General features: G+C 45.8%; 10 protein-coding genes across 43 annotated transcripts; 4 read left to right on the top strand and 6 right to left on the bottom strand.

Moving 5' to 3' along the window:
• The first annotated feature begins 29,543 nt into the window (after positions 1-29,543).
• On the top strand, positions 29,544-62,415 carry CARNS1 (carnosine synthase 1). Of its 5 annotated transcripts, none has more exons than XM_083619120.1 (11): positions 29,544-29,884; positions 42,303-42,322; positions 43,315-43,567; positions 43,876-43,965; positions 52,781-53,268; positions 53,538-53,739; positions 54,503-54,588; positions 55,069-55,300; positions 56,910-57,181; positions 59,317-60,548; positions 60,605-62,415. In XM_083619120.1, coding segments are annotated over exons 2-11 (2,862 nt in total). In that variant the 5' UTR covers positions 29,544-29,884; positions 42,303-42,316; the 3' UTR covers positions 60,606-62,415. The 5 variants fall into 5 exon arrangements, with proteins under 5 accessions (XP_083475246.1, XP_083475245.1, XP_083475244.1 ...); XM_083619119.1 differs by adding an exon at positions 36,209-36,323 and having other exon boundaries at positions 29,545-29,884; positions 59,317-62,415; XM_083619117.1 differs by lacking the exon at positions 29,544-29,884 and adding an exon at positions 30,091-30,184.
• Positions 62,416-73,501: 11,086 nt separating this feature from the next.
• Positions 73,502-89,357, top strand: RPS6KB2 (ribosomal protein S6 kinase B2). Of its 4 annotated transcripts, none has more exons than XM_083625517.1 (15): positions 73,502-73,793; positions 74,179-74,213; positions 76,069-76,192; positions 78,262-78,330; positions 78,420-78,534; positions 78,711-78,768; positions 80,782-80,882; positions 81,243-81,333; positions 81,475-81,565; positions 82,081-82,188; positions 83,392-83,454; positions 84,866-84,943; positions 86,058-86,165; positions 86,305-86,417; positions 86,678-89,357. In XM_083625517.1, exons 1-15 carry the CDS (start codon positions 73,719-73,721, stop codon positions 86,841-86,843), a joined length of 1,395 nt encoding a protein of 464 aa, XP_083481643.1. In that variant the 5' UTR covers positions 73,502-73,718; the 3' UTR covers positions 86,844-89,357. The 4 variants fall into 4 exon arrangements, with proteins under 4 accessions (XP_083481643.1, XP_083481642.1, XP_083481644.1 ...); XM_083625516.1 differs by having other exon boundaries at positions 73,641-73,793; positions 78,420-78,567; XM_083625518.1 differs by lacking the exon at positions 73,502-73,793 and adding an exon at positions 73,806-73,903 and having other exon boundaries at positions 78,420-78,567.
• On the bottom strand, positions 87,704-93,633 carry PTPRCAP (protein tyrosine phosphatase receptor type C associated protein). Its single transcript, XM_083575456.1, has 3 exons — positions 93,550-93,633; positions 93,144-93,278; positions 87,704-88,553 (listed from the first exon to the last, which is right to left on the bottom strand). Exons 1-3 carry the CDS (start codon positions 93,616-93,618, stop codon positions 87,939-87,941), a joined length of 819 nt encoding a protein of 272 aa, XP_083431582.1. The 5' UTR covers positions 93,619-93,633; the 3' UTR covers positions 87,704-87,938.
• Positions 93,634-96,547: 2,914 nt separating this feature from the next.
• On the bottom strand, positions 96,548-111,767 carry CORO1B (coronin 1B). 3 transcript variants are annotated; one of them, XM_083624902.1, is made up of 11 exons: positions 109,291-111,767; positions 106,663-106,865; positions 105,474-105,596; positions 104,597-104,726; positions 104,255-104,436; positions 101,516-101,635; positions 101,004-101,108; positions 100,210-100,355; positions 99,976-100,033; positions 98,688-98,969; positions 96,548-97,447 (listed from the first exon to the last, which is right to left on the bottom strand). In XM_083624902.1, the coding sequence occupies exons 2-11, from the start codon at positions 106,861-106,863 to the stop codon at positions 97,319-97,321; spliced, it is 1,476 nt and encodes a 491-aa protein (XP_083481028.1). In that variant the 5' UTR covers positions 106,864-106,865; positions 109,291-111,767; the 3' UTR covers positions 96,548-97,318. The 3 variants fall into 3 exon arrangements, with proteins under 3 accessions (XP_083481028.1, XP_083481029.1, XP_083481030.1); XM_083624903.1 differs by lacking the exon at positions 109,291-111,767 and adding an exon at positions 108,999-109,246; XM_083624904.1 differs by lacking the exon at positions 109,291-111,767 and adding an exon at positions 107,171-108,360.
• A 1,037-nt stretch (positions 111,768-112,804) lies between these two features.
• Positions 112,805-130,972, top strand: LOC310744909 (calcium-binding protein 2-like). 2 transcript variants are annotated; one of them, XM_083576892.1, is made up of 7 exons: positions 112,805-113,102; positions 118,830-118,860; positions 124,907-125,050; positions 127,088-127,197; positions 128,961-129,108; positions 129,287-129,332; positions 129,425-130,972. In XM_083576892.1, exons 1-6 carry the CDS (start codon positions 112,869-112,871, stop codon positions 129,313-129,315), a joined length of 696 nt encoding a protein of 231 aa, XP_083433018.1. In that variant the 5' UTR covers positions 112,805-112,868; the 3' UTR covers positions 129,316-129,332; positions 129,425-130,972. The 2 variants fall into 2 exon arrangements, with proteins under 2 accessions (XP_083433018.1, XP_083433017.1); XM_083576891.1 differs by having other exon boundaries at positions 129,287-130,972.
• A 454-nt stretch (positions 130,973-131,426) lies between these two features.
• ACY3 (aminoacylase 3) lies at positions 131,427-141,066 on the bottom strand. Of its 6 annotated transcripts, none has more exons than XM_083627456.1 (8): positions 138,899-139,696; positions 138,187-138,349; positions 135,112-135,364; positions 134,516-134,711; positions 134,319-134,412; positions 133,643-133,750; positions 132,386-132,495; positions 131,427-131,767 (listed from the first exon to the last, which is right to left on the bottom strand). In XM_083627456.1, exons 3-8 carry the CDS (start codon positions 135,342-135,344, stop codon positions 131,573-131,575), a joined length of 936 nt encoding a protein of 311 aa, XP_083483582.1. In that variant the 5' UTR covers positions 135,345-135,364; positions 138,187-138,349; positions 138,899-139,696; the 3' UTR covers positions 131,427-131,572. The 6 variants fall into 6 exon arrangements, with proteins under 6 accessions (XP_083483582.1, XP_083483583.1, XP_083483585.1 ...); XM_083627457.1 differs by having other exon boundaries at positions 138,958-139,696; XM_083627459.1 differs by lacking the exons at positions 138,187-138,349; positions 138,899-139,696 and adding an exon at positions 141,048-141,066.
• A 1,942-nt stretch (positions 141,067-143,008) lies between these two features.
• TBX10 (T-box transcription factor 10) lies at positions 143,009-156,616 on the top strand. The gene is made up of 8 exons (XM_083626570.1): positions 143,009-143,106; positions 148,667-148,928; positions 149,978-150,079; positions 152,200-152,371; positions 152,851-153,006; positions 153,757-153,824; positions 154,738-154,826; positions 155,913-156,616. Exons 1-8 carry the CDS (start codon positions 143,049-143,051, stop codon positions 156,185-156,187), a joined length of 1,182 nt encoding a protein of 393 aa, XP_083482696.1. The 5' UTR covers positions 143,009-143,048; the 3' UTR covers positions 156,188-156,616.
• Positions 156,617-156,734: 118 nt separating this feature from the next.
• TCIRG1 (T cell immune regulator 1, ATPase H+ transporting V0 subunit a3) lies at positions 156,735-183,147 on the bottom strand. Of its 8 annotated transcripts, none has more exons than XM_083619458.1 (21): positions 182,657-183,147; positions 179,693-180,029; positions 178,990-179,133; positions 178,029-178,107; positions 174,600-174,829; positions 173,616-173,710; positions 172,355-172,481; positions 172,033-172,115; positions 171,071-171,164; positions 170,214-170,426; positions 167,655-167,805; positions 166,928-167,067; positions 166,271-166,428; positions 166,082-166,172; positions 164,960-165,078; positions 164,304-164,517; positions 161,614-161,727; positions 161,157-161,273; positions 159,526-159,643; positions 158,616-158,787; positions 156,735-158,210 (listed from the first exon to the last, which is right to left on the bottom strand). In XM_083619458.1, the coding sequence occupies exons 3-21, from the start codon at positions 179,104-179,106 to the stop codon at positions 158,129-158,131; spliced, it is 2,514 nt and encodes an 837-aa protein (XP_083475584.1). In that variant the 5' UTR covers positions 179,107-179,133; positions 179,693-180,029; positions 182,657-183,147; the 3' UTR covers positions 156,735-158,128. The 8 variants fall into 8 exon arrangements, with proteins under 8 accessions (XP_083475584.1, XP_083475585.1, XP_083475580.1 ...); XM_083619459.1 differs by having other exon boundaries at positions 182,991-183,147; XM_083619454.1 differs by having other exon boundaries at positions 173,616-173,713; positions 182,657-183,146.
• A 2,105-nt stretch (positions 183,148-185,252) lies between these two features.
• On the bottom strand, positions 185,253-193,294 carry NDUFS8 (NADH:ubiquinone oxidoreductase core subunit S8). 8 transcript variants are annotated; one of them, XM_083575594.1, is made up of 8 exons: positions 192,931-193,031; positions 191,722-191,797; positions 191,228-191,291; positions 190,461-190,523; positions 190,077-190,166; positions 189,120-189,292; positions 188,345-188,473; positions 185,253-188,172 (listed from the first exon to the last, which is right to left on the bottom strand). In XM_083575594.1, the coding sequence occupies exons 1-8, from the start codon at positions 193,014-193,016 to the stop codon at positions 188,041-188,043; spliced, it is 813 nt and encodes a 270-aa protein (XP_083431720.1). In that variant the 5' UTR covers positions 193,017-193,031; the 3' UTR covers positions 185,253-188,040. The 8 variants fall into 8 exon arrangements, with proteins under 8 accessions (XP_083431720.1, XP_083431726.1, XP_083431722.1 ...); XM_083575600.1 differs by having other exon boundaries at positions 191,384-191,797; positions 192,931-192,995; XM_083575596.1 differs by lacking the exon at positions 192,931-193,031 and adding an exon at positions 192,528-192,707.
• A 1,215-nt stretch (positions 193,295-194,509) lies between these two features.
• ALDH3B1 (aldehyde dehydrogenase 3 family member B1) lies at positions 194,510-220,186 on the bottom strand. 5 transcript variants are annotated; one of them, XM_083620796.1, is made up of 12 exons: positions 219,943-220,080; positions 208,724-209,390; positions 208,559-208,675; positions 203,427-203,589; positions 203,205-203,315; positions 202,617-202,737; positions 202,367-202,452; positions 201,844-201,925; positions 201,126-201,512; positions 200,502-200,668; positions 196,508-196,607; positions 194,510-195,585 (listed from the first exon to the last, which is right to left on the bottom strand). In XM_083620796.1, exons 1-12 carry the CDS (start codon positions 219,950-219,952, stop codon positions 195,392-195,394), a joined length of 2,205 nt encoding a protein of 734 aa, XP_083476922.1. In that variant the 5' UTR covers positions 219,953-220,080; the 3' UTR covers positions 194,510-195,391. The 5 variants fall into 5 exon arrangements, with proteins under 5 accessions (XP_083476922.1, XP_083476921.1, XP_083476923.1 ...); XM_083620795.1 differs by having other exon boundaries at positions 208,559-208,763; positions 208,812-209,390; XM_083620797.1 differs by having other exon boundaries at positions 208,559-208,715; positions 208,812-209,390.
• Between the last annotated feature and the right edge of the window lie 7,555 nt (positions 220,187-227,741).

Genomic DNA, 227,741 nt, shown 5'->3' with positions numbered 1-227,741 from the left:
CTAAAGACTCAGTCCCTAGTGAAGGCCAACTGAAACTCGGGCGAGGAGGGAGACACCAGAAGTTTCCCACCAGAAGGACACCGAGCAGCTGCTGACCAGCAGCAGTGACCAAGATGCTCTCAAGATGCCATCTTTCCTTTTCTCCCCTGGACTAAATGCATATAGAATTATAGCAAACAGTGATATTTCCCAGATCGAGCATGGATTGTGAAATACTATTTCAACTGAGAACATTCAAGTGCCTGTAAGTTGTTTTGGGCTAGCTACGTTAGATGTGCACTGCCCCATATGAAGTAATGTGGCTGTGCCTCACCAAAGGTCACTCCTACTGAGTAAGCCCTAGATCTGTACGCAGCTCCCCCATGTGAGGAGCCTTTTAATTGCAGGAAGTACCTTCAGGCCCTCGGCTGACTTTAGGCTGCCCACTCAGTAGTTCTACACAGGAAGGTGTATAAGGCACAGTCCAACTACACATCCTGATTTGTGGAGTGGGGCTTGCTTTGCGCACTCAATCCTAGGACAGCATGCAGATTCCACCTTAAGGGTCTGGAATGTCTTTCTGTGGTGGATGGAAGTTACCATCAAGGATTCTTGGGTCAACTTTCTGGTGACTTAGTGGCTATTGTCCATTAAGGTGGGGCTTCTACCCATTTTACATCCTACTTTGGTCATCACTCTTAGAGTACACTCCTAAAGCTGGGATGGGGAATCCACCTTACTCTAAGCCAGGCTTCCTCAAGCTAGTGCCATCCACTGTCTCAACCAGGGGTCAGCAAACTTTTTCAGCAGGGGGCCGGTTCACTGTCCCTCAGACCTTGTGGGGGGCCAGACTATATTTTGGGAGAAAAAATAATGAACAAATTCCTATGCCCCACAAATAACCCAAATATGCATTTTAAATAAAAGGACATATTCTACTCATGAAAAACATGCTGATTCCCGGACCGTCTGCAGGCCGGATTTAGAAGGCGATTGGGCCGGATCTGGCCCCTGGTCTTAGTTTGCCTACCCATGGTCTCAACCATGCACTGAGACTTCTCAGTTCTGTCTGTTTAGCTGGTCCTGTACATGGAACAGGTAGTATTTCAAATAGAAGTTACTTTGAATAAAAAGGTAGACCCTAGGTGAATGCAAATAGTTAAAACACTCCCAACGGACTGTGAAGGCACACTGTTCCCACACAAAATCTCCGGGGAGATAACCAACACCCAATGTTGTTTGCAGTGCCCACACCCACCCAGCTCTCCCTGTCTCTCTGTATTTCTCTCTCTCATTCTAAATTTTCAGTCTATTCTTTGCACACGCAGAAACACCTTGCACCCCCCTCCCTAGCTAGCGGGAGGAGGGGAGTCTGGATAAGTACTCTCTTCTGATCGTCATCTGGTCATATTAGCTCCCATGGAGCAGTGGCGGAGGAACCCACTCTGGCACCCAGGGTGGGACGCCGAAGGGCGGGGCAAACCGCCCGGTGGTGCACATGCAACATCCATACGGAGTGTGCACATGCGGCATCCCGTACGGAGTGTGCACGCATGGGCTGCCATGCATGTGCACTCTGTACAGGATGCCGCACATGCACACTCCGTACGGGATGCAGCTCTCGTGCGCTGTCCGTATGGGCTGCCGCGCGAGCGGCATCCCATACAGACTGCGCATGTGCGGCATCCCATATGGAGTGTCCGTGCGTGGCAGCCTGTACGGTTGCCATGCGAGAGGCAGCCCGTACGGACACCGTGAGAGCGGCACCCATACTGACTGCACGTGCCCTCGGCCACTCTACAGCTGGGGGAAGGCAGGGATCATCTTGTCACACACACCCTGAGAGTGGCACCAGGGGCAGCCCGCCCCCTCCGCCCCCCATTTCGTACGCCCCTGCCAAGGAGATACGTATTATGTATTGCCTTACACTTGCTTACATTGAATAGCATTTGGCATTTGCCCATTCACCTGACAAAGTCCTTCTGGAGTTCCTCACAATCCTTTTTGTTGTTGTTTCAACCATCATCAGCAAACTTTGCCACCTCACTGTTCGCCAGTAGCTCTAATTTATGGACAGGGTTTTGCTTTTTATCTTTTTCTCTCTGCAAGTGCTCAAGTCTTTCTTCTTTTTCTTTTAAGGAAGCCCAGAGTCTGGAACTTCTGGCTAGCAGGCCTTTGCTTATATGTAATCCCCTCTTGATCAGCTGATTACCTCAGAGCAACACATGCTGGTAGCCACTTTCACAAAAAGGACTCCAGGGTTCCCAGAAATCAGGGCTCCTGAGTTCTTTTCCCCATCTCAAGGAGTGGTCTGCTGTCAGAACATGGCAATGTTTGGTGGTTTTGGGGCAGTGGTTTTGGCATCAGTGGACCTGGCTCCCTCAGCCATGCCCTCCTTTAATCTAGAAGGGGTGTGTGTGTGCAAACTGAGACTTAACTCATCCTACCTCTGACCTTGGGTGCTCTTTGCAAAGTGAGAAAGGCATTGCTGTTTCGGCAGTGGTTGGTTTTTTTTATTTTTACAGTGGTTTTATTGCACCATTTGCAACAAGTTTTTGCAGAGACACAAACACTTTCTCCCAATGTTTATTATTATTATTATTTATTTCAGGAGTGTCACATTTTCCTATCACATGTGCTTTCTCTGTGTAATCTACCTTATGAAATGTGACAGTACTAGTGCACAGAGCCCTAAACGGCTTGGGACACAAGTACCTAAAAGAGTGCCTTTCTTAATATCAACCATCTTGGACCCTACGAGTGGCAGGTGAGGCCTGGCTGGTGGTGCTGTAACTGTGGAATGCCTGCCTGGCATTGACCCGTCACAGGGCCTGCCTCCCTTATTGTATCTGCCTCCTTTATTATTGACTTGTAGGAGGAAGTTTAAAGCATTCCTGGTACCCAGACATGCGATGCCTGAAATATACTGTTCCTGGCATCCTTGAAATCATTGGTTGAATGTTTTTAGAATATTTTTAACTGTTTTTATTACTTATAGGTTTGCCACCCTGAGCTCCTTTGGAAAGAACGGCAGGATAAATAATTGGTTTCGGCAGTTCTCAACCTGTGGGTCCCCAGATGTTGTTGGACTACAACACCCATCATCCCTGAGCTCTGGCCTTGCTAGCTAGGGGTGATGGGAGTTGTAGTTCAACAACATCTGGGGACCCACAGGTTGAGAAAGGCTGGACCGTTAAGTGCTCAGTGCTGAATCATTGGAGCACAGCAGAATTCATGTGGCCTGTAAAATTTAAAGACAGTCATCACTAGCAAGTCTTCCTCAGCCTCTACCTGCTTCCCTGTATCAATGTCCTGCTATTTTGTGAAGCTTTCTATCTTTGGCTGCTCGCAGCCCCTCTCCAGCACTATGTATCTTGCTTGTGAAAGGGAGGAGAAAATAACAAGCAGGCCGTTTCCTCCACAGCATAGCTCTCTCTTCCGCATCAAGCTTTCCCCACCCACACATCATGGTATGAGGTTGATGATGCAGGATAGGAGTGCAAACACCTGGGAAACTGCAGCCTGCAGTGAGTTAGCGTTTACCCCTTTCCACCCTTCAGATACTTATCTGGAGTTGTTTCCACAGAGGTGTGAACTAAAGGCCTCTCAGCTGGTGAATCATTATTTACTTGAGGGATCACTGCTGGCCTTGTGCTTGGTGCACTTCAATGAGAAGAACCATCTGCTTAGGATTCTTTACAGATATTTCTTCTGCTACAAGCATTTATGAGCACGGACGGTCCTACCGTTAGGCAGAGTGAGGTGGCTGCCTCAGGCAACAGATTATGGGGTGTGAGGTGGAGCAGTGCCATTCTTCCTGAGCATCCTCGCCTGTTCCCTATGTTGGAGGACAGCCTATGTGCACCACACAGCCTGCTCTGTGCCCCACAAGTTAGCCTGCTCCCCTCAGGTGTGGTAGAAGGCAATGTTCTGTTGACGCTGCTGAAGTAAGGAGTCAATTTCCAGGCCAGTCAGGGATTGGCAAGGCAGCAGTTGTGGGGCCAGAGACTGACCCAGGGGAAGGGGGCAGTGGGTTTGGGGGTTTTGCGCGTCCTGCAAGAGCGGAGCCAGAGCTGGAGGGAGGGGAAGAGTCTGAGCAGGAGGAGACAGGGGAAGGGGTGCAAGACATGGCACAGGAGCCATGCTGGAGAAAAGGCAGGACGCACCAGGAGATGGTGCCTGAGGGGTGGTGGTGATAGAATCCCCTATATCCCCTCTTCTGCTGTCCCCCAGGACCAGGAGGAGCTTGAAGAGACAGTCACCATGGCAATTTCCGTACAGGAGAAGTCTCAGGCTGCTTGCGGGTATGCCATCAGACAAGGGTACTTAAGTTTGAGTGGAGGCATGGTTACGCTGTCGTTCTGACTGTCCAGCTTGGAGCACAAGCCTGGGGAGGGGGTGCCAGCTATTTAGTTGTCTGAAGTGTGCTTCCGTGTGTGCTTTGTCAACTACCAGCCATTTGTCCTCCTTGGTCAGGGCATGCTCAGGACATTCTGCATGTGGAATGGAGGGGGAGGCCATCTTGCCCTTTGCCTCAGGCAGCAGAATGTCTTGGACTGGCCCTGGTTAAATATGAGGAAGTACTGCAAATGCTTCTAGAGACCCAGACCTTCAGAGTGGAGAAATAATCTCTTGGATGCATGAGATGCCTCCCCCATTATTTCACTTTTACTTGGCCCTCGCCCACTCCTTGAGGCTTTAACCTAAGAAGCCATGGTTCTTACCAGATAGGTGTACAGAATCTTTGGGATTGCACACCTGTTACTGAGTATATTCTTCTAACAGGTTGGAAAGGGCAGCTGAAAATTACTCAGTATTTCACGCTTATGGTATGACGACTAATGTAGTGGTACATTTAGCAGGACTAAATGTCAGATTTTATTGGAGTAGTGACCCAAGGCTCTTCTCAGATGACATAATCCATAATGCATTATAAAAGAAAGAAAGAGGCACTTACATGGGAGTGCTGGTTTTTATTATTATTTTTTTGGCATCCCTCCCACGCCCCCCACCCACAACTGGCAGCCTCTCTGGAAAATCTTCTCCATTTCCAAAACGAAAGTGGATATTCAGAACTGACATTTACCAGCCCCAAACCTGGGAGTGCTTGTAGAGTCAGCTGAGATAGGTAAAGACAACCAGAAGACATGGTGATGGATGTTAGCAGGGGGCGGGGAGGGCTGTTCCAGTTCCAGGGAGGCTAGCTGAGCCAGGTTTTGAAAGGGGAAGAAGCCAGAGTCTGGGAAGATTGAGAGTGGTTAAAGTGTCAGCCCATCCATCCAGCTGGTGGAGAAACAACTGGGTGAGGAAAGATGATGAGGGCACTCTGTAAAGGAGCGTTCCCTCCTGCGTGGTACATTCTTTTTTTATACACTGGTGGTGGCATGCATTGTGTCACACAGGAATGGAATACATTCTCCTATCTGTGCTGCTCCCTTTTTTACTTCCCCAGGATAAATCACCCCTGAGAAAGAAAGTAGGTCGAAGGCGAGAGGATGTGTGTTGAGAGAGAGCAAAGCAACTGCAGAGGAGTTTCGAGAAGTCTTTATCCCTCTCCCAGGGGTACTTTCAGATAACTTGAAATGGAGCAGGGTTAGGATGTAGGACCCTTATCACATGTCAGTCATGCTGAACTTGACCTGTTTATTCAGCATTCATCCTGAACTGCTTGCACAAAGCTTACGTGGTTTTTAGACTATATGCTCCTCCAGAAGTCCTTTTTATTGAGCAGTCAGGATGATTTGCGCTCATGGTGGTATTTGGGTGATTATACACATTCAGGCTTTCAATATTGTCTGCACCTACAAAAATTTCAGTGAAAACGTTCTGGTTTGTTACCATACAGTGAGTGTCAAGTAGTTTTCTGATGAAATCCTGTAACTTTTCAAACCACAAATGTTCTTGGTTTGTTTACTTTTATTTCTTTTCCAAATGCAGCAGTGGGAAAAGTGCAGCATATAACCAAAACAAAACAAAACAACACAACACAACAGACACCAACCTGCAGAGGCCCTAAATCTAGATTTGTTTGTGAAGCAGTTTTTAATTAGATATTTTCTGTTGCAGAAGGGATGTTCGCTCACTACTGTTGATCCTAGCTATGACACATGCAAGTGACTTAACAGTATTGGCTTCTACACTTGAAAACTAGCCACAGCCACATCTGCACATTAAAAATACTTGCACCCCAGGGCTAAATAGTTGCTCGCTTCATTGACTTCAGAAAAGCGTTTGACTCTGCCTGGCACTCAGCAGCTGCCCTTAAATAGATACAAAGTGGAACAGAGGGGAAACGTACGACCTTAAAATGCAAGTACCAACCCCTATTCAAGGCAGGATTTCAAAACAAATGCCATGCAAAATGAGGCCCATGAAAAAACAAAGAGGAGTAAAATTAGAACCTAATCTCTGTCTAACCATTGCCAACATACATTTCAATGACCTACCAGATTGGCTACAACAGTATTCCCCCTCCTCCAAAAGGCATACTTTGGGTTAAGCTGCATTGAGCTCACTGGGATTTTCTTGCTAGGGAACATGTGTAAGGATGGACTACACAAAAGCAGAATGAGAAAGGCCTCTTAAGAAGGGGTGGAGAATGTAAGGATAGCAGGAACCAAAGTATTCCAGGTGGGGGTGCATGGAGGGAAGCAATTCTGTGGAACACCAGTGGAGAGCTGAAACCCATGGTAGAAGCTGTTTTGATTTTGGTTGTAATAAAAGTAAGTCAATGTTTCTTCTTTCTACATCTCAGTCTCCTGTTGTATAATTTTACAAAGTTTGTACTAGCATATTACACTGAGTTTCCCACTGCCTAAAGCCCTGTGCCCCGCAAATGAATCTGAAAATTCAGCTTGTAGGAAACAACGTTTCTACTTAGGTAATCAATAATGCTTGAGTTACTGCTGGGAGAGTTCAAGGTGATTGTTTTCAGGTGACCATGAAAACTGGCATGGCAAATTTTGTATACTGGTATAGTAACCAGAGTCCTATGCTTTTCTTTTGCCTGATATGACTTTAGCTCTTTAAGATCAAATTCATAGATGAAGGGAAAAACAGCCAGGGCCAGAACTTGGCGTCTTGGGGCCCCTGCGGGGACCCATTGCTATTTGCCACCATTTTAATTTCCCTCAGCATCTCCGAGGAATTGTGGGAAATGTAAGGACAGGGTAGACGTATCCCTCTAATTCTGTTCAAAGTCCTATCACCACATCGAGATAAGCCCTGACAAAGGAGAGGCCTCACAACCCTCACAACCCAGTATTTTGCTAGGGCCACCTCAAACCTGAACCTTGCTTTGTTGGAGGGTCTATTAATTTTGAACATGTCTTTGTTTCTTCAAATTGTTTGGAAGGAGAAGAAACTACCCAGCCTGATTATAAATAATAAGTTCCAAAGGAGAGAGAGCGAGAGAGAGAAGTTTCAAATATGAAATGAATAACAATCAAATACCACCCCAACTATTTTAAGGTTGACAAACTCTGAACATCTCTACTATGGCATAATGCAAATCCAACACTTGTTTGCAGAGCTTGAGATTTATTGGGACCCATGTGCATCTATGGGCTTGTCCAGCCCTAATGACTCATTTATTTGAGCCTCTGCCTTCGAAAGGTTGTGTTACATCATTCATGAAATTTTCAAACTTCTTGTTTTGCTTCTAGACTGTCACTATTTTAGGGTGGGATTCAATCACATCCTGGAAAATCCAGGCTGCACAATTACAGATTGGGAGGTCATTTGCAACCATTCCACTTCTGCAAAATATCAGACTTTCTGTGATAAGCAACGTGATGGGGAAGTATACTGGAAAGGGTGGGAAAGCACTTACTTCCCATTAAATAGTCAAAGCAATCTAATCTCCCTGGAAATAAATCAGGATGATGCCCATAAAACATGTAGTCTAACTTTCTAGTGAAACTGGCAGACAAAGCAATACCTAACCTACTCTTTTAACAAGCTTGCTTCTGACTATTAATTCATTTTTTTGTGATCCAGAGTGTGCCTACAGAAAGGACCCACCCAGCTGAGATTTCAGCAGCAAAATATCCTTCGCTGATTCCAAATTCAAATGTAAAATTATGATGATGATTGCATCCAAGAGTTAATGGGATTGAATTGAGCCCAAATGAGGTAGAATCTTACTGAGGAAAAAAACCCCAGGCATTTGGGAAAGCCAGTAATATGCCTTAATCATCTTTTCTTTAAAAAGTGATGTTATGACAAAATTATGCCTATCACTTAAAACACATATTTCTATCCAGACAACTAGATTTGAGTGTGAATCGGTGACTGTGTATGGTTGTGTGTATGTATACTTTCTGATGCTGCCTTTGTGAGCATAAGGCAATTGTTTGTCCATTGTTTGTTGGTTGTAGAATGGCCTTGGACAATCCACACCATCCTGAACTGTTGCTGTTTGATTGTACTCTTTCCCTGTTCACAGCAGTGAGCAGATCATGCTGGGATGTGTTTGTAATAAAAAGAGCTCTTCCACTGCCCTCCTCATCACTCTCACCACTCAGAACTATTTGTGGGTGCTGAGACGTAGGCAGGCATAGACCTGTGTGCACTTATTTTATTTCTATTTTAAATTCCACTAGAAACCTAAAAATTCTGATTTGCTGTGGTCGGTCGTCCCCTCCCCTTACCAACGGTTCTTTCTTTGTAATCATATTGGCTTGTGTTCCATGTTAGTCCTACTTAGAGTAGACCCATTAAAAAATAATAATTAGGCATGACTCATTTAGATCCATTTATTTCAGTGGTCCTACTTCGAGTATGCATGCAACCCACCGGCCCTAGCAAATTGCATAAGTCTTCATCTAACTTTGAGCATGAAGAAAATGCCAACTAGAAGAGAAAGGCATAGGAAGATATCTAATGGAGAACTGAGGACATAGACAGGCTTTGTAATACAGGACCACCATTTGCTAGACTTTGCTGTGTTATGAAGGGAAGTGCTGCCCTACCCATCTGGTGTTGCCTTTTTGTATTTTGAAATTAAGGCATTTCAGCATTCTGTAAACCTTTCCTTTTTATTGTAAAAATGGGTTCCAGCTTGCCAAGAAAGAAGTTAAGTTTTCTGCTGGCACATGCTAATTAGCATTATATGAATGAAAAACATGGCCTAAGTGTTCCATATAAAGACACAGGTTAAATGCAATTGCCAGATACCACCTCACTTTAAGGTCAGAATCATTTATAGTGGTGGATTGTTATAAATAGATACCAGAATTATTGAAGACCTTCAATTTAATGTTTTAAAAAATTTAAGCAACAAGCTGTAGCAACATGTCCGCATTCACTATCTGGAGGTTCTGAGCTTCGGAACTATTATTTGTACAAATACAGTAAAAGAAATGGCAGGCTGAAGCAAAATGGTTTGGGTGCAATCAAGTGAGGAGCAACCAGAAGAGGAAAGTTACCCAGAATGTCACTGCTCCCTAGGGATGGAGGAGAAATGCGATTCAGTTCACATTTAACGGTGAACTTGCCTAATTCCCACTTTCCAGAACAATACATGAACCGAAACAGAGCCATCCTTCAAAATGTGGGTATCTCTGAATTTTGTAAGGCAGTTCTCCAGACAAGTAATGTGCAAAAATTAAATTAGGGAAAATTGCTTTGCAAGAATGTGTACGTTAGGAGAAATTTATGGTAAAATGCTGGTCAATTTTCATGAAGATTGTTTTTTTTTTTAATATTGTAAACTGATGTGAGAATGGAGAAGTGATGTCTGGAGAAATGAGATACTGAGAGAAACCAAAATTGACATACCGATTTCACCCATCCCTTCTGCCCATGTCAAAACCACACCCTCCTAAAGCTAAGGGATGAAAGTGCAAAGAAACATCTGCACCTTTTTGTGATGCTGTCCCAAACCTTTTACAAAATTTGGATTTTCCATGTTTGCTGAAGAAATGGGTGAAAGGAAGCAGGGACATGGGTTGATTGCAAAAGGCTGATGGTGTCATGAGCATGACTGGCGGTGGGCGGGGGGGGGGGAACTAAGAAACTTTGTGGAGACAATGTTATAAAACAGCCATCTGAAAACACCCTAGATCTCTGCACTGAAGAAAAGTTGAAATGCTTGTAGGGGGGTGACTATGGCTACATACACAGTATACCTTTAGAGCACATTGGAAGCACATTCTTTCCCTCAAATAATTATGGGGGATCTATCTGCCTCAGACCTCTGCATATCCCTTCTCCCAAGTTTGTCCAGAAGTTGGGCTGGACTGCTGCTAAAGCCGTTTCCCAGCACAGGTTTGGCAGGCTAAGGCCTTTGTATATCAGACCTGCTGGAAACGTGGTTCATAGACTCATGGCCTGATCTGTGTTTTGTTGGCTCCTTCTTTTCTCCCCACTCCTGCTGTGGGCACAACTGCTTTGTCATTTAAGGCTTCTGTATTCCCTTAATCAAGCTCTGTGTTGTTAAACCTTTTATACTGTATTTGCTGAGGCAGAAGCAAGGGGTGGGGGCGGAATTGCAAGTTACACAACCAGTTTGGTTTTGTTTAACTCTATTGAAAAGCCTGAAATCGGATCAGAAGAATCAGATTGTGGCTTATAGACAAAGCTACTTTCTTTGGGCTTTTTCATTTGCTTCCTGGCGTGATTGTTCGCAATCTTTATAGAAAGAAAACAAAAGAAAAGAAACCAGAAAAATGGATGAGAAATAATCTCCAGGATAGGCCTGTGACTGTTCTATGTGTAGAATTTACGATAATTTCAGATGGCTGGCATATAAATGAGTGGAGAAATGTTAATGTACACCTGTTGTGCCAGTTGTCTCCAGGTAAGGACTGGCTAATGACCTTGCCTAGCACCATGTGACCAGGGTGAGTCTTGCCTCACAATGTAATAGCATAGTCTGCCTTCAGACACCATTCTCTGCGGCCCAACCCACTGCATTCTCCCGGGGGGCAGGGGGCATGGATAAGCTCATGGTCTCTTTCAGCTCTTTGGTTCCATGGTTATTACTTGCATTCTGCTTAAAGATGTTACCGTCGTCATAATAGTTTTGGAAACATTTGCTCTGGCTGCTGGTCCATTTCCAAAGACACTTCCCTTTGAAGCCCACAACTGCATGTGATGTGCGTACCTACAGGAAGGCCTTTTCCCACATATCCCTGCCCGTGCATTAAGATAATTGGAGGCAAGGTAGCCATGTGTGTTCTGCTGTGCAGAGGTAAGCCATCTTTTTGAAGGGTTGTCTGATCCAAGCCTTGTTTAAAAATGTGTAAGAAGGGAAAGCTGCCATCCACAGTTAGACTGCTGTCTGAGCAGGCACACAGCTCACCTGGCCAGAGCTTTCCCCACTATGGTGAGATGTACTTTATTTATATTTAAAAGGTAAAGGTAAAGGACCCCTGACACTTAAGTCCAGTCACGAACTACTCTGGGGTTGTGGCGCTCATCTCTCTTTATTGGCCGAGGGAGCTGATGTTTGTCCGCAGACAGTTTTTCCAGGTCGTGTGGCCAGCATGACTAAGCCGCTTCTGGCGAAACCAGAGCAGTGCATGGAAACGCTGTTTACCTTCCCTCCAGAGCGGTACCTGTTTATCTACTTGCACTTTGATGTGCTTTCAAACTGCTAGGTTGGCAGGAGCAGGGACCGAGCAACGGGAGCTCACCCAGTCACAGGGATTTGAACCGCCGACCTTCTGATCGGCAAGCCCTAGGCTCAGTGGTTTAGACCACAGCGCCACCCACGTACTGTATTTCTATTTAAATGATAGCAATTATGCACCTATGATTTCACGCACGCTTCATATGTGGATTTAATGCACATGTGTGCTCTCTTTTTGACCCCCATTTTGGCGACGTGATTCCTCCTTTCCTGAATGATGCATAAGCGCCCCCACCCCCGGATTGGAGGCCTTTCTGCAAATGCTCCCACTCTCTGAAATTAGGCGGGAAGGGTATTTGCACTCGTTTGGGAAGGCTCTCCCCAGAGAGTTCTTGTAAGGATTACTGAGGCAATGTTTTCAGGCTTGTTGAACATGCTTAAACCTCTATGTAAATGCTAAGTATTCGCTTGTTGTTGTTGTTGTCTGAAGATTTGGCCTGTTGTCTCCCAATGGGATTGTGCCAGTGGTCATGTGGACAGGGGCAGCCCAGTTCTGTTTCATTGGGTATGCTGTGCAGGGAAGACGGTGGGGCCATCCCCTGCAAGGGTTTCCTAATCCATTTACTTGTTTACAAAGTGAGAGTGGGGAGAGAGCACACAAAAGAAAGAAAGGAACACAGGCCGCCAGAGCAGGGCCTGGTGCGTGAAGAAACAAATGACAAGTGTTCCTCTAAACAAAGGATAAAGGCAATTCCCAGCCAATGGGGCCCACAGAGCTGCCTTTGTCTGCAGGGCCTCAGGTGCCCCCGCACCACCGCAGCGGCTGGGTGCCTGCATGCCAAGAAGGAGAGGCAATGAGAGGGGGAGGTGGTGGTCCAGGAGGAGCCTGGCCTGCAAAAGCCCCTGGGGATATTTAGGGAAAAAGCTCCACTCAGGAAGGCAGAAGCAGGGAGGACGGGTGTCTGATCAGGAAGAATGGCTGGTTTGGAATGTATGGGGCATTAACGCTATTACCTATTAAAGGGAATGGATTAGCTGCATGTTTCACATATCGTGAGAGACAACTATTTCCACAATATGCTTCTACTTATATTGTTGTTGTTGCTCACCTACATAAAGTGATTTCCCCCCCTCAGAGTTGTATAGATATTGAAAAAAAGGTAAGACTGTGTGCAGGCTCGCAATCTAATAGACACAATGAAAAAGCAATGGGGTGGGAACAGGAAATCAAGCCCTGGAACAGAATTATTTCAGGCAGGAAGCGGGAAAGCTGCTCATTTTCTGGCCAATGGATGGGGCCAGACTGATCTTCCCCTGCTATGATGTTTTTTGTGGGTGGCAGCAGGAGTAGCCTCCCGGTGATCCATGGTCCCTTGACTGGTGGCATCGGCCAGAGTGTGTGCCTTATCTTTCTGCTTTGTAAGCCCAGGGCAACTGGCAGGAAGCAAACTGTGACTAGTTAAATATATAGTATTGTTGTGAGTTTGTGGGTATTAAATTCCTGGGATCAGTAAATGTTAGAATTTAATTAAAGATTGTGTGTTAAAACTGTATCAGACCCTCAAGTGTTAGAATGTACTCAATTCCCATGTATATGTGTGTTGGACACTTTTCATCCTCTGGAATTAATATTTTAATATCAATTTAAAAACTAATTAAGCCAGGCAACTTCCTAAACTGTGTATTTGACACTTCTAAATCTGAAGGACTCAACATGTGTTAAGAAGCTAATAAAGTCAGACTAATTTCCTTGGAGGTGATAGCAGGCGGGGCAGTGATGAACCATTCAATCAACGCATAGGCTCAAAGTGCGAAAAAGCAATTGAATGGGGACCGCCTTGCTTTGCAGATAAAAGGCAGGAGTTTAAAATAGAGAGTTAGATGTAATGTATACAGAAGCTTAAAGACATGAGATATGTGACAAGGAGAAAGCAGAAGGCAGACAAATGTCTGGGGGCTGTTTGCATCCAGGACTGTGGATATGGAAGAAGCTAGATGAGTTTTGAGGCTGGGACTCCATTCTGTCAGTTGTGAGGGAATTTCTGACAGGCACATGGGATTGACTTTATCCTCACTCTTCTAGATCATTCACGTAGGTTTGTCACTGTGCACTGAGGTAACCCCATCCCTCGATGGGGGATTATTATTATTTATCAGAAACGCATAGATCAGCCCAAGGGAATCTTGTTACCAAATCTCCTTGTATCTCTACCCCTCCAGTGCATCTGCCCAATTTGTTCCCTTGCAATCAACAATAGCAGACTGGTGGCTGTGGCGAATATGAATTAAACCAGGAGGAAAACATTGGGACCTTTTTTGTGCTGACTGATCCAACAGCCCTGCATCCTGTTCTCAGAGAGCCAGTGTGGTTTGAGAGTCAGTGTGGTGTAGTGGTTAAGAGCAGTAGACTCGTAATCAGATGAACCGGGTTCGCGTCCCCACTCCTCCACATGCAGCTGCTGGGTGACCTTGGGCTGGTCACACTTCTCTGAAGTCTCTCGGCCTCACTCACCTCACAGAGTGTTTGTTATGGGGGAGGAAGGGAAAGGAGAATGTTAGCTGCTTTGAGACTCCTTCAGGTAGTGATAAAGCGGGATATTAAATCCAAACTCTTCTTCTCCTTCTCACATTGGCAACCCCAAACACCTATAGGAAGCCCAAAGCAGGACCTGAATGAAAAAGCACTCTCCCTACTTGCTATTCCCAGCAAGTGGTATTCTGAGGCATCCTTCCTCTGTCAGTAGAGGTAGAACACAGCCATCCTGGCTAGTAGTCAGCCGATAACCTTGTCCTCCATTAATTTGTCTAATACCCTTTTAAAGACATCCAAGTTGGTGGCTGTCCATACCTCTTGTGGAAGTGAGTTCCATAGTTCAAGTATGTACTGTATGAAGAAGTACTTCCGTTCATCTGTCCTGAACCTTCCAACCTTAAGTTTCACTGGATGTTCATGAGTTCAGGTATCATGAGAGGAGAACAACTTTCCTGGTTCCACTTTCTCCGCACCGTGTATAAATTTATACGCTTCAGTCATGCCTCCTCTTGCTCACATTTTCTCTAAACTAAAAAGCCCCAAATGTTGTAACCCTTCTTTCAAAGGGGAGTTGCTCTACCCTCTTTGTTCATTTTGGTTCCCTGTTTCCGAACTTTACCCAGCTTCAAGTCCCCCTCCTTTTTTTCTCCCCATCTGCTTTTATTTTATTCAGCATCTTGCTTGATGAAGAGTTCTAGAGAACTCACAATTCTGTGATATTTAGTTGGTTCTATTAAGGAATTACAGTACTTGTGACTGTTGATGGAGTTTTTCTTTTTTGTTGCTGTTAATAGTTTGTTTTTTTAATATTCAAAACAGAAACAAGCACTACAATACAAACTAAATCATAATAAATCAAGGCTATGAGTCCTATGTGTACAGGGGAGCAGAAGTGGGGAATGGCTAGTTGTCCAAACCAGCTGACTGTTAGACATCCAAACAAATAGAACTGTATAAGGAGTCCAAATATTAGAGAATGTTTTATCTTTCTTATGTTTATGGAAAGTCACCTTATTTGTTGCCGCCTGAGTCATGTCCTCTGTCCACTGCACAATTGCAGTATGGGGGGAAGACTTCTGCTTCCAGTAAAAAGGTAAAGGTACCCCTGCCCGTACGGGCCAGTCGTGTCCGACTCTAGGGTTGTGCGCCCATCTCACTTAAGAGGCCGGGAGCCAGCACTGTCCGGAGACACTTCCGGGTCATGTGGCCAGCGTGACGAAGCTGCTCTGGTGAGCCAGCACCAGCGCAGCACACGGAAACGCCGTTTACCTTCCCGCTATAAAGCGGTACCTATTTATCTACTTGCACTTAGGGGTGCTTTTGAACTGCTAGGTGGGCAGGAGCTGGGACCGAAAGACGGGAGCTCACCCTGCCGCAGGGATTCGAACCGCCGACCATACGATCGGCAAGTCCTAGGCACTGAGGTTTTACCCACAGCGCCACCCGCGTCCCCTCTGCTTCCAGTACTGAAGCATTAAGCCATCATAAGTGTTCTTAGAAGCCAGTCAAATTGTCTGAACATTAGCATCTGTAAATCTCAAGGAGGTATCTAAAACCACATTTATGCAGCTGATGACCTCTGACCAAAAGGCTGTGACTCTAGTGCAGGACCAAATCATGTGACACTGTGTGTGGCACACAACAAAGTCAGCACTAACATGGTTGTCTTGAATTTTTGATTGTACAGACTGTGATGGTTCAGAACATGTCTAATTGGATTGGATTGACCACGTAGTTTTTGCCATGGGTTTCTGATGGGGTAGTACTTAGGTCTTACTGGACTGGTCAAGCTCTTAACTAGCAAGGAAGCAAGGAATCCCAGTGGGTACATGGGGAATACAGTTTTTGGTGCAACCTCTACTTCCCAGTGACAAAGTTTCCTCCCCTGGTCCAGTACAGAAATGCCTATGGGAGCTCATTACATTTGCAGGCAAGCAGTGGGGATGAGGCTGCCGGTGGTTGCTGCTGCTTGCTTTGACACTGTTTCTATGGCTGCAGCATCTCTAGGGTTGCCATGTTTTTCTGGCAGAGCTCTTGGTGCCTTTACTAGCAGATTATTGTATTTATGATTTTAGTATGTTGTTGTTTTAAAGTTTCAAACTGCCCTGGAATTTGATAATGAAGGGTGGTACATCAAGGCTTTAAGTAACAGCTGTCGGACAGACAGAAGTTTGACAGTCTTTCCTGGCATGGTGCGTATGCTGTGGCTGTTGAATTTTTGTCTCCCACACAGGTCTTAAAGGCACAGGAGCCCTGCCACAGAAAAGCATGGCAACTTGAAACATGAAGCTCTTGCAGCCCAATCCTCAGCATGTAAACTGTGCTCACTGTGTGACTTCTTTCCAAGAGAAGAAATTACTTTGCTTGCAGAAGCCTATTTGGTTGTTGCTCCCCTTGAGTAAATTACTCGATACTATTTCACCCTGCTTGCAGTCCCTTTCAGGAAACATGAACAAAAGTGTCATTACCCCATGGACCGCTGTGATGACTCATTAGCATGATGTTTGTGCACAGCTTAGAAGACAGTGCTGTGTTAATCATTCTTAATAATCATTGCTTTTCCCGAAATAGGGAGAAGAGATGGTATGATGGTGCTGCAATCTTGATGCAGTTGTGTTGTTGCTGTTGTTTAGAAATGCTTTCTCTCCATTCTGGCAGTGAGTTAGAAAGAAAAAGAGTTAGAAAGAAAAAGAACAAAATGAGGTGCTTTGGAATCCTGGCTCCTGAATGGCTCCATTCAGTTTTACAGAAAACTAATAGCAATAAAGAGTTTGTAAAGGAAAAGTCAGTTCACAGTTTTCATGGCAGAACTCCATCCCCAATTCCCAGAGAAAAACAGTGTTAGGTAGGACAATGACACTCACCAATTCTCCAGATAGTCTTATCTCCTTGAAATTGGAAATGCCTAGCCAATCAGGATGCAGCTATTTGCTGAGGTTTGCATAAAGTGATCTTCTTCTTTGGCCATCCCTCATAGTCGAGTATGATTGTCTTCCATGAACACAGTCTTAACAGTGAGTCTGTAAGTGACTGTGGAGGCCAGTTCTGGAGCCACATGTCCTTCCACAGTGGGGACATAGGTTTCCAGGGGGGAGTTGATCATGGTGAGGGTTTGCCAAACCTCTTAGCACATTTCTCCCATTTCCTGAGTTCGAGCTTCTTCAAAGTCCATGACACCTTTGGCAAAGGCTGTTTCCAGTTGGAGCACTCACAGGTCAGTGTTTCCCAATTGTTGGTGTTAAGCCTATATTTTTTAAAATTTGCCTTGAGAGAGTCTTTAAACCTCTTTTGTTCACCACCAGCATCACGCTTTCCATTGTTAAGTTTGGAATAGAATAGTTGCTTTGGAAAACAATAATCAGGCATCCGAACAACATGACCAGTCCAACGAAGTTGATGTTAAAGAATCATTGCTGATCTTTGCTTCTCCAGTACACTGGCATTAGTTCGTCTGTCTTCCCAAGTGATATGTAGAATTTTTCGGAGACACCGTTGATGGAATCTTTCAAGGAGTTGGAGATGGTGTTTATAAGTGGTCCTGTTTCACAAGCATACAATAAGGCTGGTAGTACAATAGCTTTGTAAATATGCATTTAGTTTCCCTGTGAATGCCCCAGTCCTCAAACACTCTGCACTTCAATTGGGAGAAAGCTGCACTCGCAGAGCTCAGGCGATGCTGGATTTCGGCATCAATGTCAGCCCTTGTGGAAAGGTAACTGCTGAGGTAGGAGAAGTGATCAGCACTTTCCAACATTACATCGTTGAGTTGGATTTGTGGCGTTGCAGAGGTGCAGCACTTTGTTTTTTGGATGTTGAACAATAGGCCAAGCTTTTTGTAAGCTTCTGCAAAGATATTTAGGATGGTCTGGAGGTTATCCTCTGAGTGTGCACACGCTACATTGACATCAGCATACTGAAGCTTTATGACAGAAGTTATGGTAACCTTACTCTTTGCTTTCAGCCTACTCAGATTAAAGAGCTTTCCATCTGTTCTACTCTGGTGGGGAGTTTCCCTTCGACAATGTGTAAGATCATGGCAATGAAAATAATAAATAGAGTTGGAGCGATAACACAACACCTGATCCCACTGTGAATGGTTCACTTTGAGAGCCATCATTATCTGTGATTGTTGCTGTCATATTATCATGGAGGAACCAAAGGATGTTCACAAATTTATCTGAGCAGCTGATTATCAGAAGGACAGTCCACAGGGCATTACGATTTAGTGTCGAAGGCCTTAGTTAGTCAGGTCAATAAACGCCAAATACAGGGGTTGGGTTTGCTCTCTGCATTTTTCTTGTTTCTGCAATGTGTTCTATCACCTTTTTTAAAAAGAGATTGATAATTTTGGTATCCCTAAAGTCTGCTGGGATCTCTCTCTCCCATCTTTTTTCGATGAGTTTGTGAAGTTGTTGTGTAAGTTCAATTCTGCCCATTTTGAAGACTTCATCAGGTATCTCATCAGGTCCACTAGCTTTGTTGTTTTTCATTTGGTTAATAGCTGTACACAGCTCTCCCAGATCTGGAGATACTGCAAGCTCATCTCTAATTTGTTTTTGCGGAATTTGTGAGAGGAACTCAGCAGCTACGGGGGAGTTGAGGTTTAGGAGATGCTGGTAATATTCTTTCCAGTACACTGCAATGGCTTCTTTATCTTTTAGAAGTGTGGCACCGTCTGCTGAGCGTAGGGAACATGTGCCATGATTTATTGACCCATAGGTGGTCTTTGTGGCTTTAAAGAAACTTTGTGAATCATGAGTGTTGGCTAGGTCCTGGATCTCTTGAGCTTTTTTTTTAAAAAAAGAAAATCCACCAGATGTTCTTTAGTTCTCTGATTCTTCTTTGAACCTCAGCCTTAGCGTTGGCATAGGGTTTTTTTCTTAGTGGCGCAGTTTTTATCTCTTTGCCAGATCTGAAAGCCCTTCCTTTTCTTGGCAATAATACATTCAATCTCACTATCATTCTTATCAAACCAGTCCTGGTGTTTCATGGTTTGGTATCCAATAGTTTGTTCACAGGCTGTAATAATGGGTGTTTTTAGCTTGGTCTAGTGTTCTTCAATGTTATCAGGGAACTCTGAAAGCAGATGGTCCTTAAGAGTCGTTTGGAAGCAGTCCCACTTAATAGGATCTTGAAGGGCTTGAGTGTTCATTTTGTGCCTTGATTTCCTTCCTTGAAAACTGTGTTGAGGTATAATCTTGATAACCATTGTGAACTGTATTAATCAGTGATCTGTCCAGCAGTCGTTGGCACTGGTAAGGAGCACATCATGGAGATCTTCAGCTTGAACAATTACATAGTCTAAGACAGGCTTCCTCAACCTCTGCCCTCCAGATGTTTTTGGCCTAGAACTCCCTATCTAGCAGGACCAGTGATCAGAGATGCTGGGAATTGTAATCTCAAAACATCTGGAGGGCCAAGGTTGAGGAAGCCTGGTCTAAGAGGTGCCAGTGGTTCGACTGAGGATGCCTCCATGATGTTTTAAATTTATCTTTTTGTCGAAAGAGTGTATTGGTAATAACAAGGTTGTGCACTGCACATAGAGTCAAAAGCTAGATTCCGTTCTGGTTGCTGTTGCCAATACCTTCTTTCCTAATAATCCCAGGCCACAGATCAAAATCTTGTCCAACTCTTGCATTGAAATCACCCAGGAGAATAATTTTGTCCTCCTTAGGGATCTCTGATAGGATGGCATCCAGCTGAGAATAAAATTATTCTTCAATGTCTTCCTTGGCATCCAGTGTTGGTGCATAAGCTCTTAGAATAGTAGCCTGTTGGTTTTTGGTGAGTTTTATTAGAAGGGTTAAAAGCCACTCATTAATGCAGGTAGGGACTTCTGAAAAGAACGTCACAAGATGGTTTTTGATAGCAAAACCTACTCCATGTATTTGACGTTCTTGTTCAGGTAGACCTTTCCAGAAGAATGTGTAGCCTCCTATTTCTTCCTTCAGTTGTCCCTCTCCTCTTCGAGTTTCTTGATGCGCTGCAATATTGATGTTAAAACATTGCAGCTCTCTTGCAATGATGGCAGTTCTGCATTAGGGATGCTCATTATCTGTGTTATCCAATAAAGTTTGTATATTCCATGTTCCAAAGTTCAATTGTCTTTTACAACCACTGGGTGGTGACCCCACTGGGTGTGGTAATCCAGTCAGGGGGAAAAGGAGGCAGACTATGTTTAGAGCACCTTTTCTAGCCCCTCCCCTTTTTCGGGGTGAGTAGAGTGGATTCTAAATAGGACTGCTCAGTCATGAATACAGCTGCCAAGCTACTCAACTGCCTCATTCCTTGAGTCAGAACGAATGAATCTGTTTCCACCATCCATGACTACGGACTTCCAGATTTCACAGTCATGCCCGCTTTCATTGCTTTTTTTTCTTAAAAAAATGTTTAGGGGTACTCTCATTTTGACTCAAGAAAATCACCATTTTATAGTTCAAATCGGGAACAATAAATACAGTAAATGGACAAAAGTACGAAGATTCACAAAATGTTTAGGGGTATGTGTACCCCTGCATCCCCCCCCCAGAAAAAAGCACTGCCGCCGTTACCATTTGCCAATCGCCGTGGGACTTTTTTGGGTTTGGGTTGGGTTTTTGGAAGACGCCTGTGCGTGAATTTATTTTATGTGTGTAGATCAGGACAAAGCGCTACCTTTCAAAACTCCCCCTCCCGTCAATTCTGCTTTGAAATCCCAGTAATGTCCAGGAAAATCAGGATGTATGGTAGCCGTAGCTCATTCCTTAACAGTTATATAGTGTTAATATAGTGCCTAGTTGTTGAGTTGCTTCTTACTCCTGTTTCATTAGGAAACCATTGAATGGAACTTGCTTCTACTCTTCAGTTAATCTAACCTGGGCATAAGTGTGGTGTTCCAGTGTGGTGTAGTGGTTGAAGTGTTACGACTAGCGCTGGGGAGATCCAGGTTCAAATCTTAACTCAGCCATTAAGCTCACTGAGGCGACCTTGGGCCAGTCACCATCTTTCAGCCTAACCTCTCTCAAAAGGGGATGCAAGAACCGTGAAAGCTGACCTGAGCTAATTGGAGGAATGGCAGAGTCTCAGTTCGCACAGAAAGCTTAATGGTTGCGTGAACATTCCTCACCACTGTATCTTCATGCTGAAGAAAATCTGAATCTGTTGAATTTCTGCATGCCAGGCAGCTGTTGAAGGCACAGGAGCCCTGCAGAATGGGCAGAGGTGGCAACCCTCTGACATCCCAGTCACATCCTTCCTAAACCTGCTCTCTATGTCTGTAGGCAATGGTAAAAGGAAGCTGTTTCTGTGTGCAGTTCAGGGCCTGCTGAATTTGGGCCAGTTTCCTTAAAGCTACAATAACCAACATGGTGCCCTTGAGATGTTGCAGACTACAGTTCCAATAATTAATGGCCATTAGCTATACTAGCTGGGGCTGATAAGAGTTGTAGTCTATTACAGTGGTACCTCAGGTTAAGTACTTAATTTGTTATGGAGGTCCGTTCTTAACCTGAAACTGTTCTTAACCTGAAGCACCACTTTAGCTAATGGGACCTCCTGCTTCTGCCGCGCCGCCGGAGCACAATTTCTGTTCTCATCCTGAAGTAAAGTTCTTAACCCGAGGTACTATTTGTGGGTTAACGGAGCCTGTAACCTGAAGCGTATATAACCCGAGGTACCACTGTATATCTGAAATACACCACATTGGTTAACCTTCCCTTAAGGATGGATTTTTGGTCTTTGATTTCTCTGTTTTGGCAAATGATTTATTTGTTTAGATTTGATCAGGAGCAACAAGATATGCCTGAGCCTTTTGACATGAAGGATCTTGACTCATAACATGTTTCCTGATCCTTGCCTTACATTTACAAGAACTGAACAGAGGACATGTTCAAGGTTGTTGCACATGGAGACAGAAAAAGAGTCTAATCTCCTGAGCCGGATCCTGAAACGGAATTCCACCGCTTACAGAGCCAGACTCCACCACACCCCCTTATGCCAGGAATAGAGCAAAGGGAGCCTGATGCATAGCGCCTCTTATATCATCCATCTGAAAGTGGAACCCTGTGCCCTTCATCTCTTAACCCCATTGACACCCCCCTCAACCCCTGGGTCTTGTTTGGTCCTCAGAAGTATCACTTGCAGCACTAATGATTCTGGAACACCCAGATTTGTAACGGGAAGGCGTTGTGCTTTTCCTCTTTTCTGCATCCAAGGCCGCCACCCGATATCCAGCCTAGTTAAATTCCTGGTTTCCCAGCGCACCAGGGAGTCCTGGAGGACGTATCTTGCCAACATTCTGATCTGTGTGGATGCTGGCAATATCCTATACGGCACCTGTCAATCTGCACCCCTCTGGCAATCAGTCAGTACAGGAAGAAAGTGTGCCCAAAATTGTCCTAATAACTTGCTACTTAGGCGCAAGAGTCATCTTATGCATGTAGTTGCAGCTGAGGCAGGCAGCCAGTTTTATGGCAGATCTGGGCATGCTTCCTCTTTGCATAGTGCTGGCCTCCATTCTCCCAGAGCAGGGGCCAGCAAACTTTTTCAGCAGGGGGCCGGTCCACTGTCCCTCAGACCTTGTGGGGGGCGGGCTATTTTTTTTGGGGGGGGGGAGAACGAATTCCTATGCTCCACAAATAACCCAGAGATGCATTTTAAATAAAAGGACGCATTCTACTCATGTAAAAACATGCTGATTTAGAAGGCGATTGGGCCAGATCCGGGCCTTAATATGCCTACCCATGTCCCAGAGTGTTTTCTCTCTACCCTTCCACGACCTGATGCAAATGATTAGAGCTGTTTGGGAAAGGGGTTGTGCAAACAGAGGTGGCGTACACCACTGTACATTCAAAGCACACCCACCCCACCCAAAAGAATCCTGGGAACTAGTTTACCTTTCACAGAGCTACAATTCTCAGCACCCTTAACAAACTACAGTTTCCAGGATTCAGGGGGGTATGCTTTAAATGCATGGCAATTGTGGACACTGGGCTTTCCAATAGCAGTGGCACACTTTGTGACTCCAAAAGACAGCACCCCCTGCCTCTTGCCTTCAATTCTAAGTCATTGCTGCAGTGCCTTCTCAGCTCGGCGCCCAGTGTGGACAAACCAGCCACGCTCCCCTAAATCTGTCTCTGTTGATCCTAAAATACAGGAAGCTTTGGTTACGATCCTGTACAGCTAAATGCAGAGGCTAGGGAGAGGCAGGTGTACATGAAGTCTGAGGTATAAAGGCATTCACCACAGCTGATTGGGTAAGCTACTATTTCTTATCATTTATCTGCTAATTTTGTCTGCCTCTAATGAGTGTTAGAGTGGCCTTCCTGTGTGTGATTCCATTTTGCTCTCATAAACAAGTCTCTGTGGTAGGCTGGCATGCCAACTTCTAGGGGTGGAGGGGTATTCGGCCCCCTCAATGTTGAGGGGGCCAAGTGCGGCAGGGTTCAATGGCTGGCTCCTCACAAGCGTGAGAGAGGAAGCCACACTGTGCAGGACTCCCTGCTCGGCCTCCTCCCGACCATGCCCCCCCCCCAATCTTGGGTGCAAGTTGGTTCCTCTTGTGGTAGGTGAGAGTGAGATGGATGATTAGCCAAAGATGACCCAGTGAGCTTCATGGCTGAACAAGGATTGGAACTCAGGTCTCTCCCCAGAATGGCTTATTTAAAGCTGGCTTGCTTTTTCAACTGAGTGAGCGCTGGTACTACAGTGAAACCATGTCCAGCTGTGCATTCTTCTCTGCTTCCTCAGCAATGGTACTTTCTCTCCAACAGTATAAAGTCTCAGGACTTGACCATTTCTCAACACAAAGATGGAATTTGGGTTGTCCTTCCTTCCTGGGGCCAAAAGTATGAAGTGAAATCATCCATTCATTTTCTGTTTTCAAAGGGATTCAGTCTTTTCCTACCCAGTCTGAAAAAAGCAGTACAACTCCTCTTCATTCTGGCCAGATTTCCTTTATTATGGGTGCAAATCTGGCATTGGACAGACAAGCTCCTTTCCCAGGCCACGTGGCAGAAAGTCCCTGGTACAGCTTAGCAATTCCTGCTGGCTTCCCAAATCTACCTGTGTCTGACCCCCTCCGTGTGGCTTACATAAGTAGGCCGTTGCTGAAGCTGAAGAGTTTCGTATCAAGGTTTTGCATGCATGTGTTTGCCTTCATTTGGATTATCTCCTGCCTTGAGATAGCCCCTAAAATTTCCATTTCCTCACAAGGAGTCTCTTGTGATCTCTGTATTATTGGATGTTCAGACCCTTTTTGTTGTGCAGGAGCCCCAAAGCAAGTGCAGATGAATATGGACTGGAGACGATCCAACTTTGTGCAAAGGCAGAATTCAGCTTGTAAATCCCTAAGCCTTATTCCCATGGCCAAAATCTCTAGGGTGTTATATTATGGGTCATTTTTGGACAGTAATCCTTTGAACTCTGAGAACTGCCCATACTGGCCCATCTACTCAGTATCCCATCTCTGGTCCTCCTGGCCAATAATGGACATTACAGTAGAAGTGCTCAACAGCGCGAGGTAACTGCGATACCATCCTGATAATGGTGTGATGAATACTGTAAATTAATCTGGCTGGCAACATTTGGGAACAAAAGAGGGCTGATTTGCTGAACCTGGGTTTTTCTTGTGTTCCTTTGCCGTGTATACACTCCTGACAACGTAAGTGGTTTGCTCTTGCAGTTATTAATTCCCATTCAGCAAGGATTTTGTAGAAATGTGGAGATGGAAGGAATCCTCAGGTGCCATCTGGACAACCCCCTGCAAGCACCCAACATGGGGCTTGAACCCAGGGCTCTGAGATTAAGAGTCTCTTGCTCTACCGAATGAGCTATTCACTATTGTCCTGGAATAATTGTTGGTTATATAAAAGTGGGCTACTGGTATACAGGCCTCGGGAGAGGCTGCTGATCCTGCAAGCCATATCTGAGTCCTAGAATGGCATATTCCTGTTTCTGCAGGATATTTTTTTCAAATGAATCATACCGCTGGTTGCCAGGTTTGGGGGCGAAACCAAGAGGAAGGCTTCCTCCCTCATGCCCTGCCTGAGAGTGTCCAAAATGCACATGGCTGGTTGATATTGGTGACAGAGGCCACAATCCCAAGTGTTACTCTGATGAGCTCACCATGCCTACGACAGGACTGCTGACAACTGGAGAGGGAGCAGTAGGACCTTGTGCAGTACTTCAGGGTTTCCCCCCACCCATCTGGCTCAGCCAATCACAGAGTTTTTTTGGATTTTGGCTAGCCTTCTGAAATAGACTTAGACCTTGATCCAGTGAAGCAGTTAAGTTATTATGAGGTCTACTTGTGTAAGAAGACAAGTTTGACCTTCAGCTATGCATTTCTTGGATGTTTTTTTTCTTCTGGCAAAGGTGGAGTACAGCAATTTTAGATGCTCTACATAATTTTTATTTTTGGGGGTGTATGTGGCATAATCCAGTGAAGGGATTTAGCTATGATTAAGCCTTGTATTCCACAGTATTTTACAAAATCCAAGTAAGGGAATAATGCTGGAAAGCTAGTAAGATACTTCGGAGGTAGAAACTATCTATCTGTTTGGATCTAACCATTGCAACTGTAGACTAAAAATCATTTTCAAATATTGGAACACAGGAAGCTCCCTTATCCTGAGTCAGATCATTGGTCCATCTGGTTCAGCACTGTCTACCATGACTGGCAGTGGCTTTCCAGGGTTCCAGGTGGAAGTCTCCCCCAGCCGTACCTGGAGGCATGGAATTTGGGGCCTCCTTCATGCAAGACAGCTGCTCTACCACTGAGTTATGGCTCTCCCCCAATGGTTTCATGGGATTTTGTTGTTTCAGAAGATAAAAATACTTCAGAACAATTTGCAAAAGTATATGTGGTAGGTATCCAGTCATAAACTAAAGTGTGGATCTGAGGTCATATAATCATTCAGATCAGTGGTTCCCAATTGGACCACCTGTTTTTCAAAAGCCAAGCCATGGACCCCCTACTTTTGAAATTTTTTATGCCTTTAGGGTAGCTTTTGTTAAGTGAATGGTGCCCCGGACCCCCTGGGTGGGTTATGCGGACCCCCAGTTGGGAACCACTGACCTTAGATAAACAGGAGCAGAGCAATGCCCTCGCTAACCTGTACTTATTATGGACATCTGCTTATACTAAACAAAAGCAGCCCCAAATTCTCATATATGGCCATGGTTAAAGCTATTGCTTATACTTTCTACCACTTGTTTTGTGCAGTTGTATTTGATGCCAAACACATTAAAAAGAGGATTCAGGCTGTTCCTGAAGAATTATGGGAATTGCAGACTTATCTGGATGCTGAGAGCTGTTTGAATATCCCAAGCACGTTTAGAGAATTGCATTTCATTGAGTTATTCATGAACGTAGCGGATGTTGTAACAGTTAAAAGTGTTTAGGTTATAGCACAGAAATGTTGCCATTCTGTCTGCAGAAATCTAACCCATTATGCCTGCATATGAGAGATTACAATATTGACCATTGCCACATGCAGCCTAATCCTATGGCTGTCTATTCAGAAATAAGGCTTACTGAATCCAGTGGGTTTTACTCCCAAGTAGGGATTGAGGGGGGATTCAATTTGCATTTGAAGGTGAACCTACCTAATTCACACTTTCTTAAATAGTATGGAGACTGAAAGGGAGCCATCCTTTCAAATTTGCATTTCTCTGAATTTTGCAATGCAGTTCCACAACCAAGCAATGTCTACAAAATAAAGTGCCCATATACAGGCATATATTAGTGAAAATAGACCGACAAAACACATTGCATTAGGGGAAATGACTTTGCATTAGGGGAAATGTGTATTGTCCAACAGTACTGTGCAACAGTACATGCACAAATGTGTATATTAGGACACATTTGCAACAAAAAGCTGATGCTTTTTCATGAGGACCTTTTATAAAAATCACAGACTGAAGTTGAGATGTTGAGAACTGAAATTCATTTAAAAATGAGAAACTGAAACAGACAGATTTGCCCACACGCATGGGTATGGTATAATTGCAGATTTGGCATTATATTGCATATGAAACTGTGTGTCAAGAAACAATGGAAAACAGAAAGGAAGGAAGGAGGGAAGGAAGAAGGAAAGAAAGAAAAGGAAGTTGTCTGTCATAATGTCATTACCAGTACACAGTGCTGATGATGTGAGGGATGTTCCTAGACTCTGGACAGACAGAAATTGGGAGTAAGCAGTGGAGTGAAATACTCCTTTACGATCCTCTTCTCTAACATCTAATCCTTGGCTACAATTCACATGAAGATGGGCAGATAATTTGAACACACCATCATCAACACCATCATTTTATTATTTATACCCTGCCCGTCTGGCTGGATTGCCCCAGCCACATGTGATAGATAGGTCCATTCCATAGTTGGTAACCTTTGGAGGTGGTTGGAAGATGAGTGACAAAGAATGGGAGCACAATGCCACGATTTATGCTTCCCCTCTAGGAGGCGGGAAGTAGGACTGAGATGGTGAGGCTTTCCTTGCTGAACAGCTATGGGGAGTTTGGAATGTGACCTGCAGGGCATTGCGATAGGGAGCCTCTTGTCCCAGCCAACTCCAAGGAAGATTCCTCCAAATGCTGGAGATACACCTCTTTAGCCTAGTGTTTGGCACATGAGAAATATGCTTTCAAGGCTCACTCTTTCCCTGTGACTATAATTTGTTTTAACTGTTACCATTACTATTTATTAAATTTGTATACCACCCTTCATTTGAAGATCCCAGGGCAGTTCACACCACAAAAATACAAAATACATAATAAAAATGAAAACAAACTAATAACCCCACTCAATAAATAAATGCCACCTTATCCCCAAACCCTTAAAATATGTATACTTCCATTGCTGCTCACAGTGCTAAACATACTCCTGCAGAAGATGAGCAGAAATGCCAGCGTTCTGAATACTCCACAGGCATGGGAATTTGAAGCACCATGCAGGTACTAGAAAGATGGAGCAGCCTAGACTGGTCTTAGCAAAAATAATACCTGCTTTTTTTCCTCTCTAACCCAGGTTTCCCCAAACTAGTTTTGAATTTTAAATCGTTGTAATATGCACTGGGACCTGCAACTGAAGGATGGGTAATAAATTCAGTCATCACCATCATATGGGCATATGTTTTGAAGTGTCCACCTTTTCATTTTCAGGTATTCTTAACAAAAGCAGCAGACTATTTATCTAATATAGCACAGTATAGTGCATTCCAGTGCAATAGCCTGGCTGTAGCGCAGCGTCTCAAGTCTCACTCTCCCAGTGTGACCCCGCCTCAGCTTGTCTGTGCCCTTCCTGTGCTGCACACACATTTGCTTCAGCACACTCAGGCCCTATTGCAGCCCATGCTCCAGGGACACGCTGTGTAGCCGTGGAATCCATGATGCTATTTATGAAGCATGTTTCCAACTTCCAGGCAGCATTTCCTAGATGTTCAAACTGCACTCACGACAAAGTTGCAAACAACAACCCCATATTCAGTTGGATGTACTTGGGGTAGTATATAAACTACACCATATGTAGCTTATATACGGTACATACATAGAAATTGTCGCTCCGCTTTATTAATGTATGCTAAGATGGCAGTAGCACAGCCAAGTTAAGTTTTTCCTTGCTGCATTTAGGTGATAGCTGGATCTGCTCACATGCTCAGATGTTTAAAACCCTTAAGTTGTTATCAGTTCACTAATATATGGGTAATCCACATTTATCTAAGACAAAGTGATTTATTGCAGCAGACACTCTTGTGAACTAGAACCCGCTACATCAGGTTCAAGATGTGCTAGCTGTATACACCTGGGACCAGGTGGTGAAAGATAAAACTGTGAAGCCAAAAAGGTCATGAAATGCAAGAGGAACCTCCTGTAACATTTCTGTGCAAAACTGGAACTCCCAGCCTCGAATTTGGTTTTTAGCCACCCACCAGGGGTTGGGGAACAGGCGACTTTGGGTGTTTTTGTTCCTCCTTTTCTTATGCATGTCACTGTGGTGGTTTCTAATCTCCTGGGTCAACCATGAGTAAGTTGCTAAGCCGCTCCCTCCATCCATTGTTGAGCGGCTAACACACTCCTTGGAGGAAGGGAGCACAAAGGTTATAAAGGAATAAATAATAAAAACGCGTGCCTTACATAGTTATGGGAGCAGCGCCCCACACACCCCAACCTTTAGGAAAGCCACTTCGGTTGCCCATCTGTAAAATGGGTATAATAAGGTTTGCTTAACCCAGAGAGAGTGAACGGGCTCCTCACCAGGAAAGCACTTGGCGTTCGTTAGAGGAGGGCTACAAAATGGTTAGCAACAGCCCCGCGCGTATCTGCCGCACGTCATGGGAGCGGATGGGCTCTTTCAGCAAGAAATTCCTCGGCTCCGGACCCCCCCCGCCCACCTCTCCCCTCCCCCGCGCTAACTCGGGTGGAACCCCTCCCACCTCCGCTTTGCATAGCACTCCTCCGCCACCTCTGCGAGGCGCTGCCAGCCCCCTCGCGCCCATTACGCTCCCGCGCACACCCACCCCGGCGCTCACTCGCTCCCAGCCCCCGGGAGCGCCTATCTGCTTCGGTCAATGGCTGTGGGTGTCTCCGGAGCTGGCGAGTGCCTGCCCGCCTTGCCCCGATGCTCGATAAGCTGCCTCGCCTTACTGGGCATGCCCGCTCCGTTTCTATATAAAACCCGCCGGAGTTAATCCCTGGACATTCCCCGGCTCCTTCCACCCCGCCCCTCGCCATCGGATTGCGCTGGATCGCGCCGCTCGCCCGGCCTCAGCATCGCCCGCAGATCCGCACGAGAGCTGCGCTTGCCGCTGCGCTGCAACAAGGTAGCGGGGGGGGGCGGCGGGGGTGGACGTTGGGTTTCTCTCCCAGCCCCGGGTGGGTCTCGGGCGCCTTTCCCGCCCGGAATGAGGCCCGGATCGGGGGGTTGGGGGAGGGGGCGGTGCTGGTGCCCGGGGGTCGCGCGAGCGCAGCCTGTTGCTGGAGAGGACGGGGAAGAAAGGGGGTCGGCCGGGACCACGTGTGTATGTGTGTGTGCGTGTGTGTGCGCGCGGCTCGCTTGAAGAATTGCGGTGCGCCTGGTGAGCAGGACGAACGGAGCGGGAGTCATGCCATTCCCTTCTCATGTAAGTCTCCCCTCGGTTACAATGGGCCACCTGGAATTGGTGCAACCTGTTTTTATTATGCCTGCTGCTGCTGCCGCCGCCGCGCGAGAAGCGCGCGGATCGCCCTGCAGGTCGCGGAGGGAGACGGGAGGCGGGTTGCGGGAAGCACAAAGCTGAGGGACGTGCAGTAAGGCTGCTGCTCTTCTGCCTGGCGGTGGGGGGCAGGGAAAGGGGCTACTCGAGCGCCTGGCGGGGTCCCTGCTTGACCCGAAGTCCCGCCCACACGGGCCGTCTCCGCCAATCGCCCTGCTCCTGGCGTCCCCCCCCCTTTCCTTTTCTTTTTTAGAATTGGCTGGGGAATAAAAGCATCAAGTTCCTATGGACAAAAAAGGTTGGGCAAGGCTAGGATCCCCAGCTGATGCAACTGGGCACTGGCTTCAAGGGAGCCTGCGGGCATCTTGATGCTTACACTGGTGTAGGAATATCGGCACGCGAAATCGTCGCCTGAATTTTTTTCTCTTTTTGCTCGATTAAAACGGTCTGGAGTAACTCCCCCCCCCCCCCCACCGCCCCACGCCTGTTCTCACCTCCCCTTGCAGACTGGACGCACTATTTCTCCTGCACATGAGCAGGAGCTGAAATGGGGGGGGGAGGTATACATTCAAAGCCCTCCCTCTTCCTCCTTGGTGTGTGCTAACAAAAGGAAGGTGGTGCTGGGAAGTGCCAAGGGCTTATGCTGAGAACATAGATGCAGGCAACTTTCTGCATTCCCTATGGGAGTCTTGGAAAGCTTCTTTTGGCATTAAGTGAGATACACACAGAGAGAGATAATTTAACACAAATACACACATATTATACACACAGAGAGAAATTTGAAACAACCCTGGAATTATTCCCCCTTACCAGTACAGTGGTACCTCGGGTTACATACACTTCAGGTTACATACGCTTCAGGTTACAGACTCTGCTAACCCAGAAATAGTACCTCAGGTTAAGAACTTTGCTTCAGGATGAGAACAGAAATCGCGTGGCTGCAGCAGCAGGAGGCCCCATTAGCTAAAGTGGTGCTTCAGGTTAAGAACAGTTTCAGGTTAAGAACAGACCTCCGGAACGAATTAAGTACTTAACTCGAGGTACCACTGTAATAGGAAGCCAGCTGTCCAGACTTTGTGCCATGTACAAGGGCCCCACAGTCGTCCTCCACCATGTGGCTAGGTGGACTTAGGGTAGGGGACCAGAAGCCCTGCATATGAGCCATTTGATCCATGCCACAGCCCAAGCTCCATGAAAGATGTGCCCTTGCCGTAATTCTTCCTCAGTGAATTTGACAATGTACAGGTATTTCTGTTTACCGTTTTCCCCATGCCTGTGGCCTAATTTTCCCCAACCAGATCAAATAGTTATGAGACATCTTCACGCTTCCAGCTGGTGAGTTGAAGACCTGCCAAGCAGGCTCTTATCTGTGAGTCTCCAGGCTTGTGGCAGTGGGTGCTGGGGGCAGCGTGGCACAAGAAATTAAGGCAGCAGTGAGCTTGGAGAGAAGGCTGGGAAAGCGCAGCGGGTGGGGAGAGCTGCTGCTTTGCATGCCAAAGTCCCAGGTTAAATCCCTGGCTTCTCCAGGTAGATTAGGGAGAAACCCTGAAAGATGCAGAGTTGCTGTTGGTCAGTTCTGAGACAGTTCTGAGCTGGACAAACCCAAAGTCTGACTTGGTAAAAGGCAGCACCTTATGTCCCTAGATGCAGCCCCTGCATAAAAGTCCTAAAGAACAGGAGCGCTCCATGGGTGTCTCTCCTCAGTGAAGCTGTTGGGTCTGCAGGTAATGATTGATTAATTATATTACCTTGCAGTTGCCAACTGTGGGGAAGCCATTCCACTGTTTATATGTAAACCATTGGCTGTAAAGTATCCCGTGTGGAATAAACTTAACACAATAGGGATCTCTGTCTTTCTTCTTTGGCGATCACTCCTAGCCGAGTAAGATTGTCTTCCATGAACTTGGTCTCTGATGGACTTGTTAACAGCATTCAGGAAGTGATCGAAGTTTGTTTATTTAGGGGCTTTATATCCTTCTCTTCACCACATGGTCTCAGGGCAAGTTGCTGATCGCTACACAGAGCCTGGCGTGCTCTGGTCCATGGGGTCACGAAGAGTCGGACATGACTAAACAACTAAAAAACAACAAGTAAAATTTTTTTTTAAAAAAATCACACTATACAAGTTCCTTTATTAGATGAACACAATGCCACTACTGTGATTTGAGGGCTTTAACATCTGTGAACCCTGAAATTGGGGTCCCCTCCAGACCTTTTGTATGGTTTTGTAAGGCAAACTCTGTGTTTTGTAGGGCCCCCCAAACTGAGAAATTGATACATCAATCCGAAGTTTGTGGTTAACACCCAGAAATCCAACACTGTCCACTTCACACTCAAATTTCAGGGTTCATAGTTAAATGAATTTTGCTTTGAGGGTCCCCAGCATTGGTGCCCATTGCATCTCAAGTTCTCTCACCATGGAGACCCTTCTGATATTATCTTGGGGGGCAAATGAAATGGTGCCTTGTGGTTACCACACCCAAAGGAATATGTAATCTCAGGTGAGAAAATATATTAAACTTTGGGTGGTGGCACTTTTGCATCCTGGAAAGGTAATATTGGGATGACACTCCCAAAAAGGGTTTTAGTCAGTTGACCCCCGTCAAATATTTTCAAGTAATGGTAAAGTATATTTAAAGCACTAACTTCATTAGAACAACTAATGAACAACTAATTTCCTGTTACTGTGAAACAATGAAAATAACATAAAAAACCAGTTACAACATATTGCTATAAATTTTAAGAATGGTAGCAAAGGGTCCTATAATAGTGAATAATTCACATTCCCTTTGGTGGTAATCCTGGTACCTCTCTCTAGAGGTAGAGAACAAGAGAACAAGAAGGGGAGGTATGAGGAAGTCAAAGAAACATGTGACTGAAAACTGTTATTGAAACTGAATTGTTTTTAATATTTTTCTTTTTCTTTTTCTTTTTGTCTTTATATAAAATTGGAAAATTTAATAAATATTCATTAAAAAAAAAAAGAAAATCCTGGTACCTCAGTCAGCCTGCAGCTATACCTTAAACAAAAGTAAAACAGAAATAAAGTAGAAGTAACTATAAAAGAAAAATGCTGTCAAAAGTCAGTTTCTAAAGGAAGCTGTGCTAAGTAGGCAGCAGACCAGTTCTTCAAGCATCAACTCTGATTCTTAAGGCAAGCAAGATGGAGTCATGGACCGTCCTAGGTAGCAACTGTTGCTAATATTTGGAGATGCCTGCAGTTCTAGCTGGTGGCCAACGGGAGGAGCTTGGCTTTGCTGCAAGGCTTGTCCAACATGGTACTGTACTGCTTCCAGGGGTTTTATTTGGGGGAGGGGGGTTAGGCATGGTCCTTTCAGTGGGTCCCCCTCAATGCACCTGCCCCCTCCTCTCTATTATTGCTGGCACCCATTAGTTTGCGTCTCCCTCTGGGTCCTAGTGCACACCATCACATGGAGAGGGAACAAAGCATGTTCCTGCCCTTTTTTCTCACTGCTTGCCTGGAGAGGGCAAGTGAACAGGCAGCAGCACAGCAGAGGAGCTGGGCTGTAAAGCTCCAGGGATTGGCAAGGGGCTCCCACACCTGACCGTGGCCCTGGGTTTGGCCCCAGGAACTTTTGCATGATCAAAGGCAACCTACCCTTCACTCTTGCTCTTGCTAAGAAACGACACCCTAATGAAATTAAAAAAAAGAAGGTTCCCTCTGCATAGTGGCATTCTTGACTTCATGAAATAGTTGATGGCAATCAGATAATAGACACTCAATCCAACGCCATTCCAAGTCCTAGATGCAGGCTTGAAGAGCGAATGATTTTGCAAGTGGAGCTGAAATAAAGAATGGTCTTTCAAATAATTGAAATCCAAAGTTATTTTTCCTCGGACAAGTACTCAGACTTTTACTGAATCTACATTACTCATCACATGATAGCTGCAGCCAACACTTTACACAAAGTTGTTGAATGATCGCAGATCATTCCCTGCTTTCACTTTAGATAGGAGCCAAACAATTGAGAAAGCTGTTGATAAGCCAGTGGTTGGTAGCAGCGACTTACCCCTTGTCTGTGGCAAGTAAGAGGCACCTCCAGGTAGTGTAGCTTTTTGGAAGTCATAAAAAAATGGTCTCCTTTTTCATTCAGACAATTTCCAGAGGGGAAGTTGGGTTAGTCTGTTGGAGCAAAATCAACAAAGAACACTGTGGTGCCTTAAAGACTAATCAATCTATTGTGGCATATGCTTTCATGAACTAGAGATGAGCAGATACATAGTAGTTAAGAGTGTCAGTTTAGGATTGGGGAGAGACCCAGGTTCAAATCCCCCTCAGTGGACAGCTTTGGGCCAGTCACAGTTTCTTAGGCTAAAATATGTGGGGGGGGGGACCAAGTACTCCATCTTGAGCTTAAAGAAGGAAAGATGGAATAGAAATGTCATAAATAAACCTCCTAAACATGGCACGGGGCGGGGGGAGATGCAAATATATACACACTATACCTTTAAAGCACTTTTGAAGCACATTCCTTTCCTCAAAGGATTCTGGGAACTGTAGTTTGTTATGGGTTGCTGGGAATTGTACCTCTGTGAGGAGTGAACTGCATTACCCAGAATTCTTTGAGGGAAGTAAGGTATTCTAAATGTGCTTACAGATACAGTGTGTACACAACCCTAGTGGTAAGGAGTGGGAAAGCAGGTGACAGAGAGAGAGAAAAAAAGGAGTGACCCTACCCACTTTGACTCTCACTCTGCCTACTGCCATTATGTGACCCTTGTCAGATCACACTGAGGGAATGCAGCCCTGGAAAGGAGACAAAAAGGGTTGCCCACCCCTGATGGAACAGGCTCAAGCTGCATAAGCATAGGAAGCTGCTTTGTGGAGTCAGGTGTTAACCTCAGTTTGTTTATCCAGTTTTTACTTGGGATTCATTTGATTTGAAGTAAACCTTTGTTTCCAGCCACACTGCAGATGTGACATACATGTCACCAACCACCAAGTTGCATCAGCACATTACTCAGCGCCAGTTTCCCAAACAACAATTTATGAATTAGGTTTTCATAACAATGAAACGGCAAGCTAAAACTTCTGGTATGAATGTTTTCCATTTTAAGGAGAGATGCAAACACATCCCCAGATGGTTTGGGGAAACCATTCGTCTCCTGGTGGTCATTTAAACTTTACTTAGCTCGATAAAGTAGGCTTAGGGCAGTTCGGGACTAAAAGCACACTTTGCCTTTGGTAAAGTGAGTCAGTATGTGTGGTTTGTCACCCAAACTCAGAGATGCCAACGGACAAGGAAAGCTGGCCTCATCTGCTCTTTGCAGCAGGTTGAGCAACAGGGGGAAAAGGGGGAAATAAATTTTTAAGACCTGGAGATCTCATCATGATCACCTGCTAATGTCAAAAGCTTTGTGGGGCCAGTAAAAAAACTGTCAGCCTTGCTGCCAAGATCATTTGCAACCCATCCAGTTTAATATGCCTGGCAGGAAAATAGTAGATGACAGTCAATGATTTATCACACTCTGTCTCATACAGGGAGAGTACATAAATCCTAAATACCATTTCTGCATAAATCTAAATACCATTTCCTGTCGTGAGCAGGTGCTTGCTCACCTAGGCTGCTGTACAGTGGTACCTCAAGTTAAGTACTTAATTCGTTCCGGAGGTCCGTACTTAACCTGAAACTGTTCTTAACCTGAAGCACCACTTTAGTTAGTGGGGCCTCCTGCTGCCGCCGCGCCGCCAGAGCACGATTTCTGTTCTCATCCTGAAGCAAAGTTCTTAACCTGAAGCACTATTTCTGGGTTAGCAGAGTCTGTAACCTGAAGTGTATGTAACCTGAGGTACCACTGTATTGGGAATGGCTACTCACTGTGGTGGAGGGCAGCACACTACTTGCTACATCAACCCAGTAAGGTAGTCCCCTAGTAACAGGTGACATTCCTTCCTCCCTCTCCTCCCCTCCCTCTCTGCTTGTCACCTAGGGCAAGGGAATTCTCACTGCCTCAAGGTGGTCTATTCAGGAGTAAAGGAACAACCAGCTGAATTCCAGCTCTCCTGCTTGGCCACCTCAGCCCATCTCCTCTTCAGATATTCCAGGTACTTTAAGAACTAATAGCCTAACCAAGAAGGTTTAACCAATTCGGGGGGCGGGGGGCAGGGGACAGCCAGCTCTTGAGTGTGTCCAGAAATTCACAAATCCGAAACAGCAAGTGTCCAGAATCAAAATGAAAATTAAACAGCACACCAGGATGTTGGTCTAACCCTACACCAGGCAAAGCTAACAGAACAGTGGTCTGGCACTGGTGGCAAGAGGGGCAACAGACCACATTTATGGTCTTTTATGCCAAGGTGGCTTTGAGTGACAGGTTGCTAAGCCCAGCCAATCATAGGATGGCCATGCACTTCAGGAAGGAGTGCTTCACACTTCTGGGAAAGTTGAGAGGTGGGCTGTTAACTGCTGCCGGATTTGCCCACTTCTGTTGTGAGGTGACACTGATGTGTCTTGGAAGAGGAGACGTGACTCTTCCGCCTGGATGTAATAAAGAACTGGGCAATCCCAAAGTGACAGGAAGGGGTGGGCAGAACCACACTCCACCGTTCAGCCATTTATGTTTGAAGGGAAGCATGTGATGGCACAGCCCTAAAATAACCTGCACCACCCATTTTAACACAGGGATGTTTGTGCTACTGCAAGAACTTCCAGTGAGAAATAAATTGGAGTTAACACCAAACGTCTGCCAGGTAATGTGTAAACTGCAAATCACCTCTCTTAGTAAGTTCTGCAGCAGCAAAGCAGCTGCCCAGTCCTGGCAGAAATGCAGGTGGCATTTTCCCCAAAGAAAGGGATCTGTCCCTTAAAACAAATGAAGCCTGACTGCATGCTCCCTTGCCTCACCTAAAAAAGGTAAAGGGATCCCTGACCATTAAGTCCAGTCGTGGAGGACTCTGGGGTTGTGGCGCTCATCTCACTTTATTGGCCAAGGGAGCCGGTGTACAGCTTCCGGGTCATGTGGCCAGCATGACTAAGCCGCTTCTGGCGAACCAGAGAAGTGCACGGAAGTGCCGTTTACCTTCCCGCCGGAGCGGTTCCTATTTATCTACTTGCACTTTGACGTGTTTTCGAACTGCTAGGTTGGTAGGAGCAGGGACCGAGCAACGGGAGCTCACCCCGTTGCGGGGATTTGAATCGCTGACTTTCTGATCGGCAAGTCCTAGGCTCTGTGGTTTAACCCACAGCGCCACCCGCGTCCCTTGCCTCACCTAGTGAACTGATAATTAACCTTTGGGCTTTCAGTGATTATTTAGCAGCCAATTCAAACTGTTATTCTTTGTAGTAGATAACAGGTTCTCTTGACAAAAAATCATACAGGCAGAATTACTTCTTCCTTTGTAGATGAAGTTCAATATGTGTGTGTGTACATGGATTACAGCTGTGCTTTTGCCACCAAGTACCCATTTCACATAGTTCAATTTAGATTAAAATCTTACTAATGGGCCCCAATTTTTTTTAAAAAAACTTATTAATGGATTTACTAATGAATTAATTACTTGAATTATTGAAGACTCAAGTAATCCTTTCTACCCTAGCTAGACTTGGAAGCAAGATTTTGCCAAATTTAGAGCACTAAGTAGGTAGAGCTTCAAGCCTTAATTGATTAATTGGTGAGATTAATCAACTAAAGCTTTATTCACAGATTAAAAATTGATCCCTGATTCATCAGTGGGACTCACAGCAAGTGAAGACTCAGGGATTTAGGATTTAAAAGACTTGCTGCTGTAGAGACTGTATTGGGGTGCTACTGCTCTTCTCGTTGCTGGTGATTGTTGCCATTACTAAGCTCAGCAGACCAAATGTCATAGCAGTATAAGGCATCTTGCTGTGTTCCTGTCTAGATTGTCTATAGGTTTTGAACATGTCCATTTTAAAGCTATAATTATACTGTCACTTGGGAGAATTCCATATCCACAGATTTGATGGTGAGCACATGAAAGGAATCGTCTACCGTCAGATCAGTGGTAATTTTGTTCATTAAATTCCAGGGTACCAGCCCTGCTGTAAAACAGTGCATAGTGTCATGTTGCCAATCTGTGGAAGGGTGTGGCAGCAGTACGGCACACCAGGCATCCCTAGCCTGGGATGCTCCAGATGTTCTGGACTACAATTCCCATCATTCCCAACCAGCACAATTTCACTGATGCTGTTGGAATTCAAGTATCCTGTGAGCAGGACTGCAGCCAATACCTTTATGGTTGTGTGGGATTCATCACTGCAGAGATAGGATTGCCTCTGGCTTATAAGAAACCTTGGAGCTACAGTTGATGTTTTTATTGGTGGAAGTAACCCTACATGTTTGTTAATATTCTTCCAGATTCTGTCTGTTTCCCAGGTACTTCTTTAACATATCTGGATGTATGGGAGTAGCATCCAAGAATAGACGGGGTGAAGAGGGAAAGTGATGCCTTACAGACTAGGGGAAAGTGCAGTGGGCTGAGAGCCAGGAAGTACTTTCCCCCCTGCATGCTGTTTCAGCTCACACCTTCAGTGGCTCTCATGTTACCTGCAAAGGGAATGGGGATAAGTAGTCTCCATGTGCCTAATAAGAATATTCATATACAGAATGTGGCAAAGAATGGGAAAGTCTAGCTGTTAAAACCCCTTGATCACAGCAAGCCCATCTGTTAGGGAATGGTTATCTCAGTCATTAATGGTTGTTTCAGTAGTTATTTAAATCAAGGGTTCTCAGTCTCTTGGGACCTGAAGACATATTTGGAAATTGCAGTAACTGCTGTGGGTGCCACAGACCCCACCTCCCTCCAAACAGGTAAAAATGCCTCCCCAAAATACAAATAAAACGGGAGGGTTAAGGACACCACATTGGAGACCCTAGGAATAAACTAATGAGAAGTAGATAAGCTGTACAAACTTGGTTGTTGTTGTTGTTAAATGACATGCTTTTATTTTATATTTGAATCATTGCTTTGGAATAGTGAATTCAAATAGCTTCTGGAGACTTTAGCGTTTAGAAAAAAATTGGAACTAATATCCAAGAAAGTGGCTTCATCAGATCATTTCAAGATGAAGCTCAAATTGTATATACCGTATTTTTCGCCCTATAGGACGCACCGGCCCATAGGACGCACCTAGATTTTGGGAGGGGGGAATAATGGGGAAAAAATTATTTCCCCCCCCAGGCGCGGGGCTGGGGCGGGGGAAGCCTGAGCTTCCGCCGACCCCAGCCCCCAGAACAAGCAGCTCTGGGAGCTTGCGGGGCTGGGGTCGGGGGAAGCCCGAGCTTCCCCAGCCCCCAGAACGGGTCCCAGAGCGATGCCGAAGCTGCGTGCAGCTTCGGCATCGCTCTGGGAGCTTGCGCAGCTGGGGGAGGGGGAAGCCCGCCGCCAGCCTCCAAACCAGGTCGGGGGACAGCGGGATGGCGGCGTTCCGCCTCCCCGCTGTCCCCCGAGCTTGTGGGGCTGGCGGTGGGGCTGTCCTGAAGCCTGGAGAGCGAGAGGGGTCGGTGCGCATCAACCCCCCTCGTTCTCCAGGCTTCAGCGAAAGCCTGCATTCGCCCCATAGGACGCACACATATTTCCCCTTCATTTTTGGAAGGGGAAAAGTGCGTCCTATAGGGCGAAAAATACGGTAGTAGCTGGGTTTTGTTTGAATGGTGATGTTGCCTCAAATGGGTGTGTCAGAGGAGCTTATCTAGAACCTCTGAGAGCCAGGAAACAAATGCAGGAATCCTGCCTTAAATATATTTGTCTTGTTGCTTGGCTCATAGCAGTATTGGTTGCTATCAACCCATCCTTCCTACGAATCAGGGGAGAAAGTTACTCTGCTCCAGAATGACTTAGCCAGTGGTACCTTTCCCCTCATGGACCATTTGAAGATTGCTATGACGCTTATATATTGCTTAGTCCTACATATTTCTAAGGGTGCCATAGAATTCAAATTGTAATACAATAAAATGCAACATAAGAAATAAAATAGGCAATAAAAATACAATTAAAAAACAAAATAACTACATAACGTGGACATGCCTTGGACCACCTGAATGAAGCTCATGGGCCAGACTGTTACTTCAGAGGATGCAAGAAACACTGTGGCTTAACTAAAAGCATATAAATATATATATATATATGATCTGTATCTATATATCTCTATCTACCTATCTATGTATTTTTGTGCTTATTGTTTTCTTATTGTTAGCCACGTTGATTTCTTTTTGAAGCTAAAGGGGGATATATGTTCCTTAAACAAACAACGTGTAGCTACACAATGCCTTTGTGAGACAGGTTAGGCTTCTGTGCAAAGGCAGTTCTGGAGAGGGAGAAGCTGCAGCTGCTCAAACACCCTTGTCTTCAAAAGTATTAAAGGCACAGGAACCTTGTAATATATTGAAGTTCTGGGTTGGTGCTACTGCCAGTTACCAGCAAGTGTATAAAGGTGACGACTGTGTTTGTTGCACAAAAAGGACTAGATGACCTTGGCACCATGATGCAGTCTTGCAGGAAAGCATCATGGAGGGTTAGAGGCCAAGATGAAGCTTGCCTTTCTGTAATAATGTATTGCTGCTGCTGCTGATATACATTAGGGAAATGGAGAAACTCGCATCAAGTTAACTTTCATTTGCATACTTCATTGGCAGAGCATTTGTGCGCAAGTACCGTACTTTTCCGTCTATAAGACGCCCTCATGTATAAGACACCCCCCCTGGTTTTGGAGGACTCAATTTTAAGAAAATGAGGGGAGATGGCCCAAAGTTGTTGAGCTTCTCCCCCCACGCAACTGTGGGCAGGAAACACGCCCTAAATCGTTCGCTGCACGCAGCAGCATCAGGGGAAGTTGTGCTCCCGCTGGCTGGCGGTCACGCCGCTTCTCCCACCCATGCCACTATCTGTGTATTGGATGACCCCCGTTTTTGGACACAATTTTTGAATCAAAAAACATAACCTAATACACGGAAAAATACGGTATGTAGAGATGGGTAAGCAATAAGGCACACTGAATTTTTCAAATTCCAAAAAAGGAGGGGTGCTAAAAAGTTGTACCATGGCATGGGAATTTAAAATATATTTTGGTTAAATTAATATAATTCATTTTTTTTTTGCTAAGTAAAATGTGTGTTAAATTGCATATAAGTAATTAAAAATGATTGCCAAGTACTTGCAGTAAACCTGCCATGTTTAGACCCCCCCCCCCGTTGTCCTTTCTGGCAACTGGGCAGCCTTCTCTTGGGGACTGGGGCAATTGTTATCTGGTGGGACAGGAAAGCCACTGACAGACCAGATAAAATGGAGGCCTTACATGAACCTTCTGAGCCAGGAGTAGTAGACCGAGGAGGAAGGGTGGGTGAGCATGTTAGTTTAATCCTAACCTCATCCCATGCCCCCTTAATCTTCTTGAATAACTGGGAATTTCACAGCTCACTGATCCCCAGGGCACTGCTCAGAAAACAGCCTGGCCTGTATACACAGAGCAGGGCACTTGCCTGGCACCAAAACACACCCAAAAGCCCAGCACAGAGCCCCAGGCACATACCAGCTGCAAGTGTTTTCTAACTGTCCTCTCTGTGCCAACCTTCATTGTGGAATAGGGATGATGTTTGATTGCTGTCAGTGCTAGTCAGCTGCAATCCTCAACACACTTACGAGGGAGTAAACCCTGTTGAATGCAGTGGGAAGCATACATGGGGTTGCCTTGCTTAAAACTTACAGCCTTTGTTCTTTGATATGTGCACACGCAAGACAAAAATGGGCATTGAAAAATCATGTAACAGATTGTCAGTTCTTAAGTAATCTAATGTTCTCTTTTCTGTATGGACTAAAGAAGCACGATTGATTTCAAGATGGCAAGTTAAAAGCCAGATATCCTCTTGCTCCTGGGTGTAGTAAGGGCAGCAAATCAGGCACTGTAGTTCCATTGTAGCATCTCCCTGGCCCTTCCACCTTCACAGCTGAGCACAATAAAGTGTGTCATTTCACCATTCATAAACCCCCCTTGGAGGTGGGATAGCCCTGGGTCACAAGCAGTACAAAAATATATTCACATATCTCTTTTTTCTTCTTTCCTTGCAGCATCTTCACCTGGAATGATGGTGAGTCTAGCCTTTCTTTGGCTTTCTTCTCCTCGCACCTTATATAGCTCCCATTTGGACCCTATGGTCCCTCTTTGGGGAAACTCAAAACAACAGTAATTCGAAAATGCAGCATATCTGAATTACTGTTCTGTAACTCCCTGAGGATGAACCAGTAGAGTACAAAACACATTGGTTCAATAGGCCTTTTTCTTGTCTACTCTGCTGGGGGTGTTTTTGGTTTTGTTTCCAGGTACTTGTTCGTAAGACCCATTTTTGTTGAACTCCCTCTGTTCTGGCCAAAATAGCCTCCTTTTTTTGTCTCTCATTGAGACATGTTTATTTTTGTAGCGGTTAAACAACATGAAGAAAAAAAACCTGTTAGATGTAGTCTGGGCAACACCAGAACTTGGCTAGTACCATCTTGCCTTTCTATGTGAAAATTCTTCAGTTCTCCCATGGGTTCCCAGCCTCTTTAGTCCTCCATGACACTGAGGATAAGCTACTCAGCCAGCCAGTGCCACATTGCAGCAACAGACCCTTGAGCACTGTTGTTGTTAAAATGTCTATACCACCCTTCATCTGTGGATCATAGGGCAGTTTTCTCTCTCTCTCTCTCTCAATATAATGTAACATAATAGCAGATAGAAACAATAACCCCCCACAGTTTAAAAGATCATAGATCAGTGATGGCCAAACTTGGCCCTCCAGCTGTTTTGGGACTACAACTCCCATCATCCCTAGCTAACAGGACCAGTGGTCAGGGATGATGGGAATTATAGTCCCAAAACAGCTGGAGGGTCGAGTTTGGCCATTACTGCCATATATAATTTAACTAGCCAAAGGCCTGGGAAAAGACCAATGTTCTCCACTGGCTACTGGCAGGAATGATCTTCTCCCCGTTTCTCTGGTGGGATCTGTGCTGTGGCTAAGTTCCTTCTCCTTTTCCAGGCCTAAGTTCCTTCTCCTTTTCCAGGCCTATTTCCCAATTCTTTGTCTTTCTCTTTCTGTAGCTGTCTCTGGACCAGATCCACACAGAGCCACCTCCAACTCCCAAGGAACTGGATTGGGCAGAGCAGGGGTTTCTACCACCCCTGAGCCCCTTGCGCTGTGCCTGGCGCCGGGATGTGCCTCTGGACTGCAAGATCAGCCCTGAGGATGCACAGGCCCGGGCCTGGACAGCTTACTACTATGACCTGCTGCAGTGCACCTTGCAGCAGGAGGGGCTCCCAGAGACAATTGACCACACAAAGGAGCCTCGAACAGGTGAGTCCTTCTTTGGCTGGATGGCTGCTGTTTCTCTCCTTTAACCTGGAATGTGTCAGAGCATCCGCATTAATGGTAAATGTGATAGGTGGATCACATGGTGGCATCATCACCATTTCCACCTCAGTGCTTCATCTGAATCCATCTGTAGAATGACTCTGGAATATGGGCTGTGGCTAAGAGAGCAGAGTTAATTACCGTGATTCTTTCTTCAAATCCCAGCATGTGGAGTTCATGGAGGTGGGACATTAGGATTCCCAGATCTAGTATGAGAATCAGGTCACCAACTCATTTCTTTTCTTTCCCAGGGTTTGGACCATCAGACATAACCATCTGTGTCTTGGGCTCTCCCACTTCATACTTGTCTGTGCTTCTGGAAGGTGGCAACCAGTGTCCTGGTGAGTTCCATCCTAATGCCATAGCCAAAAGCCTCCGGTCGTCTCTTTGCCTTGGCTCTGCTGGGTGACTCATTCATCCTTACTCATGGCTGGTGAAGTACTGAGGAGTCCAGTGGTGTCCCACCTCACCTCACCCAGCAGGACCACTAGGTTAAAGCTCCCACAGGCAGTCAATGAATTTCCAAAGCTTTGCCTCCCACTAAAGCATCTTGCCAGTAAGAGGCAACTAGCTTTATTCCCTTTCTCCTCAATAGAGGAATTGAGCAGTGCTTTCCTCTAGAGGCAAACCAGGAAATCTGGAGAGGGAAGGAGAGAAGGGGCTGCCTTTTTGCTTCCTTGCCACACAGGCCCTTAAAATCCAATGGAGATGGTCTCCCAAGGTGACACCATTTAGCATTTTTGAAGGTCACTCTAGTGAGCCACACCCCATTTTTGTACATTCTCCTTAAGGGAAGGGGGCTAAATGTCATTATCTTTGGTAACCAGGAACCATTAAACTCCGAATTGGGGGGAAAGCTATCTGTGAGGGGCTGCCTGAAGAGGTTGCTTGAATCCTCACGTCTTGACTGGCTGCTGGCTGGGATACTTCCTACTATTTTGTTTCTGAAACAGAAGCTGTGCAGCTTGAATTGTATTGAACCAGAGCTGCTTACCGTTTTGAGTTACCATACAGAGTTCCACCCTAGCTGGTGTCTGCAACTGAATTTATCCACTTCCTTTGGGGTTGATTCTTTCCTTTAGCTTAAATTTTATCTTCAGGAACTTTTATCTCACTGGGTTGCTTCACTTACCTGTATACTAGCTGAAGGCACCTGGAATTAACTTTTGTCACAGCAAGCAGTTGTATATACCTGCTAGGGCTGGGCAATAACTGGTTTTCAATATTGCGATATATCACCAGCTGTACATCGTGATATATCGAGATACCATGATATCTCAAATAAGGAAATATACAGAGGTGAACAGGACAATGTCCTGGCAACTGCTACTTCTTAAGGGTCTAAAACTGATAAATGATGATACTATCAATCACCTCATGGTCACTTTCAGCAGCAGGCAAGCCAAAATGCATCCAAATGACACTTTTGGTTTTGGGCTTGGCTACCAAATGGTGGTATTCAGGACAATCCAAAGTACTGCAATGAGTCATATTGAATACAAATAATCTGCTAGGTGGCAGCAGCAGCAGCCGCAGCCTGGTAGCGGCAGAATCAACAACGGGGGGAGGGGGAGCAGTGGCAGCCTTGCAGCAGGGGCACAATAATCAGCAGCCTGTGAATCCTCGTTATGGCTGTGGGCAGGGGGTGGCAGAAGTGGCAGCAGCCTGCAAGGCCTTGTTATGGTGGTGACAGTAGCGGCAGCCTGCAAGGCCATGTGGTGGCGGCAGGAGACAGTGGCAGAAGCAGAGGTGGCCTGCAAGGCCTTGCTGAGGCAGGCTGCCACAGCTTCTGCCACCACCTCCCACTACCTCCAGGAGGACTTGCAGGCCACTGTCACTTCTTGCCACCATGGTGAGACCTTGCAAGCCCCACTGCTTGTGTCGCTACGAGGCCTTGCAGGCTGCCACTGCTATTGCCGCCATCTCCCACTGCTGCTGTAAGGCCTCGCAGGATGCCACTACTGCTGTCACCTCCTTCACTGCCCTGAGTCCCTGCAGGCCACCTCTGCTTCTGCTGCCAAATCCTGTCACCACTGCGAGGCCTTGCAGGCCAGTGCCGTTACTGCCACTACTTTCCATCACCACGAGACCTCACAGGCTGCCACCTCCTGCCGTCACTGCAAGGCCTTACAGGCTGCCGTCACTAATGCCACCACCTCCCAATAACTGCTGTGAGTCCTTGCAGGTGGCCACCACTCCTGCCACTGCCTCCCATCTCTTCCTCGAGTCCTCACAGTCTGCCGCCACTAGTGCTGTCACTATCACCACCGCAAGGCCTTGCAGTCCACTGCTGTTTCTGCTGCTGCTGCAAGGCCTTGCAGGCTGCCACCACTACGGCCGCCGTTGTTGTTTTTTGCTGTTGTGAGGCTGTCCTGTTTGCCTCTGTATAGTTCAATCCTTATTTCAGACATTGTGGTAGATTGCAATATTTAGCTGGTGGTAACACTGCAACATTTAGCAGGTGATATTATGAGATTTAGCTGGTGATATTGTGAGCTTTAGCTGCTGAAAACATTTAGCTGGTGAGTTATCGCGACGAAAACCAGGTATCGCCTAGCCCTTAAACACATTGTGATTCGCGATATATTGCCAGCTCAAATACTATGAAGCAATTATCACAATGTGAACTTCAAACCAGTTTTGGACAATATACCTGCTTAATTCTTCATGTTTTGTCAATTTATTATGGAAAAGTTGCATGTGTTTAACACAATTATTTCCTCAAAACTGTACACTGGTTCAAACTGACCGGCTACATTATGAAGGTACTTTAGGTCCCAATGATTGTGACAGACGAGCCATAATCATATGCAAATAGTGAACTGGGGTGTTGACTATGCAGCTGAAATAGGACTACTGAGAGATAAGAAGGGAGTGTTAGCATGCTCAGAGCAAGCCCAAGGTTTGCTGAAATAGAAAGAGAAACTTCAGGGGAGGAAACCCTAAGGGGACAAAAAATGCAGTCAGCCCAGTGAGGACTCCGTATGCTCAGTAGCCCTTCTGAGTGTCTGGGTGTGGATAGGGTGGAAAACCAGAATGAGGAACCATGGAATGGAGTAGCTTGAAAGAAGGCCTGGCTGGTTGACTGGCTGGCCGGAACACTGAACAGCAGCACTTCACACTGCAGCATTTTGTCGCAGGTCACAGTTGTATGTATTTTATTCATTTGATTGCAGAACTCTGGTTAAAAGGGACAGAAGTGGGGTTTTTTTAAAATAAAAAAATAAATACATAACAGGAACTAAACTTTGCTCCCTCCTGTCAATAAGCTCTGTCCCTTCAAGCACATTTCTCTCCCCTTTGGCTCACTTGCAGCATATGAGCTGGGCTAGAAGGAAATAGTCTCAAACAATGGAGTAAAGCAAGTTAAGACAAGGAAGGGAAATGTTTTTGCTTTAAAAATAGACTTTCTTAATAGTTCAGGGAGACATCCGAATAAAATACCAGTGGATCTCTTGTTGCATCTAGTTTGGCTCAGACTGTGGACTCAAGCCATATAGATCAACAGTATATTATTTGTCCCCAACCTTACGCTGCCAACTGTCATCTATAATAAAGGGTTACAGTTTTAATATGTCACAACCTTTTGTTCAATACCGCCTATTTCACCAGAAGCATACTGAGGTCTGGAAAGTGTGTGTTTGCTTACACACACGCACACACAACCCACACACTGATGAAAAGGAGTCTTAAAAAGCAAGGCAAAGAAAATGGAAGAGACGCAATACATTATCAGAAAGACAGTAGTAGTTTTTTTCAGAGGGATGAAGGTAGTTGCTTGAGATCTCCACTTAAGAGTATGTACACTTATCACAATTCTGCCACTGGTAAGCAAGTTTTATAGCAGTTCTGAAAACTTTTATAGCAGTTTCAAAACAGTGGAACAAAAGAAATATATAGAAAGCGATTCTTCGCTCATATTCCTTTCGAACTTTTAAAATTGGTCTGATTCAGTCTCTGTTCTTGCTGCAACAAAGTGACATGGTTACTCTGCAGAGCCTGTAGTCTCTTCCTGCAGAAACAGCTGTGAGAACCATTGCAAAGTCTTATCACTCTCCCCCCCCCCCAGCCACCCATCGAGTTTTATGTTCATCCTGGTAGCTCTCACACTCCACATAAGGTTGGGGACTAACAGTCAAGCTCTAATGTCTTTACACTTTACATGTAATCACATCATTAGCATTCATGGAATTAATTAATTTAATACACATTTTAATAAATAAAAATACTGTTTATACCTACGGTAATTGTAGAAATAAAGAACATGACTATACAAAGACGTATCTACACGTTAGGCCCTTAACATTGCCAAAATTTTCTTGTTTCAACCACAGAGTTTATACAGGTGTAAATAACATTCTGTAGCCAAGGGATCAGTCCCCCTTTCCCAAGCTTCAATTTTATTTGGAACTGTGGCATGTGGGGAAATGGTTAAATATTCTTTCCTCCTCCCCTGGCTGCATCTCCAGTCATGATTGCCTTCCCCCTCCTCAATTGCAATTTAGGGTGGAAAATAAAATAAATGGGTATAAAGGCAGCACCATTTGGAAAAGGGAGGGTTGATTAAACTGATAAGAGTGGGTTCCTAGAGAGGGGAGATGGACCATAGAGAAGGAAATGGTTAGAGCACAATCTATGGAGGCTATTACCAAACTGTAGGCTGGAAGAGCTGGATTATGGGTTACCTACGCCTGAGGAAACGGTGCAGCTGTTCCATTGTGAGAAAAAGTAACGGAAGCTGACTTTTTGATCAGTGGCATGCAAAAGCCTTGTTAAAAACAAGTCAACTCTATGCTCAGCATAGAGGCAGTTCCAAAAGATGGGGAATTTGCTATCACAATTCCTATACAAACAAAACAGGCAACTTGATAGATAAAAACAAACTATTGCTCACTCAGCCTTATTGAAGTGACATGTGCACTGGATTGGATCTTTTTCCCCAACCCAGTGAAATCGGATTCAGTCATGACGAATTTTGATTTATATATCTGAGCCTGCAATATAACTATTGTATTTACAAGTACATTATAACAGACCACTTCATTACAAACCCAGTGCCTGAAATTCATCAGAATGCTGTCTCTAGCTGCAATCCTGTCTCAATCAAGCTATCTGGCTATGCATGCTTCTTAGAGACTCTCTTGGGCAGCTGCTGCGCTGTATTCCTGGCATTCTTCCCGTCTCTTCTCAGAGGCCGAGACGGGCTGGTGGTAACCAGAGCTCTTGTGGCAGCTGAGCTGCTCAGATTTCCCGCTGGCTAAAGTGCATATAGAAGAACAGGGCTGGAATAAACCAGAAGGTCAACTCTCCAACCTCCCACACCAAGGCACAATCCCTCCACCCTTCAGCCTCCCATAGGGCTTGGCAACTCTTTGTTCGGATCAGTGAATGCTCTGGCACCATTTCTGCTGGGATTCCGAGGGCTAATTCGCACTTTAAAAGTGCCGGATTCTCAATGGCAGAATACACATGCAACATTGGGTTCTGGGAAAGGATCAGGTACCATTTCTGTGTTCAAGGCATGGAAATTCAGCCTCTAAAATGCACACAATCTGCTTGCAATTAAGACTTCATCATATTTTTATGTTGCTGTTTAAACTAGAATTGTGTGTGTGTGAGAGAGAGAGAGAGAAAGAGAGAGAGAGATCGTTCAAAAGGTGACCTCTGTATTTTGAAGCCAGACTGGACAGCTCCCAGCTGCAGGGAAAATTAAAGGTGTGGTTTTAGAGCAGGGCGTATCCAAATAATGCCCCCCTCCTTTTTTATGTTCTGAAAGTGCTGTGGTTTCCTAGAGCTAATAACTAGCCCAACCTATGAGCACTTGTAGAACTGAAATTATTCAGTCTCTTTCCCAGCTGACAGATACAAGAGTGGCTTCTGTGGCCTCGTAGCTTTCAATCATCTATCTGCTAAGGTGGCAAGGAAATGAGTCTTAATAATGGAAAGGTCTGCACCCGAAAGTCTTCTGGTCCTGCAGTCCAGCTTGATGTCCAGAGCCCTCCATAGTCACTGTGTGATGAGAGGGCTCCTTCCTACTTTACCTCCACTTCTCCGTGTGTATTAATTCCACGTGGTTTTATTTTCTAGTATTGTCATGGTACGGGAACGTGGTGACCTCTGTACAAAAACAAGGTCTTTTGTGCTGTCCGACACATATACACTTAGAAATAGATTTGCCCAGCGTAGCCGCTAATTTTGGTACCAGCTAAAATAGCCGTTCCCAACATGGCTGGTGAATCTCAAGCGTAAGCGTGTGACACGGGTGGGAATAGCTTTTTCCTTCTCTAGTGCAGTTGTTGCCCCGACTGTTAGGGGAGGGTTCTGCATGTGCTGCTTCCCTACAGCAGCAGATTATGAGGAAAGGGTCCCCCCCCTCTGTTCAGGTCTTCAGACAGACTACAGTGCATGTACAAAGAAAGCAGGGTTGCATATGCTGTCCCCATTCAGCCTCTCTGTGTTAGGCTGACTGTACAGATTCTACAAATGCTGAACATACACACAGCTCCCTCCCTGCAACTATCGGGAATCCTGAGGTTCCACGTGATCAGTTTGGGAGACTGAGAGTAGGGACTGCTCTTTGGAAGGCTCAGTGGCTAGAGCATCTGCTTTGCATGATCCCTGAACCCACGTTGAATCCCCAGCATCTTCAGGTAGGGCTGGGAATGTCCCCTGTCTGAATCCTAAAGAGCTATTGGCAGTCAGTGTTATGACAATTTTGAGTTAGATGCAACAGTGGCCTGGCTTGGTATAAAGCTACTTCCTGTGTTCCATCTGAAAATGACCAACGTCTAGAGGTAAAGTGAGGGCTGCATGCCTCTCACAGTGCTGCTGGCGAAGTGGAAAAGGGCAAAGTTTCCCTAAGGCCACATTCACACCATACGTTTAAAGCACTACGATACCACTTTAAATAGTCATGGCTTGCTTCCCCCAAAGAATTTTGGGAGGTGTCATTTGCTAAGGCCCTCAGGCATGGCCAAACTTGGCCCTTCAGCTGTTTTGGGACTACAATTCCCATCGTCCCTAACCACTGGTCCTGTTAGCTTGGGATGATGGGAGTTGTAGTCCCAAAACAGCTGGAGGGCAAAGTTTGGCTATGCCTAGCTAAGGGTGCTGAGGGTTGCTAGGATGTCCCACTCCTCTCCCAGAGCTACAATTCCCAGAGTGGTTAAACTATAGATCCCTCTTCACAGGGAACTCTGGCATTGTAGCTCTGGGAGGGGAATGGGTTCTCCTCTCAAAACCCATAACAAACTACAGCTCCCAGAATTCTTTTGGGGAAGCCACTTCTGATTAACATGGCATCAAAATGCTTCAAATGTATGGTGTGAATGCGTCCTAAGAGAGTTAAGAACTCTGCATCGCTTTAAATTAGATTAGGTATGAGGGACAGTGGATATGCCTCAGGTTACTGCTGCCCGAGGTGAGACATTTCTGAAGGATAGAGCAGCTGTGTTACTGCAAGGCACTTCATTGGAGGTGAAGTGGCTTATAGTGCTGCTGTGTGAGGGAAGGTTTTTTCCTCTTTGCCTCCCCGCTGCCAGAGTATGAGAATTTGGTTACAAAACTGGAGGATTTTGAAACTCTGTCTTAATGGACCAAAACTGATAATCTGACAGCTCAGTTCCAGGTATGGCTGGCTTAGAAGATAAGAAGTGCTTCTCCCCGCCCCCAGTGCTGTGGGTTAACACACACATAATATCTCAGTAAGGGAGTGTGTGATGGTGAAGAGTTTCTCTTAGTTTACTTTTACTTTGCATGATGAATATCTTTTTTGTGGGTCAAAGGAAATGCCTCACCCTTCCATCTGTTGCCGTGGAACTGGAGGTAAACAAAAGGGTGTGGGTTTAGTTTCAGATAGCCAATGCATAAAATGAGAAACCAAAACAAAGAAACATATATATATCCACACAGAGGCAATAACCTTCAACTTTGTAAAGTAATGCATTTATAGTTGAAGGTTTTGTCTTATCTAAGTATATCTTCTATATTTTGGGCATGCTCCCCTCCTCAACTTTGGATTGAATACCGCATTACTGACTAGTTTCAGACTGGGGGGAAACCCCTAAAAGATTAAAATGCATTAAAGATTTAAAAGATTAAAATCAGGTTGTGTTCCAAAGAGGGTGACCAGAATGGTGAAGGCTGGTGGAGAAGGCTGGGTGTTTTTGCCTGGAGAAGATTACGGGGGGACATGATAGCGGTTTTCAAATATCTGGAGGGCTATCACACAGAAGATGGAGTAGACTTGTTCTCTGTTGCTCCAGAGGGTGGAAATTGCAAGGAAGCAGATTTCAGCTAAGCATTAGGAGACATGTCCTGATGCAGTAAAAGCTGTTGGGACAGTGGAGCAGACTTGTCTTAGGAGATGGTGGACTCTTTCTTCACTGGAGGTATTTAAGCAGAGGCCGGACAGCCATTGGCCAGACTCTGCAGCGGGGTGCACTAGAAGTCCTCCAAGTTTCCTGCCAAGTCTGTGGTTCTAGAGCAGGACTGGACAACCTCTGTGGCCCTCCAGAGGGTTGCTGGGACTTCAAATCCCATCACTCCCAGTCTGCATTGCTAACAGAGGTGATGGGCGTTGTACTTCAGCAACATCTGGAGAGCCACTGGTTCCCCCATGCCTATTCTAGAGGGTAAAATTTGACTTGTCACCTCGGTAAGCCCTAAAAGCACTGGCATGAACAGACCAGTTTTGCTAATGTGATATAAATGGAGCATTAGTGCCACTGGCTACTGATGGGGAGGAAATGTAGTAGAGGTGCTAATGATGTCACAACAGATGATTCCATTTCCTTTCCCCTGTTCAATCTCTCTCCATTCATAGGTGACTTATGGGAAAGCGTGACAGAGTAACACTTTCCAGAGAGCCAGAATAAGATATAGTCCTGCTTAGTTGGCTCCAAGGCAGTTGTTGGGGCAGATAATCAGGGTGTTGACTGCACTGAGAGCATGTAAGGCGCCAAGTCTCCCAGCTGCTGCTGATTACTCTGACGCGACTGTCGCGCAGGCTGCCGCATTTTGGCAACCCCTCCCAGAACCTTTAGTAGGGGAGAGATTTTTGCCACCCTGGTCCAGCTCGGCACGTTTCTCTGCTGCGTGAGTCTTATCTTGCACACACTCATGGGCTGGGTTTGCCCTCTGCCTTCTCCTCCCCAGGTAACATGCTGCTCTGCCTGTCGCCAGCCTGGCTCTCAAAGGCACCATCAGAATCCCACCCGGGAGAGTCGTCCTTGCTGGTCTTCAAGGCCGTGACCTTTGAACTCGGCGGCCGCACAACCCTGGAAGAGTTTGCACCCCCGCGCCGTGTCACCTACTTCACTGGCTGCTTTGGGCCCTGCAAGGTGCAGGGCCAGTCGGCAGCAGAACTGGCCCGAGACCTCGACTGCCCCACGGGGGGCTCAGGAGAGCTAGCTCGCCTGCTGGAGGACAAGCTCCTGACCCGCCAGCTGATGGACCAGCAGGCATGCGTGGCTGTGCCCCCCACCCTGGCCTTCACCTTCAAGCGCCCGCTGCCTCTGCGAAGTGTGACAGAGGAGCAGCGTGTCCGCATGGTGGAGCTGAGCGGCCGTGAGGGGCAGGACAACCTGCTGCAGGAGGAAATAGCAGCCTTCCTGCAGAGTGGCGCCATGGAGTCCTATAGCCAGGTGAGGAGCCCTGAACCTGAGATGGAAAGCTACAAACAGGAGGTTTGGAAAGGTGCGTTATTATACGGCAAGAGCAGTGCACTTCCTGTATCCGGGACGGGTTGCCAACTGATGGCCCTCCCGTCAGCCCCAACTAGCATGGCCATTGGTCAGGGTGGGTGCAACTTGCAGTAAAGCAACATGTGGAGGGTCTCAGGTTCCTCACTCCTGGAATTTGAGCCAAGATAATCCTCTGAGCCTAAGTGTTGTCTCTATTGTGCTTCCTATAGGTGGTGGTAAAACCATCAGGCTGGCGCTGGAACGGAGCCCAAGCTGTGTCATTCCATGCTAAGTCAGAACAGGGATGCGTCCTTCAAGCTGTCCTCACACTGCTGGAGACCCTGGAAGAGGAAGAGAGCATTTTGCTGGAGGCCTTCATTCCCACTGCTCATGTGGTCCGGCCTGGCCCTCCTGACACGAACGGCTCCCCATGTAAGGGATATATTTTCATCCCTTCTCACTGAGGTCGGTCCACATAATGAACTGTCCTCCAAATTAGCGCCCACAATTATGATTGTTTACTCCATAAGTGAGTCTCTCCCATTGACTGCTTCATGTCATCTCTTGCCCACTCCAGAGCATCTGAAAGAATTGCCTTGAACCAGCTATTTCCTGAAGGGATCTAAGTGGGCAAAAGATGGCATGGGCAGGTTGGGGAAGCTACCATATTGGAATCTGATAATCCTTCAGGGGCATGTTGCATTGTTGATTGTACTCCAGACTTTGGGCCCCTTCTGATGACCTGTTTACTGAACATTCATCCCAAATTGCTTGCAGAAAGCTTATGCAGAGGTTTGATTACATCTGGTCTTTATTGACAAGTGTTCTGAGTTGTTTATGGGGTGGTTATACATCAAGGGCAATTTGTCCTGCATTCATCCCCGATTGGCATTTGGGGTATTTACATGTCTTTCCACCAGTCATTTGTTTATCCCGCACTGTCACTTTCCAAACCACAGAAAGTATTTCTTTTAAAAGTGCATTTGTTGTGCTAAGCCAATAGAGCCCTTTGGTACCTTGTAAACGTGCAAGGCTAAAGTTCCAGCATGCACTTGAATCCCTCCTGCAAAATGATGACACTCTGGAGGCACCCCTTCTTCTTTTCACTCCCCTCCACATGCCCCACTCCTATCAATTTGCCTCTCTGATATATTCTATCTCCCTCTCCCTCCCTCTCCTACATCTCCGATTCCAGGCAATTCATCTCCACAGCCCAATCTAGCAGTCCGAATATGTGCTGTTGTCTGCAGATCCCGAAAAGACCAGCCTCTGCTAAGCAAGGTAACCAAAGCCCAGAGCTCCACTACAGATTGGGGAAAGAAAGCCCAAGGAATCCTCGCTGGCAGAAAAATTGCAGCCCTGTACTGTAGTCCATTCCTCTTACCTGTTTTCAGGGGAACAAATTGTTGGTTGAGGGCAAGGAAATAAGTGGCTCTGCCCAGTTTTAAACTGTTCTGTGGGGAAGACACACAAACACTGATTGGTATTGGTAGATTTGGGTGATCTTTTGACTCCAAAATAATGTCTTGTTTGAAACCAGGCTAGCTTATTTTATCAACTGTCCCACTCACAGTCTCTAACCTTCACCTGGAAAGACTCCAGAAATCATAGATCCCGGCACAAAATCCCACAGACACCTTGCATGCACACAACCATAACCCACTGTATGAACAGAAGAAAGTAGAAGGCTAACTGGAGGAACAGATGCTAGAATGACAGCAGCCCAGAGAGACTGCATGCATTTTTGTGGTTCTCTTTCAGGTGGTGTGTGGTGTGGGCCGGGCAGATAAGCCCCTGAAGCACCAGGCCACAGTGCCCCAGACTTTGGAGAGCAGCCTGCGTCAGTGGGGACTAAAGGATGAGGCCCAGATTGCAGCCATTCATGCCCAGATAAAGCAGAAGGCTGAAGCAGCCATGAAGGCCTTCATGGACATGGAAGCTGGCCTGTCAGTTGAGCAACGAGGTGGTCGCCGAGCACAAACCGACATCATTGGTGAGTTACTCTGTCAAGTCATTACGGAGGCTGCTTCTAAGACATTGTGGGGCCCTGCACTTTCAATGCCCAGAATAGCATGAGGCTCTCAGCGTTCCTCAAGCCCAGTCTCCATCAGCTGTGGGGCAGCAGTGCAAAGCAGCTGCACTTAGCCATGCACCAGCAAGCAAAACTCAATTTTAATCAGCTATGGGGAAGTCCTTGCCAAGCCCTTGTGTTCAGAAATCCTTGCACTGGCAGAATGATTGGCAAAGTGTGGTGCTGAATTCCTCCTTTTGAACCAGTGGCAGGTTGGGACCCTGAAATCCCACAACCCCAGAGATGCATACACCTTTTGGTTCTGGCCTCTGATGTGGACATGAAACTGTCTTAAGTAATGATTCCCCAATATCTTCAGTGTATGTTTCTGGTAGTGCAAGAACCAATCCCTCAAGTTTCTGCAGCCCAGTGATGGAGCCTGAGTTGCTATTGTGGAAACTTCTGCTGTAATGCCTTCTGTGAACTCTTTGCCTCAATAAAATTCTTGAGCAACAGGTTCCTATGGCAATCATTCTTCCTAAAACCAAACAAAAAAATGACAAACCCAGTTGCCGCCCCTTAGTTACGTTTTGATCTCATTGACCAGCTTATCAGAAACCATTAATTCTCATTTAGATTTATTTCCCACTGTATGATGTGTACTGTACAAAACTTTTTCATCCTCTCTCACTCACTGCCTGATGGCAGTGGCCTGCAGATGTACAAAAGCTGCATGCACACTCTTCTCCCCTTGCTTATTTTATTTATTGATTTCTCATCCCTTGGCCATTCTGGCTGGGGCTAATGGGAGTTGGAGTCTAACAACATCTGGAGGACCACAGGTCCCCATACTTGGATTAATTCATTGTTCTTAGTGCACCTTTGAGGTTTCTTCTCTTTCATTCCTTTTCTGTCTTTATGACACATTTGGCCCAAAAGTTCATTTCGATGAGAGATGTTCCCTATTGGCCCAATGTCTAATCCTCCAGCCTTTACGGAATGAGGGGCTGGTCCAGCTGCGCCTAGGAAGAGGGTTGCTGCCAGCTGCCAACCTCTAAGGCAAGAGAGCCAGCAGCAGCTGCAAATTTGGCCTGACAGCAGGCGAGGAAACTGGCGGGGCGAGAGGTACATCAGCAGCGGCACAACTTCTCAGTGTGTGGAGCAGTAGTGAAAAGTGCAGATTCCACATTAGGAATCATTAGGGAAGGAATTAAAAATAAAATAAATTTTTGGAGGATAATTCTGTCAAGTTGGCCCTGTAAAAAGCACCATGTTCAGAAAGCAGGGTGGGATGCTCAGTTATCAGATCCTAGTGGGTGACAGAAGAGTACTGCTGCCTTGATGGTTTCCTGTGGGCAGGCATGTGGTTGGCAATCCATGTGAAATGGGATGCTGGATAAGATGGACCTTTAGAGCAGATCCTACCAGGGCTGCTCATACGTATAATGAAGGAGCTCTTACTTCAGTGGGGTTATTTGTTCCATCAACTCACCCTTGGGATTCGGCTAATGGTTGAGCTGACCAGAAGTTCAGTGATCTTCAGCCACATGTTCTTGATTGACAGGGCCTCCTTTGCTTCTCCCTTCTCCAGGTGTGGATTTTCTCCTAAGCTCAGAGGAACAGGTGCTGCAGCTGGTGGCCCTGGAGATGAACTCGCAGCTGTGCCTAGAGACCTGCTCCGTCTTCGAGTCCATGGGCCGGGTGGTGGGGGCTCCAGCGGGCGAGGCAGCACGCCCCCTGGTGGAGACGATGATGCGTCGCACGCAGTGCCACCTGATGGAGGGCAAACACGTGTTGGTCATTGGGGCCGGCGGAGTCAGCAAAAAGTTCGTCTGGGAGGCAGCCAGGGACTACGGGCTAAAAGTAAGATGCGGAAACCGGAGCCATGCAGCCCCCCACAGGCTGCAGGATGGACTAACTAGAGCAGCACCCCCCTAAAGCCCCCGTCCATATAATATAAACTTTATGGGTGCCATCTAAGCACAGAGAGGGGAGAAAGGCACAGCCCCCTGCCAATCAAAAGGGCTCACCATTGTGCTATGCACTTATGCCAGTGGAGCTGGCCTGCTTGCTGCATTGCTGCTCCCCGGTCATGCTATTCTTGAGGCTGGCCATCTTATCAGGATTACTTCGAGCAGGGCATCGGACAGCCCAGTCTGGAACCAAGTTTTAAGTTGGACGAGTCACTGGGGATGGAAGTGAGTTCTTGAGGATTTCAGGCGTAGCCAGGTCTGCTTCTTTCTTAACCACATCTTGCCTCCATTTAAAAATGGTAGGAAGCAAACATGAGGCACGACTGCTGTGCGGGTTCTGGATCCCCAAGATCCCAGTCTGCCAAGCAGCACTTGCTTCCTTGTTCCTGGCCTTCTATAGCAGCCAGGAGGCTTCAGAGGCTAAAGCGTCTTCTGTCACTGCTTCTCCACCACAGTGTGCAGCTGTTTAAAGTCACAGGCTAAAGGAAATGGGATGGGAGCCTTACAGCTGAGGCAGCAGGGATGCATAAAAAGAACTTTTTCAATGAAATACCCCTGCTTTGCCTCTCCCGTCCCTTGTATCATTATTTATTAGACTTGTTAGTCACTTGTTAACTAAAGGTCTCCAAGTGACTTTCATTCTTACCTTCCTAAACATTGTAGTTTTGTGGCTTCTCCAAACTCAGAAGAGAAACCCTGTTCCGTTCTTGGTGCTGGGACATAACCATGCTGGTTATTGTCTCCTTTGGAGGACATGGGTGTACAGTGCAGTTTCAAGAATGAACTGTCCTGGGTTATCCTGTTTCTGGGACCTCTAGATTACCTTTGGAGCCACAAAGGGGCCCCCCTCTAAATAGGCGGGAGACTGACAAGCAGAATAGATATGGGGATAGTATGTGTGGGGAGGGGTGGTGGTGATGTTGTAATGAAATGAAAACTAAATTGGCAGGAGGAGGCAGCTGGTGGTTTAGCCAGCAGCAACTAGTCCCATTTTGCTTTCAAAAGCCCAAGTGCCTTGATGCCAGTTTATTCCTCTGAGGGCTGAATTTACCCCTGTTGGAGTCTTGCTGCCATTTTGCAGTTCAGACCCTGAACAAAACATGTTGACCAGAGTCTATGTCAACAGCTACGGTCTTCACAATGGGACCGTCTGTATGCTTTATTCTCCTGGAAAATGGCTGTGCTCTGGAGTTACTTTAAAGTGGTGGTGGTGGGGAGCCTGCTTGGATGTCCCCATGTCTCTGGAGTTGCTATATGTCCCTGCTAAAATCATCAGCAGTGAAACCGTTAAGGCTGCCTTACACATCCACTCGGCTTATTTGTTTGTTTAGTTATTTACTTAAGCTATTTATATTAAGCGGTGTAACGTAAGCCTTAAAGGCACACAATGGATATGCTTATGGCTCTCAAAGCCCAGTGAGCTGAATGGAGGCACCTCCCTGATGCAAACTGAATCCAGTTTAAGGAGGCACAGTGGACACACAGAGCAGAAGAGTGACTCCCTTTTGCACACACTCCCATGCAACCACCTGGCTCAGCTTTTTGTTTCCGCCCTTTTGCCAGCCAGGGTCCTTCCCCAGCACCTCCTCCTCCTACACCTAGAGGACAATGTCTCCTCATTCTAAATTCTCTTGTTGCTGAAGCAGGCATGTAGAGAAGGATCAGATCCTGTCTCCCTCCCCTGCCGCCAAACCTGTGGGTTCCAATGGAAGCTGTCCCACCTGAGCACAAATGGGATGCCTGCAAGATGGGGAGTTGCTGCCCATAGATTGGAGCCTACTTCCCAGGGGGCTGTTGTGCCGTGCCTGGTCCCAAGGAGCTGTCCTTCTCTGGTACTGTCAGTAGTGATGAATCTCTGATTTTTCTCCCATCTTCTCTGCATCTCTGCCCTTCTGTGTCTGCCCTTCCTTCTTCCCCATCCCTGCTCCCACTCCTACCTCTCTCCTACCCCCCTCTCTCTCTCCCCATCTCCACCCCACCCCCCTCTTTCTTTCTCGCTCTCTTTCTGATCTTTCCCATCCCCAGATCCACCTGGTGGAGTCCGACCCCAACCACTTTGCCTCCCAGCTGGTGCAGACCTTCATCCACTATGACACCACAGACCACAAGAGGGATGAAGAGCATGCCCAGAGGCTGCTGGGGCTTGTGCAGGAGCGGGGCTTGCATCTGGATGGCTGCCTCTCCTACTGGGACGACTGCATGGTCCTGACGGCACTGGTGTGCGAAGGGCTGGGCCTGCGCTGCAGCTCCCCGACAGCCATGCGCGTGGCCAAGCAGAAGAGCCGCACTCACCTGCACTTGCTGCGCCGTCGCAAAGAGGGGGCTCGCTGGCCCTCGGCAGCGCTCTATGCCGTGCCCTGCTGCCACCTAGAGAGCCACACGGATGTGGAGCGGGCTGCGAGCCACATCAGCTTCCCTGGGGTCATGAAGCTAGAGTACGGGGCCGGGGCTGTGGGGGTCAAGCTGGTGGAGGATGCACAGCAGTGCCACCTGCACTTTGACAAGATCTCCAGGGACCTGCAGGATGACTCAGACCACCCGGGCATCGGGCTGGGCTGGGGCAACGCCATGCTGTTGATGGAGTATGTCTCCGGCACTGAGCACGACGTGGATCTGGTGATGTACGAAGGGCGGATGCTGGGGGCTTTTGTCTCTGACAACGGGCCCACCCGGGTGCCCAACTTCACCGAAACGGCAGCCTGCATGCCCACCTGCCTGCCCCCTGACCGTGAGGCGCAGCTCATCCGCGCTGCCTACCAGTGCTGCTTAGGCTGCGGCCTCACCGACGGCGTGTTCAACGTGGAGCTGAAGCTGACCGCATCCGGCCCCAAGCTCATCGAAATCAACCCCCGCATGGGCGGCTTCTACCTCCGCGACTGGATTCAGGAGATCTACGGCGTGGACATCATGCTGGCCTCCGTCATGGTTGCCTGTGGGGTGGTCCCCCTCCTGCCTGCTCGCTCTCGCCCCCGCATGCACCTGGTGGGAGTGATGTGCTTGGTGTCGCAGCACCTGCAGGCCCTCAAGTCCACGGCCAGCCTGGAGACGCTCCAGGCCCTGCATGAGCGTGGCGTCATCCGCCTCAACCTGCTCGATGACGAGCTCGTGTCCAGCGAGTACGAGGAGCCCTACTGCAACGTGGCTTGTGCCAGCTCTAGCCGCCGCGAGGCCTGCCTCAAGCTGCTAGGCATCTGCCAGGTGCTGGGCATCGACTCCCCACACTACCCTGTGGCCCACTTCCTCTCGCATTTCAAATAGCCTTGGAGATATGGCTCCCTCCGTCTGGAGCTGAGCCTGGGCCTGCTCCGGAGAGGGGGCCTTGCCTGCCCCTGATCCTAAATTAGCCTTCCCTTGCTCCCAACTCACCACTGGGGTTTGCATTATTACACAAACACCCTATTTCCTACAGTCTTTCTCAAGTGGCTGCTGTCTCCCTCAGGAAGGAGCGTGGCACCATCTGGTGCCATCTCTGGTAAGTGCCACACACACACACCATTCACACCCTTGAATGGGCTCACATGGTCCTATTCAATGCAGAGTCCCACCCTTCTTGAAGTCATCTCCTCTTCCTTTATTTGCAGCTCTGCTTAATTCCCCGACTACAACCTCGGGTCCTACATTGTTCCTCCCCACCACCATACACAGAGGCAAGATCTCGCCTCTTCACTTTCCCTTTCTTCCGCTGGGGGAAATGTTGTTGGCTCATGGCCAGGCATCCCCTGGAGAGATCCTACTTCATGCTTCCAAAATCAGTGGAAAGAGGGCTGGGGTCAAAAAATTCTTACAGTCCCCACCAGCCACAGTGATCCTGCAAGAGCAAAATAGTGCAAATCTAACTCTGAGCATTCTCCCCCCCCCCCGCCCCCAATATCGAACCCCTGTATGCAAAGGTCATCTACTTACGGGAAAGTCCGACAAACTCCTCTGCCAACCTACTGTAACAAAAGGACCATATGCAAGCCTGCAATAACAGATGTTTACAGAGCAGTAGAATGTAAGACATTAACAAGCTAGTTCCACTGACTCAGCACTTGCAAACCCCCGCAGTAACATCCTAGCGCCGCGTGATCCTTTTAGGAGCTAATGAGCATGCACAATACTGTGCTCATAAAATGACCATAGAAATAATAGGAGGGCAAACAGTGATGCAGTGGCAATCTCTGACATGCATGCTTAGGTGCTAGGAGAAGTCGCCAACCAAGTTTTCAGTGCTTGCAAGAGAAACTGCTGTAACAATCTCCCTGCAGTGTCCCAAGAGAGACCCTACAGTAGGATATCGCTGTGACAGCGCTTCTAAGCACCCACCAGTAACACATTAGCATATGAGAATCTCCAGTGAAAAACAGCACCAGCACTCCTGACTTACCTTAAAATAATCAGCCTTCCGACGGAAGCCCCTTCCAATGCCCCTGAAGACCCGACACTACTAAGAAACCATAGTGCCAGCATTCCTGAGTGTTTCTGCAATAACAAGCCACAACCTTGCCACCACTCTGAATTATGGTGAAGTAGTAATGCTTTGTGCATAGTCCTAGCATCCCCAAATAAGTGACGCTACCAATATAGTACCAGCATCCTTAAAAATGCCTATAACCAGCATAAAGGAAAAAGAAGCAAACGCAGTTTTGACTGGCATGGTGGAAGAGCATCTCTTGTCTGTTTAGCACGCTAGTGGAAAACTCTGGCCCTCCAGAAGCGGTTGGACTACGACTTCTGTCAGCCCCAACCAGACATGGCCAATGATCAGAGATGATGGGAGCTGCAGTCCAACAGCATCTAGAGGGTCCATCAGCCTACCACACTTGTTTAATAGCTCATGGGTTTCCTGCAGCTTATGAAAGAGCAGTTGCAGGATGGAGCACCTGAAGGGCCTGGGATGACATTCCAGAGCCTGTGAGGCTTAAAATGACAGGCATATTGATCCCGTTGGGGGAGAGGGGAGGCAGGAACTGAGAGATTCAGGGTGCCCATGATTGGGTGACTAACAGCAGGACCATTAGTTAAGTGTGCCCTCCTAACATGGGTTGGTGACCCTGCCTTCCTGCCTGCCTATCCTTCCCAACACTTCTGTAACCAGGCAGGCATAATAGTTCCTCCCCCACAATAAAATGCCGTGTAAAAACATCCAGACTGCAGAGGTGTTATTTGCACCTGCCCCAGAGCTCAATACCCAATTGCTTACTGGCTGGTGAAAGAAAACCTGGCAGAGAATGAAGATCCGCTGAGAAGCAAGTGGATTTTGGAGGACTTCGCTGGATGGATAAGTCTCTTCACAGCCACCACCCCCCTCACCCCATGGACCTGTTCACTTCAGGGAGGCTTCCAGATGCTTCTATAAGAAGCTGCTCCCAAAGGGGGTGGGGGTGGAAATAGCGTTCCAGAGTTTGGCTGTTCATCATCTTATGTGAAGAACAAAGACTGGCTTCATTCAGCACCCAGACCAGATGTTCTTTTCTGCACTGTTCTGCCCAAGGGTATTCTCTCCTCTGACCTAGGGTGTTTAGAGCAGTTGAACCAGAATTTATCCCCTTCCCCGATTCCTGAAAGGAAAGAGCAGCTCTCCCTTTGTCTTAAGCACTTTGCAGGTTTAGGCAGAGCTACTCAGTTGAACTGTTCTCTTTAACCAAAATGACTGAGAGGAGGGGTTTGACATTCTCCAATAAGGAGGGTGAGGTAGGTGTAGCTGTCATTCTCTTACCTTGGTTCTGCTTTAACCAACCCCTCACCTACATAGTTATGAATGACCTGTGAAAAGTAGTCTTCTCTGCTGCTTTGGAATGAATCCTGATACTTTTCAGGCCTTGCCATCGGAACCAAAGCTTCATTTGCTGGATCTACCCCACACATTTCCTGCCTTCTCTTCACAAGACAATCTTTGTACTTAACTAAGACCAGCGAGCTCGTGAATTCTAGATACAAAACGTACCATGAAGAAACCTAATTACGTGACCGGAATGCAGTAGTCATATTGAAGAGAGGGAAAGAGAAAGGGAAAAAAAGCTCTGGCAAACTTTCTCAATTTGCATTAACTTCTGCTCATGAAGTAATTCCATAATGTCATGGAATTTGTAATGCTTTGGCAGTGATGTAGCGTGAGAAAAGTGCTTCAGCAGGAAAGTGCTGGAGGGTAAAAAGTCCAAAGCTGTAAAATGAAATGGGGTAAGGGGTGCTGTTGGCAGAGGGACTGAGCAGTGGAGAAAGGGAGAGGAAGTAACTGCCAAGCCACTTCTGTTCAGCCATGGAGAATGCACAAGTCCCAGGCATTTGACATTCTGTAGCCTTAACCATTCTACCAGGGATACTGGGAGAGCTCAGAACTCAGGGAGCCCTGTCTTTTGACATCTAATCCATGCTAGTTCTTCCCTCAAAATAAGTGCCAAGGGAAGAAAAACTTGGGGGGGGGGGGAGGTGGAGAATGTCAAGAGCACATAAAAATATTTTATTGGGCCAGTGCTTTTGTGTTCTCTTAGTTACCAAACACATCAGTGTGCTTTGTAAACGGCTCTGAATAAGCAGCATGCTGTCAGGCCAGTTAAATCTTGCAGGTTTTTGTGCTGCCTTGAAATGCACTCCCCACTTTTTATCCTCTCTTCCGTTTGAGCCTTCTATTCTAGTTTTTCAACAGGAGCGCCAGCATGAAGGTCATTTGCTGACCACGTGGGTAGAAACAATGTTCACAATCTTGTGTGTCCTCCAGCATGTGTAACCCTATACCATACAGGACTTTAACGGCAGAATACGGAGGGCTGATCAAGCTGCATGTTAACCTACATAGATGAAGAATAAGAGGAAACTTACATCGGTCTTTATTAGTTAGGTAACATTTTAATGTATCCCCATGAGAGGATTACCCGTGTTAGAAAAATCCACGCTTCCATTGGCCTTTGAGCTGGGAGCCTACCAAACGTCTCAGATCACAATGTAACTTCTATAAATCTCTGGTGAATACCTAGTCTTCCTGCACTAAGAAGAACACTAAGATCACGATGGGTGGCTGGCCAGTGCTCCACCTCTAAAGCTGGTAACTGAAGGGGCCAGGAGCCACCTCTCTAAAGGCAGGATTTGGCACAGGAGTCTGTAGTTGCTGACTTCTATAAAGTCATATGGCAATAGATGGACTGAGATACCACCAGATTGTTTAGAACTGGACAACATATCTGGAGTGCCAAACCAGCAAATGATTTTTATTAAGAAAAGAAGACAACAGCCACAGTGTCTCTATATTAATAAGCCTCAATGCCATAGTGAAGGACACAACAGAGGGCTTCTAGCATAGTGGAAGAGGTTCTCTACCAATGGTGCGGAGAACCTATCTTTGTAGAAAGATAGCCCACCCAACCTTACTTCTAGAACTTATGGGGTCTTGGGTTTCTGCATGTCAGTTGCCCTCATGCTGCTAACCAATTAACTGCAGACTTAAAAACAACACGTGCTAGTTACAGAAACCACAGCTTGCTAAAGAGTAAGCAGTTAAACCAGTAAGTCTTACAGCTTTTTAAAAAGCAGAAAGGCCCTTCTCTTAACAGCTGATGTTTGGACTTCATAAAGTGAAGATACAAGGGGTATTATTTATACCCCACCCATCTGCCTGGGTTTCCCCAGCCACTCTGGGCAGCTTACAGTGCATATAAAAGCATAGTAAAACAGCAAACATTAACAACTTCCCGATACAGGGCTGCCTTCAGATGTATTCTAAAAGTTATGTAGTTCTTTATCTCCTTGACATCTGATGGGAGGATGCCACTGCCAAGATGGCCCTCTGCCTGGTTCCCTGTAACTTCTCAAAGTGTGGGAGCCGCCAGAAGACCCTCAGAGGAGGACTTTGGTGTCCAGACTGAGCAATGGGGGTGGAGATGCTCCTGAACCAAGGCTCTTTATTGGATTGATTCAGGGAGAGATGGCTCCAAAGGCATGTCAAGTCTCAGGCCCTGAGGAGCTTTAAAGGTAAGTCCCATGAATTGGCCCTGGAAGCTAACAGAATGACAGTGCAGAGGCCACAAGACTAACTGAATATGCTAATGCCTCCCAGAGTCCATCAGGAGATGAGCAAGAACATATTCCTGCAGCTTCTTAGTGATCTTAAATGGAAACACCACAGGCCGCATTGTAGTAGTCAAGCTATAAAAGCATGCATAAATGTAGGGGAGTACCTCCAAAAAGCAGAGTCTATGTAACGGTCACCATTGGTAAAAGTTTCCTCTGGCTACCACCAATACTTCCTTATCCAGGAGTTGGATCCAGAACTATACCTAGATTACAAATGTATTCAAATCTGGATATCTCCACCACATCCATCATGGACACACTAATCACTTCTACAGCCTAGGTTTACCCCACCAGCAGTATCTTGTCTGGATCCCTTTGGCTTTTCCCCTCTAGTCCACTCCTTCACAACCTCCAGACACTGGTTGCGTCAGCCTGTCAGTCCTGACTAGCTAGTGATACAGAATTCCAAGGCTGTCCCAGTGCCTTCATAGATGATGTAGACATTAAGCGGCATTAATGAGAAAAAGTATTCTGGAACACCCCATGCCAAAGAGCATCACAAACAACAACTCTTTGAGGGTGGGAAAACAAAAAAGGAAAAATGCTGAAAAGCCAGCTCCAAAAAGCTAGCTGCTCTTCCCATCTGATCCAAAGTATGAAAAGCCACTGAGAAGGCTAACAAGATCAACAGAGTAATAAAGAGGACTCTTGAGGGTTGCTAAAACTACCACGGAAAAACCCAACAGTAAAGAGTAAAGGAAATAAGTTTCATCTAGAAATGTTTAGCTCAGAAGACAGGAGATGAGGGAATGGACTTGATTGCTTTCATAAGGGGCAAAAAAATGCCATAAAGAAGATGGAGTAAAGTAGTACAAGAAACACACAAAATAGATTACTTCTTCATAGCACACATACTTGAAAACTACTGAATTTGCTGCTAGGAAATGTAATGACCACTGACTTGCATGGCTTTAAAAGGGGTGTGCAGAAATTAATGGAGGATAAGTCTCTCCATGGCTTCGAGCTACAATGGCTGTGTTACTTCTAGTAGAGGTAGTATGTCTACTAGATGCTGTGGAATACAAGTGGGGAGAGTGCTTTTCTGCTCTCATGTACTACTTGTGGGCATCTGTCAGCCATCCACTTGGCCACTGTGAGAACAGGATGCTAGGCTAGATGAGTTTTTGGCCTGATCCAGCTGGACTCTTACGTTTGTGGGGACCCATCTATACCTACAAGTCTTAACATCTTTGGAAACTCCCAACATCACAGTGCAGCTGTAATCAATGTACTGGTGATAACTGCTGAAGTACATGGGAGATTGTTTTTGGAATTTATAGACTGCTGGAAGTAATAGAATGTCATTCCCGCCTCCCACTTGCTGATCATGTAAAGTTTACATATTTCCCCTCCTTTCTGATTAGGTAAAGATTTTCCAAAAGCGGCAACAGGCATCAGAATTGATATGGCTGGTGGAATTCCTGCTGCTTATGCTTTACACATGCACCCATGTGGAAGTTATCTTTCTGCAATACAATTCCACATGGTGTGTGAATTTTGCAACCACGTGGTCAGGGCAGGTTATGTGGGGCCTTCCCCTGCAATCAGCAAATGACCCAAACTATCTGACTCACCCTCATATTTGCATAGGTTAATAAAATTGTAAAGTTGGAATGTTTCCCAAGGGTCATCTACTCCAATTCCCCTGTGATGCAGGAATCTCAGCTTGTAGGTCCAAGCCACATGACATTGCATCAGAGAATAGTGGCTTCCATGTGGAATTCAACCAATGTTATGGACGCCTCTTAACATCTATTAGCATCTGTGAAAGCAGGTGACAACCAATCTCATCATGTTACACTTCATTTGATGTCATGTTACAGTAAAAAAATATGTCTGATTCTAGTTCATCAACAATGGAGGCTTTGAGCTGCATATATGGGCTACCAGAAAGCAGCTACAGTAGTTCCTAATTCCACTTCTCTAGCACAATAATTAACTCTTCTCCACAGCAATATGTCAAAATCAAACCTTCTAAGCTTACTTGATCTCTAGATAGGTAGCCGTGTTGGTCTGCCATAGTCAAAACAAAACAAAAAAAGCAGTGTGTATCTGAAGAAGTGTGCATGCACACGAAAGCTCATACCAAGAACTAACTTAGTTGGTCTTTAAGGTGCTACTGGAAGGAAATTTTTTTTTTTGTTTTGATCTCTAGAGGTAGACAGACCCATTAAAGTCCAGTCTGTCCCAGTACAGTGGTACCTCGGGTTACGGACGCTTCAGGTTACAGACTCCACTAACCCAGAAATAGTACCTCGGGTTAAGAACTTTGCTTCAGGATGAGAACAGAAATCGTGTGGCGGCGGCGCAGCAGCAGTGGGAGGCCCCCATTAGCTAAAGTCGTGCTTCAGGTTAAGAACAGTTTCAGGTTAAGAACAGACCTCCGGAACGAATTAAGTTCTTAACCCGAGGTACCACTGTACTACATGGGGATGGGTCTAAGTCCATCCTGTCCTGTTCCCATGCAGATTTTAAAGTGTTTGCACATTGGTAGCCAAGTTTCTGCTGTATAATTCACTCTGAGAGTGAGAGTGGCAAGAAGCCCTGCTAACCACTCCAGGCTGTGGATGGCTGGAAGACTTCCCTGGGTCTTTAAAAAAAAAAATGGGCACAGAGGAAGTGCTGTAGCACTCAGACCATCTCATAAAGGAATCCACTGTAAAGTGGACTCATGATTCTATCCAAATCTTGATTTTCCCAGATGAGATCCAGTAACTCCAATTTGGAATCTGAATTCTGTGGATTCTTCCCTGCTAAGAGCTTTCAACTGCATGTCTCTAGTTCCACACCCACACACCCAACTAATAAACTCCACATAGCACTTAGTTGCAATCTCCTAATCCACAGGCACCATTTTAATGCAAACACCAAATTTATCCACTGTTTTTGCAATAGTAGCTTCCAGCTCAAAGTTTTATATACTCGAGAGCTGTTTAGAGCTAAGAGCTACTGCAGTAATAATCCTGTCTGTGTACACTGTACACGCTTTGTTTTTTGGAATCGTAACCATTGTGGATTAAACCAAAAGTAGTGGTTTGAAGCCCTACAAAGCCAATGCATATTGCAGAAAGGCAAGTATTATGTGAAGGATCTTTTAAAGACGAATAACAAGGTTGTGTAACAGAAGGTAGATGTGCTTCCAAGGTATGGTCTGAGGGAATATGATACAAAACCTTGTCAGACCCAAAGTTGGTTTGGGTCTAGTCAGTACTTTGGTGCAGTGTTTGAAACTCCCGTTGTTCTAGGCACATTTTGCAACAGGGAATTTCATTAGTGCAAAGTTTCTGAGCTCTGGGTGCAGTTCTGTGCCTAAGATTTCAGATTAAAACTGCAGAGTGGAAGGAAAGGAGGACCTTTTTCTGCCTCCCCACTTCCAGCTACTCTCTGAAGACTGGAGAAGAGACCCTCTTAAGAATATTAGGGGGGTGGGCAGGGGAAGGACTAGACCATGTGAAAAATGAATGTAATATTTTAGCTGCAGTTCGTTCATTTTCAGCTTTGTATTCTTGTTATAAAAAAAGCTCGCCTAGACATTCCGTTTTTGAGCCCATAACCTAGGTTTAAGGTGCCATTTAGCTCCTAGCTTTCATATTTCAGTTTCTAACACTGCTTTGATGGGAGATTGGACAAGAACCCCATGTACATTACACCTTCAACTCTGGGATGGAAGAAAGGTGGGGGTACAAACATTATATACGTTAAAAAAATTTAATTTAGAATTAGTCATGTTACTAACTCAAACATCGGCACATCCCAAATAAGCCATTACTCCTACTCCACAGTGGTCTAATTAGAAAGCCCATATCAGCACAAGTGTTTTTGAAAACTGAAGAATAGATTGCTCTAGATTTCTATCCTAGGAGATTTAATTTACTGCCTTTTTCTAAAAACAAACCAACTCAAGAATGTGTTACGCGCACTCTTACTAGGCTGCAATCTTAAGCATATTTACAATGCAATAGTTTCCACTGAAGTCAGATGTATTTGGGTATGTCTAAGGCTGGTAGCTCCTAGCACTACACAACCATTGCTCTACTATTGTAAACTGCATGTGCAATTTTGTACGCTTGCAATTTTCAGATTTCAGGAGTGCAGCACTCTTTGTCAGTATACATTTTCACTATCTTCCCATTCTGGTGAGCTTGACATGGTCTTGTGTGTGGAGACAGCAAATTAGAAGTGTTTAATAGCAAATTAGAAGATGAGGTGGGAAAGAAACAGTACTAAAATGCTGCTTAATGGGAGGGGGGACCCCTGGTTTTTGTTTTTAAAAATTGTGTTAAAGTGCTTTTTCATTTTGGTGCTGTGAAATTACATTATTGTGTAAAAAAATAAGCATGCTGATTAAATGCTGCCACTGGGAAAGGCAATGACAAATGTATGTCCAACCAGATGTGTGGTAATAGATTCACAACCACACTTTTTTTTTAAAAAAGGTGGAATATTAGGTCCAAGGCAATCTATGAGTTGCATTCAACAAAGCACCGGGGTTTACTTTAAGATTCTTGTCCCACTGAACAAGCAGCCGGTACACTGTTCTCCCCTGAACTTTTTGTAGCTGAAAGAACATGAAAGATAGAAGAAGAAAGTAAGAATTAACAGAGAGAGAGAGTAGGGAATAAAAAACAACAGAGAAGAAAGGAAACCTAGGAAATCTTGGGAAATGAAAAAAAGAGTGATGGAGCAAGAAAAATAGAGGTGAATATGAATGATGGAAGAATAAGGGGACCCCTCCCATTATTTTGGGGAAGAGATTACAGTGGTACCTTGGTTTACAACCATAACCCATTCCGGAGGTCCGGTTGTAAACCAATACAGGTTGTAACCCAAGGTGTGCTTTCGCCAATTGCCCCCCCCCAAAAAAGGGATTGTAATTTAAAAAAATGGATTGTAATCCTGAAAAAGGGACACACACTTCCGGGTTTGACGTGGTTGTAATCCAGAATGGTTGCAAACCAAGGTACTACTGTAGCTCACATTCTTAACATATAGTTGGGTTCCGAGACTCCCTTGTCACAGAAAGCAAAACTATGGATCTGAGCCCCCACCCTAAGTTATAATTTTTGTGGCTAAAAGTTTTCCTGTTATAAATTGTTATCCCTGTAAAATATGTTGAAGATTATGTTTCTGTCTTTACCATTATGATATAATAAGGCTTAACAGAGATCTTCACAAAATGGTTGCTCAAAACTAAATGTTTGTTGCCTCTAACACACATATTATTTACAACACTGTCTGGAATAAGGTCCAGGATGCAAATGAATTAATATCAAAAGTATCTCTTGGCCTACCTTGTTCAGTCTGCAAAGCCTAGCAATCTGTTGGGCCTAGCAGAGGGCAGCCTCCTCTCAACCTTGGAGTCTCTCTGAAATGTTGCCTTCTACAGAACAGAACTTTCCAGAAGTCTGGTCCTGTGATATGAGTCTTCTTTTCAACATTTAGTTCTCCAGGTCAGGAGCAAAGCTCCAGGAATCTGTTATAGTTGAGAAAAGCAAACCAGAGGGTTGGAGAAGGAAGGTCAAGGAGCCAGCACAAAGAGCTGAAAGGAAAGTTGGGGGCCTGTCCTGTGATTTGTTGAAAAGGCGAGAACTAAATGTGTTTCGGAGGCCTAAGTTTTACTGAAGAGCTGAAGCAGGAAGGAGTCACTTCAAAGCCTGAGCAGAACTCAGCTATGGCTGCTGGAGACTGCTTTAGGGCCACAGGTACCCGAACACTAAACTGCACCACTTTGCCTTTGTAAAGAGTTTATTGCTGGCTAGGACAAGCACAAAGTCTCGGGGTGAAATTCTAACATGCACCCCTACCTGTCCGAATAAAAGTTTGATTGTTTGATTTTCTTGTTTGTATTAGCCCTTAACCCGGAACATTATTTTGCACACCACATATCTCTCTAGCTCGATAAAGCCCCATGGGAACATTGGATGAACTGTTGTTCCAAGGACTAGGGCCTTGATCCAGTTCTCTGTACAGGCAGCTCGTCGTATGTTACAACTGATGGGCCTGGATGCAGATGTACATCCTTCTGCACATTTAAAACACACACACACACACATCCACCCAGTTCAATGATGCTCATATGGTCAAAAACTTCGTGGACATCACAAACAAACCCACACTCCTAAAATGTTGAACATGTAAAACAAACCCTGAGGGCATGCTCACATAATTCTGAAATTGTTTCCAGTACATGCAGGAAAAGTATTCTGACAATCAAATATATATTTTGCAAAAGTGTCGCACCTGTGAGTGGAAACTAGGCAGATGGAATGGAAAGATTGAATATCTTCTCTGTTCTTGGTGCTACAGCTTTTCACACCTAAGATTTACCAAGTGTTTATGCAAATAAACAACAGTCAGCAGATATGTTATAAACAACAGTCAGCAGATATGTTAAACATCTTTCATTTCCTCAGCATAGCTTTGATTTGTGCTGCAAGATTTGCTACACTTGCCAATGCGGGCTATAACTATGGTCTGTTAGCACATTAACCTACTGGCAGCATGGTGTCACAACTTGATCTAAGGTGTGTAACAACAGCTATACTACCCCCAAACAAATAAATGGTAGAAAAATTAAGAAGTGGATTCTCAAATGCATTCTTGGTTGACCTAAGATGGATTCTGGGTCTGAAAATACTGAAGAGTTCTGGTTCAGCAAGACTCATTTCTGATCCATGTAAACGTAGAGGATAACATAGCAGTTCTTGGAACTATCACAAGAGGCCACTGTTGAACAACCTCACTCCATGGAAGAGAAGGTGGAATTTTTGCAGAGAAATTAAGAGTTGTGCAGATAGAAAAATATCAAATGACACACATAGTATAAACTTCTAGTAAAAGCAGAAAGCTGTCACCAGCCATGATTCCCTTATGGGCACCATGGCTTTGCGGTGTGATTCAGCTAACAACAAAGCCTGCAGGTTTAGCAACGAAATTAAAGCTATCTTGAACTGGCTCAAACTCCACAAAGCATGAGAACCAGAAGCTAAGGCTGATGTCTTCACATATATGCCTCTTGATCACTAGTCAGGTTGTGCAATGACACGTGCTGACTTAAACTTACCCTCCATGCACCCACACTTCTTGGCCTTTCAGGCCCAAATCTAGATGAGGATGGAGAGCAAAGGTGCCCCAAGTTCTCCTGACCTTAAGGAGCATATAGTAAAGGTAAAGGTACCCCTGACCGTTAGGTCGAGTCGTGGACAACTCTGGGGTTGTGGCGCTCATCTTGCTTTACTGGCTGAGGGAGCCGACGTTTGTCCGCATACAGCTTCTGGGTCATGTGGCCAGCATGACTAAGCCACTTCTGGCGAACCAGAGTAGCGCACAGAAATGCCATTTACCTTCCCACTGGAGCGGTACCTATTTATCTACTTGAACTTTGACGTGCTTTCTAACCGCTAGGTTGGCAGGAGCAGGGAGAGAACAATGGGAGCTCACCCCATCATGGGGATTCAAACCTGTGTCCCTTAAGGAGCATATACGCCTTACTAAATACAAGCCTGAGAAGCAAGAAGGGCAGGGTAAGCTGGTTGTGGTCAAGTTTATTATTCTAGATTGGAAGCTGTAACATTCTGAATGAGAGAAAAATGTTAATTCACTATCATTTTGAGGTTTCCCCCAGCAGATAAGACGTCTGGGGTGGCTTTAAAACCAAGCCAGATGGGTGGGGTATAAATAATAATTTATTTGTATTATCAGTGGCAGGGCATCTGTTTCGCCTCCAGATCTCAAGTTCAACCTCCAATATCTCCAGTAGGGCTGGGACACACCCCAGGGGTGGTCTGTTTTTATTTTTATTATGTATTTTGTGGTTTTATATTTTGATTTTATTCTGTGAACTGCCCTGAGACCCCCAGGTATAGCGCGGTATATAAATTATTTAAAAAAACCCAAAAACCATGGAGAGGCGCTGCCAGTCGGTGTGCAGAATACTGACCTAGTTGGACCTAATGGTCTTCTCAGTATAACGCTGCTTCCCGCGTTGCCTGTGCAACCCGAGATGCCTGGTGGGGTTAAAACAGACTAGAGTGCTACAATTGGAGCAACAAACGGAAGAGTTAAGCCCCTTCTGCCAACACACCACAAACGGCTGTGTGTGTGTGTAGAAAGGGGTGCGCGTGCAGGAAGGTGTTGCACTTCTCCCGCTTTATTCACAGTGTAAAATGGAGACGACCACTTCCCCCGCACCCTTAAAACAGGAAACCGGGAGTGAGGTGCGAGTGCGGCCACTCTTCTCCCGCCTCTCTATGATACGCTCCCGCAGAAAGGGCGGAAGCCTCGGTCCCATGACGACGATAACACCCGCGTCGCTGGGGAGATGACGACACTCAGGGAGGCGGGGCCTGGAAGGCCGCGGGGGTAATCGGGGATCCCCTGCTATGGCCGGCGTCTTCGACATCGACCTGGAAACGGAGGAGGGGAGCGACGGGGAGGAGCCTGAACTGGGGGCCTTGGTGAGGCGGGTTAGAGACTGATAGAAGGGAAAAGGGGGTGGGCCTAGCAAGGAAGGCAGGAAGGCAGGCTGGGGAGTGGAAAGGAGGGAGGGAAGAAGCAAGTTAAGACAGTAAGTAAGAGCGCAATAGTATAGATCTTTACTCGGAAGTAAACCCCACGGAGCTCAAGGGGGGTTCCTTCAAGGCATGTTGGTATAGGATTGCAGCCCATCAGTGCGGTCCTGTGCATGTCTACTGAGAAGGCAGCCTCTCTGAGCTTCAGTGGAGCATATTTGCAGCCTTAGTGCCTAATACATCTCCCACACTGGCTGGGACACTCCATTTTCCCTGGTACTGATTGACCTCTGCTTTGTCTCTCCATCTCTCCCCCCACCCCTCTTTTCAGGAGGTGGACCCAGATCTTCGCCACACAGGCTCTGAGTGAGTATTGTACAAAGTCCTGCATTGCCTCCCTGGGAGGATATTGCTGTGCTTCCTTGACCACAACCAGCTTACCCTGTCCCTCTTGCCTCTCAGGCTTGTCTGGACTAGGTTTCTTGTCTGAGATATAGGCAGACTAGCAAGAATTGCCGTGGTGAGTCACTGGGGGCCCATCTGTAGTCCCAGCTAGTCATATGGTCTTGGCATCTAGTACTTAGAGGCTCCCCTAAGCCCAAAGGCATGTTGTCATTTTGTTATATGGTGCTGTCATTGTTACATGACGGCACTTCAAAGGAATGTGTATGTCAAATTACAGGCCCTGCCCTAAGGAGCTTACAGTCAGCCTTTTGATGGAAGGGTGGCAACAAAGGGATAGGATGGGAGAAGCAAAGCTAACCAGGATGCTATATGCAAAATTTATTAAAACTACCACCACTTGATTTCCACTGACAATGCAATCCACTGTTTACACTCTCATAGGGAATATGTTGGAGGTAATATAATTGCCTTGCTGAATTGGAGACTAAGGCCTGTGTAGCTGAGCATATATTTTTTCCAAAAAACAGCCAGCTAGATCAGATGCTTCAGGGCATTCACAAAGCAGGGCATGGAGGTGATGGTAGCAGTGTCTGACATTTAACAGGATACAGAGCTTCCATTTAGCCACCAGAGGTAGCTTATTTTTCTTTGGCAGTGGGTCTAGGAATTTTATGAGATCTTGAGTATGTGAACTTAGTCTTGTGCCTGTAGCTACAGTAACAACACTTCAGGAAAGTGTGGACCAGTGTATCCATACCCTTCAATACCTTTTGCTATCAGAGAACCCTTATCAACTCTGTTTGCCTTAGTTTTCAACATTTGTTCTGTTCCAATGAGCAGGCAGCAGTTGCTGTATAGATTAGTCAGAATGTGACTAATGTGTTCTCACACAGTGTGAAAAAGCTGTTCCTCTCCCACCCGTCAGGAAAGTCAAATCTCTAGTTAGACTTCAGCAAGGGTCCTGATTTTGCTTTTGAGGCCATTTACCCCAAACCATGACTACCTGCTTCACACCTGATGTCATTTGTGACATCAGGTGTGGGGCAGGTAAAAATATAGCTGCAAAGGAGCAAATCAGGAGCCAAAAGTGCCCTTCGGGTTGTTCTTTGGCAAACGGCGCTTTCTGCAAGTAAGTCTCACTGGGATCACCTGGGCTATGGAGTTCCTCACCAGCTGTTTGGTGCCAAGAGCTAGCCTCATTAAAGTTTCCTGTTTGCAAGCATGATTTGGATTCAAACCATGTCTGCAAAAAGACATTTTTCTTCTGCCATTTAGCAAAGGAAAACTGTCTTCAAAGAGGCTTGTTGTAACCCCTGATCAGCATTTATAGCCCTTTGAATGCGCAGTCTCTTCACCTGTCAGAGTTGGCCTGCAGTGGGTGGAGGAGGTAAGGATCCAATTGGACTGCCCCTGATCTAGACGATATCAGATTGCCAGAGGAGTAATGGTTTTCTTTCATTTCTAAACACTCTTTGCTTGTGTTCTAAGGTAACGTAACTTAAGGAACTTCACAGAAGGTAAATTTCCTGGTCCTGCGTCTCTACAATAATGCTCCATTCCGCATGGTCAGGGAGGTCCTGCGTTAATCCAGTGAGGCTTTGCAGGGGGAAGGAGGAAATGGGAAATTAGCTTTCTGTGAACTTTCTTAAGTTAACTTATCTTGGAGTCCCTGCCTATACCTTTATAGAACACATATGACAATTTGTGGTTTCAATGGTTCTCTTCACTCTTTTTATATATTTAACTGTCATACTTCACTTTGAAGGAGCTTCTCTGCTGTTCCTTTATTTCCCTTGTCCTTCTTTCTCTTCCACAGACTGGTGCCTGGTCATTATGAGGAAATTGAAATCTCTGAGAGTATTGTCAACAATGGCCCGGAACGCATTGGGCCCCACTGCTTTGAATTGCTACGTGTTTTGGGCAAGGGTGGCTACGGCAAGGTGAGCAGTGCTTTGGGGTGGTGTGCATTGGGAGGGTGGGGAAAGTAGGGCAGTTACGCTTCGGAATGTACATATCCCTGTCCCCTGTTGTTGAAAAAGAACAACTACTAATTAATAGCAACAAAAACAAAAAAGCCAGTCTGTTTTGTTGCTATTAATTAGTTCTTTTCCAAAAAAATCAACTCAAAACAAATATTAAAAATAAGTGTGAAAGTGAGAGCAAAAACAACCTAAGATTCACAAATATTATATAAGAGCTGCCAGAACATAGTAGGATGTAAAGCTTTCTACCACTGTTTAAATATCTGCACTGGCTCCCAATTGGCTACCAACCAAATTAAAAGTTTCCATGCTGACTTTTAAACCCTAAACAACTGGAGACCAGGATACCTGGCAGGTGGCCTCTCACTGGCAGTAGAAGCCAATCTTTACAATTTTCCATGAAGCCCCTGCTTGTCCTTCCATCACCAGCAAATGACCGTTTGCTCTAGGTTGCCCTCCCTTGGGTAATTTGTGAGGTGGAGGCAGTAGTGATCTTTAAACACCTCTTTAAAATTTATGTATACCCAAGGTAAGTACTTTCCTGCAATTTGACTCCTAATTTTTTGTTGTGTACTCTGCTCAGTTTTATTTGTGATCATCATTTTTCGTGTTTATCTGGTTCTTAGGTAATTTCAGGCTTATGGAGGAAGTGAGATGGATGAAACAGGAAGAGAGACATGTAGGAGGCAGGGAGCGTTTGACTTATGCCAAAGTTGACCAGTTAAAATACAGGTTATTTTTAAGACCATGCCATGTTGATTAAGACTTTCTTTTGTTTTCCTTGAATCTGCTAAGGCAAATAGACTGGGAAACCATAACATGCCCACTTCTCCTTATCCTATAGTTTCATCGACTGTGTGGTATCTGACTATGACTGGGGACTGACCCTGGGCAGTCAGATGGGAGCTGAATCAGACATGCAGGCTGTGTATCTATCTATCTATCTCCCATTATTATTCATTATCACCGTCATTACAGTCATACCTTGGATCCCAAATGCCTTGCTAGTTGAATGTTTTGGCTCCCAAACGCCGCAAACCTGGAAGTGAGTGTTCCAGTTTGCGAGCGTTCTTTGGAACTTGAATATCCAGTGCAGCTTCCGTGGCTTCCAGTTGAGTGCAGGAAGCTCCTTCAACCAATCGGAAGCTGCGCCTTGGTTGTCAAACGTTTTTGGACGTTGAACGGACTTCCGGAATGGATTCCATTCGACAAACAAGGTACGGCTGTACTTTATTAAGGGCCTTTGACGCAGTCATCTCAAAGAGATGTACGACAAAAAACAAGTGCTTCTGTCATCCCTTCCCCAAAGGACTTCCTGCATGGTTGCACAGTTCATAGAAATGTACACACACATCGTTGCATCATGGAGTTGCATCATGTTGAAGCAACCCTCATGCTGCAAGGTGGGCTTCCAGTTGTGTAGTTGACAGGATTGGGGCCTCTCTTGTTTAGTTTCCAGATATGTGGTTTCTTGAGTCCTTGACAGGATCGCCCTCCCTCTAGCCCAGCCTTCTCCAGCCTGGTGCTCTCGAGATGTTTGGCCTACAACGCCCAGCATCCTCAATCAATATGGCCAGTAGTCTGCAATGATGCAAAATTATCGTGCGAAACATATCTGGAGGGCACCAGGTTGGGAAAAGCTGCTCTGCCCTTTACCCCTTGAGTTCTGTAGCAGCCCCTGGGGAAGAAGGCGCAATGCTGTGAGTCATTGGTAGTGGCATCGTTAGATGCTTACTCTGAAGCAGGAGTGTACAGAGTACCCAGGGCTATGTACTGAGGGCTGTGATATACCTGATCCATTCTGGATTTTTGCCAGCATGCTGTGCAATGAGTCTTGCTTGTTCCCTGTGCCATTCTCTTATAAAATGTTGAGCACACAGGAGATGAAGGTTGCAGAGACTGGACGGGGGAGTCTGAGAGCCAATGATACCTGGCAAAGCTAGAAAATGGGTGGGACCTCATGAGGCTCCTCTCTTCAGTCTGCCATGGGCCGCTCATCTTGCTTATTGCTTCTGTGCCCACTGTAGGTATTCCAGGTACGGAAGGTGCAGGGCACAAATGCTGGGAAAATATTTGCCATGAAAGTCCTAAAGAAGGTAAGCTGCCTGTCTCTTTGCAGTAGAAGGTATGTGTGCTGTTTCATCCCGTAGCGGGGACCTTCATTTTCTCTCGGTGTCTCCTGCAGGCCAAGATTGCCTGTAATGCCAAGGACACAGCCCACACAAGGGCAGAGAGAAATATCTTGGAGGCCATCAAGCACCCCTTCATTGTGGACCTCATCTATGCCTTCCAAACTGGTGGTAAACTCTACCTCATCCTGGAATGTCTCAGTGGTATGGAAACAAAGATCAGCCTCTGTCAGTGGAAAGGGGACTGTCCCAGTGGCTTGGTGCAACTCCCTGGAAGTCAACCCCTTCAACTCCAGGTGGATTTTGGGGTGTGAGCTGATGATTTCTCTTCCTCCTGTGTTTTCTAGGTGGGGAGCTTTTCATGCAGCTGGAGCGAGAAGGCATCTTCCTGGAGGACACAGCCTGGTCAGTGCAAGCACCACTCTAGACTGAATGGGGGTAGTCGGGAGGACTGGAGTTAGTTGCAGGATCTCTCTCCTGCTTCGTACACTGGCCATATAATCTCTTGTGTTAGGGGTAGGAAATCTGTGGCCACCCACATGGTCAGGGATTGTGGGAGTTGTAGCCCAACAACACCTGGAGGGGCCTAGGTGGCCCATCTCTGCTGTGTACCACTTGCAGCAGTTCTGTAGGTAGGGTTTGAATGAATGGGTTTTATGGATATGCCTTTCAAAACAAAACAAAGCCAAGACTGTTTGAAAATCCTAACCTAATCTATTGTTTGAACATGGGATGGAAAATTGGCCCAGATCCTTAACGGTGACAATTCAGTAGCTTTGTGCTCACTGAACAATGCAGGATAAATATAGGAAAATGACCCTGGTGTGGTTTCTTTAAAGGAAAACAAAAACCTTGTCTTCTAATATGGTTCTCTTTTTTGAACTATCTGGATGACATTACTAAACTAATCTGCCATACGAGTAGTAGGTTGGACCATCTGGTTTTACTTGATCCATGAAAAAAGAGAGATTTTGTTGTTTATCTTCTCAGGACAAACTTCATAGGGTGCAGCCTGCCTTGCCTTTGTTCCATTTCTGACTCAATCCCCTGTGTGTTTACTTGGAAATAAATCCCAGTCTGCTGAGCATAGTTTACTGTTGTGTGTTTAGCAGTGCTGCTTTAATCAGTGTCCTTTCCCTCATATGAGTTTTTGTTGCCTTCACCTGTAACAATTTCTTCTAATATAGATTGTATTGGTCTTTTTAAGCACCACTGTCAGTTGAACATCCACAGTGACTTGTGTTACTATGTGGATTTTTTAGAGCACACCTAATCTGACTTGAGTACCTATTAAAAATTACAGCTTCAGTCTCAGAGCTGTTTCTTTGGGGATTTATCCCATGAGCAGCTACCGTATTCAAGGACTGGCTGCCCTTTGGGAAGAGTCCAGCGCATCAGACAACACAAAATTGTCAGCTAGCCAGGGCAGTGATTTTGAGCTAACACCCCTTGTGACTGGTCTTGCCCACATCATTGCGGGCCATTGAACATACAGCTGCATCATAAGATGAACCCATGGAAAACAACTGCATAAATTCACTTGAAAAGACTCCTCCTGCAGCCATGGCATTGGTTTATCTCCTGCGTGCACTGTAACATTAAACAAGCTTGCTGTTTTAAAAATCCATAGTGCACACGTTGAGATAAATGCACAGTGGGATAAATGCAGTTGCGACAGAAATTCAAAAGCACTTGCCAACCAGGGAAGAGGAGCAGATCGAGCATTCTCAAATAAGGCAGCTCTCCCCATTGTTGTCCAATGAAAGAGGGTCATTGTATTTGTGTGCAGCGGCATGTTGCTGCTCCTCCCTCCGGCCTGACAGGAAGGAGTGCCCTATAAATGCATGTAGCTGTTCTCAACCCTGATGATTCTTCTGTGGGGCTTCCAGAGCTTTAACTGTTGCTGGAAGTGGGTGGGCATGAGGTAATGCAATAAACACCAGCATAAAATACTGGATTGCTCAACCATGCTCTTGAGGCACATTGGAGCAAACAACTCAATGACGTTCAGAAAGGATTCTTGGGAACTTGTAGGTCTTTAATGAAGAGTAAATTTTGGGTGCCTTGCCCCTGCTCATTAAAATTCCAGAAATCATCACATTCTTTCCACTTCCCCAAGCCAAAAGGAACCTTGACTTACCTGCACCAAACAGGTATTCCTGGCTGTACCGGAAGATGCAACTTCCCATCCAGCTGCTTTCTTGGCAATTGGGTCCTTTAGTCCCACAGATGGACTGAATTTTGTGGATTGCCCTCCCCTTTTGATTGACACCAGGCTTTCTGTTAGCAGTTTGCACTGCCTGTTGTTGGGACCCGTGATTCCTCAAATATTGACATGGCAAGCCCATTCTGAACTGTTTGGGTGGTTCTGAACTTGTGTTCCTGCTGCTGACTGAGTACTTTCCCCTCTTCTTCCAGTTTCTATCTGAGTGAGATCACTCTGGCCCTTGGTCACCTGCACTCTAGTGGCATCATCTACCGGGATCTCAAACCTGAGAACATCATGCTAAACAGCCAGGGTAGGCAGCAGCATTCCCAGTGTGCAAAAGGAATGTGTGTGGATGGGGGGGTACCTTGGTTTCAGTATGCTCCTTTCCCTCAGTTTATTTATTACTCATAATGCTAATTTATTATCCACTCCTCACCCTTTGAATACAGAGCCCCATCCCTGTTCTCTATCAGAGTCCCAACCACCACAAGTTTCAAGAACAAAAGAACTCTTCCCTTCTGTGGTTTCCAGCAACTGCATTTTAGACCAGTTGAAGTTTCCAAGTTATCCTCAAGGGCATCCCCACACGGAGCACATTAAAATAACCTAATCTCAAAGTTACTGCCAAGGCAGTAACAGGAACTCACTTTCCTGGTTTCCTCTTCTGCAGGGCACATTAAGCTGACGGACTTTGGCCTCTGTAAGGAGTCCATCCACGACGGCGCTGTCACCCACACCTTTTGTGGCACCATAGAATACATGTAGGTGACTTGGACTCCTGGGCGTTTTTGAGAAATCAGCACATGCTTTCTTCCGGTTCAGTTTGGGTGGGAAATATATGTGAGTGACTACCATCACAATATTATTTCTCCCTCTGCCCCCGCCCCCCACTTGCCTTCCAGGGCCCCAGAGATATTGCTGCGCAGCGGCCACAACCGAGCAGTGGATTGGTGGAGCCTCGGTGCTCTGATGTATGACATGCTCACTGGATCGGCAAGTCTCGCTCATGCTGTGTTTGAAGGCGGGGTTGGAAGCAACAGGGCACAGGGTGTCAACAGAAGGGATGCCACACATGACTGAGGGAGGGAGGAATTGTAGATCGGTGGTTAATGATAGGTCGGGTTGCAGATAGCCTTGTATCTGGCTCAGCTGGCAGTGGTCTTAGATACAAGACCAGCTGGCAGTGGTCTTTGTGGGGGGGGGGGGAATGGCAACATCTCACTACTAGTACTGTCTAGTAAGGCGTTTGAAGGGGTGGGGGGGACTGCTGCTGCTTCCTTGTCTGTGTGTCTTCGTTTCTCTGTCCCGGGGCCTAGCACAACTTCATTGTCTCCAACTTCTGTTCTCAAAGGGTTTGCACCGATGTTTTGCTGTTGGTTTCCATGCTGCACCCTTAGCCTTTCCCTCTCTGTTTCCCTTCTCCCCACCCTGGCCACCTGCACTTGCTTGAGCTGCCAAGCAGATTCTTCCTCCTCCTCTGCTGAACCCTCTGTGTCCCTGCCTTGCAGCCGCCATTTACAGCCGAAAACCGCAAAAAGACCATGGACAAGATCCTGAAAGGGAAGTTGGCGCTTCCACCCTACTTGACCCCCGATGCCCGTGACCTGATCAAGAAGGTACCAGCCCACCTGTCATTGAATTGGGTCCTGCAGATTGCATTTTTGACTGTCTTGTTGCTTAGGTTGCTATCACACCTTCCTATCCTGGGCATCTTGCAAATGCTGCTTATATGTTTTAATAAATGCATTCCTTATGGGTATGTAAGGGTAGGCAGGGCCAGCGTACTTTGGCAGCCAAACCACTTGTGGTTGTTGAGAGAGATGGGGAGGGGAGCGTGTCTCTATTCAATGTGACACTCAGCTTTGGAGGTACGAACCCCTGAGGTTCAGCACCAGCCCAGTGATTGTCCCCTTCTTGGTTACAAGCTCAGAAGGGCTCTCCAGAGCAGAATCGTAGATCTGTATAGTTGGAAGGGATCCTGAGGGTCACCCAGTCCAACCCCCTACAATGCTGACATCAACCAGAACTGCCCAGTACCTTTCAGTACATGACCTACCATTTCCTTCTTCCCAGAGCTGCTAGAACTGGGAAGTTTGTGTGTGTGAGTGTGCATGTGTGTGCATAGTTTGCATACCACCATGCAGACGATCATCTTCCTCCTAAGCTTGGAAATGGTGAAGCGGGAGGAGGGGGCTTGCCATTCCTTTCTCTTGCCTGTGGCTGCCATGTGACCACCTCTTCCCTTCCTGTAATCACCGGTCATGGTGGAGAGGCCAGCTGTCTCTCCAGTATGGCCTGTCCTCTATCTCTCAGCTTCAGGAAGTACTTGGTGCAGAAGCTGATGCTGCAGAGCATACAAGCTGAAATGGATGGGGATGTAGTGGGTGGAGGGCAGCAGCACCTCTCACACCGAGTGCTCCATTGCCCCGAGAGGCAGTGAGGAGGGGCAGGCCGTGTGCCTGGTACTGGCTAGTGTTGGGGAGGGAAGCAGGTGGAAGCTTGTGCCTCCATGGATGGTGGTGATGACATGGCAGCATGGCCAGTTGTTTGCTGTTATGGAAACTCTAGTCTATAAGATCTGGAGGTGCCAGATGGGGGAAGGCTGCCATAGTTGATGTGTAGACTCCTGTTCATGTGAAAAGCGTTCTGATAATAGTGTACTCAAACCTCATCCTGTGTTCTAGAGTCCTGAGTAGAATAAAATGGAGGTTACTGTGGAAGTGCTATGCTTGTGAGTCCCATCTGCTTCAAGAGTCTGCTTCTGCCCTTTGAGCTTACCTGAGCAATATTTCTTCCATGCATTCTCTCTCTTTTCCCAGTTCCTCAAAAGGCACGCCAGCCAGAGGATCGGGGGCGGGCCAGGCGATGCTGCAGATGTACAGGTAAATTGGATGAGGGGACAGTGGCAGGCTGTGCTCTGGATGGAGATGGTGTTAGTGAACTCAAACAAAAGTGTAGCCCATTTCCAGGCCTACTGTGGCAAGAATTGAGCAAAGAATTCAGAATCCTGAGAATCTATACTTATAAGAATCTATAAAAGGCAAGTTTCTATCCTTTAAAAATATATAAGCACTGCCTGGTGAAATTTCTGGAGTGGAGCAGGGAGGGGTCTGTGCTCTGGGCAGCATTTCCAAATCTTCAGCAGCTTGCATAGTTCTTTGCCTCTTCCAATAATGATTTAAAGCAGAGTATATTTCTGCAAATGTGCTTAAATGAAACCATCTAGGTTGCAGAAGTCAGCTTTTCATGGTATAGGATTTCAATGAGGTACTTTCATTTCTTAAGTGCATCTGTCCTGAGTTCTTTGGATAGGATAGGCCAGATAGAAGCAACCTGAAGTCCTTTCCAGGCTCCTGTCCTCTTCTCCCTTTATCCCCTCCCAAGGGTTTTTCTTCTTCTCAGCTCATAAAATTCTGCACTACTGATACCTGGTGATTCACCTGTATGCCAATTTTAGTAGCTGAGAAGATTGTTGGAGAAAGCTTGTTGGGAAAACCAATGTTACGTTCTATACCATTTGTGTAAGCAGTACCATGTTAAGGGGAGGGAAATCTGGCACACACAATGTGACTTTCGTGGTCTGTGCTTAGCCTTTTCACCACCATTTCTCAATAATTTTGTGACCACTGATTTTCACCCATAGCTGTATATGGTGTTCTGCTGTTCAAGTCACCCATTTAATTTGAAGTCAATCAGGACTGAGCTCTACATTCAGGAAAAAAGCATGCAGTACAGCCCACCATGGACTGCGGCACCAAGAATCTTCTCCTTGACATGCTAACTTTTATAGATAGGAAAATTTTGTTCTTGCAGGAAACACTCCAATCCCTGATCCAGTATTCACATTCTGAAGTGGCACCATCTTTAGAAGGCTGTACCTCTAATTCATTTTCTGAAACATGCAGATTGGGCCCCAATTCTGTACTTGAAAAGGCCTACATTTGTTGCCAAGTTGAAATGACCACAAATGGGAATTTTACAAGAGGAAGTCAGCTTTTTGTTTGGTATTCGAGTGATGGGCGGCCACTGTGGTGTCTATGAGCACTGTAGCCATCCTGCTTCTCTGGCTTTTGTGCTTGATAGACAAGGAAGCGGGGGTGGGGGTGGGGGGAGTTTTCCTGACACCATAACTATAAATCTATGGAGTGCAATTTTTCCACCTGGTTGTAGATGTGTCTGCCGTCTTGCAGGCATTATGAGAGCAGCCTCAAATTTTAGGATTTTGAGGGCTGCTTTGTTTCAGGAACTTCAGATAGTTCTGGGTAGCAATAACTTCCCTGCCTTGCCTTTCAGAGACACCCATTTTTCCGACACATTAACTGGGATGACTTGCTGGCTAGGAGAGTTGACCCACCCTTCCGGCCATCACTGGTAGGACCCCACTCCTTTCTTCTCACCTAGCCCATATTTCAGCCCATGGCCTTCTTGGTTCTCAACACTTTAATCCTGCATTGTAGCTTATGAAACTGAAACAGTAATTGCATTCTGCGCCACACACCCTTTCCTTTGGCTGGCTAAAAGCCACGATTCCTGTTAAACCCATGTGCTCTATGTCTCCCTCCCTCTGCACGGGAGCTCTGCTAAGGTGCTGTGTTGTTTTCCCCTGATCCTAGTGCCAGATTTATCCAAAGATCCATTATCAGATCATTTCACTCTGTCCTTCTTAGCTTCACCCCTTGGGCAATTCCAGTGTAGTTGTGGCTAACCTTGGTTGGTTAACTGTGTGGCTCCTGTGGAACAGACTCCCCAAACCTGAGGACCACCACATGCTTTGGACTGTAAGCCCTAGCCAGCATGGCCCAAGGGTCAGCAACAATGGGAATTGGAGCCAAAATATCTGGAGGATGCCGGGTTTGGGAAAAGGTTTACCAGAACTACCACATGTTCTTTGTTACCTGGTCAAAATAGCAGCCCTTAGTTTGCGTAGGTAGTTGATAAAATGGGTGACAACTCTGTTTCCTCATAACCATGCATGGAATTGATGGCAGAGATCAAAGATGCAGTGTAAGAAAAACAGGATGGCTAAATGGATAATTAATCCATGTTGAGTGATCTTGACTTCAAGATGGTCCCCTGAGCTGTTGTAGGTGGGCTATAGTACCTCTGCATTCCATTCTTCCTGTACCAATTTGCCCTGCCTAATCAGCCCAGAGGAGGGCAGTGTGGTGTCTCCCTGGAACTCCTACTAGTTCTCTTGCTCTCTGTACAGTGGTACCATGGTTCACAAACTTAATCCCTTCCGGGAGTCTGTTGGACTCCCAAAACCATTTGAAAACCAAGGCCCGGCTTCCGATTGGCTGCAGGAGCTTCCTGCACTCAATCAGAAGCCGCGTCGGACGTTCGACTTCCGAAAAACGTTTGCAAACCGGAACACTTACTTCCGGGTTTGCAGCGTTCGGCAGCCAATTTGTTCAACAACTAAGCCGTTTGAGAACCAAGGTACCATTGTATACTGATCACCTCTTCCTCCCTTTCCCACCCGCAGCAATCCGAAGACGATGTCAGCCAGTTTGACACCCGCTTCACCCGGCAGACCCCCGTGGATAGTCCTGATGATGGCTTCCTCAGCGAGAGCGCCAACCAGGCCTTCTTGGTAAGGGACATGCAGCAGTGTTTGCCTTTCCCTAGCGAAGGGGCTGCAGGGTTGCTGCTGCTTCTGAGTTAAACCAAATCCTGAGGTTCCAGTAGTGGCCCGGATCGTAGCCGCGTTGACCAGCTGTTTCCTTCTGCAGGGATTCACCTACGTAGCCCCATCAGTGTTGGAGAGCATCAAGGAAGGCTTTTCCTTCCAGCCCAAGCTGCGATCTCCCCGCCGTCTCAACAGCAGCCCCCGCACTCCTGTCAGGTAAGGGAGAGCCACGACGTGGCCTAGATTCTAGAGTGCATTCCTCATGGGACTAGGGCAAAAGCAGGGTGAGCTCAGGGCCTCGCTTACGACAATAAATGTTGTCTCCGGCATCCCTTCCCCAGGGGAACGGCTGCGCTATCTGGGCCTTGGTCGCTACGATACCTGTGGCTCTATGTGGAATGGGGGGCAGGAGAGGACAGGGAGGCATGTAAGTGGTGAAGTCAGGAACTGGCTTAACTCCAGCCGATGTTTTGCAGCCCATTGAAGTTCTCACCCTTTGAAGCCTTCAAGCCAAGCACAAGCACGGAACAGATGGAGCTGTCGCCGCCCTCGCTCATGCCGGTGCCAGAAGTCTCCGCTCCGCTGCCCATCAAAACCCCATCGGGCACCAAGAAGAAGAAGGGCCGGGGGCGGGCCCGGTAGCGGAGCCAGCAGTGAGATCCTTGGACCGTCCGCCTTGGCAGGGCGGAGCGCTCTGGTTGCCCAGGTGGACGGGGGCTCAGAGGTGGAGAGAGCTGTGCCACAGCAACGTCAAGCCCTGTTTGGGGAGCACTTTTTCTCCCCTGCTGCAAGGGGCCACCTTCCCTCCCAGCTGCAAAGGGTGGTATGGTGTTGGTGCTTTTCCGTCATAGGGAATGATCCCTACGTGAGGTGCTTACTTTTGAAATATATAGTGAAACGTGGTGGGAACGGAGGGAAGTTGAGACACACAAAGGATCGGTCAGAAGGCGCCTCCCTCGGGGCTGAGTACGCTGCCATCTTACTGGCGGTGCATTTTGCGTGAGTGTGAACTGGGGGTAGGGAGGACTTTGCTGTTAGGACATGCAGTCTGGCTCTCCTCGCTGCTGCCAGACCCGTGGCAATTAAAGCTTTAGGACTTGTAAAGCAAGGGGCGCAACTTTGACCAGGTGGAAAGGATTGAGCAAATCCTACTGGGTGGAGTTGCACCCTCTCGCGAGAAACGTCTGCACCCGTCTACTTTCCCCAGTGTGCACCAAGTGCCAAAAACTGATGCTGCTCCCTAAGTGGCCATGGCCAGGTCAGTCTTTCCCCCGGGCTACTACCTATCTAGCAGTGCCTCTTTCTGTACCCTTGACTGTGAGTGAATCCTAGCGGTCTAGTTGCCGCCCAGACGATGGGCTGGTAAGTGGCAAGGATTTAACAGCTTGTTTCTGAGGACTGCTGCCACGATGCCCATGAAGCTTGGCCTTTGCCAAGTAGTACAGTTATGGTTGGAGAGAGCCATGCTGTGCTTCAGTCCACGAGGAGAACGCTAAGGTGTCTCTTATCTCCCCTCTACTTTATTTGTCATAGGAAACTTTCAAAACAAAATGGAAACTCAGGCTGCATTTTTGGCGGGGCAGGCAATCGAGCAAGCTAGGTACAAACGGGAAGGGGTCAATAGGCAACACAGGGCAAAAGCAGCTTCTGCTATGTCCATGGGATGGGGCGGTGAACTGCCTTCAGTCTGTAGCTGTCTTTGCAGCGAGTGCTTCAGTGCCCTCTATCCTGCTGCTTCTAGAGGGCAGTGACATGCAGCTGTTTGCCTGGGTCCTCCCAGGCCGCTGTCCCAGAGAAAGAATGCAGATCACTCAGGAGAGCCCCTGCGCTGCTCTCGGTTGCCTTTGGGGCCCCTTCTTCCTCCGAGGCCTCCTGCACTGCTTTATCTTCTGCTGGCTCCGGATCAGCCTTCTCCTTGGACGCTTCTTGCTTTTCCTCCTCTTCTTCTTCTTCCTCCTCCTCCTTGTCTTCTCCTTGGAGGAGCTGCTGCTGCTCCCTCTCATCCCCCACATCAATGGGTTGCTCCTCCCCGGACTCTTCATCTCCCAGCTTCTCGTCCTGGTGTCCCTGTAGCGGCTCTCCGGGGAGTTCCCCTCCCCAAAGCCCTTGCCATCGGAGCATCAGACCTCTCAGCAGGCGCTGGGGGTGGTACCTTCCTCCTGAATTGCGGCTCAGCCTACGCCAGGCCAGGAACAGCAAGAGGAGCAGCAGCAGCAGCAGGCAGACTAGGAAACTCACGACGATGTCATCACTGCTCTTGCCACGGCCGCCCCCTCTCTCTGGAGCTGCTCCCATGGCTTTCCCTGGAAACAGCAGGAGCAGGGCAGAGAGCGCGTGGACGAACTGGGGCCTCTACAGAGAAAAAGGAGCCAGGATGAGTCCCTGCCCCAGTAATTTTAATACGACAAGGAGCCTTGAATGTTGGCCTGCTGTCTGCAGCTGTGGTGCTGTTCCCTGGGCTGTGTGGATCATGGAATCGTGCCCTGAAACCTCCCACTTGCACAGTGTTAGTTGGACTCTGATGTAGATGTTAAGGAGGGATCATGGTGAAAAGAGCAGGGCACTGCCATTGCTCAGAAGCTGTCTTAGTTTTTAAAATGTTCACCAGCAACTGCCTGCATATATATATTTTTAACCTACATGCTGCAGCTAGGAGGGCTTGCAATTAAAGAAGACGAAAAAAATGAGTTCCTGGCCTTGTGTGATGTTTGGGGATTTTATTGGATGCTGCAGTAGATCTGCTCATGGGGGCTTTGCATCATCAGTGGCAACTCGCAGACCACTAGACATTTGCTGAAGCGCTATAATGTAAGAGGAGCAAGAGTGTGTGTGATTGTTTCCTAGCACAAGCTACATTGATACAGTCATAAAGACATATCCAGGTGGCAGAGGAGAAACTACAGCCAATAAGAGCTTATAGCAAGTTGACTATAAATTATGCAGGCTTAAGAAAATGTGCATGCATATATATTTTTCTTGCATATTTCCCCTGCTATTTTTACATAATTTATTCTGCTATGTTAGGGAGAGACAAGGAGCTATGTAGGGTCTTTGGAAGTCATCTTCAGTGACTACTGTGGTTTTGGAAATTCAGCAAGAATTTCTCATACTTATGATTGTGAAGATATGATAAAGCATGTACTTTTAAATATAAAAGTTGTGATTCTTTAGAAAGCTGAATTTTGTATACAAAGCCACCCTCAATTTAACCTCAACCTTTGCTTCAGAAGGCAGAACCTCTGTTTGGTGCTTTGGCCATTGGCAATTACTGTACTGTCTGCCCCAAATGACCTGAGGCTCAGTATGTCAGGTGAAGGAAAAAGATATATTTTCGCTAAGCCAGCATATGAAGGTAGACAGTGCCAATTATCAAGCTTTGTAGTTACCAAGAAAGAGCTGGTCCATTTAACTTGGGAAACATGGTGTTTCCGCCCGGGAACAAACCGGGGACCTTTCGCATGTGAGGGGTCCATTTAACTTGGGCAGGTCTTGCTTCAGCTAATTTTATAGGGTGTATTTGTCAAATGGTGAATGTCCTATTAGACGTATGGAAGGAAGTGGGCTGTAGAAGCAGGGAGTTTCGGCTAACAGTTTGGTTTAATTGGATGCTGCATAGCCACACCTCTGTCTTACACTGGCGCTAATGGAATACAGGCTGGGCAACAAGTCTGTTCCTTTCTTTTTCCTCCGTGTCACTGAAGCAAGGCCGCTGAATATAATTCAGCAATGGAGGAAAAGGCTGGTGCCATCAAGGAAAGGGTAATCTGGGAGAATATTAGGACTGAACATGCAGGGAAAGGGAAGTTCCAAATCAATCTTGGGAGACAGCCTGCATAACTAAGCCTTAACTAACCTGCACCTTGGATATTTGTGGTCTTCTGTGACCTGAAAGTAGTGAAGTAAGAAGAAATAGTAGTGTTAGGCAGAGAAAGCAGCAGCAAAGGAATCTAATGTTGAGGCAATGGGACAGGATAAGAAGTCCCTGGCAGCACAGGAACAGCAAAGTCTTTTCCCACGTTCCACGATACTAATCAGCAAGGTATCTTTACAGGACTTCCAGTCTACTAACAGGATTTTTTTTTTTGGTTAGGGGGTGGTGGAGTAGAATAAAGTTAGGCTAGGAGACGAGACTTTGATAGAGCAGGTTTCCTACATTTTGAGGCTATTTTCTGAGGGTGCTGGATCTGTTTTCTGATCTGCTAAGTTCACATCTATACCAAAGCCAAGGGTTGCCAGCCCTTTCAATAGGGACATTTAGAATCTGGAGTGAGTGTCATGGGCATCAGTCACAAAATGGCTGCCACATCTAAAAAATGCAGGCCCATAAAATGGTGCAGGCGCCCCCTCCTCAGTCAACGGGGGGGAAAGCACAAATACCAGTCACAGGGAAGCCCTTTGCAGAAGAAAGAGTGCATGTCTAGTCCTATCCTCCAATGAAATGGTATGTTTAAGGATGTATGCTAAGTGAAGGAGAGTCTGAGCCAATACACACAGGAAGTGCAAATGTTAGGGTGTTTTTTTTAGGGGGGTATTTCTAGAGACCTTTTGTGGGCATGTGCACTAGTGAAACCTTGGGGTTGTATTCAAAGTTGTGCCAAAGAGATCTATCCCATCAGCACAAGGATTTCTCATGTGACACAGCATTGTCCCACTCCTCTCTCTGTGCCCCGCATAAATCTAATGTATTTAGTTCAATACCACCTCATTTGCCTGTGTGCCTTGCAGCCTTGGTACTCTCACTTCTAAGAACTTGTCCTCTGCATGTTTAGAAGAGAGCAGCCATCTGGCACCATCAAGTCCCACAAGCAGCACAACGTGAACATTAGCAAATGGCTGCAGCAACAGCTTTCTTTGAAAGGTTGCAGGCCTTTGCAACCGGTTGCTTGCTCCTTTACGCAGAGAAAGTAACGGTAAGAGCAAGAGCATCGAAAGGCCTGTGAGGGAGAAAGGAGGCCACGGGATGGACATTGCCACTAGGGTAGCCCCTGCAGCAAATTATCATCAGCTTCCATTTTAGTTTGGGGATCGGGAGGGAGTGGCCCTCCAGGATTCCAACTCCCATCACCGTAGGCAGCATAGCCAAAGGGCAGGAATCATGAGAGTCCAATGATAGCTGGAGAATCCCATCCCTGAGCTACACTAAATGGAAGCCGAATTCTACTCCACCCACCCTCCAAGCAAGATATCGTGTCAGAAGGCTATTTGCATATGTATTACAGGTGGACCGTGAGGTTAGCCTTTATCACACTTTTAGCATTTTGAAGAAGTATCAGCTTTGTTAAGACATCAATGCTGATGCTTCTTCAAAATGCTAAAACAGTTACTGAGTGCTATTAGGAGACCACAGTTCTCTGTGAATCTGTACATCGGTCTCCTTCCTTGAAACAACTGGAACAGCAGCCAATGGGCCTACGCTACAGTATTTCTGAAGAATGTAGCAAGACACAAAGCACGGATGGGGAACTTGTGGCTCTCCTGCAGGGGGTAGACCACAGCTGACATGGGGCCATAGGTCAGGGGCAGAGCAAGTATCTGCTTTGCATACTGTAGGTTCCAGGTTCAAGTTCTAGAATCTCTAGGGCTGGGAGAGATCCCTGCATGAGATCTTCAGGGGCTGCTGCCAGTCGGTGTAGACCAGGGCTTCCCAAACTCAGGTCTCCAGCTGTTTTTGGACTACAATTCCCATCATTCATGACTACTGGTCCTGCTAGCTAGGGATGATGGGAGTTGTAGTCCAAAACAGCTGGAGATCCAAGTTTGGGAAACCCTGGTGTAGACAATACTGAACTAGATGGACCAATGGCCTGATTCAGTATAAGGCAGCTTCCTATGTTTCTATAGTCCCTGACCATTAGCCATGCTGGCTGAGGCTCATGGGAGTTGGAGTTCAATAATATCTGGTGAGCAACAGATTTTCTATCACTGCTATCTACTGCAGCAGAAAAGCCCTTTGCTCCATCCCATATTAAAGGAAGCAGCTTTACCAACAAAGGATTGAAGGCAGCAAAAAGCCCAGTTTTCAACTACTCGCAAAGGCCATTAAAGAGGCCAGCATCAGAGCATTGCTTAACCTTGGCATTCTCTAACCCAAAAGCAGAAATGTCATCTGATGGAACAGAAGAACTTTAAGAGGTAAGGCAGAACATCAAAGGAAACAGAAGTGTCCAAGAAGCCAACGTGCCAGAGTAGTGCGCCTTATCAAAACTGCCCAGTGGAATAAGGAGGGAACACAGACCAAAGGACTATAAGCAATGAAAGAAAAGCCATTCCAGTGCTGCGGGTCCTGGGCTTTCATCACAGCAAAAGGGAAACTGGCCCCATTGATACCTTTTAAGAGCTTTTGCCGCTTCCAAGTGGTCTCACACGCAGGGAGGAAGAGAATGCGGCTCCTCAAGGCATCTCTTTAATTATTTTACGATTTTCCGTGCAGCCTTTTCACTTAAGAAAATGCCCAAGGGAGTACCTTCTCCTCCACTGTAGCAAAACAAATTATAGAGCAGCAGCAGAATGGCCGCTGCATTCCCACCCCCCTGCCAGTGGCAGGAGAGAGAGGACAAAGTGGAGTCCCTCTGGTCAACCAGGGATGGCCACCACCTTATGAGCAGCATTTAACCAGCCTGTGCCAACAGCTCCTCTCTTATTCTTCCTTATCTGCCTTGGTAGCCCTGCCTGCTCAACTTCTCCTGGAGAAAAGAGAGCCTGGCACCTCCCTGCAGAAGCCAAAGAACAGCAAATGGAAAGAGCCCAGTGAGAGGCTCCAAGCCTAACCAGCTATTTGCGATAAGGAAACATTCTGGTTTCTAAAAGTCTTGGCCACTACTGTCTCAAGTCCAGTAGGGTCGTGCAACTTTGCCTCTTCTCGCTCTCACACTCTCTCTCACACACATGCCACCCTTCCAAATCCATCTTCTCCAGTCCCGTTGGGTCTACCCTCTTTCTTACCATCGTCAGGAGTGGAGTGCTCTTTGCTCTGCTGCACTGCATGTAGCCTGGAGGAAAATGAAACTTTGCAAGCAGTGGCCCTGTGTGTGCACTTTGGGGGTGGCGGAGAGATGTTTCCTGCCTCTGCTCTTCACCCTGCACAGAGAAAACACTGCAAAGCTATACTTAGCACCTGATGCAAAGAATCAACTATTTACCTCTTTTGGGTACTTCCAACCATTATCAGGCTTAAGCACAACTTCCCCATTGCACTGATAAGCATCTCTCATTGGGAAGAAAGCCAGAATTATTAACCAAATTTGTTTCTCATGCCAGTGTCTGTTCTGCTTAAATTTGGGGTGGGGAAGAGGGAGATATAAAATGTACCAAATCAAGTACTTTGGACAGCTATCAATGGTTGTCCCACCTTATTCACAAGGCTTTCAGGGCCTATGCTATGTACTGTAGCAGATTCCTGTGTTTGTTTGCTCCTCATCTGGGCTTGTACAACTGGATTAAGGACTCCTGATTGTAAAGGATAGTCCACTGCAGCTGATAGAGGAGTTTAAAGAAAAGCACACTTCCACACCACCTACATCCTAGGAGGACGACAGCAGGGTGTGTAATATAGAAGATGTACAGAGGGTGCTCAAGAAAACTTTGCAGCTGTTTCCTTGCCCAGGAAAAGTAGAGCCAGGATGTGCTCTCTTCATTTCCACCACTTCATAGCCCTTGCAGTCGTATGGGAAAAGAGAGTGAACACTTTTCTATCCTGTTAGCAGCTTTTGTCTATGCAGAGAGCACAGATCACAAATTGGTACCGCAGTGTGGAGGCTTTGCATGCATGGTTTGCATTCACCTTACAACAACACTATTTCCTGCAGGCTCAGGCAGCAGAGGCGCCTTAATTCAACAGTGCCAACCGCAAGTTTCCTGCCACCCCCACCCCCCAGAACAGCTTCTGCTGCTTGGTCTAGGACAGGAAGAGCAGCACACCTGCCACCCGCCACCTACACTCTTCCGGAGAACCTTAATGCGCAGCGGGTACCTACAGCGTGCATGCACTTTGGTAGAAATCATATTGGCTTCTCCAGCAGCCACAAAAGACGTTGCTAGGAGCTAGATGCCCCACAAGCCCAGGAGATCTTCTCTCTCTGCACATTCAGTGTTTACTGCGGTGGGAGATTGAATGTTTCTGAATTACTTTGCTTTGAAAAAACCTTAAAACTGCTTTTCAGAAAAAGCTCCTAAGGGAGCATTCAATTCAATGTGGTATTTTTAAACAGTGGAAACAAACAACAATAGACTGTGTGTGCACATACACACACTGAGTAATGAATATAGCAGTTGATAAGACCACATAAAAGGCAATTCGGCAGGAGCTAATTCAAACCAAAGGCCTGCCTGAACAATGTGGTCTTCAGCAGCTTGCAAAACGTCAAAGGGAGGAAGCTAGAGATGTATCTCTCACCCTTCTGAACTATGCTTCAATAGAGGAGGGAGGTGGAACAGAAACACACACACCCTCCAGCAGATCTCCCAGGGTAAGCAGAATCAGCTATTTCTTTAAATTCCCTGAACTGGGCTTGGTTGGAAATATACCAGAAACGAGTGCAGATTAAACAAAGGAGCCCCATGCCTCATGTCACAAGCTCCTGACGTCAGCATCCTGCATTAGCTGCAGATTCCAAATGATCCAATGCAGCCCTACAACGTTGCAGCAGTCCAAGCAGGATGTGACCCAGGCATGACTCTTGCAAAAGTGGTGCAAGAGTGTTTTACATGTATAATGTGGCTGTGACCTTGCATGCCTTGATGGGAGAACAGAGAAGAGATGTAGGAGGGAACTGTTGTTTATGCTCCTGGCCCTGCCCACCTGCGGCTATGGCCCTTGGAAGTTTGTCTAGAAGAGAATGTGGCCCTCAGGCTTAAGAAGGTTCTCTGCCCCAGCCTAGCCCCAGTTCTGTCAAGATTTGCCACAAGTCATCAGCTCCACTGTCTCATTGCTCCCAGTTCCTTATCAAACCAAAGACTGAGCTCCAACAAGTGGGCTGCACTCAAAAAGGCATGTACCACTTTATGCACATTAGGCATGTGCCTGTGCACACACAAGTCCAGAACACATTCCTCTTGCACATGCCCAAGGCTGGCTGTTCCAAGCTCAAAGGAGGGATGCACCACTGGAACTGAAGGAAGCAAAGTTCTTTCATTGCCAAGGAGTTTCTTGCAACAAATGCAAGCACTGAGCAAAAGCTCAGGCAGATGCCAGATCAAAAAGGAAGGGGAGAGAAGACGCAATGGGAGTTGCAGGAGAAAACAACATGAAGCTTCTTACAATCAAAGCACTGTAAGCCAACTGAATATGAAAAGCCCCCTGGTGGAGAGTGCCAGAAAACCTTTCCTTTAGGGACCTATCCTTTTAAGGATATCAAGAGAGAGATTGCCAAACTAAAACCCAGATTAAACTTGGCTCAGCAACTAAGATAGTGGGAAGTAGCAGAAACAAGAGGGAGCCTGACCTGCTCAAGTCAAAATGCAACCACAAAAGCAAGCCTCTTTCCCATACAATTACCTATCCCTCCTTGAGCAGGTATCTCACCAGGTAAATATCTAGGCTGGCATGTAGTAATTTGCTCTGTTTATGTGTGAGGCATAGCTCTACCTACATTCCTCTTTCTTCCAGAAGAGGGTGGCCTCATTTAACCTCCTGCCTCTATAGTGCACACTTCTCCAACCTTGTTCCTCTTTAAAAAAAAAAAGCAAGCTCCTGCGCTACACATACACACAAGGATTGTTCCAATTACATTCAAAACTAGCAGCAAGCATGCATTTTACCTTGCTTAAAAATCCAGAATATAGGTAACAGGAAATAAGCGTTGTTAGAATTCAAAACAAAAGTGGAGCAGCCAACAAGAAAAGGCCTGAATATTCACACATGTTCAGGGCATGCAAGCCGCTCTGAAACCCAGTATAAACACAGAACAAGGGAAGAAATCTTCCCATTAAAAAAAAGTGAACTTTAAAAGTTCAGGTTGGAAAACCATTGCTTACTCACACAGACAGCCCTACTTTTCCATGTAAAGTTTGGCTCCTATACCCCTGAAAGCTATATGGCACATGCAGACACCAGTCATTTCCTAACACTGATTTAGAAAGGCTGAAGTTTAAGTGAAGTGTTGTTTTTCCTGCAAGCATCCAACATGACTTGTGTCCTTCTTTGGTTTCTTTGGGCAGCTCTAGGTGAGCAGAAATGCCAGGGCTGTTGCCTGTTCCGCTGTGTTTTTCCACCACACACTGAAAGTGAACCCACATAAAATGGTGGGAGGAAAGCAAATGCTCCAGGAAAAGCCTGCACTTACCCTGAACTCCTCTGAATTCATCTGTGGAAAGAAGGGAGGCAACAGCAACAGACTTGTGCACAGAGCTGTGGCTTTATAAAGACTTTTATTTGGAATGAAAATATAGATTATTGAACCTGAACAGTTTCTTTTCGCCTCCAACCCCCTCGTGTGTTTCGTCAGAACCTGCTTAGCATTTGAGGGCTGGAGGGAGGAAGAGGGGAGTGGTCCCAGAGACAAGAAACTTAAGGACTGTGACTAGATGGCAGATTTATTTCATAGTCAAGCCCCAATGATCCCATCCATGGTCTCTTTGAAGTAAAATAAAATTCAGGCAAGGAAGCAGAAGAATCCTCAACAGGATTCTCAGTGGTCCTAGCAGGGAAAAGGGGAAGAAAAGGCCTGGCCCGTAGGAAGCACTGGCTTCCAATAAACCGCAAAATCCACCGGCCATGAGAGATTGGGAAGGGGAATCCCAGCCTTCTCTCCAGTGGAAAGCGTGGGCATGTCAGACTGTGCAGTTAGCTAGTCCTGATCCCCACAGGGGGACATACAAGCCAACCGCAGCCATGGGAAGGGGACAGGGCCAGAGGGACTCTGGCCAGAATAAGGCAAAGGGACAGATGTGGGGAGACCAGCACATCGCCCCTTGGGTAAAACAGGGTGCGGGAGAAGGAGGAGATTTGGTCCGAGACAAAACCCAAGAAACATTCCCAGTAGCAGCAAGAGAGGGCAAGTCCCTGTCTCACACCACAGGGCAGGATGAGGCAGTGTATAAAGGGATTACTGGCAGCTCAAAAAAAGGTGAAGCGTTTAAGAAGATCCATGTCGGTGAGGTCTCCTCCGCGGGGACCCCTCCTAGACATCGCCGTTCTCAATGCGGCTCAGCTGCTCCTCTAGCCGCCCAATGCGCTCGCCCTGCGCAGCCACAAGCATCCGCAGTGACGCCACTTCACGCAGCACTTCTTCAATGACCTGCCCGCCGTCCTGCAAGGAAGAAGAAAGCAGTGTCATGCTGCTCTTCCCAACAGGATCCCAGCTGCTCAGCTCAAAACCGCCCCACGCCCTGTACTCCTGGGACCAGCAGGACTTGCGCCTCCTCCCCCAGTGCATGTATGAGAGGGAGTGCACCATGTATGTGTGCACACACGTGTGCATGTGTCTGTGTGTGTATACCCACACACATGTTGGGAAGGAAGAAAGCAACACTGGCAAATGCTTGGTCAACACATGCACACACGCAGTGGAAAGAAGCAGGCTATTAGACATCCAATGAAAGAAATCCTCAGCCGACTGACTGACTGACTTCATAGGATCTGTTCAACTAGGAACAGCCTGGCATTCAGGTTAAAAATCCCCTAAAGCATCCTTTGTCCTTGACAAATTGCCTAGTAGCCACAGACTGCCAGGAATTCCACACAGATGCCTGAGTGGGCTAGCAAAGAGCAGAGCATGGATCATCCTGTTCCTCCTCTGCCAGTCTGCTTAGAAGAAGGCATTTTCTTCTTTTTTCTATCTGCCTCTGTTTCCAGGCTGGCTATGGAGGAGGGGGCATCCTTTCCCCTGCAGATAGCATGGAAATGCAGATTGCTAGCTGATTAGCAGGCTAGTAGAACGTAAGGAAAGCTCTTCTGGATCCAGCCAAAGAGTCCATGTAGCCCAGCATCCTGTGGCCAGCCAGATGCACAGGTGAAGCCTGAACACAAGAGTCCTCTCCTCTCTTGCAACTGGCATTCAGAGGCATCCTGTGCCTGAAGGTAGAATATAGCCTTACCCTCCACGAATTTGCCTAAAGCCACTCACACTGGTAACCTTTGTAGGCTTATTTGCTCTCTGTGGCAAGGGTACTTTGCAGGGTATGGGAAGCCCACTTTCTAACCACAGCCTCTAGTCAAGCCCTACTGGCTCTTCTCCAACAACTGAAATTGGATGACTGCTCCAAAACTACAAAGGATTTGCTTTATTAATTATTATTATTGGAGAGAATGCTGGAGAGTCCCAGGATGCAGTGAATATTGGACATGCAGACCTTCTCCTCCGTTCTCCCTCCCCAAGGCACATCAGAATCCTGTTCTGCTCCTTGCACTTGGCTCTAACCCACATCCACCCACACCCACACCCCAGCTCACCCGCTCTGCAACCCTGCGAGGGACGACAGAGAAGCGCCAATCAAACAACCCACCCACAGAATCCCCTGTTCTGGCATAGGCGCCAGCCCTGCACATACCCCACTGGCAGCGCTGACGCTAATGGCAGGCGTGGCAGCAGACTGAGACATGGCACTGGGGTGTGTGGCACTCAGCCCGGCGCTGGGGGCAGCAGCAGGGCGGCTCTCTTGCAGCAAGCTCCTCCGGCTGACTTTGAGGTCACGCTGCTTGGTGGGCACGTAGGCTTCGCGCAGCGAGATCAGGATGGGGCCCGCTGTCTTCCCTGCCACCCATTCCTCGGCTTCCATGGTGGCTTCTGGCCCAGCTGTGTCTGGGTACAAATCATCTTGGAACAAATCTGACTGCAGAGAGAGAGAGAGAGAGGGCAGTGTTAAGAGCCTGGGACAATATGGAACAGTGCTGCTCTCCCCTCCCATGGGATGTACAAGGTAAAACACCCAACAAATTTGCTGTGTTTCAAAATTTCCAATTCTCAGTCTCCACTTTATATTGGCCTATCTTACAGAGCAGTTTTAAAAGACGAAACGGACAGCATGCTTTGACTAACACGCTATTTAACTGTCGAGCAGTAGCATTATTATTAAATCCACATAGTTTCAAAGCTAGACGGGCACAGAACCAATTTTTATGCAACGAAAACAGGCATATGTATAAAGCTTGAGACCTGAACACTGGAGGGGAGGGAGGGATTTGCTTAATAATAAATAATAATAATAATAATAGTTGCCTCAGCCACTCTGGGCGGCTTCCAACACATATAAAAACATAATAGAACATCAAACATTAAAAACTTCCCAATACAGGCCTGCCTTCAGATGTCTGCTAAAACTTGTATACATATTTAATGCTTATGTAATGCTCAGCTTGGTTTAAAGGCAAGTAAAGCACACACAACCGTCAAATGAGAAAAAAAATGCTTCTGATCAGAGAAGGAACAAGGTTGAAATGGCAATGGTTTCAGCATATGACTTTAGAAGATCCTTCTGGACAGCTGGAAACCGGAGGGGAGAAAAGCGCTGGATGGAAATACCAAGCTACACTTTCAAAGGGACACAACCACCTGTCCCAATGGACAGAACTGAAATGCTCACAACCTTCCAGGGTATATGAGGTTATGTGTGAATCTCCTGTCAACTTGCTGGGTGAACACAGCAGCGGCAACAGCCCCACGGATTAATGTTTCAAGATTCTAATGCAGAACCATCAAGCCATCCACAGACAGGTCATGGCTCATCTGCAGTTGCTTGGTCCCGAAACAGCAGCAAGGGAAGCCCCCGCCCCCGTCCCTTGTAGCTTAAGCAGCAGTTTCTTGAAAAAGTAGGCTAGCCCCCACTATCAAACACTCACCTTCCTTGGCACAGTCATGATAATGGGCTCACACTTGCGTTCGTGGAGTTTGTAAAACCTGCAGAAACACAGCAAGAGAGAAAGATTGATGCACAAGCAGCCAGTCAAGACTACCAGTTCTTTCGCTGCTGTCTCTCTCTCTCTCTCTCTCTCTCTCTCTCTCTCTCTCTCACACACACACACACACACACACACACACACACACGCGCCCAGCCCCAGCATTATTCAGAATACCTGGCAATCTCACACTTGTTGACATCCAGACCCCGCTTGGGCATCCATCCCATGCCACGCTGGGGTTCTTTGCTAGTGAATGTGTTCAGGAAGTGGATGTAGGGTGCTTCTGCCGTGATCTCGAAGTACCGGATGCTGGAGTCGCCCTGGAAGAGGGAGAGGGCAAAAAGGATGCACACAGTGTTACTAAGCCTATAGAGGACATTGTGATGCTTGGCATGCCTGGGCGTGCCACTTCCCCCCTGAGCACTTCGCTTTCAGTGGGACAGACTGGTTGAGGAAGAGGGCCAAGGGAATGCCCACCTTGCATGGTATTCACTCCCACTTCAGAGAGAGGGTACAAACCCAGAGTTCTGGAACCCCAAAAAGAAGGCAGCTTTGCCCTTTAACCGTCTTATACGGAGGTCAGACCCTGGAGTCCGCTTAGTTCAGTATTCTCTACAGCAGCTTTCCCCCAACCTGATGTCCTCCAGACATTGGTAAGACTCCAACTACCATCAGCCCCAGCCAGCATAGGCTATGGGTTAGGGATGATGGGAATCGTAGTCCAAAGCATCTGGAAAACACCAGGTTGGGGGCATCTGGCTTGCAGGGCCTGGCTGCAGGTGTCTTCTTTTGCCCTATTTGCAGATGCCAGGGACTGAAACTGGAACCTTTTCCTTGTTTATTTTACTTTATTTATTGGATTTATATATTATATAATATACCCGAAGGTATATTAAACTGCAAGCTGTCAAATGCAGACTCTGATTTTAACTTAATTTCCCTAATTTCTGCTTAGTAGGAAAGCATACCTTGCCACAGACATACACAACGTTGGTGTCCGGGTCATAGAAGGGAAGAAGGGCCCCATTGCTTGAGTCCAGCTCTTGCAATGCCATGGGCTCCTCCAGATTCTCCTGCAAAAACAGAAAGGCACAGGTTACAGACCTCCTTGTTCAAATGCTATCCCTCACACCATCACAATCTTGAGTTGATGATTCACCTACCATCCATCCTGACACCATTCACTTGAGAGCAAAAGGGGAGTGTGCTCCATATGCCCATGAACCCTCCGAGATTGAAAACTCTGCATGGTTAAGACCCTAATTGAGGAGTGGGGACAAGTCTATGTGCACAAAGCAGTCTCTCTTCAGTTGTTGCCTCTCACCTCTCAAACACATGGAGTTCAACAGGAGTTCTTTGCTCAGGACAAGAGACCCTGAACACACACAGAGAGAGCTTAAACACACACACACCACCACCACCATCACCACATCCCAGCAGTATAACACACACCTCACCCCAGATCCACCTTCCCACTCACCGGGTCCCAGAGTGCCAGCTGCCGTTCACTCATACGGCTGAAACCGGTCGTGAAGATCTTCCCATCCGCTAAAAAAATGGCCCGCATAGGGCGTGCTCCCTCATGGGCTTTCTCCTTCTCCTGTGAAGCAAAAAAAAAAAAAAAAAGATAAGATGTGGGGAATTCAAGAGGTGACGCAGCAGGCAGGCTCTGCTATACTGCAGCACAAATGCAGGTTTTGCTCCCATATCTGCTATGCTGGATCCGAACTACAACGGGAGAGTCACTCATCTGAGTTTACATTCCCCCTAAAATCATGAGCGCCTTTCCCCAGGGTCAGACTGTGCCTGGCCCTCAGCAGCTCATTCCATCCCACTCCAGAGGAAGATACGTGGAGGTGTCTTGTATGCAGAAGGGTCTGAGATTCAAATCTAGGCATCTCCAGTTAGGAGGGCCTCTCACCGCAGGGCTGAGAGACTCATTCTGGGCGCCACTGCTGTAGTCAGTGCAGGCAACATGGGGCTGTGCAGACAAAGGGTATGATCTGGAGTCTAAAAAGGCACGGTGTTCAGATAGGCAAAGGCATTTGATGCATCTGTGTGTTCCTTTAACAACAGCAGAATTTAAAAGCCGGGCAACCTCTCCCAACATAGTGCTGCAATGAATGGAAGAACCACATCTGTTAAAACCACTTACTGCCATGTTACCATTGACAAAAGGAACCCACTCCAAAAACATCGTAACTTAGAAAGTCAAAACTTGTCTATCAACCCAGATAACTTCCCAATATCATCTCCTCCACACACACCCCAAACCCCCCCCCCACTCAGAATCAATCCACTCTTGGTGCATTGTTATATATGGCTATACTGTTTAGATGTGTTTATGCTGTGCTTGGGGCTGCTGCCTCAGCTCACTTTCCCCCCAAACCCCACCTTCCCATCATCCCATTGCCAACTCCCTTCCTTTACACATCACCCCAACCCACCTATCCCCACATTCCCTTTACCACAGCCGCCACTGGCAGTGGGGAGGGAATGAAGGGGAGAACGTTTTTCTCCTCTTCCGTTTCCCCCACAGTCTCAGCCAGGACAAAGGAGCCTTCATTTTAAAATACAGGTTTCCTTCTCTCAGCAGCAACAGGTAGATGAAGAGGAGAAGGACTTTCCCCACCTTCAGTTCCTTCCACCTGGCAAGTGGCTGTGGTGAAGGCAGAGGGAGGGCGTGCCTGGGCCACCCGCCCACTCTTTGTGCCAGCCTGCCCACTCAGGGCTTCTTGGGCTTCCTTCGCCCTGTTTTAACTTGAGTATTCATGTGCCCTCGTTCGCCAGCATGACGACAGATCAGTGCAAATATAGCATAGAGATACCTTATTTTGAAATATTACTTCCTTCTTAAAATAACCTTTTTATATTAAAAAAAATTAACCCATTTTCATCTCTCCTTCAGATTCCAGACCAGCCTACATAGGAGAGGGGAAAGGAAGGAAGAGGTTGGGCCTCAGAGGTCACAACATATTAAATTATATAGAGGCCTGAGTCTCAAGCTAGGAACAGCAGAGAGATCTGGGGAAGCAATCTCACAGATAACACCAATTTAATAATTTCCCAATCCTATACAGCACTGCCAATTTATATATAGCCACATACCAAAACTGGGGCTTAACTGGAAACACCTGTGAATTGATTTCGCAATAATATTACAGAAACACACCTGGGAAATGCTTATGCATTATCATTGACAGCATGATCAGATTCCCGAGACGCCTGATGAGAAGCGCTTATTAATTCTCATAAAAGGCTTGGGAGGGAGAGGGAAGAGAGGAAGAGGTGGGTGAAGCCTCAGAGGGATCTGATGAGGATTCCAGAACAGGGGTGGGGGACCAGTGGCTCTCCAGATGTTTCTGGATTACACCATCCCCGACTATCAGACGAGCTCTCGGGGGCTGAAGGGAGTTCACCCTTGTTTCACAGCTTCTCTCTGCATAGATCCCCTGCTTCTGCTCCCCTATTTAGCATCACCTTATCAACCTCATGCCTCCTTCCCTCCTGTATATTTTGCCATTAGCACAGTGTCCCCTGCGTAGCAAAGATGACACCGCCTTGAACTCTTGCTGATACATGCACACACACATGTAAATTCATTTACTTCATCTGAAAATGTGCATAACTTGCTCTACCGAAAATGAAAGTGCAAAGTCTGGTTTTTGCTGGATGTGAAATTTAGATTCATCGTAAGCCAGCACCTCTGCCTAGAGCACATTCCATATGCGGTCTTCATCTTAAATTAAAATTAGGCTTCTCCAAGCACTACCCAATAAGCAATATAAACACTGCCACGCATCAGAGCCTATCTTATAGATAGCCCACTAACATGTCAACTACATAAAGATCAGCACTGCTGAGAGCTAATTAACCCAGGAGGCAAAGCGTGAGCTTCCCATCACCAAATTACTGCACAGTCAAAGCAGCGCAGGTCACATCTCAAGCGTGAGCCTTGCATCCAAGCTAGAAAAGGGGACTAGGGAGGCACAAACTACAGAGAGATACCACTGCTCAGATAACAGGACAGGGAGGACCGACTGTGGCCGAAACACATCCCACTGCAACATTCCCAAAACACAAAGGCGAGTCCCTTTGACTTGCAGAATGGCTAGGAAGTAATAGATTGCCAAAGAGAGGGAACACTCATGTAAACAGGTCAAGAATGGCAAGATAGACAGACCAGAACCCAAAAGCTTCAAAGGAGGGAGAAACATACCGCTACAACCTGCCCACGGCGGGGGTCAATGATGCGCACACTTTTATCCTTGCAGGCCGAGCAGAAGAGGCTGCCGTCACGGTTCCAGCTGACATTATAAATGAGGTCAGGATGCAGATCTTCCAGGCGGTAAAGCTCTTCAGTTGTGCCCACGTTCCACACGATCACCACGTTGTCACAGCCTGGGGGAAAACGGTGCTCATTGGAAGAGGTTTGCCACAGAATTCTGTGTTAGGCTGCCCTTAACTTTGGGTCTCAACCGCCCCAGCATGTAAGCTTGCAGCCAGATGTTCTCCACTTTTATTCTGCCTCTTACTCCACCACCACCACCACAGATGGTACCTGCACTGAGGAGGACGTTGCGGGCAGTTGGATGCCAAGTGATGATGCCCACACGCTTAGAGTGCCCTTCTAGAACAACCACTGGCTCCGTCAGAGGCAGTGTCAATCCATTCTCGGGGATCTGCCATACCTGGAGAGAAAGATGGGAGTGAAATGGCTCAGACGGCAAAGCACTTTTGTCTGCTCCAGTCCTGTCGCCAGTGGCACAGCCTCCCACAAAACCTCGCTCTCCCATCATCCTGACCCAAACACCAAACAACATCCAGCCACCCGTGGGGGAGGTACACTCTGGCTTTAGCTTGCTCCACACCAAAGGGTCATTCTCCTGATCCCATCATCCCACATTCTGTGGATAGCATCTTGCTTCCCATGTCTACAGCCCAGCTAACAGCTCCTCCGTCTGAATTATTTGCCCTGTGCATTGTATTGTAACAAAACACATTTGCATATGCAAACTTAATTTGCCTAATATAGTCCGCCTCTGCTAAATAATCATGATAAGAGACCAAGCAGTATCTGGGGCAGTCAACAGGCCTCCCCACCCTGCTGCTGAAAACCTTGCTCAGCTATCCTGCCTGTACACACATACCAAACTTCAGAGAGTCTGTGCTTTCAAGCCTCCACAATCTGAAGGACTAGAAGCTTGCTTTAAAAATAGAATTTTCAAATGCACAGCCTGCTCAATTTGCCACTCAATACTGACTGCTTGATTCATTAATATGTACAGCCCCAACCTTCTGTATATATTTAGCCAAGAGCATGGCTACAGATGAGGCCCCCCTTCTCTCTCTCTCTCTCTCTCTCTCTCTCTCTCTCACACACACACACACACACACACACACACACACACACAGTCATTTTACCAGCTGCCCCTCACCATAACAGTGCAATCCTCAGAGCCACTAGCGATGACGTTATCATTGTGCGGGCACCAGTCAATGTCCAAAACAGGTCCTGTGTGCCCACACACCGTAGGGTAAGACTTATCAATGCGTCCGGTCTGGGAAAAAATAACCAAAGGGGACAAGAGTCATCAGGCAGTTCCTTCCAGGCTCGTCAAAGCCACTATCCTGTTTCCTGTCCCAGCTTTCCCCATTTGTCCCACAAGACTATCAGCAGTCCCAGTACAACCCCTCTGTTCCATCCCTCAGTACCCCTAAAATATTATGTGCTCGAAGACACAAAACACAAGATAGGAGAAGAAGCAGGAGGAGGAATGATATATTGAGACCCAAGTTAGAATATTGCAAGATTCGGGACAAGATGAAAGAAAGTACTTCTTCATGCAGTGCAGAATTAAACTATGGAACTCTCTCCCACATGAGGCAGTGGTGGCCACCAACCTGGACGACTTTAAGAAAGGATTAGACTAATTCAGGGAGGACAAAGCTAACAATGGCTACTAGCAGTAATGGCTGTGCTCTGCCTCCATAACCGGAGGCCACATGGAAACCGCAGGAGGGGAAGAGTACTCTTGTGCCTGGGTCCTGCTTGCAGGTTTCCCACAAGACATCTGGTTGGCCACTGTGAGAACAGGATGCTGGACTAGATGAGTCCCTGGCCTGATCCAGGAAGCCTCTTCTTATGAGATGAGGAATTCTTGGGGCCAGTCAACCTTGTGCACATCTTCCCTATTCCTACTCCCATCCAGTGGCATCCCCAGTACACCGGTACCTCTAGTTATGAACTTAATTTGTTCCGGAGGTCCGTTCTTAACCTGAAATTGTTCTTAACTAGAGGCGTGCTTTCGCTAATGGGGCCTCTTGCTGTCGCTGGCACACGATTTCCGTTCTCATCCTGGGGCAAAGTTCTCACCTCGAGGTAACCCTTCCAGGTTAGAAGAGTTTGTAACCTGAAGAATTTGTAACCTGAGGCGTTTGTAACTCGAGGTGCCACTGTACTTAAGAGTGTTAGGGATGGGAGGGACTTCAAAGTGTCATCTAGTCTAAACTTCTGCTGATGCAGGAAATCTGTGGCTGGTGCCACCCCTAATGGTCACTGGCTTCTGCTTAAGAACCTCTAATGAAAGCGAGCCCAGGACTTCCCAAGTCAGACTGTTCCCTCACCTTCTGTAGCGGGAGCACCATGAAGGCTCCTCCTCCACTGGCCTCTATAATCACAGCCACAAACTTGGGGTTGACAGCACAGAAAGTGCTGTCCCAAGTGACTCGCGACACCCGGATGTCATCGTAGCACTGGTCATTCTTGACGGGCTGCCCAAAGACGTGGCGGAATTTGCTCTGGCGCACAACCTTTCGGAAGGACATGGCTGCAGAGGCAGAAGAGAAGAGAAGCGACACACCTTTATAATCTCACAGGCTGGCTCACGCACAACGCTCCCCAAGGGCGATGCTGCAATATGATTTCTAATAGGATTGTAATAAGGTTGTTCAGAAATGTGGAGCAGGAATCAAAGGAATTCGGCAGAGCTGCCGCACAGATTGCAATCACTTCACTTGCTGAAGATGTTGCAAGTCCGACCTCTTTCGACAATGAGCAGGAAGCCTCGGCTGCTCTTGATCAAACTTGGACCCCCCCCCAAACATTCATATTTCCCTCTACATACATAAATACCTCTGTGCACTCAGGCTCTCGGCAGCTCTACATTTTTGGCCTCTGTACAAATTTTTGCACTCCAGCTCATTTTATAATTGACAACTCGCATTTTCTCTGTGCTTTGCTTCTGTGTATAGGCAATAGTCACGTGCAGAGGCTCATTGATGACTCTGATGACTCTGGCTGGATTATTTGCCACTTGTTGTCCTGTTTCTGTTTCAATTGCTGCCAGTCTATCGTCTAATATCCAGCCTCCTTTATTACAGGAGGGTGGGTTTCTACCTCGATTCGGCTCTATGCGGGTGGGAGGGAAACGCAGCGGAAGAAGGAATTAGCAGCTTTCTCCTTTATGAATCCTGCAGTAGAATCCCAGCTTCATTCCAAACACTTGCCCTTTCAATAGATGCGTGCACACTGGAAATCAAAAGATACAGTGCTCTACACAATCTGGTACACAGGTTCTACTATCGCATTTCTTTGGTTTACATGTGAAATGCCAGAAATGAAAATACTTACAAGACCAGAGTACATACCCACCCCAATGTCACCCCTGAAAAGTGGCAGGCCAAAATCACTGAAGTTAAAACCCCTTAGTGTAATTAATCAAAAGGCCCCATTAAGGCCTATCTATGGATGACTGACAGCAGACCTTCAGCAGTCAGTCGCAAGAGAAGGAAAACGCACTGAACTTTCTGTAGCCTTATATAGACGTGTTTTTCATGGAAGCAGTGCCCACCAAAAGCAAAATTCAGCCTGCTGCTTCAACACCTGATCAGAGTGAGACCAAACAAAAACCTTTAAGGCTAGAAGCAAGCATTTAAAAGCTCTGCAACCACAGCACACAACCCTTACAGTAAAGAGAATCAATCCATTTAAGCAGAAGTTCTGTTTCAAGCACCCAGTCGTAAGACTTTTGGGGAGATGGGGTAGGAACTACCACCCACACCCAACTGCTTCCGTCTTCAGGTTTCAGTGGCAGCCCCACCCGCTACTCCGAACTGTAACCAGGTGTGACTCAAAGCCATAGGAGAAAGATCCCTCTGGGTGGTTCCTGCGAGAATGGCCGATGACAGAGAAGGACTCAAGAATGGGCAAGCCTTGTTTATTCTTCTGCGCAGCCAGGAAAACTTTGGAGGAAGACAGGAAGGTGCAGAAGAATTGGCCGGATGCTACCTAACATCAGCGAACCAGAACTTCGAACCCAGAAATCTTCCTGTTTTGTAGTGTGGGGACCAAAAGGAGGCGGAGGGAGAAAACAACATAAAGCAAGAACTTGAGAAAAGCAACGGGTTCAGGGTTGTTGTTGTACACACACACACACTCCTTTCCTCGGGAAAGGAAGTGTTTCCCGAAAACTCCTTTCCTGCAAGAAACAACCCCACAGGGAAATGGTTAAATCACAGCACAATTGGTCCACTGAAGCCGCAGCCGGATGTGCAGCCGAACATTTTGCAACCAAAGCGCAGCTGTTACTATTGGACGAAAAGGGACCAGAAGAATCTGGCGCAAGGAAGGTGTGGCCCCACCAGCGCTTACCTGGCGCATAGCCTACCTTCCTTCAAACTACAACATACCCTTTTAAGGGGCCAAGGCATTATACAAGCCTTGCCGGGGCGAGGGGAGTGACCTGACCGGGTACTTTTTCAATAGGGAAGAGCAACTCTGCTGGGGTTTAGCCCCAGAAACTATTGAATGCTAGCGGTCGAGCCCGATAGCACAGACACAGCCCAAGGGAGCCTCTGAGCACCTACAAAGTGCTTTCCCTCCCCCTGGCGCCGAGGAACCGCTCCCTTATACATGCATTTTGGTTTGCATATAAGCAGCAAGCTCTCGATCTAGAAAGTACCGAAAGGGAAGCTGGGGAGACGGGGTGGGGAAATTGCCGCTCCCTCCCCGTTCTCGGCACGGGAGAGGCAAAGGCACAGCAGCAGGGGGGGGACTCTCGGGAGGCGGGGGCGCAGAGGAACAGCGACCGAGCTGGGTCTGGCGAAACCGACGCCTCCGCCTCTTCCTCCTCTCTTTAGCCTGCCTGGTTCCCCGCTCTTACCGCCCGGGAAGCGCCTCCGGGCCCGGCTCTCTCCCCTCCCCTCTCCCCACCCGCAATCCCCGCCGAGCTTCACCCGCCCACCGCCACTCACCGGCTGGGGAGGACGGGGGCGACCGCAGCAGCCTCTCCCTTGCGCGCTGCCCAGGGCGGTGCAGGCGGCTGCGGGGAGGGAGGGAGGGAGCAGCAGCAGCAGCAGAAGCAGGAGGAGGAGGTCCCGGGCTGGGCTGGGCTCTCGGCGGCTACAGGAAGTGACAGCAGCAGCGGCGAGGGCAGGCCGAGGAAGCTTCCTTCCCCGCGCCCAGTTCACCTGCCTTCGGGGCTGGGAGAGGCGAGGCGAGGGGAAGGGCTGCCTCTGGGGTCAGCGGCCGGCCACGCACCTCGGCGCGCGCCAAGGGCTGCCTGCCCGGGCAACACCCGCCGCGACGGGACGGGGGAGATGGGCCGGGCCGAGGAATTGCCGTCTCCGCCGCTTGTCTTGGCGCGCAATTTCCAGGCTGCGAGGGTGGCGCAAGAGGCTTTGCGCAGAACTCCGCCAGCCTGGCGTTTTTCGACGGCGGGGCCGTCCCCCGGCTTGAGTCGAGGAGAAAGTGCCTCTGAGCATGCGCCGAGTGCATTCCTGCTTTCCCTGCCGGGAACTAATGAGAGTAACCAAACTGTGAAGGGAAGGCGGGGATTTTTCAGGAGGTCTCCTTTGGGGGGATTGTGGGCGTCGGAACCGCTTTTCTTGATGAGAAACTTGCTCCTAGTGATGTGAAAGTTACCTTAGGGTGATGGGAGGCTATAAAGCTTCTCAGGGCAGGGACGGAGCTACCCTCTCATTCTGCGCATAATATAAGTGATTCTGAGACCGCATACACACCATTTCCTTTGACTCGCAGGGCGCAGACTTTTAAGCCTGCCAGTTCCGTGTCGGCCGGTGCGTGGAAGGTGCCTGAGCCCGCTGGTGTGGACTTTCCTGAACTGTACTTGGAAGGAGACACGCAACTGCTTCAAGGCAGGATGGGCTTGTTCAGAATTTATTGCAGTTCTTAACCCCTTCAATGTACATCAGGCATTAAGAAAGAAAACAGCAGAAAAAGTTCCCTGCCCCAAAGAGCTTACATTAGAATTTGAATGTGAAGCCAGTGGTTGTGGGCTTGGGAATAAGTCTCATTGAACTCAGTCGGGCTTGCTTCTGAGTAGACACATAGGATTGCCCTGACAAATGAAATGGGTCAACTAGGGAGCAAATGGGAAGAAGGGATGGATTTTGGACCCCATCCCAGTAGAGGCTGGCCATTAGGTAAGAGGGGCGTGGCTCCACCAACCTCAGACTGCTCTTAGCCAGCTCCCACCTGCCTGTCTGTCATCCTCCTTACAACCTTTCAGGGAGTGGCACAGTCTATCAACCTCCTCCTCTTCCTCCTCCTCCTCCTCCTCCTCTTTGGTCTCCGTGTTGCCTTTTGTAGAACTCAGCAGGGGGCAGGATGGGGACAAAGCTGGAATTAGTTGACTCAGCTTGTCCTTGACCCTGGCTTCCAGCCTTCTGCCCCATCAGTCCCAATAGGCACCAGGTCTTTGCAAATAATTCTGACCTTTGCAGGAACGGTAGACATTGATTGGGATTCAACTAAGTTTTGCTCAGAGTAGATGCATTGGAATTAATGTTCAATGGGTCTAATTTGCATAAAAAAGTTAGTTGACTACCACTCTCGATCTCCCCGGGGCTCGGGATGTATGCTTAGGAAACTTCTTCCTCTGTGAATATGTATGTTATCAGAGGTGGGTCAATTGTAAATACCACAAAACAATTTTAAGTTTATGACTGGGATCTCTGTTGCATGAATTAGAGCACAAACAATTTATGCATATTAAGCTTATGTAGTCATATGACAATCTGCATTATCTGTATTATTTCCAAAAGACTTCCAAAAATGTCTGCAACTGGATGCTCCGGTTTGAAGCTCAAATGCATGAAAAACTGTTGCAAAAAAAGAACTAAACCAATTGAGGAAGCTTATATGGCTGATAAGGACTTTGCTAAATCCTCTATATTTTATTAAAGTAACACATGCAAGAGAGATGCATTGCAAACATCTCAGAAGTAAGCCCCCCTGTGTTCAATTGGACTTACTCCATATTTAGTTATTTAATCAAACATTTCACTTTTTTACATAAGGCCTTTCCAGAAACAGGAAGCTTCCCCATTATCGCTAGGGCTATTACCATAAAATTGCAGTAGATTAGCTAATGTGTATTTGTGGAGCTCAGTTAACAATATGTTGCCATATTTTATACCATGTTCTGCCTAGAAGGAAATTTGATGAGAAAATGATGCAAAACAGGAATGGCCTATTTAAAAGAATCCGTCACCTATCCAACAAGGAGGGAAAAGGTTACACTGAAAGTTGCAAATTTTTCGACGGCTCAGAAATGTAGGAGATTTGCTTTGTTGAAAGGCATTTGTATTTACTATCTTTGATTATCTTCCCTCTGCTGAAAGTGGTTTCACTTCTTTTGATTTTACCTTTTTTATCTTCTGTTGTTTATGATCTTTGAAATGACCTTGTTCATTTAACAATAAAGCAATAAACATAATTGAGATCGAGTTGTGTGTAAATTGAAAGCTGGCGTGTTGTTACACCACACATATAATGTAATTCAACTACATAGAACCTATTCCCTGCTTTGTTTTCATATACCCTGAGTCGCCTGTTAAATCCAGTTTGTTCTAAAGCAGGCACATCCAACTTCCAAGAGACTGCAATCTACTTCCACTATAAAAAAAGCTGACAATGATCTACCCATTGGATTAACTAGAGTTGTTGAGCTTTGGGGGGGGGGTCAGGGCCCTGCGATCAACCATGATCGACCAGGGACATGCCCCGATCGACCGGTAGATCGCGATCGACCTGTTGGACACCCCTGTTCTAAAGGGTGTGTGCTGCCTCCTCAATGACCAAGAGTTGTCAGTAATTTCAGTTCAGTGCTGGGAGGCATCACCTTTTGCATATATTATATTCTTCTTTTCCTGAGGCTAATGAGACTATCCTGGCTTCCATCCCCCCAAAGTGAGTGTTGTTTCCAGGAAGACCCTGGCTGCATTTCTGCAGACTAGGGCGTGAGTTATACTGACTTGTGAATAATCATGCATAACATCCTATGGTGTGGTGTCTTGTGTCCAGAGTTGGAAAATCAGCCACTATGTGGAGCTAAAGGTACAGAAAAGTAGGGAAGGACTGCAAGTGCTATGGGCGTGATGAGCAGGTACATTACAACCACTGTCTCGTGGTGACTTTATACCACTGTTGCAACCCTGGAAAGGCAGCACCTCTGGAACCTAATTCCTTGTCTCCTTTTGGCCACTGATGTCCTCATTTCAGCTGCTTGGGAGAGCTTAACTGGAGACGGCTAGCTCATGCTCAAGGCAATGTGCCTGGAAAAACATCAACACATGCTCTGCCACTTGGCAGCTATAGATGGGAGAGCTTGGAGATGGCTTTGTCCATGGGACAAAGGGGTTGGAAGCCAGCCCTGCCATCTCTACAATAATCCTCACTAATTGGCTTCCCCACCCCACCCTGCTCCTCCCTGGAGGTGGAGTATAAGAGGATTTCCTGGCTTCTTCTTAAGCCCCCCCCCATTCTCAGTCTTCACAGGGTGCCTATCTCCGAGAGAGACACCTGTCCCATGCAACGCAAGCAGTCCGGAGAGGCAGAGGGCCCGGCCAAGGGCAAAGCGCAGGAAGGCGAGCAGCCCCCCAAGGAAGAAAGCGAGCCCAAGGGCAGCAGAAGCCCTGGCTCTGAATCCAGGCAAAGATCCAACTCCGGCCACGGGCGCAAACACAGCAAAAAGCATCAGGCCGACCCCCATGCAGCTGCCATTAAGACCTACTCCCCTTTCCTCAACACTGTCTTTGGCAAGGTGAGTTGCTGTCTGTAGCAGGAGGGGATGCAGAAGGGAGAAGCGGGGCTGAGAGGCGATGCATCCTGGACATCAGTGGCAAACTCATGCTCCAAGGAGATCTTTGTGTAGCCAAAATGGAGCCATCCATGCACATGAAGGTGGTATTGGCAGGCTTGGGAGAAACCCAGGGTTTGCAGAAGTAGGGGGGAAATTAAAGAATATTAAGGGGACACCCCTATAACAGTCAAATGAGGACTGAGCAGATTCAGTGGCATGGGATGCTGGCTAATGGTTGAGAGGGCATGGAATCAAATAGGGAGGTGGGCACGAACGTGCCTGGAAGTGTGACCCCTGCATTTCATTGCAGGTCCCACATGGGGAATGCAGAAAAGGGAACTAGGAAAGCGGAGCAGTAAGGGCTGAGTGGGCTCAGGAAGGACAATGCGGAAAGTGGTCTAGGATAAATGGCAATGAAGTACAAGCAACGTATTGTGCAGAGTTTATGGGTGGGGGCAGGTGGCCCATTCAGTGTTGGCTCAAAGCTGAGGTGGTGTCAACATGTAACATGAACACAGGAGTGGCAACAGAATGATCTCCTGGGGTGGGAGTGAAATGAATGGGGCTTCCTCCCACTTTTGTAGTGTCAGTGATGGGCATAGTGGCCAGCTAGTTATACTGGTACAATAGTTAGCTTTGCCGCCTCTCCCATTACGCTTCCACTGTGTTGTCCCATTGTTAATTGTGTTTCTTTAGGATGTCATGTATTCAGCCGTTGAACTGTTTGCCATTTTGCTTACTTGTTGAGAAAAGTTTTGAAAAGAATTACAAAACTGATCCAGGGAAAGTGGGCAGCCTGGTTTTGTGACCTCGCAAGCACTAGCTAATCTTTGTTGTGCGCTGTTGGTTTTCCACTGCAAACCTGCAGAGCCAGGTTCCCCCTCAGATTTTGACCCTGGAAAGACAATGGTTTGCTTTAGCAGAGCATCATGGGGAGTGCACTTTGTGAGCAGCCCTGCTACCCAGTGCTGGATTTACGTATAAGCTAAACAAGCTATAGCTTAGGACCCCACTTTCTTGGGGGCCCCCAAAAAATTAAAGGAAAGAAACAACTGGATGTACATTTCCAAATATAAGATAAAAAACAAATAAAACCTACATACAGCAACACTGGTTTGTGTTGTGTAGGCTCCTATGATGTAAGTAATGGACCCCGCCTGCTATATAAAGGGCCCCATTACCTTCAGTAGCTTAGGGCCTCATCAAACCTAAATCCGGCCCTGCTGCTACCCAAGTTACATGACATTTCTCCACAGCCTAGCATCACGTTAATGGAAGTTAGTTCAGCAGAGGGTTTAAGTGTGATATCTTCACTGAAGAAGAGGGTATATTACTGGCAGTAAGGCATGGATGGAATGCCTGGAGAGCAGGGATAGCAGTTTATTAGGATGGCAGCTTGCATGCTGAATTTTCCAAAGCAGTATATTCCTACTGGGAAACTGAGATGTGTGCTTTTTCTGCACACATATATATATATAGATATTTTGAGCTACTGGCAGAACTCCTGCTTTGCCTACAGAAGGCACCAAGCTCAGAATATCTAGTTAAAAAGATTGTGGGATGGGAAAGCCCTCTGCCTGAGATGCTGCCAGTCAAAGTGGACAATACTGGGGTAGATGGGCAAATGTAGCCTAATCTGCCTGCATTACAACTCTGTAATACTGCTGCATCTGTATGCCTTATTCCAGCCTTTTCCAAGCTGGCGCCCCCAGATGTTTTACTTCCAGCATTAAAAGCCCTAAACAACTTGGGATCAGGATATCTAAGGGACTACCTTGCCCACTATATTCCTGCCTGGCGACTGAGCTGCTCAGACAGGACACTGCCGAGAGGACTGTATGCTCCAGAGATGTGCTTAGTCCATGCTAGAAACTGGGTTTTGAGTGCTGCAGCTCCAGCTCTTGGGAATTAATTACCAGCTGAAATCAGACAGGCACCTGGCATTATGATGTTTAGGCACCTACTGAAGACATTTCTGTTTACCTTTCCCAGAGGTGTAACCCAGTAATTTATATTGGATGAAATGTTTTCACTGTTTTTAAAGTTTGTATGGATGGTGTTATTGTTTTAGAGTTTGCTGAATTGATTTTATTGTTCTTAGAGTTTGTGTTCCTGTGTTTTATTCCAGTTTTACCGCTTAGATAGCTATATGCCATCTATACAAGTGATCTATACATTTGTTTAACAACAGCAGCAACTACTGTATCACCATCCCCAGCCTACAAGGTTGTATGATGCTGGGGCTGATTGGAGCACAGCTGTGCTGGCTGGAGCTAACAGTCCAAAACATCTGGATGGTACCAGCCTTATTCTGTACCATTACCTTGCCCTGATTTAGGGGTCATTGATTTGTACAGCTTTGGATAGCTCCGTGGTGCTTATTTCCTGACAAAGGTTTCCTTACAGATGCAAAAGCTAGTCTTTAGTGCAGAGGCTGAGTGGGCTTCAGGAACCAGAGCAGAGCAGATCCACTTGGACACAGCAAGCAAGAGGGGTGGCGGAAGGCCTGTGAAGATTATAACTAGCCCTCTGCAACATCCTGACCCCAACTTGATTAGTTCATATAAATAGCTGGAGACTGAGGATGCCCTGCTGGGAGGGCAGGAAATCCCATTAGCCCTAGAGATAGGTGGGGAGAAGGGCTGAAGGAACTGTAGCCCTTGGGGGTTTCCCAAGGCTCTCTTCTGGTTGGGAGTGGGTTGAGGGGTCCCATGGGGACACAGGCAGTCGGCTCCCTAAGAGTAGCAGCAGCACCAGCAACAGCTTTTAGTCAACCTCCCTGTGCTAGCAGCCTTCTTCTATTCACACAGGGATGGCAGAGAAAGGATCTGGTGAGTCAGTGATCTGCTCTTGACCTCCAATCCATTTAATCCAACCTTCAGCAGGTTAATTTGGGAAGCGATTTCTCAGTGGGGTGGAGGTGGGGAGGGTAGTTCTGAGCCTCAGTTTATTATGCAATCTTCCCTCCGTGCTAATGAGCTTTCTTCCGGGGTGGAGGTGGGGACTTCTCAGAGGACACTGACAGGGAAATATTTGCTTAGCAGTAAATATAGGCAGGTCCTGTAACAAAATGCTGCAGTGTGCACTGGCTGTTTCACAGCAAATGCATTCTGCATAACGTTCTTGACACAGTGATAGTGCATCAGATATGGGTTTGTTCTGCTTTTAGTTGCTCCTTGATGCTTTCCCAATGCTACCACGTTGCTGTCATCTGGAGGGGCTATAGCGCGATAAAAGCAGGACAAAAATAAACCAGAACATTTGTGATATCAACAATTATAGAGGGGTCCTAAAATGTATGTTCCTGTTCAAGGTTCCAGCCAGTCAGTCGTGCAGAATATTCATATTGCATTTCCCCATTTTTCTAGTTTTCCTTCCCAAGCTGACATTCAGAATTCTGCATTGAGCATAATCAGTTCTCACTGGACTGTTTTGGGGGTTCCTTGCCCTTTAAGGCTCCCCCCATACTCCTGTATGTGTTGGAGTTTCCCCCAACCAAACATGCTGATACCTCCCTCTTGTTCTTTCAGTCACTATGTTTTGGCTCCATTCCTGTTGGCGCTCACCATCGGAGTTTATTATTTGAGGAATAAATATGCTAAGAATATATATTGACTGACATAGACTGAATATATATTGACTGACGTAGGCTGGTTGGCTCAGTGAGAGCTATCAATAACCCTGCTGATACTGTAGGGACCCATCATATTTAGATACAGCCAGTGCTTTTTTTCTGGGGGGTACTCATACCCCTAAACATTTTGTGAATCTAAGTTTGGTCTCATTGAGGGGCAGTATTTCAACGTGAGTAGGAAAATGAGAGTACCCCTAAATATTTTTTATTTTATTTTTTAGAAAAAAAGCACTAGATACAGAGAATCTATTTATTTTGGACAAAATTGTTCATTTTGTAATGTCCAGGTAATCAGGTATACTAGGGTGGCAGCCTTAATTTCCTACTGTATGATTTTTTTTCTGATAAATTGTTGAAAAGGCAAGGAGGTCTACATTTCAGTTGCTACAGATATCCCCCCCCCCCCAATAAAACTCTGGGTAATAATAATGGTGAGCTTTGAGAACCAAATTATATCCAAACATCATTCAGTCAGTAAGATATAAATCTTGATACAGTATGGGAGAAAGTGAAAATGAAACAATTTGGAGGGTAGTTCAATAAGAAACTCATTGAAGAAGATTGCTGTATACAGTATGTGTAAAGCTAAGTAAAACGCTTTCGTTCTTGTTATTTGGAAACTTTTTTAAACCTTTGTTTGACTACATAAAATGTACATTTGACTGAATACATGTTGCTGCTGCACTGTGAATTACAACTATTTCCTGCCTAGAATAATAGAATTGTAGAGTTGTGAGGGATCCTGAGAGTCATTTAGTCCAAACCCACTGCAGGAATCTCAACACGCAACAGGACTGGAGCTTTGCAAATGTGCTGGCAATTTTATTGCTGCACCACTAGGAGGACGTACCTGACAGAACTGTAATCACATGAAGGATTGTCTTTGAGGAAGAGGTGATATTTACTGGGACATATTATGTGCCCTAACTTAGCAGCAAGACCAACTGAACTTAATTAAATCTTACTTCTGGGTAAACACATGTAAGACTGGGCTGCACAGATCCAATCTGGAATTTAATAACTGGAATACAAAAAGCAAACAGATTCCAGGACAAATACATTAGGTCATGGAAAAAAATGCTGCACTGCACATATTAATAATCAGATGTATTACATAAAGTATGGTTAAGTCATGTAAGTATATTTTGAGCGTGGTTGGAAATAGATGGGTATTTTCTGAAATGCTTGAAAGGGGAACTGCATAGTGCAAGACCAGGCAGCTTTTACTTACCGGTACATAAATCAAAACATTGGAGAATATATGAAAAGTCCTTTTTTTAAAAAAGTCAGCTGGTCAGGATCCTGGTCAGGATCCTGCCATTGATGGTCCAGTAAGGAAAAGGGGGAACACAGCTGGAGACATACAACCCAGAAGTTAGATTGCAATCCTAACCCTATGTGTGAGTAAACCCTAATGAATTCAGTAGGGCTTATGCATGAGGGGACATGGAAAGGATTGTACTGCAAATTGCTGATACTAGTCTTTGAGTCTCGGCAGCCTATCCAAGTATAGGGTTGCCATATTTGAAAAAAGTGAAAATCTGGACACAAAAGTTGTTGGCAAAGTTGTTTAGCTTTTCTTTTTTTCACAAAAGTTGTTGAGCTTTTACTGCAGAAACTCAACACAAAAAAATGAGTTTTTGAGCTATTTTTTAATGGAAATCACCAAAATCATCACTACCAACATGGGCTGCCATACGTCTGCCATACATTTTCCTGGACATTTCAGTGATTTCCACCTGGACGCTGTTTAAGAGGGCTGAATACCCAGAATGTCTGGAAAATTCCAGACGTCTGACAACCCTAAAATAAATATTTTCCTCTAAGAGGTACATTCTCCTAATGCAGCTCCGTTGCTATGAAGATAAGGTAGCTTAGAAAAAAAGCAAAGAAACTGACAAATGTCTTGTAGGAGTTCCCCGTTCTGATATTTCATCCACCCGCTTAACTCTGCTCATGATGATTCACTTCTAGACAGAGTAAATAGAAGCAGTTTGCAAGAGACTTGGGCTCTAACTCTCTACTCTCCTTGTTTTTGTCTCCCTTTTTGCCAGGAGAGGGAGCTTTCACCAGTGGAGCTGGATGGTGAGTTGGCATTGTTGAAAGAAGGTGCTGGGGAATTGGAGTCCAAACTTCATGGGGCACAGGAGAGGGAAAATGCAGTATGCCGTTTTTCACTGCAGCAGACACAGTAAAAGGGTGGTGCACAGATCCCATCACTTCACCCCAATATCCCTGGGATAGTTCTTCAGCATCCTAGTTTGGAAGTGATGCCAAATGTATATTTGTTTTTTTTTTTTTTTATAATATTTTTATTTTTCGATATAAACACAATACAACAAACATAAACATACAAAAACAAAAACAAAACAAAAAACATGTATCATTTCATATCCTAATTTCATATCCTATCTTCCCCGACTTCCTCATGCCTCCCCTTTCTGTATTCCAAATTCTTATCGATTGTTCAGCAAATCTTCCCTTATTTTAATTTAAATTTAGACTATTCTTCCTTATTCTCCTTGTCTTAACCATTACTAATAGTAACCATTTACTTTCCAGTCCAACATCATTCTAACTTTCATTAACTTTGTAATATTTCTTTAAATAGTCCTTGAATTTTTTCCATTCTTCTTGCGCTGCTTCTCTTCCCTGGTTTCGGATTCTGCTCGTCATTTCTGCCAAACCCATATAGTCTATCACCTTCATCTGCCATTCTTCCAGTGTGGGTAGTTCTTGCGTCTTCCAGTACTTCGCAATGAGTATTCTAGCTGCTGTTGTAGCATACATAAAGAAAGTTATATCCGTCTTTAACACCCCTTGGCCGACAATACCCAAGAGAAAGGCCTCTGGTTTCTTGGGGAAAGTATATTTAAATACCTTTTTAAGTTCATTATAAATCATTTCCCAGAATGCCTTAATCTTCGGGCAAGTCCACCAAAGATGAAAAAATGTACCTTCAGTTTCTTTACATTTCCAACATTTATTGTCAGGCAAATGGTAAATCTTTGCAAGCTTGACTGGGGTTATGTACCACCTATATATCATTTTCATAATGTTTTCTCTTAAGGCGTTACATGCCGTAAATTTCATCCCGGTGGTCCACAACTTTTCCCAATCAGCAAACAAAATATTATGACCAATGTCCTGAGCCCATTTAATCATGACCGATTTAACCGTTTCATCTTGTGTATTCCATTTCAGCAGCAAAATGTACATTTTGGACAAATTCTTAGTACTGGGTTCTAACAGTTCTGTCTCCAATTTTGATTTTTCCACCTGGAAGCCAATTTTACTGTCCAATTTAAATGCTTCATTTATTTGATGATAGTGCAGCCAGTCTCTCACCTTCCCTTTTAATTTCTCAAAACTCTGCAATCTCAATTTGTCCCCTTCCTTTTCCAAAATTTCCCAGTATCTTGGCCACTTGGACTCCATATTTAACTTTTTAACTGCCTTAGCTTCCATTGGCGACAGCCACCTTGGAGTTTTATTTTCCAGCAAGTCTTTATATCTGACCCAGACATTTAATAGTGCTTTTCTGACAATATGGTTTTTGAAACTTTTATGTGCTTTAACCTTGTCATACCACAAATATGCATGCCACCCAAAAATGTTATTAAAACCTTCCAAATCCAAAATGTCTGTGTTTTCAAGAAGTAGCCATTCTTTCAGCCAGCAGAAAGCTGCCGCTTCATAGTAAAGTTTAAAGTCTGGCAGGGCAAACCCCCCTCTTTCCTTTGAATCCGTTAATATCTTAAATTTAATTCTGGGCTTTTTGCCCTGCCAGACAAATTTAGATATGTCTTTTTGCCACCTCTTGAAACAATCCATTTTATCAATTATTTGCAGTGCTTGGAACAAAAACAACATTCTTGGCAATACATTCATTTTTATAGCTGCAATACGGCCTAACAAGGAAAGCTTTAAGTTGGACCAAATCTCCAAATCTTTTTTCACTTCTCTCCAAGTTTTTTTCATAATTATCTTTAAACAAATTCACATTTTTAGCTGTCATATTTATACCCAAATATTTCACTTTTTTAACCACAGTTAACCCTGTCTCATTCTGAAACCTTTCCTTTTCTATCTGTGTCAAATTTTTCTCCAAAACCTTTGTTTTAGACTTATTCAATTTAAATCCTGCCATTTGACCAAACTCTTGTATTATTTCCAAAACTCTTTTCGTGCTAGCTTCTGGCTCTTGTAGTGTAAGTACTAAGTCATCTGCAAATGCTCTCAGTTTATATTGTTTAGCTCCGACCTGAATCCCTTTAACCAACTGGTCCCTCCTAATCATATTAAGCAAAACCTCCAGGACCGATATAAAAAGTAATGGGGAGATAGGGCACCCCTGACGTGTCCCTTTTTCAATCTTGAACTCTTCTGTAACCACATTATTTACAATTAGTTTGGCTTTCTGTTCAGAGTATATTGCACCTATACCATTCTCAAACCCTTGGCCTACCCCCATCCCCCGGAGGTTCTTCAACATAAAACTCCAAGAAATGTTGTCAAAGGCTTTCTCGGCATCCACAAATATCAAAACAGCTTTAGTGTTTATATTCACTTCCAGCTTTTCCAAAATGTCAATTATATTCCTTACATTGTTCGACAAATGCCTTTTTGGGAGAAAGCCCGCTTGGTCCCCGTGAATCTCCTCCATCAAAACTCTTTTCAGTCTCTTTGCTAAAATGTCAGCAAAGATTTTGTAATCCACATTCAATAGCGAGATGGGTCGGTAGTTTTTAAGTTGGGTCTTTTCAGTCTCTGTCTTTGGTATAAGTGAAATGTAGGCCTCTCTCCACGTATCGGGTGCCCTTTTCCCCTCCATAATCTCATTGCAGACTTCCTTCAGAGGTTGTATCAACCCTTCCTTCAAGACTTTGTAATATTTGGAAGTCAGTCCATCCGGTCCGGGGGATTTGCCCAACGTCATGCCTTGAATGGCATCTTCTATTTCTTGTGCTGATATCTCCTGGTTCAATATTGTCTTACTTTCTTGCGAAACCTTTTTCAGCCCATTTTCCTCGAGGAACTGTTGTATGTCCATTTCTTTCTGCGGCCCTTGTGTGTAAAGTTGTCTAAAGTAGTTCTGAAAACAATTCCTAATTTCCGCTGGGTTGCTTATGTTTTTTCCTTCCACTTCTATATTTGTTACCGTGTTGAGTTTTTGTCTCTTCTTTATTTGCCAAGCCAGTAACTTGCCACATTTATCAGCAGATTCAAAGGTCTTTTGTCTCATTTGTTTAATTTTCCACTCTAGTTCTTGATTCATCAGTTCCATATATTGTGTTTGATGAAATTTGATTTCTCTTAAAATCTCTTGGGATTTTGGCTTCGATCTTAATTGTTTTTCCCCTTCTTTTATCTTTTCCAAAATTCTCTCCTTTTTCTCATTTTGCTTTCTCTTCTTTAAAGTATTTTGCTGAATCAGAAACCCTCTCATCACGGCTTTGCTTGCGTCCCATACTATTCTTTTTTCTACTTCAGACCTTAAGTTGATTTCAAAATAGTCTTTCAAGGTTTTTTGGGCCTTCTTGCAGATCTCCTCATCTCTGAATAAGGTGTCATTCATTCTCCATCTGAAGGAACCAGTTGTTGTTTGCCTCATCACCATCTTTACAGCATTATGGTCGGAGAAAGTTTTTGGGCAGATTTCTACTTTTTTTATGTTCGGAGCCATACTGCTAGTCACCCAGATTTGGTCAATCCTTGTCCATGTCATTTTGGCTTCAGAAAAGAAGGTTCCCTCTCTTTCTAATGGGTGTTTTGTTCTCCAAATATCAATCAAGTCCATATTGTCAGTCATTTCAAAAAAAGTCTTTGGTAGTCTTCCATCTTTTGTTATTACCTGTCTTTGTGCCTTGTCCATATTTGTTGAAACTACTCCATTCATATCTCCCATCAAAATTAAGTTGTAATCCATATGGTCCATCAAGATTTCATGCAACTTCTTAAAAAATTCAGCTTTCCCTTCGTTTGGTGCATAGATTCCCACTATCAAATACTTCTCTCCTTGAGATTGAATTTCAATTGCCAAATATCTTCCTTGATCATCTTTAAAGATTTGTTTCGGTTGCAATTTTTCTTTTGCATAGATCACCACTCCTCTCTTTTTTACTCTGTCTGAAGATATAAATTCCTGTCCCAGTCTTTTATTTATTAGTAATTTTCTGTGTGCTCTTGTCACGTGGGTCTCTTGTAGGCAAATCAAGTCCAATTGGTCTTTCTTTAAGGCATGAAATATACTTTTTCTCTTCCTGGGAATGTTTAAGCCGTTACAATTCCAGGTTAGAAGTTGCAGAGCCATGATGGGATTAACTCCTTCCTCCTACAGCTCCCTGTTTTTGTTCCTCGTCCGTCGGTGGTGCCGTGTTCGTGTCCAATGATGGATGCCCCTGTCCTGGAAATGTCTCTTTCTGTAGGTCTTCTTCGTGCTCTCCCAAGAACTTGTCTTTATCGCTTACAGTCTTTATTCTTCTCTTCTTTCCCTTATATTTAAAAGACAAGCCTTGGGGAAATTCCCACCTGAATGGTATGTAGTTCTTCTTCAGCAGTGTCACCAGGTCCTTATAATGTCCTCTTGCGTCCAAGATACTCTTAGGGATGTCTTTAAAAATCTCAATAAAAAAGTCTTCAATTCGAAGGGCTGTTTGTATATTTGTAATCAGGGCAAAAGAGAGAGAAATTTCCCACATTTCATTCAAAATGCTGGGGAGGAAAAATCACATGTACAACATGAACATACGAAAATAAAATTGCTATGAATTATTTGGCACACCAACACTACAAACCAACTCAACTTGAGCTAACTCAAATTGCCCTACAAACGATTAAACAAACCACGACTTGTTTTTCCAAAGTTTGGTTTGGTTTCCAGCTGCTCTTGCCTCATGACTTTGTAACTTAATGAACATCTCTGGGGTGGGGAATTGTGGCTAAGGAAGGGTGTTGGGTTAGCACGTAACATCAACCCATTGTTAAAACACAAACCAAGAATCATAAGCCAACAACAAACCATGGCTTCATATTGTGCTTTGTTGGGAGTGAACAAACCACAGTTATGCCACTGGGCAGTGTTTGAATGATCAGACAAGCCAAGGATTAATGGTCCTTTAGCATTATATGCAAACTGGCCCTATGCTGCACAAAGGCCTTTCAAATTAAGGTCAATAAAACAGTCATTTTTACCTTCACTCCATCACCCATTTGCTATCTCAATTCTGCAAAGCAAATGTAGCAAAATGTTTGCTCACTAAATGACTGTTGGTACCACATTTTTGCTGCCCCCAGACTAGGTGTTGTAATTCTCCTTGGGAACAACCTCTGCTCATCACACTGCTTTGAGGTTTGTTTGTTGTTGTTACAATCAAGCAAAATATAAATCTTATGAAGTAAATAACTTGCGTAGCAAAGGATTCTCAGTAGATGAGATGAGCCAATAGGACACTGTGCTCCTCAGCAGGCATCCCTCAACCAGATTACTTGATCCTCTTTATTCCGCCTGCCAAGGATCTGACTGTTCCCCAATCTTTTCCATCACCATTACACCTGTAATAGTTTTTTCCACTACCATGCATAGCTGTCGTGATTCTGGGGTCAGTGCATGAGACAGCAGTTCTGGGTTGGCACAAAAAGATGTGGGACATTCCCACTTGGCAATTTAATTTAGAGTTGCCACTAATTACGAACTATCCATTAGTTAGGCAAAATAAGTAATGTCAACAAGGGACTTACTAGGACCATGGCATAATCACTGTTGTCTGGTCACATCGCTACATTTCATAATTAAAAACATCAAGAGTTGGAAAACAGGACACCGGTGCCTAAATGGCCATTATAGTCCCACACAGCAATTTCATTTTTCGCAGCGTTTATCACAAACACAAAAGCTGTGCATTAAATTTCTTCAAAAGCAACTTGCCTTTATTAGTGTGAGAGACATCCATCAACCCTTTGAAGTTTCCTAACTAGAGCAACCCCTGAGGGCAAGTTTGTTCTTTCTGTTGTCCTCTTGTCTCCTCCATGACTGCATGGTCTTTCCGTGTCCCCAAGGTGAGGAGAAAGGAGGTCAAGGCAGGTATCATTGTCTCACTTCTATGAAATGTCTCTGGGACTTTCCTTGCAGAACTGCTAGATGCCTTCAAGGAGTTTGACACTGACCAGGACGGCTACATCAGTTACAAGGACCTGGGAGAGTGCATGAGAACTATGGGCTACATGCCCACCGAGATGGAGCTGATTGAGATCTCCCAACACATCAAAATGCGCAGTGAGTTGCGGGGTGCAGGTGGGGATATGTACCCAAAATCTGCTTCAGGAAGTGCTGCCTTGTTCCTTACACCCTGAATGCCCTCACCCCAGAATTGCAGTTTGAGTGGTTCCTATTACCAGGGGTATACTTTCTGATATTCAGAATTGTCTTTAGGGACAATTTTTAAAAAAGCAGCAGCAGCAGACATTTTACAGGCTTCAGCTCCTCCCCCAGAGTCTCTAGAAGTTCTGACTGGGTACTGGAGAATGGATGCATCTTTTCCATTACACATGATATAAAGGTGCATAGGTGAGCACCAAGGATGCAGGAGAATTTTGATTCAGTTTTCATTTACAGGAGAATGTACCTCATTTGCACTGACCGAAACAATATGCAAACCAAAACGCAGCTGCTCTTTGGAACTAGCACTGCAGTTTTCCAGCCAAATAATGTTTACAAAAATGCACATAGTATGTAGAAAGCATGCATAAAAATGAATGTATTTGGGAAAATAGCATGCCAAATGTATCATAGCAGGGGAAAATGCTTCCAAAAAATGTGTACATTGGTCAAAATTGCATACAGAAATATGTTTATTAAGAGACGTTCATATATATATGCCGCAAAAAATGTGGAAACAGAATTTAAGAATGGAAAAATGAGAAATGAAACAAAACGAATTCTCTCCATCCCTAGTGAACATATATTGTGGACCCATACTTGCCTTATAAAATATTAGCTTATTTAGCTGTTCAAAATGAATCTTACCAGCTGCAGTCTGTGATATGTCAAATGGTACACAAAGCTGACAGGCAGTGTACCAGCAGCTAAAATGCTAACGTTCTGCAATATATACCGTATTTTTCGCTCTATAACACGCACCCGACCATAACACGCACGTAGTTTTTAGAGGAGGAAAACCTGTAGGCATGCCACCCGTAGGCATTCCCTCCATAACACGCACAGACATTTCCCCTTACTTTTTAGGAGGAAAAAAGTGAGTGTTATGGTGCAAAAAATACGGTATTTACCGTAACTAAATAAACAAGCAGCCTCCTTGCTTTTGAACAATATGATCAGACTCAGGCTGTAGGTAAGCTGGTTCATTGTTGCTTGCTTAAATGCAAAACACCAGTGCTCTGCTCCCCTTTCCTCACCACCATAACATTTTACTCCTGAGAAAGTAACTCGTTCTCTCTATTTCCAGCATTCAGCTGTGAGTGCTGCTGCTTACGTACCCAAAACAGAACTGTCCGTGCACAAAAGGGAGGTGGTATCAGCAGATCTGGTAGAACCTCAAGGCTTGTGGAAGTACAAAAAATGTGGGGGTGGCGGCGAGGGAATACCAATGAGGACTGAACATGCTCAGTAGCCACATAATGAAGTATGACTGTTGGGTGAGGGGGGAGCAGTAAATCAGCTGGGAATGGGATAGAGCAGGGAGGTCCAACTTTTCATACCAATTGGGTAGCAAGAGTACTTCCACATGGAACCTGCAGGCCATTCACTGCCTTGTCATGCAGGAGAGGGGAGCAAGGCCAAAATCTGATGCCCCTTCCCAGCCCTCATGCTCCCTTCCCAAAGCTGATAAATTAAATGAGGCTCTGGCAGAGTACTAGAGTCCTCCCACCTCCTTCCCAAAGCTGGGAAAGGGCTAACTAGGCCTTTGGAAGGAGTAGGATGATGCTAGGACCTTGTCAGAACTCTCACACCTCTTTTCCAAAGCCCAGCACCTCTCTTACCTGGCTTTGGGAAGGTAGCACAGAGGGCTGTGGTGGGGCTGGGTGTGTGTTGTCAAATGATGCTGAGGGCCGCCAAAAAAGAGCTTGATGCCTCAGGCCACGTGTTGGACAGCCCTGGGATAGAGAATTATGCAAAAGAAAGGCATGGCAGACAGACTAGAACAATGAACAGGAACTCTCCATGCTGCAACATTATGCTGCAGGTTCCGTTTGTGTTACTGAGTGTGCTGTAGTCATTCGGTAAAAAGTGCAGCTAGCTTCTCTGCCCAGTCCTTGGGAAGCTGACTTTTCCTATCCTTCTCTTTCCTCATAGTGGGAGGTCGTGTAGACTTTGAGGACTTTGTAGAGATGATGGGCCCAAAGTTGCGTGAAGAGACTGCTCACATGGTGGGCGTGAGGGAGCTGAAAATTGCATTCCGTGAGGTATGATGGGAAGCCAATCAGCGGGAGGGAAGCAGGGAATTGTGATATTCCTCAAACCATATTCCATGTAATGCTTTAGATACAACTGCACATTATATTTCCATAAGCCCTGACATTGTAAGGGATTCATCCCTGATGAATTGTAAGACACACAGAAGTATGTAGGTTCAGGCTAGAAATGTGGGTGGCAACTAGCCAGGGAATCATCTTGGCCCTCCAGATGTTGTAGAACTACATTTCCCAATATCCTTGGCCATTGGCTGTGCTTTCTGTGGCTGATGAGAGTTGTAGTTCAGCAGCACCTGGAGGGCCAAAGGCTCCTCACATCTGGTATAATAAGACATTCATAGCTACCCTGTCCTCTCACTACTGGAATCAAGTTATATTGTTTATCAATTATTATGGGTCAAAAAAAAACTGATTCTCAGCAATCCACAAAACAAGGTAACTTACTAGCACTAGATCAGACTTCCTCAACCTTGGCCCTCCAGACGTTTTTGAGACTACAATTCCCATCATCCCTGACCACTGGTCCTGCTAGCTAGGGATCATGGGAGTTGTAGGCCAAAAACATCTGGAGGGCCAAGGTTGAGGAAGCCTGCACTAGATAATATATTTTTCATTGTTTTTAAACTGCAAGCTTTTTGAAGACCCCATAGGGCTACCAATATGGCATATACATTTCAGAAATAAATATGAAAGTTCTTCCAGCCTTTTCAGGGTCTTGGATAGTGCTCTGTGTGTGCAGAATAGCTCTGTGTTTGCCACATTAGTCTATAAAACGTATCAACCATAATCTTGGCTTATTTTGGTTGGAGTGCTTGGTAGTCCTACTGGCTCCACAGAATTAGAGATGACACTTGAAAGAATGGTTGGCTGCCCATGGTGGATCTTACTATAGCCAAATAAAGGGAATTAATTAGATGAAGTATTAATACATTGCCCTCTGGTGGCTGTCTGTGTGAATAACAAAATTTCTTGGCAGGTGGAACATTTCAGCCTATGCAGGAGAACGTGTTTCTGTGTTGTGCAAGCTTCTAGGGGGCAAGTAGTACGCCTTAGATATGGGTAACATGTGTTCAAAAGCATATCTCCTGTCTTAGTGCTGGTGTCTGTGATGTCTCTTCTTTGAGCTGCTATGTGCACATAAGATGAACCGAGACAAGAGGTGCCTGATAGGTTTCTCTTGATGCTATGGAACAAGGAGCGGCTTCTAAAATAAGCTAAAACAACCTTACCTTGGTAGGGCTGCAAGCAGCTGTGTTAGACCTGGCAAATGTAAATGGTATATGAGCTTGCTTCTCACACCCAGGTACCCACAGCGGTGAGAGACAGCTGCTTCTCTCTGGGGCAATTGCACACTATGTATGTATAAAGGAGTGGAGCCAATGGCCTTTGGCACTACATGAGGAGGTGAAATACTAGATGAATGAGAAAGACACCTGCAACTGTCTCTCACTAGATGGATACTTCATTTGTTCATTCATTCATTCATTTACACAACACCCCACACACTCCTGAAGGGCATGATATCACAGGGAAACAACTCCTTTGCTGCTGCAGGTGGTTGTGTGAAGGGGACCAAAGCTACTAGTAAATGCTTGCCAGCTTAGGATAAAGGAGCCGAGGTGGAGTGGGGTGGCCAGGATTGGGGATCATGGGGGTAAGCATGAAAAGAGGAGGATCTTGGGGGATTTGAGGGTAAAGGAAACCGAAGTGTCTGAGCTGGAGGTAACATTGTGCGTGTGCCCTTCTTTCTGAAGTTTGACACAGATGGGGATGGAGCGATCAGTGGGGCAGAGCTGCGCCAGGCCGTGACTGTACTCCTGGGGGAGCAACTCAATGGCCAGGAAGTGGATGAGATCCTGCAGGACATGGACCTCAATGGGGATGGAAGAGTGGACTTTGATGGTAAGAGAACAGAGCACCTTCCCTATTAACCATCATCTCTAAATGTGACAGGGGTTGGCGGGGTAGATACAGAATAGATGTGGATTGTGGCTAACATCATGTGTATGACATGGGGGATGCAGAGGGTGCACGCAGTAGCTATCTTGGGGACTGATTCTCCTCTTCCCACCTGTTTCAGAGTTTGTGATGATGCTGTCAAGCAGGTAACAAGATCCAAAGGGGAAGTGAGTATTTTCTTACTTCCAGAATTACTGCCCTTTCCCCCTGATAGCCAGAGAGAGCTGGCTGCCCTTTGATGTCTCTTCACCTCCTGGAGATAGTGGGGAAACACCCACAGAAGGCTGCAGTATCTCCTCCAATTCTGGGTCCTTCAGTGAAAACCCATGCACACCCAACTACCAGCTGACTCCACCTTCACATGGTGCAAGATATCTCTGGGGGGAAACTCTGACCCAGAAAGCTATCCTGCAGCTGGGCTCATGAAGAGGCCTCCTCTCTCCTCTGGATATGGAAGATCGTTCCTAACTATGGATCACATCTGAAGCTTTGGGTGATCTTCCTGTATCCAAGCTTTCTGCACAGTATTTTTCTATTTTATTCTTTCATTTCTATATCACAAACCAATCTAATATCTGTCTGTCTGTCTGTCTGGTATACAAAATCTCAGTTAAAAGCAAAACACTATAACAGATAATATCAAAGCAAAATACATTCAGTTTGGGGCTTCATCCATGAGCCCAGAATTCCTGGAGAATCCCACTAAAATCAGGGAGTCGTTCAGAGCAAAATTGCATATTTCACTCCCCCTTGGGATGTCAGTATTCTCCTGAACTTGAATGGTGGTATCCATATATCTCCAGGGCAAAACAAAGACATGAATGAAAGGCCTGTTTGCAGAGGCCTTAAGATGGAAAGGGAAGAAATGAACCTTAGTGTGCTTCTGTCCGTCCCCACTAGGCTACATTACTGGGGTGCGTGTGCACTGTCTTGTTAAATCAATACAACAAAACTCAGGCCAGTAGCAAACTGGAAGAACCAGCCCATTGCTATGTATTTCCACAAAATGTGAAGTGCTCCCCAAGGACTACCTTGTTGAAGCCTCAACTTTGTATTTTTTGTAGTGCAACAGTTTAAGCCACAGTTCAAGTCCTTTCTCTCTCCTATGCCAAGAGCTGGCAGGAGCTGGTACTGCAAAATAAAAGGGTTTGTAGAGCATAGCTCAGTGTTGGGGCAAATATCCCACGTTCTAAATTTCCCAGGCTGCATCACCAGCGTTTTGAGCCAAGAGGTAGGGTAGCTGCAGGAAGGTTAGGAAAGCCCCACTGAATGAAACCCCAGAGAGTTACCACCAGGCAGAGCAGACAGTGCTGGGTCTTGACTAGGTGGCCCAACTGAGTATGGGATAACCTCATAGGTAGCATATTGGGGGGAAATGGAAAAGCAGCATTGTATGCAACAAGCAGTGGGGCAGATCCAATACCGTTAACAATTAGGCACCCAGAATCATAAGACTGTGAGCTCTGGGGAACCTTTCACTCATAAGATTATGTATCTATTTTAGAAGTGAGAAAGAATCCTTCTTTCCTCCTCCCCACACACCCATCGGATAACACTGCCATTATCTCATTGGTCATTCCCAACAGTGTCACCACTGAGAGGGAAAGGGTGGCCACCTGCTTTACCTTACAGGGGACAGTCCTCTAATTGGAAGGTCATCTCTAACTGAAGGGCAATCCAGTCCAAGTCCGTTTTAAAGATAAAGAACCATAAGAAGGAAGGGCAGGGGCCTTGTATATGAGAGAGCTGGATCCTTGAAGTTTCCCATTCACAGCACGGGGCAGGAGACTGAGCTGGCACACAAGTCACCTGGTCACAGTCTTTCCCAGTATAGTGAGATGCATTGCACTTTCATTTAAATTATAAACATTTTCAAAATTTGCAATGATACACGTAAAATTGGATTATGCAAATAAGCATCCTTTTATTTTTGTCGCCACCCTCATGAAGAAGGACATTTGGGGGGTAGGGCGGCTGAGCCTGAGCTAAAATGCTCAGGCAGTTCTGACTAGATCACAGGATTTGAATCTAGACTCACACCTTGTATTCATGCTAACTCTAACTGTATTAGAACACAGTGATCCACTCCAACAGAACAGTTCCATCCCACAGATATTAAAAGGCAATCTAGAAAACCTGCAGGGGGACCAGCCCAGTGCAAATTCTTTGGATGAAAAGGCAATGAACTACTGTTTTAGAGAATGATGTTATCGTATCCTATAAGCATGAGATAGAGCTGTCTCCAGTAATAAACTATGAAATTATACAAGGACTCTTTATTTTTTGTGCAAATATACGGTGCCTAGGGGAGGGATACTACAGAGGCTTCTTAGATGATATAAAATGTATTCTTTTGAACTGGCTTCTGGTGATGTCTGGTTTGTTCCCGGGATTAAACGTGACTTATTTAAAGCTCCTTCTGCAGTGCAGGTTGGGCGAATGTGCGTTTCTCCATCTTGACGAAGGCCACTTTCTTCTCATAGTAGGCTGCCTCATTGATGAAGGCTGGGTAGGTGATGCTGTCACCCTCATACAGAATCACATCTCCACTGAGCGTCTGGAAAATGGGGTCCCCGGGCTTCAGGGGCTGGAAATCTTTATCCTAAAGAGAGAGGATTTGATTATAAGCTAAAGGCAGAACAGTAAGAAGCATCACCTGGAGCAAGCATTCCTACATCTTCTCTGCCTGGGAGTGGCAAGAGCAACTCTCACAGAAGCTGGAACATATGCAGCAAGGGTTTTCCCACACTGCTGCCTGCAGGGTGATGGGTGATAAGATGTAGTAGAAAGTGACAGCTACGACACTTACAACAATCGTGTATGGGAAAGAATTTTGGCAGTTGCAAGTTTCCTCTCTTTTGTAACACCTGCCAACATTCTCATTTCTACACACTTTTAAAAGATGTAGGAGCCTAGTCCTTTAACACATTGTGTAGGACAGGCATGGCCAAACTCGGCCCTCCATATGTTTTTGGGACTACAATTCCCATCATCCCTGACCACTGGTCCTGCTAGCTAGGGATGATGGGAGTTGTAGGCCAACAAGATCTGGAGGGCCAAGTTTGGCCATACCTGGTGTAGGAGAAGCAGCAGCTGCTACAAAGATGCATACAGATTACATTTTTTACACCCAAACACACACACACACACACACACACACACACAGAGAGAGAGAGAGGAGTCTGCTCCCCCCCTTCTTTCCTTTTCCCTCCATACTCACCTGCAGATTGGGATGCATCACAGCAGAGATCTCACCATCAGGATAGCGGGGGAAATCCACACGTTCAACTACCTTGTATGCTTCAGTCTCAAAGGATGGGAACAATGTGCCTGACCAGAGGAGATGGAAAGACAACCAGACCATAGAAAGGGAGAGTGTCTCACTTAATGGCCAATGGTCCATTAGGGCAGAAGAAAATGTGGGGTCCCCACCCCACTCCTGAGCCACAATCACTATGGGGCTGTACGTCAGTGAGTGGCACCTGAGCATTGGCCAAGGCTTCATGCCAAAATTCATTTAAAAACAACAGCAGAGCTCTCTAATAGATGGAATAGCATAACTCACACAGTGGACCACTCTAGAAGCATATATCATAAAACATGAATTATATTGTCAGAATGATTTCTGAGTAATGTATGGTGGTTGTTTGGTAGGCCAGACACATACTATCTACTTCTGTCTATATACTCACAAGAGAAAAGTGTGTGTGTGGGAGGGGAAAGACTGTCAACATTCACCACTAAAACTAAAAAGGCAACGTCAACTATCTAAGGGCTCACTCACACTTTCCTTTGTCCTTCAATTTCTTCTATTTTTCCTGTGATTTCTCTGAGAGGGTTTTGTGGTTTTTTTGGTCCTGTCACTTTCTCTGGGAAAACCCGCTGTTTACTGCTGAATCAGAACAAGCGTCAATTTGCAGAAAACCCTACTGACATTTGTTCTGATTCAGGAATAAATAGAGGGTTTCCCAGGGAAAACAGCAAGGAAAAAGAAAAGCTCTTGGACCCATGCCAGTCACATCCATTTAGCTCAAGAGTGGAGGCCAAATGTGGCTTCCTAGGGGCTCTTTATCAGGTCCTCATACCTCTCCTCAGACCACACCCCTTCCCTAGACCACACAGGCCCTGCTCTCAGTTTTCATCAGGTGCTTTTGCTTGGCTGGAATTTGCCCTTCAGCAGCAACAATGCCTCTCACTTGGCCGGATGAAAGACGAAGAGGAGTGTGTTTGCACGGCTGGAATGGCACCTACTGTACAAAGGGAAGAGTCTCACCTATGGCTCCGCCCATTTTGCCACTGGCTCTGCCCCACCCACTTTTGCCTCTAGGCCTGGGCACCACTGTCACAAGGCCTCCCAGGAGGAGGCTCCTCGTGAGGGAATGCAGTCCCTGAGGGTGAAAAGAGTTCCCACCTCTGATTTTGCCCAGCTCCAAATCCCAAGAATCAGTACAGAACGAGGAATGATGGGATAGGTCACCTTTGTTAAAAAGCTCAATGAAGTCCAGAGCACAGGCCATGATGGATCTCATCTGAGCAAGGCAGTCGGCTCGCGCCACTCCTTGGGGCTGAGGACCCAGCTCTAACGCTGCAGGGGAATAACAGAGAAGTGATTATGGAATTATCCCAGCAGAGTCCCTCTGCCTATCTTACGTAAAGCATGAGCTTCCCGAAAGCCTTTTGCATAACTGGCACAGCGGTGCTCTGATCCTGTGCATTTCACTCCCTTGCTCTGGTAATTTTTTAAGCACAGCATGCCATTACCTTTGGGTCAAACACCTGGTGTTAGTACACCTATATGAAACACATTTCCACCCTAGCCCTGCTCAGTATCAGAACCAGTGTGGTATAGCATCGTTGTTGAGAGTGTTGAATTTGGGGGACGGTAGCCTGGGTTTAAATCCCCTCCCTCACCCACAAAGCTTATTGGGTGGTCTTGGACCACTCACTGCCTCTTAGCTTATTTTTCCTCCCAGGGTTATTGTGAGTGTAAAGGGGAGAGAAAACATGTCTCCTACCCTGAGCTCCTCTGGGGAGCATGATACACAATTATACGATGACTGACAGGTGAGTGGCCCTGCCCCTCCTGTCAAAGTTGACCTAGAATGGATAGTTCTCTGCCATCAGGAATGCCCAGGCTGATTATCACTCCCTACCTATTCCAGCTTTGGCCACTGAAGTGAGGTAAAGAGTCTCCTCTCCTGGCTTCTGATAAAGGAAGATGGTGCAGGGCCCCATTGAATAATGCTTCTGTGGAGAAAAGAAGTAGCTTTTAAGGGGAAACTTCAGCTTTACTTCCCTGAAAAAGCTGGAGAAATGAGATTTTCAGGAGATCCCAGGATCATGGGCTTACCTGAATGTAGTGACACATGTGCATGGGCAACAGGCAGTGCTCAGTGGCCACGAAAAGGCAGGCACCCATGTTGGCTGTGGTGTTATGTAGGTCAAACATAAAGTCATAGGCCTGAGATGAACCCCTGGGCCCAAAACTCTGGTTGATCTCCTGAGCACGTTGAACTTCATAGTGGTCTATGTCAGAGTCCTTGGAGCTAAGAAACAGATGAGCAAAACAAAGGTGATGACAAATTGGCAGATTCCTGGGCCAAAAGAGGGATTTCAACCAGGACTGAAGGTGAGATGACATTTTCCCATGGAGGTCTTCCAGATGTTTTTGAACTACAACTCCCATCAGCCCTAGCAAGCCTGGTTAATGGCGTGGGATGAGAGGAGTTGTAGTTCAGAAACATCTAAAGAGCCAAAAGTTCTCCACCCCAGCCTTATGCAGCAAAATCCAGCCTTGAGTGATGATTTAGCACTCCAATACATCCTCAGATCTAGCTGAGAGGAATGCAAACCAAAGCAGTTTCCCTTCCCCAGTAGCAGGAGTGGCATAACTCTTGCCTTTCCTAGGGAAGTTCTGCAGAGCAACACACAGGGTCATAGACTCACGTGAGAAATTCATTGAGGAAAGCCCGATTAAGATCCCTCCCAATGTAGCGCACACATTGCTCAACTGCCCGTGGGTTGCCCAGGAAGGGCGTAGCTTGGAAGGTGCCACGTTGCAACTCAGAGGGGTCCCTGAGCCAGTGCTTGGCCAGGTAAACTCCCGACATCTCATTCCCATGGGTGCCCCCAGAAACGGCCACTCGTTTCAAGGAGGGAAGACGTTGAAGTTCCGCCATGACTGTGGTGGTTTTGGCTCCTGTTAGGAGAAAGAAAGCCAAGAAATGACTGTTGCCCTTTTGGAAACATCAAAGAATTCCCCCCATTTGCACCTAGCCAAACCATTTCTGTCCCTCAAAGCCCTCCTTTAGAGCAAAGCCTTTATTTGTTTATTTCATAACATTTATATGCTGCTTGATTGTAAAAAAAAAATTCAAAGCAGTTTACGAAAGATAACACAGTAAAATTTCAACCCTATTTTAAAACATACAGACGTTAAAATACTAAAACAGATTAAAATTACTTCCTAAGCACCAGGGTAGGCTTGCCTAAACAAGAATGTTTCTAGCAGGCACCAAAAAGAGTGCAATGAAGATACCTCTTGATCTCAAGAGGCAGGGAGTTCCAAAGTGTATGCGCTGCCACACTAAATGACTGAGTTCTTACAAATACAGAAGAGGTATTATGTGGCACCTATTATGTAGTGCCAATTTCGCCAATCGAAATGGCCGAGGGGGCACATGGAGGGTAAGGTGAGCTGATACATAAACCGGTCCCCAGTTCTTAAGGGCTTTATATCCTAACAGTGACACCTTAAACTTGGCTCGGCAGCAAATCGGCAACCGGTGCAGATCTCTGAGCACAGGTGTTATATGCTGACAACGCCTCACTCCTGCCAGCAATCATGCTGCAGCATTTTGTACTAACTGCAGTTTCCGGATCAAGCAAGAGTGAAACCCCACATAGAGTACATTGCAGTAAATCCACAGCATTGGAAATTCACGAACTACTGTGGCAAGGCTTTCCCAGTCCAGGAATGACTGTTGCTGTTGAATCAGTTACAGATAGGTAGCCGTGTTGGTCTGCCATAGTCAAAACAAAAAAATTTTTTTCCTTCCAGTAGCACCTTAAAGACCAACTAAGTTAGTTCTTGGTATGAGCTTTCGTGTGCATGCACACTTGGTATCTGAAGAAGTGTGCATGCACACGAAAGCTCATACCAAGAACTAACTTAGTTGGTCTTTAAGGTGCTACTGGAAGGAGAAAAAAAAATTTTTTTTGCTGTTGAATCAGTCGCAGCTGGTCAAAGGAACTTCTAGCCACAGAGCCTCCTGTGACCAAGCTGACCAGATGCACCCCCAAATTGTGAACCTGCTCCTTCAGAGGGAGTGCAGCCCCATCCAGGGTAGGCAACTGACCAATTTCTCAGACACGGGAGCTACTCACCCCCAGCGCCTCTGTCTTGCCAGAATACAAGCTCAGCTTGTTTTAGCTCATCCATTTCACCACTGCATCCAGGCAGCAGCCTCTTTTGATTCAATGGTTAAGGAGAAATAACCATTAGCACCTTGCCCCCAAACTCCTAATGACCACTCCCAGTGGCTTCATGTAGAATGATATTAAACAGCAGTGGAGATAAGACAGTCCCCTGCAGCACCCCATAAGAGCCACCAGGGGGCACTCTCCCAATGCTACTCTCTGGACTTGGTTCTGAAGGCAGGATTGGGACCACTGTAATACCATGCTCCCAATTCCCATTTTCTGAAGCCGGTCCAGGACTTTCAAAGCCTCACACATCCTACAGTGTCTTCAAATAGTTAACTTTCTGCTGCTTCCATTTCTCCACCTCATCAGGCCCTGGCAACCTCCCTTCACCCTGTCATGACTTGAAAGCATAGGTGCTATTTGGAGAGACCAGCAGAGGGAGTTTGCATCTAAAGTGACTATTATCTCAAACATTTAAATGGTTTGCATGTTATTGGTATGCATATGCAAAAAGCCACAAATCTCTTGCTTAAAAAACATGTGCACACCCACCCACATGACTTTAATTATTATGAGATTTAAATAATAAAAAAGAGGGAGGAGGGAGAAACACTCATGTTCTCAAGTTTCATCTTTCATAATGTCATGAATTTGGCCATCTTGATAATGGGGAACGCCCAGCTGATGAGCGGCCAGGGACGTTAACAAAAGAACTGCTGTAGTCATTAATAACTTAATATGTTTTTCTGATAGTTGGGAATCTGGCAGCCTTTAGAATGCAACACCCAGGAGCATTTGGGAACACGACATTCCTCATATCTAAGCTGAGGGGCAAAGAAGCAGTTTGTCACCAGCTTTCAATTAGGAAAGGATCAGAGAGAGACTTTGTTAAGACAATTGGACATAGTTTTCACCCTCCATCAACTCCTTGAACTCTCCTTATGGAGAGACACTTTCATTTGATTGCCTTTCTTGGAACGTCTAAAACTACAACCATCAGCCGCTATTTTGCTTTCTTTTCTGTACAGCTACTAAGCTCTGTAATCCTTGTATGGATATGTTTCGTTACTTGAAATTAAAAAATAAATTGCAAAAATTAAAAGAAGTAGATGAAAGGACCAGGAGACATTTGGAGGCAGCATATGGAGCTATGAGTTGGCTGGTTGTGGAATACCATGGGGTGCAGCGGTTCTCCTTGGAATCGGATGCCCAGTTAAATTTGCTGTCTGCTACAGAGGCTATCCCTTCCACAGTTACCACCACCTCTGGAAAAAAACCTTTGTCAGCCCCTTCCCTTTCAAACATGGCACGGTTGCTTGTGATCATTGCTGTGCACACTATGGATTTTCTGCCTCAGGCACCAAAATGCCATAGGTTGTTGCCTCTGCAGCATGCGTGTTGTTGGGATTTTTTGTTTTTGTTTTGCAATACGCCTTTCTGTCTGCCAGGGCGCCTGCCTGATTCTAACCATGAAGACAGACTTCATGGGAGGGAGCTAGACAGCTGATGTGTGCGCCTCCTGAATCCTAGCTGCTGGGCAGCTCAGTTGGTAGAGCAGAAGTCTTTTAATCTCAGGGTTGTGGGTTCAAGACTCACGTCGGGCAAAAGAGTCCTGCACTGCAGGGGATGGACTAGATGACACTCATGGTCCCTTCCAGCTCTACAATTCTATGAAGACAAGACTGTGACTCTTCTATAGGACTGCACAGAGGTGGACAGGTGAATGGAAGCTGCAATGTAGACCCCTTCCTCCTTCTGCCTGCCAGGTTAAACAGTGAAAGAGCAGAGATAAGTTTCAGTTAGAGTGGCCACTCAGCACACCACTAAAATGAGGACATGCAACACCAGCAAAAAGGTAAAAAAAAGAGAGACACTTATTTGCATATGCTAATTGATATGGATGCAAGTTTACAAACAATATCTATAACATCTTTTTTTTTTCTTTTACAGAAAGATAGGACCACACAATTAATAAAACATATATAAAACAAAATGTAACTATGGTTAATTCACATGTGGACCTATTGTTTTGCAGGAAAGCCCCTCAAGAAGGCCTTTTGGGGCTGAACACATGGGGCATTTTAACAACAACAACAACAACAACAACAACAACAACAACAACAACAACAACAACAACACTCTTCAGCATCTTTGACCCTTCTCTTTTTTATATATTTCCAGTGGAAAGCTTCAAATCCTCAATTTTCCCAACTAAAACAACAGGAAAAATGGACCCTGTCAGTGTCACCAAGATGCTGACATGGAGCATGATGGGGCCAAGTTCAGCAAAGGGGAAATTCTAGCTTACCTTAAAATGCTCCGAAAAGAGCTAGCTGCTGAAATTGAAAATGGCAGCTAGAGACTTACAATTATGCGTGGAGAAGCAGGAGAACATGCAGGGTAAAATCTTATGTTCAGAACTGGGCCTTCTGGAGAGAGGAATGGGAGGGCCCCGCGTCATTTATATTGCACTGGTTCCAGGACTTGAAATTGCCAGTAGAAGTGACCTGGCAGGACACTGAACAAGCTTATGGGGCCCCCAGTCCAAGGGAGCCAAACAGCGGTGAAGTGAGAGATCTAGTGATAAGATTTAAGAGGTTTACAATTAAAGAAGCTGTGCTTAAGACGTTGCACAATTTCCACGTGCTGAAACATGAGGAAGTGAAAGTTCAGCGTGTTAAGATCTATTTTTGAAACCCTGGGACAGCAGCAGAGCTTCAACCTATAATGGAGAAACTGCAGAAAGCTAGGATTGCAGTATTGTTGGGGATTTCATCTTCAAGTTGGCTGGCAATTTTTACTCTGCATCCATCCTGCCAGAAGTGGGAGGGCTGTTAGCTGATCTGCAGCTAGAAACCTCCAAGGGGGTTCAAACAGAGGGGGCAGACGGTGCAAGTGGCAGCCACGATTCTTTCTAGGAACAGCAGAAGAAGAAATCCAGAAATGGCTACCTTCAGGGGATCACAATAAGGAAAAGTGGAGCCACTGGGAGAAAACAACTTAGGGTGAGGAGTTAGTTGAATACCACCCATGAGATACAACTAAATCTCTTGAGAGGGGTCAATGTAGAAAAACTGCTACAATGCTCAAAAGGGCCAAGCTGAATGCAAATGATGCTTTGATGGTAGGAACAGCTGATCTGCAGAGAGAAAGAGCACAAGGCATTGTGACTGAGGCACCACTGACACTTGGCCCTCCGTTGAACTTTAAAGTTTAGCAGAGGCAAACTTTCAACAATGTTTGCCACGGTGGTAGCAAAATGGCAGTGGTGACCACCCTCTCTGTGACTACCATAACTGCCATACCTTGCTTTGAGGAAAGACCTCTTCCTTGCAGTGTGATGCTGAGCTGCAAAGATGCTACAAGGATGTCCTTGCACTGGAGGCAGTGGCAGAGGGAAGAGGAGGAGCAGCAGAAAAGTAGTGGAAGGCAGCAAGAGGAGAAGGGGAAAGATGGTGTCGGCAACAAGGGTCACGGCGAAGGGGAGGGAAAGCAGCAAGCAGCAACCATGACCTACATCAGCACAGCGTACTGTGTTTCATCCAGTGCTTTTTTCGGTGGGGGGCGCGCAGGGGTACGCACCCCCCTAAACATCTAAGTTTGGCCACATTGAGGGGCAGTATTTCAATATGAGTAGGAAAATGAGAGTACCCCTAAACATTTTTATTTTAGAAAAAAGCACTGCTTTTGCCCATCTTTTATGGCTCCATAATTGGATTTCAACTCCCATCACCCCCTGATCATTAGCCACGCTGGCTGGGCCTGAAAGGAGCTCCAAATGCATCTGCAGGGCCACACGCTCCCCATTCTTGAAGTAGGAAGTTACCTGAAAAGCAGAAAGCTGAGAAAACAATGGGTGGGTGCAGCTGGAGAAAGAAAGAGCCATGTAGGACTGAGCAAAGTTATATGTAAGACATACAGATAGGAGGAGATGTACACTGTGGGCAAGGAGGAAGCTGGCAAAAGAGCACAGTTTGTAGACTGGAGTCTAGACCAGACAGCATTTATGCTACCATTTATGAATGACATAGGAGGGCAACTCTTCCAGTTGTGGTTTCCACCGTCACTTCAGCATTGTGACCAAACAACCCTAAGCAGGTGAGAAGGGCCATAGTACTAAATGTCCCATATTCATTTGAATTAAGCAGCTCATTATTTGGCTGCCAGTTCCTAATCTCTACAAATCCACATACTTGCAGCTGGAGAGTCCACAAACTTGCAAGTATCTTGTGAAGACTTTGCAGAACTGCAGATGGTGGAAGGGCAACTCTGAGGAAATCTGAAGATATCCGGAAGAAGGGCTTATGAGAAGAATAGGAAACATTCGTGCCCCATAAGATGATTTAGTTTACCAAAGTATATGGAAAAATGTAAATGAACACAGTCCTGCTACCCAGAGTAAGCTCTTGGCCTTCATGACGTTCAGTGGGAAAATAACAGAAGTTGGGGACACTTACCAGTCAGAGGACTTAAATTAATATGGGTTCTTAGCTCAGGACGGCTCCTGCCACCTCAGTGCGCTTGAGCTGTTAAGAGTTACAGTGAGGCTGGAAAGCGAACATTTAACCTTTAGCTCTAGCTGTTTGGAGCCTGGTGAATTATTTTCTTGTTGCAATTGCCAGTGACCTATGGACCACACTGCATCTGCACCAAAATGTTGCCCTGTCTTAAGTTCTGAGTCAAAGAACCCAAACTGGGCAAGAAATTAAGAATAATTGCTAGGGATTAAGTATGAAATCACCCCAGCCTGAGTGGTTGGGTTCACACTTGCAGGACATTTGCAGACTATTGCTATTTTCAGGTGGGATTCAATCACGTATTGGCAAATTCAGGCTGCACAATGCCAGTTGATTGGGAGGTCTTGCACAAGAAGCCCACACATTAACTCGCTGACATTGCCTATCCACCCTGTAAACAAATCAGGATGAATGCTCAGTAACCATGTTGCCTGGGAACACCCTGAGTTGTGCACTTCAAAATAAATACAGTAAATGGACAAAAGTACAAAGATTCACAAAATGTTTAGGGGTATGCATACGCCTGCGTCACCCCAGAAAAAAGCACTGATGATGTTCCAAAACTGGATGCAGCTTTGGGGCTCACACTATTTACAACTGCCCTGCCTTCTTACTAATGAACAGATATTTCTAAACACTCTTGCATGCTCCCTCACTTCCTTGAGCAATGAGAAGTTGCACGGGTAACACTGCCCGAGAAAGATGCCTTGCACCCCAAAGTACATTCAGCGAGCATAGCTCTCTTTTTGTCTCACTCCAGACTCCACAAATGCCTTTTTCTTCTCCCTCACACACAAATGCACCCACTTTACAATATCCCCTCCACTAGCTTTGGGTCTCCTGCTTCAAGTTCTGATTCCCACCTCCTTCGAATGAATGAACAAGATTTCTAGGTAGCTACCAACCATGAGCTCCCATTGAGAAACATCATTGTGCCCTTAGCTACTATCACTCCTAGCAAAAGAATTGTCTTCTAGCCACAGATTCCAGTCATTAGTGGAATTTTCTACCATTTGGTTGGGAAACACAAAACAATGTCATATGGAAGATCTCCATGTAGGGCAACAGTGTCATGTAGGAAAGAGTCTGTGTTCTTACCAGCTACAGGACTGGTCCAAGACATTTTGCTTCTTGAAACAAAGGACAAGATAGTGCCATCCTTCATTTCCACATATAGAAGCTAACCAGTTTAATTTTACTTCAACACTGGCAATGGGACAGCGTCCTCCACAGCACCTGAGGGGGTGTAGGGCAAACTATGTGGCAAACAAACACAACTGAAATATACTCAGATCAGTACATAACAACAACTATGTCTTCCAACGCCTCGCCTCCAGTCCCTGTGCCTCTAGCATTTGCTGTCTGAGGCAGCTGCCTCACTCCACCTAGTGGTAGGGCTGACCCTGTCTAGGTAAGTATGCATAGGGTTGCAGCTTAAACTGACCAGAGGTGACAGGCAAGATTCAAAAGCCATAGACCAGCTCAAATTTATAGCGATATAAATAGGTAGAATTGACACTTGCGCCCTATTCTTCTGCAGCATAGGACTCCTGGAGAAACCATTGACTCTTTTGGGCCTGTAATGAATAGAATCCATTCCATCCTTCATGTTATTTTCTTTCCTTACAAAATACCTCAGTAAGGACTTCTCTTGCCTGCTGCTCTCTGGGAGCCATCCTTTCCTCCCTCATGCTAAGAGTACCATCACACCCACCCCAGATCTGGCCTCCCTCACAGTCTCATTGCCGAGGGGGCACCCTTCTCAGCTACTGCCCATTTATCTCCTTCTGTCACCAGCAGTGGCAGCTCTAATAACTCCCCGGCAGGTATTGAGCGGCAAGATGAGGAGGTGTGAGAAGGCACAAGGAGCAGCTGTCGCCAGCTTGGCAGGAGGAAGATGGATGGAGGGGAAGACCATGGCCCTGTGCCTGAGGGCTGAGCATGGAGAGGAGGAGAGGAAGGGAAGATGGCTCCCTCACTAGCCTACTGAGCCTCTTGTGTAAGTCTTCATGCCGTGCTTGATCTGGGATGGCTACTTGACGAATGCAAGCCGCTCCTCGATGTTGCATGCACATGTGGGTTCACTCACTGTCTGCCCCCTGAGCAAGCCCACCTCTTTGCCACTCCTGCCACTGCCCAACCACTTTCCCTCTCCCTCTGGGCCCAGCAGGAGAGGACAAGGGAAATGGAGGCAACTGCTGCTCTTGCATCCTTATTTGCATGCTTGGAGAGGGCATGAGGAAGAGGACAGGTAGGGAGTTTTGTGTGTTAGTAGTGGGCATCCATGTGGGGGGGGGGGAGACAATAGTGGACAGTTGCACCTCCTGAAGGAAACATAATCTCCAGATTCCCAGCTTTCATTAAAAAAAGTACATTTGTAGCATTGGCAGAGTCTTTTTAAAAAAATATTTTTATTAAACAATTTCAACATAACAAAATATCAGTGCAAATAATCAATTACATTATTTCCCCCCTTCCCTCCACCCCTCCCACTCCTCCCCACCAAGGACTTCCCTCAGCTCCCCTCTCTGATTTCTTTGCACATATTGTTCTCTGCATGTTATAAAATTGTACATATCTTTACCTTATCTATCAAATGTTCAACTAATACATTTGTGGATGTTTATTCTGTAGCATTGGCAGAGTCTGATATATGAGACAAAATGTGCAGATGCTATTCTTTTTATTTTTTGCAAGCTGTTACCCCTGTTTGCTCCACCTGCCAACCCTGCTTCCCTCACACCTGGCCAACACTTCCTCGCTTTACATCTCACAGCTTGATCCCAGCCCCTCTCCTCATGGCTTCCCCAACCACTAACAGGCTTCCCCTCCCATCTCACTAAACAGCTCCTTTAAAGGAGGGGGAGGCATCTCAGAGACCATTTTCCACAGTGGTTTGACAAGCTGCCTCCATCAAACAGCTTGTCCTGTGCTCCTGAAGATGGTGGGAGTTCCTGTGCCCTAAACAGATACACAGAAGGGGGATTTAGCAGGGGCATCTCATCACGTCATTAAAACTCCAGCAGTAAGAAAAGCTGAACTGCCAAAAAACCACAACCCTCCTCTATACAACTTGACCTGTCCCCTCTTGTCTATATGCTACAGACTTTGACCCTTCTGTCATTCAAGACCTCCACCTTGGTTTTTATGAGGATCACTGAGGAACACTAACAACAAATTAAAACTGTTGCGCCCACTATCCTTTTTAACCCTCCGGCTTCAGCAATATTGTCTCGGCCCAGGATGTGGTCCCAGGGTTGCTGCTCTCGGCCACCTGCTCATCCTACTCATTAATCGCTGTGCATTTTATTTGCTGCATGTACGTGTAGCTACTCAAATGCCTCCAGCATGCGCTGTTGGTCTTGCCATGTCACCCAACGAAGCCTCTCCCCCATCCACCCATTTTCCCATCTTGCTTCCCATTGGAGGGAGTGGAAGACTTGACTGACTTGGGTCCACCTCCTGCCCCCCAACACTGTTATGAAGGAAAATAAAATCACTCACACCATCCCAGAGATTCAACTCAGAACATTGCAAAGGCGGACGTGGCAAGACGGAGAGAGACGAGCCAAACCAAACAACCCGAAGTCATCCCAGCATCGCGAGCAATGTCAGGTAAAGCCTGCTTGGCACTGCAGGAGCCAGGCATGCACCCATCGGTGCTCTGGACCCTGTTACTTTTCTCTTTGGGCATTTCATGTAGAGACCTCTTGATTCCTTAAAGTGGGTTAGGAGCTTTGCATTCATGGCTCTTTTGCCTTGCCATTCAACATAGCTGAAGAGCTGCATCTTCTCAGGTAAATTTTCCATGAGCTGCTCTCCAGCTAAGTTCTTGGATCATGAAGCTGGTGGTTCTTTGGCACCCCGGGTGGGAAGCAAGGTGGATGCTGTGGTGCTTAGGATGTGTGTGACATGTGGGTTGAAATCTCCCGCCCACCCCGTAGTTCCCAGGAGGAATGTCTCTTTGCCTCTTATCTAGACCTGTAACAATACTACCAGATTTAAGGGAGAGAATGGGTCTAATGGTTGGGAATTATTGAGAAACTCCAGAAGTTCAAGGGGGACTTCTGGAACGTCATAGGGATTTCCTCTAATGACATGGCTGTGACTATGGATGGACTACGGATCAGATCCAGATCAGCTATTTCCATATTATTATTGGGTTTGGTGGTTGGGCCAAATGACACCTCAAGGTCCCTTCCAACTGTGTGATTCTGTAATTGCAGAAGAAGGGTTGCACCCAGTTGGATAAATTTAGCCAGGTTATAAGGACTGGGCTGCTGGCTCTCAATAGCTGATCTTAAGCATGGCTAAGAAAATACATGAGAAAGTATTCTCTCCCTCCACCCAGCCCCTGTTCAGCAAAGGAGCCTGTGCAGAAAGGACAGCATATAGTTCGGAGTTTTCAAAGCAACCTGAGGACAGAGACAGAACTGAGGTTTAGCTATGGAGCATCTTAGTGTGCAGGCTAGTCCACTGGGAGAGCAGTGGACTTTGGTTGCCCACTGGAGTGTTAAGCTATGGGTCTCCACAAATTGCCATAAGCCTCCTGTGGACCTCATGCCCACCCAGGTAAGCACTGCAGCTGGCAGCAGTGGACAGGGTAGTGAGGCTGCGCCACTCGCCTGATCTCCCTCTGGCTGAGCTGCTGCAGCATACCAAGATGGTGAGGGGCAGAGACAGTGCCCGGGTAGTAGAGATGCTTTGGCAGGAGTGCCAGATGGGCTCCACTGGCATGTTTGCGCTGATATTCTCTTGACCCAGCCAGAGCGGTTAGGTGAGTGGCATAGCCCCATTACACTGATTGCCGTAGACAGCAGTCCTGTGGCAATATTATTAAGTGCAGACCCAAGACATTTTGCTGCCTGAAGTAGAATCCCACCAACACCAGTCCCTGTTATATGTGAGGGCTGGCCTTGGCAGTGAGTTACAGGACCAAACTAGATGTCAGGTGGGGTGTCAGTGGGGTGGAGCGTTGGATTACTGGACTCTGGTGTCCTCTCTAGACTGCCTAGAGCATGCAGGACAGCCATACTCTTCTCTCGTGCCACTGGAAAGCAGGTACTAGCCATGGGTCTGAGGAGACACGGTATGGGTGCATGGGAGCTTCTAAGCCAGGCAGAATTAAGGTCCATCCACATTCCCTTTTGTGTCACATTTCTAGGCACAGGTCTGAGTTTTCCAGGTCTTTGTCCGAGCAGGGTTTTGTTTTGTTTTGCTTTTTTGTCCTGCTGTTTTACCAATGAATTGGAGCAAATGGTAACTGGGTTTTCCGTGGCATTCTGTTTGCTCCAATTCAGTGGCAAAGCACAGGTTTTCCTGGGGAAAGGGCCAGGACAAGAAAACCCAGCTGCTCGGAGATCGACTTGGAAAGCCCAGACAAGTGCCTAGAAAGCATGGAGCAAAGGAAAGCATTGATCAGCCCTTACTCTAGGGAGGCCGGTCAGCCATCTACCGCCACCCCTCTTGCAGACTGGGAAGAAGGAAAGAGTTGGGCTCAAAGACAGTCCACGCATGTGGACCTTCTGGTGTGATATCTCTGAGAGAGGGGTTAAACAAGGATGTGTCCTCGCGCCAACGTTATTTAATTTTTATATCAACTCTCTAGCAGTAAATATGGCGAAAGAAAATGCCCACCCTCCCAATCTGGCAGGTATGCCCCTCCCGGTGCTTCTGTATGCGGACGACGCAGTCCTACTCTCCTTTTCCTGCGTTGGCTTGAGGAAGCTTTTGAGATCACTTGCTGACTATTGTCAAGCGGAACAACTATCAATAAATTACAGCAAATCTAAAATTATGGTGTTTTCAAAAAAAAGAAGGAAACACAAATGGAGAATTAATGGTCAACCTATTGACCAGGTAGCAACTTTCAAATACCTGGGAATAACTTTTCAGGAAAGGGTCTCGTGGCGCCAACAGATGAAAAACGCCATTGCCAACGCAGGAAGGGCCAATAAAGCCCTTACAAGATTTTTTCACGGGAAAGGGGGTAAATACGTTCCGGCGGCCTCCCAGGTTTTTGCTGCAAAAATACTCCCACAACTCACTTATGGATCCCAGGTTTGCAGTTTTAAAAATTTTGCGCCTATGGAGGCATTTCAAACAAAATTCTATCGGTGTTTATTGGGGATCCCCCCCCCGTGTATCTAATATAGCTGTCCGCTTAGAAGTTGGACAACCACCCGTTAACGCGCGGTTGTGGATTCTAAAGATACACTACTGGTTAAAACTTATTTTTTCCCCGGCCGATTTGGCTCCTTTAACACTCTTAGACACCTTTCATTCTACCTGGAAAGCTTCCCTGTTTGAAAAGATAAGAAGCTTGGGATTCTCCCCGCAGATCTTGATAGCGGCAGGATATGAGAGAGCCAGAAGTCAAGTGCTTCAACGCATTAGGGACATAGAGATGCAATGTCATATGGGCAAAATGGATAAACATGCCACAATTAGAGACTTTGGGAGAGGGTTCTCACCCGCAAATTATCTGGCTGATTTACAAATACCTAAGTACAGACACTCCTTTACCCTGGCCAGATTTAACGTTCTGCCCTCTGCCCTGCTGCTAGGCAGATATGAGGGCAAACCATATGAGTCACGTGTTTGCCCATGTGGCTCATCGGAAGTGGAAACAAGTCTGCATGTATTGCTGCACTGTAGTTACTACGAGGATCTACGCCTGACCTTTATTGCCCCAGTTCTACAAAAGCTTAAAAATGAACCAGAACTCCAACGTATGAGAGCCTTGCTAGAAGATAAGGTTCCTGAAATTACGATCAATGTTGCCAAATTCTGTGTAGCCGCTATTAGGCGCAGGAAACAAGAGCTTTCCAATGCCAATATGCAGGCGAAGGCAAATACTTAATTTTATTTATGCTGTCTAATTTTAAATTGCTGTTATGGCCTAATCTGTATTGAAATTGTCCTTTGTTTTTTCCGGTGTTATGCTTTGCTGACTAGCTGTACGAGTTAATCTGGTCTGTGACCGTTTAATAAAATTTGATTTGATATCTCTGAGCCCAGTTCTCTCCCCCAATAGTCATTTTGTGGGGCTGAGCCCTCATTGTATCCCTGAAGCCAGGGGTGAAACTAAACTTTATTTCATCCCAGTTTGGCACCCCCCAACACAAGCACATTTGCATACACACACGGGCTGGGAGCCTCAATGGCACCCCTCTGGATGCTTCACCCAGGGCAAAGAACCTAGCTAGTCTTCCCCACCATAGCTATGGCTCTGCCTGAAGCAACTGCAGGGAAGGAGTAGCCTCAGAGTCAGCATCCTCCTTTGGCAGATGGTTCCTGAACCAGTCATTCATGTCAGAGCTGAAGGGGCATAGCTCTGTGGTAGAGAATCTGTTTTGCATGCCAACGGCACACAGGAACAATCCCCTGCGTTTCTAGGTGGGGCTAAGAATGTCCCCTTGTCGGAAATCTAATAAAGCTGCTTTCAGTCTGTGCTGACAACATGGAGCAAAGGTCTGACTCATTGTAAGGCAGCCTCCTGTGTTCATACATAGTCATAATATAGTCATTACGCCAGTTGTCCTTCTGTCCATCCCCAGCATTCATCGCCGCAAGTCTGAGTGTGCTGACGTCCGATGGCTGCCCCTTCTCACCAAGCCCTGTGGGAGCACCGTGCCTGCTGGCGACAGCACCAGAGTTTGAGCAGTATGAAGTGGAGGGAGCAGCAAAGCAAGGGGTCAGCTCCCAGTTGGCCAGGAAAAACCAGTGTGTCTCTGGCGTCACTGTGCAACTGGAGATGAGGAGTCTCTGGGAGGAGTTCAATAGCCTTGGCACTGAGATGATTGTCACCAAGGCAGGGCGGTAGGTATAATGTTCTTTGGTCCAAGGATTAAGGATTAAAAACACAGCTTTGATCTATAAAGTGACTAAACAGGAACTACAGTAATCCTTATTGGCTTTTACTAGTCTAACATTAAGGAGCAACACCAAATTACAATGCCCTTAATAATGTGCCCTATATAATGGAATACCCATTTATTCAGGCATTTGGCATTGTTTTTATTTACCTGCCCTTCACCTTAAGGTACACACCAAAATCAGATGTTTAAACTATATATTTCAAGTGTCAAAGGTCAGAGTAAAGAGGTGCCTCTTCAGCATTTGCTGAAAATTGTATAGCCGAGTTGTCAGGCGCACCTATATGAGGAGGTAGCTACACAACCTAGGGGCTGCCGCAGAGAATGCCCTCTCCTGGACCATCTCCACCCTGAGTTTCTGAGGGCAGCAGAACAGCTAGTAGATCCCCCTCTGCTGTTTTTAATGTCCAGGATTGTTTGTAGGAAAAGAGATGATCTATCAGACAATTCCCAGGACTACAGCCCAAAACAATGTGCAGGTCTGCTGTTTAAATTTACAGTTACAAACTGTACCACAACTCTCTGTGTACCACCAGGGAAAGTGTGATCCAAGGGTGTTTATTGTGCCCCCTACAACAAAGCCTGAGGTGGGCTTCCCACCATAGAATCATAGAATCATAGAGTTGGAAGAGACCACAAGGGCCATCGAGTCCAACCCCCTGCCAAGCAGGGGGCAAGAAACCATGCATTGGGCAAGAAACCATGAATCATTGCTCTAAGGACTGCAGCCCCTCCCTACCCTGCCTCAAGCTATTGTAGCCTGTTGCAAAAGGCCCCGGGCATCTCCCTCAGCAGTAGCCAGTGTGATGTTCTCCAGGTGTTGCCAGTCTCCAACATCACTGACCGCTGGCTATTCTGGCTGGGGCTGAGGAGAGTCCAACAGCATCTAGAAGACACACAGTTGGCTACCTCTGCCCTAACCTGGGTAAGATGGAGGTTAGTGGGCAGTGGGAAAGCAGAATCACCCGGCAAACTCCTTTCTCCCTGTGGCAGGAGGATGTTCCCCACCTTCCAGGTGAAGATATCCGGCATGGATCCCTTGGCTGATTATGTGCTGCTCATGGACTTTGTGCCTTTGGACGACAAGAGATACCGGTATGGCCTGGGCCTGGCTCTGGGATAATGAGTTTGGAGCCATCTTCTAGTTAGCCAGCCAGCGAGAGCAAGCTAGGCCCCAGGGAGACTCAGAAGGCATGGCGTGTGGCTAGGCCTGATAAGTGTTAATGGAAGGATTTCTATAAATTCAGAGGTAGTAGCAGGGAGTTCTGAACTGAGGCACCCTGACTTTTTAAACCTGCAGGAGATGTGTTGATTTATTACATGGAGCTGCTCGTTGCTGTTTTGTTGTATTCCAGATATATACAGGTTCCTATATTGATCAAATGAATGGAATAATATAAAAAAAATCTGTGCCCTTTGTGCTAATTGAATCAAGCCTTAAACTGAGCTGAAATTCTGTTCCAGAATCAAGTTTCAAATCTTGCCCTGGAATGTAGTAATAAAGGAAATATCAAAATTAAAAGGCACTACTTCCCTCATCACTAAGTTACCCCACAGTAACCCCTTGACCCCATCAGAGTTATGAGAAGTAGCTTCCAGGTGGGATTTAACTGTACAAATTAACCACTATCCCTAATGGGAACTAAGTGCTATTTAGACCCTTTAGAAGGGGTGGAGAGCAGCCTAATAATGGAATATAATCAATGTCGGAATCTCTGTTCTACTGAACCACTCCTCCGGTCGAGGTTCCGGAACCCCTTCCGACGATGATTAATGACCTAAGCCTTTGATGAGGCTCCAGGCACGTTCCCATTACGCAGAGTATTCAAGCAGCAGCTGAAGGACAAGAATGTATGAGCTACATTGCTAAGAGTTTCATTTCTAACTACGCAGACAGAAAAGAGTATACATCCTCTCTCTGTGAAAGCAGAGAGGCAACTGGAACAAAGGAACAGGAAACCAGTAACATCAACATCCGTCTCCCATCTCCTGTGAGACTTCCAACAGTCTGGAATCTCTGGAATGTAAACAGTCTTATGACTCCAAGCACTGCACAGTGGCACAAACAGAAACCTAACAGTCAACTCCACCCTTGCACTGAGCCAGGGCACATCTGTTTGGTAAAACACAAAAAGATGTAGAGATTTGGAGTAGACATCACACACACACACACACAGAGAGAGAGAGAGAGAGAGAGAGAGAGAGAGAGAGAGAGATTTCCTCCCCATCCTTCACCATAAGGTCCCAGGGTGGGTTGCAACAACAGAAAAAGACTAATATCAGTTAAAGCAACTTAATTATTGAGGGAGGTTTAAAATTAATTTTACTATCTTTAACAGTGCCATGGTTGATTTATTTATTTATTTTATTTCTCTTTCTCATATTGTTTAGAGTTTGAAAGTGTGTAGTGAGTTTAAGGGTTGGTGAGTGAGAATGTGTGAGATTGGAGGAGAGAGGAAACTACAGAGGGAATGCAGAAGGGTTTCAAGCCAGAAGAAAACCCTGATAAACCATTAACAACACACAAAACAGCCCAGCGGTTTTCTGCACCGCTTAATATGTAGCAGGGATTTGCACGTGGAAAGTTTCTACAGGAAAACAGCATGCATTCTTGCATTAACGCTCTGGCCAGGTTTGGCTCTCTGTTGCCAATCCCAGAGGCACTTGGCATCAGACCACTTTGGGTGAGGGAAGTACGGTTCGTCAATGTGACGTCTTGCCAGTATTTGTTGCCCACCAAGAACATACAGGGGATTGGGCTGGAATTAGTTAGTGGTGGCCGAGATGGTCTCTGAACTTATGATGCACATGAAGGATAAAATGCAATATGTTATATGCAGTACTGCATGTGAAGATTCTAATTTCCCTGTTTATTTTCCTTTTTTGCTATTCTGACCTTGCAGCCTCTGCTGTTCCCTGCATTGAAAATGCTTGCTCAGAAATTTTCATGGATGTTAAGCCTCTCAATCTGAATGTTTGCTATAGATGAATCCTGCCTCTTGTTTTACCTTGCTGTAGAATGCCCCATAAAAATATGCTTGAATCCTATATACAGAACAAAACAAACTGGAATTCCCCCTCCCCTTAACTGTAGTTTGGAATTATATATAGCTGCACACCAAGGCAAGCGTAGTAGACCCACCCAAACTCTTGCAGGTCCTCAATAAGGTAGGGAAGGAAGGGGCCTGCCTCAACATAATCCCTTTCCCCTGCAGATACGCGTTCCACAGCTCCGCTTGGCTGGTAGCTGGCAAGGCAGATCCTGCTACACCTGGCCGGGTTCACTTCCACCCTGACTCCCCTGCCAAGGGAGGCCAGTGGATGAGGCAGATTGTCTCCTTTGACAAGCTCAAGCTCACTAACAACCTGATGGATGATAATGGCCATGTAAGTTAATTGTGAAGTGTCTTTGCAGATAGTGTCATTATACAGTTTAGTCACCTGGCGGCACTGTACTTAGTTGTACCTGAAGGGAGGGAAACCAAATCAGGGTTAACACTGCTTTCCTATCTCAGAAAAATGGGAGTGAGCATAAAAATATGCATCGTATGTAACATAATAAATGTAACCTGGTGGTATTTATAAGTTCAGTCCCTGGCATCTCCAGGTAGGGCTTGAAGAGACTCCCTTTTACGGCATCTTCCTATGTTCCTACTACTTAAAATGAAAACAACTTGCAAGAGTGTGAGTGTATTTATGGGACTTCCCACTTACACTGTGCACCACTCAGGGGATACATTTGCATGTGGAATATGCATGGGGCGTGGGAGTCGTTTGATGTTCCTGGGTGTGTAAAAGAGAGTTGTTAAATGAGAGCCCATGTATTGAACAGCCATCTGAAATGTTGCTTTGTCTTGATCAAACAGATCATCCTGAACTCCATGCACAGGTACCAACCACGCTTCCATGTGGTGGTGGTAGATCCACGGCCAGATAGCGAGCGCTACGCCCAGGAGAATTTCAAGTCCTTCATCTTCACAGAGACTCAGTTCATGGCAGTGACAGCCTATCAGAACCACCGGGTGAGAGAACACGCATGCACAGCCCTCTGGTGACACTGGTCAGTATCACATGGGAGAGCTGGCCTATTGGAGAGAATCAGGATTGGGACAGGACTAAGTGTGGCTGGTGGAGGCCGGCAAACAGATCTATACATACACTGACACCTTTTGCTGTGCAATCCAAGCTGTGCAGCATTCCCAATGCATTTTTCATGGTGCCATAATAATTACTACAGCGTTAGCCTTTAATTGTTTAGTGTGGTGTAATGTTTAGAGATAGGTGTGCACTGAGAAGGCGTTATCTGTAAAACTACACAGTCATGGCATTCATTGGGTAGCCTTAAGTCACCAACATAACCTATATCACAGGATTGTTGCAAGGATAAAAAGCGAACGTACATGGAAAAATCAATGTACAAATATCCATTTCGCTTTTGTACATCCCACCTATATCCCTCATAGAATCCAAAGTGGCATGCTTGTAGTGCCCAGGTTGTCTCCCATCCAGGTACTAATCACACCCAGACCTGCTTAGCTTCAACACTATGTCCTGGGATTGAATGCTAAATACATGTATCCTGCTCTTCTTTCAAAGAGCTCCCAGCAGTGTGTTTCATAGCATCGTGACATAGATCGGGATGCACCACAGTAGTAACATCATGGCTGGTGTTGCTTTCTCAGGCAGTAGTTAGAGCAACAGCTCCACTATAGCAAGAGAGGGAGCGGCAGGGAAAATGTGTGTACTTGAAAACTCATTCACTCTCTCGGCAGATCACACAGCTGAAAATTGCTAGCAACCCCTTCGCAAAAGGGTTCCGGGAGTGTGAGCCAGATGACTGGTAAGTCTCCGCACATGGCACTGCCTTCTCAAATACAGGTGGAGGGATAAGCCTCTTATGCGATGTAGCTGCAAACAGAGCAAATTCCATTCTCAGGCTGCAATCCTATACACATCAGCCTTGTAAATAAGCCCACAAAAGTTACTAGCCTCTAGATGGCTAAGACCAGCTCCTCCAAAGCCTTTTAAGCAGGCTTGTAAAATCAAAGTTGTCTTCTACCAAACCGGCTAACTCGGGGATAGGTTTCCCTTCCTCCACAGGAAGCATGGAAACCAGGCAGACTAGCAATGGAATTGAGAGGTCCATCCCTCCACCAGCCCACCCACTCACTCACTCACTCACTCACTCACTTATATGACATTGCTGGTCACTTATGGCAAGCTATACACAACTGCTATGCCTGGCTACTCAAAAGCTAGCCCCACTGAATACAATGGTGCTTGCTACCAGGTAAGTTTATATAAAATTGCACGTTTAGAGAAGTATTACTCTGAGTGGGGAAGACAGGCAGAAGATGCATTTTAGAAACAAATGCTGGGTTGGAAATTCTCGGCCAGTATGTGTTGACAATCTGTGTGCCACCTGAATAGCTAGGGTGGCCACATGCCAGGGAAAACAAGGCTTGTGGCCCCTTACTGTGTGCATAGAAGAGAGAATTCTGGTATGTGTGGCAACCTACACAGGCTGAAATGCCTTCTTCTGCACAGTTATTAAACAAAGGTGCAGGAGGCCTGTCCTCTTTTGCATCCAGCTACTCTACCGAGTGGAGCAAAAGGAGATGGGAGGGATAATGGGAGTGAGAACAGAAGCCGCCAAGTCTGGGACTGCTCCCAGTAACAACTTCTATAGTTCTGCCTGACCTATTTGAGTTTTATTTCCACCAATGAAGTGCACGTCTTGTTTTTCTGCCTAGGCCCGGCTCACCAGGACAACTATTAGGCTGCTTATCTCGGAATGGGGGTGTGGCTCCCTTAGCCCAGCTTCAAGAAACCACAGAAAAGGGTAAGGTGAAAAAAGCAAATGGTAAGTAAGCCTTGCATGTAGAGAACTCCATGGGAAGGTACAGGGCATGATGGAGCTATGGAGAGATGACAGGGTCTCCTCCTTGACTTTGGTCACCATCATGACTTTGGTCCAGATTTTTCTCAGGCACAAACTTAAATGTTTGATGCTAATAATCTCAACTTTCTCCTGTTCCTCAAGTTTCTGGTGCTTATGTGTGCAAAAATTAGCTAAGAATTGCAATAATTTCTGAGAGGGAATGCTGCAAAGTAAGGGCTTCCAGTGACTAGGGAGCAGCTTCTCAGTGCTCTTTGTATCTTTTGACATCTCTTTTATTTTTATTTTATTTAAATTCTATTTCTTTTTATTTCTATACCACCTTTTATATGAGGATAACAGGGTAGTTTACAATACAGAAACACAAAAATATGTAGCATAACATCTTGGAGATGTCTGAAATATTAGATGGTGTAAAAATGCTATTAACAAACAAATAATATCTCCTATGATCTTCTGGATATTTTGCTCAATATGCCTTTCTTCATATGCAGTTTGGTTTTTTTGTTTTCCTAACTGCAGTGTAGTCATATTCATGCAGTTCTCTATGAGATCTCAGTAGAGCACGCGAGTAGCAATAACATTGTTCAGCAAGGTGGCATGCTCACCTTCTAAACAAGTGCCACATCTGTACTGAGAGAACCACTGGTATGGAAACCAACCACATGACCTAGCCAAACCACGCAGTTTGTGTATGCATATGGTATTGCTACAAATATGGAGCCACAACCACCCAAGAGAAGCTTTTCAGCCGCCGCCATGGTATAGTATAAGCCGTGGCATAGTCTGCAGAGATCCTGGGTGAGATCCCAGTGAGATTGAATGGAGGTAAACCGCAGGGGTGGAAGTTTGGAGCAGATTTCTCAGTCACTGATGGCTTAGCCATTCTGATTAACAGAATGTATAGAGTTGGCAGGATCAGGGGGAAAAAGTGGCAGACTTAAATATTTCCAGGAGTCATGCTGTGTAGGGACTGACTTTGGTTGGCCAGGGAAGTCATTCAGCTCTAAGCTCCTTCTCTTTTTCTAGGGTTTGCCAGCAATCATCACCTCCCTCCTTCCCTCTTCAGAGAAGCCTCCCAGCTGCAGCACCCACCCCTGGTCACACCCGCCACCCTCCCAGATATGTGCCTTGCTCGACGACCCTTGAGTGAAGCATCAGGGGCCCTGCCCTACAAGCACCTGTCCTATCACAGCATCTACGTGGGAGCCCGCTCCCGGGCAACGCCCTACGCCCTCCCCAGCAGCCGGGCCACCAGCTTCCACGCTCTCAACATCTACACTGCTGGGGACTATGAACAGTGAAGGAAGAGAGATCTGGTGGACAGATCAGGCAGTTCCCTCCTCTCTCCCTGCACACCTACCCCAAGGCTGAACCTATCTTCCAGGGACTCGCCTCAGGGCCACCTTCTCCTCATGCAGCATCCATCGCTGCACGGCCTGCTAAGGAGGTCTAGTCCATTCCTCTGTTTACCTTCCAGGGCACTTTGTGGATGGTATCTTCAAGCCCTGGTACCCTTCCCTCTTCCCCACCTGAGGCAAACGTAATTTCTAACTTATTGTCCCCTAGTATATGGACAATTAAACAGTTAATAAAGGCTGGGTACAGTATCCGTCTCCTTTGAGAGGGGTGCAGAGTCCAGGCTGAAGCTTGGTGAGGTGTAAGAAACATACTTGGCTGAGATACTGGCCATTTCCTAACTGCTTCTGCTCCTCAGCTCATTGTAAAGCTATTTGTCCCCCAATTCCAAAACCCCTCAGCACTGAAAAAATGGCTGAAAACCCGATTCTACAAATCAGAAATCCTAAACCAGCTTTGCATCAAAAATAAACGCAGAGGAGAGTATTAAAATGCAGAGAAGGTTAAGAATCTTGTCTTTATTGTGGGATTTGGTAGCTACGGCGACAAAGAGTTTATGAGGGCTTTTAAAGCACAGAGTTCTCAGCAGCCTGCTCACAAGCATTGTCTTTCTCTTAAATGGCAGCGTGAGTCCTGAGTCCTGCCCATGACATGCTGTGCCTTCAGTATGAAGGAAGTTTGTTCTGCAATCCAGGCAGGGGAGCCAACTTGGGCCCCAGGTTATGGGTGCCCAGTGCTCGTGACATCATGACGTCACATGCGGCATGATATCATGATGTCACACGCGCCCCCTGGCCTCAGAAAGTGACTTCTGGTGGCACTGGAAGTCAGGTTCCAGGGCCTCGTGAGATCTCAGAAGTTGCGTGGGGGGGCCCTGCAGTGTGAATCCCAACAAAAAATTTGTTGTGGGTGCTCAGAGACTCAGAGCCCCCTATAGTAGGTGCCCCTGAATCCAGGGCAGGAGCCCCTCTCTTGCCCTTGGCAACTTAAGTCTCCGTTTTCCACCTGTACAGAGCTGTTGTCCCCAACTGTTGGTGGATTTTGCTAGCAGTTGGTAAAACAGAGCATGAATGAGGAAAAGACAGGCATTGCAAGCCACATCAGCTCCCAGCGTATCAGCTAGCTTGCTAGCACAGGTAGACAGTCCTTTCAAAAACACGCATGCACCGAGGGCTTGGCTCTAATGTGCAGCCCCACATCATGCATTGGCTGATGCAATGTCAACTCCAGGCTCTCCATCAGGGAAACAAGAGAGTCTCAGACCTGGATGACAACACCAACTGCAATTGAATGTAAATTTAGAAAAAGCAGAAGGCCCAAGTGCCTGGGGCCGGGCCTCTTGTCCTCTGATGTGCATCAGAAAGGCTGCACCCCAGCAAACAGGGATGAAGCAAGAAGAGAGACAGTGCCACCTAGTAGCCCTGTAAAAACACCCATATAGTGAGTGGTATCCATATTCTGATGTTCCTTAAGGCCGCTTCCCATTCTTTCCCAGAAGCAACTCTTAACGGCTATAGAGATATGCACAAGGCAGGCTGGTTCAGCTGCAAGTCATAAGGATCGAGAACTGGAAGGAACGTGGCTTGATAAACCCTGAATTCCAGAACTCCATCCTAAATACTGATATCCTGGCAGTGAGGCAGCGAAGGACCTCACTTTAATTGTAGCAGACAGACGGGGACAGAGCAGGTAGTTCCTTCCCCAAGAAAGGTGCGTGTCAGGGGAATTAAAGTTCTGCCATACCTTCCGGTCAGACACAAGGCACAAGTGGTAGAAAGAAGGAAGCAAGAGACAGTCGCTCATGTAAAAAAACACAGCATAAGCCAATTGGCTCATGAGGGCACACAGTACATCTGCTATCTGGGAAGAAAGAAGTCCGTTCTCTCTTAGTCCCAGATGTCTGTAGTGAAGGTGAACGGGGTGAACCGGTACCCAGAGCCTGTGTAGAATTTGTTCTGAAATTCCACCCTGAAAAACAACAGCACAAGAGTGGTCAAGTCGAGATCCGGAAGCACTGCTCTCAGCTTGCAGCACTAATCGCAGTAGTAACGCAATCCCTGAAACAGGCAGGTCCCAGCCTGATTCACAGTTGGGTGGGGGAAGGAGAAATAAACTCTGCCACTCCAGGTCCCTCCCTCTCACACAGAACAATTTTCCTGACCTCGTGAGTAGGAGAGTCCTCTATCACCCACACCTCTAACCCCACCTGGGTCTCAGTGCTCAGAGTGGAAGCACCTGGCCGTCTTATTGATTGACTGGATTTATCTCCCGCATTCCTGCCCCAAAGAGCCCACGGCAGCAAGCCAAGTGAGAGAGCGGCTCTCGAACAGGATTCACTGACAGAAAGAGGGTATATACATGTGTGTCTCTCACCAGTGCAGACGCAGGGCATGCAGGAAAGCCGACAGCCCCTCCATCACCAGCAGGATTGCCACAGTCAGTACCGCAAAGAAGGCAAAAACCGGGACGAGGAGGACCCCACCTTTGTAGCCCGTAAAATGGAGGCCGTTCCTCATCACCATGGTCCACAGGACCTCTGAGAGCTCTGTGGAGAAGGATGGGTGCAGGACTTGTCAGGGAGCAGTAGAGCAGCCAAACAGCCTTTCCCCTCCCTTACAGACCACCCAAGGCTGGATCCAACTGAGGAGCTGCACTAATGGGAACCAGTACAATGAGTCCTGCTAGTGCTATGGGGTTTTCCCCAGCCCCAAAAGCATCTTTGGGGGCTTGGAGTAGGAAGATTGTTCTATCTGACAAGCAGAAATGCTTGCGCTGACAGAACAATCACTGAATTCCACCCTTAGCACTGATGTAAAACCCCACCCGCTAAAACACACACACACACACACACACACACACACACACACACACAACCCTTCCTGTTCCCTAAAGGCCTTGAATACATCCACCAGTCAAAAATGCACTTCTTTATTTTAAAAACACATATCCCACCTAATGTTTAAAAGACACTCAAGGCAGCTGACAAATGCAAGCACCCCACAATCGCAATACACATTGCTAGCTCCAGTCTGAAGACTAAGATAGTGCCATAAAAAAATCTAAATCACATCACAAACATGCTGGGGCAGAGTCCCTCAAAAGCTTTTAGAAGTGGCTGCAAAGGAGCCTCCAACAGTGCAGGAATGGGGCCTGATGCCTGTATCATGTGGTGAGGTCTCCAAAAAAACATGTTGCCCACCGTCCTCCCCCAGGTTTATGTGGCCAAATCGCTTGCCGTGCTTCCTGCTTTCTGCCCGTTCCTCTCCCAGCCCCTGAAACTCACGTGCGTGGGCCAAGCTGAGAGCCCAGAGCCGGAGGTAGGAGGCTGTGTTCGAGATGCAGCCCAGGCAGTACTCGATGGTGTGGATTGCCTGATGCATGAACACATCGGAGAAGTCAAACTGAAGGGGGGAAAGGCAAGAATCAGTGGGGTGGCAAGGATTAGTCCAGAGGTCAGCAAACTTTTTCAGCAGGGGGACGGTCCACTGTTCCTCAGACCTTGTAGGGGGCTGGACTATATTTTGGGGGGGGGGAATGAACGAATTTCTATGCCCCACAAATAACCCAGAGATGCATTTTAAATAAAAGCACACATTCTACTCATATAAAAACACGCTGATTCCCAGACTGTCCGCAAGCCAGATTTAGAAGGCGATTGGGCCGGATCCAGCCTTAGTTTGCCTACCCATGGATTAGTCTAATACTCTGAACCAGCATAGGGACTCAAATGAAAGCCCTCTACTCCATGAGATGCTTCCAGAGTGTAAGGCAGGGAGTTGGGAAACCCTGTGGCCCTCCAGCTCCCATCAGCCCTCAGGCAGCACAGCCAATAGTTCCCAAAGGATGATGGGAACTGTAGTTCAGCAGCATCTGGAGGGCAACAGGTTCTTCAGCCCTGGTCTAAGGCTAAGGACTTGGTGGAGAGCATATGTGGACTCTATTTAAGAACTTTCTGCAAATGGGAAGAACCTTTTCACCCTAAACATGTTCCTAAGGCAAACCAGACTCCCAGCTGGATTTTGAGCATTTTTCTTGGTAGCTTGTTTTTGTTTTTAAAAACAGCAACCGGTGCCTTTTCTGCACACTCAAAGAACCTGCAAAGAGTGTCATGGGAGATCCTAGCCTTTTATGCCAGTGAAGCGCTGCTAGGCTCAACATTATTTCCATATGATGGTAATCTGAGATGCCATGACAAGTTGGAGGTTTTCAGCAAAGTTTAGTTTTTTTTAATACCCTGAACAGCAGCAAAGAAAGGGCCTGCAGTTCTGAGCAGAGTCCAGGCAGGTTGCTCTTAGAGGGCATCCCCTCTAACCTCATCCAGACCAAGCTCCAATAATTCACCTGTATAGCCTCTCTCAACAACAGAGGTCTTAAGAAGGTGCTATTATGAATAGCCCCTGCAAAGGCACAATATTTGAGGACTTCAAGCCCTTGTTCTTAGGAAGAACAAGCCTACCTGCTTCTGAACGTGGCCTTTTCTAACTCCTTCCATTTGCCCCCCCAGCTGGATTTATTGTTCATTCCTTGGGATCTTTTTTCTGTTAGGGTCAGTCTTTGAAGGTGTGAATGAATGAGAAATGGGGATGGGGCTCTTGAGCATATGAAGAGTGTATTTGCTTCACCACCAACTCACTCCAACCTTTCAAGTCAGAAGGTGTAGCTTCCAGGCCCATGTACCTCTCCTTTTTTAGCAACTGAAACAGCGCCAGCCCCCAGTCTTCTGTGCTTATTGCCTCCCTTACTCCACACATTTCAAACTTTCCTTTTATCCCCATACCTTTTTTTTACAAAATGATTCTAAATTTACACAGAAACAAAAAAAAAGACCACTTGCATTCAGCAGCAACTTCTGCATTTACTTGGTAAAAATGGGAGTCATGTCCCAGAATCCTGACCTGCTGGACAGAAAGTTACCTCCAACTCCTGTTTGGATTTGGCACAATCCACATCGTCCTCAGCAACATTCACGGATCTGCTCGGCTCCTGAGAGTTTAGCAGAGGCTGGTGCTCTTCTGCACTGGAGGGATTGTGCTGCAAGCATCCCAGAAACACATTGGTCAGTGGGGGGGGGGGGGATTGGACAGCCTTGCACACAGAAGGGCTTCAAGTATCACAATCCTGAACCCACAAGGTTAAAAGTGACCCTGTTCCTCCACAGAATCCTTCCCATGACACACAGCTTCACTTGTGGCATCTAGGTGGCCATCCGAGGTCATCCTCAGACTCAGTCCTCGAGCTTTAGTGCCCTGCTCCTGATGGTACCAGGACCTCAATGCATATCTGCACAGACCCTGACCCAACAAGGGGGCTGGGATATAGAAAGGCAGGGGTGGACAGCAGCCCCAGGCCCAGTCATATAGAGGGGTCTTACCCTGGACAAAGAGGCCTTCTGTCGGTGCTGGCTCCAGAGGTACAAGGGGGTCCCCAGCAGCAGGACAGGCACACAGACCAGGGCTACTACCACCAACACTGTCTGCACCAGGGCCTGGAGTGAAAGAGAAAGATCTTGCAAGTCGGAACAGCCGGAAGAAAAGCAAGCTGGGAGCGAGCCAAATAGCCAAATACATTTTTATTTAGTTTTCTAAACTGATATGGCACCTTTCTATATTAGAAGAAGAAGAAGAAGAGTTTGGATTTGATATCCCGCCTTTCACTCCCCTTCAGGAGTCTCAAAGCGGCTAACATTCTCCTTTCCTTTCCTCCCCCACAACAAACACTCTGTGAGGTGAGTGGGGCTGAGAGACTTCAAAGAAGTGTGACTAGCCCAAGGTCACCCAGCAGCTGCGTGTGGAGGAGCAGAGACACGAACCCGGTTACCCAGATTACGTGACTACTGCTCTTAACCACTACACCACACTGGCTCTCACACTGGTGCATTTAAGGTAGTTTGCAACCCACAGAAATGGGGTGGGGGTGGGAAATCACACCGAAACCACACTGTCACCTTGAACACTTCAGAACATTGGACAGTTCAAAACAGAACAGAAACAAAAACCCAGCAAAATTCAGGAATCCATTTTGGATGTAGTATTATGAGATAATATCAAGACATCAGCAAGAAAGTACCCCAGTCAATTGCAACAAATCATTAAATAACCACACAGAAACATCACCATAATCAGCCACAGTACAAAGCCACAGACCACGCCTGATCTCACTGGGCAGAAAGGAAACACTGATTGCAGGCCCAGTCTTAAAAACTGGGACTCGGGCCACTCAGAAAAGGGATGTGCCTATGGTGCCCATTTCTCCCACCATCTCCTCTCCCTGTTCTGCCTCAGCTCCCATCCTTATAGGGCTTTGGTTGGTGAGGATCCTTCCTGCTTGCCAATCAGTCTTCAGCCCCGCTATGATGCAGTCTTGCCAATAAAATTACAACTGAGCAAACCAAAGCGTGACACCTAAGTGCCTTGTCAGCCGGAAACAAAGGAAACAAACCTGGTAATTTGTCCCAAGGTGCCCAGCTCCCCACCCACCCAAGATGATGTGACTAGCACTATGCATTTCAACGAGGCACTGCTCAGTAAAGCTCAAGAATGCAGTCCATTGTAATATTTAGACTACTCCACGCAACTTTGAATTGTTTGTGTAGGCAAACAACAACTTCAAAGTACAGCAAATGCAATTAAAAAATAATCACAGAAAGCCTTCAGACATAAAATGGACTTGGGATTTTGAACACAGCGGAAATTTTCAGGAGACAGGTAAATGACATTTTCAGGGAGCCCTCAGCAGTTGGGTTTTGTTTTTGTGTTCAGGTTTGCAACTGATCACTGCGTTCAAGGCCAGAAAGGAATTACACCCCCAGGACCAACTGGCTGGTGACCTTGTGGGTCTGTGCCTCCTTGCACAGGGCTGATTCACACATGCACGTTCATCACTCAGTGGCTACATCAAGTGATGGCTTGCCCTTGTGAAGCACCCATCAGAGATCAAGCACCCCAGGTCATAGAAACCATCACATTAGAACACAGTGTATTTCAACTAAGACAGTTCTCAGATTCAGCAGAATTCATCAAATGGCAAGATATCAAACGATAAACATGCTTGAGTGAAGCAGGCTTAAACCACCTCAACTGACTTTTACCATAAGCTTCTCTTATAAGCCCACCAGCACCCAATGTTGTTTGGGCCACTGGGTAATGTAGATAATGTGGGTAACCGACTATCTGGGTAGAGTCTATTTTCTCACTCTGCTGTAAACTGATGGGGAACCTCAGGCCTGGGGGCCCAAATACAGGCCTCCCCCCCTTTATTGGCCATCAGAAGTTTCCCCAAGCCACACCCCTTGTGTGGCTTGGCATCCCAAGTCTTTTTGCCTATCTGGAATGTGCCCTTCTCTAACAATGCCTCATACTTGTATGGATGGAGGACACAGAGAGACGTATGTGTCAAAGCTAGCCTACTGTAAAGGTAAAGTAAAGGTAAAGGGACCCCTGACCATTAGGTCCAGTCGTGACCAACTCTGGGGTTGCGACACTCATCTTGCTTTATTGGCCGAGGGAGCCACCATTTGTCCGCAGCTTCCGGGTCATGTGGCCAGCATGACTAAGCCGCTTCTGGCGAACCAGAGCAGTGAACAGAAATGCCATTTACCTTCCTGCCGGAGCGGTACCTATTTATCTACTTGCACTTTGACATGCTTTCGAACTGCTAGGTGGGCAGGATCAGGGACCGAGCAACAGGAGCTCATCCTGTCGTGGGGATTCAAGCCGCCGACCTTCTGATCAGCAAGCCCTAGGCTCTGTGGTTTAACCCACAGCGCCACCCACTTAGCCTACTGTACAAAGGTACAATTCTTACATTTGCTACTCAGCCCAATTTTCCTCTAGCCCCTCCCACCACTGTCATGCCCAGAAGGAGATGTGTCTCCCAGCCTGAAAAAGATTCTCCGCCCCTTGATTACTGGATCTGCTCTGTTCTAGCCAGCCTTACAAGTCCTGAACATTTCCCTCCCCAAAGCAGGATGGGGAGAGGAGCAGGGGAAGCAACACCCGAGGAACTGAATGTCAACACCCGTCAGACACCCAACAGATAAAGCACAGCGCCACAAGATGTTACCTGGTGGTTAAAGAGTGGAACATTATCAGCATCGTTTGAGAACATGAACATGTTAATGAAGTGGATGAGGATGCTGGGCGCAGACTGGGAATCGGAGACGTCATACGCCAGCCATTTGTAAAAGATCAGGATTACAAGGTAGCCGAAGAGTCCCAGCAGGAAGATGATCTCCGGAACGAAAACCAGGAGAATCTTGTAGTAGTTCTTGAAGTGGCTGTAAAAAGGAAAAGAGCAAACAACAGAGGGATCATGAGAATAAATGTGTCAGGATCATAAGAAGATCCCTGCTGCGTCAGGCCAGAGGTCCATGCAGTGCATCATCCTGCTTGCAGAGTTAATATCCAGATGCCTATGGGAAGACCACACGCAGGAGCCAAGTGCAACAGCCCTGTGCACACTTAGGGACACTCAAGGAACTACATATACAGAGACTTCCCACCTCCAACAATGGACGTAGCATACAGTCATCATCGCTAGTAGCCACTGGTAGTTTTATTTTCCATGAATTTGTCTAATCCCCTTTTTGAATTCCTATCTGTTGGCTGAAAGCAAGACAGGATTCCTTTGGCAGGAATCAATGGGTGAAATGGCGCCAGAGGGGTCCTTCGTGTCCCTCGCAGGAGCAGCTGCAGGTGGAGGACCAGCCCAGTACTTACATGTAGTTGAAGATGCCAAGGCAGACCCCAAAGCTCATGTGCACAATGCCCAGGATCACAGACATCTTCATCTTGAAGGAGTTCAAGAAGGTGAGATGGTTGATGGCCAGGCTCCAGATCTGAGTCACAGGCATGGAAGGGAAGAATCAAGAACATGCATACATGATAAGCCAGCCTCCCCCAACCTGGAACCCTCCAGATATTTTGGACTACAAGTCCCATCAGCCCTGACCACTGGACATGCTGGCTAAGGGCAGATGGGAATTGTAGTCCAAAACTATACCAGGTTGCAGAAGGCTGCACTCAATACACAGTGTGAACCTATTTTAGAAGAGGGGATGAGGAGAGAACACCTCCTCGTAACTGCTGCCTCCCATGTTGTTGCCCAGACAACAAGACCCCCTCTCAGTCTCACTGATGTGCTCCGAAGGAAAGCAGAGCGATACGTTTGGCACCAGCTTGGCTGCAGGAGTTGCCAGAAGGAGACGTACAAGACACCATCCAACCGCCTTAGGGACTCCACTCTGGATTTGTGTAGGGTTTGCTCCTTAGCCTTTTCTTCTCCTGAAGATATCCCAAGGCATTGGTGGTTAAGGATCAGCTTTCCTTCTCCTAGATGGGCTACCTTCCTAGGTTGATAAGCCCGATCTGCCCCTCATTTCCCTCTACAGCATGTGCAGAAACAGTCTTCCTTACCACTGTTGGTCTCATCTGCTCAATTTTCTGGATTCGCATGCAAGGGATAAACAAGTCCCTAGCCCACTGAGGGTTTGAGACTCACTGGCTACCCTCATTTGGTTCAGCCGTTACCCGGGGTGTGGCCACTGTCACATGTCAACAGCTTCTAGGAGCCACAGGTGAGAGCTGAGTGCAGGGTGGGGACCAATCGTGGATAAACTACTTGATGTGTCCCCCAAAGAGATACTGCCCCTCCCCTAACAGCCCACAGAACACCCTTATCTGACCTTCACACATCAAACAGCAATTACCAGGGACCCGCACTGTTAAATCAGTTAAAGCAGCCCCGCATAATCTGGTGCCCTCATGGGCACTGCAACCCAAGAAGGGCACCAGCCTGGGGAAAGCTGAGAAACAGTTCTTGTGTGCTCTTGCAATACTTACCGGATCAATCCCAAAAGGGTAGGGACCTTTGAAAACTCCCGTGACATTGGGGTTCAGAGCAAGAACAGGGTTTCCAGCTAAAAAGTCCTCGCTGTAAGGAGAAGGAATTGCTTCAGCACATGAGAATGACGCAGCCGTCATGAAAGAAGAGGCTGCCAGCATTGCTTTGGGTCATGGGCTAGTCAGTACCTCCAGTTCGATTGGTTGGCCATGGTAGCGATGCTCCAGGCAGAGGGGAAGATGTTGGTGGCTTTGCTGAAGCACTCGTTGTAGATGAAGCCAGTGTAGATAGAGAAGGCGCCCATCAGGAGGATGAGGTAGCGGCCCTCAAAGAACATCTGCCAGATCTGGGGGCAGGAAGACAAGGGTATGTTTGGCAAGATGGTAAATCTCTGGTGTGGTTAGTGTGACTGATCAGAACCTGGATTAGACCCAGGTTCAAAACCCCACCTGGTCATGAATCTCATTGGGTGACCTTGGGCCTGTCGCTATCTCTAAGCCTACCTCACAGGGTTGCTTGCAAGGGTAAAATGGGGCGAAGGAGAACCAGGGCTTTTTTCTCAGCCAGAACTCAGTTCCAGCACCTCTCAGGTAGGCGCCATTGCCATTATAAGAGAACACGGGAAGTGTTCATGGTGAGTTCCGGCACCTCTTTTTCTAGAGAAACAGGACTAGGGAGAATCATACATGCTGCTCTCAGCTCCTTGGAGAAGAAGTGGGAGATAACGGTACTAAATAAAATAAAAACATATCCCGAGGTGTATTGCAGAAAGCATGTGATCCTTTTCCATCCACCCAAAGCATATCCCCTCCCACCCGCTGCCTCTTCCGCAATCTGGGGCTCACCTCATTCTGCACCTTCTTCATGCTGGGGCGGTTCTCAGCCAGCACCATCCAAAGGGCAAAGAGGAACATCAGCAGCCCATGGCCAACATCCCCAAACATGACAGCGAACAGGAAAGGGAAGGTGATGATGGTATAGGGAGCTGCAAAGCAGGTCTAGCGTCAGATAGGAAGTCCAGGCAAACACCCCCGTTTGCAGCCCCCACAAAAAAACCACGGAGTCAACTGCCATTTCACCGAACCTAGCCCCAAATCAAAAACCTCTCCTTTCTTTGAACTGCAAAGCATCTAATCCAACGATACTAATCAAGTAGGATATAAGTATATATATAATCCACTCTCACCCTGCTCTGCTTAACTTACAGCAGGGGCGAGGAACCTGTGCAACTCAAGATGTTGTTGGACTCCAACTCCCACCAGTCCCAGCCAGCATGGCCACTGGTCAGGGTTGATAGGAACTGTAGTTCAGTGGCATCGGGGGAAGGGGGGAACTCTCCACTCCTGGCCAACTGTGAAGACAAGACCCATTCTAGTTTTCCTCCTTCTTCTCTCTGCCCCATAGCCAGAAAGCCCAGAAAACACACAGCCTTCCTTTATTGGGAGCAATCTCTCAAAGGTCAGTGCACAATGCCCTGGTGCCCTCCCTCTTTCGCCGAAAAGAGGATGTTCCATTGAGCAACTGTGCATGCCCCTTGCAAGGTCAAAAGCAGGATGTGGCAAATCTGCTCACCTGGGTTCACCTCCTGATAGCTGGATACCCCGTAGGCGTCAACAATGCTCTGGAAGCCGGCAGTGAACTTGTTGGTGCGAATGAGGGTTGGGGGACTCTCAGTGCAGGGAATCTGATGAACAAAGCACTCCACCCCAGAACCGCTGCGGTGCTGTAAGGGGAAGAGAGGGTCAAACTGGGCAGTTCAGCTGCATCAAGTACCATAATTTTCGCTCCAAAACACGCACTTTTTTGCTCCTAGAAAGTAAGGGGAAATGCCTGTGCGTGTTACGGAGCGGATGCACTCGACCGGAGCCATGGCTGCCGTCAGTCAAGCAAAGCGGGAGCCGCTTGCAGGGCTTTGCACGGCTCTAGCTTTGATTGCTTTACAGCCAGGAGGAGGGGGAGGAGCCGAGGAGGAGGGAGGGAAGGAGAGCCATGGCAGCAAAGTGGCCGCTTACACGCGAGGAGGGACAGACGGGAGCCATAGCGAGCCGGAAAAAGCACCGCGTAGCCAGCAACAGCTGCTGCAGCCTCAGCTAGCAACGCTCTCTAAACGGAGCAATGAGGCTGCAGAGGGACGGCAGGGCACAGGAGGGCTCTGAGCCACGAGCGCAGTGAAAACCAGTAAAAAAGTTTTTAAAAAGGCTGCTGGGGACAGGAGGGCACGGGATGAGGGAGAGGGGGAAATTACGATTCTCCCAGCGTCTCAGCTGATCCGCTGAGCAGGACTTGCGTGGCAGGGGATTCGCCATTAGCTGCATAAAGCAGCAAAGAGGGAGAGAAGGAGCAAAGCGGGAGAGGAAAGGAGCTGCTTACACTGCTGTAAGTGGCTGCTGTCCGGTTGGCTACTTTAAAGCAACAGTGCTCTTTCCCTCCCCCCTCAGCTCGCCGAAAAGCTCCTTTTCCACACACCCCACGCGTGTTCCTTCTCCCCTTAAACCCCTCTTCTGCATTATTAGCAGCATCCTTCTCCACACACCCCACACGTGCTCCTTGTCCCTTGAATGCTTTTCCTTCCCTCCCCACTTAAAACGTGGTTACAAAGCACGGATCCACATGGATCCTTAGGATTTTTGCACTGGGTCACCCCAAGTTCACCATCAGATCACATAGCATATCCATGGCTACAGCCTGCACCAAAACACACACACACACACACACACACACACACACACACACACTGTTTCATGGGGCTGTAATGGCGCAAAAACGTGGTTACAAAGCATGGATCCACATGGATCCTCAGGATTTTTGCATTGGGCTACCCCAAACTCACCGTCAGATCACGTCTGTGGCCACAGCATGAACCACAAAAATCATACATCCACTGTTTCGTTTAGAATATTTTTTTCTTGTTTTCCTCCTCTAAAATCTACATGCATGTTATGGTCAGGTGCGTGTTATAGAGCGAAAAATACGGTACATTGGTTTGCCCAGGAGCTCTAAAAAAGGAGAGAGGCATTCATGCAGCTGAGTGTGGTCCTAGCTAGTGGGGTGGGGGGAAAGGGAGAGAGAGAGGGAGGGAGGGAGAGGGGAGGGGGAGGGAGAAGAACATTGCCTTATCCTAAATTTGTCTCAGTATATTACCAATGTACAGTTGTACCTCGGAAGTCAAACGGAATCCGTTCTGGAAGTCCTTTTGACTACCAAAACGTTCAGAAACCAAGATGTGGCTTCTGATTGGCTGCAGGAAGCTCCTGCAGCCAATCGGAAACCGTGCCAGATGTTTGGGTTCCAAAGAACATTTGCAAACCGGAACATTCACTTCCGGGTTTGTGGCGTTCAGGAGCCAAAACGTACGAGTGCCAAGGCGTTCGGCTTCCAAGGTACGCCTGTATTGCCCAGAGCTGGCCCTACCATTAGGCAAGCCAAGGTAGCAGCCTCAGGCATAAAATCCTAGGGAGCAAGAGAGCAATGGCAGCTCCACCCTACTGTTCCCACAGAGCCCCAGAAGCTACTCTGGTCCTGTGCTCCCTAAGCTAGCCTGCTGCCCTCAGGCACAGTGGAGGACACTGTGGTGTAGTGGTTCAGAGTGGTGGACTCGTAATCTGGGGAACCAGGTTCGCGTCTCCGGTCCTCTACATGCAGCTGCTGGGTGACCTTGGGCCAGTCACACTTCTCTGAAGTCTCTCAGCCCCATTCACCTCACAGAGTGTTTGTTGTGGGGGAGAAAGGGAAAGGAGATTGTTAGCCGCTTTGAGACTCCTTAGGGTAGTGATAAAGCGGGATATCAAATCCAAACTCTTCAAACCAGTGTTGAAGGACGAGTCAACCTGCCAGCAAGGTGGACTTTTGTATATGGAATGGGGAGAGAGTACCATCTTGTCCTTCGCATCAGGCATCAGGCAGCAAAATCTCTTGGCCCTTGCCCTGCTGGGAGCCCTCCTATTTACCTTCCTTTGGCCCAACCCATGGGGAGGGGGGAGGACAAAGCACATGTATCAACCCCTGACTCAAAATATTTTGCTCTTTACTTGTGCAAACAGGTAGGTGTACAAAAAGAAGGGGGAGGGGGACATGAAATGGAAGGTACATCGAAGGAGAAGCAGAAGGGAGCCGATATTCTGCGGCACGTACCGATCCCTCACGCAGAGCCTGCTGCACAGCAGGAAGGTCGCGGATGGGGCACCAGACTTCCCCGATGAGGCACTTGTCGGTGATGTTGAAGCTGCACTGGTTGAGGATGAAGTAGATGGCCTTCATCTTCTGTATCCGCACTTGCCAAGCAGGCAGTTCCAAGAGCACCTTCTGTAGCAGCTGGTCCAGGTATTGCTCCGTCTGGCCCAAGACCTGTTTTTTCATAAGGAGTATGAAGCAGAACTGAGGGAGACGGTGGAAGACTTGGAGCAAAAAGGGGGATTTAGGAGGGAAAGTACTTCATTTTTTAAGGAATCAGTTGAGCAATGGAAAGTGCTGCTTAGAGCTACTAGTCTGGAAAGGTGGCTGCACACGGGGCTACAGGAAGTACAGAGTGTGGTTGCAGCTTTGAAATGTGACACTCTGCATGAATGCAGTGGGGAAAACCATTGTGGGGAGGAGCACTTGCACCAATATACTGGCCTTTCCCGCCCAGAGAAGTTAGGATCTGGGGTAGGAGGAATTGTATGTCATTTTGGGTTTTTTTTATCATTTCACCTCTTCATATTTTGCTGCTAAGTCACAGTGAGACACTTCTTTTTGTACAAAGAAAATAGCAAATACAATGACAACAACGGTTGCAAACCAATTAATAAACACCAACCCCCCCTCCCCTATTTAAAATCTGGAAAAGAAATTAATCATCTGCAGTGGTATACTCTCACCACTGCACCCATGCAATTTCCTTTCCTGCCCCAGAACTGGAAACCATGGATCCTCTCCAAAGCTCTCTGACAGTATTTCCCAGATTTCAAGCCCACCCTGTGTACTACCCTAAGCAGCCCTTATCACCTTACCGTGGTCAGATCTTCAATCTGAGTGCGCAGTTTATACAGTGTCTCCAAACGCTCCGCCTCCTTGTCGGCGTAAGGGTACAGGTGGCAGTGAAAGCTTTGGAGGGACACAACACAGAGTGAATACACACAGGCACATGCACACATACTGGTGGGTGGAGGTGGCGGGAGGCAACACAGAGGAGCAGAGGGAGCAATTTGTTGAAAGATGGTGGGCATATGGATATAGATTTGATTTTTTTACATATAATATTGCGTTGTAAAATCAAATAAAAATTATTTCAAAAGAAAAGAAAAGAAAGATTGTGGGTAGCTTGGCCAGTGTGTGAAGATAGGCAGAGCTGTCTTAGGGCATAAGGAATATAGTCTGTGTCTGACTTTCTCCTCAGCCTCATGGTCTGTCAGACACCACTGGAACAAGGCACAGAGGGAAATTTATAACTTATCTTAAAGACCATTGTAAACAGTTAAAATTGTTAGTAGGATCGGAATATCACTTGTAGTTTAATGGTGAATTTTGGACACCACGGAGAGATAAAAGATTTGGATTATTATAAAAGATGCAGGAAGAAATGATTAACAATAGGACCCACAAAGGGGAGGAGGGAAGTCCAAGAGATTCATTGGAATCTTGTTTTTATGTTGTATGTTGGATATGTGACTGTAAAATCTTAATCTGAAAAACCAAATAAATAAATTTAAATGCAAGGCACATACCACAGGAATTGATTTGGAGGGCATGTGTGTGCAGGCCTCTTGAGGAGGTAAAAAGACATGTCATGTGTCAAACGGGGGAAAGGGTGAAACATTGCAGGGCCTGTGATTTTTTGGACCTTTGGGATGTTATGGCACCAGGGCAGGAAAATTATAAACAGCGAGCAGAAGGAGACCAAGGCAGGCGGATGAGGGGTGCTATTCAGCATCAATAGACATCAGAGGGAACATGCACTACCCACAGCACTCACCAGTCAGCAATCTTGCGGATTTTCTGCCCAATCTGTTCCCCCCAGAAGGAGATGAGAAAGATGACCCAGGTGACGCTCTCACCCTACACACGAAGGGACAGGTTGCTCAGAAACCTCTGGACTTGAGAGGAGCAGGAGAAGGACCATTTGGGCCTTCGGCCTAAGCCACATGACAGAGTGTACTTGCAGCCTCCCAAGCTGTGCCACACCCTGCTCCACCCAAACTCAGGACTTGAATCTCACCCCCCCTCTACATTGCCTGCCACCCCTCACAGGCAGCCATCTTACACCCGACCCACCCGTTTTCTTCATTTCGTCTCACCGTGGCTGGGTTTTCCATGGGCTCCGGCATCTCAGTGAAGTTGGCCACAAGGTAGCCACGGCATGCACGCCACAGCAGCCGTTCAAACACATTCACTCGCCATGGGTGGATCACACCTGCGATAAAGCTTGAGAGCAAAGGGGAGAGCATACAAAATGCACACTGAAACTGCACACATGAGGCTGAGCACACAGTGCCCTGCGGCAACATAACAAGCCCTTAGCATCTAGATACTGCATTTGTAGTCTACCAAGTGCCTCATAAACATTATCATAGTAATCCCTGTAACAACCCTAGAAGCTAGATGAGGTAACCAAGGTCAATTTCAGATGACCTTCTTCAGATGCCCCCATCACCTGAGGAAAGGGTGGTGGCACTCCAGTTACAGAATGCCCTCCTGAAAGTCTTGTCATACTTTCCATGCTGTTTTACTCCCTGCTGACAAAAATTTCATTCTGGATTTTGGTTACTTTTAATACTGGACGGTGTCCAACTGAACAGTTTTGCTAGCTCAAGGCACTTTGGGCTGTGCAATGGAACACCTCCCCCTTCTCCTCTCCTTGCACACGCCCTGTGTGCCTCCTAAAGCTGTTGTGGGTTTTCCCTCAACCTTCAGGAGCAGATTTAGGGGGCACTGAGGGAGAGGACAGGTATGGGAAATTCCTGAAGAGCTTTCCCTAGCAGAACTGCCCCCTGCGATTATCATTATTGACCATTACACAATTATTATTAATACTGTGGTTATTACTGAACATTATTCAAATACAGTGGTACCTTGGGTTACATACGCTTCAGGTTACATACGCTTCAGGTTACAGACTCCGCTAACCCAGAAATAGTACCTCGGGTTAAGAACTTTGCTTCAGGATGAGAACAGATATCGTGCTCTAGCAGCGCGGCGGCAGCAGGAGGCCCCATTAGCTAAAGTGGTACTTCAGGTTAAGAACAGTTTCAGGTTAAGTACGGACCTCCGGAACAAATTAAGTACTTAACCCGAGGTACCACTGTATTAATAATATTGGGATCATTATAAGTAGTTAAATAGTGGCTTATGCAAGGCCACATACAGTTTGTGACACTGACATTTTTATTTTTTTAAATTGAACTGAGGATGTCCTGCCTCGTGTTCTTAACCATTAGGCTACATCAGCTGTCACTTCAGGCAGGAACAATGGCTTTGGTTTACTTGACAAGCTTCATCTCTCATACAGAAGGGTTACCCTGTCAACCTGAATGACCCGCCCGCCCCCTCACAACTCACTTTACTTTGAGGTCAAGTCGCTGTGCCATGGATGGGTCAAGCAGAGGTTCTCTGTCAGAGAAGGCTCGTGGGCGAGCTGGTGATGCTAACGGCACCTGCTGATGGGAAAACAGCCTGTGAGAGAAAGGCCTGCTACCATCCCAGGACTCATGAGCTCCCTCTCAGATGTCCCAGGACCACCTTCAGTGTTCAACAACATAATATTCTTAAATTTGATAGGCTCCAGTAATAAAATCCAGGGTCAAGTTAAATGTAACAGGGACAGCCAGAGTTGTTCTTCCTGTATTTGCTCGTTCACGTAAAAAAAAAAAGTCATGAGTGGAGGAGTCAAGGTGATTTTTTAACAAAGAGTTTAAAACATGCAGGCGAGGCGAGGCTCTCATCTCCTAACCGGGTTGTGCTCCACCATGTAAAGTAGTTTTTCTCTTCAGTCAAGCTCATTTGCTCTACCAGAATCTGGCTAGGAGAAAACTGCTTCAAGTGACAGAGCCGAGGGAGGGAGGGAGTAGAGAGTGCCAGGCACTGACAGGTCAGTTTGTGGGGTTTTGTTTTTTTTGAGCAACAGGCCACTCAGATATTGTCAAATAATATTCAAGGAGTTTTAAAGCATTTGGAGAACAGCAAAGAAGAAAATCACCAGCGGGCTTGATACTCTATGCCTATTATTATTAGTAGTAGTAGTAGTAGTAGTAGCTGTCACTGTGAAACATGACACCCTTTTGGGGGGGGAATGAATTATTTTCTTTTTAGCATATTTTTATTCCATATTGTCTCAAGGATCTCCTTTCCGTTATTGTATTTCATTCTTGCTGCAAATTGCTTTACGTTTCTCCCCACCACCACCACCACTATGGGAAGCAATGTACAATTTCAGCAAGCCTAATCTAACTTTCAGCCAATCAGCTGCAGTTGCATCCCTTTCTCCTCCAAGCGCAGCAGAGAGTCTTGATGGAGCAGGAAGAGGAAGGGGCGGAACTCACTTACCAGTTGGCCAGTGAAACGCTGTCCCTCCTGCAGCACCTGAATGTGCTCCCGCAGCTCCTGCAGCCGACCAACCAGCTTCTCGCGGTTGTGGCTCACCTCCCTCAGCTCCTGCGCCAGCCGCTCAGACTGCTCCTGGATCTGCAGGGCATCCCGAGCCAGAGGGGCCGGCAGGTTCTCCTCAGGGGGTGTCAGTGTCAGGCCTGCCTTCCACACTTGCTGTGCTAAGAAAGCTGGAGAGGGAGATTAGAGACATGAGGAGGAAGGGCAGAACCTGGGACTGTCCTCTGCTCCCAAGGTCCAAAAAACATTCAGCTGCAAGAGTTTGCAATGAGTAAATACTCCCTCAAAGATCCATAACATGGGAGCTGGGAAGAAGATAAAGTCCCGACCAGAGACAAATGGCTGATGAAGATGATGGACTATGCCAAAATGGCGAAATTGACCACGAAAATCAGAAACCAGGAAGAGAGGAACTTTAAGAAGGAATGGGGGAACTTTACAATATACCTAAGAGAACACTGTAAACAACCAAAAACTCTGGCATGATCCAAGTAACGCTTGTAATGTATGAAAAGCTAAGGTAAAACTGTACTATTTTAGAAAAATAGAGAAAATATGTGAAGCAGTGGGAAAAAGATTGAAAATGGTAACCATGGAAGGGTGGAGGGGAGTCAAAGAATTCAGGGAATCCTAAATGATGATGATGTTTAATTTTTGAATTTAAATTAGTAATGTAAAACTCAACAAAAAAGATTTATAAATAAATAAAAAGATCCAGAACATGGGACACAGTTGGTTCTACCTGTACTCAACCTCTCCTACGTTAAACAGAAATCTCTTAAGCATGCCCAAATTTTATTAGATGCTAGGATTGGACACTCACCCTCCCATCTGTTCTGAACACAGGAGAGGTGCAAGGACTGTTTCTCTGCGACTGAAAGGGGCTGGTGCAGATGCCTTTCCCCCCATTGATGGGGGGGCTGGTGAGAAGCAGCACACTGACACCATTCTGTGATGCTGTCGCCTTTTCCTGCTCTTTCAGATGCAGCAGCCATTTTGTGTTACGCCGTGTCCTTACGGCACCCATTTTGGGATGGGGGATCGCGGCACTTTCTCAAAATGGGCCCACTGGCCCCAAAAGGTTGCCGACCCTGGTATAGCCGCATTTGGCTGGACATTGTACAAGCCTGCCAAAGATGTACCACACAAAGACACACAGCATATATTTAAACTTTGGAATTTGCTACTCCCAAGGTGTAGCAACGGCCACCAACTTGGATAGCTCTAAAAGATAGCTTTGAAAGATTTTTCGGAGGATAGAGAGATAGCTCCGCTGGTAAAGCATGAGACTCTTAATCTCAGGATTGTGGGTTCAAGAATGTCTACTAGTCACGACGGCTCTGTTCAGTGCCAGAGGCACAATGTTCTGAACAGCATTTGCTAGGGAGCACAAGCGAGGAGAGTGCTGTTTCGCTCATGTCCTCCTGCTTGTGTGCTTCCCATTTACGTCTCATTGGCCCCTGTGAGAGCAAGATGCTGGAGCAGATGGGCCTTTGGCTTGATTCAGCCAAATACTTAAGTAATTCTCAGGCTTTAGACAGGCTTGTGAAAGTCAGGAATTTCCTAAGTACGCTAGCTTCTGCAATTACGAGAATTACATTGTTATGAAATTGCGAGAGCTTCCACTTCCAGAAAGAAGTGGGCCTTTGGCTCTTCTAAGCTGAGCACAGGATGTCAGAAATAACCACTATAATTTTCGTTTGCTGCAACTGAATCCAGGAGGCACAGTAGGTGGTGACCAGAGCATCTAAATCATAAACAGCACTGTGAATTTGCAGAGTACACTGTAGCCAGGGATGTAAGCAGGCATATTTTTCCTAAAGTAAGAAAAAAAAGGTTTCCTCTGCTTTGTTCCACTGGGGAAAAGGCTTATTTTACAAAAGTGGATTGCTTCCTAAAATTACAAACATTGTATTGTTTGTATAAATTGCATTGTTTAAACATTTTGATGTTTGCTGCTCGGAGTTCTGCTGGGAAGAAGGGCAGGATAGAAATTTAATCATTCATCACCATCATCCAATAGTAAAGGGGGCCTTTACTATCAGTCCCCACCCTGCCCCTTCCTCAACTTCCGTGCTAGCTACTCTTCTTCCCCAGCCAGTATAGCCCGATAAGAATCAGAATCCTGCTGTATGGGAATAAGGAGGCTTTAATTCTTTACCCCTTGCTTCAGCGCTGAACCAAAATGGAGAGGGGCACACCGACAATTTGCATCATCAAAAAAGAGCCATTCAGACAAATTGATCCCTTTTTGGCAATGCAGACTGCACTTGTGCAGCCCCCAATCTGGATTGAGATTACAGTGGGCTGCAAAGGAATAAAGCCCCCACCCACCCAGTGCCAGACTTCCAATCTGGATTGGGCCCAAGTGGCTCCCATTTGCACTGGGGGAATTTTACCCTTTGGTAAAAACAAGCCCCCCCCCCCCCGGCAAATTGCACAATTTGCAATTCTCTCTCTTTCTCTCTCTCTCTCTCTCTCTCTCTCTCTCTGTGTGTGTGTGTGTGAGAGAGAGAGAGAGAGAGAGAGAGAGAGAGATGCAGCCCCCATTATCTCCCAGGAAATATGGCTGACTAGGGAAGGTAACCCAGCCCTGAACCAAACAAATACACATGAGGACTTTTAAACTCTTGAAAGCACCATACACATGCTTAATATTAGTAGTAGCAGCAAATGTGCTTTACCGGATCTCCCCCGAATCAAATATTTCACATTAACGACTTTTGACTACTGGAAAAACTTTTTGAGATACGTTTGTTTCATGTAATAGTAACATGATGTGCTTTTCAAAATGCTCTTAGTGGTTTCCCAAAACGTTCTGAGTGCCAAAAAAAAGTCAAACATGTTAAATGAGATCTTAATCAGCGGAGGACATTAGAAAATAAAAATATGGAATATGCAAACCACCCTCAAATGCTACAGACTGATGATAGAGGAAGAAGAAACAGGAAGTCACAACAGGCAGGTGGAGGGCAGGAAGTGCAAATTATAGCAGCCAGCTATCACAGATGGCCAATGCACCAACTGACTAACCCCTTCTCCATTTTTACAGATGCTTCAGTTTGAACAAGGACGGTAAAAACAGGCCGAGAGGGGAAGTGCAACTATCCTCAGCCAGAAACCAGAAATTACATCTAAAATGTTGCATTGTTTGCAAAAGTCTCATGATTTCCTAATGCAATTTCAACGCCCAGAAACTTGGCCCTGTCTTTTGACTGCTCTTGGCAGTGTGTCAGGCAGTTTTGTGGCAACATGGCTGGCCTGGGCGCGTCTTCAGAAGATTTGTGTCACCGACCTGATGGCAAGGTCATCATCCAAGCCACCTAGCAGACGATAGCCCCCCCCTCCCACTACAGGAGTGCCACTCACTGAAGGATTTCTCCATATCTTCACACCGCCGAATCTCTCCCACAAAACGTCGCTGGAAGGCGCTGACATGGGGGTTCAGCTGGAAAGAAAAGAAGCACATTACTAGTGAAGAGCCCACCAAAGATTGCGCAAATAACACTGGAAACCAGGCAGCCCAATTTTCCATTGCTTGCTGACCCATTCTTAAGGCTTGCATGGCATCAAGACCCTTTCCCCAGGTATAAAACATCCATGTCTCTATCTCACCCCAATTCTACCATCTTCTCCAGGTTTCCCTGACCATTTTATTAGGGCTCATCCACACTTACCTTTTGCCCTGCACTTTCTAGGCATTCCTGGTCCGTGTCTGAGCACTCCCCCCCCCCTTGCACCACTGCTTTCCCCAATAAAACAACACTCTTTAATACAGGATTGGAATGAACGGCAATTTGGATTTTCTGCAGATTTGCCATTTGTTCTGATTCAGCAGTGAAAAGCAGGGTTTTTTAATGGGAAAAGCGATGGAGAAAAGAAAAAGCACTCAGACAGGGAACTTAAAAGCAAAGACCTGTCATTACATTTCTGTCTTAAATTTCTGATGTTCAACTTGTTTTTAAAATTTTGTATATTATGTCTTTTTATTGTCGTAAGACTTTTTGAGACTTAGATGGTGGAAAAACAATCCCAATCTATAAAATCATCACAATGACCAAGGGCACTGGAATTGGAATTTAGGATGGATTTTAAATGTACTTTTTGTAAGAAAATTTGTATTTTATTTATCATTTTATACTTTCTGTAAACTGCTTAGGGATTCCCCCCTACAAAACAAAACACCTTAAGCAGTATATAAATCATTTAAATAAATAAGCAGTAAAAGTCAGGGAAATCTTGAATCCCTTTGTCTATGAAAACGGCTACAACATGCTTGTTTGGTGTCCCCACCCCCCAAAAAAGGTTCCCCAAACCCTCTTGTACATACATCACGGAATTCCACAAGTCCTTGCTCGCCTAATTCGCTGACGCAACTGTATGCCGAAGCTGATTGCAAGAAGAGCTGGGCCAGGCAAATCTCTTCGCTGCGGAACATGGAGCCCATGTTTGCTGGAGGAGACCAAGGTGGAATCTACACACATATTTAAAACGCTGTGAAAATGCTTTTTTTAAAAAAAGTTTTGAAAAATACATTGAATTTGGCATAGCTCACTTTCGCCATTTAGCGTCACATTTGTATATTGTACTTTACAACACATTTAAAAGGTTTGATTTGCAGCTGTATAGCTGAGTCCTAAAAGGGAGAGAACAGGGCTGATGAGGCCCAAAGGGAACTAACATGCACATCACCTCCCTTGACAAGCTAACGTTCATTTGTACTGGGACCTAGAAGGCAGAGAGGGATTTGAGATGTCCTCCCCTTATCAACAAGTGTCCTATTACAATGAATTGATGACTGGGAATAGGAACAGGATTGTGCAGAGGAAAGAAGATGCCTTCAGGGACAGTGAAGGGGACAGGTTGCCCATTGGAGGGGAAATAACAGACCAGCAAAAAGAGGCTCAGGAAGGAAGGCACAGACAACCTGCAGAAGGTCATCACTAAGAATGTAGGAAGAGTCTACATGAAGCTCAGGTGCAGTAGCAGCGAAAGCCCTCTAAGTCTACTTGGCAAAAAGGGTTCTCCCTTACCTCTAAGTGTTTCACAAAGTGGAAAGACAGCAGGAAGATGGGCCAATCCTGCAGGAGCTCCACAGGCAGCAACTTTCCAGTTGTGTCTTTTGCAGCTCCGAGGGGCTGACTGCTTGCAGCTAGCGCCCAGACTCTGCTGACTCACGTGGGATTTTCTGAGCTCTGGGATTGCGACACAATTTCCAGGGCAAGACCTGGCCTCCCGTTTCACAACGGGCGCCTGACTCAGAACTCCCAAGTTGCTCACTGAGAGGTCAAAATGTCCCGAGGTGGCAGAGCACTGCGGTACTCAGGTTGGACAAAACAGGGGAGAGATCCTTGCAGTCATGAGCTGGGCCTGAGGAGAAGCAGAAGCAATAGGCAAGATCTGGTGGTCAGTCAAAAAATTGCATTTCCCCCTCAAATCTTCATTCTCAGTTTCTCTTCTCCATATTGTTAGAAGTGCCTGAGAAGTAACCTCAGTGGTGGATCACTTCTGCTGGGAGAAAACGAATAGCAATAACAATAGCTGAAGAGCAGCACATCCCACAACTCTCTGCTTGTCTGGAGAAACTATGAAGACTTACCAACAGTCAAAATACAGTACATACTGAGATACGTGTCTAGACCACAGACACCACTGCAAGGCTATGGTTAAACAGAATATCTAGTATTCCAGGTTAGCAAACTGCATAAGGCCATTTCTTGCTACTGAAGCTACATATTCATAGCAGGGCACCCTGCCATGGGTGTCCAGGGGGATGGGTTTCCTCGGGACTCCTGTCCCCATGAACCATAACCCCCAGATTCCTAGTTCTGTCCCCCTCCCTCTTTTCGTAAGAATAAATTGCTAGCATTTATGGAACCCAAGTTATGAGGTAAAATGCGCAGCCACTATTCTTCCCATTTTTTCCCTGAGAAACTTGCCAGCTCACCGCTTTCAGTTTCTCGCTCCCACCCATGTACCCTGCAATCCATAAGCTGGTCTCCGACCGTAATAAATTATCTATCTATCTACCCTGCAATCCCCTCAAAGCATCACCTCCAAGACATGTAGGCCTAGTCTCACCCCAAGCACCTATCTGCTACTTTGAAGATCCCCTTGACTCCAGGCTGATTACTGTTTGGATGTTACTGAAGGGGGATGCACCTTATATGAGGACAGGCATGGAAAACTTATGGCCCTCCTGATATTTATGAACTACAACTCCCATCATCCCTGAGCACTGACCATGCTGGCTGCGGCCGATGGGAGTTGGAGCCTCAACGATATCTGGCGGGCGCAGGTTCCCCATCCCTGTATTAGTGATTGAAATATTTAGTTAAGAACAAGTCTTCTATTCCTTTAAAGGTTTTGGTCAAGAAGTGCCATAGGTGCAAATTTATTCCGTTGCAATTCTGCAGTGGCAAGAGAGAATATGTGCACACAATGAACCCTGCCTTTCTTCAGAGCTCCCAAAAGGAAGGAAACCGGTCCCAGAGGGGATCTATTAATCTACTGGCAGAAGACCTAGGCACTCCCTGCTGCGTATTAGGCCTTGTGAGGTCCTGTGTAGTCTCCAGAGTGTCTAAGAAGCACATTTCTCTCCCTCTGCCTGTCTGTCTCTCAGAACTTTGTGTTCCCACACTACACAGAAAAAACACTGTGCAACATAACAAGACTTAAAATGAAGGAACTCTGGATCATGAGTGCCAGACGACTATGCCACTACCTGAACATTTTATTTCTGATTATGGATTGCAAGTATAAATTCATGCATTATTTTCCCCATCTTTGTGCTGTGTTAGTCCCAGAGAACAAAAGATATAAGCAAAATGGTGTTTTTTATTTGATGAACATGGAAGTGTACAGGTGTGCCCCCTCCAAATTGTACAGCTCACAGCACAGATACTTTAAAGAAGTACCATTCTAAACAGTCATGGCCAGCCCCAAACAATCCTGGGAACTGTAATTTGTTGAGGGTGCTGTGAATTGTTAGGTGCCTCTGTTTTCCTCACAGAGCTGCAATTCAGAGTGGTCAACAATCAACCCCTCTTCTGTGACAATTCTGGGAATCATAGAATCATATAAAAATAAAACGAAGAGGGCATGGAAAAGTGTAAAACAAGTGCTGCAACCTTTTCCACCAGGGGTCATACCTCTAATCAGTGTTTTTTTCAGGGGGTACTCAAGGGTACGAAGTACTGGCACCTCCTCCCCTTTTTTGGTTCTTTAAAAGTGTGGCGCTTACTATAATAACTTCATGGTTGAAAAAAAGCACTGCCTTTAATATTTTTTATTCTGAGTGAGGAAGTTGTAAAAAAATAAGAGAGGTTCTGTGAGGTCACCATCACTTCCACAGAGGACCCTCAGCATCAGAAGAACATACCCTAACAAAAAGATACAACTTCACCTACTTGTTATCTCTAGGATTTGGGGGTGGGGGCGAGGGGAATACAGTAGCCATAACCTGTGTTTGAAAAAGTTTGGGATATGTACACGGAATTTAAAGCACATACCCCTAATGAATTCTGGGATTGTGGGGGATGGTGTATATGCAGTTGACTATCCCCATCCAGAAGATCTAGAACCAGATCACTGTAGATTTCTCCCGATTCTCAATCCGGCTATAGAACTGCTTTTGGAAGCCCACCAAAAAGCGGAGGTTGGCTGCTCTTTTCACCCTCACCGCCACCCTCCAAGAACAGCCGCACACGAGCGCGGCCATTGTGAAGGCAGGACGGCATTTCCGGAAGGAAACCACCTTTTTCCCCGACTTGCTCAGGCACGTGGGTGGATGAGGAAACCCAGCACTATCGCACCCCAGGAAGGAAAACAGGGGCCCGGCTAGATGTGCTCCCCGACCCCGGCTCAAATAAACGCAGATGGAAGGAGCCCAAGAGATCCCCTCCGCGAACCACCCACCAACCTCCTTCTCCAGCAACCCCACAACTCCCACCCCATAAGATCACCAACCAATCCACGCTCTCGCCCCTAACCATTACCTACTCTCCCCCACCGGCAGCCACAACTGGTTGCGCGCACTGCGCCGCTGCCTCCGGATCTGCGGCTGATCCACTGCGGGAAGCCCCCTAAACCGAGCGCCGCCTCCTTCCGTCCCTCCCAGGAACAAAGAGCAGCGGGGTGGGAGACCAGTCCCGGCGGGGGAAGGAGGCGCAACGGGGGAAAGCTGCTTTCCTGGGGAGACCTGAGGCTGGTTTCGAGGCAGCGGATGCAGCGAGAAGAAAGAGCAGCCCGGCATGGAGGAGGAAGGCGGGCGGAGGCCGCTCGGAGGAAGTAGGGCACGGGTGGGGCCGGCCGGCAAGAAGCCGTACCAACCTCGCGATGCGGCGGAAGAAGCAAGCGGGCGCCTGGGAGCGCGGTCCTGAGAGCGCGGAACAGGCGCTTGTCCTCCTCCCAGGAAGGACCGAAATCTGTCCCGCCCCAAGAGGATTCCCCTCACCCGGTTCCGAGGAACTTCCTGCTGCTCCAGCGAGGCCAGGGGTGGGGGTAGGGGGAGAGAGGAGATCGGTGGCCTGGTTCCCTTTCTCCTCCCCAGCAGATGAGGGAAAGGCACTTTCCTCCCCTCCAACAGAATGGAGGCTGATCTGTTCCCGTCCTTGGAGTAAATCCCACGTTCAGCCCCGAGCCTGCACCTTTTATTCAGCGGGGCTTACTCCCAGGAAAATGTCCAGGGGGCTTTCTGTGGCTAGACAAAGCGATGCCCCAAAGGACGTGATAGTGCACGAGGGCCTGATGGCCACCCAGACAGGGGCACCCACCTCGGATGCCCACCACCTCCTTGACATGGCAAGGGTTTGGTTATGTGCTTGACAACCTGTGGCACACCAGAACCAGCAATGGAAAAAACTGCAGGAATCTCTGGCCTGCCTGGACTGGGCACCTGTGGGTCTGGATGTGGCATGGAGGGAGGCTTATGCTCTTGCCTGCCTGCAACACTCAATCCAACTATGTAGAAGCAAATCAACAAACCAGTGGAAGCTGCATGTGTAATGCTAGAGGACCAGCTATTTATTAATTGAATTTAATTGTGCATTTGTAACCCCCTTTTCCTTTAAAAAGGAAGTCCAAAGCGGCTAGCATCACACCACAGACACAGTATTAAAAGATGGGGCTTTTTTCCCCAGCCGGAACTCAGTTCTAGTACCTCTCAGGTGGGCGCCATTGAGAAGAGAGGCGTTCATGTTGAGTTCCGGCTCCTCTTTTTCTAGAAAAATAGCACTGTTAAGAGAGATATGTGACAGCTGGTGTGGGACCTAAGAGACCAGGGTTCAAAATCCCACACTGGGTGACCTTGGGCCAGTCATTCACTCTCAGGGTTGTTGCAGGAATAAAATGGGGACAATATACACCGTCCTTGAAGGAAAGATGAGGTATAAACATAAAAATAATACAAAAAAGGCAGCCAAACAATATGAAAAATCCCTCAAGCAGCTTTTCACAAAGTGGCAGACGTTGATCTAGTGACTTGCTGTGCACAAGGGATGTTCCCTGTCCAGAGATACGGTGTCAGACAGTTTTCCAACCCCATTAAAATACGCCTTTTTATTTCAAGTCTTTATTTCTCTTTGTGGTCTGGTATTTTGAATAGCTCAGATAAAGATACTGTTTAGCCTGGGATCTTATGCCACGCTGGAGTGGGCTACAATCATTTATTAGTAGCTTTTATTCATAACCTAATGAATCAGCTGGTGCACAATGAGAGAGGAGGGTGTTAATTCTGCATTTTTACCAGTGCTACACCTGATTATTACATGGTTTCAGGGGAAAACAACCTCACTGGCCAAATGACAAATTCTACTGGGCCAAGTTTGGCCTGTAGGCTTGAGATTCCCAGCCAGTCCTAGTTTATATTGCAATTATTAGCAACACGGGGGGGGGGGGGGGAGACAGAATACTAACGTGTTGCAGGACTATTCCGTTTATGATATAATGTAGGTGAAGCTCTTTGAATACCGTACAGCAAGAAGAAACCTCTGGCATGCTAAAAAATAAAGGACAGATCCTTTTATGGACTGGTAATTGGTCAAACAGAACCACAGCACATGAATATAAGAAATAGATCTCTCCAAGAACCAGTATCGGTAATTCAACATACATAAACTATCTGGGGGTGAGCAGCAAGGTGGCCAAGTTTCCTGACAACATCACATTATTCAGAATGAGGGACTATAAAATGAATGAAAGCTCCAAAGGATCTGTCTAAAGTGGATAGACAGTAACATGGCAAATGCAGCTAAATGTAAGTGTAAAGCAGTGCACACTGGTGCTAAACAGCTTCACATATACACTGATGAGGGCTGAGCTGGCAATAACCTAAGAGAAGAGGGCTACTAGAGCCATACTCAAATAAAAATGTTGACTCTGTGTGGAACAATTATATACAGATGCTGTTCTGCACCGTAATTTGTTTTACAATAATCGGATGCCTCAGGTGCCTGTTAAGAAGTGTGCACAACTTAACAACATGCCCCACTGAACTAGGGTTGTGCTACTGTAGCCCCGAGCTATTCATCAGCAGCTTTTGTGACAACTAGCCCCTTCCACCATATTATAAATAAGCAACACACTACTGTCCACTTCCATCATGACAATCCTTTATCCTCCTTTATACAATGACATATACATGTTCAAACCAAGGTACCGTAGTTCAACTGAATTTAGCTCTAAATACAATTCACGCTACGTTAAGAGATTATTATGGTCATTTTGATTTGAAAAGCTACACATGTGGAAATGCCAGCTTGCTTGAGGACTTACTCATCACCAGCTGCCCAGTTTACAAGTTTCATTTTCTCCGATGGAAAAGCATTTGACTCCCTCTTAGTTCCTTTTTTCCCATGACATGTCTCAAATACTATTTCAGGTTTGGTTATACATACTGATTCATCCTCACTAAAAATGTATCAGTGGAAATACAGTATAGGAAATGTTTGCCACTAAGCAGATAGCTTCTCATACTTATTGGAGGTACACAACCACAATTTTATACACTGCTATCTACCTTTTCCTGCCTGGAATGTGGTGGCAACTAACTTCCCACTCCCAGCATTCAGTCTCCTCCCTCCCCCAGCCTCATAGTGACACCCTTCAACTGTCCAGTGTTTGAAGCTTTCTGTCCTGTACAAGAGATGGTGTGTATATTAATGAGAAGAGAAAGCATTTAGGAAGAATCTTAAGCAGGTTACTATAGACTGAAGTAGCAGGTCATGCAGACCTTATTGGATAGAACTGATTGAAACAGTAGTATGCAGATAGGAAGCTATTGTTCTCCTGGCTATGATCAGTGCATCAGGAGGAGCCAGCACTGTGATAAACAATTGTATGCAGATCTCAGTGTACTTTTGAGATGAAATGCTTATCAATAGTAAATTGTTATCAATATGCTTACAATGTTTGTAAGCAGGGATTTTTTTCCTTTGCACCAGTACTTTATTCCAACCTTCCCCATTCCTACTCATAAGTCATATCTTTGTCTTCTAAGTGCTGATAGTTTTAAAGATGCTGTTGGTAGAAGAAAATTACAGAATGGGGGGAGATGGCCCAGAGTATAAGATGCCCCCTAATTTTTGACATTATTTTTTAGGGGGGGAACCTAGTCTTATACATGGAAAAATACGGTATAGGCTACTGTTCCACAGGGCCAGTGAATCCTAACACAACCCTGAGCTTCCAGAATTTAGGATGGGTGCTCTGTCACAACAGAAATAAAAGCTACATGACAACACTGCATCAGTACAGGAATTCAAAAATGTGCAACACAACTCAGATCATGTTCCAACAGCAGAAGAAATTGGCTCCATCCTTAAGAGAGGATGGGGGTGGGAGAGAAAGAATATTTTTGTTTTTCAAGACTGCTTGAATTATCAGAGTTCAGAGATAATGCAACCCAACTCCTGAGAGGCCTGCTGGAACTCCCATAAGTATGGTACAGACCAGTAGTGGTGCACATCAATGTGAACAAAAGAAAACTATTCTTTCTGCATGGAGAACAGGGTTTCTAGGACTGAACAAAATGCAAAAAGCAGATAAGAATTCTCTGTCTTATGGACAATAAGCAGCTAAACAGCTGAAGGTTGTGCCCGCTTCTCAAAGCAAGACTTTTATGAGTTGAGTGCATGTCCCTCCTTTATCCACTCAGGCATATCTTAAACAAGCAAGTACTGACAAAGCTTTCACTGCAGAATAGAGAGATAAGAATGCTTTGAGCAGTAGCTATCTTAGTACAAAAACAGCTTTTTCAACTCTATTCAGAACCAATTCAAATATTCTGAAAAAAAGCATGCAGTATAGGATTCCCACAACTGCACCATACTGAATGCACCTAGGTGGAGGGAGCTAAGTTACCTCTTTAAAATTCTCTCATGTGAGAAAACATACTTTATGAGGAAAGGTATTCTGTCAGTGGGGAAGGTTCTTGCTTAGCCCACATTGGAGAAAGGTGGCTTTCTGCCTGCATCATGTTTCTAACCTTGATGGAACCCTTAACAAGTTTTCCAGAATATCTGAATTGATTCCACAATGTTCTGAATGCAGTGGTTCCCAGGGCTTACTGTAAAGTGAAGCACTGGCCTCTAGTTGCTGCCATCTTCCCACACTGCCTCAGTGCCCCACATGGGCCCAAGCACATTCCCAGAAGATGAAGATAAGTGCAAGCTGCAGGCCAGTGCTTTGCAGCACACTCTTGTTTGCTTTGTGTAAAAAAAAAAAAAAAAAAAAAAAAGGAGCCCCATTACTGCTGCTGTATGGTAAGCTGGTGAGAGCTGAGAAATGAAGAAGCTCAGGTAAGCCAACTGGTGGCAGGAAGGTGGAGAGAAAGGACAGGAATCTGTGCAGATGGGAACTATGTGTGGTTTGTGTGCATGCATGTTCACCGAGTCTGAGGAGTGTGGGGCCCCTACCAGAAATGGGAGCCATGCCCAGCATAAAAGCCATTTTGTGATTCCACCCATGACACACACCCAAAATTCCAAATATACACACCTGTCCAAAAAGTTTGAGGCCACTACCTGAGATATAAGAGTAAATAATCTTTCCAACAACAAAAAAGGTCTACAAAATAGATCTGGGTTCTCCTTTCTCTCACCTTATCCATCAACTGTTCCCAGACCAACACCCTTCCACTGCCTCTTAAATTTCCCCCCTTAGAGCAATAAAAACTCCTACATTAAATGAAAAGATGGATCGTGTGCCCCCTCATCCTTTCCTCTCCAAGTAGGACTCTGCATTCTACATTATCTTCAAAAAGTTTGCCTACAATGTCTTCCTCATTCTCAAGACACAGGGAGACAAACAATGAGTGCATGCCCTTTATTGCAGACTTGGCTTCGGCTGGTGAGGATGTGTGAGGGTTGTAGTAAGTGCTCCATCACCGGTACAAGTAGTCAGCTTGTATGTTAGCAGCAATCTCAGCTTCCCACTTGTCACCATTGTTGAGCAGCTTCTCCTTGTTGTACAGAAGCTCTTCATGTGTTTCCGTGGAGAACTCAAAGTTGGGACCCTGCATAACACAGAAAGGAGGATGAAGTCAAATAAAAATTACATGTACACATAGATATGTCCATACTGCATACTCTCTCTCTCCAAGTAGCTCCATCTTCTAGACACAAATTTCAAAGAGGGCAAATGTAACAGCACCTCTTCATTAGCCTGAAAACACCCAGCCCATTCACCTCCACAATGGCGTCAACTGGACAAGCTTCTTGGCAGAATCCGCAGTAGATGCACTTGGTCATGTCAATGTCATAGCGAGTGGTCCTGCGGCTGCCATCAGCACGGGGCTCTGCCTCAATGGTGATTGCCTGTGAGGGAGAAAGAGACGTAACTCACTAGCATGTGGCATTCCCCAAGCCCCAGTTATAGAAGCCTTGAAAACCCATGCTGAACTAGAGGAGGAGCAACAGCAAGTTTATCCCTGCTGGAATGAAGGCAACCTCATTTGCAATCATGAGGCTCAGGGATTCAACAGAACTGCAAAGATGCCATGGAAGAGAAGGGACCCAAGCTTAGAGGGATGTCACAGTCAACACAGTAGTTCAACAAGAGCCTACCATCCTGCTCAAAAAGGAAACCCTATTTCAAGCACTAGCTCAGCAAGGGTATGTGCACGCATGGATGTGTAGCAGAAGCAAGTGATCTACTATACATTGTCATTTTTATCCCAGCATTGTAGCACCAAGCAGACAAACTATTTCACTTCTTGCTACCAGCTGCATGCAAATGGAAGAGAATGGACATTCACGTAGTTCAGATAAAGAAAGTAGGTCCCACGGATATGGAATTTACTCACAAATAGAATCTGAACAGGACTATATATAGGCCCTATTACCCAATCCATACAGGTTGTGTGAGAGTTTATCTCCCAGATGGCTTGCAGCTTTCCATAGGCTTACAAATGTCACCTGCCACATCAGAAAGGAAGCAAAGAGCGGATAACAAGGGCCTTACCTGAGCAGGGCAAACAGCCTCACAAAGCTTACAGGCAATGCACCTCTCCTCTCCAGATGGATATCTGCGTAAAGCATGCTCCCCACGGAAGCGGGGACTCAGGGGACCCTTCTCAAAGGGATAGTTGATGGTGGCAGGTTCCCTAAAGAGGTAGCTCATGGTCATAGCCAAGCCTGAGGGAAAGGACAAAGCAGATGTTTTATTTAAATACACAGTTCACCTTCAAACTTGGGAGCATATCAACAACAGAGTTCAAACAAATTTTAAGAGAGTTATTTAACTGCTAAATAAATTACCTAGAACTAAACTAGATTTAATATTCCAATTGTTGCAGTGCTACAGCTTGCCTGCTTACCTAGAACAAGTCACAATTACCACCAGGTACAAAGTGCAAGTAGATAAATAGGTACCGCTCCGGCAGGAAGGTAAATAGCGTTTCCGTGCACTGCTCTGGTTCACCAGAAGTGGCTTAGTCATGCCAGCCACATGACCCAGAAGCTGTACACTGGCTCCCTCAGTCAGTAAAGCGAGATGAGCGCCGCAACCCTAGAGTCGTTCGCGACTGGACCTAACAGTCAGGGGTCCCTTTACCTTTACCTAGCTCAATGGCAAATAATGCCCTGGTAGGGCACTATTTCCACTTTCCCATGTAGCTATAATGTTGGGAAAAACTAGGGGAAAGACACAGCACGCCAATTGAATGTGTGTAAATTGAGAGTTGCCTGTAGTTACAGTCAGCCAGTCAGCATGAGATGATAATACCTTGTCATGGTTCTAGACAAAACTGCTGTGGAGACCATGGATATGAGGAGGTCGCCAGCTCTCTGGATAATCCATTCTAGGACTGCATATTAGAGTCTTCCCCTTCATGCCCACTTGGACAAACTGGTCGAAGTTACAAAGCTAGTTTCTCTTCTTTACCAGCTCAGCCTTTCCAACCATCATTCTGGTTCTCACCTCGGATAAGTTCTGTCCACAGGACGGTCTGTGCAGCCTTGTCAGTAATGGATTTCATGTCTGTCGGCTCCTCTCTTAGATTTACATATTCTACAGCCAAAAGAGAAAAGTGTAAGCTGTTGCTGTCCAAAAACACCAAAGATTTAATTGTAATACATTCCTACGAAGAATTTCCCATGTTAATGTTCATTAAAACAAAGATTTCAAAGAGAAACATTCATGCCCAAATGTTCATGTGTGGTGTCACTTTTGGGGACATGCAGATATTATCAAAATTCATATCTATGCCCCCAAGAAGAGCCTCTAGGACCAACCTCTAGAGACAAATGATCTAAACTATCGTTTCAAGTAGTTCAGACAGAGAGAACACTATTATGTACTTACTGTAGGAGGCTCTTGGGGTTGTGTTGCTGAGATGTCGGCTAAGACTTAAGCATACTGGAGTCCCTAGAAAACAGAAAAGTTGGGCAACATGCTAAATAAGAGTAGAAACACTAGTCCCAGAGTCCCAAAGGAGCATAGAACCACAGCACCATTATTTAGTCAGATTCATATGCCACTTTTATTACAGTGTAGGTCCATAATCTTGTGATTTATATGTACACTTTGAAATGAAACTATGCAATTACCTTCCCAGAGAATTCTACCAGAAGCACTTCTAAACCTATGTTGTGCCTTTAAACAGGCCAATGCTACAAAATTGGCTCAAGCACTTGGGTTTTATGTAGACCATAAAGGTCGTGTTAGGAAAGTATTACAAACAATTAAGTTCCAACCACACAGTCTTCAAGATTTGCACAAGAACAATGGCATCCACAATGTGTGCACAGAATTCGTATTGTTCCCTTCAGGTTCTTCAACTGTAGAATCCAACTAGGAGACAGCAAGAACACTGGAGGATTTTCCTAAAATACTTCTTCAAAACAGTTAAATATACTATCATAAGAGGTGTCAGAGAAGTTGTTCAAAATCCAACAAGATGTCTACTTTCATCACCCGTGGTAGACTTCCCTTTGTTTTTTCTTCAAGGATATTAGACAGCATCAGTCATTGCAACTTTATTTCTATGGATTTACATAAACAAATATTCCTTCTTGGATTCTGATCAAATGCCAACTTTGAACTCGAATGACTTTTTTGTTGCAGCCTACCTATTCGGGAAGCTTGGCGCGTTATCCACAACACAGGCATGTTCAACCTGAGTCTAGGACTCCTCTGCAAAGGGAACAAGGAAGGAAAACAAAAACACTCTTGTAAAAAAAAAAGTAGCAGTAATCAAGTTGGTTAAATCCAGTTAAATCGGTTACCTAATCTTGTTAATCCAGCAGTCAACAGTTGTATTTCATATGATGAATTAAAATATTCTACAGGAAAAGTGCAAGTGATCCAAGTTCACCAGGACTCAAAAATCTGGATGTTAAAAAGTTTTTTTTAAAGGAGGGCAAGAAAAAATATATTTCTGGACATGTTGAAGAAGCCCCCATATGCAATTTGTCATAATCTTAATATGGAGTGATGGTGGCATTATGCAGACATAGCATACAATTCTATACACACTTATTTGGAAGTAAACCCTATTGAACAAACCGGCTGATACTTCTAAGCATAATATGTAGGATTATTATACAAGCCAATGTTCACTTACTAGCAAATAAGCCCTACCAAACACAGTGAGACTTCTGAGTACGGACACATATGATTGCACTGTTGACTGGGTTAGACTGTGGAAAAGTACAAAGAAAATTTCAGGTTGCACTGAAGGCTTATTGGCCAGGAAAACAATGACTATTCTCCCTTTGAAAATACAAAGGACAGCAGTCATTCAGGTATTATTTTATTATCTACACCCCACCATTTCTCTCATGAGAGCCCAGTGCGGCTAATAAGAATGCAACATTAAAAACAAAATTAGAACTGCAATGCAAAATATTGGTGCCTCAATATTCCCCAAGGACACCACAAATCTGGCCTCCCTGCAGACTGCAAAAACCCAGTTGGCAGGTGCCGGGGGGGGGGGGGAGAGCCATACCCATGAGTCTTAAAGCACTCAGAGCTTTGTACACTTGTACCAACACCTCGAACCGAGTCCCATAGCTCACCAGCAGCAAGTCCAGCACTTTCAGAATGGGTGTGACATGGTCCCCGCTTGCTGCAGTGACACTGTGTCACCGGGACAGCTTCCAAGGGAAGCCCCACCAAGCACACACTGCAGCAACCCAGTGGGGAAGTTATCAGAGTGCACAGGCTGCTATAGTTAAATGTTAAAATAATCCCGGTCAGCAGCCCACACAGGACCGGGCAGAGGCATCCCAGAGCTAGGGGCGCCGCACCTGCGAGGCGCCCCCTGCTCCTTAGCGGGGGGGGGGGGAATCCCCTGCCCACCCGGGGCCTAGCACGGCCCTCCCGCCGTAGACGACGATGAGACCTGGGGAGGGCGCTGCTGACACTTACTCAGGCAACCGAAAGCGCAACGTGGGGCGCAGGGGTCGAGGTGGAACTCAGGGGGCGGGGCCTTGGTTCCTGTTCTCCCGCCCCCTGGGCGGTGCCAATTCGGCCTTCCCCCTCAGCCATAGGAGCAGAATAAATCCGCATGCGCACATCCCCCTGCCTGCTCCTTCAAGGCCCACCAGGCGCATGCGTCGTCACGACCTCAACCGGCCTCACGCATGCGTAGCTCCATGTCCTTTGGCTCCCCCGTGAAGGTCCCCGGCGCACAGGCGCCGCCACGGCCTCCGTTCCCTCCCCCCTCCCCTCTCCTTCCACCTTTCGCGCGGATAGAATTTCCAGGAGCCTGGAGGGAGGAAAGCGCGCGCCCGGCGTCAGGGAGCGTCAAGAAGGACGCCAGGGAACTCACCCACGACAGAGACCACAGCTCCGCTCCAAGCCGGCGGCTAGCGGGAGTAAGAACTGGGACCAATCGCCGCTTTCCTGAACGTTCATTGGCTAGGAGCGCCCTGAGAAGAGGCGGGATCTCTTCGCTGGTTGGTTGGATGGAAGGATAGGAAGGGGCGGAATGTTTTGAGGGGAAAGGGTGAGTTGATGACGCGGACAATAACAGTACGTAATTGGCTGCGAGCATTTTAAAAATCCGCAGGGATTGGCGGAGATGGTTTGGTGAAGGTTCATGGAATTCCGTCTTCGCGTTGCCTGGTGCCGCTGCGGGTCTCCCTGCAGCGTAGACTTTTACTAGCAAGCGAAGTGTATCGAAGCGTACATTAAAAAATAATTATTTATTTGCTACATTAATTACTGTATTCCTTCTCCACCCCACCTCCCAGCGAGTTTAGCGTGTTCTTTCCCGCCACCTCCGTGTTATCCTCAGAGGCACCTTGAAAACTAACAAATTGCATAAGCTTTAGTGGACTAGTTTGCTCCATTGGATGCCTGAAATGCTATCCTGAGTTGCAGCATGTGCATGAATCCTTGGGGGTATTGTAAAGTGAGGTCAGAACGAAAGGAGATGTAGAAGGTACGGGGCTATTATGTTATTGCAAGTGACTGTTGGCGAAAAACATCTTGACGTCGGTAAGCCAGTTAACATCTATGATAAAAAAATCCATTGTCCAGTCCTATCCACAATAACACAGTTCCTCCTGATTACTCGTAATTCAGTGGTTTAACGTATTCTCTTTTGAAGTTCCTCTCTGTCAGTAAGATTGCCTTGAAGCCAATTGCAGAGTACCTTGGTAAGTTGAATGATTTCATATTGGTATGATCATTTTTCCTCTTCAAAATATCCATACAAACCAGTTAGCGAGATAGCTGTGTCAAGAGTATACCAATAACTTTTGTTTTGATATAAATAGGTACTGTGGGCCTTATTACCACATAAAAACAGCTATATGCCCACCTATTTTAGCTGTAAGCCACACTGAGTCCCTGTCGGGGAGAAAGGTGGGATATAATAATAATATATAATTGCAGTTTTTTTAAAAAAAGATTTAATTACAAAATAGGCACATATCTGATTTCCAGTTGTATGTAGTGCAAATAGGAATGAATACACATATACATATGTGTAGCTGTGATCATAACTACAAGTGAATGATAGGCAGCTTCCTCCTGTGCACTTTGAGGGCTCAGTCTTTCAGCCAACTGAGTGAAGAGGAAGGGTTTCAAAAGCTGCATGGAAATACAACCTGCCCTCATAACAGTTGATTACAATTTACAATGTGGAGTGGAGAAAAGGTGGAGAAAACTTGGAATCTGAGAACATGCAGAGAATGACATTCATTTTAAAAATTCATTATGATTGATGAAGAAACCTGATAACATGGATAAGCAGACATTCTGGATGGAAATTTCCTTGTTAGGAACCATTTATGATTTCTTCACTCAGTACTGCTACTGGTCCCTTTCTGTTCCTTGGGGCAGGAAATTACTATGCTAAGTATACTGATGGCACCATTTGAATAATACAAGTGAACAACTGGTTAGATTTGATGCAAGATCTTTATTACAGAAATAAAACATTTACTTGTAAAATGTTCAGTTATGCAAGCAGTGTTAATAAGGCTGCATTCATAAGCATAATTACTAGCAAGCAAGCCCCATTGAACTTGGTAGGAATTAACTTTTGAGTACAGATGCTTAGGATTGCTTAGTGCAGAAGTTATTGATGGGATGAGGAATCTGAGTTAAGGATGTGGCTAATGTACAGAAACGGATATCAGAAGAATTGTGGTTACTATAAGGGGTGCATCTGAGGGATAGTGCATGACTGCATTGAGGGTATAGAACTAAAAGAAGATTTGGCTGTACAAGAAGTTGCATGGATTTAACTTTGGATCTTCTTGGAATTAAATTGGTTTAATTGGCCTCTACTTTCACCCATGAAAATATCACTCCTTAAGAAATCATACAGATACAGATATATTTGTGACGATAGCTATTCCAGTGTACAGTGTTCACCAGTCTTTACAAAGGAATTGGTGATCATGGACATTAAATCAGTAATTAGCTTCATAAAACTCTGTTAAAAGGGAAATCTAACTCTGATTTTACCTACTGCAAAAACTTTGCAAGTACTTAGTTAACTGAAGTAGGTGGTCCTATACATTGTATGACATCAAAATATAACCACCAGCTAGGCATTGGACCCACCAAAACTGGGGAGCAGAAAAAGGGGAGGGGTGGGAGGGCATGTAGCAAGTAATCAGGATAATGGGGCAAGGCTTTTCCAGGAGGTAAGAGTTTAGGCAAGTGCCTTATTGGGAGGCGAGGAGAGAGCCAGATAAAACAATCTTCTCTGTCTCCAGCAGCTAAATTCTTCCAGCAGCTCCTGGGGCCAGAAGGCATATGTGATTCATGGGAGTTCACAGCAAGGTGCACATGCCTTTACGCTTGACGTCAACAAGGGAGAGCAACAATTGTAATTTGCCTTCGGTATAGGGAGGGTAGCGAACGGTGTTGATTGCCTCCAATCCCATGCAGCGCAAGAGTGTACCACGTTGATGAGTGAATGTGTCGAAGCTGAATTTGCCGTGGTACTTGCCTAAGCCACTGTATCCTGCAACAGAAGAAGAAAGCATACAGTTCAGATCCTGCTCCCTGGCAAAAGCTTAGTGTTTGCCCAACAGCCTGGGCATGGCCCAGACAGATGGGTGGGATATAAATAATAAAATTATTATTATTATTATTATTACTACTACTACTACTATCAATTTCTCCAAGCCAGATTGCAGCAGGTGTGCTCAGAAAGCGTTCCCTTATCACAGCCCTTGATGTTTATCTTCAAGGCATTTCCAGGGTTTTGAACCCACTTGGCAATGCATCACAACCTAAAATCATTGACTAAAGATAATCTAGTATCTTATTACCTGATTCTACCTGCAAACAGTATATACTTGGATACTGTGTTGTGATGTTCGGCAAGACTTCCCACTTTACTATCACTAGTGAAAATGATTCATGGTGTGGCACATAAAAAATAATAACCAGCTTTAAAAAAGTGTAAAGAAATTCAGCTGCAGGCCTCTGCACTCTTGCCTGGGAGCAAGACTTCAGCACAATGGAGCTAATGTATGAGTAAACATGCACAGGATTGTGCTGGACATGTGAAACACGTTCCTTTGATTGAGCCTGCCGTATGAATACTGGAGGGGAAGGAGATGCTGCATTCTGGCAGATTTGAATGCAAAAATTTGTTGCAATATTCCTATGGAGACCAATGGTTATCTTGGTGTATCTTCCTGCCAGCAGATCCCCAGACTACAGCTTCTAAATGGCACGCTGGGATGCATGTTTGCAGCTAATTCCCTTTTCTATTTTGCATTTTGTGCGTGTAATCAACAGATGCACCAAGAGCAGTACGGAAACCTTCGAGGCCTTTGGCCTTCACCCATGGGAAAGGAAGGAGTATCAAATTGGGAGGAAGCATTTGCAGAGGTAGGGGAAAGAGACAACATGGGGGAGAAAGGCCTTGTTCATACCTATGCCACCAAATGGTAAGGAGACCAATGTTGAGTATATAATGGTATCATTGCCAGAGAAGTTGCCACTGCTTGTACAATTCAATACGTGGTTCACAACCTATGGAGTGAAAAAGAGCAGAAGAATATCAAGGGCCTTGTCCCTGGTAGCCTCAAGTTTGGGGTTTGACAGGTTTTAGCTTTTGTAATTGGAAACACTTCCAACCATTTATTTTCTTCAGAGCTGCATCATCAAACTTGCTCCAATAATAGATGTTTATTGACATTTTGCATCTCAAAACCCAAATGGAAACTCCCTTACCCAGTGAGGTAGTGCTCACTGAGTACTGTCTGTTTTTGTGAGTCGATACATTTATTAGGGTTTTTTCATTCATGTTCTCTTAGTCCTTTCTAAAAGTTTCTGTACTGATGACAGTGTCTAGCAAATCATCTGTGAACTGCGATGCAGGCATATGCAAATGCCCCATACGGGGATCAAACCTGCAACGTTGGTGTTATTAGCACCACACTCTAACCAACTGAGCAATCCAGGGGAGATCGTGTTCAGTAGTGTCTCTATGACAAAATCATAGCAAGTGCTCTGACTTTTAAAGGATGCAATATCAAATGCTGTGGGGCTACTGTCTAGAAGTTTGCTAAATCTAAAGCAGGGGTAGGCAACCTAAGACCTGGGGGCCAGATGCGGCCCAATCGCCTTCTCAATCCGGCCCGCGGACGGTCCGGGAATCAGCGTGTTTTTTGTTTGTTTTTTTCCATTAGAAGAATGTGTGCTTTTATTTAAAATGCATCTCTGGGTTATTTGTGGGGCATAGGAATTCGTTCATTTATTTTTTTCAAAATATAGTCCAGCCCACCACATGGTCTGAGGGACATTGGACCGGCCCACGGCTGAAAAAGGTTGCTGACCCCTGATCTAAAGGAACTGCAAGAGATGTGTGCACAGCTGATACTCTGCAGGAGTTGCAGTCCTCTGTTAATAAACGGATCCCTTGCATTCAGAGTCTGGATTCTTAAAAATAAAATTACATACAACTTAGGCTTCTGATAGATAGCAGAGGCGATGAGTGGGAAAGTTTACAGAAGAACTAAAACGTGCGTGCAAATAGATGCCGAAATGAAATAATAGATGTCTGCTGCACTAGCACCATCTGCTGGCCATTTGCAGCAGTTTCGGCAGGAGCTTACGTTTCAGAGGCAGCCCAGTCACCCCAAACAGGAAAACAGTAGCGCGTATCACATTTTGAAGATACATCATCCAACTGTTTTCAGTGCCCATTTGGTGAATGAATTCAGCGAACAAGGTTTTGTGAGTCTAATACAAGCCAAGTCACAAGGGACCTGGGATCGGCCGCAGCTCACCGCCCAGCAAATCCTTGTTGGCAAACATGGTGTTGCCACAATGCAGCGCAGCCCCTTTATTGGGGCTGGGAGGGTGAGGTTCAACTCAGCGGCAGAGCTGAGTTGTATATAGAAAGTCTCAGCGGGTTTGATGGCATCTCTAGGTAGAGACAATGCTGATCTGGATGGGCCAATGACCTGACTGTTTAAGGCAGCTTCATATGCGCCTATGAAAAATATACACATCTGGGGCATGAATTTACACTTAGGACTGTGGCACAGTATCCATTCATTTCAATGGCATTTGTATAAGAACTTTTCCCAGTGGATTGTTCCCATGTGCTGTATAGGGATCTTAATTCACTTATGCCATATATCTCATTTTAAGGGTCTTTCCCCTTAAATAAGGTGGTTTATTTTAAATGTGAACTGAAACAACGAATGTGAACTGAAACAACAAAGAGTCTTGTGGCACATTAAATTCATGCTGAAATCCTCTACAGATTTTCCTGAGCGGCAAAGAGCAATCCAAACCACCAGGTCTGCTGGCTAGGAGGGGTTTGGATGTTGTGGACGTTGCATGGGGTAAATCACGAGCGTGTCTGACCCCTTGCAGATTTCCCCACTTTGAATTGCACAGTAAGCCTCCACTTAATTCAGTGGAACTAACTTTCACATGAGCATGCATAGAATTGTGTTGGAATGGCCATTTTGCCACTGTTCATGTGACACATGAAATTTTTGAAATTGAGCTACTGTTCTTTATTCATGCATGCTGAACAAAAGTTAGATTCTAGAATTTTCATGCACTCCTTTCCACTCACCTCACTGGCTAGCACAAGACATTGCATTTTGAAAGAGTGTGTGTGCGCATGTGTGTGTGTGTGTGTGAGAGAGAGAGAGAGAGAGAGAGAGAGAGCGCTTGCACTAGCATCAGACAAAAGGGGTGCACACCCTTCAGAGATCTTTTAAAACTAAAAGATACAAAGCATTGGGTACTCCCTCCCCTTTAAAAAAGAAATAGTGGGCTCAAAATCTCGCAGGTAGGTGGGGGAATGGAACTATACTGCAATGTCAGAGCCACTATCCAAGGAAGTACACTGGACACTAACACTGTCACCTTCCCCACATCCAAAGCTCTCCCAATATTCATGCTACTTGAGTGCAGGAATTGCTGTTTACCAGCAACTCTGGCTAGGAAGAAGGATTTACCTTGAAAGGCGGTTTTACAGAACACACTGTCTTTTGTCCAGAAGCTAAAAGCCTCTGTGTGTGATTTATGCCACTGATACATATAATAACTGGTGTATTTACGGGCTGCTTTGAAGCCTGATGATTAAAGTCTCCGCCACCACAGCTATCTAAAGATGTTAATAACTTCAAGTACACCAGCAAGGCATTCTAGCGTGTCTCAGCCACACAGCCTCACTCACTGCAAAGGTAGTTGGGCTACCAGTCTGGCAAATGAACCTCTTGCTCCAAAATTACTATTCACTGCAGAAGGAACAAAACTGAAATGATATGGCACACTTGCTGGTTTTTTAAAACCCTAAAGCCTCAGCTCTACTTTCTGTCACTTGGTGATCACCTTTTAATGTTAGGCTAAGGGACTGGGGAATAAATAGGAAGAGAGCTGGCCATAGACCAAATTCTGACTATTTTTCAAACAGCTGCACACTAGATTACTTGTAGCACCACTTGATGGTCCTTGTTCCGTGTATAGCTAGATACTTCAGTACATTTTTTATTTTATGTTAAAAAAAGGCTTAGTGGGTGTGTATTTGTATCCTTGTCCATCACAACCACAAACAACCTCAGGTTCTATGTCTGTAGGTCAGAGCAAATTCACTGCTGTCAGAATTCACTGTGGTCACTGATTTTCACGGGACAAATATAGCTTGTTCTTTCTTGCTCAGGTTAAAATCCTATGCATACTTACTTGGGAAACAAGGCTGCAACCCTCTATGGAAATAAGCCCATACATGTTTCTTAATAATGCTGTAGCTAAGTCTTCTTTAACTCCATGGAATTCACTTCTAAGAAACAAGCCTCGGGCTGTGCATTTACCATATACACAAACATTTGTTGTATGTTACAAAGAATCTCGAGGTCCAACATGCCTCCTTGCCACCGGCGCACTGTTTAAACACTGTGGGCATGCAGAGGTATGCTGCTGGGAGCTGCTCCATGGACATTATACCAATGTTGATACAGCCAAGCATAAGCACATTTTGAAAGCAGCACCACACTTCTCTGGCTGTTGGCCAGCTTGGGTCACGTTCCTGTAACCGTCCCCAACTTCCTGGATTAGGAGAGCTCTAACCCTAAAGCTGATCAGAAGGTCAGCGGTTTGAATCCCCGCGACAGGGTGAGCTCCCGTTGCTCGGTCCCTGCTCCTGCCAACCTAGCAGTTCGAAAGCACGTCAAAGTGCAAATAGATAAATATGTACTGCTCCGGCAGGAAGGTAAACGGCATTTCCGTGCGCTGCTCTGGTTTGCCAGAAGCGGCTTAGTCATGCTGGCCACATGACCCGGAAGCTGTACGCCGGCTCCCTCGGTCAATAAAACGAGATGAGCGCCGCCACCCCAGAGTCGGCCACGACTGGACCTAGTGGTCAGGGGTCCCTTTACCTTTACCTTTAACCCTAAAGCATACCTTGCAGTCGCAGGAGAAGGCGTAGGCAACCAGTGGGCGTTGCTTTCTATTGATGTAGTGGATGGCCTCGTCCAAGTCTCCCACAGTGAAAATGGGCAGGATGGGCCCAAAGACCTCTTCTTGCATGATTGGCTCCCACTCCTTCACATCAGCCAGTACAGTGGGGGCTGCAGGCAGAAGATTGCATCAAGACACATTATATTCTCAGATTGCTCCCATGCCTTCCAATTCAGCCATGGCCTTCATTTCACCCAAGGCTGCACTTCCCAGTGCACAAGCCCACAATATGCCTCTGAATGCCGGTTACTAGGGAGCACAAGTGGGTCCAGTGCTCTTGAGCTCAGGACCTGCTTGTGGGCTTCCCTCTAGGCATCTGGTTGGCTACTGTGAGAACAAGATGCTGGACTAGATGGGCCTTTGGCCTGATCCAACAGGGTTCCTCTTGTGCTCTTAAATGTTTTTAATATATTTTAATTCTGTTTTGTTACATTGTTTACTGCCAAGGGCTCCTTAGGGAGGAAGGGCAGGATATAAATGTCAAAAATAAAAAGGGGGGAAATATCAAAGAGGGTCTCCTGGTCTTTTCCCCACCCCAGGCTCCCTGTCAGCAGGTCACTTGCTCACCAATGTAACGGTCACACTCATCAGACTCTCCACCAATGGCCACTCGGCCACATTCCAGGAATGCTCGAAGGCGCCGGAAGTGCTTATCGTCGATCAGACGGCCAAAGTCGGGCGAATCCTGGGGGCAGTCACCGTAGAATTCACGGATAGCTTGGCGCAGGCAAGGCATCAGCCTCTCCTGCGTTTCAATGGTGCAGATCACATAGTCTGGTGCAATGCAAGTCTGGCCAGCGTTGAAGAACTTCCCCCAGACAATTCGGTTGGCTGCGTTCTGGAAATTGCAGCATTTATCCACGTAGCAGGGGTTTTTGCCCCCCAGCTCCAGAGTCAATGGGGTCAGGTGTTTGGCTGCTGCAGTCATGATAATCTTTCCCACGCGGGGACTCCCTGCAAAGGGATGGCAAGATTTAGTGGAGTCACGAGAGAGATACACTACTCCTCAAACTCCCACCTCACATTCTGCACCAAGATAACCCCAAATCATGTGCTTAAAGAAAGAATCTGTGTAAAAATGAATTCTGGAAATAACATAGCCCATATTTAATTTTTCATAATTTACTGCCGTTCCCAGATCAAGGTTTGCTTTTTTAAAAAAGTGGAAATCTGACATTCTGTTGGGATGTGGCTTATGAGGATGCTTTAATTTTATAAGCACTATATAAAGGGTGATGGTAATAAAAATGGAGGTGGTTTTTTTACATAAAAAAAGAGAGATCACCTGTGAAAAAGATGTAATCAAACTGGTTCTCCAGGAGTTTGGTTACCTCTTCAGAGCCACCTGTCACTACAGCAAAGGTTTCCTGTAAAATAAGAGAAGGTTCACATTAGTGAAATTCATGCAGGATAAGGCTACCAGTGGCTATTGTTATGAAGAGTGCAGCTCTCCAAGATCAGTGATAGTGAGCCTCTAAATACCAGTTGCTGTGGAACAATGGCAGGAAAGTGATGGTGTGCTCATTCCTCCCTTGCAGACCTCCCATAGGGATCAGGTTGGCTACTGTGGAAAACAGAGTCCTGGACTAGATCCAGCACAGCTCCTCTTATGCAATTCAGTTTACCACCACTACCACCACCAACCTCCTGAGAGATACTTCAGTGGTGGCCCCTGTGCCACCACTTGACAATACCCATCACACCGGGGAAGGAAGACAACTGTAATAGTCAGGAGCAGGAAGAAGGCACGTCCAGTAAGTTGGCATCAGTTATGCTCTGAGAAAACACAAAAGAACCAAGGAACTCACCGGGTCAAGATAACAAGGCAGTGCTTCGGCAAGAAGCCTTTCAGTGTGGCGGGCTAGCTCTGAGGGTTTGACAATCACGCAGTTCCCTGGTGGGAGAGAAGGGACACATTACCATAACGACAGGAGACAGAAAGACTACAGCATGCCTGGAAACAAGGAGCAGCAGTCGCTGCCGCTGTAAAGAGACCAGTGGAAGAAGGGAGATGCTCTGAAGCACTAGATGGAGGACCTCTGATGGTTTTTCACTCACCAGCTGCGATGGCCCCCACAAGAGGCACCAAGAGAAGATTGATGGGGTAGTTATAGGGTGCAATGATGACGACCACACCATACGGGTCCTTGCGGATGAAGGCACAGTCAAGCTTGGTGGCCTATAGGGAAGTAAAGGCACACACAAAAATCTATGAAGCAAGTGGAGCAGAGTGAAGAAGAGTGAAGCGAGTTGTAGAAATGAAAGCCTGAATGTGCATTTCAACCATTGCTGATCTTTAGTGCGAAAATGCATTCAGTCAACATAGCTAAAATGGGGCACTTATGTGATCTTACTAAACCCGTGGGAATTTCAGTGCTGCTGGCACAGGAACTAAAGCACTAGGAGACTAGCTGCTGGAGGCCCCAGTTTGAGACCTTACATACAAATAGATAGATAGATACAGTACAGTAATAATAGTGAATGAGTTAAATGACTCCTTCGAACAGAACATCCATATAACAGTTTTGAAAGGGCACTGCACAGATACAAGATCCACCCCCAGTTTAATGAGCACAGCTCCTAGACTTTTCTCCCGATTTAACACATAAGGTCATCTTTCCTCTTTTCTCAACTCAGCCTCCTTACCAAGTTCTTGCTCACGTTCTCATCCTTCATCCAGCAGCTCAGGTTGTTAAGGGCATTGTTCACCTCACTCCTTGTGAAGGCAACCTCAGCAACCTCCCCTTCGAAATGGGGCTGTACAGAGGACGCAAGAAAGAAAATACATTAGCAGAGTCCATTCTGGGCTGAAGAGCCACACCATGCCGTAACCCTTGTGGTTCCTCTGACCTGGATGGCCACACTCACCCTTCGCATGTCTTGATTCAGGGCATGCAGGAGATCTGACCTCCTCTCCTCCAGGAAGCGATTCAGGGCCTCCAGCTGCCCTTGCCGATACTCCATGGGACGTGTCTTTCCCGTCAGCCAGGTGGCACGCAGGCAGTCCACAAGGCCAGCATAGGGGTTCATTCTGGAGAGAAAGCAGGTGCTCTCATTTATTTATTTTACTTATTTGAGGCTTGTGTATATCACTTTTCATTGTATGGACCCAAAGCAGATTGAAGAGCTGCTGCAAGACCCCCATGTCATGGATCATTTATGAAAACACCATCCCCTAAATCAGGATGCCCCAGAATTGTATCATCCTTGATGGGTGTCTGCTTTCCTTATTTTGTTTATTATTGTGTGCCTACCTGGGGAGAATCATCTCCTGCTTAACAGCTTCTCGTCCAATTAATGTAGATGCACGAAACCCTATTGTGCTTCAGGAAAGGGTCAATGAAATGTTTTTCCTTCGTGCTCTGGAGTGGGGTGTGGGTCACATTGGGGCTGGTATGCATATTCCACACACACAATAGGGTCTGGTATTTAGGAGCTACCACCACATTTACCTCACAAACTCAGCTGATAACGGTGTCATTCAGAGAATCAATGGAGCCCCACTAAGAACTGGCTGCTCACTGGACAGACTGCACATTAGCAATACTTGCCTCATCTGTTCAAAGTCAAAATAACTTTGGGCTGCACTGGATTGTATTGGGCTAAGTCCAGAGCAGAGCCACTGAAATGAATGAATGTTTGTTCACTTCAGTGGGTCTACTCTGTGTAGGACTAGCATTGAATGCCACCCACTGCAACAAGAAGTAAAGGAATCTGTCTACAGCATGTTCTCAACTACTGTGGAGGGTCATCGATGGGGTGCCCACATCCACTACAATACTGCAACAGGCACACCATGATGCCCATCGGTTGAGCTGAATTTTCCATGCTGGATTTGTTCATCAAATGGTCCACCTTCACTGCCTGCACCCACTCCCTTCTTGTCTGATTGGACAGACTCCAACAGTAATAAAAATGCTAGCACATTTGCAAAGCTAAACAGGGTACAGTATGGTTCCAAACTGGATGGGAGACCTTGTGCTGAGATGCCTGCATCGCTCGGAGCTGGCTGACCTGACTGGAAGAATCCGCAACCAGAAAGAGGAGGAAACACAAGAAGATTGGAAGAAATTTAAATAATATTTAGCGAGATATTGCAATATAAGATAATTAAGAAATTCCTAGAAGTAACAGATTAGGCTAAGGGATAGAAAAAGATTAATAATGATGACTATTATAACTGGAAGTAAGGATAAGAGTTTGTAATGAAAGAAGATATTGATGTTATAAATATGAAATTGGGAACTGCTAAATATGAGATATGATGAAATTCAGATTGGAGGATTTTGAGAAAGTCTATTAGCAATGTAAATATACCTGGGAACAAGAAGAAAAAATTCTTCTTTTATTTTTTGTGTTTTTGTTGCTGTTAAGTTTTTATGTTGTGTTAAGTGTAATGTTTTCCTTAAGTGTAATGTGTGTTATAAGAGAAAACCAATAAAAAAAAATGGGGGAGATGCCTGCATTGCAGTGGGTTGCACTAGATAACCCTCAGAAAGCCTCCCAACTCTACAATTCTGTGATTTTATGATTCTGTAAGAAAGGAGATGTAGGTGCCACAAGACGGTGTGGAAGGACTAGAACAGAAGACTAGAGAAGAAGCAGGCGTGAGAAGGCACGCCCCATACATTTAAAGCACATACACATCCCATGAATCCTAGTTTGTTAAGGGTGCTATAAACTGTAGCTTTCTGCAGGATAAAGCAAAGCAAAAAGTTTAGCACCCTGTGATCCAGGATCGGTCTTACTTCTGCAGAGGAGTATCATAACCTGTGAATAACAGATGTTGACCAACCTCCAAAAACCTAACCCAAACCTCCAAAAACCTAATCCTGTTTCCTGAACTATTTCCATCTCCAGCTTTTCCCATTGAATAGGCTCCGCCCTGAGACCTGGCCTGGCACTTGCTGCTGCAACAACCTTGCTGCTGCGTACAGGTTGCATGGATGCGGTCCTGTCATGGTGAGTAGCATTGCCCTTGTCTCAGCTTCCCAGCAGCTGATTGGACAGCTTTTGCTGGCAGGAAGACTGCCAGTTTGAACCCAAAAAAGGTTGGTGGAGAAGTGAAAGAGGAATGGGGGAAAACCTCCACCCAAGCTTTCCCCTCTGATTATCCTAGAAATTTTTTTCAGGGCAGTTGTGCAAGGCAGGAAATGAGGAGGTAGGATTACTGGGGATTCTTGGGATTTTTTTGGTGTAGGAATCTCATTGAACTTTAATTCCTTAAACGCTGGAGAGCAGGATGAGTTGTTGTGGTTCGAGAACAATACTTGCTTTAGATTCCTGGCTCAGGTTCATCATTGTAATCAAACTACTTTTAACGTGCTTTCGAACTGCTAGGTTGGCAGGAGCAGGGACCGAGCAACGGGAGCTCATCCCGTCACGGGGATTCGAACCGCCGACCTTCTGATCGGCAAGTCCTAGGCTCTGTGGTTTAACCCACCGCGCCACCCGCATGGTGACTTTCTTAGCGCTTATCCATAAACCAGTTTTGCCAGTCCGCTTACATTGTGCCTGATTTGCAGCTGGCTTCACGCTTCCAGGCGTGGGCAGCTGAGCTAGCAGTCTTGATCTGCCTGTTCTTTCTTTCTTTCTTTCTTTCTTTCTTTCTTTCTTTCTTTCTTTTAAGTCCTTTGACCAAACACATACTATAATCTGTCTGTGGACTGAAGCAGCTTGTGTTTCAAATTTAAACAAGGCTTGAGATCACACTGTCTCCCTTGGAAACCCTTCCCTGATACTCAGTACAGAGAGTTAAAAAAACCCTTTGTACCTGTTTCCAGATGCAGGTGCTCACGAGTTTTATCATGATTGCATGTATTCCAGGGCTGTGTCCATGCTCAAAGGAAATCATGCCCTGGTTGACACAAATTGTGTGTTTCTCAGCAGATCAACTGACTGACACACAGAGGAACTAGCTGACCCAGGTAAGGCAAATGCAGTGCAATTATTGAGCAAACTGCAGGACATGCCCCCATTGCAAACCTTTGATTGCATAAACCTCTCACGTGGTATTCAGCTGAGTTTTACATAGAGTAGAAATGAAGGGACCTAAGAGTTATGTTCATTCATTTCAATGAGTCCACTCTGAATCAATTCATCTGAATAGGTTTTTCATGATGGTTGTGGAGAAGAACAAATTGCATTGGAAGAAGTCTCAACGAAACACCCATGCCATGGCAACCCAATATTACATTATGTATTTTTGTGTTTTATATTGTAAACTGCCCTGTGATCCTCAGATGAAGGGTGGTATAGAAATTCAGTTAACAACAACAACAGCAACAACAGCAACAAACAACGGGGTGGTTGTGGAAACTGGCTGAAACAACTAGAAAATGGGCCTGGGTAGATAAACAGTGTGACTTCTTTGCTATGCCAACCTTTGTAGTGACTCCTACAGTCCTGTTGTTGGTTCACTTATAATAGGAAGGCAGCAACCTATTATGCTTCTTGTATAGAATTGGAGCACAGGGCATGGATAGAAAATGACAGGCAACTATGTAAAAAGTGCATACGTTGCAAACAAGTTATATACATGCCCAAATGACCTGTATTGTGGTGGATCAACCATGGGTTGTGTGACCCATTGAAATTAATAACCATGACTAACTTAGGTCCATTAATTTCAATGGGCCTATTCTGAGCAAAATGCAGTTGGATGCAACCCCATTTCTCAAAGCACGTGAATAAAATGCAAAACTCAGCATGTAGACTTCACCAAAAACTCAATGTTTTTGTGAAAATGAATGGGTAAGCTTGCATTCTGTACTCTTACAGTAGTATTCCATAGTATCAAACACACAAATCCATTAGAAATATTTTGGCATGGATTTAAATGGTGCAGGACACAAAAAGAAGGAAAATGTTGGCTAGGGCAGCCGGTGAGAAAGATGGAGAGAAGGGAACTCAGCAAGGCATAGGGAATGTAGTTCTGAAAGTCCACCTTTTTGTTTTCTTTTTTAAATGAACTATGAGGCACACACTCACCCCAATAATCTTAGGAACTGTAGTTTGTGAAGGAAGCAGGGAATTGTAGCTCTGTGAAGCTTAAACTTCAGTTCCCAGGATTATTTTTTTTCATGGGCCATGTGTTTCAAATGTACATATGCAGTCTGAATATTTCATGGGCATTAATCACCAATTTTCAAATGTTTTCCCAAGCTGCAAGGATCAAAAACCTACCTTAAGACATGTTGAGATTTCCAGGGAGGCAAGTTCTATTTTAGGGTCTAGTCTAGATTGTGTATTTCATGGTATGGTTCCCTATGAGTAGCTCTGCATATAACGCTGTTTTATGCATAATTACTTAGCATGCATTTATGTGCTGTAAAATACATATTTTAAAGCAGTTTTCCACTGAGTTGAGTGGGACAAGTCCACACAAACAATGACACCTTTAAAATGCAAAGTTCTTCTACAATTGTTATCCTGCTTATCCTCACAACTGAACTATGAACTTAGTTGTTATTGTTCTAATTTTTACAGATGGGAAAATAAGGGTGTGAGAAAGTGATGCTAACAGGACTATTCTAGTGAGTGCGTAACTGTAGCAGTAAAAGGAGGAACTTGCTTTCGTTGGTGATGATAATGATGCCTCTTATATCACAGTTAAAGGTACAGAGTCTCTTTTGGGAGAAGTGGTTATATTAACTGAGTCCCAATCCATACTTGGCTCTCTCTCCCTCTTTCCAACCCCCTTGTGGGATGCAATGCTAAGCACCTTTTCCTGGAGCCCCACTGAATCATCTAACTGTAAGGTAGGGCTGCTATACATCCGGATCTTCCAACTTTTGGGTTTTCCTAAAAAAAAACACAATTTTGGGGTACGTAAGGTAAATATGCACAGAATCCAGGTGCAGTGTGACTTATTTGTGTATCCTCTTCAGACGCTGAAGTTGTGACTATGTACTGTACACATACCTGAACTGAACAGAAAATAGGGTCCAGTAAACACAAGAGATCCTTTCTAACTTGTCCTCTCAGTGCCCATTCCTTACCTAGATAATTCACCGCCCTTGTTGTCTTGGCTTGGACTAGGAAGGTCTTGGATTTTTTGTTGTTGTCCTGAAGAGCTCCCTGCTTGTCCTGAAGACCCTCGTCCTGAAGAACCAGAGCTCCCTGCTTGTCCTGAAGAGCCAGAGCTTCCTGCTTGCCCTGAAGACCCTCGTTGTTGTCCTGAAGAGCCAGAGCTTCCTGCTTGCCCTGAAGACCCTCGTTGTTGTCCTGAAGAGCCAGAGCTCCCTGCTTGGCCTGAAGAGCCAGAGCTCCCTGCTTGCCCCAAAGAGCCTCGCTGTTGTCCTGAAGAGCCAGAGCTCCCTGGTTGACCTGAAGAAGCAGAGCTCTTTGACTGTCCTGGAAAGCCCCATTGTTGTCCTGAAGAACCAGAGCTCCCTGCTTGTCCGGAAAAGCCTCGTTGTTGTCCTGAAGAGCCAGAGCTCCCAGCTTGCCCTGAAGACCCTTGTTGTCCTGAAGAGCTACAGCTCCCTGGTTGTCCGGAAAAGCCTCGTTGTTGTCCTGAAGATCCAGAGCTCCCTGCTTGCCCTGAAGACCCTCGTTGTTGTCCTGAAGCGCCAGAGCTCCCTGCTTGACCTGAAGAACCAGAGTTCTTTGACTGTCCTGGAAAGCCCCGTTGTTGTCCTGAAGCGCCAGAGCTCCCTGCTTGTCCTGCATCACTTTGGAGAGGAATTTCCTGGAATTTGTGTTGTTGTGGTTGGGCCCCTGCACCTTCTGTGCTCTGCATATCTTTTATTTGTTTGGGGATTTCTGGAACTTTGCGCTGTTGTCTTATGTCCCACTGTCCTGAGAATACACTTTGCACTATTTCTCCAGCTAGAAAGAGAGAAGAAAATAGAGTAAGTCAAGTGTGCTCTCTGACTGGCAGAAATTCCTATTGGCTTTGGGTACGATTGCACCTTCCCAGGGAAAGGTGGAAAGTGTTCTATTCTTAAACAGAGCTGACTTAGGTGGTTCTTAGCTTGCATTGGTGTTATGTCTATGGACTCAAAATAATTCTAAATTCTCAGGGGACATTTGCAGCTTGTCTTGTTCAGTGCCTCAATTTATTTATTTATGGTGCTTCTGAGACACCCCATAACCAGAGTTCTCTGGGTGGTGCACTTTATTTAAATAACAGCATTTATTGTTTTAAAACAAACTTAATCCAGAAGTTCTCAAACTTTTTTATCTGGGCCATACTTTCAGAATAAGAATTTACTTCACGCTATATCAGTTTTTTTTACTGATAAGAAATGCATGGGGACAATATACATTCTGCAATATAATATATTATAAAGAATATAGACAATATATCTTAAGTTAATTGTTATAATATAATACAGTTTATGAGGAAATGAAGGACCCATGCTGAGAGTGACGGAAGTCTGAAAGTATGGAAGAACTGTATTTTATTTATATGCAATATTTATTTTTTGTAATTATTTTTATTTCTATATAATATATTTTTGCTAACCGACGGGTGGGTGGGTGGGGTTGTACTCTTGTGATGCAATATTTAAAATCAATAAAATATATAATAAAAAAGAAAGAAAGAAATACTTTGGGAAACAACTAGGATTGTCATCAATATCACTTGCTCCCATTTTGAGAAGATATTTATCCATGTTCAGCAAATAAAAAAATATTATTTTGATTCAGTACTATACTTCACTGAAATGTTTAAATGTTTCTTTGATTGCCCTTGAATCTTCCTACGACACTTGCCATCCTCTCCTGCCACACCAGTGTGGCGCACCACATCCTTTGAGAACCACTGACTTAATCAAACCTAAAACTCATAGCACAACACTAAAATGATGGAGGTGAACTAATCAAAATGACAGAGGGTTAACACACTGCACAGGGCAAAATAAATTAATCAGGATAACAGCCGAGACTCACATAATGGATATCAATACAAGGTGTGGAAATGATGCTATAACAACTTTACAATCCCTAGAAGAAAAGAAAGGACTTCGCCTGGCACTGGACAGCTATTAATGTGGACACTGCTTGAGTCTCTCTAGGGAGAAGAAAGGGAATTTCACAAATGGAGGGAACTTCTCCCCATCATTATACCCAAAGCCCACTGTATATGTTTGGGTGACAAAGGAGCAGGGCTGCCAAGTGGACCCTGGCATTGCTGTGCTGGCAAACAGCCTTGCTTGTTGGAATGCCCTGCATTGTACTTTTCTGCACCTCAGTTTTTCCCTTTTGCGACCGAGTACATTCTGGATTTGCCACACACCCCCAGGTGGTAGTCAGTCTCACCCTGGCATTGCAGGGCAGTGACAGCTACTGCCCCTAGGGACTGAAGGTGGAAGGGTGGAAGATGGGGATCAGCTGTAGGTGGAGCAAGAGCCAATTACAGAAAGGGCCAACTCATTCTAGGTTTGTCCTCATCCTCCCTGCTGCTGAATCCTACAAGGGACCACACTGAGACAAAGGAACTGACCAGCAGTGCCACTCCCTGGGCTGGTTTGTAAGTAGTAAGGCAGGCATGGGGGGGCTGGCTGGGGGCAAACTGTGATTAGTGTGGCCGTGCCCCATAAGCCAGCCTCCGCTATTAGCAGCTTGTGGTTATATAAATGCTCCCTCACATTCCTCCTTGTAAGTCAAAAACTAGCACAGCAGGCAAAGGCTACTACATTTCTTTATGTGCACAGATTTGCAGGGACTTTTATATGTGGCAGCCACTCTCTGCAGCGCAAAGTGTCTCAGTCCATTCTGCTGAGCATGTTTGCCACTTCAAGTGTCTTCTAAAAATCAGAGCACGAATTTCCTTCACACAAAAGTCTGGTACTCCCATGGCAGTTCAAAAAGCAAAGGATACATAAAAATTAGCCAATTTCTCTTTCTTTCCCTGCCCACCCTTACGCCGTTGACTCAGGCCCTCTCTGAGCTATGTTTCAATTTTACGATTTGGCATTCCCAGTCTGGCTCTGAATTCCTGCCTTGCAGTTCATTTCTGCAAGAAATAAGTGTGCCTGTTATGTTTACTGGTTGCTAGTGAACATAGGAAACACACAGAATGGTCACCTGGAGGAAGTTCATGCAATGTGTGCAGCCTAGAATGAAGTCCCTTGTATGAGTCAGTATCCTAGGTTAATCAGCGCATTCTGGAATTAATTCCTGGTTTAATTAGAGCTGGCTCATAATTCGTTAATCTCCTCCACTCGCTTGCAGTTGGAGCATAGAGATTTGGGACTTGGATCCTGACTCCATGAGCCCTTAGTGGGGGTTTGAGCTCTGAATTCAGAGACCCCTGTCTTTGAAACAGATTGTTTTTGTTTTTTACTTCTACACATAAAAACAGTAATATGTGAAGGACGCTTATTGAAAACCAGAAGATAGCATCCTTCCAGAAGAGAATGGTGGGGTTATTAAGGGTGGGGCCTTAATGACCCCTCGGGAATCTGCTTGTTTATTGGGCTTGCAGTGAGCAATGAGTGTCCTAACTCTGTGTTTAAAACAAGATCACTGTCCGCATAATGTGTCACGTGGATAATAGCTGACTCAGATTATCTGGCTAGAACTGCCCCAGAACTGGCTAAACTTGTCTTGAGGAAACAAAGCATGAGTATGAAGGAAGTGTCTAACTAGGAGAGACTAGGTCCCTTCCTAGAATCTGAGACTTCTATGATCCACAAATTGGTGTAATTGGCCTCATCATTCTGCATTAAAGTAGTGGAGGGAAATCATTTTTTCTCATGCAATAGCATCACAAGCCTGAGGTCATCTCTTGACTCCTTTCTTCCATTTGCATATCTCTCACGGGCAGTCACAACAATCACATCATGTCTTCCTTTTCAAGATCTACTCTTTCCTTTCTGAATCTCCTGCTAAAGACTTTGCACATCCTTCTGGTAGTCTCTCCCCTAGACCAATGTTTTTCATTGTTTTTAAACACTGCTTCTGATAACCTGAAACACGATACAGTGCTGTGGGCCTTCTTCCTACTGTATCTTCCTCTAGTCGGTTGTAAATGCATTGGCTAAAACCATGTTTTCCTTCAAATGTTATGACCCTGTCAATTCTCTTCTTAAATCAGGGACAGGGAGCCTGTGGTCCTTCCGATGTTGAACCACAGCGCCCAGCATCCTTGACCACTGATGGTGCTGTCTGGATCTAATGGAAACAGGAATTCAACAACATCTGGAGGGCCACAGGTTCCCCATCTCTGCATTAAACCTTTCTCCTTAACAGGCTTCGCATCTAACCTACCCTCCTTCCTTTTGAAGTTTTCTTTGAACTGATTCATATAATTATCATTATTTACTTCAGTAAAAATGCCTCTTGGTTGCACCTTCATCTGCAGACATACAAAGAGAAAGAAATATAAGGCTCCAATATGTATGTTCAATCAATAATTCAACTAAATACATGATCTGTCTTCACTGAAATTTCAGGGTGGCTGATTCACACATGGAAGCAAGTAATCACCTGGTGTTTAAAACACATGGAAGGAAGTGCTACAAAACAGATGGTAAGAAGCATAATTAACTTGCATAATTCCTTGCCACAAAACATCATGTTGGCCCTTAGCTTGAATGGCTTCAAAAAGCAACTTCAGGATAAAACAAATTCATGGAGGTCAAGTCCTGTCAATAGTTGATAGTTATGTTCACTAAATGGAGCCTTCATGTTCAAAGATGGTGTAGCTTCTGCTCTGTACCAGTGGCTGGAGACAACCTGGTTCTAAACAGACAGTGACATCACCTTCTTCTGTGTGAGCTTCCATAGGTGTTTGGTTAGCTGCTATTGGAAGCAGAGTACTGGAGTAGGTTGACCTTAATCTGATCCAGCAAAGCAAGTCAGCAGGCAATGAATATGCCTGGAATTAATGCTATCCCCTAGCCTTCCTTTCAGCATAGTCATTGCTTCCTCTCATGTCATCTGCTGCTAGCCCCTGAGTGTCCTCCTCATACTGTTCTGGCATGCTGTTCCCTATGAGTGGAATCCAGTTGCTGCTGTTTGTTGGAATCCAGTGAGCTTGTGCTCACAAATGGACTTTTGATCTGGCAGATTCGTCTGCTAATGAAAAAGGGGAACAATTTTGTTGTTGATGATGATGATTTGTTCTTCCCCCTTGAGGCCCAATGCCACTTTCCACCGTATTCCGGAAGGTCACCCAACCCTCTGAGACCAATTTTCAGAGGGCACTGGGGACTGTATAAAGGGGGGGGGTAGACAAAAACTGCCTTTCTTCTTTTTCTCCTACCAGAGGCATCTATTCAGTCAAACACTAGGGACATATAGGAAGCTGTCTTGTACTGAGTCGGACCAGTGGTCCGTTTGCTCAGCACTGTCTGTACTGACTGGCAGTGGTTCTTCACTACTGAGTTTTTGTTGAATGGATGGTTGGTTTGTAAAGGTAAAATGGATTTAGATTGTAAAGTTGTTTGTTTTTAAAGAGAAACCGCTTTAGGGGAGGGTGGTTCTTAGAAACAGGTGGCTTTTGGCTAAGCCAGGGGTCAGCAACCTTTTTCAGTCGTGGGCCAGTCCACCATCCCTCAGACCATGTGGTGGGCCGGACTATATTTTTTTTTGGGGGGGGGGATGAACGAATTCCTATGCCCCACAAATAACCCAGAGATGCATTTTAAATAAAATCACACGTTCTACTCATGTAAAAACACCAGGCAGGCCCCACAAATAACCCGGAGATTCATTTAAAATAAAAGGACACATTCTACTCATGTAAAAACACGCTGATTCCCAGACCGTCTGCACGCCAGATTAAGAAGGTAATTGGGCCACATCCGGCCCCCAAGCCATAGGTTGCCTACCCCTGGGTTAAGCACTCATTCTTCCCAAGTAGCTCTTTGAGGTTTGTATGTGTCTGACTCTCATTACAGTCCTACATCTAGATGCAGCATGGAGAAGAAATCTGATTCAGTCCACATTTAAAGGTGAACTAACCAAATTTGTACTTTCTGAAAAAATGTTCAAACCGCAGCACCAGGTATCCTTTGGAATTTGCAGTTATCTGAACTTGGTGGTACAATTTTCTAACCAAAGTTGTTGTTTTTTATAAAAATGAATATATTAATGAAAAGAACAAACAAAATTGCATTATATATTGGGAAATTGCTTGCAAAAATGTGTATATTATTTAAAACTGCTTACAGTTTTTTGATGCTGGTTTCAATGTATGTGTTTTTTTGCTTATAATATTGTAAGTCACTTGGAGTTGCTGTGGCAAAACAAGTGACTAATAAATTTAATTATTAAGTAATAATAAAAATAAATTTAATTAATTAATGTGTATAGAAAAGAAACTGATACTAAAACGCTGACAAATTTTCATGATATTTTAAAATGACAAATTGCCGCAGAAATATGGAGAACTAAATTTAAGATGAGAAACTCAGAAAACTCAAATTAACAGATCATCTATCTGTAACCTAGATAGAGGATTTATCTGTTTTTGAAGCTAAAATTCAATGATTTTGTGCTGTGATGATACCTTCAGGCACAAATGTTTCATGCAACTGCTCGAATCAGTTCCCTGCTAAGAATGTCGTCAGGGATATTTATGGAATCACTGATAACTTCATATGACTTGTCAGGAATAGGGTCTTCATGTTTTAGAATTATTCCTTCCTTTCAGAAACATTGATGAATACTCTGTGCAGAGTAGTGGGGAGTGGCAGAGGAAGAAATGGGTCTGCTTGATCAGAGTTTGGAATTATAGGGGAGCCTAATCTACTTAATTTATTTGAGTTCTTTCCAACTAAATTCTGCTCAGGGCAGATGGACATGAATGAACCTAAGACATCTGAATTAACTTCACTGGGTCTCCTCTGAATATAACTAGTATTGGATGAAACCCCTTTTCATGTTGTTATCTGTCACTTTTTACATCATCTAACATATCTTTTGCATGGCTTGAGTTTTCAAACTGCCCATTTTTTCCCTAGAAGTGGGTCTGGTTGTCTATTTTTTTATTTTTTTTAAAGCCCAGATGTGGGTGAGTTTGTGCTGATGCATGTCTGATAATCTATCAAGATTGCCGGTTTGCATGTTATCTGATTTTCTAGATGCGAATAATATAGGCTATCAAAGGGCGGGCATAATTTACCGTGCTCCAAATTTCCTCCGGCTCATAGCATTTATGATTAATTGCAACTTGTTTTGGCTCAGCCCTATTAAATGTTAGGGAGCGTGTGTGTTTTCTTTTCTTCATGTATGCCAATCAATTTTGGTGGTTTTTGTTTATGCAAGGAAGGTTCAGCACGAAAGATGGTTTGGAAAAACTTAAATACGGTAAATAAAATGACAACAAGTGAAGTTTCCTCTGAAAATCAAGGGCATTCTGGTTTATACAGCCTACATGTCAAAACGGCCTAGCCATAGAAACCCACTGCAAAGTAGAATAAATAGCATGCATAGTGGTGCAGAACCGAAATGTCATTTTTCAGAAGCATCACCATACGTTTCCTTCTGTAAACGTCTTTACTCAGATTACCTCCTTATGCCTTGTCAGAAGTGACTCAACAGGTTTTCCCCTGTACAATGCTAGATTACTGTGCTGTTTTGTTCCATTTAGGAGATAAAATAGTATTCTTTTTTTCACACTAAGCTGCCTAATAATCTTGTGGGTGTTGTCTACAGCCACAGCCTCTGTGGGGCCCTGGCAAATAAAGCTTGTACCTTGGTTCATAGAGCAGTGTGATCCCCAAAGCTGGCATTGTATTTACCTGAGCAGTTCTTGCCACTCTGGTAAAAACTGACACCCCAATTTAAGGCATTCATACTTTCTGTTTTAATTCTGTTCATATCAGTTCCTATGTCACATTTTTAGTACTGTTCTAGTTATGTCTTCAAATTGTGATTGTATAAAACAATAAATTCACATGTTAAACGCAAGCTGTGTGTTTTTAAAAAATAAACTAGTAGAAATGAAACTGAATGGCTACTGAGCACTTCACATCTGGCTATCTATATAAACATTTATTTAAATTGGGGAGAAGGGTTACGTATTGCTATTTTACTATAAACAAAAACAAACCCCAATCAAATTAAATTTACTGGACAATGCAGTATTTTTTGTAATGGTCAGTTTCAGAAACCTTTTTTAAAGCTTAGTCTTACTCCAATATAAAATTGACCTGTTATATAATATGACCTAAGAGTTTACTGACATATGTTGTTGACCAAGTTGGTAAAAAACAACAACCCAGCTGCTTAACTGGAAGCTAGGAATACAGAATCTAAACATTTCTTTGGAGTCAGTGGGTCTGAAATTGTTTCAAGGTTACCTCAGTATTGCCAATACCATACGTAAGTACAGAAATGTGTTCTTATCACAACAAATGTAATATAGGCATGTATGGAAACTGTTACCACTGCCATCACCCTTTTTAAAATACATGCAAGCCCAGACTCAGTCCATTTTAAAAGTATTTTAAAAGGAAACAGAGGACTACAAGAGCTTCCACTAGTACAATGGGGCTTCCCCACTGTCTCCCCTCATGTGCCCTTCACAAATTTGGCTTGGGGGTCAAGGGAACCCCTAAAGCAGCACATGGTGAAGAAGATGGGAGATTCTTCCACCTGGCAAGCTGACAGAACAACTGGGAAAATGTGATATTGAATTCCTCCCAGAAATTCAACATCTCTGAAAGAAAATGTCAGATACACATCTGCTTTGTAGTTGGGGAACCGTGGCAAGGGCAAAATGTCACGTGATAGCCTTCAGTGTCTTTACTATTTACATCAGGTCTCAAATCGCCCGTGAATTAGCTCAAATTAGCTGCCTTCCACCTTTGCCTTTGATGAAAATACTTTATGTGGTTCATTGGACTTGTTGAACTCTGTTGCTACCATTTGGTTATCTGTTTAAATGTAACTACACCCTGCATTTTAGTTATAGAGATTAATAAAACAGATAATATAATTGTATTGTATTCTGATTGTATGTTTTTCTATTGCTGTCAAACCAGACTGTTTCAGAAACAGGGAGCTGTCTGGGCATCCATTTAACTTACAGAACCGTAGAACTGAATAGTTGGAAGGGACCCTGAGGGTCATCTAGTCCAACCACCTGCAATGCAATAATCCTGTTCTCATGTAAACAGCGAGCTAGTCAGCAACATTTTTTGTCAATTTAAGACCACTTCAGGCAGGAGAGGGGAAGGCCAAAGCCCAGCCTCCCCTCCTAAATGTGGCAGGTTGCCACATCCCCTTGCCACACACAATGTTCCTTCACACCCCTTTCCCTCTGGGGAAAGAGGCCACATAATACCACCCAGGAGGCCAGATTTGGCCAATGGGACTCCAGGTGTCCTCCCTAGTATACAGATTCCATTGAACCTATTACAGCAGGAAGGAGAGACTTATGCCCCCTTCAACATGTTGTTGAACTACAGTGCCCATCATCCTTCACCATTGGCAGTGCTCACTGGGGTTAATGGGAGTTGGAGTCCAGCAACACCTGGAGGGCAACAAGTTCTCTGCCTTTGCTGTATGCTTTCATGCTCTCTCTCTCTCTGTTTTTAGTAAGTAGATCAAATTCTGAAAAACTTTTATAAAACTGTACAGTGGTACCTCGGGTTAAGTACTTAATTTGTTCCGGAGGTCCGTACTTGACCTGAAACTGTTCTTAACTTGAAGCACCACTTTAGCTGATGGGGCCTCCTGCTGCTGCTGCTCCGCTGGAGCACGATTTCTGTTCTCATCCTGAAGCAAAGTTCTTAACCTGAAGCACTATTTCTGGGTTAGCAGAGTCTCTAACCTGAAGCGTATGTAACCTGAAGTGTATGTAACCTGAGGTACCACTGTAATATCCTTTGTAGGGAAATACTATTGGGTGGAATCAAAACAACAGGAAATTGCTCGGTCACTGCAAGCATCTCTTCTTCCCTGATGGAGGAATCTCCCCTCTCCTCCCCTTTCACACTATTATCCTGACCCCCCAGATCTGGTGTGAGGAAGGAGAGGGGAGAAAATCCCACTGTACTAGTGGCGCTTGTTGTGTTGGTTCTCGCTAGCGCAACTGTTTCATCGAATCTTGCCTTTTGATTATACCATTTCCCTGGTAAATACGGGGAGCAGGAGACAGATAATTACTAGTTCCCTTACCCCAGAAATTGCTGTTCTTGCTCACAATGGAAGCTTTCCTGGATGTTGCTAACAATGGACTTTTGGTCTGGTTCTAGATTTGTCTTTTTTCTGCCTAGACAGAGAATACAGTAACAGCATTCATCCCTCTTGGGGCTCAGGCAGGATTCATCCCACGAGCCCCAAATGTTTCACAGACAAAGTTCTCCTCAGTGTCTTGGATAAAGGAGTCCCAGTGATGTCTTCTGAGGGAGAAGCTAAGGGACATCACAGCAGCAAATACCATCATGTGACTCAAAGTCACTGTTGCTCAGTAGATTTCTGAATTTTCCTTTGTTCAAGTAACTTCCATAGCATTAGAACAAAAGCCATTATTAGTGATAGGTTGCCCAGAAGCCCCTGCATAGCCAGAGGATTTGACGAGTGCACTCAATGCTGTGAACTACCATGACCTCTGATAGAGTAGGTTGCCACTTGCCTCGATCCTAATACAGGCCAGACACTTTATTATTTTTAATGTTAATATTTGCCAGTTTATTTTCTTGCAAAGTATTTCAAGGGGACTGACATTAAAACCAATTCAAAGCAACAATAAAAACCTACAATTCAAGCAATACATATAAAAAAGCCTAAAAACACAGCAAAACAAAAAGGCAGGACTACGGGCCCTGCCCCACTAAAAGACACCACAGTGCTATTCTTCAAATTAAGGGCCAAAAGGCCAGGAATAGAGAAAAGGCTTTGCTTGGTGCCTAAAGCTGGATAAAGATGGTGCCAGATCCCTGGAGAGCGCATTCTGCAAGCTGGGAGCCACCACTGAAAAGGCCCTTCAGACTCCCTATATGGCTTTGTAAAAACTGTTGCTAAAATAGCTGTCATTGTCAAATGTCCTGCTGGCCAAACATCCTCAATGCTTCCTTAGCTATACAGACCAGCCAAAGGCTCAGGCCACACATCAACATTTCCTTGCGAAGCTTCTTTTCACAATGATCCTATGAAGGAAGCTTCTTATTCCCATTTTACAGATGGAAACCAGAAGCTGAGATATAGCAACATTCGGGGCCTTGCAGTGTCTAGAACCAGGACGGCATCCTGCATTTCTCAGATCCGATACAAGAGCACCAATATTCTATCTGTAGTTTTCGCTAACTCATTTCCGTACACAACATGCCCTCAGCCATTGAAAACACTAGGGATGTGCAGATCTGAACATGCAAGCAGAACATGCTGTTATCCTTGTCCTCTCAGCTATCCAATTCCTTGAAGATGAGATGCAACTAGCACCCTCTGGATCTCATCCAACCAACATTCATAGTAGTACCTCTTTCCATTGCTGCTGCTGCTGTTGTTGTTGCTGCAATCCTCAGCCTGTCTTCCTGCTGCTTTGTCTGGCTGGCCCTGGGTGCTACTGATGAGAGGAAGCCTCAGCACCTTATTTGTTTCTCTGGGAACTATCTTTGACTCAGCGCATTTTTGCTTCTTTGTTTTTCCTGCCCTTCATCTCTAGGGGAGGTGATTGGGTACTGGCCAATCCACTTAGCAGCTGATTGGGGCTGAAGGAGATTGGGGCGGGGCCTCTGCCCAAACCACAAGAATAAGCCTTGCAAAGGATATGACTGGAAGGGTGGGGATAACCCATAAAAGGGCACGTGGAGGCAGTGCTGGCCTTATGGAACTGCATGGACACAGCCTAAAAGGCAGGAGAACTCACGTGAAGGCAATAGGACCTTAAGTGTAAGAAAGAGCCCCTTTCCCCTCAGACACTATTGTTTCCTTTGCAGGACAGTCCTGAAGAAGGTGACCTGAATGTAAGGGAAGGACATGTCTCTTCTTCTCCCCACGCACAAAGCAAATTTGGAACGTAATTTTCTTTGCCCATTTCTCATTGTTGCCCAGGTAATAGTGGTACCCCTTTTGTGGACCTCTGGCCCAGAAGTTACTTTCTTTTACACACACACACACACACACACACACACACACACACACTTCCTTGAGATGCATTCTGGAACATACTCCCCTACTGGCAAGCAGAGATTCTTGGATTATCATCGCTGTCATCATTCATTGTTATTTTGAGGCATACTGGAATGAGATGTGTCCCTGAAACACCGCGATCCGAATCATCATAATCCTACACATTGCACAGGAGCCCTGCCTGCTCTTTGCACACCTGAAAATAATTCGTTTGCTAGATGGTGTCATCTTTCAGCACATAATGAGAGAGTTTTGGTCTTAATCTGCTTGAAGAGGACTCTTAAAGAGCATCCTGTGCTGGAGGCAACAGGTAGGGCTGGGAAACCTTTGACACATTTGCTGTGCACTTAGAAACCACAAGAATCTTATCGTGACTGATTCAGGTATATGTGGCACTTGGACAGCACATGATGGGTATGGTGTCTCAGTTCTGGAATGCCTGGAAATAGCAGGGTCACACTTTCCAGATAATCGGAATTCACTTCTGAATAGTGCATTCCTGTGGCCTGTGTGTAAGGAATCAATGTATTTCCATGGCTGTTCTTTTCATTCATTTTAGTACAGCCCCAATTCATCTTCCTCCCCAAGAAGACTAAGTTATTATTATAAGATTAAGCAGCAGTATCTTATACAATGTTTTTCCTACACACCAATACATGTGTGCATATTACAGGTGGCACCTCACACATGTTGCAGATGCACCATACATGTAAAGCAAATTTAAAACACATTTTCCTTCCAAAGAATCCTGGGGGGGGGAGGGGAAAGTTGACAGCTATGGCTGGAAAAGAAAGGAAAGGTAAAGGTAAAGGGACCCCTGACCATTAGGTCCAGTCACGGACAACTCTGGGGTTGCGGCACTCATCTCGCTTTACTGGCCAAGGGAGCCGGCGTACAGCTTCCGGGTCATGTGGCCAGCATGACTAAGCCGCTTCTGGCAAACCAGAGCAGCGAAAACAACTGTAAATTCTTAGCACCCATTTTTCAGATTGCTGCCCTGTATTTCGGGTGTAGATTCCCCACCCCCATGGTTTGCATGTGCAGTTTTCTAGTTTCAACTCTGTTCAGGAGCATACTGGAAACAGCACAACTGGAGAAGAAATCAAAGCAGAAAGCAGTGGGCATGGAAAGCGGAATAGCAGAAAGTGACAACTGACCTGCCCATCCAAAAACACTGAAATAAATTGTCTGCAGCCCCAACTGGAGAGGTTTGGAGCCTGATTTCCCCCAACTTATTGGATTATCCCCTTATCGGGTAACCTAAATTTAAATAAGAAAAGCATTGAGATTGGTGTTGTTTGAGGGCATCATCATGTGGACTACACAACCTGAATGGGAACACTGCAAACACACAATAAACTCAGGTGTGGCAAGCCCCAAATTGCATATGTTTATTGTTTTCTCCCCCTTCCTCCTTGCAACTTTCAAAACAAATGTCTAAATGTGTTGCCCAGTGTAAGCAGCAATATGGAATAAGCATGGACAATGTAACGTTTGAGATGCACTCTATATAGGGTACTGCTGCATGATTTTATAAGGAGCCTACATCAGAGGGATGATACAGAGATAGTTGGTCTGACTTCTGATGACACAGATTTGACGCATTTTGTATTTCACTGGGGCAAATACGGACCTGACAAATATTTGCTGCCTGAATGCTGTTTGTAAGCAACAAGTTGGAGTTTGACTGGCTCTGAGCAACCATTGCAAAATGATCCTTAGCCAACTAAGCAGCCTGTACATGCTTATCAGGCAGCAAAGGCTTTCAAATCTCAAAACACTGACTCAGACCAGCTTATTGCTTTCTGTGTAAGAGGTCCCTTGAGTCAATTGACTATTGTTTAAATAAAAGTGGTCTTTTTTTAGGTGGGTCAGAACGCATTACTGGGTCAATGCCTGATCTACAGTGGATCACAACAGCAGCACTACCAGTATAACAGCATATGAGAAAGAAAGAAAGAAAGAAAGAAAGAAAGAAAGAAAGAAAGAAAGAAAGAAAGAAAGAAAGACATGTTTGGGTTGAAAATGGTTCCCAGATCTAGAAAGGCTGAAAACCGCTGCACTCACCAAACAGCCCACATAGCTTTTCTATAACAGCAGGGTATGTATTCAGTGCCTTGAATGATTTATGATGTCCTGCAGTACTGGCAGAAATAAAGACATTAAAAGCTGCTTTTGTAGCCTTAGTGAGTTATTGTTGATTAAACAAGCTTGAAAGACAAGGTTCAAATTATAGTTAATGAAGTGGGTTTAATTATAGTTTTTGAAGTACACCTGTTGTACATTTCCTTCAAGCACATTTGCTTTTTACTGCAGGCAATGGGGAAAAGATGTGCACTGCATTTTATCAATCTGTTTTAGAGATTATTTCCCAGTTTTTTTCACAGCAGCTCAAAGCATCTTAAAGTAATTGGCCTCAGTCAGTATTTTATTACTGTAAACAATAAGCCTTCACAATGATCAATAAAAATTCACAAGCAGACAAGAAATAAAGCAATCGCCCTATAAAAATTAATATACAATTTAAACTTTGCATCCAATAAACACTGAGCGGCAAGCAGCTTGATCTGTTACTCTCAGCAAAATGATGATGATGAGTCCTTTATTATTATTATCAGAATTATAGCTTAACCTTCACTAGAAGGTTCCAGGGCAGGATACAGCATTGAATGTGGCCTCTGCCGTGCTGCCTGTTGTTTATCCGTGTACCCACCGGTGCACACCTCAACACTGGGCTTGGAAAATTCAGGACACCATAGCAAAAATGGGCTTTGCAAACTGTACACAGTATTGACTCTCCTCTCCATCGTAGAGCAGCAGTGAAAGAATGCAAGCAACTTACAGGTCTCTGTTGTGTTTCTCTTACCATGGTCATTTCCAGACCACCTGCTTACTGAGCATTCATCCTTCATTGATGGCAGGGTAATTAGATTATGTCAGCTATTTAATGATTTGTTTATAGGGAGGTTAGATGATGTTGCATCAGATGATGTTGCATCAAAAACAAGCATTATTGGAGCCAATTTGATTCCCTCCCCCTCTTTCTTTTTTCTTTTTCCTTTCTCCTCCTGTGATGAGGCTGCATTTTAATATTTTAATGTTTCAATATTTTAATTGTTGTATTTTAATATTGTTTTTAAGTTGTATTCATTCAACTTGTTTTTATGATTGCTTGTTAGCCGCCCTGAGCCCAGCCTTGGCTGGGGAGGGCGGGGTATAAATAAAAATTATTATTATTATTATTATTATTATTATTATTATTATTACTATCCCATACTTTCATGTGCCTTTTCCTGTCCTTATCACACAAAAAACGTTCAGTATTACGGGAAAGTGAGTTTGCTGTGTAAGACCTCCCCATCAACTGCAATTGTGTAACCTCTGAGTAGTCTTTCTATAAGCAAATCAGGATGAATGCTGAATAAATACCGGTATGCCTTTTGGAGGAGCCCAAAGGTGTGGATGAAATCTAGCAGGATGTGCATTGAGAAATAATGTGACCCAGTGGGAAGTCAATTGCAGTTTTACAAAAGAGCAATAACTGGGTAGCATCAAGAGCTCTCAGGCTGGGAGATTCGGAGGTTTAATTTGAAATTAAGCTAGCTTGTTGGTGTCTCTGGTATCTTCTCTCTCTCTCTCTCTTTGATAATGATTTATTAATTTTCCAAAAATGACAAAAAAGAAAACAATAATCAAAACAATAGTAATACAATAACAAAGCAAATATAAAAATTCAAATTGTAAATCTTAACTCAGTTGACTTCCCTCCACTCCCCCTCTTGGCTCCATTGTATTGACTTATTCATGCACGTCCATAAAGCCTTATACTCTTAGCAATCCAATTTTCAAACCTTATTCATCTTAATACAAGTGACTTGTTAAAGTTCTACTAATGCAAAAATCTGTACACAACCCTTGAAAAGTATGCATTAAACATTTCCCTTTTTTAAAAACAAAACAATACCCTCTTTCTTTCTTGGGTTTCAAATTATCTAATATTTCCTGAATAGTTCATTAATTAATTCTTGCCAATCTTCTTTGTCTTCTTTGGTGGCAGCTTCTTCCTTCTATAGGGATGGGCTGATCTTGGCCTGGCGATGGTATCTTTTCTCTCTCTTACATCATGGAGGCTGGCTTTTATTATGGGTGGATGTTCTGTATTTTATTAATATTATTGCTACAAGCTTATCGTGGGCTTGGCTAGAATAATAAACTTAAGAACTGAACAGAACTTTGTAGCATGTAAAACTGGGCTGGCCAAGTATGCTGTTCTCACACTGATTTCAGGAGCAATAATAATAGCTGCTCAGGGTACTGGGCATTGGAGAGAATTTCGCCATGAACCTCTTACTTTTTCTGCAGCACATAATACATTTGATTTGTTCACAAACTTTATGGTTTAGGCCCTTTGCAGCCTTCTCAGTAGTGGTGCCCACCCTGTGGAATTCCCTCCTATCAGATGTCAAACAGATAAACAACTAAACAACTTTCTGAAAACACCTGAACACCTGTATTGGGAAGTCTTAAATGTTTGAAGTTTGCTGTGTTTTTATTATGTTGGAAGCCACACAGAGTGACTGGGACAACCCAGCCAGATGGGTGGGGTATAAATAATAAAATTATCATTCGGTTTTTTTTACAGCAGTTTTTTGTAGAGAAAATTTATACTGTACCCCTGCCACTAAAGAAAGGTTATGTAATTTTTGTAACTCAGGAGTTCTGAAGCTCATTGAGGAAATGCCACAAATCATGTATGCATGATGAGTAAAGGGATATAAATATAGATGCATAAACATCCTGCCCTTGTCACACCCCTTCAAGGAAGTCTACCTCATGCTATCCATGGTACATTTTTGCACTGAGGTAATAACAGGGTCTGCTCCATACCTTTGCCCCTTCAGGTCTCTGGACTGACTGCACATTTCATGCAAACATGAGGTGCTAAGCCTTGATGGTCACCTCAAGACTGCCAGTATTTTGTGTGACTCATTCGAAGGCAAGACTTTAGCAGGGCCTCCTAACTGGAGTTTAAAGCAGGTGTATTCTGAAACATGTTGTCGACAAAAGATTAATGCATTAGTGCTGGATTTATTCCACTTGAGCTGTTGTTTTACGATGCTTCCCCAATGCTAACACATTATTGCCATCTGGACAGGATATAGTGCAACAAAAGCAGGACAGTAATAAGTCAGAACATTTGTGGTATAAAAAGTTACAGGATTTCAGTTTATGCACTGACTGAAGATAAAGCAGAGTTGCTAAACCCAAACCTTTGCAGCTGCAAACAGTTACTGAAAATGGAATAATCAGTGCTATTTTTCCAGAAAAAGAGGTGCTGGAACTCACCATGAACGCCTCCCATGATCTCTTAGAATGGCAATGGCACCCACCTGATGGGTGGCAGACCTGAGTTCCAGTGTGTTCCAGCTGAAAAAAAAAGCCCTGGGAATAATTATGACATGCAATAATAAGGATCTCTAAAGTGGAATAAAGGACTCTGTGACCCTAACACAACAAATCCCCCTTTAAATTATTTATTTATTTATTTAATATCCCATCCTTCCTCCCAAAGGAGCCCAGAGCTTTTTGCAGTTAGTAAATTGTCAGGGAAACGTGAGATAAACAAATGATTAAGAGAAAGACTTGTAAACACCATGCAAGTCAGTCAAATATATCGGAAGGACAATTGACATTATTTTCTAGAGATCAGTCCATACCATAAAGCATATCTGTTAACTAGGGACTGAACTCACAGTAATTTTTGCATTCATTTGTTTTCAGAATTACCTTGCACAAAACCTGCTCATAAAGTAACTTGGTTTACAAAATGCCTTTTAAGTTGACATTGTGTTCTGCAAACCGATGCAAGTTGTTTCAATTATCTCTTTTCTGTTCCAACTTTTGCAACTCTTTGTTGCAACTTCAGGTCTGCTAATGTTAATAACTGGCTGCCATCTCCTTGGGTTCATTTGTGCCCCCAGGGTCTTGCGCAGTCTTTGTTCTTTGCCCAGCAAAGCTTTTTTATCACCCGACAATTCCCTCAAAATCACACCTTCCTGCAATTTGCTTTCTCTTGCATGAAAAGCGGATTGGCTTACTCAGCTTGAAAGAACCATTCCTTCTTGTAGTCTTTTGATAGTGTAAAGCAACCATGAGTGTTCCCCTGCTTTTTTGTCTGTTTGACTTGTCTTCATACCTCATACATCGATCCTCATTTATGTAGGGGGTTTTGTGGGGGGGGGAGATTAAATTATTTTATGAATATCTATGTGGTAAAGCAGGTAAAGGATTTCACGGTACAGTGGTACCTCAGGTTACAGACGCTTCAGGTTACAGACTCCGCTAACCCAGAAATAGTACCTCGGGTTAAGAAATTTACCTCAGGATAAGAACAGAAAACGTGCAGCGGCGGCGCGGCGGCAGTGGGAGGCCCCATTAGCTAAAGTGGTACCTCAGGTTAAGAACAGTTTCAGACGAATGGACCTCCAGAACAAATTAAGTTCTTAACCCGATGTACCACTGTATAAAAAGAATGCTTCTACGTATGTCTGAAAACAAAGCTGTAAACAAAAGTGGAGTTGCAATTATAGACTATGGGAGTTTACTTGTGAAAGCAGCACTGAACAGGGAGGTGACTTGGGTAAAATAATAATAATAATAATAATAATAATAATAATAATAATAATAATAATAACAGTAATTTACTGTGACACTAATAGTAGCTGTCACTTCATATCTAGTATTAGTTTTGACTTTCGAAGTGCTTTTTTTCTAGAAAAATAGGTGCCGGTACTCACCATGAAGTTGTTACAGTAAGTCCCACACTTTTTAACAACAAAAGGTGCCAGTACTGCGTACCCTTGAGTACCCCCTTTTTTAAAAAAGCACTGGGCTTTTGTCATATATTGCTTAAAAATGCAGGTGCTGTTAACACAGTGGTTTGACTTAACCCCAGGAGGCGCACTTCATTGTCTCTCAAAACAGATGGATGCCAACAAGATGGCTGAAACGCAGAACAACTATTTTCTGTAACAGTGGCAGGCATACATTCTGCAGATATATTTTTAAAAGCACATGGGGCACAGAATGGGCTCGGAAATTGTTACAGACATTTGCAAATCTGTCTAGACTTCAGTGGAAACCCCA

This window comes from Podarcis filfolensis (genome assembly GCF_964270895.1).
Source record: "Podarcis filfolensis genome assembly, chromosome: 1".
NCBI lineage: Eukaryota > Metazoa > Chordata > Lepidosauria > Squamata > Lacertidae > Podarcis > Podarcis filfolensis.
The sequence above is the reverse complement of the archived record's forward strand: the minus strand, read 5'-3'. Positions and strand labels throughout refer to the sequence as shown.

Excerpts from the sequence above, each read along its gene's own strand:
- CARNS1 (XM_083619120.1), top strand. Across the intron at positions 43,966-52,780 it reads AGGTGGCAACCAGTGTCCTG|GTAACATGCTGCTCTGCCTG; the intron begins GTGAGTTCCATC and ends TCTCCTCCCCAG. Across the intron at positions 55,301-56,909 it reads AGCACAAACCGACATCATTG|GTGTGGATTTTCTCCTAAGC; the intron begins GTGAGTTACTCT and ends TCCCTTCTCCAG.
- RPS6KB2 (XM_083625516.1), top strand. The coding sequence starts at position 73,719 with ATGGCCGGCGTCTTCGACATCGACCTGGAAACGGAGGAGGGGAGCGAC. Across the intron at positions 76,193-78,261 it reads GCAAGGGTGGCTACGGCAAG|GTATTCCAGGTACGGAAGGT; the intron begins GTGAGCAGTGCT and ends TGCCCACTGTAG. Across the intron at positions 84,944-86,057 it reads CACCCTTCCGGCCATCACTG|CAATCCGAAGACGATGTCAG; the intron begins GTAGGACCCCAC and ends TCCCACCCGCAG.
- PTPRCAP (XM_083575456.1), bottom strand. The coding sequence starts at position 93,618 with ATGAGGAGCAAACAAACACAGGAATCTGCTACAGTACATAGCATAGGC. Across the intron at positions 93,279-93,549 it reads CTGAAAGCCTTGTGAATAAG|GGTGAAGAGCAGAGGCAGGA; the intron begins GTGGGACAACCA and ends TTCTCTGTGCAG. Across the intron at positions 88,554-93,143 it reads GCACTCCACTCCTGACGATG|AGGCCCCAGTTCGTCCACGC; the intron begins GTAAGAAAGAGG and ends TTTTCTCTGTAG.
- CORO1B (XM_083624902.1), bottom strand. The coding sequence starts at position 106,863 with ATGTCCTTCCGAAAGGTTGTGCGCCAGAGCAAATTCCGCCACGTCTTT. Across the intron at positions 100,356-101,003 it reads TTGTGTATGTCTGTGGCAAG|GGCGACTCCAGCATCCGGTA; the intron begins GTATGCTTTCCT and ends TCCCTCTTCCAG. Across the intron at positions 97,448-98,687 it reads GCGTCAGCGCTGCCAGTGGG|GACGGCGGGCAGGTCATTGA; the intron begins GTATGTGCAGGG and ends TCTTCCTTGCAG.
- LOC310744909 (XM_083576892.1), top strand. The coding sequence starts at position 112,869 with ATGCAACGCAAGCAGTCCGGAGAGGCAGAGGGCCCGGCCAAGGGCAAA. Across the intron at positions 118,861-124,906 it reads TTCACCAGTGGAGCTGGATG|AACTGCTAGATGCCTTCAAG; the intron begins GTGAGTTGGCAT and ends CTTTCCTTGCAG. Across the intron at positions 129,109-129,286 it reads TGGAAGAGTGGACTTTGATG|AGTTTGTGATGATGCTGTCA; the intron begins GTAAGAGAACAG and ends CACCTGTTTCAG.
- ACY3 (XM_083627454.1), bottom strand. The coding sequence starts at position 136,606 with ATGGATGAGCTAAAACAAGCTGAGCTTGTATTCTGGCAAGACAGAGGC. Across the intron at positions 135,365-136,551 it reads GCAAGACAGAGGCGCTGGGG|GAGCCAAAACCACCACAGTC; the intron begins GTGAGTAGCTCC and ends TTCTCCTAACAG. Across the intron at positions 132,496-133,642 it reads CATTGAGCTTTTTAACAAAG|GCACATTGTTCCCATCCTTT; the intron begins GTGACCTATCCC and ends TCCTCTGGTCAG.
- TBX10 (XM_083626570.1), top strand. The coding sequence starts at position 143,049 with ATGGAGAGGAGGAGAGGAAGGGAAGATGGCTCCCTCACTAGCCTACTG. Across the intron at positions 143,107-148,666 it reads TAGCCTACTGAGCCTCTTGT|CATTCATCGCCGCAAGTCTG; the intron begins GTAAGTCTTCAT and ends GTCCATCCCCAG. Across the intron at positions 153,007-153,756 it reads CAGCCTATCAGAACCACCGG|ATCACACAGCTGAAAATTGC; the intron begins GTGAGAGAACAC and ends CTCTCTCGGCAG.
- TCIRG1 (XM_083619454.1), bottom strand. The coding sequence starts at position 179,106 with ATGGGCTCCATGTTCCGCAGCGAAGAGATTTGCCTGGCCCAGCTCTTC. Across the intron at positions 167,806-170,213 it reads AGGCTCTGCGTGAGGGATCG|CACCGCAGCGGTTCTGGGGT; the intron begins GTACGTGCCGCA and ends TTCCCCTTACAG. Across the intron at positions 166,173-166,270 it reads GCCAACCAATCGAACTGGAG|CGAGGACTTTTTAGCTGGAA; the intron begins GTACTGACTAGC and ends TTCTCCTTACAG.
- NDUFS8 (XM_083575601.1), bottom strand. The coding sequence starts at position 193,155 with ATGCTCGCAGCCAATTACGTACTGTTATTGTCCGCGTCATCAACTCAC. Across the intron at positions 189,293-190,076 it reads GTGGACAGAACTTATCCGAG|GCTTGGCTATGACCATGAGC; the intron begins GTGAGAACCAGA and ends CCTTTCCCTCAG. Across the intron at positions 188,173-188,344 it reads CAGTTGACGCCATTGTGGAG|GGTCCCAACTTTGAGTTCTC; the intron begins GTGAATGGGCTG and ends TGTGTTATGCAG.
- ALDH3B1 (XM_083620794.1), bottom strand. Across the intron at positions 203,590-208,558 it reads AAGGGCGGTGAATTATCTAG|AATGAACCCCTATGCTGGCC; the intron begins GTAAGGAATGGG and ends CTTTCTCTCCAG. Across the intron at positions 195,586-196,507 it reads CTTACCATTTGGTGGCATAG|GATACAGTGGCTTAGGCAAG; the intron begins GTATGAACAAGG and ends CTTCTGTTGCAG.